This window comes from Durio zibethinus, chromosome 6, assembly GCF_047325235.1.
Source record: "Durio zibethinus cultivar Kanyao isolate XHJ-2024 chromosome 6, ASM4732523v1, whole genome shotgun sequence".
In the NCBI taxonomy this organism is placed as follows: Eukaryota; Viridiplantae; Streptophyta; class Magnoliopsida; order Malvales; family Malvaceae; genus Durio; species Durio zibethinus.
The window spans coordinates 34,088,955-34,300,453 of NC_143167.1; the positions used below are offsets into that span (position 1 = coordinate 34,088,955).

The following is a 211,499-nucleotide window of genomic DNA, read 5'->3' on the forward strand; positions in this document are numbered from 1 at the left end:
AGCTATTTCCCAAACCAGTGACAATTCGGTGTGGAAACAAACCAAAATCAGTCATAGACAAGCTCTTCCCTAGGCCGGTAACTTTTAAAGTCCCGACTCCTTTTCCATACAAAGATGATAAAGCTGTGCCCTGGAGATATGGATGTGACACTGTAGTGTAGAGGCAAAAAGAAGAGGTCTCCAAAGCTGATGCTTCCAATATTACTGGTGTAGGAGGCATTACTCGAAGTGGGAGATGTTACACCCCAGAAATGCTAGAGAAGGCTAGAAAGGAGAAGGCTAAAGAAGGAGAGAGATGAAATAATCCAGAGATAGAGCCTGAAAAAGATCAGCCAAAGCCAGTATCAGAAAGGGAGGTTTGTGAATTTCTGAAGCTGGTAAAACATAGCGAATATTCAGTTGTGGAACAGTTGAATAAAATGCCAGCTCGAATTTCATTGTTATCACTGTTGCTGAACTCAGAGCCACATCGGAATGCCTTGCTGAAAGTGTTGAATCAGGCATACGTGGCACATAACGTGTCTGTCGAATATGTGAATCACTTAGCTGGAAACTTAGTCATGCCAAATCACATTTCATTCAGTGATGATGAGATTTCTTTGAAGGGAAAGAAAAATGCTAAGGCCTTGCATATCACAGTAAAGTGCCAGAGCCATATCATAGCTAAAGTTCTTATCGATAATGGTTCTGCCATCAATGTCATGCCTATGTCAACTTTGGCAAGGCTACCCATCGACTATTCTCATATGCGAGATAGTCAGATGATTGTGAGAGCCTTTGATGGGACCAGAAAAGAAGTCCTGGGAGATATTGAGATGCTCTTACAAATTGGGCCATGCACCTTCAATGTAAAATTTCAAGTGATGGACATCTCTCCGTCCTACAGCTGTTTATTAGGAAGACCATGGATTCACATGGCAGGAGCTGTGCCCTCTACTTTACATCAAAAGATCAAGTTCAATGTAGAAGGTCAATTGGTAGTAGTAGTTGGGGAGGAAGACATGCTGGTGACTCAACCATTGAACACTCCATATGTAGAGGCTGTCGAAGAAGCATTGGAATGCTCCTATCGATCTTTTGAATTGGTCAATACTGTAGGTGAAGGATTTCAAAGTCAGCATTTTTCAAAGATAGTGGTGAGCCAAGTCATTAATAAAGGCTGGTGTCCAGGACTAGGGCTAGGTAAAAATTTACAGGGAATTAAAGAACCTCCAACAATAGCAGACAATAGCGATAGGGCAGGCTTAGGCTATGAGATGACAGAGTGGGAAGTCAAAAGGAGGCCATCAAGAAAGACACCAAGACTGATGTTCATCCCACACTTGTATGAAACCTTCAGACTTGGAGGATTCATGAACCCAGATGCTAGAAAAAGTGTGGAAGATGATTTTGCCCAGTTAGCCATTAATGCTGTTGAAGATGAGGTGAGGGTAAATCAAGAAGAGTGGGTTCGTCTCTGTCCACCAGATTATGAGTTGAACAATTTGAGTGTTATCGAGATGCCTTCGACTTTTGATTTAGATGCAATGTAATTGTAGCATCCCAATAGCTATTGCCCAAGGCATTGGGGTGATCTTTTTGTTCGGGCCATTCATTATTTATTATTTTTAATAAAATTAAGAAGTATGCATTTTCATTCATTTTTTCTTGTGTTTTCATTATTTCCATCTTCCCAAGCACATCTTGCCAACATATCCCATTTCATTCAATTGCAGGTCTTTAAATGAACATGAGGATAATCATGATAACAATCAAGAGGTTAGCTTTGAGAATTCAATTAATATTGATGAATTTGATAATGAAGAGAATTCTGAAGAATATGTTATGCCTCCGGACCTAATGAGGATGATTGAACAAGAAAATAAGTCGATTGAGCCCCATCAAGAGTTAGTAGACTTAGTGAATCTGGGAGATGTAAAAAATAGGAAAGAGGTCAGAATGGGCACTTCACTTTCATCTGAAGATAGGCAACAACTGACAGACCTACTCCGAGAATTTATAGATATATTTGCTTGGTCTTATCAGGATATGCCAGGGCTGAGCACAGAGATAGTGGAGCACAGATTGCCTCTAAGGCCAGAATGTAAGCCAGTTCAACAGAAACTGAGACCGATGAAGCCCGAAATGCTACTAAAGATTAAAGAGGAGGTGAAGAAACAATTTGATGCAGGTTTTCTACAAGTGGCTAAGTACCCAGAATGGGTAGCCAATATAGTTCCAGTTCCTAAAAAAGATGAAAAAGTACGAATGTGTGTGGACTATCGGGACTTGAATAAGGCTAGCCCAAAGGATAACTTTTCTTTGCCTCATATTGACACACTAGTAGATAACACGGCTAAGCATTCGATTTTCTCCTTTATGGATGGTTTCTCGGGGTATAATCAGATAAAGATGGCTGCAGATGATATGGAGAAAACTACTTTCGTGACCATGTGGGGAACTTTCTGCTACAAAGTCATGCCTTTTGGGTTAAAAAATACTGGGGCAACATATCAAAGGGCCATGGTAACACTCTTTCATGACATGATGCACAAAGAGATCGAAGTGTATGTAGATGATATGATTGCAAAGTCTTGTGGGGATGAAGATCATGTCACCAGCCTCAGAAAGTTATTTGAGAGGTTGAGAAAATTTCAGCTAAAATTAAACGCAACCAAGTGCACCTTTGGGGTAAAGTCAGGGAAGTTGCTAGGCTTCATAGTCAGTGAAAGAGAAATTGAAGTTGATCCCGATAAGATACGGGCCATCCAGAATTTGTCACCTCCCAGCACACCAAAAGAAGTTCGAAGTTTTCTGGGGAGATTGAACTACATTTCTCGGTTCATCTCTCAGCTTACTTACAAATGTGATCCCATCTTTAAGCTTCTTCGTAAAGATAACCCTAGAAAATGGAATGAAGAATGTCAAGAGGCGTTTGATAAAATTAAGCAATATTTATCAAACCCTCCAGTATTGGTGCCACCTGTTTCAAGGAAACCTTTAATCTTGTACCTAACTGTATATGAAAATTCAATGGGATGTGTGCTGGGGCAGCAAGATGAGGCTAGCCGGAAGGAGAGAGCTATTTATTATCTGAGTAAAAAGTTCACTGAATATGAATCCAAGTATTCTTCACTGGAGAAAATGTGTTGTGCATTAGCGTGGACTACCAAAAGACTTAGACAGTACATGCTCTATCACACTACATGGCTCATAGTGAAATTGGATCCCATTAAGTACATCTTTGAGAAGCCTTCTTTGTCTGAGAGAATCGCTAGATGGCAAGTAATGCTTTCGAAATACGACATTATATACGTGAGCCAAAAAGCAATAAAAGGGGGTGCTATAGCAAAATTTCTTGCAGATCGTGCTATTGAAGAGTATGAGCCGATGAAGCTAAAATTTCCTGATGAAGACTTGATGGCTATTTCTCAACTGGAAGAAAGGGAGCATGGAGAAAAATGTTGGAGAATGTACTTTGATGGAGCTACCAATGCCTTGGGGTATGGAATTGGGGCAATTTTGATTTCTCCAGAAGAACAGTACTACCCTGTAACAGTGAGGTTAAATTTTAATTGCACAAATAACATCGCTGAGTATGAGGCATGTGTTATGGGCCTGCAAGCTGCTATAGAAAGAAGAGTGAAAGCACTGAAAGTGTTTGGAGACTCAGCTCTAGTTATATACCAGTTGAAAGGAGAATGGGAGACGAGAGACTCAAAACTCGTTCCATATCATAAGTATATTCTAGAGTTGACGAAATAATTTGAAGATGTCCAGTTCGATCACTTACCTCGTGAAGAAAATGTGATTGCTGATGCATTGGCTACTCTGATTCGAATTAATGATGACATTGACATTCAGCCCATAAAGTTAGATGTTAAGGATATACCAGCGTATTGTTCTAATGTAGAGGGGGAAGAAGATGGAAAACCCTGGTATTATGACATCTTACAGTATGTCAAGGATCAGCAATATCCAGTTCATGCAACAGAAAATGATAAAAGGGTCATTCGAAGATTGACTATGAGCTTTTTCCTGGACGGGGATATCCTTTACAAAAGAAGCAAGGATCAAGTACTATTGAGGGGTGTAAATGAGACTGAAGCGAAAAAAATCATTGAAGAGGTGCATGATAGAATATGTGGGGCACATACTAGTGGACATATGATGGCAAGACAGATTATGAGAGCGGGATATTACTGGTTGACGATGGAGAATGATTGCATTGACTATGCTCGTAAATGCTATAAATGCCAGATATATGCTGATAAGATTCATGCTTCGCCGTCTACTTTACATGTTATGGCACCACCATGGCCATTTTCAATGTGGGGCATGGATGTCATTGGTCCAATCACCCCAAAGGCTTCTAACAAGCACAGATTCATTTTTGTGATGATAGATTACTTCACAAAATGGGTAGAAGCAGCTTCATATGCAAACGTGACACACTCCGTGGTTTGCAAGTTCATAAAAAAGGAGATCATCTGTAGATTTGGACTTTCGGAGAAAATTATTTCAGACAATGCCAAGAATCTAAATAGCAAGATGATGCAAGAAATATGTGCTCAATATAAGATCAAGCATCATCACTCGGCACCATACCGTCCAAAAATGAATGGGGCAGTTGAGGCAGCCAATAAGAACATAAAGAGGATTTTGAAAAAAATGACCGAGACTTACAAAGATTAGCATGAGAAGTTGCCATTCGCATTGCATGCATATCGAACGTCAGTTCGCACCTCTACTGGGGCAACCCCATTTTCGTTGGTTTATGGGATGGAGGCTGTACTACCAGTGGAAGTAGAGATCCCCTCTTTGAGAGTCTTAAAAGAAGTTGAGTTAGAAGAGGCTGAATGGATTCGAAGACGTTATGAGCAGTTAAATTTCATAGAAGAAAAAAGATTGACTGCACTGTGCCATGGTCAGCTATACCAAAGAAGAATGATGAGGGCTCATGATAAGAAAACTCAGCCTCGTTGCTTTCGAGAAGGAGAGTTGGTTTTGAAAAGAATTCTCCCAATCCAACACGATAGTAGAGGAAAATGGACTCCGAATTGGGAAGGGCCGTATGTGGTGAAACGAGCCTTTTCGGGTGGAGCGTTGATACTGACTGAGATGGATGGAAATGATTTACCCTATCCTGTAAATTCTGATGCTGTGAAGAAATACTATGCTTGAAAAAAATGAAAAAATGGAAAAATGAGAAATGAAAAAATGAAAAAAAATGAAAAAAAATGAAAAAAAATGAAAAAATGAAAAAATGAAAAATGAAAAAATGAAAAATGAAAAAATGAAAAAATGAAAAAAATGAAAAAATGAAAAAAAGAAAAAATGGGAAAAAAAGAAAAAGTGAACAAGGAGGACTCAAGGCGAAAACCCCAAAAGGGCGGTTTGAGTCATAGGGGGTTTGTCTAAGTTGAAAACCTGAAAAGGCGGCTTAGATAAGGAGAATACAGCATCGAATCTGAAAGTCTGCTGATATGGAGGTTAGCAAATTCAGAAGAATTCCAAGTTGTTAAATACATCAGAGGGTTGAGTTTTCAGAAAAAACTTTGAGATATGTTATCATGATTATCTTATTGTTCATTTTGGGCTTTGTCCCCATACCTATCCTTGTAATTCTTTCTTGGCCAAAGTTTACCGACATTTGCTAATAAAGAAATATTTTATTTCATTCTTTGCTCTTTTTTTTTTTTTTTATGACTGTTTCCCTACCATTCATATCCCTTTCTTCTTAATACCCCATCATGGAAGGAATGTGTAAATGCATTCTCCCTTTCTGAGTTGAAAATAATGATTGATGAATGAATAACAACATAAAAAGATTTTTACATTACATTGAATAAATCGAGAGTGATAAAGGCATAATCGAGATGTTCAGCTCCTGATTAGGACATTGAATTTGGGAAGAGATTTTTGTTACAGGAAGAATATGAATGAAAGAAATAATTAAGAGTCACACTGGTTCGATCTTAGAAGAACAGTGTCATTGGATCTTTGAGGAATCAAAGGGCTTGATGCCCAAAAAAAGAGCTTGAGAAACTTGAGTACCATACATTGAACAGGAATTAATTGGCCAACATTTGCATAGCATGCATTGAAATTCATATGCATTTGCATAGCATACACTACTTTCAGGAAAGTATAGTGTACAAATTCAAGAAGCAGGGGTGTTCCAACATCCTACATGAAAAAGACAGATATGAAAAGACTTTGCAAGTTTGAGAAGAAACTTGTCAGGTAAGTTCCTAATCCTTGAAATAGGATGTCTCTTGGTATCGGGGTTGATTTATAAGACCTTTGGGCATAATCTCCTGAAATCCCTTCAAACACAACTTTCAACTCCTTCGGACATGATTGTCTAGGAGTATTTACTTCTTCAAAGTTCGTTGCCTCTGTTTAGAGGAGCAATTTACTTTTCTCAAAGTCGTGGTGCCTCTGTTTAGAGGAGCAATTTACTTTTCCCAAAGTCGTGGTGCCTCCGTTTAGAGGAGCAATTTACTTTCCAAAGTCGTGGTGCCTCTGTTTAGAGGAGCAATTTACTTTTTCAAAGTTCGTTGCCTCTGTTTAGAGGAGCAATTTACTTTCCAAAGTCGTGGTGCCTCTGTTTAGATGAGCAATTTACTTTTCCTAAAGTCGTGGTGCCTCTGTTTAGAGGAGCAATTTACTTTTAAAGTTTCGTTGCCTCTGTTTAGAGGAGCAATTTACTTTTCCAAAGTCGTGGTGCCTCTGTTTAGAGGAGCAATTTACTTTTCCAAGTTCGTTGCCTCTGTTTAGAGGAGCAATTTACTTTCCAAAGTCGTGGTACCTCTGTTTAGAGGAGCAATTTACTTTCCAAAAGTCGTGGTGCCTCTGTTTAGAGGAGCAATTTATGTTTCTCAAAGTCGTTGAGCCTCTGTTTAGAGGAGCTTTGGTAAAAAAAAAAAAACAAAAAAAAAACAAAAAAAAAAACAAAAAAACAAAAAACAAAAAAACAAAAAAATAAAAAAACAAAAAAAAAACCAAAAAATGTTGAGTTGAGTCTTGATTGGGTGTCTACGTCTTTGCACAATTTCTGTTTCACAGAAAATGTGCAAAGAGGGGCAGCTGTAGACACCCAATTTGGTCCAGACCCGGATCAATTGGGCCTGGCCCAAATGGGTAAGTCTGTACATTTTTTCCTTTTCTTTTCTTTTCTTTTTCTTTTCATTTTATTTTTATTTTTTAATTTAATTTTATTATTTTATTATTATTTTATATATGTATATATATATATTTTTTTTTCTCTTCTTTTTTTTTCTGTAAATATTTATATAATTATCTGTTAATTTTATTTTATTCATATCTGATTCTTTTTTTATCCGATTATTATTATTATTTCTTATTTTCTTTTTTTTGGATGGCTAAGATTAAATGTGGAAGAATCCTACTAGGAGTGGGGATTCAATCAAAAGAGTCCAATTGGATTCAAAGATTGAATCCCCGTCCAAGGAGGAATTGGGATTGATCAGGAACTCCTGATCAATCCCTATAAAAGGGACCCTCTGGAACAATGCTGAACACAGAGAAAACAGTAAGCAAAGCTACTGATTTGAGAGAAAAGGAGGCGTTTAGGAAGCTAAGAAAAGTTTAGGAGTGTTCTGGGAGTGAGAAAATTTTTTTTTTAAAAATTTTTGGTGAAAATTTTTTCTGGAAATTTCCAGAATCCGGCGAAAATTCCGGCGAAGTTTGAATTTTTCGGGCGAAAATTCCGACCAACCATTGAAATTTCCGGCGACCTACCCAGTTTCCGGCGAAGAATCCCAGAAACCGACGATCTTCCGGCTAACTTCCGGCGAAATTTCCAGATTTCGGCGACATTTTTCAGAATCCGGTACCGGTGTTCTTTGGTTTTTAGAGAGAAGGGAGAGAAAAAGGGAAGAAGAGAGAGAGAGGGAGGAGCGTTCTGCCAAAAAAACGAAGGGGATTGCCTTTTATACCCTCCAAAAACGACGTCGTTTTGGCCTTAAGTAACCTAGAGGATCCGCGCGTTTTGTCGAACCTGACCCGACCCGGGCGTCGACCCGCTTTCTGACCCGCGCGTGCCATCCCCCCTTCGAGCCGAGCCGAGTCAAGCCAAGCCGCCAAGCCGCTCCCCCGAGCCGTTTTCTCTTCCTTGAGCCGAGCCGAGCCGCGATCCGAGCCGCTCCGGGTTTTTTTTTTTTTTTGTTTGAATTTTTTTTATTTCTTTGTTTATTTGTTTATTTTATTTTTTTATTTATTAGATTAGGTTTATGTAATATTCTTTTTATTTATTTTTTATTATTTTATTTTCTTTAAATAAAAATAAAAAATTCCAAAAAAATATATTTTTAGGGAAAAGTTGAAAGTATCAATTTTCCTTAGAAATAAATTTCCAAAAAATATTTTTGGGAAAAAGTTGAAAGTATCAATTTTTCTCAGAAATAAATTTCAAAAAAAAATATTTTTAGGGAAAAGTTGAAAGTATCAATTTTCCTTAAAAGAAAAATAAATTTCCAAAAAAAAAGTATTTTTGGGGAAAAGTTGAAAGTATCAATTTTCCTTGAAAATCAAAATTTCAAAAAAAAAATATTTTTGGGGAAAAGTTGAAAGTATCAATTTTCCTTAGAAATAAATTTTCAAGAAAAGGGTTTTTGAGGAAAAGTTGAAAGTATCAATTTTCCTTGAAAATCGAAATTTCCAAAAAATATTTTTGGAGAAAAGTTGAAAGTATCAATTTTCCCTAAAAAAAAAAAAATCATTCTTTCCTTCCTTTCTATCTTAATTTTGATTTTATTTTTTTTCTTTAAATAATCCGACGACGGTGCCTCTGCAAGTGAAACAGTAGTTTTTCTTGCATACTTTTGAGGTGAGGGAATTTTCTCAGTTTTCTGCTAAAAGTATTAGAGTCAATTGAGAATAATTTCCAACAATTAATTACTTGGTAAAATTTTAAAGCTTTTGGATAACACAAATTTAAGCTGGTACCATCTTTTGATGGGCGTTGTGAGGGTGCTATAACCTTCCTCACACGTAATCGAACTCCCGAACCCTGTTCTGGTTTGTAGACCTGAACCTATTCTTTTAGGGACCCTTAAACTTAGGTGTTCCCTGAAAGGACAGATTCCTTAGGTGGCCAATCGCACCTAGATAAAAAAAGATTGGTGGCGACTCCCTAAAAGTCAATGTCTAGCGATAGATCCCCGGATCTAGACGTTATGACACCCACAATGCCCATAAATTGGTACCATTTAATTATGCGTTATTTTCAGTGTTGAATAAAAATGGTTTCAATTTGAAATTTAACACTAATTCCCTTTATTTGGAAAAATAAAATTTTGCTAAAGCTCTTTATTTAAGAATATTGAGAAAAATCTTAAAGTTAAAGAATTATTTTAAAATTCTCCAACATCTAAGCAGAATTTAAAATAACTCTTTTCGCTTAATATTTAACACGATAATCCTTAAAATGAAATAATAATCTTTATAGAAGATAAGTCTTTATAGAAGATAATTGTTAGTGACTCTCTAACATTTAGGTAGAGTACTAAGAATTATTTTCTTCGAAATGTTATTTTTATTTTATTTTATAATATCACAAAAAAAAATTTTTAAATGTATTATTCTTTTTTATTATAAAATATTTTATCACCAAATAGTAAATAAAGACTAAAGAGAGAATAATGATAACATGCTAACGTATGTATGTTAATGAATGTCATATAAAAAAAATACAATTTAAAAGTTGAGTTCTTAAGTATAATGAGACCACTCCGACTCTCCAACATCTAGGCAGAGCTTAGGTGCGATTATTTATATTTAAGATCTCAATTTACTGTTATAATTCTTATTTATTAATCTTATTATTAAAGCGAATTACGAAATCATGTGAAAAGACTTAACGAAGTAAAGTTTCCTAAATATCCCATCATCTAGATGGCATTTAGGAATAAATTATTGAGATTTTCACACGTCTCCTTAAGATTTTCAGAAGGTTTTGAGTAAGGGCTTGAGTAGAGGTTTTAAAGGTTTGGTTTAAGGTTTAGAGGGTTTTAAGGCTTGAATTTTAAGATATTGAAGGTTTAGGGTTTTGATTTTAGAGTTTGAAGATTTTAGGGTTTCGGTTTTAAAATTTGAGGTTTGGGGTTTTGATTTAAGGGTTTGAATTTTAGGGATTTGGATTTAAGAGTTTAAAGGTTTGGGATTTCGAATTTTTGGGGGGTTTTGGATTTTAGGGGTGTGGATTTAAGGGATTTTTTATTTTTAGGGGTTTCGAATTTTAGGATTTTGGATTTTAGGGGTTTTAAAAACCTAGGATTTTGAAAATTAAGAATTAGTGTTTAAGTTTTCATTTTTAAGAAAATACGAACATCTCTAAAAATCTCCAACATCTAGTCAGATTTTTGAAACAAGTTCGATTTTAATGATTTTTGAAAATTAATTAAAAATTTCTTATATATTTATTTTTATGAAAATTTATTAATAATAATTCTCCAACATCCAGGCAGAATTATTTTTAGGAAAATATTTTTATTCCCTCCAACATCTAAGCAAGAAAAATAATAAAAATTATTATTATTGTTAGCATTTTTTAATATATATTTTTAATTATTATCTTACTTGTTTTTATTTTTATTATTATTAAAACAATTAAAAAAATTATCTTAACAAATTTAAGAATTTATCATGCATCAATATAAAAAAAATACTTAAAATAACAAAAATAATAATATAAAAAATTAGAAAATTAAAAAAAAATATTTTTTTACCTAAGTCGGATCGGTCAATGGTCCGATCAACGATCGATTCAGTTGGATTGAAAAGGGGTTTGTTCAGCTTAAGGTTCAGTCCGGTTTGATTGAATCGACTCAGAACTGTTAGAGGAACCGGGTCAGCGAGTCATTGTGTCACGGGTTGAGACTTAAGCTCTGAACCCGCGTGACTTTGGGACCCGGGCATGCACTCATCCGACGTCCCAGATCAGCCTTCCTGCCATGGTTCACACCTTTGTGAGGTATTGTCCGCTCTGGCCCCTTTGGCCTTACGGTTTTGTCATACAAAAGGTGCCTCATAAGGAAGAGGTGGTATGAACCCTTTTATATCTCAGTGACCCTCCTATTATGTTCGATGTGAGATTCAAGATTCTTTCTTAGGTCTATGACATTCTCCGAGATTCCAAGCTTAAGGTCGCACGGATTCTGAGTCTAAGGTCGGAGCCCGTGACAAGTGGTATCAGAGCTAGCCCTAAACCGTTCGATCCACATCGAGCACCTCGAGGGAGGTAGGTAGGATGACCAGCCTCCGTGACGAGGGCGTCATAAGGTTGGGTGAGGGAGAATGTCACGGACCTAAGGAAGAGTCCTGAATCTCACATCGAACATAATAGGAGGGTCACTGGGGTATAAAAGGGTTCACACCACCTCTTCCTTGTGAGGCGCCTTTTGTAGGATAAAACCATGAGATCAGAGGGGCCAAAGCTGACAATACCTCACAAGGGTGTGAATCATAGTAAGAAGGCTGATTTGGGATGTCGGATGAGTGCATGCCCGGATCCCAGAGCCACACAGATTCGGAGCTTAAGTCTCAACCCGTGACAGTTGCGTGGATCTCGAGTCGGGTCACAGGTACGCATAGATCCTCCCTGGTCCAGACGACGTTGTTTTGTTCTTTATTCTGAAACGACGTCGTTTTGGACAGCTGAAGCTATATATAAACCAAGTTTTTTTTTTAGCTCAGTTTTCTTCTGTTCCCAAAAAGAATTTTAGAGGTCTGGAGAGAGCTCGGGGAATCCACCGGTGATCGACCGTTGGTGTCGTGCTGTTGCATCGATTGTCATCTGGGCCGTCGCTTGTGGTCAAAAAATTTTGAAATCCTCATGAAAGCTCTATTTGAAGTGATCTTTTCGGATCCGATCTCTTTTTCATCAGAAACCCCAATCTGCGTAGATCGGGGTTCAAAGTTTTCTATTCTCCTTTTAAAAAAAAAAATTGAAGCTGATAATGATTTTTTTATTTTTTGCAGGTAGCTTGGCACTGGGTTCCTCGCCTAGCAAGGATTGTGTTTTTTTTGTGTTTTGATTTTTGGTGGGTAAGGGGTTTCTGGTGGGCGAGGTGTTGATTGGGGTTAGGAATAGCAGTGTGTCTGTATGGGTTTCTTTGGTGGTGACTATTGGTTTGAATGCTTCCAGAGAGACTGCAAGGAATGAGATCTGGTACTTTATAGGGTTGGGATGGTGGTAGCAGGTTGAGCGTGCGCCTGGCAAGGAATGGGTGGTGATTCTAGGCAGTTAGAGCCGGTGAGGTGCAGGGTATGGTAAGGGGACAGGCCAGGGGTGGGTGGCCAGTGGTGCCGTGTAAGGCACCACTGTCATATCAATTTTTTGGTTCTGTTGTTGTTTTTTTTTTTGTATTTTATATTTTATATTATTTTTTTAATAATTAAAAATTAATAAAATTTTAATTTTAATTAAATCAATATTATTATTAATAAATAAAAATTGAAAATAATAGATCCGAATAAAACTAGTGTCTACACTTATAAATGAAGATTCTATATAAATTTTTTTTAAACCCCGTATAATTTTAAATTATGATTAAGTAATTATAATATAAATATTGTAAGTTATATGCTCATCTATGTGATATGAATATTATTTTATAGTAAAATATTTGTTTTAGAAAGATATTGATAGAAAAATTGCTGGAAGTTGGACTGCGTCTACGTACAGACTAGGAGAAAGGGATAGAGATAGTGTAGTGAGCTTGAGAGGGGCACTGAAAGATGGACCAATCATACATGGCATTGCTGTGAAAAGGGTTAGTTGAAAATCACGGCTCTCTAACACATGGAAAGTCGAATTTCGAACCAACCATATTGAACGTGGACAGCATTTCCTTGTATTATTACTAGGCATTTTTCACTTCGTTAGCTTTTTTTCTTTTTTTTCCAAGTCAAGTTCATTTTTACGGGGAGTACATGTATGGACATAACGTTCCCAATACCCATAATTTAACCGACATGCACCCTAAAATGAGACAGTACAATAGCATACAATTCACAATTCAAACAGTATCCTGACCTTGCTTAGAACTTTCCTCAATCCCCTTCCACCAAGCCATAAACATTTATTTCACATGCATATGTAAATACACATGAAATGAATGAAATTATTCCATGCATGACACAGGTTACAATCTAATTCTTTAACTAATTAACAAGTTTTCTTATTAATATGTTCTTCATGTACAAAATCCATTATGTCTAATGCATAGACTGTATCAAAAAGCCATTAGAACATATTATTTAGGCGATTTTGGCGTACTAGATAAAAATAATTTTAGTTTAAATTTTGTTAATTCGAAAAGAAACTTTAGCCTCTAGATCCAATTGAATATTATGCAATTGTTAAGATTTGAGAAAGAAAAATTTTGCTTGCATTGGTTTTGAAATTAATTAAGTTTACGTGAAAAAAAAATAGAAAGGATTGTAAATAGAAAACTTGCACAGCCAGCTTGCAGCAGTAGCATGCAAATTTTGGTTGTGGTGGTGACCGGTGACCGGTGAGCACTGAGCACCTTCAATTAGATTTTGCCACACAACCTGAATATGGAAAGGCTTTGAGAGGTTTGAAGTTTGAACCCCCAGTGGTATCTAAGTGCAACAATACTTGGTCTATATTTAGAAGCAAGAAATCAATTAATGTTGAGAGCTGGTTGATGACCAAGTAAGACCTAAAAGTTGACAAACAAAATGATCCAAAAGGTTCCATAAATCACGGTATTATCAACCTGAATTACCATTATACAGGGGTTGGTCGGCCTTATCTACACTCAACGACCATCAAGTAATTAGATTATTGAATTTGAAGCTTGTTAGAAGAAGGCAGTGAAAAAAAGCATGGCATAAAGCCATAAACATTCGTTCTATGAGGTATCAATAACTAACAGATTGATGAAGGTAAGACTATGGATAGATTTGTGGGCAAGTGAACAAGTGATTTTTTTCGCTTGCATACTTAATTACTGATTATACTGGTTTTTTAATTATACATGTTTGAAGAGTTATTGATGGTATTTTGCTCTTGTTCAAGAAGAATATTAAATCTATGTTGCTTTTGAATTGGAGTGTAGGTGAATTGAACCCCTTAGTAGATTTATGTTAGATGATCTCGTCTTGAACTCTGTCAAATATTTTATTAGTTGTTTATTATATGTTTAGCTGGGGAAATATCTGTAAGTTATTGATAGCTTATTTATCGAATGTTTATGGCTTTATGGAATGCTCTTTGTTCACTGCTTCTCTATAAGAAGCAATCTACAAGCTTCAAATTCAATAATCCAATTACTCTGGTTATGAAAGGAAACTTGATCATGATCATTTATTAAGGATGGCTTTTTGGTGATTGTTCCTAATTAGCCATGACATAATTTTGGGAATTAAGTTGGTGTTGACATTGAGCTTTGTTCTGATTCTCTTGAATCTTGCTTTGTGATTTTGGTGAATTTATTTGGATGAGAATGCTATATTCAGGCATGATGTCTAGTACTACGAGTGGATGCATGTTTTTTATGTTATAAATTGGTTGCTGCTGCCTGGTTGAGAATAATTGCTTCTTGTTGATTCTATGCAAAATCTTGAGCTATTATGTTTTTTGTTTAGGAAAAGGGAAATATGCTCTTGTTTTAGGTGCTGCCAGTGTTCACATATCAATTGAATAATTAATTTCATTGGTTTTGTTGTTACAGATGTTTGAAGATTTCATGGAGCCATGCATTTAGCGGAAGTTAAGCAATATTATATTATTTTGAATGAAACTAATGCAGATATTTTTATTTTATAATTTGGATACTATATTATTAATTGTTAGATATACGGTGTAAAGGCGTCTAAATTTCCTATGGTATTTTATAACTAGAATGATATTACTGACCGATCATTTCAATTGTTTTTGCTCGTTAATTCTGCTTCTTATTTATGATTTAGCCCTGATGATTTTTTAGATGTAGAAATTTGGATTAATGTCTCTTCTGTGCTCATTTTCTAATTGCAAGCTATATCAATGAATTTGCTAATTGTTATTTTGGTAGTTTGTTCACCCCCATAAAAATACGTTTCAAAAAATGAGTGAGGTTTCCATCCTAACATTCTGCTTTTGTTTTTTACCCAAATTTGCCCACAGCTATTCATCATTTTATACGTCTAAAAGACTAAAACCAACTACTATTTATTTAAATTAAAAAAATAATATTTTTACAAATATTATATTAAAACTAAAATTATTGAATTAATTCATTTATTTGTTAAATTGAAATCTAATATCAAGAACAATAATTTAATGTTGAATTGAAAGAAATTATTAATGAGTTGTATTAGAATTCGAATGAGCATAAATTCGTTTATGTTTTTATAGATTTGGGGTTGTATTTTTAGCTTTGGCCCTAAGAAAGTTGATAAAACTATGAAAGAAAACTATACATACAAATTTGGGGGGTTGATTACGGTTTTATGATGTCTCCACAAAGTGGGTAAATTTATCGCTGTGATTAAGGTAGTTGAAATTCAAATAAACCATTTTGATTAGAAAAACTATAATATCATCAGTGTATTTGTATACCTTAGTATTGAACCTAAAACCTGAAATTATTGTATAAAAGATAAAGAATATAGTTTATATTTGATACGTAAGATGAATTATCTTATATTATATTTTATTCGTATTTAAGAAAAAAAAGATAAAATTATAAAAAAGATTAACCATTCTCTTGATATGGGATGATTCAATCATTTCAAAGTAAAAATAATTATTTTTAATTTATGTGATTAAACTTATATATCTTATTATAATTTTAAAAATTATATCAATAATTTAAATTATATAAACTTTGAGAAAAAATAATTTTTATTAATAAATAAATTATCTTATTATAATCATTATTCATATCAAATATAAAATAAAATAAAATAATTTAATTTAACCATAATTTATAATATTATTTTATTAATTTATTATAATTTTGTGTATTAAATACATCAATAGTTTATTACACTGAAACTCATACATAAGCTTTAAGTGCAATGTGCTTCCGCGGTAATCCTATGAAAAATACATAATAATCCAAGCTGATATATTATATCAATAATTTTTTTTCTCAAAATTTTTTATTTTAAAAACTCAACTTTTGGTCAATATTATTTATTTATTTTTACTCGAACCGTTAAAAGATGTTAAGAGCCAAGCATTCAACGTCACCACAGTCCACACCTTGGTTAAATGGTATATAATTATGCCAAAAACTTAGAGGTGAATAAAATATTATCTTTTATAATTGAGTAATCAAAAACAAAAATTCTCAAATGTTCGATAATCATAAAGAAAATTTCCTCTAAATTATATCATTAACAAATTATTTTTAATTAAATTAATAATTAATTAGCATATCCAAATTATTAAGAAAAAAAAATCTACATGTATATTTCTTCCCACGTCGAATTCCAAATTAAATATATCAATATCAATTTCAAACTTTAATTATTACTATATTTTCAAGAAATGAGTCTTTAATGTATTTAAATTTGTTTAAATTTTAATGGTTAGAGACACAAAATTGAAAATTTAAAAATTAGAAAAATAATGTGTATGAAATAGGAAAGGATTATCAATCTCGGTGTGACTATTTTTGAGAGACTTTATGCACCATGATTATATAGATAATTAAAATTGTATTTAATACTACATAATGATTGATTTTAAGATATATTTTAGGTGAAAGGATAAATTGTAAATCTTGATTTATAATTTCTATCAAATATATGATTGTTCAAGTGATTTTTTAAGAAATAAAAACTAATTTTCATTAAAAAAAATTTTAATTATTAATTTATTTGAAATCATTTTTTAAAAAATAGGTTTTAATACCTATATATACTTTGTCCACGATTCTCTTTTTGTTTTGTTCAGTTCATAAGATAATCTTTTATAGGTTTGGATAGATATCCGTTTCATTCGTGAATCGTGATCTAACCTACCTCTTCAATTATCATGGCTTCCTCTCCGCCGGTCCCCATGGAGGAGCAACCACAAACTACGGAGGAGCGACCACCACCTGAGAAGAAACAGAAACAAGAAGATTATTTTATGACATATTTTGACGATGAGACCGATGCGGAAGAAAGCAGCGAATCGGATGGTTGCGAAGGCGAGGAATTTCGTGAGATGACGGATGCGGAGGAAAAAACCTTTTTAGCTGCTTTCAAATAGAGTGGTGTAAGCCTATTTCTGCAAAACATAAGTTTCATATACAGGTATTCTATATTTATTCATTTTTCCTTTTTGGGTTTTTGAAGGGATTTGATGTTCCTTCTTTTCCTGGGGTTTATTACAACGACCTAATTACGCCCATGAATATGAGTAAAGGTGGGCCATAATATCTCTTCCGTTATTCCGTGGCAGGGATCGGCCGATATAATGAAGAACATATTAGTTCTCTTTTTTTTCATGTTTTCGCTATCTTTTTCCCTGTGGTATAATTTTGACTGATATTGTTGATGTTTTCAGGGAACCAAATATGAGGCTGTCTGAGTGGAAAAGTGCATGCAACGGGCTGCTCGCGGTATTAAGTACTACATAACCTTTCATGCTAAGAATAAGATTGCTGATGATAGGAGCGATAAAACTGAAATCTTTGAGGCTTTGGTCTTGTTCGGAATTCCAGAGGACAAAGAGGATGATCCAATCGAGATGATCTTTTGTAGGCAAAAGGGCACCAGGCCAGGTACTAATGTTTTTCATTAATGCAATTACTTTTTTTAAAAAATAATACTTAGTTATTGATGAATTGTCGCATTAATGTTCTACATGAAGATCCCATTGTTGGCATACATTACACTAGTTTAAGTTAAGGTATATGTTTGGTAATTCGCAATCCTTATCTACAAGGAATACTCTGTAAATTTAAACCCAGTTGTGCACTTCATCTGTTTTATAATGAACAAATATATCATTAATTTGTATATAGTACTGGCTTAATTATATAGATGCTGTGAATGGCAGTACTTACTACAATGAAAGATTTGTGGACTGGTTAATGAATGACATAATTATGATCGCCGTATACAGTGTGTTTTTATGTTGGGGAGTAATTTGTTGCTCCACCAGTTGAGAATTGCTTGTATTTTGTTTCATTTTATGAATAACTGTAATGTTTTGTTTATTGGGTTCTATTAGCTTGAGGTCTTGGATGTCTAGTTCGCTAGGGTAAGCGCTGGCTTTTAGTGAGTTTATGAATGGCTACCCATTTTTAGCCAGAGGTTTTACAGCAGTAGACAAGTAAAGTGGTGATATAAAGGCAAGGTTAGGACTTCTGTGTACTCTTGGGTGGAACCACAGAGACTAATCCTATATTTAGTTTTAGATATGCAAGTAAAATGCTGGTTCAGAAGATCAGTGTGTTCTATTAGTCAGAAAATTTTTTATTTTAGGGTGTTGCCCATGCTCACATATATACAATTACAATTAATTTTATTGGTTGTGTTGATGTAGAGCTTTGAAGATTTTATGGATGCATTTAGCCGGTGGTGAAGAGTACTGTAAGTTGAGCATGTTATCTTGAGTCGAAAGTGTCGTCTCTTAATGCTTCCTAGTTTATTATTTGAACCTCTTTCTAGAATATTTTATGTTACTCTAAACTCATCTAAAACTTTCGATTATTGGCTATAATAGTGTTTGATTAGGTCCAATTTTGTTTTGCTTATATGTTTAATAATTTAGCCATGAAAATCCCATTATCCTAATTTCTTGTACTCAGCTTTAGGTGAAGTATGGAATTTCTATTTTATTGTTTCAGTGTTTATGACCTATTTTAATTCTCCCTAAAAGCGCTTGAGGAGCTTCATATTCGAATCATTTGATTGCTGTCGTGGCTATCAATTCATCTGCAATTGGCCAGCCTTGCGTGCTAATGTTTTTGCTTTGTTAAAGAACTAAACTTATTATTAAAGCGAAAAAGGCTCAGGTCCGTCTGAAAGGATCAATAAAAGCAGCCTGTCAATATTATAATCTTTTCGGTTAGAATATCCGGGCATAAAGAATGGTTTGGGAACTCGGGAATCAGGATTATGTGAAACAATTCGAGTTTCCTGCAAATATGGCCTCCCTGGCAACGGTCACGGACCCCCCGAGTTTCATCCATGAGCAAAGTGCAACCCTAACCTTCCTAGCTAACAAAGTGAAAAATACCTAATAATAATACAAGGAAATGCTATCCACGTTCAATACAGTTGGTTCGAAATTCGAATTTCCATGTGTTAGCGAGCCGTGATTTTCAACTAGCCCTTTTCACAGCAATGTCATGTACGATTAGTCCATCTTTCAGTGCCCCTCTCGAGCTTACCACACTATTTCAATCCCTTTCTCGTAGTCAGTAGCCCACTAAATATTCATCACGCAATCCAACTTCTAGCAATCTTTCTATAAATATTTTTTTAAAACAATTATTTTACTGTAAAATAATATTCATTTCACATAGACAGTATATGACTTACAATTATTATATTATAATTACTTAATCATAATTTAAAATTATATGAGGTTTACACAAATTTTATATAGGACCTTTATAAATTTATACATAATTATTTATTGTAATTGAATAATTGTAAGAATATAATAAAAAAATTATATATGCAATGCATTCTTTACATATTTTCGCAATTATATATATATATAGAAGGAAAATGTAAGAAGAATATATTTACATATATCAATGGCCATATTTAAATTAATGCATTGTTTTTTAATTGAAAAATAACAATGTATTAAATTATTTACGATTCTTTGTAATGGGTATGTTTAATTGAATAGGGTTTCTTTTAATTAATAAATAAATTATTGAATGATAATAAAACAATCACATACTAAAAATGAAAAGTGGACTTTCTCTTTTGAGAATGGTAAATTAGTCAATATTTAAAAACAACGCAAAACGGCCCCTCTCTTTTATTTTTTATTTTTTTAATTTTTTCAAACAAGAAATGCAAAGCTCAAATTTTGATTTACCTGAGATCGAGTGTTTTAATTAGCCCAATATTTTACTTTAGATGATGCCTATACAATTCTTTAAAATAAAAGTTAAAATGCTAAATAGAAAAATGAAGATGCAGGACCAATATTTAGATGATTGTTGGAATAACCGGGTCGTTGATATTGAGTAGTACAAAAAGCCAATGGGTTAAAGGACATTTGGCATGTAACACAGTTACAAAACAAAACTGTCCGTCCCACGCGTACGAGTATAATAGGGGGAAGAGCTGCTAAAAAAATATATATGTGTGTGGGCATATGATAATATAATTTAGTTAAGTTTTTGGTACTGATAACATTATATTTTAATTTATTAGCTAAATGGCGTAAGAAAAGTAATAACTTAAACGTTCATTGTCATTAAAAAATGAAATAAGGAAAAGAATTTAGAAACCGGTAAACTCCACAAGTAATTAGTAAACAGTAAATAAATTTTAAAAAGTAAAAAAGCTAAAACTCATCCTGTTAACAGAAATACGGGTATAGCAACCGTTTTATTATTTTATTTATACTTACCCCTCTAGGAGAAAGACTAGTGCAGCTGATTTAGTATTTTCAAGAAGGTCACGAGCGTCCTCCTCATTTCAGCGTTTCTTCGTCTCTGGTAATTTCTCATCTTCTCCATTTTCATTTCTCTCTGTACCCGTTTGCAAGAGTTTATGTTTTCATTACTCTTTCTGTTTCTATGTGCAAGAGTTTATGGTGAGGTGAAATTTTTTTGGACAGCTATACTTTATGTAACAGAAGAATTTCTAGGGTTTTCTTTGATGAGATTGATGGAGAAGTTCATTATTTGGGTTTTGGTACGTAGAAGCTTAATCAGGTGGAATCTTAGTGGTTTAAAGGGAATGGTTCGTATTTACTTGCAAAGTTTCTTAATGCTATCCTTCTGTTATTTGGTGAAGTTTGAAAAGCTTGTTTGGTTTTTAGGACTTGGCCAATTTATTGAATATCTTTTGGCTGGTTTATTAAAATGAAGATGGCTTTCTGATGGTGAGACTGTTCTTTGGTCCTCATGAATAGCTAGAAATGAATTGGTTTTCGAAAGGGGAAAATGGGAAGTGGATGAGGTGTTCTTTCTTATTAAATCGAGAGCTTATTTGACGTGGGTTAAAGCTATAGAGGGTGAATTGAGTTTGGTTGAGCTTGGGTGGAGTATGGTGGGTATCGTCAGTGTACATAAGCCAAGAGTAGGGGTTTATTGATCGCATCCGGTGGGGTTTGGACAGTGCCGATTTGTTTGTGGATTGGCGAGTAGAATATCGTTAATGGTTTTATGTTTATGACTTGTGTATTGATAGACCTTTATGTTTCTGGAAATGCTTTCATTAATAAAATCAGATTGAGGGAAAAAAAAAAAAACTTTGTGTTTTTGATGGTTTTGTATATTGGAGGATTTCTTTTGAATAACTATCATATTGTAATGGAACCATCTATGTGCATTTTATTATTGCCAGTGATGTGGCTTGCTCTATCTGCTTTTGCATATTAATGAAATTTATTTGACTTAAAAGAAAAATTATAATGCGAAAATGAAAACGTAGAAGGGAGAAAAAATTACTAAAACTCACCTGCATCTTAGAATCTTGATTTTTTTTCTGTTTTGCTCCTTTATCTTTTTTTTTTTTTTTACTCATTTCCTGGGTTCAATTTTGTAGATCATGCCGTTAGATATAGAAAAGGCAGAACCGATTCTCATTCCTAATGGTTATCCGGTACACGTGGATTGGAGGAAGAAAAGGATACTGCACTTGAGAAATCAAGGAAAAATGCGTAAGTTCAAATTTGCAATTATTTTTTTATTTTACATAATTCAATACGTTTTTATATTTGCATATATGATAGTATTTTTTTTTTAACAGAATCTTGTTGGGCCATGACAACAGTTTCTCTATTAGAATCTGTTTGGTCCCTCAAATTTAACAAGGCTCCGTCTCTTCTATCACCACAAATGTTAGTAGATTGTATTCAAGAAAATTCAGACGAACTTGAAGGTAGACGAGACTGCTATAAGTATAGTGTTGTAAAAGCACTTGAATGGTTGAAGAAAAATGAGGTTTATGGGGAAATTGATTATCCCTACGTGAAAAGTTGGGGAAAATGTCGTGCTAGCTCCATTACCGTAAGCATCAATGTGTTTTTGTTTTTATTCAAAACAAATATATGAATTGTAATATTGTATCAACGTTTTTTTTTATTGTTTTTTTCAGCCAACTGTGCGTGTGAAGATCGAGAATTAGCGTACTATAGTTGGTGAGGATAGGAGCCAGATTCTCATGAAAGTTGCACGTCGACCCGTTGCTGCCGTGATTGAAGCATATCAGGAATTTATATATCTAAAAGATGTAAGTAATTTTAGATTGTTTTATATTTTTCAAATGCTTTTAAATAATTAGATTTACATTTTTTTTAACATCACTACATGATTGTCTCTAATTTTTCTTGTTGTTGTTTCTTACCATGGAAGGAAATCTATGAAGGTCCAGAAAAGGAAACTGACGAGCCACCTCCTTTGCATGCAATCATTATTGTTGGTTATGGTACAGAGGGACAGGGTGCGGATGCAAAAAATTATTGGTTGGTTATGAATTCTTGGGGATCTGATTGGGGAGTAGAGGGATTTGGACGGGTTTGCAGAGATACTACGGTAGATGCAAAGTTTTTGCTTACACGAATCGCTTATCCTATATTTGATGAGGAGAAAAACCAGAAATGAACCATATGTTTGAGACTTAATATCCTTTGTTATTAGTGTTATTGAGATTTTATATTACACATTACAGTTGCTTAGTTTGATATTACAAAAGAGTTATATGGGCTTAATATTTTATAATATCAACTTTTTGATCATTTTATTCTAGTTTTTATTGCGAAAATAACAATCATTTCAGCTGTGAATTAATTAAATTTTCGTATAAATTCAAAACTTTCTACACCATAATTATAGGTAATTGAGATTATATTTAATATTGTAAATAACACTGTATAATTGTTGATTTTTTGATAAAATTGGAAAGGAAAACAAATTGGACATAGTAAGAGCTTTTATTTCAATACTGATATAGATAATATATATATATATATATATATATAATAAATTAAAATTTGGCACATTCATTATGATAAGCATGTTGTTCTTTTTTCTTTTTTTTTTTAAAGAATAATTTTAAAAAGTTATGTAGCTAGTTTTTCTAAAGTTTCTGTAACTTCTCAATTTTTTTTTTAAAATTTGAAAAGACATAAAATTTTTTTTATTTTATATTTTTTTATATTTGATTTTTATGTAAATAAGCAAGTCTGTGTCTCGCTTATCTAACGCACGTATAGTTTCAACTTGTTTTTTTTTTTTTACATATGGATATTATAATATCAGTTTCATTTTTGTCACGTTTAGATTTTTTAATTGCTATGTCAGTTATTTTATATGTCATCAAAGTTTACTTAATAATATTTAATTTCACATTAACTTATATTTTAATTATTCATGAATTTAGAAATTTAAAAATTTCTATATTCTTAAACTCAATTAATTATAGATAAATGTGCTTTATATTCTGTGTCATTTAAAAGTTTAAATTTAAATTCATATTTACTATTAATTAATTATGAATCAAATTTAATTATTTATAAATTTAATTAATTAAAAATAAATATACTTAACTTTAATACAATTTAAATTAAATATCTTTATTAAATAATATAAATATATAAAAATCAAATCATGCTAATCATTATTTACTTCACTCAATAACACAAATTACATTGCCTATAAATTATTCCCTACAGAAACGCTAAAGAATAAAAGTAAACTATAACCGGCAGCAATGGATGTGAGACTAGTTTTTTTTTTTTTAGTTTCATTACTTTTTTCCTTTCACTCACCTAATAAGTGCGTCAAAATCTAATTTCTTTCATGTCGAAAAATCAATGAATTTGTTAGAGAAAACAGAAAATACTTGCCCGACAAGAAAAAGGAAATAAAAATAAAAATGAACGACACGTGATGTGATGACAATGACGGTTCGATCGTTAAGAAAATGGTGGGACCGGGTCCATTCCTACGCGGACGGTTAAGATCTAATCTCGAAATTGTACGCACATCAGGTGCTACTTATTATCCCTCCCTCAGACTCGGTTATTTTAGGGTTAGGATTCCGTCTCATTCGTGATCTAACCAACTTCTGCAATTCTCATGGCTTCCGTTCCACCTCTCCCCATGGAGGAGCAACCACCAACTACGGAGGAGCGACCATCAAGTGAGAAGAAACAGGAACAAGAACACGATTATTTTCTGTCTCATTTTGACGAAGATACCGATGAGGAAGAAAGCAGCCAGTCCGGTACTTGCGAAGCCGAGGAATTTCGTGAGATGACGGATGCGGAGCAAAAAGCCTTTTCAGCTGCTTTCAAAGAGAGTGGTGTAAGCCTATTTCTGCAAAATTTAAGTTTCATATACATATATTCTATATTTATTAAGTTTACCTTGTAGGGATTTGATGTTCCTCCTTTTCCTGGGGTTTATTACAACGACCTAATTACGCCCATGAATATGAGTAAAGGTGGGCCGGAATATCTATTCCGTTATTCCGTGGCAGGGATCGGCCGATATAATGAAGAACATGTTGGTTTGGTTTTTTTTTTTTTTCTTGTTTTCTTTATCTTTTTTCCGGTGATATAATTTTGACTGATATTTTTAATGTTTTCAGGGAACCAACTATGAGGTAGTCCGAGTGGAAAAGTGCATGCAACAGGCTGCTCGCGGTATTAAGTACTACATAACCTTCCATGCCAAGAATAAGATTGCTTCAGAGCATGGCAGTGATACTCCTAAAGCTGCTGATGATAGTAGCGATAAAACTGAAATCTTTGAGGCTTTGGTCTTGTTCGGTATTCCAAAGGACAAAAAGGATGAACCAATCGATGTGATCTTTTGTAGGCTAAAGGGTACCAGGCCAGGTACTAATGTTTTTCATTAATGCAATTACTTTTAAAAAAAAAAAAAAAATCCGTACTTGGTTATTGATGAATTATCACTTTTATATTCTACTTGAATATCCGATTGTTAGCATACATTACACTAGTTTAAGGGATATGTTTGGTGATCCTTATCTACAAGGAATACTCCGTAAATTTAAACCCAGTTGTGCACTTCATCTGTTTTGTGATGAACAGATATATCATTTGCATTTACTGGCTTAATTATAGATATGTCGTGAATAGCAACTACTTACTATGATGAAGGATTTGTGAACTTTTTAACGAATGACTTAATTGTGATTGCCATATACAGTGTGTTGTGTTTTCATGTTGGGGAGTTTGTTGGTCTGCAGTTGAGAATTGCTTGTGTGTTGTTTGATATTTTGCATGACTGTCATGTTTTGTTTATTGGGTTACCTTTACTTAAGGTTTTGGATATCTAGTTATCTAGGGTAAGTGCTGGCTTTTGATGAGCTTAATGAATGGCTACCCATTTTTAGCTAGAGGTTTTACCGCTGTAGAGTAGTAGTAATATAAAGGCAAGGTTTAGGACTTCTTTATGATCTTGGTGGAACGACAGAGACTAACCCTATATTTAGTTTTAGATAAGGAAGTAAAATGCAAGTTCAGGTGAGTGTGTTCTATTGGTCAGAAAATTTTTTATTTTAGGGTGCTGCCCATGTTCACATATATATACAATCACAATTAATTTAATTTATTGGTTGTGTTGATGTAGATCTTTGAAAATTTTGTGGAGGCGTTCAGCTGGTGGGTGAGAAGAGCACCAGAAGTTGAGCACGTCATCTTGTTAATGCTTCTTATTTTATAATTTGAACCTCTATCTAGAATGTTTATGTGTTAAGCGATCTAAACTCATCCGACGCTTTCGCTTACCGACTACAGTACTGTTGATTATATAACTTTGTGCTGCTTCTATGTTTAATGATTTAGCTATGAAAACCACATTATCCTAATTTCTTATACTCAGCTTTAGGTGAGTTAGGGAACTTTTATTCTGCTGTCACAGTGTTCATGGCCCATTTTCGCCCCAAAAGCTCTCGACGAGCTGTATACGAAATTAACATCTATATATCTAGTAGAATGAAATTTACGTCTGTATTATATCTAGTTATCTGTACAATGGATCATATAAGTGAGAGAACCGTTTTGCTACTGAGTCAGCGCCAGCACCATTGGTTTATACAAGACTTAAAGCTTTTTTCTGGTTTAAGCATCTTCTGCATGAATTGCTGTTCTGTTTCCTGGACCATAAAATGTCCTTTGGCTGGGCCTGGGATGATCAAGTTGAACCTCCTTTGAGCCTAGGCCTAGAAGATTTAGCGCAAATCAGCCTATAAAATGTATAAATCAGACAAAAAAAAAATCATTTAGTCACCAATTCAGTGAGAATATAAAAGTAAACAAATAAAATCAAGCGTAACTAAGTTGTTTGAAGTTTGAAATCGGTTCTCATTGTCATGGATTTGATTCTTCACCAACATTTAAAGATTTTGCATGTATTGTCTGATTTAGTTTCTGTTGGTTAATTAAGTTTGATCGATAATGCAAAATCTTAGGGGAGGAGAATGCCACGTGTGCATTCAAGAAATCAGGACACACCATATGTACAAAACCCAATCCAAATTTCAAGCCAAAATTACAAATGCTGGCAATTACTGTTATTCATGCACACTGGATCCATTTGCCAAATATTTTATCTGGAATTTGCCCCGTTAAAACCACTCATGTGAAATGTGGTTGTCTGTTGATCCTTACGGTTGGGCATTTGCGCATTGTCAAGTCCACACATTAATATAAAAATTTTAATTAACAATGTAAATTGGTTCGGTTTGATTTCTGATTTGGTTTCTTATTTAATAATGTAAATTAAAACATGAAAAAAAATCACTCTCTAAACTTTAATTAAAGAATGAATCTCACCCATTTAACCTCATAAATTATGGGTTGAGACAGCAAAAAATCAAGTATGAATAAATAAAAATGACTATGAAATTGAACCAATACACAAAATGAGGCAGAAAAGAAAAAAAAGAACATATATATACACACAACAAAAAAATATACAAAATGAAAAATCTTAGAAAAAAAGAAAAAAAATATATACATATATATACACAACAAAAAAATATACAAAATGAAAAATCTTAAGGAATGAGCTGTCACGTGTTGATTTTTGAGAAAAAATTGATAGAGTTAGAATTTTAGCATATAATTAACTTTTCAAATGAAATCTTAAAATGAAGAGAATTATATATTTTTAAAATATAAACTTATATAGAAAAAAAACTTGTACAAATAAAATAATTAAATATTTACATAATATAAATATAACTATCATTAATTTTGTAGTTTTCAAAAATAAATCAATCCAAATCAAGTTAATCAATTTTTATTGCAGTCCAAGAATTAAAAAAAAATTATAAGTGTTAAAATTTAAATATAAATTATTATTTTTTAAAAATAATTATATAAAATAAGTAAAATAAACTTCTGGTTCATCAATATTTGATTTTAACCAAATAACGTTCAATGTTACATTTAAATGATAGGTGATAAGTTAAAATAAAATGAAGTAGCTAATTCTTATCATATAAACTAATTAAAAAAAGTGAAACATCATAATTATTTTCCTTTGATAGAAAAGGGTGAAGATTAAGCATATAGTAGTTTTTAGATTAACAAAAATGACCAAAAAAAGTTTGGCATCAATTTGGTCATGGAATGTGATAGATCATATAATCCTACATATATATTATTTTTAATTTTATGAATCAACATTTTTATGTGGTGGTGGTTATAAAAAATGCGAGGAAATTGAAAAAGAAAAAACAAACTTGACCAACAAGAAGTCTAAACAAAATCTGTTGTGGACATACATTTGTGATTGTTACCCATTGCCATGGCCTTTTGCTTTGTACTTTGATTATTATTCAAATTTGAAATTGTAATTTCTGTATATTATCTTATGTTGCATCATGATCAACATACACTTGATTATTATTGATAAAGGATACTGCACTTGAGAAATCAAGGAAAAATGCGTAAGTTCAAATTTGCAATTATTTTTTTTATTTTACATAATTCAATACATTTTTATATTTGCATATATGATAGTATTTTTTTTTTTAACAGAATCTTGTTGGGCCATGACAACAGTTTCTCTATTAGAATCTGTTTGGTCCCTCAAATTTAACAAGGCTCCTTCTCTTCTATCACCACAAATGTTAGTAGATTGTATTCAAGAAAATTCAGACGAACTTGAAGGTAGACGAGACTGCTATCAGCATAGTGTTGTAAAAGCACTTGAATGGTTGAAGAAAAATGAGGTTTATGGGGAAATTGATTATCTCTACGTGAAAAGTTAGGGAAAATGTCGTGCTAGCTCCATTACCGTAAGCATCAATGTGTTTTTGTTTTTATTCAAAACAAATATATGAATTGTAATATTGTATCAACGTTTTTTTTATTGTTTTTTTCAGCCAACTGTGCGTGTGAAGATCGAGAATTACCGTACTATAGTTGGTGAGGATAAGAGTCAGATTCTCATGAAAGTTGCACGTCGACCCGTTGCTGCCGTGACTGAAGCATATCAGGAATTTATATATCTAAAATATGTAAGTAATTTTAGATTGTTTTATATTTGTCAAATGCTTTTAAATAATTAGATTTACATTTTTTTTAACATCACTACATGATTGTCTCTAATTTTTCTTTTTGTTATTTCTTACCATGGAAGGAAATCTATGAAGGTCCAGAAAAGGAAACTGACGAGCCACCTCCTTTGCATGCAATCCTTATTGTTGGTTATGGTACAGAGGGACAGGGTGCGGATGCAAAAAATTATTGGTTGGTTATTAGGGTTTACTAGTATGCTACACAAATATTATATTACTATGGTATTATACAGTTTATCTAATCTAATGGTTGAGTTTGAAAACTATCCAAATTATGATATATATATATATATATATGTCTTTTTACCAATTAATTCTTCTGGTTTGTGAATCTAAAGCTTGTTCAAAAGCAATGATCATGTACACATCATGTTGTATGGTTTATATATTAATATAAAAATACCAATCGATAAAACCATCGCTCATTCCACATTTGCAAAATAGGAAAGTTGTTACTTTTTCGTTACATGATTGTTTCATTATCATTCAATAATTTATTTATTAATTAAAAGAAACCCTATTCAATTAAACTTACCCATTTTAAAGAATCATTTATAATTTAATACATTGTTTTTTTTTCAATTAAACAACAATCCATTAATTATGCTTTTTAATTTAAATATCACCATTAACATATTAATACATTGTTCTTTTTCAATTAAAAAACAATACATTAATTATACTTTTTAATTTAAATATCATTGTTGACATATGTAAATATATGCTTCTTCTATTTTTCTCACACACATATATATTATTTATTGAAGAATTTAGTATTGCGAAAACATGTAATGGATGCATTTCACTTATAAATTTTTTATTATACTTTTACAATTATCTAATCACAATAAATAATTACGTTTAAATTCATCACTTATAAATAAAGATTCTATATAAAGTTTTTTTTAAACCCCATATAATTTTAAATTATGATTAAGTAATTATAATATAAATATTGTAAGTTATATGCTCATCTATGTGATATGAATATTATTTTATAGTAAAATATTTTTTAAAAAAATATATTAATAGAAAAATTGCTAGAAGTTGGACTGCGTGATGAAAAATTGCTAGAAGTCAGGATTTCGTAAGGGTTTGGCTCGACTCATGAGGATAGACAAAGAAGTTGTGGATTCTCATACAAAGTAAAAAACAAGAACAGGTTTGCCTACCTTGAAAGTTCTTTCATGAGTTTCTAGTGCAACATGCCAACGAAGAACGTGGGTTAGATGTATTCATCTTAGCTATATACGAAATGGTGATATTTCTAAAAGTTTTGGGTTTTATTGAAATAGCGGTGGTTGACTTCTTCGAGAGTGTGATCAATGGTTGTAACCCTTCAATGGTAATATTAGCAGAGACTATCAGATCTTTGAGTTACTGTCGTCGGAATGGAGGGTGTTTTATAGGCTGTATACAATTATTATACTTATGGATGAAAAGTCACTTCGAATGGAGAAAATGTGCTTTCTCGAAGCTTTATGTCCACAATCAAACTTCGATCAAGGAATTCTGTGAAAGTGAGTGGTCAGAACAAAAGTCTAAAAAGAAGTGGATAGCTTTCCTACAAAAATTGACTAGTGCCAAAGTAAGATGGTTGGTTCCGTGGATGAATCGTGAACTTATGTTGTATCAATGTGGAGATAATATTGTGGTCTCACTTTTGGGTTTATGAGGAACAACAAGTTATGCACCACTCCTAGTGAGAAGGCAGTTTGGGGCAGAATAGTTCATTCTTATGAGGCATGGATTCATCAGTTAAATTTCTCTTACAATGAGTCAAAAGCATTTCAGAGGATGAATGAGATGATTAAAGTGTGGAAAAACTCCTGAAGAGTGAGTCTTAGATCGTTCACTGATAAAGTCATTCTAGGGTATTTACTTTGGAGAGCAAGACGAAGACAGGAAATGATATTCACTTATGAAAGCTTTCAACCGCCAATAGGAGGAAAGCTTGAAGAGACACCATCAGAATTAGAGCTTGTGATAAAAGAATTTAAGTTTGAAAAGGATAAGTTAAAGCAAAAAATCCAGAAGCTTCGAGAAGAAAAAGATTAGTGGAAAGATAGAGCTGAAAGACATGAAGCCAGAGTTTGCAAGATTGCTAGAGAATGTGATACAGCTGTTGAAAACCTAGCAGAGCTACACCAAGAACATAAAAGGTTATGTGTGAGAGAAAGGGCCAAAGAGATAACAATTGTTAAGCTGACTGAAGAGAATGCAAGATTGAAACAGGAATATGCTGAATTGAAAGAAGAAAGTACCCAAGTACAGATAAAGAATAACATGTTGAATAGCTACCTAAGCAGGTTGAGATAAAAGTTGAATGAACAAGAAGATCATATTGCTGCATTGGTTAGAGAGCATAGAGAGTTATCATACCAAGTCTGGTATGATAAAATAGATAACTTAAGAAGATAGAAGTACATTGAGCACCTAACGACCCAAATTTCTAAAGGGGTATGCAAGGCAAGAGAGATGGTAGAAGAAGCAGAGGTATTAAAACAAGAGGTGGCCCTAGTAGGAGAAAATGGGTAACTTCTATTAAACTTCATCGATGAAGCAAAGGCCTAGTATGAGCAGATCAAATGACTTTATGGTTATAACTCTAAGATGATAACTCAATGTAAATAAAAGTTCTTTGGAATAAATGAAATTTTTTAGCATCGTCTTAAGGCAAATATTCTTTGCATACCTGTATTTTCATTTATTGCATTCTCACTCATTACACTTAACAAAGTAACCATGAGATAGTCGTATAAATTTAATAATTCTAAGATACGGTATTCAAGGTTCAAGGATAGCTTCATCTAGCAAAAACCTTATCTATCGATATAACACAAAAGCTAGAACCAGATAAATGGAGCAAAAAAACTCTCACAGATTTGAAAAGCTGAAAAAAACATGAGAAAATATTAAGAATGAGTTGAAAAAAACTCTAGATGCCCTCAATAAGCTAAACATGGAAAAAAAAATAGAAGAAAATACAAGCCAAGAAGGCCCTCCATCACAAAAAATGGTCGATCTTTTGTATTCTTCAAGTTTTGGTCCATAACAAGCCCAACCCACACAGGATATTCCATCACAACAGTTCACATATCCTGTATACCCTAAAATACCATCAGCCTCGAATCCATGACATTATCATAGCTATGTAAATTCTGTCTTTACTAAAATGGTAATAGAACCGATTCAAGTTCCTGATCTAAATGACTCGAAAAAGAAAGAGAAAAAAAAAAGTAAAAGTGATGGAGTCTCAAGAAGATTCAAAGATTAGTATGCTTAAACAAAAATTACGGGTCATAAAAAAGATTGAATTTTATGGTTCTGTTGATGCTGCTAGGCTGTGCGTAGTCCCAAATATAGTCATTTCACTAAAATTTAAAGTATCAAAATTTGAGAAATATGATGGTACGAAATACCTAAAAACTCATATTACCATGTATTGTCAGAAGATGACAGCCCATGCCTATAATGAAAAACTATTAATAGACGTTTTTTAAAATAGCCTTATATGCTCTACTGTCATGTGGTATGTCTAGCTGGACAGAACCCATATTCGTTCTTAGAGTGATATGACTAATAATTTCATTAATCAATATCGGTTTATTATGGATCTGGCTCCTGATCGTTTGTCTTTATAGAACCTGAAAAAAAAAAAGGTAAATGAGTCTTTTAAAGAATATGCCCAGAGATAGAAGGACGTAGCTTCTCAAGTACAACCCCATCTAACTGAGAAAGAGATTACAGTGTTATTTCTTAGCACTTTAAAATCTTCTTATTATGAAAAAAAGATAAGGAATGCAACAAAAAATTTTACTAATATGATAATTTTGAAAGAAATTATTAAGAGTGTCATCAAGAATGATAAGCTAGAAGAAGGTGAAGCATCTACTAAAGAGATCCCGAAAAAAAAAAAGACTGAAGCTAAAGCTGTGAGCTTTGATTGACAACAATTTAGGGGTTATCAACCTTACCCATCACAAGGATACCCCTCATATTATCCTGATGTGAATTACACCTCTCTTTATCCATACCAACCCATCCCACAGCCATCCTACCGCCAAACATATCAACCTTCCTTCAGACCTCAAAATGCCACATACAATCCTAACACTCAACCTATCTCAAGACCTCAAACTTGTCCAGCCAGCCCAATAGGAGGTTCTCGGGAGCAATGAACCACTCGTGAAAAGCCTGTATTTGATCCAATCCCTATGACCTATACAGAGTTATATCATGAGCTTTACAACAATCATCCGATTGCTTCTAATAAATTAAAGCCACTTAAACCACCTTACCTTAAGTGATATGATCCCACAGCCTTTTGTGACTATCACTATGGGATCACTAGTTACTTTATTAAAAATTGTACTACCTTGAAACACAAAGTGCAATTACTGATCAAGGATGGAATGATTAGTTTTGATACAGGAGGGGTAACTTTACCAAATGTTAGTGGTAATCATTTGCCTAATCATAATGTGAATGCCCTGAGTAATGAACATAAATGCTATCTGAAAAGAAAAGTGACAGATATTAAGACACCTCTTAGTCAGCTGTTTGATATTTTATGAAAAGTTGATATGATACAACCAGTGAGTTTGCACAGCTATCATTGATTCGAGAACGCTATAAACAGTTAAATTTCACAGAAGAAAAGAGAGTTGGTGACATAGACAACTTCTAGCAATCTTTCTATAAATATTTTTTTAAAACAATTATTTTACTGTAAAATAATATTCATTTCACATAGACAATATATGACTTACAATTATTATATTATAATTACTTAATCATAATTTAAAATTATATGAGGTTTACACAAATTTTATATAGGACCTTTATAAATTTATACATAATTATTTATTGTAATTGAATAATTGTAAGAATATAATAAAAAAATTATATATGCAATGCATTCTTTACATATTTTCGCAATTATATATATATATAGAAGGAAAATGTAAGAAGAATATATTTACATATATCAATGGCCATATTTAAATTAATGCATTGTTTTTTAATTGAAAAATAACAATGTATTAAATTATTTACGATTCTTTGTAATGGGTATGTTTAATTGAATAGGGTTTCTTTTAATTAATAAATAAATTATTGAATGATAATAAAACAATCACATACTAAAAATGAAAAGTGGACTTTCTCTTTTGAGAATGGTAAATTAGTCAATATTTAAAAACAACGCAAAACGGCCCCTCTCTTTTATTTTTTATTTTTTTAATTTTTTCAAACAAGAAATGCAAAGCTCAAATTTTGATTTACCTGAGATCGAGTGTTTTAATTAGCCCAATATTTTACTTTAGATGATGCCTATACAATTCTTTAAAATAAAAGTTAAAATGCTAAATAGAAAAATGAAGATGCAGGACCAATATTTAGATGATTGTTGGAATAACCGGGTCGTTGATATTGAGTAGTACAAAAAGCCAATGGGTTAAAGGACATTTGGCATGTAACACAGTTACAAAACAAAACTGTCCGTCCCACGCGTACGAGTATAATAGGGGGAAGAGCTGCTAAAAAAATATATATGTGTGTGGGCATATGATAATATAATTTAGTTAAGTTTTTGGTACTGATAACATTATATTTTAATTTATTAGCTAAATGGCGTAAGAAAAGTAATAACTTAAACGTTCATTGTCATTAAAAAATGAAATAAGGAAAAGAATTTAGAAACCGGTAAACTCCACAAGTAATTAGTAAACAGTAAATAAATTTTAAAAAGTAAAAAAGCTAAAACTCATCCTGTTAACAGAAATACGGGTATAGCAACCGTTTTATTATTTTATTTATACTTACCCCTCTAGGAGAAAGACTAGTGCAGCTGATTTAGTATTTTCAAGAAGGTCACGAGCGTCCTCCTCATTTCAGCGTTTCTTCGTCTCTGGTAATTTCTCATCTTCTCCATTTTCATTTCTCTCTGTACCCGTTTGCAAGAGTTTATGTTTTCATTACTCTTTCTGTTTCTATGTGCAAGAGTTTATGGTGAGGTGAAATTTTTTTGGACAGCTATACTTTATGTAACAGAAGAATTTCTAGGGTTTTCTTTGATGAGATTGATGGAGAAGTTCATTATTTGGGTTTTGGTACGTAGAAGCTTAATCAGGTGGAATCTTAGTGGTTTAAAGGGAATGGTTCGTATTTACTTGCAAAGTTTCTTAATGCTATCCTTCTGTTATTTGGTGAAGTTTGAAAAGCTTGTTTGGTTTTTAGGACTTGGCCAATTTATTGAATATCTTTTGGCTGGTTTATTAAAATGAAGATGGCTTTCTGATGGTGAGACTGTTCTTTGGTCCTCATGAATAGCTAGAAATGAATTGGTTTTCGAAAGGGGAAAATGGGAAGTGGATGAGGTGTTCTTTCTTATTAAATCGAGAGCTTATTTGACGTGGGTTAAAGCTATAGAGGGTGAATTGAGTTTGGTTGAGCTTGGGTGGAGTATGGTGGGTATCGTCAGTGTACATAAGCCAAGAGTAGGGGTTTATTGATCGCATCCGGTGGGGTTTGGACAGTGCCGATTTGTTTGTGGATTGGCGAGTAGAATATCGTTAATGGTTTTATGTTTATGACTTGTGTATTGATAGACCTTTATGTTTCTGGAAATGCTTTCATTAATAAAATCAGATTGAGGGAAAAAAAAAAAAACTTTGTGTTTTTGATGGTTTTGTATATTGGAGGATTTCTTTTGAATAACTATCATATTGTAATGGAACCATCTATGTGCATTTTATTATTGCCAGTGATGTGGCTTGCTCTATCTGCTTTTGCATATTAATGAAATTTATTTGACTTAAAAGAAAAATTATAATGCGAAAATGAAAACGTAGAAGGGAGAAAAAATTACTAAAACTCACCTGCATCTTAGAATCTTGATTTTTTTTCTGTTTTGCTCCTTTATCTTTTTTTTTTTTTTTACTCATTTCCTGGGTTCAATTTTGTAGATCATGCCGTTAGATATAGAAAAGGCAGAACCGATTCTCATTCCTAATGGTTATCCGGTACACGTGGATTGGAGGAAGAAAAGGATACTGCACTTGAGAAATCAAGGAAAAATGCGTAAGTTCAAATTTGCAATTATTTTTTTATTTTACATAATTCAATACGTTTTTATATTTGCATATATGATAGTATTTTTTTTTTAACAGAATCTTGTTGGGCCATGACAACAGTTTCTCTATTAGAATCTGTTTGGTCCCTCAAATTTAACAAGGCTCCGTCTCTTCTATCACCACAAATGTTAGTAGATTGTATTCAAGAAAATTCAGACGAACTTGAAGGTAGACGAGACTGCTATAAGTATAGTGTTGTAAAAGCACTTGAATGGTTGAAGAAAAATGAGGTTTATGGGGAAATTGATTATCCCTACGTGAAAAGTTGGGGAAAATGTCGTGCTAGCTCCATTACCGTAAGCATCAATGTGTTTTTGTTTTTATTCAAAACAAATATATGAATTGTAATATTGTATCAACGTTTTTTTTTATTGTTTTTTTCAGCCAACTGTGCGTGTGAAGATCGAGAATTAGCGTACTATAGTTGGTGAGGATAGGAGCCAGATTCTCATGAAAGTTGCACGTCGACCCGTTGCTGCCGTGATTGAAGCATATCAGGAATTTATATATCTAAAAGATGTAAGTAATTTTAGATTGTTTTATATTTTTCAAATGCTTTTAAATAATTAGATTTACATTTTTTTTAACATCACTACATGATTGTCTCTAATTTTTCTTGTTGTTGTTTCTTACCATGGAAGGAAATCTATGAAGGTCCAGAAAAGGAAACTGACGAGCCACCTCCTTTGCATGCAATCATTATTGTTGGTTATGGTACAGAGGGACAGGGTGCGGATGCAAAAAATTATTGGTTGGTTATGAATTCTTGGGGATCTGATTGGGGAGTAGAGGGATTTGGACGGGTTTGCAGAGATACTACGGTAGATGCAAAGTTTTTGCTTACACGAATCGCTTATCCTATATTTGATGAGGAGAAAAACCAGAAATGAACCATATGTTTGAGACTTAATATCCTTTGTTATTAGTGTTATTGAGATTTTATATTACACATTACAGTTGCTTAGTTTGATATTACAAAAGAGTTATATGGGCTTAATATTTTATAATATCAACTTTTTGATCATTTTATTCTAGTTTTTATTGCGAAAATAACAATCATTTCAGCTGTGAATTAATTAAATTTTCGTATAAATTCAAAACTTTCTACACCATAATTATAGGTAATTGAGATTATATTTAATATTGTAAATAACACTGTATAATTGTTGATTTTTTGATAAAATTGGAAAGGAAAACAAATTGGACATAGTAAGAGCTTTTATTTCAATACTGATATAGATAATATATATATATATATATATAATAAATTAAAATTTGGCACATTCATTATGATAAGCATGTTGTTCTTTTTTCTTTTTTTTTTTAAAGAATAATTTTAAAAAGTTATGTAGCTAGTTTTTCTAAAGTTTCTGTAACTTCTCAATTTTTTTTTTAAAATTTGAAAAGACATAAAATTTTTTTTATTTTATATTTTTTTATATTTGATTTTTATGTAAATAAGCAAGTCTGTGTCTCGCTTATCTAACGCACGTATAGTTTCAACTTGTTTTTTTTTTTTTACATATGGATATTATAATATCAGTTTCATTTTTGTCACGTTTAGATTTTTTAATTGCTATGTCAGTTATTTTATATGTCATCAAAGTTTACTTAATAATATTTAATTTCACATTAACTTATATTTTAATTATTCATGAATTTAGAAATTTAAAAATTTCTATATTCTTAAACTCAATTAATTATAGATAAATGTGCTTTATATTCTGTGTCATTTAAAAGTTTAAATTTAAATTCATATTTACTATTAATTAATTATGAATCAAATTTAATTATTTATAAATTTAATTAATTAAAAATAAATATACTTAACTTTAATACAATTTAAATTAAATATCTTTATTAAATAATATAAATATATAAAAATCAAATCATGCTAATCATTATTTACTTCACTCAATAACACAAATTACATTGCCTATAAATTATTCCCTACAGAAACGCTAAAGAATAAAAGTAAACTATAACCGGCAGCAATGGATGTGAGACTAGTTTTTTTTTTTTTAGTTTCATTACTTTTTTCCTTTCACTCACCTAATAAGTGCGTCAAAATCTAATTTCTTTCATGTCGAAAAATCAATGAATTTGTTAGAGAAAACAGAAAATACTTGCCCGACAAGAAAAAGGAAATAAAAATAAAAATGAACGACACGTGATGTGATGACAATGACGGTTCGATCGTTAAGAAAATGGTGGGACCGGGTCCATTCCTACGCGGACGGTTAAGATCTAATCTCGAAATTGTACGCACATCAGGTGCTACTTATTATCCCTCCCTCAGACTCGGTTATTTTAGGGTTAGGATTCCGTCTCATTCGTGATCTAACCAACTTCTGCAATTCTCATGGCTTCCGTTCCACCTCTCCCCATGGAGGAGCAACCACCAACTACGGAGGAGCGACCATCAAGTGAGAAGAAACAGGAACAAGAACACGATTATTTTCTGTCTCATTTTGACGAAGATACCGATGAGGAAGAAAGCAGCCAGTCCGGTACTTGCGAAGCCGAGGAATTTCGTGAGATGACGGATGCGGAGCAAAAAGCCTTTTCAGCTGCTTTCAAAGAGAGTGGTGTAAGCCTATTTCTGCAAAATTTAAGTTTCATATACATATATTCTATATTTATTAAGTTTACCTTGTAGGGATTTGATGTTCCTCCTTTTCCTGGGGTTTATTACAACGACCTAATTACGCCCATGAATATGAGTAAAGGTGGGCCGGAATATCTATTCCGTTATTCCGTGGCAGGGATCGGCCGATATAATGAAGAACATGTTGGTTTGGTTTTTTTTTTTTTTCTTGTTTTCTTTATCTTTTTTCCGGTGATATAATTTTGACTGATATTTTTAATGTTTTCAGGGAACCAACTATGAGGTAGTCCGAGTGGAAAAGTGCATGCAACAGGCTGCTCGCGGTATTAAGTACTACATAACCTTCCATGCCAAGAATAAGATTGCTTCAGAGCATGGCAGTGATACTCCTAAAGCTGCTGATGATAGTAGCGATAAAACTGAAATCTTTGAGGCTTTGGTCTTGTTCGGTATTCCAAAGGACAAAAAGGATGAACCAATCGATGTGATCTTTTGTAGGCTAAAGGGTACCAGGCCAGGTACTAATGTTTTTCATTAATGCAATTACTTTTAAAAAAAAAAAAAAAATCCGTACTTGGTTATTGATGAATTATCACTTTTATATTCTACTTGAATATCCGATTGTTAGCATACATTACACTAGTTTAAGGGATATGTTTGGTGATCCTTATCTACAAGGAATACTCCGTAAATTTAAACCCAGTTGTGCACTTCATCTGTTTTGTGATGAACAGATATATCATTTGCATTTACTGGCTTAATTATAGATATGTCGTGAATAGCAACTACTTACTATGATGAAGGATTTGTGAACTTTTTAACGAATGACTTAATTGTGATTGCCATATACAGTGTGTTGTGTTTTCATGTTGGGGAGTTTGTTGGTCTGCAGTTGAGAATTGCTTGTGTGTTGTTTGATATTTTGCATGACTGTCATGTTTTGTTTATTGGGTTACCTTTACTTAAGGTTTTGGATATCTAGTTATCTAGGGTAAGTGCTGGCTTTTGATGAGCTTAATGAATGGCTACCCATTTTTAGCTAGAGGTTTTACCGCTGTAGAGTAGTAGTAATATAAAGGCAAGGTTTAGGACTTCTTTATGATCTTGGTGGAACGACAGAGACTAACCCTATATTTAGTTTTAGATAAGGAAGTAAAATGCAAGTTCAGGTGAGTGTGTTCTATTGGTCAGAAAATTTTTTATTTTAGGGTGCTGCCCATGTTCACATATATATACAATCACAATTAATTTAATTTATTGGTTGTGTTGATGTAGATCTTTGAAAATTTTGTGGAGGCGTTCAGCTGGTGGGTGAGAAGAGCACCAGAAGTTGAGCACGTCATCTTGTTAATGCTTCTTATTTTATAATTTGAACCTCTATCTAGAATGTTTATGTGTTAAGCGATCTAAACTCATCCGACGCTTTCGCTTACCGACTACAGTACTGTTGATTATATAACTTTGTGCTGCTTCTATGTTTAATGATTTAGCTATGAAAACCACATTATCCTAATTTCTTATACTCAGCTTTAGGTGAGTTAGGGAACTTTTATTCTGCTGTCACAGTGTTCATGGCCCATTTTCGCCCCAAAAGCTCTCGACGAGCTGTATACGAAATTAACATCTATATATCTAGTAGAATGAAATTTACGTCTGTATTATATCTAGTTATCTGTACAATGGATCATATAAGTGAGAGAACCGTTTTGCTACTGAGTCAGCGCCAGCACCATTGGTTTATACAAGACTTAAAGCTTTTTTCTGGTTTAAGCATCTTCTGCATGAATTGCTGTTCTGTTTCCTGGACCATAAAATGTCCTTTGGCTGGGCCTGGGATGATCAAGTTGAACCTCCTTTGAGCCTAGGCCTAGAAGATTTAGCGCAAATCAGCCTATAAAATGTATAAATCAGACAAAAAAAAAATCATTTAGTCACCAATTCAGTGAGAATATAAAAGTAAACAAATAAAATCAAGCGTAACTAAGTTGTTTGAAGTTTGAAATCGGTTCTCATTGTCATGGATTTGATTCTTCACCAACATTTAAAGATTTTGCATGTATTGTCTGATTTAGTTTCTGTTGGTTAATTAAGTTTGATCGATAATGCAAAATCTTAGGGGAGGAGAATGCCACGTGTGCATTCAAGAAATCAGGACACACCATATGTACAAAACCCAATCCAAATTTCAAGCCAAAATTACAAATGCTGGCAATTACTGTTATTCATGCACACTGGATCCATTTGCCAAATATTTTATCTGGAATTTGCCCCGTTAAAACCACTCATGTGAAATGTGGTTGTCTGTTGATCCTTACGGTTGGGCATTTGCGCATTGTCAAGTCCACACATTAATATAAAAATTTTAATTAACAATGTAAATTGGTTCGGTTTGATTTCTGATTTGGTTTCTTATTTAATAATGTAAATTAAAACATGAAAAAAAATCACTCTCTAAACTTTAATTAAAGAATGAATCTCACCCATTTAACCTCATAAATTATGGGTTGAGACAGCAAAAAATCAAGTATGAATAAATAAAAATGACTATGAAATTGAACCAATACACAAAATGAGGCAGAAAAGAAAAAAAAGAACATATATATACACACAACAAAAAAATATACAAAATGAAAAATCTTAGAAAAAAAGAAAAAAAATATATACATATATATACACAACAAAAAAATATACAAAATGAAAAATCTTAAGGAATGAGCTGTCACGTGTTGATTTTTGAGAAAAAATTGATAGAGTTAGAATTTTAGCATATAATTAACTTTTCAAATGAAATCTTAAAATGAAGAGAATTATATATTTTTAAAATATAAACTTATATAGAAAAAAAACTTGTACAAATAAAATAATTAAATATTTACATAATATAAATATAACTATCATTAATTTTGTAGTTTTCAAAAATAAATCAATCCAAATCAAGTTAATCAATTTTTATTGCAGTCCAAGAATTAAAAAAAAATTATAAGTGTTAAAATTTAAATATAAATTATTATTTTTTAAAAATAATTATATAAAATAAGTAAAATAAACTTCTGGTTCATCAATATTTGATTTTAACCAAATAACGTTCAATGTTACATTTAAATGATAGGTGATAAGTTAAAATAAAATGAAGTAGCTAATTCTTATCATATAAACTAATTAAAAAAAGTGAAACATCATAATTATTTTCCTTTGATAGAAAAGGGTGAAGATTAAGCATATAGTAGTTTTTAGATTAACAAAAATGACCAAAAAAAGTTTGGCATCAATTTGGTCATGGAATGTGATAGATCATATAATCCTACATATATATTATTTTTAATTTTATGAATCAACATTTTTATGTGGTGGTGGTTATAAAAAATGCGAGGAAATTGAAAAAGAAAAAACAAACTTGACCAACAAGAAGTCTAAACAAAATCTGTTGTGGACATACATTTGTGATTGTTACCCATTGCCATGGCCTTTTGCTTTGTACTTTGATTATTATTCAAATTTGAAATTGTAATTTCTGTATATTATCTTATGTTGCATCATGATCAACATACACTTGATTATTATTGATAAAGGATACTGCACTTGAGAAATCAAGGAAAAATGCGTAAGTTCAAATTTGCAATTATTTTTTTTATTTTACATAATTCAATACATTTTTATATTTGCATATATGATAGTATTTTTTTTTTTAACAGAATCTTGTTGGGCCATGACAACAGTTTCTCTATTAGAATCTGTTTGGTCCCTCAAATTTAACAAGGCTCCTTCTCTTCTATCACCACAAATGTTAGTAGATTGTATTCAAGAAAATTCAGACGAACTTGAAGGTAGACGAGACTGCTATCAGCATAGTGTTGTAAAAGCACTTGAATGGTTGAAGAAAAATGAGGTTTATGGGGAAATTGATTATCTCTACGTGAAAAGTTAGGGAAAATGTCGTGCTAGCTCCATTACCGTAAGCATCAATGTGTTTTTGTTTTTATTCAAAACAAATATATGAATTGTAATATTGTATCAACGTTTTTTTTATTGTTTTTTTCAGCCAACTGTGCGTGTGAAGATCGAGAATTACCGTACTATAGTTGGTGAGGATAAGAGTCAGATTCTCATGAAAGTTGCACGTCGACCCGTTGCTGCCGTGACTGAAGCATATCAGGAATTTATATATCTAAAATATGTAAGTAATTTTAGATTGTTTTATATTTGTCAAATGCTTTTAAATAATTAGATTTACATTTTTTTTAACATCACTACATGATTGTCTCTAATTTTTCTTTTTGTTATTTCTTACCATGGAAGGAAATCTATGAAGGTCCAGAAAAGGAAACTGACGAGCCACCTCCTTTGCATGCAATCCTTATTGTTGGTTATGGTACAGAGGGACAGGGTGCGGATGCAAAAAATTATTGGTTGGTTATTAGGGTTTACTAGTATGCTACACAAATATTATATTACTATGGTATTATACAGTTTATCTAATCTAATGGTTGAGTTTGAAAACTATCCAAATTATGATATATATATATATATATATGTCTTTTTACCAATTAATTCTTCTGGTTTGTGAATCTAAAGCTTGTTCAAAAGCAATGATCATGTACACATCATGTTGTATGGTTTATATATTAATATAAAAATACCAATCGATAAAACCATCGCTCATTCCACATTTGCAAAATAGGAAAGTTGTTACTTTTTCGTTACATGATTGTTTCATTATCATTCAATAATTTATTTATTAATTAAAAGAAACCCTATTCAATTAAACTTACCCATTTTAAAGAATCATTTATAATTTAATACATTGTTTTTTTTTCAATTAAACAACAATCCATTAATTATGCTTTTTAATTTAAATATCACCATTAACATATTAATACATTGTTCTTTTTCAATTAAAAAACAATACATTAATTATACTTTTTAATTTAAATATCATTGTTGACATATGTAAATATATGCTTCTTCTATTTTTCTCACACACATATATATTATTTATTGAAGAATTTAGTATTGCGAAAACATGTAATGGATGCATTTCACTTATAAATTTTTTATTATACTTTTACAATTATCTAATCACAATAAATAATTACGTTTAAATTCATCACTTATAAATAAAGATTCTATATAAAGTTTTTTTTAAACCCCATATAATTTTAAATTATGATTAAGTAATTATAATATAAATATTGTAAGTTATATGCTCATCTATGTGATATGAATATTATTTTATAGTAAAATATTTTTTAAAAAAATATATTAATAGAAAAATTGCTAGAAGTTGGACTGCGTGATGAAAAATTGCTAGAAGTCAGGATTTCGTAAGGGTTTGGCTCGACTCATGAGGATAGACAAAGAAGTTGTGGATTCTCATACAAAGTAAAAAACAAGAACAGGTTTGCCTACCTTGAAAGTTCTTTCATGAGTTTCTAGTGCAACATGCCAACGAAGAACGTGGGTTAGATGTATTCATCTTAGCTATATACGAAATGGTGATATTTCTAAAAGTTTTGGGTTTTATTGAAATAGCGGTGGTTGACTTCTTCGAGAGTGTGATCAATGGTTGTAACCCTTCAATGGTAATATTAGCAGAGACTATCAGATCTTTGAGTTACTGTCGTCGGAATGGAGGGTGTTTTATAGGCTGTATACAATTATTATACTTATGGATGAAAAGTCACTTCGAATGGAGAAAATGTGCTTTCTCGAAGCTTTATGTCCACAATCAAACTTCGATCAAGGAATTCTGTGAAAGTGAGTGGTCAGAACAAAAGTCTAAAAAGAAGTGGATAGCTTTCCTACAAAAATTGACTAGTGCCAAAGTAAGATGGTTGGTTCCGTGGATGAATCGTGAACTTATGTTGTATCAATGTGGAGATAATATTGTGGTCTCACTTTTGGGTTTATGAGGAACAACAAGTTATGCACCACTCCTAGTGAGAAGGCAGTTTGGGGCAGAATAGTTCATTCTTATGAGGCATGGATTCATCAGTTAAATTTCTCTTACAATGAGTCAAAAGCATTTCAGAGGATGAATGAGATGATTAAAGTGTGGAAAAACTCCTGAAGAGTGAGTCTTAGATCGTTCACTGATAAAGTCATTCTAGGGTATTTACTTTGGAGAGCAAGACGAAGACAGGAAATGATATTCACTTATGAAAGCTTTCAACCGCCAATAGGAGGAAAGCTTGAAGAGACACCATCAGAATTAGAGCTTGTGATAAAAGAATTTAAGTTTGAAAAGGATAAGTTAAAGCAAAAAATCCAGAAGCTTCGAGAAGAAAAAGATTAGTGGAAAGATAGAGCTGAAAGACATGAAGCCAGAGTTTGCAAGATTGCTAGAGAATGTGATACAGCTGTTGAAAACCTAGCAGAGCTACACCAAGAACATAAAAGGTTATGTGTGAGAGAAAGGGCCAAAGAGATAACAATTGTTAAGCTGACTGAAGAGAATGCAAGATTGAAACAGGAATATGCTGAATTGAAAGAAGAAAGTACCCAAGTACAGATAAAGAATAACATGTTGAATAGCTACCTAAGCAGGTTGAGATAAAAGTTGAATGAACAAGAAGATCATATTGCTGCATTGGTTAGAGAGCATAGAGAGTTATCATACCAAGTCTGGTATGATAAAATAGATAACTTAAGAAGATAAAAGTACATTGAGCACCTAACGACCCAAATTTCTAAAGGGGTATGCAAGGCAAGAGAGATGGTAGAAGAAGCAGAGGTATTAAAACAAGAGGTGGCCCTAGTAGGAGAAAATGGGTAACTTCTATTAAACTTCATCGATGAAGCAAAGGCCTAGTATGAGCAGATCAAATGACTTTATGGTTATAACTCTAAGATGATAACTCAATGTAAATAAAAGTTCTTTGGAATAAATGAAATTTTTTAGCATCGTCTTAAGGCAAATATTCTTTGCATACCTGTATTTTCATTTATTGCATTCTCACTCATTACACTTAACAAAGTAACCATGAGATAGTCGTATAAATTTAATAATTCTAAGATACGGTATTCAAGGTTCAAGGATAGCTTCATCTAGCAAAAACCTTATCTATCGATATAACACAAAAGCTAGAACCAGATAAATGGAGCAAAAAAACTCTCACAGATTTGAAAAGCTGAAAAAAACATGAGAAAATATTAAGAATGAGTTGAAAAAAACTCTAGATGCCCTCAATAAGCTAAACATGGAAAAAAAAATAGAAGAAAATACAAGCCAAGAAGGCCCTCCATCACAAAAAATGGTCGATCTTTTGTATTCTTCAAGTTTTGGTCCATAACAAGCCCAACCCACACAGGATATTCCATCACAACAGTTCACATATCCTGTATACCCTAAAATACCATCAGCCTCGAATCCATGACATTATCATAGCTATGTAAATTCTGTCTTTACTAAAATGGTAATAGAACCGATTCAAGTTCCTGATCTAAATGACTCGAAAAAGAAAGAGAAAAAAAAAAGTAAAAGTGATGGAGTCTCAAGAAGATTCAAAGATTAGTATGCTTAAACAAAAATTACGGGTCATAAAAAAGATTGAATTTTATGGTTCTGTTGATGCTGCTAGGCTGTGCGTAGTCCCAAATATAGTCATTTCACTAAAATTTAAAGTATCAAAATTTGAGAAATATGATGGTACGAAATACCTAAAAACTCATATTACCATGTATTGTCAGAAGATGACAGCCCATGCCTATAATGAAAAACTATTAATAGACGTTTTTTAAAATAGCCTTATATGCTCTACTGTCATGTGGTATGTCTAGCTGGACAGAACCCATATTCGTTCTTAGAGTGATATGACTAATAATTTCATTAATCAATATCGGTTTATTATGGATCTGGCTCCTGATCGTTTGTCTTTATAGAACCTGAAAAAAAAAAAGGTAAATGAGTCTTTTAAAGAATATGCCCAGAGATAGAAGGACGTAGCTTCTCAAGTACAACCCCATCTAACTGAGAAAGAGATTACAGTGTTATTTCTTAGCACTTTAAAATCTTCTTATTATGAAAAAAAGATAAGGAATGCAACAAAAAATTTTACTAATATGATAATTTTGAAAGAAATTATTAAGAGTGTCATCAAGAATGATAAGCTAGAAGAAGGTGAAGCATCTACTAAAGAGATCCCGAAAAAAAAAAAGACTGAAGCTAAAGCTGTGAGCTTTGATTGACAACAATTTAGGGGTTATCAACCTTACCCATCACAAGGATACCCCTCATATTATCCTGATGTGAATTACACCTCTCTTTATCCATACCAACCCATCCCACAGCCATCCTACCGCCAAACATATCAACCTTCCTTCAGACCTCAAAATGCCACATACAATCCTAACACTCAACCTATCTCAAGACCTCAAACTTGTCCAGCCAGCCCAATAGGAGGTTCTCGGGAGCAATGAACCACTCGTGAAAAGCCTGTATTTGATCCAATCCCTATGACCTATACAGAGTTATATCATGAGCTTTACAACAATCATCCGATTGCTTCTAATAAATTAAAGCCACTTAAACCACCTTACCTTAAGTGATATGATCCCACAGCCTTTTGTGACTATCACTATGGGATCACTAGTTACTTTATTAAAAATTGTACTACCTTGAAACACAAAGTGCAATTACTGATCAAGGATGGAATGATTAGTTTTGATACAGGAGGGGTAACTTTACCAAATGTTAGTGGTAATCATTTGCCTAACCATAATGTGAATGCCCTGAGTAATGAACATAAATGCTATCTGAAAAGAAAAGTGACAGATATTAAGACACCTCTTAGTCAGCTGTTTGATATTTTATGAAAAGTTGATATGATACAACCAGTGAGTTTGCACAGCTATCATTGATTCGAGACCGCTATAAACAGTTAAATTTCACAGAAGAAAAGAGAGTTGGTGACATAGACAACTTCTAGCAATCTTTCTATAAATATTTTTTTAAAACAATTATTTTACTGTAAAATAATATTCATTTCACATAGACAATATATGACTTACAATTATTATATTATAATTACTTAATCATAATTTAAAATTATATGAGGTTTACACAAATTTTATATAGGACCTTTATAAATTTATACATAATTATTTATTGTAATTGAATAATTGTAAGAATATAATAAAAAAATTATATATGCAATGCATTCTTTACATATTTTCGCAATTATATATATATATAGAAGGAAAATGTAAGAAGAATATATTTACATATATCAATGGCCATATTTAAATTAATGCATTGTTTTTTAATTGAAAAATAACAATGTATTAAATTATTTACGATTCTTTGTAATGGGTATGTTTAATTGAATAGGGTTTCTTTTAATTAATAAATAAATTATTGAATGATAATAAAACAATCACATACTAAAAATGAAAAGTGGACTTTCTCTTTTGAGAATGGTAAATTAGTCAATATTTAAAAACAACGCAAAACGGCCCCTCTCTTTTATTTTTTATTTTTTTAATTTTTTCAAACAAGAAATGCAAAGCTCAAATTTTGATTTACCTGAGATCGAGTGTTTTAATTAGCCCAATATTTTACTTTAGATGATGCCTATACAATTCTTTAAAATAAAAGTTAAAATGCTAAATAGAAAAATGAAGATGCAGGACCAATATTTAGATGATTGTTGGAATAACCGGGTCGTTGATATTGAGTAGTACAAAAAGCCAATGGGTTAAAGGACATTTGGCATGTAACACAGTTACAAAACAAAACTGTCCGTCCCACGCGTACGAGTATAATAGGGGGAAGAGCTGCTAAAAAAATATATATGTGTGTGGGCATATGATAATATAATTTAGTTAAGTTTTTGGTACTGATAACATTATATTTTAATTTATTAGCTAAATGGCGTAAGAAAAGTAATAACTTAAACGTTCATTGTCATTAAAAAATGAAATAAGGAAAAGAATTTAGAAACCGGTAAACTCCACAAGTAATTAGTAAACAGTAAATAAATTTTAAAAAGTAAAAAAGCTAAAACTCATCCTGTTAACAGAAATACGGGTATAGCAACCGTTTTATTATTTTATTTATACTTACCCCTCTAGGAGAAAGACTAGTGCAGCTGATTTAGTATTTTCAAGAAGGTCACGAGCGTCCTCCTCATTTCAGCGTTTCTTCGTCTCTGGTAATTTCTCATCTTCTCCATTTTCATTTCTCTCTGTACCCGTTTGCAAGAGTTTATGTTTTCATTACTCTTTCTGTTTCTATGTGCAAGAGTTTATGGTGAGGTGAAATTTTTTTGGACAGCTATACTTTATGTAACAGAAGAATTTCTAGGGTTTTCTTTGATGAGATTGATGGAGAAGTTCATTATTTGGGTTTTGGTACGTAGAAGCTTAATCAGGTGGAATCTTAGTGGTTTAAAGGGAATGGTTCGTATTTACTTGCAAAGTTTCTTAATGCTATCCTTCTGTTATTTGGTGAAGTTTGAAAAGCTTGTTTGGTTTTTAGGACTTGGCCAATTTATTGAATATCTTTTGGCTGGTTTATTAAAATGAAGATGGCTTTCTGATGGTGAGACTGTTCTTTGGTCCTCATGAATAGCTAGAAATGAATTGGTTTTCGAAAGGGGAAAATGGGAAGTGGATGAGGTGTTCTTTCTTATTAAATCGAGAGCTTATTTGACGTGGGTTAAAGCTATAGAGGGTGAATTGAGTTTGGTTGAGCTTGGGTGGAGTATGGTGGGTATCGTCAGTGTACATAAGCCAAGAGTAGGGGTTTATTGATCGCATCCGGTGGGGTTTGGACAGTGCCGATTTGTTTGTGGATTGGCGAGTAGAATATCGTTAATGGTTTTATGTTTATGACTTGTGTATTGATAGACCTTTATGTTTCTGGAAATGCTTTCATTAATAAAATCAGATTGAGGGAAAAAAAAAAAAACTTTGTGTTTTTGATGGTTTTGTATATTGGAGGATTTCTTTTGAATAACTATCATATTGTAATGGAACCATCTATGTGCATTTTATTATTGCCAGTGATGTGGCTTGCTCTATCTGCTTTTGCATATTAATGAAATTTATTTGACTTAAAAGAAAAATTATAATGTGAAAATGAAAACGTAGAAGGGAGAAAAAATTACTAAAACTCACCTGCATCTTAGAATCTTGATTTTTTTTCTGTTTTGCTCCTTTATCTTTTTTTTTTTTTTTTTACTCATTTCCTGGGTTCAATTTTGTAGATCATGCCGTTAGATATAGAAAAGGCAGAACCGATTCTCATTCCTAATGGTTATCCGGTACACGTGGATTGGAGGAAGAAAAGGATACTGCACTTGAGAAATCAAGGAAAAATGCGTAAGTTCAAATTTGCAATTATTTTTTTATTTTACATAATTCAATACGTTTTTATATTTGCATATATGATAGTATTTTTTTTTTAACAGAATCTTGTTGGGCCATGACAACAGTTTCTCTATTAGAATCTGTTTGGTCCCTCAAATTTAACAAGGCTCCGTCTCTTCTATCACCACAAATGTTAGTAGATTGTATTCAAGAAAATTCAGACGAACTTGAAGGTAGACGAGACTGCTATAAGTATAGTGTTGTAAAAGCACTTGAATGGTTGAAGAAAAATGAGGTTTATGGGGAAATTGATTATCCCTACGTGAAAAGTTGGGGAAAATGTCGTGCTAGCTCCATTACCGTAAGCATCAATGTGTTTTTGTTTTTATTCAAAACAAATATATGAATTGTAATATTGTATCAACGTTTTTTTTTATTGTTTTTTTCAGCCAACTGTGCGTGTGAAGATCGAGAATTAGCGTACTATAGTTGGTGAGGATAGGAGCCAGATTCTCATGAAAGTTGCACGTCGACCCGTTGCTGCCGTGATTGAAGCATATCAGGAATTTATATATCTAAAAGATGTAAGTAATTTTAGATTGTTTTATATTTTTCAAATGCTTTTAAATAATTAGATTTACATTTTTTTTAACATCACTACATGATTGTCTCTAATTTTTCTTGTTGTTGTTTCTTACCATGGAAGGAAATCTATGAAGGTCCAGAAAAGGAAACTGACGAGCCACCTCCTTTGCATGCAATCATTATTGTTGGTTATGGTACAGAGGGACAGGGTGCGGATGCAAAAAATTATTGGTTGGTTATGAATTCTTGGGGATCTGATTGGGGAGTAGAGGGATTTGGACGGGTTTGCAGAGATACTACGGTAGATGCAAAGTTTTTGCTTACACGAATCGCTTATCCTATATTTGATGAGGAGAAAAACCAGAAATGAACCATATGTTTGAGACTTAATATCCTTTGTTATTAGTGTTATTGAGATTTTATATTACACATTACAGTTGCTTAGTTTGATATTACAAAAGAGTTATATGGGCTTAATATTTTATAATATCAACTTTTTGATCATTTTATTCTAGTTTTTATTGCGAAAATAACAATCATTTCAGCTGTGAATTAATTAAATTTTCGTATAAATTCAAAACTTTCTACACCATAATTATAGGTAATTGAGATTATATTTAATATTGTAAATAACACTGTATAATTGTTGATTTTTTGATAAAATTGGAAAGGAAAACAAATTGGACATAGTAAGAGCTTTTATTTCAATACTGATATAGATAATATATATATATATATATATATATAATAAATTAAAATTTGGCACATTCATTATGATAAGCATGTTGTTCTTTTTTCTTTTTTTTTTTAAAGAATAATTTTAAAAAGTTATGTAGCTAGTTTTTCTAAAGTTTCTGTAACTTCTCAATTTTTTTTTTAAAATTTGAAAAGACATAAAATTTTTTTTATTTTATATTTTTTTATATTTGATTTTTATGTAAATAAGCAAGTCTGTGTCTCGCTTATCTAACGCACGTATAGTTTCAACTTGTTTTTTTTTTTTTACATATGGATATTATAATATCAGTTTCATTTTTGTCACGTTTAGATTTTTTAATTGCTATGTCAGTTATTTTATATGTCATCAAAGTTTACTTAATAATATTTAATTTCACATTAACTTATATTTTAATTATTCATGAATTTAGAAATTTAAAAATTTCTATATTCTTAAACTCAATTAATTATAGATAAATGTGCTTTATATTTTGTGTCATTTAAAAGTTTAAATTTAAATTCATATTTACTATTAATTAATTATGAATCAAATTTAATTATTTATAAATTTAATTAATTAAAAATAAATATACTTAACTTTAATACAATTTAAATTAAATATCTTTATTAAATAATATAAATATATAAAAACTATGCAAATTATGATATATATATATATATATATGTCTTTTTACCAATTAATTCTTCTGGTTTGTGAATCTACAGTTTGTGCAAAAGCAATGATCATATACACATCATGCTGTGTGGCTTATATATTTATATAAAAATACCAATCGATAAAACCATCGCTCATTCCACATTTGCAAAATAGGATTGTTTCGTTATCATTCAATAATTTATTTATTAATTAAAAGAAACCCTATTTAATTAAACTTACCTATTTTAAAGAATCATTTATAATTTAATACATTGTTCTCTTTCAATTAAAAAACAATACATTAATTATGCTTTTTAATTTAAATATCACCATTAACATATTAATACATTGTTCTTTTTCAATTAAAAAACAATACATTAATTATACTTTTTAATTTAAATATCATTGTTGACATATGTAAATATATGCTTCTTATATTTTTCTCACACACATATATATTATTTATTGAAGAATTTAGTATTGCGAAAACATGTAATGGATGCATTTCACTTATAAATTTTTTATTATACTTTTACAATTATCTAATCACAATAAATAATTACTTTTAAATTCATCACTTATAAATAAAGATTCTATATAAAGTTTTTTTTAAACCCCATATAATTTTAAATTATGATTAAGTAATTATAATATAAATATTGTAAGTTATATGCTCATCTATGTGATATGAATATTATTTTATAGTAAAATATTTGTTTTAAAAAAATATTAATAGAAAAATTGCTGGAAGTTGGACTGCGTGATGAATATTTAATGGGCTACGTACTGACTAGGAGAAAGGGATAGAAGTAGTGTATTGAGCTTGAGAGGGGCACTGAAAGATGGACTAATCATACATGGCATTGCTGTGAAAAGGGTTACTTTGAAAATCACGGCTCTCTAACACATGGAAAGTCGAATTTCGAACCAACTATGTTGAACGTGGACAGCATTTTCTTGCATTATTACTAGGTATTTTTCACTTGGGTTAGCTTTTTTTTTTTCCAAGTCAAGTTCATTTTTATGGGGAGTACATGTATGGACATAATGTTCCCAATACCCATAATTTAACCAACATCCACCATAAAATGAGCATTACAACTGCATACAATTCACAATTCAAACAGTATCCTGACCTTGCTTAGAACTTTCCTCAATCCCCTTCCACCAAGCCATAAACATTTATTTCATATGCATATGTAAATACACATGAAATGAATGAAATTATTCCATGCATGACACAGGTTACAATCTAATTCTTTAATTAATTAACAAGTTTTCTTATTAATATGTTCTTCATGTACAAAATCCGTTATGTCTAATGCATAGACTGTATCAAAAAGCCATTAGAACATATTATTTAGGCGATTTTGGCGTACTAGATAAAAATAATTTAAGTTTAAATTGTGTTAATTCGAAAAGAACCTTTAGCCTCTAGATTCAATTGAATATTACGCAATTGTTAAGATTTGAGAAAGAAAATTTTTGCTTACATTGGTTTTGAAATTAATTAAGTTTACGTGAAAAAAAATAGAAAGGGTTGTAAATTGAAAACTTGCACAGCCAGCTTGCAGCAGTAGCATGCAAATTTTGGTTGTGGTGGTGACCGGTGAGCACTTAGCACTGAGCACCTTCAATTAGATTTTGCCACACAACCTGAATATGGAAAGGCTTTGAGAGGTTTGAAGTTTGAACCCCCAGTGGTATCTAAGTGCAACAATACTTGGTCTATATTTAGAAGCAAGAAATCAATTAATGTTGAGAGCTGGTTGATGACCAAGTAAGACCTAAAAGTTGACAAACAAAATGATCCAAAAGCTTTCATAAATCACGATGTTATCAACCTGAATTACCATTATACAGGGGTTGGTCGGCCTCATCTACACTCAACGACCATCAAGTAATTAGATTATTGAATTTGAAGCTTGTTAGAAGAAGGCAGTGAAAAAGAGCATGGCATAAAGCCATAAACATTCGTTCTATGAGCTATCAATAACTAACAGATATTTCCCCAGCTAAACATATAATAAACAACTAATGAAATATTTGACAGATAGTTTAAGACGAGATCATCTAGCATAAACATACTAAGGGCCGGGTTCAATTTACCTACACTCCAATTCAAAAGCAACATAGTTTTAATATTCTTCTTGAACAAGAGCAAAATTCCATCAAGTATGCACGCCAAAAAACACAAATATAATTAAATCACTTTATTCACTTGCCCACAAATCCATCCAAAGTCTTACCTTCCACTTCTTCTTCTGCTTCTTCTTCTTCATCATCATCTTCTTCATCTTCATTTTCGACTTTCTCTTCTGCTGCAAATATTTCAACACTAAATATCAAGAGGAAAGCACCAAAACATTGATAAAACAAAGCTAAACTTATGTTTCAAGTCTATTATGCATAATATTAGCTGAAGTAAGCAGTGCACAAGAAGAAAATTATAAGAAAAGCTTGCGCCAATTCTATTTATTCAAAAGACATAACATTAATGACATATATGGACATATGTTGAAGTCAAACTCACCTGTTTTAACGACTGAAAAACAAAGTACTCAGAAATATAGAATGACACACAAACACACACACACACACACACACACATATATATATCTGCAATAAAAATGAACATAGAATAGAGCATGCGTTTGAAAATTGCTTAAATTCTGTGCATCAAACAGAACAGACACATCATTTACAAGTATGAAGATGCCTAATTAACCAGCGAAACAAATTGAAACTTGATGCATAATTTATGATTCTATATATATATAACAACAAATGAAAATCATTATACCTCTTTTGGTACCCTTCTCCCGACAAAAGATGATTTCGGTTGCGTCATCTACTTTCCTTTTTGGAGTACCCATTAACACCAATGCTTCAGAGGTTTTTGTAGTATCATCACAACCATAAGCAGTACCAATTTTGGCCTGAAAAGTTATGTAGTGGTTGAGACCACCAGCAGCCTGCCGCATTGCCTTTTCCACTTGCACTACCTCATACTTGGTCCCCTAAAAACATTTATAGAAGGAGATTAAGAATGTTAGCAAAAAAATACCCCAAAACTAATGCAAAAATAAAACACGAAGATAGGAAGAGAAGCCAATCTTACTTTTTCCTCGTTGTAAACTTTGATGGCTGCTACAGAAAAAGGGAAGAGATATTCTAGGGTGTAGTCGTCCATGGTCATGGGTGTAATCATACCGCTGCAAGAAACATAAGGAAATGGAGGAACATCGAAACCCTTCAATCACAACCCACAAAATAGAAAAGATGAAAAAAATATATAGATTAGCATGAAATTTTCATACACTGGAGTGAAAGAGATTAAGGAAATGCAAAAACTAAACAAGGGTTTTTACATCAGTAGATTTAACAGCATCCAGATATAACTTTTCTTCTTCCTTGGTCAGCTTGTGCTTCCCAATCGCTATCATCGCACTCTTCACCAGACACACTGAAATCGTCAAGCAACTTATAGTGGGTTTCTCTGTCACATATAATAGGGTATGTGGAAAACGTCATCTTTCTCTAACTGCTGTGTCTTGTCCGTCGGTCATTGCTCTTCCTTTGCTGAAGGTGGAGAAGACGCCATGAAGAAGAAGGAGATTGCAGAGATATTGGACAGCTTAGCTTTATATCAGAATCGAAAAGCTTTTAAAGAAAAAAAAAATCTGCAAAGGCAAACCCTAATAAATATATGACGCAGAGGTTTAACCGTCCACAGAAACTTGGACACTATAACTCTCACGTGTGCAGTTTTTCTTTGATTCAGTATCACGGAGAAAGTTTTTTTTTTTTTAAATTGATAAACAGTAGTATACTAGTATTTTGATTCTTATTCAACTAAGACATTTGGTTTAGGATTTTAATTCAATTGAAACAGATTTGTAAAGGAATTAGGATTGTCTAATTTTTTTTCTTTGTAAAAGGTTTTCTACAATAAATTCTAACTCCTACCTTGCTAGATTAAACAAAATTAATTTCATTAAAATTGAAAATTTAGCCATTGAATTAAGTATTATAACACTAAGATTAAATTTAGTGGTAGAAATATTTATTTGAATGCAATCACAATAATAGATATGATAATTTAAAACACGATATAATAATATAATATAAAAAAGAACACGAAAATGATATAATTTAAAATTTTAATAATAATTATGTATAAATTTAATAAAATAAAAAAATATTTCATATTTTCTTGTTGATATGAATTATCATATAAAATATAATACGAATATATAAATTTTAATACTTTATATGATACAAATATACGAATTAATCTTTAAATCTGCAAAGTAATGTTAATGTATTGAATAATGATATTCATTCGATTGTCTAAACAAAGCAATCAACTATTATAATTAAAAAATGTTACCACTTTTTAATTTTACATTAAGATAGTGAACGATTTTAGGATTTAATGAATCGTATTATTGAAATACTCCTCCCCACGCAATCGGGGAAAAAAATTTTGAATTCCATTGAAGATGTGATAGAATCCTAAATGAACTCTTAATAAAATCGAAATGCAAATAAACAATTTGCTATCTCTGCATAATCCCCGAATAGCAAGTTCTGCCGAATTTGTTGTAGGCGCTCATCACACTGATCTTAACAAAGCCATGGGGAGAAAAATTCCAAGCAATTAGCTTAATCTGTTGAATCTGTTTATGTATTATGATGCTTTTTCCTCTCTTCTGATTAGTGATCACATGTATAAAATGTTATACTTCTATTCACACCGGCATTTAAACAAATTATACTAGTAAGACTTTGATAAAGGCTTTTAGTTATATATAAAAAAGTTTGGGTTGGTCTGATAAATAATTTGTTACACATTTGATAAGTCGTTGTAAATTAACTTGAGCATAAATTTCTTTTGGATTTCTTTCTACTTTTTTGGGTTAAACGCACCATTGCTTTCTAAATTATATCATGAAATATATAAATTTGGTACTGCTTAAACAAGACAAAAAAAAAAGATGTGGTACTTAGATATATGTTCCTTTTAAGAAAGGGGCATCCTTAAAAACAGCGACCTGTCCATTAACCAATCAAAACCTGCCATTTATGATGCCACATGTCAAATGATTAATATCATCATGGCATTGGCATGTGCCAATTGAAATCCTACATGACAGGGTTCTCAACCTCACTCTCACTACTCAAATCATCATCGGTGGCAGCTGAGGCTGAGGCCGAGCCTGATGCCCAGCCTGAGACCTTCTCTTTAGCTGAATTAGAGTTGCTGGAAAGATCATACTTAAAATACTTGATCTTCTCCTTTCCTTCACTCCCACTTCCTTTCCTTTTTCCCCTGGAGCTATCTACCAGCCTCATTGAATGGGCAGCAGCCACAAATGCCGCTGTCATAGATTCATTTTTCATTTCATTTTCTTCATCTTCATCTTCAGCTTCTCCTTTTGCATCAAGGTAAAAAAGAGGATCATCCTCAAGTTTCTTCTGCTCTACCTTTGATGCTGATTGCTCGGAGACTGCCTTGGAATCATCAACATGTAATTTGGCATGGTATTTCATGCCATCATCAAATACTTTTATCCCTTGTTTCTCAAGGTTCAGTAGGCACTCTGGACAATTAGATTAATTGCAATGAAACAACAAAGAAGGCAGTTAGCAATGCAAAACTCAAAAGATACCGTTATTCTATGTACTGAAAGAGACTAGTGGAGCTACTTACTTATAAGAGCTTTAGGTGAGGATCCACTTATTCCTCTCGCTTTCTCATCCATGCCAATCAGGCATGAGATCCATTTGGTTATTTGAGAAGGTAAACAGGAATTGGCAAAGGCACTTGTATAGTGAGTAGCTCTATTTTGATCCCCATTCTTTCTACAACAAAGCAAATGATGAGATAAATACAAAGCAGGCTTTATCATATGAACTATAACATTTATTTGTACCTGAATAACTCAATGGCTTCAAGCGTGACAATCAGTCTTGTCATGCAAATACTTTTTACACGCTCTGCTGATAGGTGAACTGTCTCTGACTTGAGGAACGAATACTCCACCAGAATAACAGCATCATACAGAATATTTCTCAGCAGAACTCCATCTTCAGGTCCCTGCATGGAATGTCCCTTCGGTTTAAATAACCATCAATAACCGATGCTTATTTTCCAATGATAAGGTTAGTGTTAAGACCAACAAACAAAATCTATCAACAAGGTTAATATTCTAAGCATGATATAATTCGCACCATTCAAGGGATCAACTGTTCTCAAAGTATTAACAAAATAGAACCCAGATCCAAGTTCAAGCAAATGTTACAACAGAGCTACAGAGAGAAAAAAGAACATGAAGACATAGACAGACTTCCATTATTAAGCCACTGATACTTCATTTCCACAGCCCCCAACTTAATGCCTCCTATTTGCTATCTTGCCCGTGAAAAGGAAAAATGCAATTAACTGCAGCATGGAAGTTCCCAATGCATTAAAATCATGAAAAGACTGGGGTCCTGTTGATGTCCATAAAACACAACAGACTGCTAAATCCTATAAACAAATCGGTCTGTAAACATCCATCATTCCGAAGAGCATTCAGTTAACAAAGGTGGAACAGAGTAAGGGATAACAGAGATAGCTAGAGGCCATGATCCAATGATGCAGAATCATTAATGCAGAATATGCATTTGAACAGTTTAAACATTTGCATCAGCCAACAGACACAGAGTTTCTATTGTAGAACCAACACTTATAACTCATACAAATTTAACTCATGTAAGCATTGGCAGACAATTTGATATAAAGCACAAAAACATACAAAAAAAGGAGGAAGAGATATTAATGAATTAAAATATCCAAGCACAACAAACCAACCAGCAAGGCAGTCACTGGCAAAGCTGGCTGCAGCAACATCCTCAGAAGTATCTCTGATCAGCAGAAAGTGATAATTAGATGGTAAGAATAGCAAATATGACTTTAAGGAAAAGAGTTAACAATAACATAGGCATTTCCACTTTACGACACAATGTAGAATATATATTGAGACAGGCAAAGTTAACTAATTAAGCTAAAGCAAAGGTGAACTGCTCTACAGTGCACCAAATGGATGTCTTATTTTAATTCATATGATTTGGAATTTGTCCAAAAGAAAGTGCATCCCAATATAACCAAGTAGAAACTGAACAAAATTACTATCAGTCAGGAGAAACTAATGCATTTTGCCAACAAAAAGAGGCAGAAATTAATACTACACATATAAGCTTAAGATTTAGTCAATGTTGAAAATATTTGGCACATGAATGCTCTTCATACATCTTAAGTACAAGTACACACTAAACTCAGGATAGAGTAATGCAAATGCTAACAGAAAATCATACTAAAAGACAACCACAGGGATTACAAAAAAAAAAAGAATAATATCAATAACAATTCAAATTCGGACAGAAAGTACAGAGCACTAACCGAAGAAATAAAAGTTGTGAAAGCTGGAAATTGAAGCAACCGCCCAACTTCTCAACTCTTTCTCCAGCACCATCCCTTCAGTCCCAAGCCTCAAATCCAAGCAAAGTTTCAACAAAAATGCTTCCACCATAACCACACCAGCCAAGTAATTAACATCGAAACCTCTTTTACTATTCATTCTATAAATTTCATCACCAACCAGAGGGAAAAAGGATTGTAAATTTACATTCCTATCCATCCAAATAGAAACCAAATCCTCAACCGGAATTACCGAATTCACATCAATACCTTCACTTTCCTTACTCAAATCCTTACAACAGCACATGCTTATATAGCCAATAATCACTTCAACCAAACACTTCACCTTTTTATTCACTGTCTTCTCTCTCTTTGAACCCAAGTCCTTCCCTAGTACTTCCACAACTAATTTATAAACCTCAAAAACAATTGGAGCAACTAATGCTATGCTTTTGAAAGAATTAGAGGGACTTGAACACGAAGAAACTAACTGAAAGAGATCCTTTATGATAGATAATCCATTCAAAGGATCTTTACTTCCAAAATTATGGCTTCGAAACGACAAAGCAGAGTATACCCAAATGGATTCCAGCGGTGGGTCAATCTTTGCGTGCATTAAATAGTAGAACTTATCAATGAAATCAGAAAATTTTGGGGTTTCTTTGTGGGTTTCAGCTAAAAGGTCTTCGAGGGATTGTATTAGACAAAGTTGGTAGTTTTCACCTATCAGAAAATTGGGTTTTGCGGTAGTCGCAGAATCTTCCAGTGATAAATCCATGGCGTCAGCTAAAAACCAACTAAAATTTGTGAAATTTTCTTTCTTTAAGTTCTGTTTAGGGTTAGGACAAGAGAAGGTTTCAAAAGCTAAACCCTAATTTTCCTAAACGCTCAACTTATCAGGCTATCAATTTAGGGTTTTAGGTGGGCTGAGTCTTCCCGATATCCTCCAGTTTCATTCTCTCCAGTTCATACAGTTCTTCAAAATTCTGCCACGTAAGAATAAGTGAGTGGGCCCCCAATATGAGGTTTGGCTGGCTATGATCGACCAGAGAAATTAAGTCAGCGAAGTCTTCAATGGGTTCAATTAAAATCACTAGAGAACCAGAACGACGTGTTTTCTCAAACCCTATTGGTTGAAAAAAAGAGCCCCCATATTTTTAAAACCTCAAAGCAACCAATCAGATGCAGCGAAACACGTATCAATTCTATATTTTGAAGTGCACTTCGATCAGTTCATTGAAAAATAAAAGGATCCTTTTTAACAACTCTTTCAGTTCAGCTGATCGTTTGTTACAATCACGAGAAGGTAATGGGAAAGATTGGGCAAAGTTTAGTTCTTTTAGTTTCGGTTTTGTTATTGTCAACGTGGTTGCCTGTCTCCCTATGTGGCAAGAAACCAGTTGCAGTTTCTCGAAAAGAGGACGTTCCTTACATCAAATGTCAAGTTTGTGAGAAGCTGGCATCACAGTTATACCAACACGTACAAACGAAACAAGCCGAGATCTCTCCCAAGAAGGTCTTTTTATTATCTGGGTTTGCTTTTTATTCTTTAAATTTTCTTTCTTTAAGTTCTGTTTTGGGTAGCTTTTTTTAATTTTTGTTTTTCTGTTTGGTTTTGTTGGGGTGTTAGATCTCAGAATATCAAATCATTGAGATTGCGGAGAATGTTTGTAATTTGAAGAAGGAAGAAGCTGATTGGATTTTGAAGATTGATATTGTAGAAACAGGAGATAAGTTAGAGGTAAGATGAATGAATTCCTTTGTGTTGTGAGATTTTAAGATTTTTCTGCTTTGTTGGAGTTTCTTTGTTGAAAAAAATAGGTGTATCAGTTCAATTAGTTTTACCATTCTGATTCATGAAATTGTCATCTTTTTACAGCTAATCGAACAGGATGCTGAAGGGATTTGCAATTCAGAGTGTAAGACAATCGAGCGAGCTTGTCAGGAGGTTAGAATTCTGATTTATTTTTCTTTAGATCGATTAATGCAGTCTTGTCTCTCCATGAGCATGTGAAATTTTTTTGCATTTTTTCCCGCTAGAGCTGGATTGATCTATTGTTGTATGATCTAAACATTCAGCCCATCAAACTTGGTCTTTGGTTTTAACTTTTGTGATCTGAGACTGTTAAGCATATGGCTGTTTATGTTTTTTCAGGTTATGGGGTATTCTGATACTGATGTTGCTGAGTATATATATACGTCCAAGCCTGACATGGAGTCACTGGTGAATTATCTATGTAAAGATCTGACTAAGACATGCAAAACCAAGCCTCCCCCACTACCAAAGGTAATTGGATTTGCAATTCTGTACTGCTTTCTGATCATTAAGTGTAGTTTTCTGACTAATATTAAGAAAGCACTAACCCTGAATAAGGTGGACACTTACTATCCTGTGGGAATATCTGAACTTTGGTTAAATGAGGCTGAGTCACCCAATCCTTCTTGCTGTTTTCAGTAGGCTAATAATCGCATGTGCTTCATGATTACTGTTCATTCCCCATTTTTGTAATTGAATCTCATAAATGATTCATCTTCAAGAACCTTAGAAGCATTACTTCTGTAGCATTATTTATCTTTGATAGATTTCATTTACTTTCTGCTATGTCCTTTTGTTGTAGTACATTCCGAAGTACTAATTTATGTTTTTGTTGTGAATTGCTGGGAGGAAAAGAATAGGATTGTCGCTTTAGTCCTTTTTGAACTGAATCTGCATAATTTGTATAATATGAATCTAATATTTTGTGTCCTTTTCCACTTATTTTATCTAATATTTTACTTGGATACAATAGTGTCTTCAGAACTCTAAAGGCCTCTCATGTGAACAACTGTTTTTTAACAAGGAGCTTCTTGCTATAATGTTGTATTATATTCTCCATTGATGAGGTTATCTGTTACATCTGGTGTGAGGAAAAGATGCATAAACTTTATTAACTCAATCAGACTGATTTGGTCTCTTTGATACATACAGGATAGGACTCCAGGAGAACCTTTTTTACCCAAACCAACTAAAGAGGCTGAAATGGAAAAGATGTTAAGATCCATGGAGGTGATTAAAAATTTATTGCTAAACATTATGCTTTGCATTCCTGACGTAAATATCTGATCTAGTTTAATTGTTTAATTTTATTGTGATTCAGGGTATGCCAGGGGCACCCAGCATGAAAATGTATTCAAGGGAGGAGCTGATGAACATGAAGAATTTGGGTGAAGATGCTGATGATGAAGAAGATGATGATGATGATGAGGAAAAATTTCCATCTAATTTGGTACGTATCAAAACTCCACAGCAGATTAAAGTGTTAGTAAGATTCTTGTTTTGATTATGATTTGATTGTTTTTCTCAGGGAAAACTTTTGAGAGAGAAAGAAAGTAGAAAAGGTGATTGGAAACAGAGGATCAGCAAAGGAATAAAAAATGCAAGTGAAACATTGAAGAAACATGCAACCAAGGTCGCCATCAGGGTAAAAAGGTGGTGGAGAGGAGTTAAAGCTGCCCGTTCAAAGGCCAGCAAGGCAGAGCTTTAGGACATGAATTATACTCGTTTGTTCTCTTCCAATGTATTAATATGCTTTGTTACTCATTGATTGAGTAGAAAATCAAGGACGCATATCCCCTTTTTCATAAGCTTTTCTTTGCCCTTCCTTTGGGAAGTTTTGATGATTCCTTTCAGCCATCGAACTCTCTTGACGAGTATTACAAGTAGCAACGTCATTTATTTTGATGATTTCAATACACAATCTATTGAAACGTCTCTCCTTTTATCTTCTCTCTTTAAGGTTGTGGCTTATTGTACATTGCATGCTTTGCCTCACAATTCCACTACAGACTGGCTGTAAAATAGATTTAAATTATGAAATGAATATAAAGAAGTGTTCTGGAATTAGACCCGCTGTTGTGCTGTGGTCCAACACTCACTTCCCAATTCCTATGCCTTCGGCTTAGTAACGATGTGACTTCAAGACTCGTATCAACAAACCCAGATCTCGATATTCAACCGCATGGATTTAGAAAGTGGCATTTCGCATTGGTTACTATAAATAGTGCTTGTAACTTGATTGACATAGGAATTAACTTAAGCTATATAATGATGCTGCTCAAGTTCTCATCAATTTAACTGGATTTTGACATTCCAACTTGTCCCAGAAGTTAATAGATTAACAGTTTGAACACTTTTCGTTCCACCACTCATCATCGCCATTATTTGGTTCAGATCTTGCTTCTTACTTCATTCCTTCAATTAGAAGAGAATCATTTTTCAGTTTAACATAAAAAGAGCAAGAACAAGGATTCAGGACGTGTTAAATATCACAAAAAAATCTTGGCATTATAAATAGCGAAAGATCTTGTAATTCAATTCTAGAAGAAAGAACCAATTTATAAGCGTCTCATTCTAAGGAAATTAAGGACTACTCGAATACAGATATATTAAATAGGAGCGGCAGCTTCATTCTTTAGCCAATGCCATAAAATTATGGATATGTTGCAGATACCTAGTCGTGATGAATACTCCAACAAAATCAGCGCATCTTATATAATTGAACTTTTGAAATCACACAACGTCGACCACTCAATGAATATTTGACCATTATATCGACATCTCGGGGATTCTTCTTGTTTGGTGCAACAGTCATGCTACCAATTATTGCCTCCCCTTCACAAATGGTTAGCACATCCTCTAGGTACAGGACTGTTTGCTTCCAATGGGTAGCTCGCGATCTTGGTCCTGCATTTTGTTTTAATATGAAGAATTCACAAACATAGATTAATTGCACGAAATATCAGGGTTTAGCAGATGCATTATCGTATTGCAAGGGTAAAAGTACTTCTAGGCTGCTTAACGCCTTGTATTAGCAGATAAGATGGAAAGGCATTTGCAGATAAGATGGAAAGGACTAAGGATAGAAAATTTTGTAATCTAAAGGCTAGAATGAAAATGGAATTGGGGAAAGAATGAAGATACAAACCTGTAGAGAAGCCCATCAATTTGTGGCACTTGGTAAATGATACATCAAAATATGCAACAAAAGCATGGATGTAATCATCACGTTGTGCAACAAGCTTAAAAGGTGCAGTGAAAGAAGCATCCCCAGGAGCCATCTTGGAGATATCCATTGTCTGAATTTAGAAAAGCAAAATGAATAATGCAGATAAATTTCCAATAAATTATGTCAAAGAATTTCCAGCTAGCCTGTATACATAGATAACCAATGATATATACACACACATAGTTTTGCTTGTGTTATGTATTTCTCACCTTTAGAAGGTGGCAATTCGTCACAATTTGATTCTGGTCAACCGTGTCAACAAGAGGTTCCATCATAGCTTGCTTTTTGATGCAACTCATGTCAAAGCCATAAACATTATTCCAAACTGTAGGAAGATGATGTCATGAAGAAAAAGATGGGCATATATAAGAACACCAAAGTCAAATTGCAATTAACCATAATAGAAAAACAGATTGAAAGCCCACAACCACAAATGAACATGAATACCATGAAATAATATCAATTTAGCAGTCTATTATGCTCACATTCGATCTTGTCATCTTTGTACTCTGCATCCTCAATTGCTGTCAAGTAAAGAGAAGCTTTATCTGGTAGCACAATTCCATCATTGACCTGACACAGGCAAAGGAATAAGAAAATTGAATGAAAAGAATGTAGCATATAAGAAACCAACAAAATTTTGCTTTCAGGAGAAAATGAGTAAAAATAAATTTAAAAGGCCCAGCCTCTTAGCCACATGAAAGCACAAGGAAAAAATTGCTCAAGAGAAGTTGATATGAGGATGGAGTTAAAGTCTCAAATCAATTAACAGTTATAGATGGAACCTAAGCCTCCATTTACAATCCACCTTGTGCAAATCATAGTAAGCAACAGAGAGAATGTAAGCAATCATGTTTAGAGAGTTTAACCAAAGAACAGCTAGCTGCCATTCTATAAGCCTCCAACCAAGAAAAAAAGCTTGATATGCTAGCAAGTGAAGGGTAGGAAAGGTCATGAAGATAAGGATATAAGACCATGCAGCATTGCTATTGTCATATTAAATTTATAGATTGGTAGGATAATGGTACCACTAGATATAATATAACAAGAAACAATCCACAGAAGGCAACCTGTCTTCACAACAAAACCCAAGCCATACCTAACACATACAGCTCCATAAATGTGCCATACCAAGCACATTCTGCTGAATTTACCACCTGTATATGCATTACACATGCATGTCTTCCATGTTGGATATCAGTTTTACACAGCATACACATAATTGACTCATAGTGGAACTCTCTATTACATGAAGTACAAAACATATTTCCAACCATGAAAATATTTCAAATGTGGACATTTATAGTATCAATGATAGCAGCAACTTACAAGCCATTTATCACGGGCATATAACACTGTATTCAACATATTCTCGAACAATAAAAAGTAGCCCATCCACTCTGATATAATAATGTCTACATTTGCAACAGGAAGCTCGATTTCTTCAATCTTTCCTTTCAAAACTGTGACAACTGTAACAATAAAAAAATTCCTTGAGCTGAAATAGAGGAAGCAATAAAGAAGACACCACAAGTTTTAATGACCTCACCATCAGACAAGCCATTTGTTTCTACAATTTGTTTAGCCATATCAGCCATATGAGAGCATTCAACCTAGGAATGGGAAAATATTAACCACATTAGGAAAATAAGGGTAGACAACAGGAGTGTATGAATTTGGTGAGATAGATTATTAACAACACATAAAACAAAAATAAAAAGGAAATGGGAAAACTGAAAGACATACAGCATAAACATGTGCTGCCCCTGCTTTTGCACAAAACAGGGACAAAATTCCAGTTCCAGCTCCCACATCAAGAACTATTTTGTTCTGGAATAGAAACTTATTCTGATAAATAACATTTTGATAAGTCTTGGTTCGCACTACATCCTTGAGCATTTCCTGAAATAGAGGGACTGTCAGGTTAACATAGAATAAAAACATTTTTCCAAACAAAAAAGAAGTGAAACAATTATTCAACCCCACCAAGTTCTTCCACGGTAACCAAGAATATTAATGCAGAAGTAATTTCCATAAACTGACTAAAAGGGTAAGTGCAAAATTACAATATTTTTGGGATAGCAAGTGCGAAACATTAATTCATGAGTGAGCTTAACCAAACAGCACAATTACAACCAAACCTTCAAAGATATTCAGCACCCTAAATAACATAAACCAATGGTGCCCCAAACAAAAACTATTCTATAAATAAGTCAACAATAACCAAACAAGAAAATTCCCAGGCATTCAATAATCCAAGTTGCTGCACACTTACTTCATGAATACCTGCATACACAAAAAAAAAAAAAAAATCAAAATAAGCTTGAAAGGAAAGTGCTCACTGGCACCATCTAATACCGACATGCTAATCCCATAAACATATAACCATAAAACAGAAATTACTTAGATTTAAACAACTTATTGAGCTAACTTTTGCAAAGATTAAAACTTTCTTCCCATTTGAAGCTTCATAGGCAAAGTTAAAGCCAACAATCAAAAACCCTCACTAGTTTTCTAATCAACAAGACAAATAACAGTAAAAAAATACAAACTTCAAAAACTAAATCTTAAAATATAATGAGGAAGAACAAAAAATACCGAAGTGAGAGTACGAATCAAAGTAATAATCAGCACTGGTTTTATCATCATCGCCGTCGCAATCAACAAAGGAAACGTCGGGTTCTCCCATGGAGACATCTTCAGTAGCTTTATCAACGGCAACGATTGAATCGTCGAGATTGGAGCTGTCAGTAGCGGCTTCCTCGTCGTCGGGGTCTTGGAAACGAATCTTGGTTCCTTCGAATTTGTTCGAAGAGCTCGTCGAGGTTTGAGTTGTGTTGTTGCCTTTGCGGCGACCCATTTTTTTTCTTAAGATGATTAGGGTTTTGTGGAGGGGAGGCGCAGATGACTAGGGTTTTTGTGAGGGCTTTTGGATTGAGCTTGGGAGAAAGGTGAGCACCAGTGCGGGCAATTGCTTTTGCTCCAATTTAAATATTGGTTGGTGTGGGGTCTTGTTGGATATTTTAGAGAGATGAAAGTTTTTTTTTTTAAGAAAAAACAAATTTGTAAAGATACAAAAAAAAAAAACAATTAAAAACAGTGTGTGCAATATCTCAAATGACGTCGTTTTAGTTACAACTGAACTAGGGTGCCAGTATCATTTGGCTTTTTTTTTAAAAAAAAATTCCACTATCAATACGACGCAGTTTGGAAATACGGGCACAGATTGGGCTTTAATTGGGCTCTTTGTTTGTTTGGGCCTTTTGTTAGAAAACTAGCAGCTTGTAATATAAGGGAAGATATTAGTTGGACTTTAACCTCAAGAACTCTTCTTGTTTGTTGGTTCTCAAAAAAAAAAAAAAAAATGATGGTATAATTTTAATTATGCAAAATTAGTATAATCACTTATAAATTAATTTCGATTCGATATCATCACAATGAAAACGCTATTTCCTTTATGCAACTGCTTATAATGAATATTTAAATAAAGATATGAATTGGGTGATGTTAATAAGAAATAACCTCCTTTTTACATGCATGAGATTAGAAAAGTGTTTGTTATATGTATGGTTTGATAACCGACTGATTACTACCTAAATCATGATAAGCTTTATAAATAAGCCATTACGCTCCTTTGCAGATGTAATTAAGCATAAACTTAGAAGTCAAAAACAAGAATAATTAACTTAAAAATGCAATTAGAAACAAAATCTTAGCAAAACTGTTAGAAAACTACAATAAAAAAAAAGTTGTTAAGAATCTAATTAATCTGATCATGATTTGGTATGAAATCTCCAAAGATTACCGAATTAAATGTGTGTGAATATAGAATATATAGTAGGTAGATTGTATTAAATTAATTATTCAAACTATAAACTCAAACAAATATGCAACTCATAACATTGTTATTAGTATGCCAATATTCGTGTGGTTTATTGATAAAGCATGAAGTGTTAGTTTCAGATGAGACAATTTCAAGTTAGAAAACATTGTAATTAGTATCACTAATCTTAATAATTAACAACTTCAAATGGCTTTCTAGTTAATGTCAATATAAGAAGTAAACTATTAAGTGGCAAAGAAGCTGAGACTCTTGAGACTGTATGAACAAGGAATTAAATATTGTTAGCCCAAGAGTCCATATAAAAGGAAATTGCTTTTTCTTTATAATTTCATCTTTAGTGCTCAGTTTTAGTCGGTGGGCAATGAATTTAGGATTCTTATATTGTAGCCATATTTGGCAAGGAAATTAGGAGTGAGCAGGACCAACCAAAGCTGCTCCATTGAGCTGTCTAAAATCTAAAATGTTGCTTGGATTTTTTTAACATGTGATGGTCATAGAGGTAGGTGTCTAATTAGTAATTACATGGTGGAGAACAAGGACACGAGTTTTCCTTGGGCAGATTAAGGGACACTGGAGCACAGGGGCTAGATTCCTGGAGATTGTCTGTCATTTCATCTTACCAATTTATGGTCATAAATGATAATTAAATGGGAATCAAATTTTCTCTTTGAAATTTGTCTCATCAGCATGACTCTCCGTGAGCTGGTTGATATTCCTTGTCCATTCTTTCCGTTGTTAAATTGCCTCTTTAAAATGCTCTTGTGAAGTCAATGAATAGTTTTTTTATAGATTTGAGCTTCATTGAGAGTATGGTGAGAGTTCTCTTATTGTATCAAAATATATGTTTTATAATCGAATTCTTAAGCAATTACCTCTTTAATTTATAGCATCTATAACGAGTCTCTTAATTTGAAAAGTAGAGCAACATGGTATTAGATAACAAAATGTGGTCCTAACTTGGTGGGAGGATGATGCATGACATTTGAAAGTTAAGATACCCTACGGTCAAAAAAAATCTTGAAAAAAGTTGATTAAAGTTATATAGTTTCCTTTTCCTTGTTTTTTTCCCTTCCAAGTTCCAATAGTCCTTGTTGTACAATTAACTTACCTAACTAGAGAGACTGATTACTTCATACTACATCTATCGACTTATTTGCAACATAGTGATCACAATAGTGAAGAAACAATGTTCAACATTAATATGTAAGACTTGTATCAATCTCACTGCTGCTCCGAACAAGTCCTTAAAACAGAAGTTCTCTTATCCTTTATCGATGTTGTCTGATTAGGTTTCAAAGGTGAAGAAAGTGACGCAATTTTCATGCCTTCTTTCCAAGGTGTTCAGTAAATTTACTACTTATAATATATCAAGTTGGCAGAGCATGTGTATGGTTCATCAAGTTACGAGGTCATCATCTAAAGTCTAAACACATATGACTATGTATATATAAAACCCTATTTCAAGAGTTCCAATGTAATGATGTATGGATGATCGTGATCAATGCTGCTGCCTGAGTGGGGCTTGTTGGCTGTTCAAGGACCACAATTTAGGGAAGCAAAAAAATTGTTAATAACAAATCATCAATATTCCAACAATAATGAAGTCAAGATAATGTATACTGCGCGGGGAGGTGAGGAGGGAGAGTGGCGGAGAAAGCACATGGAGGAGAGATATAGAAAATTCTTTCATGAAAAAGGCAATTCTTGGCTCATGTGTTGCAATTATTTGCTAAGTACTCATTTAAAAAAAATAATTCATTTATATGGGGAAAAGAAGTAGTCTATAGCATGTTATAAGAAAGTGGGAAAAGTAGTGATTTAACCATGTTTTTGGTACGTATGAATTTGAGCTATATATTTAGAACAATTCTTTTTCGTCTCATAAATCACACTCATTTTATTTTAGATTTCGAGCTCAAAATTTTCAAATTAAAATCATAAATTTTAGAATGTTTGAAAAGTTCTTTTGAAGACAAAATTAATATGATATGAATAGAAAATGATAAGTACAAAGTGCTAGTAATGAATTATTTCGAGTAGTCTAGATCATGTATTATTAGTAGTCAAAAATAAAAAATCCATGTGATGCCGGTGGATCATATTTATATGCTTTTTTTACAACTATAGCAACATATCAAGAAATATTTAACAAAAAAAAGAAAAGTCAAAGAACATCTTTGCTGTAGTACAATATGTAGGGCTAAATATAATAAATTTTGCACGCATCAATCAGCAGGAAATTTCCAATATGAAGACAATGATGAGCATGTTTTAAAGAACATTGCATGCGTATATGGGGTTCACAAAACGTGTTCGTACAAACACGCTAAAAATCTTATATATATATATATATATACTATAAAAAAAAGGCTATATTAAGTAAGCATGAAATGCATATTTAAACAAAACGAAAATGAAAAAATAAAACATTTTAATAATGAATGGAAAGCAAAAAAAAAGAGATCAATGGTTTGTGATCTATTGTTGATAAAATATTAAATTTTTAATTTTATTAATTAAATTCAAATTTCGACAACTCAAATATCATGGAAGAAAAAAAAAACATATATATATAATATTTGTCGAAGCAAATACATGTAATCTTATTGGAAAACCTTATTTCTTACATGGCCAAAGAGTTAGTGCTTGTTAATTATTATCTGAACTACCCAATATTCTATAATTAATTCTCTCTCTATTGACATGATCTTAGCATGATTAGAATAAAGATTCCGACGTAGCATGTCTTTATTGAAATTATATCTTTCCAAGAAGATTCATGCCTGCTAATAGGGAAGCAAATATGCACATACCCCTTTTTATCTATAATCATAGGCTTACCTCATTGAGATAACTCCAGGTTGTTTGGTCTGATCCTACTCTTAGAGGTTAAGTTTACTCAATTCTAATTTTGTTCTAACAATTAGCAGAGAATCTGTAAATCTTTCAGGATTTCAATGGTGAAGAGTTTTCCTTCAATTATATATATGCAGAAAGACTATAACCTGATTGATAGATGATTTCTGACATTTTAACTGCATGTCGGTGGTACCAATTGAAGGTAATATCTGCCAAGGCTAGCTTCTGGTGAAGCAGCAACATCAGATGCAGAGATATATGAAGAACATACTAAGTTCCTTTTTTCACTTTCTAGTCTAAATTCAAAGCATGCATGAGGTGACAAATATGGCCCTTAATTTTATGATGTTGACACAGCTGCTGAGTGCTGACCATTCGGAAACGTAGTTGATCTCCTTAATCCTAAAAACTTATTAGTACTAAATTAAATTAGTGTCTTATATATAAATAAATAAATATATACATATATATAAACTTTGAAATTGAGGGCTGTCCAGTTGTAAGTTCCTTATAAAGCCAATTGGCCTGTCATTTTCCTTTCTGAAATACCAGCTTCTGGGGTGCTTCCATAGTTCCATATATCCAGTTGTTTATCAGTTGGATTCCACTAAAGCAGAACAAATTTAAGCAATTAGACTTTAAAGTACATTACTAGTTGATAAGACTGCTCCTTAGCATGGAGTTACCTACCACACTGACAGTACCGTTTTATTTATTTTATGATCTGTTCTTCATATTTTATCTCTTGAATTTGATGTGGTGGAAGCTGGTTTTGGTGACTCCCACACATTTAAGAAAGGGGTTTACTCTAGAATAGGTGATTTGATTACTGCGAAGCATCCTTGTTCTTAACCTTCAGGGTAACCTGTCAGTTGACAGTTCAAGAATGAATTATTTTCTGTTTAACTAAGAGGGGCTTTGCCAACAGAGAAAATAATACTGTAACTGCCCATAACACAAATAATCCCATTATTCCAATTCCCATGATTAAAAACAAACAAATATAAAAATTGAAATTTCCATGATCTGATGAAGACCATTGCTCGATACTTGTCCCTAGTCGAGGAACAGTCGTCATCAACCACTCCTTTCATGTTCTCTATATTTGCACTGGTACAGTAGTAAATGCAATCTATTAATTGCGAATCTCATGCTCTTGAATCCCTGCACATGGATTCTGATGATCTCGAGCCCCACGTTGATGATCATATACAAATAAAGCATATTCTTTCTATTTGGTTTTTGTTATGAGGATGTTGTTTATTCTCTACGTTCGTTAGTTGAAATCTATAAACTTTTTCTTTTAAAAAAGAAAGCATAATCTTGACAAATATCTAAACCCTTGCATGTAGGCATATAGCTACATATTTATGACAAAAACAAAAGCACACATGTGATTAATGAAAGTCATTTTATATAATTAATGAATCTAATTAGCCATTTACAAAGTTAATTAACTTGGAAAGCATAATGTAATCCATGTATGTCTCAATAAACCCCTGAAGAAGTAATAAGTTCTGCTGCTTGGAACAAATGCATCAGTGGGGCCATATACAGATCTTCTCAGGGCTTCTGTTTTGTCCCAACTTCGTTTGCAAATCAGAATCTTAATCTTCAGTAAATTGGGATCTTTGTCAGGTCATCAAAACTTAACTACTCTTAGATCTCTCCACATAATTGTGTTGTAATATATGCATTCTTCATGTAAGATTTGATTTTCACTGAGGAAGTTTCATTTGTTTTTTCAACAGGGATTTGATTAGTCATAGATTAGGAAGTGGGGACTTGCAAAGGGAACTCAATCACAATTATTTAAAGAGAAATTAGTAAAAGAATATATATCAAGAGAGTAATTACTTGAAGATAGTATTATAAAGCAGATAAGAACCTTTGTCTATTCTAAGGGAAAAGAAATTTGAGAATTAAAGCCTAAATGGACACCAACTTTCCTATATCAACCACCATATTTGGTATGGATCTCATGGAGATTGAGATAAAGAAAGATTTGACAAGATGACAGCAGCTAACAGTTGTCACTGGAGATAAATACTATCTGCAAAAGGTGACCTTTGATTTTGCTTACAGTACAGAATCAATCATGAATTTTTTTTTTTATTTTCTATCTTCTGAAAGAACCAGGCAAATTGTAAGGCCTTCTTTTCTGTGCCAAGGGGCTTCTTGGACCCTATATATAAAGGCAAGTCTTTAACAAAGTTTTCATTCATCAGTATATTCAGCTCCTTGAAGCTCTCTTCTCTCAGTACTCCTCTTTCATCTCTCTCCTCTCTTCTTTATCCTTTCCTCTTTTCATACACAATCGCTCCCTCGCAGAAAAAGCTTTGCTAATTCAGCTAGAAAGCTAGACATGGCTATAGAGATTGAGCAACCTTCTGTTGGACTATCAAAGGTTGCAGTTTCTGAAACTCATGGAGAAGACTCTCCATACTTTGCAGGCTGGAAAGCATACGATGAAAACCCTTACCATGAATCAAGCAACCAGTCAGGGGTCATACAGATGGGACTGGCTGAAAATCAAGTAAGTGTCAGGGCAAAAGCAGTTACTAACAACAGCAAAAAGAAGCAATTAGAATTTGCATGTAATATTATTATTTTTCTTGTTCCTCGAATAGGTTTCATTTGATTTATTGGAGAAGTACTTGGAAGAGCATTCGGAAGGATCTAGCTGGGGAAAAGGAGCACCTGGCTTCAGAGAAAATGCTTTGTTTCAAGACTACCATGGACTAAAATCTTTCCGACAGGTACTTTCCTTGAACCTTGAGATTGTTATTTTTACCAACAGGTTTTCATATATAGGCACAAAGTCCTTAAGTAGCTAATAGTATATTGCAACCCGATTAAACCATCTCCATTCTTGCACACAGGCTATGGCAAATTTCATGGAGCAAATTAGAGGGGGAAGAGCAAAATTCGACCCTGATAGAATAGTTCTAACTGCAGGCGCAACTGCAGCCAATGAGCTTTTAACATTCATTTTGGCTAATCCTGGGGATGCTTTGCTGGTTCCAACTCCATACTATCCAGGGTAAGAAAAAGTTCGGATAAAAACTTTTTCTTGGAAGTCAATTTCCCATGCTTTCACTCCTTCATATTTTTAAACCCGTGCTAATTTGAACTTTTTTGTCCTCCAGATTTGACAGAGATCTGAGGTGGAGGACCGGTGTGAAAATTGTCCCAATCCATTGCGATAGCTCAAACAATTTCCAAGTTACACCGCAAGCTCTGGAAGCTGCCTATCAATGTGCGGAATCCATGAACTTCAAAGTGAGAGGAGTACTGATAACAAACCCCTCAAACCCGTTAGGTGCAACAATCCAAAGATCAGTCCTGGAAGAGATTCTCGATTTCGCCACACGCAAAAATATCCACCTTGTCTCGGATGAAATTTACTGTGGATCAACCTTCTCATCATCCGAATTCATAAGCGTTGCAGAAATTCTTCAAACTCGTGACTACAAAAATTCTGAAAGAGTTCACATTGTTTACAGTCTTTCTAAAGATCTTGGCCTTCCAGGTTTTAGAGTCGGAACAATATATTCCTATAATGACAAGGTTGTCACAACTGCCAGGAGGATGTCTAGCTTCACCTTGATTTCTTCTCAAACACAACATCTCTTGGCTTGCATGTTGTCTAACAAGGAATTCACTGAAAAGTACATCAAGACGAACAGAGAAAGACTAAGCAAGAGATATGACATGATCATTAAAGGGTTGAAAAATGCCGGGATCGAGTGTTTGAAAGGCAATGCTGGTTTATTTTGCTGGATGAATCTGAGTCCATTGTTGGAGGAACCTACAAGAGAAGCCGAATTGACTCTTTGGAAGATTATCTTAAATGAAGTGAGACTAAACATATCACCAGGATCTTCCTGCCATTGCTCTGAACCAGGGTGGTTCAGGGTCTGTTTTGCAAACATGAGTGAGCAGACGCTAGAAGTTGCACTGGAAAGAATACATAAATTCATGGAACAAAGAAAGAGAAAATAAACCTAGTAATAATATTATTCTCAGTAAATCAGTAATATTATAATCACCAGTTTTTAGTGGGGTTTTTACCCATTTAGTTTCTTTGGACGACATTGACCGTTTGAAGAATTGGGTTTGTGTCATTAAAGTGTAAAGCAAAAAGTGATTTTGATATTCTTGTTTAGGTGTACGTGATTATGTTCTTGTTTTCTTGCTTCTGGTAGAAGCAAGTTCCCTAGAAATTCTTCCATTTATTTAATTGGAAGAACTTCTGTTGTTGCATTCTCTTGTCAACTAAACTACTTATAAATTATGTACTATTCGTCTTTGATTAATTTATTTTCTCTTTGACTTGTTCATTATTTAATTCAAGCAAGAAATGTGTTGCTTTTGAACTCTTAGCTACTTAAATACAACCAAGTTTTTCCAAAAAAGTAATTACTTAATCAAATTGGACACCAAACCAAGGAAGAAATTCAATTTAAAAGGTTCTACAGTGGAATGGAATCATGATTATGTGTTGCCAATCATGTGATCTTTTGATAAAGTATCAAAATATTTTTAATTCTAATCATACTATATATACTCGAAATTTGTCATTAAATTCTTGTAAAATAACCATGCCTAAAAACAAATGCATTTATTTCTCTATGTTGGAAAAGTTACGTTTGATTTTTTTTTTTTCTTTTTGGTAAAAATTTATGATAAGAAAAGTTCTCAGGCCACGAGGATTGGTATAAATTTTATTTTCTTGCTATGCTACGTCGTTTTTTAGGCCGAGTGATGTGGCAATTACTTGTTGCACCCAAACCATGCAAAAAACGTACGCACACCCATATGTGTATGATGTGACAGCTTGCATATCCTATTTAATACTATGAAGAAAACCAGTTATACTTGTTTTCCTATCCTATATTAGCATTTGAAATTTTAAGAAAATTTTGACAAAATCCTGAAGAAATAGATAACGACACTGTTTCCAGGGTTTTACAGCTCTAAATCATTCTAACAAGCTTTTTCATGTTTTCATTTTCTTAGATTTTTAAGCTTGTATATATATATATATATGAAAGTGCAGGCTGGCTACTCGAGATATAATCCACCAAATTAATTAAACAAGTGCTGGTTCAACTGAAAATCTATTGAGCATTTACTTAAGCAAAACGCATAAATATTTTTCAAATGCATTAGTTGGCTTATCATTCACTACATTCTCTTCAAATGATTAAGTTAGCTGTATAAGTAATGTTGGTTTGAAAGATCACAATACGAATAAAGTAGCAGCCAACGACAAACTATTATCATGGCTAGCTAGGTTGGAAAGCTGGACTTTGAACCTTTGACATTAGAGTTTTTTTTTTTTTTTTTCATTTTCTCTTCCTTTGGGGCCAACACATATTTCAGTTGATCCTATCGATTGTCATAATCAAGTCATACTCAATAACACTAAGGTTGATTAAGATGTACTAATAATTAGATGCTTTGGAGATACTACTTTATGGCTTAATTTATATTGATGTAATAATAATTATTAGATAGTCAATGAGATTGATTAGAATATTTTGCTTATAAGATTTAAATTCGATTTTTGTTTTTTCTTTTTAATGGACGACCTACAAATCAAATGTAAATCATTGTTAAAATTTATAATATGTCTTGATTTTAAAATAAGGTAATTTCCTCTCTTTTAAACTTTTTTCATAAAATATATTAGATAAAATATTTTATGCAATTAAATTCTATAAAAATTTGGGTATGATCTTAACTAAACAACGAACCAATGGGCCATTGTAATTAATCATACCGTTTAATGTTAATAGAAAATCAACCGAGATTATTGGGAATGATTATATATGATTATTATAGTGATTAGACCTCGATTTGTTATCTATGTATTAATCAAAACATCTCATTGACAACTAACCTGTATGTGCTATATGAAATTATACTTATCTAATCATACATTATGCTTATTGGCCAAAAAAATATCATACATTATGCTAACTTAATCTAGTTATAGTTGATTAAATGCAAAAAAGGAGGCCAGTCCCATTGATAGAATGGTTTACACAAATTAAGCATCAATCTTATGAGCCTTATGAATATTAGTGGTCATTAATTACTCTAGTTTTTGAAAGAAGATAAAATGCTAATATTTTGTTTCAATCTAATAAATTTCAAACAACATGTTTTTGCTTTTTTTTTTTAAAATAGTTGGTCCAACCTTCATCCAACATCAACTTTATCACTGTTACTTTGGTAGAATTCTAACGAATTTGACATTTAACTCTCGAATTCTTATATCATGAATTTATTATTAATACATTATATAGGAAACTATATATATATATATATTTTACAAAGAACCCATCACTTCTTTTTTTACATACAGAAAAATAATAATTGAAATTTGAAAGGGCAAGAGCATATGTTGCCACACGTGTGAAACAATGTTGTTAGGAGCCTATTTTCTTCGTAAAGCAAAGCTGCTGTATTGACAGATTCATCAATCTCCTTAGTCAAAAGTAAGGCAAGTACCAAAAGCTGATTCGATCATGGCAGTTGAGATCAACCCACGTGTCTCACGAATACAATCATCAATCCATGATAATTCCACGTAATCACATCATCAAATAGTCATCGAATTCTTCCATCCTGGCACCCAACCACCCTTAATTCATGCAGTGTTGAAAAGGCTATTTTGGTTGCGAAATCTGCGCTGCCGTGGAGCCATTGGTCCACATCCGATAACGATCCCCATCACCCTTTCGTTTTAGGAAAGGAAAGGAAACGATTCAGATGGCAAAACCTGACAATTTCTGATGGAATAATAATTGCAAGGATGGGGATGTGATGTGATGTTAACAAGATTTACATGGTACAATGATGGTATTGAAACCAATCATTCAAATCTCTGCAATAATACAACCTTTTGCCATGAATGTGATGGAAATGACCCCATGGAAAGGAGTAGCATTCATTTCCATCACATTCAGTTGGACGGTAAGAATTCTAAGTTTTGACTTATTATCGATTGCAAAAACTTTGGATTCGAATTCCACATCGATTGGATGGTGAAATAAAGAGTTCATTCCCTTGTTAATCAGATTCAATTTCTATAGATATTAGACGGAGAGAAATTATCAAATGTGTTAATTTATAAAATTTTTTATATTATAAATAAAATTAAAAGGGTGATGTATATTTTTAAAAATATATTTAAAAAATATAAAAATTAATTATAAATTAATATAAATTACGTGTTAAAATTTTAATATCGTTTATGAAATTAAAAATTTTTATTGATAATATATCAAATATTAAATTTTGTTTAAAATACAAAATCATAAATATATACAAATTAATATTGCTGCTTGTGTACATATGTAAGTCTTTAAAAAAATAATAATAATAATGCCTATTAAATATGATATAATTTTGATTGAGCTAGAGGTGAAAATGAGCTTGTATATATGTGAGATATTATGAGAATTATTTAAACTCAATTCATCATTGCTGAATATATCTCAAATTATCAAATTAATTGAATTTAAATAGTTTATGAGTTTATTTGAATTTTTTACTTGTAATAATTTTTGTAATATGCATTAAAATAAATATTAATTATATATTTATAACTTTATTCTTAATATATATATACATCAGAAAAAATTTTATTTTTTTCAAATTGAAGTCTTGAGATTTTTTTTTTTAAATAACTCCTGAGATTAATTACATAAATTATGATACCTTAATTTCTATTTTAAATTTAATACAAGTTAAAAAATTACAAATTGATTAAGCTCAAATCAAATTTTGAACTACAAATTTTGAATTAACTCAAAATTCAAGCTTTTTATTATCTGGACTTGGATCAATTGCATTCTTAAGCAAGCCTTGACGATGGAGCTTTGTCAAAATTTCTTTCCTATTGGTCTAGTTAGATCTAGCTAGGCTAACACATTAACTCATTAGTTTTGTCAAAGCCAACCCTACATTTTCAGCTTAAAGTAAAATAAATAATGATGTAACCATTGGTTTCCTTGATTTATTATCGTTTTACTTGAGAAATGAATAAATTATTAATTACTATATGTTCCCATGACTATAATTTTAGTTGCAAGTCAAACAAAACCATGAGCCTACATGTTTCGTTACAATGGGAAAACTTTCAAGTATCAAATTATTAATTGACCCATTTAAAATATTTTAATAATAAAATTAATGACATAGCTTAATAAATTATTCATAATTAAAACAAAGAAATATGAATAACTTGTATCATGAGTAAAAAATGGGCCACCAAAAGGACCCAAAACAAATCAGGCCTTTTCTCGTGCTTGAAATATGGCCGTTGATTGAAGGAAACGCCTAAATGCAGTAGGCCCGAACAGCCTTTTTGTGTGGAGAAATCAGTGAGGATGAAACATAAAGTTGTTTTTTTTTTTTTTTTTTGGGTTGGTGTATTTCATTTCATTTAACTTTAACCTTGGAATATATTAGTTTGTGAACCTTTAATCCGAATAATGTGATGTCATTAACACATTAAAATGAGCGGTTCAATGACAATTTAATTTAAGAATGAATTAGCACCTTAGCATTTGAATCCCATTTTTCAAATAATAATAATAATAAAATAAAAATAAAAATAGATTAAATTATAATCTCTTTTAGAAATAATTTTTGTGAATGTTATTTATAGTCTAATCTATAAAAAGTATTCACATGCAACGTCTGTGAAAAAAATTAATAAACATGAAATACAGATATGAAATTTTGTTTGAATTGACAAAAATAAAAATAAATGTTTATTATATTTTTGAATTATTATTTTACATTTTTATAATATTAAAAAATTTATTCAAATTATAAATGAAAGCTCTACTTCCATTAAAAACTTTTTATTAAATAAATTAATTTGATAAATAAAAATAAGTTGAAGGTTATATTGAATTTTTTCCAAATTTTAATTTAATATTAAAGTTAAAAGTAATAAATTTGATGTTAATTAACAAATGATATATTAATATACATGGAAGAAACTTTACATATTTCATGGCAAAAAATACTAATTCTTTTAAAAATATAAAACATATGAGTGAAAATAATAAAAGGTTAATCTTTTTTTTTAACCTAGTTTTTCTTTGTTGCCTTATTGTTTAATTATTCTTTTTACCACTAAATTAGGAAAATTATCCTAAAAAAATTGAAATAACTCGTTGAAATTGTAAAATAACCCATGTAAATTACGTAAAGTTTATTGGAGCAATTCGTTGAAATTATAAAATGACCCATGTAAATTACTAACTTTATTGAAACAATTCGTTAAAATTACAAAATGATCCCTATAAATTATATGAACTAAAATGGAACATCAAGTAAAACCCCAAAAGAGGTCATCCACGGATACCACAAAACTCGCTCGATCTGTCTCTGGCTCTTCAGGTAAGCGATTAAGCGGCGAGAGAAGCCAAGATCAGTCCCCTTCTCGTCTTTGACTTCAATCGACAACACTCACTTTTTTATTTTTTACTTTTCTCTCATCAAAGTTAGGATTCACATCTTTCTCAGATCTATTAATATTAGAGCTCGATCACTATCCACAGTTTTTTTATTTAGTTGTTTATAGCTTTTTATGTTGATTTTTAGGGTTTTAATTAGATGTTTTTAATTGCAACATTTTTTGTTACCTTAGTAATTTTATTTTTTTTTAAAAATTATTATATATTTTATATGTGGTGCAGAATTTGATGGCGTCAAAATTGCAGCAGTTTCAATCTAAGGCGTGTCAAGCGTCAAAGTTTGTGGCCAATCATGGAACGGCTTACTACAAACAGTTGTTGGAGCAGAACAAGCAATACATTCAGGAGCCACCGACTGTGGAGAAGTGCAACGAGTTGTCTAAGCAGCTATTTTACACTCGCCTTGCTAGGTATTTGTTACTTGTCTTTCATAATCTGCGCCTTTCGTTTTACTGTCATGAAAATTTTTAAATTTTGATAAATTAATTGTAATGTATCGTTTAGTATATGAATTTTCTTTTCCTCTATCTCTGTTTCCAAAATGTGGCAGTATATTTTGCTTGTGTTAGTTAGTTAGTGAATTTGCCTGCATTGAATTTGACTACTAAATGAATGTTAACATGGTATTTATTTATTGTAACTACATTAGTCATATAAACAAGATTTCATGTATGTGATGGTTTTCTCTTCCAGTGTCAAAACTTTTGGTCTAGAAAGAGATAGTGAGACATGACTTATATAATGTTTTTAGAAGTCAAAACTTTTGTTTGTTGAGCCTTCAGGATTTGAGGTCTAAAATAACATATTGATTAAAATTTCCTCTTAACAGATTGACACAAATGTCAGTAAGTTAATAAAGGTGATTGTTCCCTTAAACCACATATAATTTATGATAAAGGTGGCAACCAATTAAGTTGTTTTGCATGTACTTTCAGTTGTTAAAGCGAAATCATTTAGTGGTAACATCTTTGGTCATGTAGTTGCAAGTTGTCCACTGCTACTGTTAAGCTAATGATTATGGTGCTTTTTATTGGTATCTGCTAATTTTGTTTATGATATGAAACTATATGTGGTTGTTAGTAGATAATTGGACAAATTGATAGTGTTTATGGGCATGTTAGATGTACATGGGGTGTGGCATTGGTAATCCCTTGTGCATTGACATTGGTTGTTCTCTGAGCTGCATAATTGTTCACTTTTAGTTTAATTTGTTCTCGATCTTCTCATATATCCATATTTATCTTACATTATACATGAATTTGTACGGTTTTTCAGTACAGTTAGATGTTTCATGTTTTGGTTGAGTTATAAAGTTTGTGATTGAAGCATGGTATTAGGTTTCTGGTCTTCTAGAGATGAGTTATGTTTGTCATACTATTAGGAAATTTTTGGATCGCCATTGTGAGAGAACATTAGTCAATATGACAAATTGGATTTAATGGAAGGAAGTGAATTCTTGCTGCTGAAATTGAAAGACCTTGGATGGTCTTCTGGTAGGATATTGTTATCAACACAGTTAGAATTCGTTTTTACTCCATAGCTCTGAGGAAGAAAGAAGAAAAAATTTTCTGGAGCATACCTGGAAAGATGTCATTTCGTTACTCCTCTCTCTCAGTACGTGGCTCGTGTTTGAGAGTTTCCTAGTTTCATCTTTAGGATGATGGGAAGCGAATGAAAGCTGGATTGCAACTTACTAGTAAATATATCAACTGGACTGCATTTTCTTTAACATTCTGAAATTTTCTGTGACTGTGCTTGTGATGTCCTATGAACTTCTGAACAGAAGAGAATAAAAAAAAACAAAACAATATGGCTGGGTTGCTTATCATTGTGTATGTTACAAGATAATGCTCCTTTTATCATTTTACTGTGTTTCTTTGCAATTTCCTTTTTGTTATATGCTTTATCATTAGAAACTAATATTAATTTACTCTATGGAAGCAGTAATACCGGGTAAAAATTAGAATCACAAGGGCATAGCAGAATAACTCCTTTTGATGCAATTTTTGCAGTATCCCTGGTCGAACTGAGTCATTCTGGAAGGAACTTGATTATGTCAAGAATATGTGGAAGAACAGAAAAGAACTGAAGGTTGAAGATGCTGGTATTGCTGCTTTGTTTGGACTGGAGTGCTTTGCATGGTTTTGTGCCGGTGAGATAATGGGAAGGGGTTTTACTTTCACTGGTTACTATGTCTAAGGGTGATCTGCTAGTGGAAGATATTTCAGGAAGTTGGATGGGTATGCTTTTGTCATCGACTGCATGATTGAATTGCAGCCATTCTAGATGCACATTTTTTGTTGTTTGATGAAATTTTTGAAGCTGAGAAACCAGTAGTTAACTTGATAGCCTGAATAATTTTTATAATTGAAATGGCTTAGGTTGATAAGGCTTGCTGTTGTCTCGTTATCTTAACAGAATCTAATGCGCCCAAGATTGATGATAATAGTGGAAATTACTCTCAACTTATCTCCATTAATCTCCCAGTCTCTTGCCAAACTTTTCAATGTTGTGGGATTATTGGTTCTAACAGAAACAGCTCAATCTTGACTAATTAGATATAACTATTTTCAATGATTTAGATTTCCTTTTTTTTGCAATAGCTTTTAACAGCTTTGGAGGTGCTTTTAGTTGATCGGCATCTGTCCATGGCACGGCAATGGTCTCCCTGATATGTTTTTTTTTTTTTTTTTGTAATTTATAATTTGGTGATGGTGGTTATACTCCTATATGCTAGATGAAGAGCCTTGTAAGTCACTTGGATCTCATGATTTTCGTCAACGCCTTCGCTTTTTTTTTTTTGGTTCGTAGACATAAGAAGAAAGAAAAAATGCAAAAAACCAACCCTCGCCACAAGCGTCAGCTTTAAGAAGGGGGGTAAGACTAGCAGGTTGGCTGTCAAACCACTAGCAGAAGTGATTCAATTTTACTAGCACCATTCGTATTCAAAATAAAAAGTACCCGAGGGAGGTCGTTACCACTGCATCCACTTACGTACATGGCACTCGCAATATCTATAGCAAAGTCCCTATCATATTTCACCAGGTTAGTAGCTAACATCTTTATTCCTTGAAAAATCTACATATCGCTCTGTCAGTGATATTGTGGTCGTCTCCAATATAAAACTAGTTCTTCGATCTATTTGTGGATGAAGCTGCTTCTAATTTCCTAAATATTGATTCGGAATTTGAACAGTTATAGCGTGGTAGTAGATTTCCATCATTTTATGTGCTGCTTAAAGTACAGTGGATAGCTCCTAGTTGACATAAATTCATAGTAGAGCATCATTTGCTCTCGATTTGGCGTTTGCACGAATGAAGAATCAAGAATCAAAAGCCTTAAAAATGGAATCAAAAGCCTCGTACACCAAAATTTTTCTGCATTTCCCCTTTATTTAAAGGATCCATATACATGGGAGCTACAGGCCCAGACCAATGAACGGATTACGCGTTGGCACACCTAAGCTCCCATCCCATCCCATCCCAATGCTTAGGAGGGGCGTTCCTGTAATTTCATCATTTCCTCACCCGGGTCCACAGCGTCGATCGTTCAATAGAAAAACAATGTTGGTCAAAATCTTATGACGACGTGAATTCACAAGGGAACTGAAGCAAGGAAAAAAGCGTATGTCGGACGACCAATCGGTGATTGCAACATTTGCTTTCATCTTCGTCTTCCTCACAGTCTTAGCCGATTCCATCACCAATGATTCCCAGGTATAATATTCTCAAAACCTTAGCTTTCTTCTTTTCCCCAATTAAGCATCATAATCGAATGATCGAATTTTTAAAATTTTCATTCTCTCTTTTGAAAAAAATTAATAGTTGTAACAGTAATTTTTATAATTACACAGGTTAAACGTAGCAGAACTTGCATTGCTGAAAGCGGTAATCGTGAGCTCCATCTTCTTTATCTCTGGAATTAAGTACTTTCTTGAGAATGCAACTGAATTTTTTTAATTAAATTTTTGTTAATTAATTAATCAATTAATGTCGAATCAGGAATGAAGGTATTGGAATCCGATACGGGAAATATTGCGGGGTACGAAGCTTGATGAACTCAAATAAACTTGATTGGATTACCCTTTTACTGTAGATTTATAATTTATTAATTCCATTCGATTGGCTATGAAAAATAAGAGTTTTTTTTTTTTTCTTTACTTTTTGTCAAAATCAGCATGGGCTAAAGAATTAGAGATTTCCGATTGGTGTTCGGATATTAGCCCAACTGCCAACTTAACTACCTAAAACTGACCTATCACCATTTACTTCAGCCCAACTACATGGTGGACCCTTGAAAGTTACATCTCACTTGCTCCTGCCGGGTGCCAATTTTTTAATACAATGCCATTTTGCAGCGTTATTGAATAGCATAAGATTTAGAACTATAACGAACTGAAAACTTCTGTAAGTCTGTAAAACAAAACGATATTGGCTTCTTCTTCCCTTGGAGATCTACAAGGGGAAAATTTTATTTTATGTTTTGGAGAACTGTTTTCATTTATTTGAGTCGGTGAAAATTATCGTGAAATTATTTTAAATAATTTTGGGAAGTATTTTTTTAATGCATTAAAATTATTATATTAATTATTGGATTTAATATAAAATATTACCATAAATAATAAATTAATTAATTTTGAAAAATGTTTTTGATTATTCTTTCTCTCGGTCAATTCAAAGAAAAAAAAAAGTCTCGGAAAATAATTTCTGATTGCAGGATTGAATTTTATCTACAGTGAAGAAGGTTCCAAATTGGACCATTTTTTCTTACCTTTTGTTTGAAGAAGTACACAGAAAATATTATCAACGTGGCGTAACCCTGAAGCAGTTTGGAAGAAAAAAAACCAAAAAACACCGCAAAAGCATGGAGATAAAGGGGCAATTTGGTAAATCCAGAATGTGAACACATCGTTAATCCCTGTCCCATCTTTTAATAAAAAACCCACACGTTTTGAGAAGTTCTAATCAGATTCGTTTGCTGACAATCACAAGAAATCAAGAGAAAGAGGCAAGGAGAAAAAAACGACATTTCAACGTTCACGAAAGTCCAATCGGTTCATATAACTTTCTTCAGTTTCTCTAATATCCCATTTTCCGTTGAAAATTATCGCTTGAATCAAAATCACAACACAGTTTCTAATTCGACGGCCCCTTCCCAAAAAAAAAAAAGATGAAAACCTTTTAGTTCTTTCCATTCCCTTTTGATCTAATTATTATCAGAGAAAAAAAAAAAAGAAAATGCTTCACAAGAGCTTCAAGCCAGCCAAATGGTAAGTTCTTTTCTTGATTTTATTTCAATAACTGTTTTATTAATTTTGGTTGGTTTTTGGATCGAAGAGCAAGTGATCGTTTGACTTTTTTTTTTTTAAGTTTTGATTGGTTTTTTTTGAAATTTTCATTTGCTGCAGCAAGATGGCTTTAAAGCTAGCGATACCGCGACTAAAGCTAATGAAGAACAAGAGGGAAGCACAGGTTAAGCAATTGAAGAGGGAGTTAGCTCAGTTACTGGAGTCAGGGCAGGATCAGACGGCCAGAATTCGGGTATTGGATTTTGATCAAAGTTTCATAATCATGATTTTGTTTGTAATTGTTGCCGTATTATCATTTTCAGGTGGAGCATGTGGTTAGGGAAGAAAAGACTGTGGCAGCATATAATCTTCTTGAGATATACTGTGAACTTATCGTGTCACGTATGCCCATGATTGAGTCTCAAAAGTGTGTAAAATTGCTTTCTTTACCATTTCATATATCGCTTTTATTCGTCTTTTAATGTTTCGCTAGAGATGCATATGGAATTAGGGAAACTTTTACTGAGTTTGCAAACGTTTGAACACATAGAGGAAAACAGACCTTCATTGTTAAAGCAATTAGACTAGGTCTTTAAAACTCTTAAGTTGCCTTGGTACCTGGGGAAAGTGATATTGAATCCAACTACCAAGTAACTACTTTGATTTCAACTTAGTAGATTGGCAACTTCGTAGATTGGCAACTTCTGATAGAGGTTGGAGCTTTTTTTTGTTTCAGTGGCTTTGAACAGCTGGATATGTGTGCTTAAATGCATAGACAGATAAACATGCATGATAAATGTATTATGGCTAGTTCATGGAGAGGATGATTTTATAAGTGCTTTTGGTCTTTCAGTTAAATTAAAATTTGTCAATTTCTATTTTTTTTTTTTAACAAATTTGGGTTGTGTTTTACTGACCTGAATTACTCAGAAACTGCCCCATCGACTTGAAGGAAGCAATTTCAAGTGTCGTTTTTGCATCTGCAAGGTGTGAAGAGATACCAGAACTCAAGGATGTATCCAAACATTTTACAGCAAAATATGGAAAAGAATTTACTTCTGCCGCACTTGAAGTGCGTCCTAATTGTGGTGTTGGTCGTATGGTGAGTTTGTATGGAACATCTACTCGTGAATAAACAATAGGTGAAATTTACCCAAAGTTTCATAGTAGTATTATCTGCCATAATGAGAATGTATATAGCGCTTAAAAATATTCTTTTTTTCCTTTAGTTGGTTGAGAAATTATCTGCCAAAGCACCTGATGGTCCAACCAAACTCAAAATTTTGACTGCAATTGCTGAGGAACACAACATCAACTGGGATCCTGAATCATTTGGAGCAAAAGAATCAAAGATTTATGAGGACTTGCTGGTACAACTAGTAAAGTGCAAAATAGGTTATTTTTGGTTTGCAATGCCAACATATAATCACACTTAGGATCCTCCTAAGATAAATATTTGATTATGAAGTGGTTGTATGTGGTTATTTGTTTGTCAGAGATTGAATGATTTGCTCAACAAGTTATGTTCTTTCCATATGAATTTGCTTGTGCAGAATGGACCAAATACTTTTACAGAGGCCACCAAATTTTCAGCAGATCCTCCTAATATCCAAGCTTCAACCAGTCATGAGCGGAGACCTCCCAGTGTTCAAGTTCCTAATTATGATAAGGAGCCACCTAATGTTCAAGATCCAAAAGACATTGGAAAAAGTGATGCCCACACAAGCTTCTATGAGCACAGCTCAAGATCATCTCCTCACTTTAAAAGTTTTGATTATTCGAATACTGGTGCCAATAATTCGATGTCCTCTGGAACTTATCCTCCAAATTCATATTCTGGCAGTGTGAGTGCTTTCTCTTCACCAAGACAACATTGGAATATGGAATTTAAGGATGCTACTGCTGCAGCTCAGGCAGCTGCAGAATCTGCAGAGCTAGCTAGTATGGCTGCCCGAGCTGCTGCTGAACTTTCAAGCCGTGGAAACATCTCCCAGCAGTATTCAATGGAGTCACACATGTCGTCCCCTCATGGTATGAGAGATGAGGAACCACGAAAGTATACTGGCTCAGCATCTCAAAATGAACATCTTGCTCGACATCCAGTTAATAATATTTCCTTTAATGGAAGGAATTCTAGGGATTATGAACAAACTGACAGCAACGAACAACATAACCGGGCAGGAGTGGGAGAAAACATGCATAGTAACATTGCAGGGAGTGGTGATAAATCCAGTCATGGTTCCTTTAAGTCAACTGCAGCTGCCTTCAATGAAAAACCATCTGTGAATAATCAAATCGCAGATGCTTATTCTCAAAGAAACTCATCTGAAGGCAGGATGGAGCATTTTGCTGAAGTGAGTATGAAGAGAAACTCAGGCGATAATGGGATGCAATTTGTAAATGAACTGCATGATTTTAAGAATCCTCTGAATGTTGATCATCATGAAGGCAGGGTTGGGGAACGATCAAGATATTCTTCTTCTCATTCTCAATCAAACACTTTTACTGATGACTATGATGTTGTCTCTAATTTAAATTGGCAGAAGTTGGAAAATGGTAGGAGGAACTCGGGCGAAAGCAGGATGCATTTTGAGTATGAGCTGCATGATACAAAGAATTCTGATTTTGCTGATTATCAGGAAGTACGGATCAGGAAGCAATCAAGTTATTCTTCATCTCATTCGCATACCAGTACTTTTACTGATGATCATGATGTTCTATTAAATTTAAACCATCAGAAGTCAGGAAATGATTCTGGTGAGGATTCTTTTCTTCTCAATGGTAAAGGAAGCCTTCAAAGAAGCACAAAAGAAAAAACAGATTCTTATGACAATGCCTCGGCAGTTTTTGATGATTATGGATCAGATAATGATGAAGGTAATTTTGGTTTGCAGGAAGAATATCAGATACATGAAAACAGTATGAACTTTTCTTCTCCAGGTCAAATATCACCTACTCATCCATTTACAAGTACAAATTCTTGGAGGACTGAGCAGAATGTCGATTCACCTGGAAAGTCCATTTCAAAATCACAAATTTTCTCAGAGCAGCTGTCTACTCCTATCTTCTTTGAAAGTTCAACTAGCTCTGCAGTTCCTTCACATGGAGTTGACTTGCCTGCAACTTTTGATAATTATGGCCCTAGTTCAGAAAGTGAAGAGCAGGTAGATAAATCTAAGTTTGTTAGGAGCACCAATCCTAGTATAGGTAGTCATAAACAGAATATGGATTCCCACCAGGCTGAAAACAGTATTTTCACTCCACGGTTGGCTGAAGGCATGGAAGATACTGAACATTCTAATGAGTCTAGTCTGGAAGAAATTAAGGAATTGAACTTTGGAAACTTGACAGGAGGCTTTCGAAATAAGGGTTATAGGCATCCATCATATTCAAAAATTCAGCAAGGCAATGCATTATCCTCTGGAGAGGCAGCCAATGATACATCTACTAGAATTAAGCAATCATCCTCTCCCTCAGCAGTGGAAGCTCCAGTTAGTTCTGTATCTTTCAATCAAGAGTCATACGGTAGGAAAGGGAATGAGGGAGTGAATAGAAAACTCAGCACGAGAGCATCAGTTACTCATATTGACTCTAGTGATGGTGACTCTGATGAGGAACGACCAAAACAGACTTTTAGTAACACTCAAGAACAATACAACAAAATGCAAACCTTTGAAGAAAATAAAAGATCAAGCTTAAGGGTTCCCGTCCCATATGGTTCAGGAAATAGTGATTCTGATGAAGATCTTCCTAAAACAAGTTTAAAGCTTCATTCAAATGCTAGTTTTTCTCAAAGGACCAGGGCCTCTCTTTCAAATTCAAGGAGAAGCTCCAACATTAAAACTACAGTTTCCTCCTCAAGGAGTTCTGATGCTGATGAAGCTCTACCAAAGACTCGGCCTCAGAAAAAAAACTCAGATCACTGGGAAAGTTTTCAGCATTCCAGGTTGGCATCACAACCACCTTCAAGGCTGGTTTCTGAGACCAAAAGGTCTTCATTTGGTGGAACTTTGAAGTCACCAGAAAAGGAACAGCCATCTACTCCTGTCCCAAAGATTATATCATCAGGTGGTGCCAAAAGTTTGAAGACTCAAACTTCAATTGGGAAGGGGTCATTTAAGGAGACTGCCACTCATGTTCACCCAAAGCTTCCTGATTATGACACCTTGGTTGCACACTTAAATTCGCTCAGACAGAACCGCCAATGAATATAGGTTCTTTTTTTATTGTCATATGCTGTGTTATATTCTTACTACTATTTTCTATCTGCATATTTATACAGGTTTTTTGTTTTTGAGGTATATAGGGATGTATAATATAAGCTTCTTTGATTTGAAACTTGCTGTAATGCAATAAAACTGTTCCATTGGAACTGGACAATTAAGAGGTGGAATAAGTTTCTCAGGCTGAGTCTTGTGATTTTGGCGTACATTAGCATGCAATATCATCAATTTTTGTGGAGGTGAACTTGTGAAGAGAGTTATATTAGCCATTCAGTATAATGTCTATATTAACTAGATTCAACCGACTATGGCCCCTAAACTCTAGGAAGTATCATTTTGCAGCCATTGATTCTCTGCAAAATTCCTGCTTTTCCTCAAGCAATTTAGAATCCCTCTGCAGCCAAGCATACAATCAAATTGTCTCGACGGTGCAAGGGCCTTTGTACATCCTCTATCTTGGTTCGGTTACTTTGATTAATTTCTACAGTTTTTTCTCATGAAGAGTGTAAAGCTCGTGTCCCGTGGGTTCCTTCTCATGCTGTTTATGAGAAGAAATAAAAGTTTGGTAACTTCTTGTATTAAATGTTATACTTAATGTGCATCCGAATATTTGACTCAAATTAATACGTGCATGCCTTTCCTTGGTTGTAGAAAAAAAACCGAAATTTAAATACCCAAGGAAGAAAAACTGACTCATTTATTAAATTAAAAGAGAAAAAATTTCGAATTGAATAAGTAATTCCTTTATTTAAAATTTTTACAAGGCATCAAGTTGGTGTGAGCTTAATTCATCTATAATTATATATTTAGCATCATCGGCAAGCTCTCTAAGCTTTCATCAGGGCTTTTGCATGAACCATATTCAGTTGTTAGGCTAGAAACTACCAAGGTATACCCTTCTTTCTCCTTCAAATATTCTTGTCACAGATTTGGGGTTTCATTATTGTACTGTTTTAAACATTTAATGAATTCCTAAGACTTTTTTCTCAAGCACCTTGTTGCTGGGTATGGAAAAAACCATGAGAAAAGGGTTGTTGCAGAGTATTGACTTGTATGAGGTATTTTATTTCTCATTACTTGATAAGTGATTCCTATACAAACAAAGAAATGGAACTAAATTTTTATGGGCTGATTTTTGTGACAGTATATCTTGGAGACCAGCGTCTACCCTAGGGAACCAGCACCTCTCAAGCAGCTCAGGATTTCTACTGCAAACCATCCATGGTAAATTTTTCTTTTATCAGATTATTCCTTTGGGATCTTAAGGTTTTCTTTTCGTTGTCTGACATTAACATGAAAATAAGTAATTCTTTTGACACTGCTATGATCCATATTTGTGTCCAGGTTCGTCATGAGTACTGCACCAGATGCGGGTCAATTAATGGGGATGCTCCTGAAGCTAGTGAATGCAAAGAAGACAATTGAAATTGGTGTTTATACAGGCTACTCTCTTCTCCTCACAGCTCTTTCAATCCCAGATGATGGCAAGGTTTTGCAATTGCACCTCTTCATTTCATTGTCTATGATAGTCTCTATTTTACATAATCTACTTGTACATTTGTAAAATTCTCTTTGCAGATTATAGCCATGGATATAAACAGGGAAACTTATGAGATAGGTCTGCCCATTATCCGAAAAGCTGGTGTTGAACACAAAATCAACTTCATTGAGTCCCAAGCTCTACCAGTTCTTGACAAGCTTCTACAAAATTTGAGCATTAAATATCCACCCTATAAATCTCTATTTCCAATTCTTGAACTCCAATCAATCAAACTCATCTTCTTTTTTTTTTTTGGTTTTTCATTCCATCAGAAAGAGAATGAAGGGAGTTTTGATTTTGCATTTGTTGATGCGGATAAGGATAATTACTGGAATTATCATGAGAGACTTTTGAAGCTAGTGAAAGTTGGTGGGCTGATCATCTTTGACAACACACTTTGGGGAGGCACGGTTACTCAACCTGAAGAAGCTGTTTCAGAACACAGAAGGGTTTCAAGAGGGTTCATTATCGAGTTCAACAAAACAATTTCAACCGATCATCGCGTGGAAATCTCTCTTACTCCATTGGGTGATGGGATGACCATCTGCAGGCGCATTTGCTGATGTTCGTCGTCACTTCTTCAGAACTATATTCACTATTATTATTACTACATATCTTACTGGTTACCAAGGATCCTGCAATAAATCAAATATGTGGAAAGATCCTATTTACTGAAAATAAATTACATCTGAAAAGTTCACCATTTTGGGACTTTGGATTAGTACTTGGCAGAAATGATCTAATGAGTAATGACATGACAGTGATCTAATAACTTATTGTACATCTCATATTTGTTCCCAATTTATACTGACAACGAAAGGAATAAACGTTGAGCTGTCAAATGGCGCTCGTCGTCATAATTAATGAAGAATTTAGCTATTTAATCCATTATACTAGTGGTTTTATGACGCCATGAAATCTCTCTCGTCAAGCTATCAAATGAACTCTTAGATAAGATAAAACAACCTATTAATATGTTTTTACACAATATGTATGCGTTATATAGCACTCAATATGACAATAAGTGATCAACCAAAGTATCTCAAGTTACTACTACTAGTAGTAATTATGGTTGATGGTAAACTTTGTTGCAACTATATCAACGCATACTTATTTTAATGAACTAAATTTTATTTACAAAACAATATTGGGCAAAGTTTTTGTTCAAGGGAAGAAACTGAAAAATTTTATGCTTCAGGATGGTGGAAAGGAAAGGAAGAAGTATTGCTCTCATCTATGACTCGAGATTTTCTAACCACGTCCACAGTTGCATCGAAAGGCTACAAGGTAGTTGAATGAGAAAACGAGTTACGAGTCGCAGAAGCTATGGAGAGGCGAATTTGTCTTAAAAATTGGTTGGCAGCTGAATAGAGATTTGTTGAAGTTTGCTTTTGCATTGCAATTACTACAATAATCAAAACTAATTAAGGCATTAATCCCAAAAAAGTAATATTCCACTATTCAATATTCAATGATACAAGATTCAGATAGATATTGATTGAAAGTTCACGGATAAAGCAGAGCTCAAAGAACTACCCTTCTGCTTTTCCCATCCGAAAGTGAGCAGAAAGAGAGCCAAGTCTAAAGAAAATAACCAAGAACCTGCCCACCCACATTCCTTCTAATGGCTTCTTCATGATCCAAAATACCATCTGGAGTTGAAATCACAACATAACCCCACTGCATGGAATAAGATTATTAAAGAACAAGTTAAGTATAAAACTATAAGAGGCCATCAGATGATGATATGAAGATTCTAAAGATATAGCTGGTACGTTCGCAATCCTGTACCCAGCACTTTCTACATTAAATTGGCAATGAATAATTGAAACACTAGACATATAAAGATTTTTAACAAACCTGATGTGTTGGAAGTTTAAGTGTTTTGTACTTTTCGATATCCTTTGCTTTGATGTCCTGCCTGTAAGTGAGTGCCCGGCAATCGTTTACCCTGCCTTGCAGTTCAACTTTTATCCTCCCCACTCTATGTGGATCATAAACCTCAAAATTCTTTATGTATCCTTTCAAAAGGAAAAATTACAAAGAAGTTAACAACCCGCAACAAGCAATAGATTCAACAGTAGGCAGTAGCCGCAAATCTAAATATACAAGGCATCTAGATTTGTAGCCACTTAGTCCACGAGATTACCACTGTGCCAATGCATCAAAAAGAGCAACATGCCTAATGGTTTCCAAAGCTCCAAATAAACAAAAACTAAGCTTGATTTGTCAAAAAACAAGGAAAAAAATCTTCTCATAATTCAATCCACACCATATCGATGAAACATACAGCACACGAAGATTGAAGCAAGGATTCTGGTAATAAATCTAAACACACCAACCTGTTACCGAGTTTCAACCAAAAATCAAAATAAACCCGAATACAAAGGAAGATACACTATTTTCATCTGACCACTGAAGATACGGAAGAACTCCCCGTTGCCCTTCAAACTCAAGTGACAAAAAGGGAGTAATCTTCAGATATTAAGATTACTTATGCAGTCTAAAAATGAATCAACAGCCTACAACATCCAAATTCTATATCACACACCCCAAAAAATACGTGTATAACCAAGTAAATGAATATCCCTGGACAAGTTCACCCTTTGACATACATAAGCATAAGCATTCACTGATTTGGCATCGAATAACACTAATTTCTGTACAATAAATATCAAATTTAAGCAAAAAGAAAATTTTACAGTTCAAGAAACAACAAACAACAAATTTCAAAACTTTTTTACTGGGTCGCTACAACCTAACTAATTCTTGAGATTAATCAACAATAATTTAAAATTAAGCAAAAACCCATTCTTATTAACCAAAATAACCAAAACCATAAGCAAAAACAACGAATTAAAAAAATTAAAAACAAAAAAAGCTCACCTCGATATTTCATGATATTAAGAAAGGAAGATATGACGGTGGAGATTGGTTTCAATTCCACCGTCGCTTTGCCTCTCTTCTCCGCATTCACTATTGACCTCAACGCATCGTTTAGGATCCTCCTTCCCATCTCTCTCGAACCAGTTACTGAGTTGAACGGCTAAACCCCCAAAAAAACTGACAGTCGAAACCTCGGGTGACGAAAATATTGTGTCGTTTCAATCACTTGGATGGCATTTTAGAAATTCTAACATATCATATAGGGGTATTAGCGTAATCTAATAGACAACCCATGTAACTTGGTCAGATTTTGAATGGTAGCAAATACCGGTCAACCGTTTGAAACGACTTTAATACCTTCCATTCAGCTGTTTTGGCCCTGTTTCTTTTTCTCAATGGAGGATCTACCGCCGCCTCTTCTCGTGGAAATTCTGACTCGACTCAACGATTCCACCGACCTTGCTCGGTGTCGACTCGCCTCCAAAACACTGAACTCCCTCTCTAACGAGGTCCATTATGTTAACCTCCTCTGCACCTTTTCTCGCTACCTTAAATCCCGTTCGCCGGAGACCAAAGCCCACGTCACTTCTTTCAAGGCAATCTTTAATAACCTTGTACGCGAAGCTCGGTGTCTTAACTCAATTTCGATCGGAGTCGATAAGTCGCTCAGGGATATCCCGTACGATGACGTTGATGATGAGTCGGATGATTTGTATTTGACCGATGTGGGTTTCGTGAAGGAGTGGTTGCCTAAGGTTTGCGGGGAGCTAAGGAAGCTGTCGATTTCGGATTTTTGGATACAGTCTTGCTGGAGGAAATCTGAGGTTTTGAGCTTGATTTCTTCGTGTTGTGAGTATCTCGGCAATTGCTATTTCTTTCTTGTTTTATCTTTGAGTACAGGAGACTTAGTTTGAACGCAGTCGTTTTAAGGCAAATTGGGACAATTAATTTGTGTTAAGATTATGAGAAATGGTATTGCGAAAGATGGTTAAGCACACCTTTGGAAATGAATTGAGCGTTGGTTTTATTTTGGTTGCTTTAAAGGTTAAAGCTTTTCTCTTTTTGTTAAGTTGCATTATATCTTGTGTAAAGGCCATTACTTTTGTTTTGTGTCTGTAGGCAATGGTCTTATCGAACTAGAGCTGAAGAACGCTTGGCTTTCGGTTGATGGGTTGAATCCAATGACTATGGTAACGAGTTTGACTCTTGAATTTATTAGACTTGAAGATGAGGACCTAAACAAAGTTAATGATTGCTTTCCTTCTCTTCGAGTTCTCAATTTGGTTCGCGTTGGTGGACTTAAAGATCCCAAGATTCATCTCTTGCATCTTAAATCCTGCTTGTGGACAGCGTCAAATGCTCCGCATTCTTTGACTATCTTTGCCCCCAACCTCGTGAAACTCAGACTGAAATGTATTAAGCCAAAATCTCTGGTTCTTGATACCCCATTGTTGTCAGATTTCCATCTTTCAGTTGAGGAGGCATATGATTTTAGAGTGAAAGAGTTTTATAATTTGGAAAACCTTCAGCTTGAATCTTCAAGTCTTCCTAGCCTCCTTGGCATGTTTCCGTCTGGTAAATCAATTAAGAAGCTGACAGTGGATTCTCTCAAATGGACTGAAGCTCTTGAAAGAAGAAAATTTGGCTTGGAAGCATTGTTTGATGTGTTTCCAAATGTAGTATCTCTTAATTTAGGCCCTGGGGCTTGGTCGGAAGCAGAGATATGCTTCCAGAAAGGAGGTTTGGATGATAGGAATGCAATGAAGGAGTTGACAGAGATTGTGGCCCATTTAGTTGTGCACGATATTGAAGTTACCCTCTCATTTATTTACTCTATTTTGGATAAATGCACCAACTTATCAGACATGGCGTTACTTCTCCAACGTAAAGAAGATTCTAGAGCTGCTATTAGCCTCATCTCTAATTGTACAACTTATTGTCCAAGAGTAAAATGGAGATGGGGAATAAGGAAGAAAGGATCAGAAGATGTGTGGGTCTCTGTTGGTATTTAATTTGGTAATCCTCCTTCCTAGGAAGGAAATAGGAATGCTTAATCTTTTATGTTGTCTTTGTGTTGTTTCTCTGGTTTAAATTACTCTTCCCAAATGAAAGGGATGAAGTTTTTTGGGCAACCTCAAATGATTAGAATAAGTATTTTGTCTGCAAATATGCATATGGGTGACTGGTATGAAGACATCAGTAACTACATGACCTGTACAAAAGAATATGGTGCTTGGAAAGTGAAAGCATATTGGATAATGGTATTGCAGACATCCATGCCCTTCTTACAACCTAAACTTCATAGGTGGGTTCTTACCATCTTCTGCATCTCCTTCTGAATCCTACTGCAAACTCCAGTGGTTTCGACTTTCAATTGACTCAACAAGAGAGTTCACCACCAAGTGCCCCAGCATCCTGCCTTCCAGCAGAAGGAAAGGGGAAAAGGAGGAAAGAAAACCAAGCATCACCAAGCTGATGCTTAGTTGTTGTTTTGTAAATATTGGATATCTGTGAAGGTTGTAGTTTTTCTACAAAGCACAATTCTATTGATTGAAAATGTAAAATATCATTTGTTTGCAGAATACGATGCTGATGTACATTGGCTAAACTTGTGGTTTCTTCATTCAAGTGAGGTTGATTGCCAGCCGCTGCATCATGTTTGTGTTGCATTGATACACGTACATTCTGTAAGGAACTAGATGGGATATAGAATTCAAAGTTTAATGACTTTATTGCCTTCGGTCAAGACTATACTTTTCCCCTTTTCAAGTTCCTTATCTTTTGGAAGAGAACATCATTGATGCACAAGCCATTTGTGCACTTTTAGTTGATTTGGCTTTCTTCTGTTTTAATTTGGAAGTAAACACATTTTTACCTAAATTTTGTGTTCCCCTTTGGTCCAACCTCCAAAAAATGTTTTAAAAAAAAAAATCACTTTGGGGGCGCTCCGAGAATCGAACTTGGGACCTTTTATCTTCCTCCTAACATGTCCTAATTGATTACGGTTTTTGACCTGAATGTGAGGGCATTACTTACAGTATCCCTATAGTCAAGCGACCCGAAAACCCTCTTCGCCGCTGTCCTCTCTTGCTCTGTTGTGGTAACTTCTCCTCACTGTAATTCTCATGATTCCATTTTTTGTTTCCCAAACTTTGGTATCAGTTTTCATTTCCACCTCTACGATCTTAAATTTGTTTCCCCTCTTCCCCATTTTTGTTTCTCTTCGATCTGATCTCTTTCCATTGTTCTCAGGTAAATAAAATGGCGACGGTTCCAGGGCAGTTGATTTGGGAGATCGTGAAGAAGAACAACTGTTTCTTGGTGAAGGAGTTCGGCAGAGGCAACGCCAGCGTGCAGTTCAGTAAGGAGAGCAACAATCTCTACAATCTCAACTCTTACAAGCACTCTGGTAACCCCATCCTCCACTTTTTCTTAACTTTTGTCCGTAGATTTAGAATCCCAATGTAAAAAATGCGTTAATTGGTTTTTTTTTTTAATTGTTACAGGTCTAGCAAACAAGAAGACTGTAACTATTCAGTCTGGAGGAAAGGATCAGTCAGTGTTGCTTGCCACCTCAAAAACTAAGAAGCAGAACAAACGTGCAAGCTTGCTTCATAAATCTGTTATGAAGAAGGAGTTTCCTAGGATGGCTAAGGCTGTTGTCAATCAGGTATTTTTACGAATTTGTTTTACTAGTTATGAACACATGTGTGGGTTTAGCCTGTATTGAAACTATTTGTGAGACAGACCTTGATTGGTCTTATGTTTGAATGTAATGTTCTGATATGCTAATCTTCTGTTTCAATAATGGTTATTCCTGGTTAAACAACTTTTATCTAAGAATGTTGCCTGCAACCATCTATTGACAGTTTTATCTTAGAGGCGGTGATGAAAAGCTAACATGTAAGAAGACCAATCTTATGGTCGGTTCTTCAGTGAAATATACTTGTTTCGCTTGGCTTCTGAGCTTCCATCCTCAACCATGGAACATTGCTCTTTTTCATTTTCTTGTCTATTCTATTGTTTTGTTTGATCAACTGTTGCAGCTAACAATAATTCTTGATTTCAAAAATTTGTTTTCTTTGTTGAATGTCTTGCATTAAGTCTTGTTCTTTCTTTCTTGTATTGGTAGCAAATGGTACGGATTGATCAATTTGGGAAAATTCCTGCTTTTATTCATCGAGTTCTAGTTCTAATGTCATCAATTGACTTTGAATTCAAGTCATGGAGTTCTGTCTGCCAAACCACCCTAAACAAAGGCTAATACCCAATCTATCTCCGTGGGTGAAAAGTTATTGAATGTGAGCCTTTTACTGATTGGTTGCTGCTACTTTGTTTAATGGTTTCAGGTTGCAGATAATTACTACCGACCAGACTTGAAGAAGGCAGCCCTTGCAAGACTTAGTGCTGTTCATAGGAGCCTTAAGGTAGCCAAATCTGGAGTCAAGAAGAGGAATAGACAGGCTGTTAGGATCGGCAGGAAGTGAGATAGATATTTAAGGATAGTGTCATGCTCGTATGAATGTTGGTTTTCTTTGGTTCCAAAAGTTTCAGACAGTAAAATTTTCACCCCATGTTCAAGCTTTTGATCTAGTTGAAGAATTGTTACCTCTGCTAGAGATGTTAAGCCTAAATTTTAAGATAATTAATTTCAAGTTTAATTTCTGCACATTTGGAAATTTTAATTACATTGTTGTATGAGTGTGCATTTTGATTTTTCAGTCATTTAAGTTGTTTTGATAAATAAATCATACTATCAATTTCAATAACTAGATTATAATTTTCAGTATTTGATATTTTATGTATCATTTATAATTATTATAGTGTAATTAATTAATTTAAAAATCATTTTGAGATTTTCATAAATCCATTAATTTAATTTAATCAAATTGTGGAAACTCAAATTGGGAATACTTGATTTTTGTAATAATTATATTAAACTTATTTTAATAACATTTGATGTAACATATCACATTTGAGAATCTGTTTATCATAAATTAAAATTCTAAATGCAGTCAAAAATTTGTTCTTTACAAATATAAGATTTTTTTGACAAAAATATCTTTAAATTAAATCACTTAAATCTAAAAAACGTGAATTTCAAAAAAAAATTCTAAAAAATGTGAACACTTTTCAATGTACCAAACCCGGTCCAGTGCGGCCTCGAAGCCGAATCGTGTCATACATCACCAGCGCTGCGGCCATTGGGTCTCTTATTATAAATAGCCCTAAATTATCCCCAATTCGGACAACATAATTTCCCGCCTCTTAGTTTATCATTTCCCGCTCTGCGAAACCCTACCCTCCGGCGAAATGGGGCAGAAGCAGCAACAACCTAACCCCGATCCACTCCCAGAGCCCAAGAAAAAGCGACGCGTCGGTTTCTCCAACATCGGTCGGTCTACTCTTCTCCGATTTCATCATTTTATGTTTTAGCTTTTCCACCCAAATTACATTTCACATCCCTTCGTTTCGCTGTAAATCCCATTTTTATTTATTTTCCAAAGAGTGCTTTGTGATTCAACTCACTGTTGTTTCTTTTTTACTGTATTTTTTGTTTTGATTTTTTTTTGAAGCAGATGCTGGTGTTGAGCCCAACGACTGCATTAAGATTTATTTGGGTGAGTTTCGCTTTTATCTTTTTAAATTATTTTTTCCCTTAACTTGTTTTAGTTTTTGTTTGTGTTAATTTTATGAGTAGTTCATCATCTGCTGTTTGAACCTAAGGCTTTTGGGTTTTGCTATACGTTGATGGAAAAAAAGGAGAAAAATAAAGTTGATTTTCTTGAATTCGCCAATTGGATACCAATTAACTGTTTTAAGTAACGAAGAAGAGAATGGTATTTATATGATTGTTAAGTTTGCTCTTGCTATAGTAGATGCAGTCATAATGTAAGGCAATTTGCTCAAAACATTTTATAATTATTACTTATTTAAAAGTAGCGTTGCTGCATGACCTGTCAATATACAAGTTGGAAGACTCCGTTCATTGTTAAATTCATTACGTATGGCATGGGCCTAGCTGTGCCATCTTAAAATGCTTCTTGATTGTTGGCAAATGGATGGTTCCTAATTATGCAGAAGCAACCTTATTAGGTCATTTTTTAGTTAATGATACACAAACAACCTTATTATGTTAGTTATTAGTTTTGTATTTAATTTAGTTTACTTTATTTCCAGTTTTTGATATTTTTCATGTGAACTTTCTTTTGGATTACTTATTTGCTTTAGTTTCTAAGAAAGAGGAAGTGGGAACTTCAGATGGTTTTTGTATCAGTCCAGTTGATTTGAACAGCTTTTTTGAGGAAGATGGGAAGATATATGGTTACCAAGGGTTAAAGGTAATATTTGTTCATAAGTTGCAACATATTACAATCTTTTGTTCTGTCTGATGGTAGTTTCGATGTATTGTGTTTCATTTCATTTTATGCAGATAACTATCTGGGTTAACAGCATATCTTTTCATGCACATGCTGATATTACTTTCCAAGGCACATCTGATGTAAGTAGAAATCTTAAACCCTGAACTACTAGTAGCGGTTTGATCTCTTTGTTGTATCATACATTGAGTCAGTGAAGCATTTTCTTTGTCTTTTCATGTCATTTTAATGCTTTCCACTGTTTATTTCAGGGGGGCAAAGGGATTACAGACCTGAAATCTGCTCTTGAGGTATACATTAGCAACCATGTTCAGCCTTTACTTAATCCTGATATCTTGAGCCTTCTGATTAATTAAGTCTTCTTTGTACAGAAAATTTTTGGTGAGACTCTTATGGAGAACGAAGACGACTTTCTGCAAACTTTTTCGACTGAGAATAATTTCATTAGGTATCATGCCATGAAAATCTTATACACATATAAAGATGTTTTGCCCATTTCTCTTTCTAATGTTGGCTTTCTATTTCCTTTGGTTATGGTGTTGTGAACTCAATACGTTTACGTTTTTCAGTTCAGTTGTTTCAAATGGGCAGAAGTTGCAACCAAAAGCATCCAATGGCCATTTAAGTAAACTTAATGGCAATTCAGAAGCAGCCTCTTCCGATCTTGAGGTAATTTTACCATCTTTGCATGTACTAAAATATTTGGTGCTTTCATTAATTCTGTCTTCAATTATGTATGAATGGTGTTTGTTTGGTTGCCAAAATGTCATTATTTCGGTCTTTTCTAAGTTCAATTGCCCAACCTGAAACTTCTGTCTGTACTCCATTTTATAGATAACCTTGATTTTAACTTGCTCGTAGATTACATCACTGTGAAATTAATGGTATTGAGTTGCATGTATGCAACTGTGAGCCACGGTTGATTTGTTTTCCTTCTGTGTTAGGTTGTACGCCTGGTGATACGTAATTTGGCTGCTGGACATCTTTATAGTCGCTTGGTACCTCTGGTTCTTCTTCTTGTTGACGGTAATTGTCAATTTCCACTACATGTTAATGGCAATATGTATGTCATTCCTAATATAATCAAAATAGTTCTATTTTCTTGATTAGGTAGCAATCCTATTGATGTAACTGATCCAAGCTGGGAGTTATATCTCTTGACTCAGAAGAAAATTGATCAGTCAGAGAACACGCAGCATTCATTGCTTGGTTTTGCAGCGCTTTATCGTTTTTATCGTTACCCTGATGGTTCACGCTTGCGACTCAGCCAGGTATAATCTTTTTCACTGTCATTATTCCAGTTAGTAATTGAGGTAGGCTGAATGAAAACCCAAACTATTGCCCTCTTCATCAATCTTTGCATGTTAATAGATGTTGTTAATCACCATTAGCATTTTTCATGAAGGTTTTTTTTTGTTGGCAGATTTTGGTATTGCCTCCTTACCAGCACAAGGGTTACGGCAGTTACCTTGTGGAGGTGCTGAGCAATGTTGCAATATCTGAAAACGTTTATGACTTGACAGTTGAAGAGCCTCTAGATTACTTCCAATGTGTGCGCACCTGTTTTGATTTAAAACGACTGCTAGCTTTTGAACCAGCCCAGAATGCTGCTAAATCAGCTATCTTGCATCTGAAGCAAGGAAAATTGTCAAAAAAAACCCATGTTCCTCGATTTTTGCCACCTCCTGATGTAGTTGAGGATGTCAGGAAAACTTTGAAAATTAACAAGAAACAGTTTCTTCAATGTTGGGAGATTTTGATATATCTTGGCCTTGATCCTTTAGAGAAGCATATGGAGGACTATGTAACAATCATTTCGAATAGGGTGAAGGCTGATATACTAGGGAAAGATGCTGAGACTGCAGGAAAGCAAGTGATTGAGGTCCCAAGTGCACATGATGAGGAGATGTCATTTGTCATGTTCAGGTCTCAGAATAGCAAGGTCGGTGGTGTTCAAATGGATGAAGATCAGACAAAGACTCAAGTACAGCAGCTGCAGCTTTTGGTTGATGAGAGAATTAAAGAGGTGAAGTTAATTGCACAAAAGGTGTCTCAGAAACATGTATGAAGTGCAACTTCTCGGCGTGATGCATTAACCAGGATAAGAATTACTGATAATTTCTGGTGAAGTTGTAGGCTGTGCTAAATTGAGGCATGTTTGTAAATTTTTGAGCAGTACTATCTTAGAATATTAGCTGACTTTATAGTCAATGTGATCATTTTAACCCTCACGTTAATTTGAATATTCCCTATGTTGACGTTATTGTTGAATCAACGTTTGTCATATAATCATATTCGCTTCCCATTTTGGGAGGGTTGAACTTGGATCTATCTATGCAAAGGTTCTAAGTTCTGAGTCCCCATTATTGGAGGGTTGGACTTTGACAGTGTCATCCTCAGCTTCCTTCTTGGCCAGTTGGCCCATCGGGCATTAAGGTAATGCTAAATGAATGGTAACGTATTTCTCATCAGGATGTTGAACAACCGATTTGCGTTGCATAATCAACAGAGGCTTATGCAACCACCAGAGGTGTCATCCGGGTTTGTGGTTTAAATCTCTAACATTTGAAAAAAATTTATCTCTAGATTAAAATATATACTTTTCCTTTGAGTATAGTTTCAGAGCATCTAAAACCGCATCTAATTAAGTTATTCCATCTGCACAGACAGCACAATTTCAGCAACCATCATTTTCACGTTAAATCCTCAAACCTTCTCTGTACATTCACAATGAACGGAAAATGGCCGCTAGATGTTTTCCCAGGGTTCTAACTTAGAGAAGCTAAATCTTGTGAACACTATATCCTGCATCCTCCGTTGTCAAGTTCTCCCTCCAATTCTCAAGTTCAGATCCACCAACACCAATTGCTTAATTCCAATGTAGCTGTTGATTGAGAAATGAAAAATTAAATGGATCAGAGTCGGTTTGTGTATTCAGAGCACAAATTGGGGCCAAGGAGGTAACAGAACAACGAAGCATAAGAATCAAAGGCGAAGTCAAAGCATTTATAGAACTAAAGGTGATAAATGAATAACACAAATGATAGCAATCTGCATTAGTTACGTAAACGAAACATGTTTTGAATTCTTATCCTTGTAAGTTGAATAGTATGTGCAGGTGGTCTGCATTATTATCTTCGAAGAACTCCCATTTTTGCAGTTTGAAGGTAGTCCAAATGTTTGGGGAAATAAATGTTCATTTCATCTGATACCATATGACTGGGATTCATACAAGTGCTAAAAGTTGTCTAAAGAAATAAATATTAGGAAACTTACTCGGAGCTTATTTGTGTCAATTCATGTATCAGAACATCCAGAAGCAAGGGTTCAGTGGTCCCAATATCCACCCTGTTGTTACCAGATTCGTGAGCAGGAATCATGAAAATATCCATTTTCAAAATTCTAAACAAATGAAAGATTAGAATGCACAAACTCAGTGTCAGAAGAAACTAGAAAGACACCAAATATTGAAATTGAAACCTACACCATATACGTGCCAAGTTGTCTTGAACCGCAAGATCTCCAATGTTGTAAAATGTAGTTGGATTCACATGTCCTCCTTGAATAGCATCATAACTTGGTCTGTTCTCCAAAGGACATTGTGATAACTGCCGATAATACACAAGTAAGCAACAAACTTCTTTTTTGAGGTGCTGGACATGGCAAGCTTAACATGTATTTTGGGAACTTCAAGTATCCAGGAAAAGTAAACCAAAATATAACACAAACAGTCCAACGCTTTTCCAAGCAATGGAATTTCCCTTGTGATTATTATGAATTCATTGAGGTATTTTAAAATGAGGTTTCTTCATTTAAAACAACCAAAGAGACAACTTACTTGCATATTCATGGAATGGCGTCCACCAAGCCGACCTGTGCCATGATCGAATTGTCTGCAAACAACCAGATCATTTAAGCCATTGAATATTTTTCTAAAGATAATATCCATAAGATTCAAAGAAATTACTTACATCACAAATTAAGGAAATGTCTTTTTCCAATGGAGCATTGTAGAATTCAAACCAAATGTATGAAATTGAAAAATAAAATCTGTCAATGCGGACAACTAAAGAACCATTTAATAAAACAGAATCTCTGACAAATTCCATCAAGGGGACAAGCAATATAAGAAGATGACTCCAATCTCCAGGAGTGAGGAAACACGGACTACCAAGTGGTAGGAAACAAGAAAAGCAATTATAATGAAATCCACACATATAGTAACTGATTTGTATTCTAAACTATGAGAAGTTAATAGAAGAAAAGAACTCCAGGAATGGCAAATGAGGAAAAGGTGGTTCAAGAATTTTCAACCCATTTGCCAGATCAGCTACAACCAAGCTAAACTCCACAATCATGGAGCATTAAGCATGGGCAATATACATATCAACTCACTTGTAGAATGTTACTTTCATGGGTGTCCCAGAACCAGTCTTTGTGTGCAAAATTTTGTTCCTTTTCTTCCTCATTCTCAACATCCAATCATCTCCATCAATTAAAAGAACAAACCATTTCCTTTATAAAGAAAAAAGAATATCCTGTAAAATGTCCTAAAATTTTCTCCTTTGTTTTAAACAAAAAACAAAGAACCCCGTTTTGCAATCACTTAAAACCCATTAATACCTGCAAATCAATTTATCAAATGACCAAGTCTTTACATACTTTGGACCGACTTTTTGTGGGTCATCAAGACAGCTCCCAAGAATCTCAGCAAATTCAGGGTCATTATCATAATTTTCCCCCTCTTCCCTCTCCTCTCCTTGCCTCATATTCTCCACTTTCATCTTCTTCTTCTTCTTCATCTATCTCCCTATCCAAATTTTGGGTACTCATTTCTTGGCTTCTTTTAGGTTTAACCAACAAAAACGAAGTCGTTGGTGAAGCATGATTCTCTAAGGAAAATTTAACGGTTGAAAACGGTGGGAAGCAGTTGAAAGGGAAAGAAAATTCAGTACGAGCAATGTTGGGGATTTGAAAAGCAGAGGCTCCAGGGCTTAGGATAATCATTGTTTTTGTTTGTCATTTTTCGCATTTGGGTTTGCCTCGGCAGTGAGAGAGAGGTTTCTAGACAGCCTGTCTACGACCCTATAATCATAAAAAATTATTACATCATGATTGGTATCAATAATTTAAATATAAAATATTTATTTTTTATTTTTTTCAAAATTATATATAATTTTTATTAAAATTTTAAAGTATTTAAATTTTTTGTATTGGGTTTAAAATTATCAGTTTTTATGAAAATAAAATTTTACTACAAATAAAAATGTTCTTGTGGTAATGGGAAAGAACATGAAAAATCCATGTTAAAAGTATGAAGTTAATTAGTTTGGTTGTTGGTTTTTATTGCAAGCAAGTTGGTTGTTACTATTTGTTTTACTCCATAAAGTATCAATAAATCTTAAGAAAAGAAAGTTAATGGGAAAGGAACTGAACTTTTTGATGGTTTTTGAAAAGTGAACTGAATCACATGTTCAAAGTTACTAACTTCGACTAACTTTCCATGGTGACTCAATAATTTTAAAATTAATTGATGGAAGAAAATTTGAAATCAAATTGCCATTTTAATTCAGTTTACTTTTCTTCATTCAGATTATAAAATGTTTCTTGCAACAAAAGTTACTGAAAATTTTACATGGTTAGGTCATTTTTTTTAACACTGTAGTTATCAGCTGACAGCTTTCCTAACATCTTTGTCCGCTAAAAACCAATCAGAAACAGACATAAACATAACAGTGACGAGACAGACAAGGTTGAATGATAGAAAATGGAAGGGCAGGAATTTTCATGCAGGGCCGCAAGGACAAGGTCGGAAAAAGAAAGAAATAAAGGTAATCATGCAAAGGCGGGGGCCATCAATCCACGCATTTTCACGCGGATTCCACGCGATGCTTTGGACAAAGTACATACAATAAAAAGTTTTGCAATTGACTTTAACAAGACGTCCCCAACCCCAAACCCAAACCCAAACCCCAAATCTTTTTTATATCAAACGAAACCATGACTGTTACATCTTTCCCACTTGTTTCTACCAACTCCAAAGATGCCTTTGCTTTCACCAGACAACTCACAAATCTCAAGGAACCAAAGTTTCAGGTCTCTGGAGATGGTGACCTTGGACATGGATAAAGAGTTTGATCAGCTGCCCTTTGGGGTGGACTATGGGAGGCTCGAAAATGGCCTTGTTTACTATGTTAAATGTAATCCAAAACCCAAAAAAAGAGCTTCTCTGGCTCTTGCTGTCAAAGTCGGGTTAGTTCCCTCTTGGGTTTTTGTTGTTTTTTCTTCTTTGATTTATGTTTATGTGATTTAAGAGCATGCTATTTTTGATGTTTTGGGAGAAGTATGGTTCTTTTAAATTTGAGTGTAGTTCAAGGGTTCTTGTAGTTCTTGTTGTATATGCTGCAACTGATATATGGTTGAAAAGGGAGTCAAGCACCTGCTACTTGCCCACAAAATCCCATTCTTCCCAACTCTAAAATTGAAATGAATTAACTGAAATAGATTATAGCCTTTTGCATTAGATGCAGATTATGATTTATTTATGCTGCACTTACGAGTAATATGTTACTAGCGTAAAGGAGCTCCCTAGGTTTGATCCAGTTAATTATTTTTTAGCTTAGCATTTGATTGATCAAGTCTCTAAAATTTCTCTATCACATTCTTCCTTTATGCCTGTTTTTAGTCCATTTATAAGAAATTGTGCGTTTGTGCTTGAATCATGAGTGTACATTTTAATATAGAACTCTAAAAGGCCGACTTATCGGGTTCATGACAGCTCAGTTTTGGAGGAGGAGGATGAGCGCGGAGTTGCTCACATAGTTGAGCATCTTGCCTTCTCTGCCACAAAGAAATACACAAATCACAATATTGTTAAATTCCTCGAAAGTATAGGAGCAGAATTTGGTCCTTGTCAGAATGCATCAACATCTTTTGATGAGACTGTGTATAAGTTGTTTGTCCCTATTGACAAGTCTGAGCTGTTATCTGAGGCTATTCAAGTCCTGTCAGAGTTTAGCTCAGAGGTATTAGCTAATTGATATTAATTTGGTAACTTTCATTATGCCTTTCTTCTTTTAGTTTATATATTTTTGATATGCAGATTCGACTTTCAAAAGATGATTTGGAGAAAGAAAGAGGAGCAGTTATGGAAGAGTACAGAGATAATCGAAATGCTAGTGGAAGGATATTTGATGCATATTGGACATTGATGATGGAAGGGTCAAAGGTAAAGCTATTGAATCTAATACAATATTTTGCTTAATACACCTATTGATTAGTTATTCATTAATGCATTTGTAAGGCACTGCTCCATGTGTCATTCATGATCTTTATTGAAAATTTTCTTCTCACTTATGATTGAAATTAGAGGCTAAAGCCTGATTTGGAGCAAATGATTTCATTAATACTTTTGATTTGTCTCATGACTTAGTTAATGAATTTTATATTACCTTTACAACCTTGGTTGACTGCAGTATGCTGAGCGTTTACCAATTGGATTGGAAAATGTGATAAAAACAGTTCCTTCGCAAACTTTGAAGCAATTTTACCAAAAGTGGTATCATCTATGCAATATGGCAGTAATAGCTGTTGGAGATTTTTCTGATACAAAGGTTGGTCTTGGTTAATCTGCAAATTCTTCTACTGGAATTACCAGTATGTTAAATTAATGAATTTTCTTCACAATTTCTCTCTTTCTCTTTCTCTCCCTCCCTTTCTATCTATCTAGAGTGTCATTGAGTTGATAAGGACCCATTTTGGGCATAAATATTCAGCATTGGACCCTCCACCCATAACGCACTTTCCAGTTCCTTCTCATGAGGATCCACGCTTTTCATATTTTGTGGAACCTGAAGCTTCTGGGGTTAGTAAAGTCTTAATTCTTGAACTTGTTTGTGCATAACATCCATTAACCAGACAGGAAAATATGCATCCGTTCATGTGAACATTTGTTTGGAAAAGTCTGCAGTGATGATTAGCTATAAGATGCAAGTGGATGAAATAAAGACAGTGAAAGACTATAGGGAGATGCTTGTGAAATCTATGTTCCGAATTGCTCTGAATCGGAGGTTCTTTAAAATTTCTCACAGAAAAGATCCACCCTATTTCTCATGTTCTATTGGTGCATATGCTCTTGTTCGCCAATCGAAGGCTTATATAATGACTTCATCTTGTAAAGAAAAGGGGACTTTAGATGCCCTAGAGTCAATGCTTATTGAGGTGTGCCATTTTTTTCCTTCCACATTCTGATTTTCTTATTTCCTTTTTTTTTTTTTTTCACTTTCTCCTCATAGTACTTTTTGTGATGCATTCTATTGCAGGTTGCAAGAGTAAGACTTCATGGGTTTTCAGAACGTGAAATATCTGTTGTTCGAGCTCTACTGATGTCAAGGATAGAATCTGCGTATCTGGAACGTGATCAAATGGAATCAAGCAGCTTGCGATATGACTATTCACAGGTGTGTATTTACTCAATTTATACCTAAAGCTACAGGATCTGGAAAAGGATTTTGTCTTCATGTTTTTTGTTTTGCAGCACTTCACAGACAATAAACCAATTATTGGGATTGAGTATGAAGCACAGCTCCAAAAATCTATTCTGCCTGGTAAGTGAAATGTTATAACATTCTTAATTTTGCTGTTTTGAGGCATTTTATATGAATGAGTCTCATATTATATATTGTTCAATTCGCGATTTTATCTACATAGATATATCAGCATCAGAGGTGTCCAAATTTGCTGAGAAATTAAGGACATCAGGTAGCTGTGTCATACAGATAATTGAACCTCAAGCTTCTGCGATAATCGATGACCCGAAAAATATTGTCACGAAGATCAACAAGCTTGAGAAAGAGAGGAGCATTTCTCCTTGGAATGATGAACACATACCAGAACAAATTGTCAAGTCAAAGCCAAATACAGGGTAAGTTATTGTTTTGTTTAGTCTCGTTGTATTATATAACTGTATAATATCGAACTCTAAAGCTATGATTTTTACATAGATACTGTACCTTTATCCATTTGAGATTAGTAATCACAAATGGAATCCATTAGCTGAAACAATACATCTATGCATAGTAACACTAAATGTGTTTGATTCTTCGGTTTTCTACCTAAAATGCTTTTCCCCTTTTGCCGCCTAGTATGGTTGAGTGTCCACTTCTCTTACGTGACTAAGTAGTGGAAATTTAAAAGCAAATGAGGATTTGAGCTACAATATAGATATAAGGCCTTGAGAATATAACCCATTATTGAATGACATAACAAGAAGTCTTATCTCTTCCAAGTCACGTGGCATTTTTGGTCTTGACTGAAAGAACTTCTTGCATGAGAATGACATTCTCAGGTTAGAATCTAGCACATTTTCTTCCTTTAGGTGTCTGACTAGAATTTGTTGCAAAGCTGGCAGACAACACAATCTTGCTTGTATACTGATTCATAACTTCTTATGAGCTTAATTCTCTGTCTTCACATCTACTTTTTATACTTTTGATACATGGTTTGGGACTTTGGGAAATTAACGAAGATTTTTACATGTTATGCATGTGATTGAGCTACTTATAAGGCTCTTCTTACTTTTGACTTCCTATTTGATTTACAGTTTCTAAAATTTGAGAGACGTCCATATGTCTGGAAAAATTTTAAATATTTGATTGGAAGAACTGATGAAAAAGAAGATCAACTCACAATGGGGAGAGGGGGAAAAATAGGAAAAGGGGGATTTCAACTTGAAAAAGAGGCCAGTTCAGCCACTGTCGTTATGTATTAGTATATATCACAAGAACATACTCTCTGTGTCTCACTCCTGAGCCTAAAATTTATTTCTTTAAAGTCATTGTAGTCGGTCTCCAGGCCATTTGCTTGACATGCACAGCCCATGTGCTTGCCTGTAGTGGCACTAAGTGGTTCTAGCCTTAGCCAGCCTAATCTTACTGTCTGATAAATTTCATGAGGTGTTTTAGAATAATCTAAACTAATAAATGGGATGATATCTTTTCCCAACTTTAACATAATGAATACTACTGCCTTTCTAAATAAGCTTTCCCTTATCTTTAAATTTCTGTAATTAGACATGTTTGCATACTACATTTACTGCATTAGTAGACAACTGCTTCAAGATTTGAGTTATAATTAGCTTAAATATCTGAACTTAATATGTAACTCTGTTCAAACAATTACTCCTTTAGGAACATTGCTCAGCAGCTTGAACACGTAAATGTTGGAGCTACTGAATTGATTCTATCAAATGGCATGCGGGTTTGCTATAAGTGTACAGACTTCTTTAATGACCAGGTAAACCTTCTCTATGCCTGGCAATATCAGTAGTTAGAAACACAAGCAGTTCGAATTGCATGTCAGAGAAAATAGTCATTTTGAATCCTAATTCTAGTTAATTTTCACCATGGTACTTTCTAAATGCCATTTAATTGCTTGGAGTTTAAGGCATGAGTTTGGCTTTATTTGAGCACCCGTTCATGTGAACCATATAACTTTTACTGTGTTTCAATAGGTTGTATTTACTGGGTTCTCCTATGGTGGTTTGTCTGAACTCCCTGAAAGCAAGTATTTTTCATCTTCAATGGGATCAACATTTGCAGAAGAAATTGGTGTATTTGGTCATAGACCATCAGTGCTAATGGATATGCTGGCTGGTAAGAGAGTTGATATCGATATAGAGGTCAGAGCATACAGGAGAACATTTTATGGTGATTGTTCGCCCTTTTACTTGGAGACTGCCTTGCAGGTTTGCTTTATTAGATTTTTAACCGTGAAATCCTTGCTTTTCAGTATATTGCCGATACATGACTGAAAATGATTTGGTATTTACAAAAATTTCCACAAAGAAAACTGTTTAAATCTTTTTTCCTCATGGAAGCAAAATATTCTGTCTTTTTCTTTTGGGATGTACGACTGAGTCTTAAGGAGGTCACTTGGTTTTACATGATGTGACATTTAATCACATGAATTGAGGCCCTCCTAACTTAATCAGGATAAATATTATTTTTAGTGTAAGAGTCCTTATATACGTTGGCATGATAATATGCTAACATGTTGTATTTTGATTAATTGGGCCTACAGCTAACTCTGTAGGAAGGTAATGCAGCACCACAGCCTAATAAGGGTTGAGATACAAAAGAAATAGTTGCTAGAGTGAGAGCACTTCAAAGTTATTCATGGCATTGTAGAGTCAGACCTCAAGTAGTATGCTTTCACAACCTACTTGATGTATCTAAGGTTCTTATACCTAAAATGATGCATTATGCATCAACAAGCAAATTATGAAACACATCATTCATTAGACTCGTGCATTATTTACTTGTTTTTAAGTTTAAATTTGGTTATCCGAACAAAAGGAAAAAGTTCAAAATTTCTGAATATTGTTGTAAGGATTTCTTAGTTTTGTAGTTTCTGATTACCCCTATTCTGGCAGCTTGTTTACCAACTATTTACGACAAATGTGACACCAGATGATGAAGTCATTAAAAGAGTGATGCAAGTGAAAGAAGAAGCTATTCTTGCTCGAGAAAGGGATCCTTATACTTCATTTGCTAACCGGGCAAGGGAGATCAACTATGGAACCTCTTACTTTTTCAGGGTATGAATGACCAGTTGTTTGAATTTTACTGACGAGTTTAGGCAGGCATGTCTCCTTGTAACTTGAGATTTAATTTTGGTTTGCAGCCTTTCAGAATAAGTGATCTTCCAAAAGTCAATCCATTAAAAGCATGTGAATATTTCAATACTTGCTTTAAGGATCCATCAGCTTTTACTGTTGTAATTGTTGGGAATATTGATCCCACAATTGCACTTCCTTTAATACTGCAGTATTTGGTAAGTTAGGATTCTTTTCAGGCTCTCTCAGCCCAGGATTGAATACAATTTTTATTATGTTATCTGGGTTTTTGATTCTGTATGCAGGGTGGAATACAAAAGCCTCCTGAACCTATTTTACAGTTTAACTGTGACTACATCAAGGGCCTACCGTACAAATTTCCTAAAACAGTAACTAGGTAAGGGAGGTTTATGTCTAATGGCAGTAGATATCAAAATGTTTGACAGTAACAACTTCATGGAACTCTCACGGCATGCATCTTCTGACCAATTATTTGTGTTGGAGGCGTATGCTCTTCCGTTGAAATACAGTACTGAAATATTTGGTGTGTTTTTAGAGAAGTTGTATTCAGCCCCATGGTGGAAGCACAATGTATGGTCCGGCTATGCTTTCCTATAGAGCTTAAGAAAGATACAATGGTTTGTTAGTCTTTTTTTAATTAATCTATTAGAAGCTCATGAATGGAGACCTCATTCCATTATTGACTTGTATGTATCTTTCTGTTGGAACAATCAAACGGCAGGAAGAAGAGATTCACTATACTGAGTTCCTGAGTAAACTGCTAGAAACAAAACTACTGCAGCTTCTACGCTTCAAGCATGGTCAGGTAGGATGTCCCATATATTTCCCTTTCAGAGTATCACTTGTCTTTATTCTTTGGCCTTATGTTTTGTTTGAATAATACTGCTTTCCTTGTTCCAGATCTACTCTACAAGTGTTTCAGAATTCTTTGACGGTGATCTGCCATGTCTAACTGGTGATATACGTGGTGATATTAGAATAGATTTTTCTTGCGATCCAAAAATCTCCTTGAAGCTGGTAGGTATATAAAGTTTTATATTCCCTTTTCACCTCTAGCTGGCTTTAGTCATTAAGTGGCCAACCATCTCAAGAATTCAGTTATGCAATATTTCCTAATAGGTTGATCTGGCTTTGAATGAAATATTACGTCTTTGGGAGGAGGGGCCTTCAGATCAAGATGTCGCAACCATACTTGAAATTGAGCAGAGAGCCCATGAAAATGGACTACAGGTTAAATTTCCCGTACTTTATGCATTCAATATTATTTCAGTATTATTTGGCAACAAGATAAGGAAAGAATCCTACATCCGCATCTTTGACCTTGCCACACAACAAGTTATCTTCATATATTCTATCTCTTCTTAATGTTTGCATATGGTTAAGATTCAAGATGTGAGAACAGAATAATTCATGCAGCACTTTATTCTGTGAATTATCTTTCTCTTACACCTTTCAGGAGAATTATTACTGGCTGAATAGGATTCTGTGCAGCTACCAGTCAAGGATCTATTCTGGTGATGTTGGCACTTCTTTCAAGGTTGGTGGCTCTGGTTGCAACATTTTGTGAAGCATATCTTGTACTTTTGCCTTCTTTCTGTATTCAAATATCTGGTTTCCTAGCGAATATCTCATGTTGCATCTAGCCTTGGCATAAAGACAAGGCTGATACTTTAAAACAGTTATAGGTTTTCAAACTACATCTAGGAAGACGGAACATTTACTAATGCCTTCCTAAACCTTGTAAACATCCAACTTTGCTTCTGATCTATGGCTTAGTTGCTAGTTATCAAATAGGCATATAATAGAGGATAATCTCACTCTCAACAAAATTAGTAGTTGTTTACATTTCTCTAATCCGGAGAAAGCTGTTACCTATATGAAGTAGACAAATTATGTTTGAATAGAATTTGTGTTTTTTTGCACGAGTAAAATACGAAGGAGTGCTTACTTTGATTATTGAAGTTAAAAATTTTGATCATATCTCTGGTGCAGAATCTAGATGAAGGACGTTCAAAAGTAAGAAAATCGCTAACACCATTAACAATGCAGTTGGCATTACAGAGGATAATGCCTAGCAAAAATCAGCACACTGTTGTGATTCTAATGCCCCAAACATCTTGGTTTAAGAGGCTAAGATCACTTTCACAATGGACCCTTCATGGGATAGATGCAAAGGTTAGTCATCTAACCATCTGGCATGAATGCTTTGACTGGAATTGCATATAGTCTTCTTAAATGATCTCATTCGTAATTTTCTGGAAATGCACATTACAACAAGGTTTTTTATGCATTGAATCAAATTATGTATTGTTGGTGTTGGCAGATTCTAGCAGGCATAGCTGGTTTGGCAGTTTTGGCTGTCGGTTTGCGGAGATATTCACGGAAATCGTAGACAACCTGTTTCTATCAGATCATTATATGGTACTTGCGAACATAAAGCTTCCAGCAAGCCGGGATGAATTATTTCTTCATTGATGAAAAGTGAAGGGACAGGTTCACCACCGTATTGATATTATTACCAGAGAGTGAGTGGATTCAGCAACGCATCTATATAAGTGCCTAATATATTAGCCAAAAAGCATGAATTACGTACTCATTTTTTTAATTATATTCCCATTTCTGTAACATTTATAATTTTTTTTCTTTTGTTTCTGTGAAGTAGTAATTTCTTTTATTAGTGTGTTTCGTTCTGATAAAATTTATAATGAAATAATGAAGACATTTGTTTACTTTTTGTTTTTCTTATAAAACGTAATGCTTGATGTCAATTCCTTCCCTTTTTTTTTAAAAATAATCCTTTTTAGTATTATTTTACTTGTTTTTGTGTGTAATAACCAAATAAATTTTCTAGTAGTTCAAAAATCAAATTTAATTATTTTTTATAAAAGAAAATTGTGACTACTCTTAAAATATACCTTTATTTAATTTAAATTTTGTAAATGCAAATGCATCAAATTAATTACCAAAAAAAAGACAAAGTCCAAGTCTAAAGACCATACTAATTAGTACTTGTTCATTGCATAATGACATAATGTCACTGTCCAATATAATAAAGTATTATTATTCAACTAGATATAATTGAAAAAGAAATCATAACATCCCTCTCGTTCACTAGTAAATCAGTAATTAATAAAAAATTATGACATTTTTTTTACTTGGTTGATGAAGTAAATAATTTTTTAAAAAAATTTATTTATAGTAATGTAACATGTATTTATATATATTTAAAATTTTGGATAAAATTATTTAATTATTAAATTATATTTTTGTTTAAATAAATTTTAATTATAATGATTAAAAAATATAAAAATTATATTAATATAAATAAATTTATATTTTAATTCGTAAAATTATATTATATTTATTTACATTAAAAACATATAAAATATAAAAATATTTTATTATAATTTATGTTAATATATTTAAACACAAAAGATATTTTTTAATTTTTTTTAAGGTTATATTTTTTTCCATAATTTTTACTCAAATTATTTTTATTTTATTTTTTATCATATCTTCCGTCTTTAAAATTGCAAATATAAAATTGAGGTGTAAAAATAAAATAAAATCGCATAGCATAGGGCTAGACAGCTAGACCCAGACCGTTCAAGTCTACGGACCAAAACAAAAAAATCTTTCATAAATTCACTTTCAAAACAGAAAAATCTTCGCAAGAATTAGAAAATCTCCTTACATTTCACGTGGGTTCCACGCAATTTAAAAAAAAAAGGTAGGATCCAGTTTCAGCCCTATCTTGAAAAAGAAAAATTTTCTCCCTAGATTACAAATTTTCAACTACTAAAACTGATTGCCGTTACAGCGATCATTTTCTTCTCCAATTTCCGTCTGGAATCAACCGAGCGAGGGAGAGAGAGATATGGATTTGCTTCCAACCGAGAACTCGCAGATCGCAAAGAAGCACGGGTTCAGGTCCTTGAAGATGGTAAACGTGGACTTAGACCAAGAGTTCCAACACCAACCCTTCGGAGTGGACTACGGCAGACTCGACAATGGACTCGTTTACTATGTTCGTTCTAATCCCAAGCCCCGAATGAGAGCCGCTCTCGCTCTCGCCGTCAAAGTGGGGTTAGTCGCTCCTCTTTTTTCCTTTCAATTTTCTCTTTTTTTTTTTAAATTAAAAAGAAAATTAATTGACCTATTGAAGACCTAATAAGACCTAGCTCTCCTTTTGGGATTTTAAGAATTTAAGCCTGAATCTTATAGCTTGTATTTATATAGGAAACTCTTGAAGAAGCTGATTTTAATGGTGTTCATGGCAGCTCAGTTTTGGAAGAGGAAGATGAGCGTGGAGTTGCTCACGTAGTTGAGCATCTTGCTTTTAGTGCCACTAAAAAATACACAAATCATGATATAGTCAAGTTCCTTGAAAGTATTGGAGCCGAATTCGGTGCTTGTCAGAATGCGGTCACTTCTGCTGATGAGACGGTATACGAGTTGTTTGTTCCTATTGATAAACCTGAGCTGTTGTCTCAGGCCATCTCTGTTTTGGCAGAGTTCAGTTCAGAGGTATATAACTATCTTATTTTTGTTGTTTGGGTACTTTTTTTTTTGTTTAATGTTTTCTCGTTTTTAGTGTTTACTTGTTTTATCTCTGACTTGTTGTGCAGATTCGAGTCTCGAAAGATGATTTGGAAAAAGAAAGAGGGGCTGTTATGGAAGAGTATAGAGGAAACAGAAATGCAAGTGGAAGGATGCAGGACGCACATTGGGCTTTGATGATGGAAGGTTCCAAGGTACTACTATTTACTCATTTATGTACTTTGTACACATCGATGGTTGAATTAATTGATTCATAAGGCCTAACCAGTAGAGATCTTTAGCCTACTCATAGCAATGATGGGATCTATTTATTTATCGTATCTATAGTGCAATTTCTCTATTAATTTTTATAATGGAGCTCTGCAAATATCATTTCAGCAAGTGATGCGTATAAGAATATTGTTCCATGTATGGTCTTTAGTGAAGTGCTTTCATTTTAAGAGTTAAGTGTAAGCTAGCAGTTTAAAGTTTTAAGAATAATATCATCAAGATATTTTGGTTGGGTTATGACTATTGATCCTAATTTAATGTTGTGTTACATTTTATATTACATCTAAACCCTGGTTGATTGCAGTATGCCGAGCGCTTACCAATTGGATTGGAAAAAGTAATTCGAACCGTGTCTTCTGAAACAGTGAAGCGGTTTTATAAAAAATGGTACCATCTGCACAATATGGCAGTGATAGCTGTTGGGGATTTTTCTGATACAAAGGTTAGTATTTGTTGGCATGAAAGTTCTATTCTGAGTTATAAGTCTTTTTATCGGTCAAGATTGCTTAACATTTCTCACTTGCTTTCTCTCTCTCCTCTAGACTGTTGTTGAGTTGATAAGGACTCATTTTGAGGAGAAAAGCTCAGAACCTGCCCCTCCACTTATACCATTTTTTCATGTTCCTTCTCATGAGGAACCACGTTTTTCATGTTTTGTGGAGTCTGAAGCTGCTGGGGTAAGTACACTTCAAGTCTTGAACTTATTTGTGCATATGGCTTTGTGGATATTGACAATTCCTAACTCTGTGTTCTTGTCATTGCCTTGTTAAAGTCTGCAGTGATGATTAGCTATAAGATGCCAGCAGATGAGCTGAAGACAGTGAAAGACTATAGGGACATGCTTGCAGAGTCCATGTTCCTACATGCTCTAAATCAGAGGTTCTTTAAAATCTCTCGTAGAAGGGATCCACCCTATTTCTCATGCTCTGCTGCTGCAGATGCTCTTGTTCGCCCCTTAAAGGCTTACATTATGAGCTCATCTTGTAAGGAAAAAGGCACTTTAGAGGCCCTAGAATCAATGCTAATTGAGGTTTGCTATCTATTTTTTTTGTCTCTTGACTTGCTTATATATATTGCTTTCCTCTTCCCTTTTTATCGTTCATATCATTTTGCTGATGTACTGAGCTTCAGGTGGCAAGGGTGCGATTTCATGGGTTTTCAGAACGTGAAGTGTCAGTTGTCCGAGCTTTATTGATGTCAGAGATTGAATCTGCCTATTTGGAGCGTGATCAAATGCAATCAACCAGCTTACGAGATGAATATATTCAAGTATATTATAACAGTGGCTACAATCTTTTCCATATATCTAACTTGAAGTTTTGTGAATCTAGAAAGATCCTTTATCTTCATCATTTTCATTTTGCAGCACTTTATCCACAATGAACCCGTTATTGGTATTGAGTATGAAGCTCAACTGCAAAAAACTATTCTTCCTTGTGAGTGAACATTTTTTCTAGGTATATAGCGATGAACCAAGTTCAATGCTATGTATTTTCACTAATTATGATCTTATATGCATAGATATATCGGCATCAGAGGTGTCCAAGTATGCAGAGAAATTACAAACGTCATGCAGCTGTGTCCTAAAGACAATTGAACCTCAAGCTTCTGCTACAATTGAAGGCCTTAAAAATGTTGTGTTGAAGATCAATAATCTTGAGAATGAACGGTGCATTTCCCCATGGGATGATGAGTACATTCCGGAAGAAATTGTTAGTATAAAGCCGGTTCCAGGGTAAAGTTGGGCCTTTCTACTTTTATGTGTCCTTGTATTCTGTATCTGCAACTATTTCTACCTTGATAGCTATTTCTTTGTGTTCTTTTTTTAACTTTATTTTCTGTCAATCATAAATGTAAAGCATGTGATTAGGAATTAGGAATAACAGAACTTCAGATCATATCATAGAATGTGATGAATTCTTTCGTTTTCTAGCGGCATCTCATTTTGCCTCTTCAGATGATTTCTTCTTACTCTTTTAAATGTTCTCAATCATGACAAGATTGACTTTCTACTTTTGTTATTTAATTCTAAGTCCAATCAAATAATTCACTTCAGGTACATTATAGAGCAGATGGAGTACTCAAATATTGGAGCTAATGAATTAACACTATCGAATGGCATGCGGGTTTGCTATAAGCATACAGACTTTTTTGATGACCAGGTATAATTCCTTTGATTATTGCAGCATCTTTTCTGTTGTTTGATTTCCTGGCTGAGAGAACATTCAATTTGAATCTTAATTCTAGTAAATTAGCCCTAAGACTGCTTTATGCGTCTTTTATTTGATTTCAAGGCATGATATTCTTTCTAGAGCACCATTACATATTAAAAATATGCTTCTTATGCACCATTTCAACAGGTTCTTTTTACTGGGTTTTCATATGGGGGCTTATCTGAACTTCCTGAAAGTGAGTATTTTTCATGTTCAATGGGATCAACCATTGCTGGAGAAATTGGTGTATTTGGTCATAGACCATCAGTGCTAATGGACATGCTTGCTGGAAAAAGAGTAGAAGTTGGTACAAAGCTTGGGGCCTATATGAGAACCTTCTCCGGTGATTGTTCTCCTTCAGACTTAGAAACTGCCTTGCAGGTTTGTTTCACTGGACTTTTAAATGTAAAATTGTAGAGTATTTTCTGTGTTCTAAATTATTTTTCCACACCTATCCTAATGCAATTCATCCACATGCATCTTTGTTATAACTTGTTGCTATAATCCCAAATGAGATAATAGGACTTGGAAGTACTCAACTTGATTCAAGTACCATAATTCCTCTGAAGTTTTCTGCAGCATCTGGCACTAGCTTTGGAACTAGGCATCCAAATATTTTTTGAAAATTTTCCTTCTGTATGTTGTCTGCCTTCTCTTTGGCGGACAACACTCTGCCTTGATTTACCAAATTTAATGTGCTAAATATTTGTTTTCTTGCTCATCTTTTCTGACTTTACTGTAAAGGTTTCTAAATTATTTAGTTTCTCCCTGAAACTGTTCTGGCAGCTTGTCTATCAACTATTTACAACAAATGTAACTCCAGGGGAAGAGGAAGTCAAAATAGTGATGCAAATGGCAGAAGAAGCAGTTCATGCACAAGAGAGGGATCCTTATACTGCATTTACAAATCGGGTGAAAGAGCTCAACTATGGAAACTCTTACTTTTTCCGGGTATGTATGATCTCATGTTTTAAATTTCTCTGATTTTTTCTGGCAGGTGTACCTTCTTTTAACTTTCTTTTGGTTTATTCTTTTGTAGCCTATTAGAATAAGTGACCTCAGAAAAGTTGATCCAGTAAAAGCTTGTGAATACTTCAACAGCTGTTTTAAGGACCCATCAACTTTTACAGTCGTGATAGCAGGGAATATTGATCCCACAATTGCACTTCCTTTAATATTGCAATATTTGGTAGGTTGGGATTCTTTTAAGGTACCAAGGTCTGCTTTCATCTTTCATTGTGTTAACAAAGGTTGCAATTATATGCAGGGTGGAATACCAAAGTCTCCTGAAGCCATATTCCATTATAACCGTGATGATCTCAAAGGATTACCATTTAAATTTCCTACGACCATAAATAGGTAGGTACTTCTATGTCTGGTGGTGGTAGACAATGTCAAGATGTTTGACCAGAAGGTTTAGGTGGAGTCAGTTTTGCTGTCAATGGATTGTTCTTGACTTTAAATTTTAGCAATCTCTGTAACATATACAATTGTGCATGCATGCATGTGTGTGCATATTGACCAACTTTTGACATAGGCTAACAGGTAATTTCTATTGGCATTCAACAATCTTTCTGATGCATTTGTTGTGCTTGTAGAGAGGTGGTACACAGCCCCATGGTAGAAGCACAATGTTCAGTCCAGCTATGCTTTCCTGTGGAGTTGAAGAATGGAACAATGGTTTGTGGGTGTTTTTTTTTCTCATAGATCCACATAAATCTGGCAAAGGAATAACTTAGAATCTTTATTGACGTTTTCTTTTATTTTATGCAACTTGCTATTGGAAACTAATATGGCAGGTAGAAGAGATTCACTGTGTTGGGTTCCTGAGCAAACTTCTTGAAACAAAAATATTGCAGGTTCTTCGTTTCAAGCATGGGCAGGTATGTACTTCTCCTGGAATTAATGTTTATCTGTTTAATTATTCTTTGACTAATGTTCTGTAATTGCCCTTTATGTACCAGATCTACTCTGCAGGTGTTTCTGTGTTCCTTGGTGGCAATAAACCTTCTAGAATTGGTGATCTTCAAGGTGATATGAGTATAAACTTTTCTTGTGATCCAGAAATCTCCTCAAAGTTGGTAGGCATTATTTGTTATAATTTGCCTTTCTATCTTTCCCTGGTTGTATTGACTAAGTGGCAGTCATCTCACAGATTCAGTTGTGGAACAGGTGGATCTTGCTTTGGATGAAGTAGTACGTCTTCAAGAAGAAGGGCCTTCGGATCAGGATGTTTCAACCATACTTGAAATTGAGCAGAGAGCCCATGAAAATGGACTGCAGGTTAAATTTTTTTTTTACGAGCCTTTTATGTTAAAATTTTTTTCTAGTCCTTTCGGTATTAAGATTTAAGGATGGTAGCTTACATCTCCTTTTCCATCTTTATTGCTTAAGTCATAGCAGAATTCCATATCATCATCAGTATTTGACCTAACTGCTTGGCATTTACTGTAGATAATTATCTATGAATAAAAAAATAAAAAACACAGTACACTCAATTCTGGATGCTAATTTGCAATCGCTCTCACAGGAGAATTATTACTGGCTGGAGAGAATTTTAAGAAGCTACCAGTCAAGGATCTACTCTGGTGATGTCGGCACTTCCTTCAAGGTGGTTCGCCTGTCTCTTACCTGAAGTTTATTTCTTTAAATTTTTATTTTCCATTTGCCTTTCCTTTTTTTTTGAAGCAACCGTCTGACTTTCTTATGTCATCTAATCTGAGAGTTTGGTTTTTGATGTGGTCTGAAATCTGAAGGGACAAGTATATCCACAAGTAACTATGTACATTTAATAATGGTTTTGACCATAAAGTTCAAAAGTACTTCTGGTTTGAAACTATATTTAAAGAAAAGGAGAAGATGATATGTTCTAATATCATGTGGATTACTGTTGGCCTCAAGCATGTCGTTCTCAGTCATCTTTTCTTTCTCTTAAATAGAGTAGAACAATTATTTACTCATTTTGATTCTTCTTCTGGTGCAGATTCAAGATGAAGGACGATCTAGGGTTAGAGAATCTCTGACACCTTCAACAGCTCAGTCAGCATTGCGAAGGATACTGCCTTACCCTTGCAAAAATCAGTACACTGTTGTGATTCTTATGCCACAAGCATCCCAGTTTAAGTTGCTCAGATCACTTTTCCAACGGACTGTTAATAGTAGAGATGCAAAGGTCAGCTATCTTCTTCTTTACTTTACTTACCTCTGTGTTTTGGAATGTATTCGAATACAAATGTCGTAATTCGGATTTCTATTACACTTTGGTGCAAGTTTTTCTTCTTGATTCCTGATTTCTTATAAGATTTTTCTATAAAGGTTTTTTTTCTATGGAACTATTTAACCCACTTATCAAAAATTTTGAAATGGATGATTATATTATACCAAATGTGTGTGTCATTTCACCCACCGGATACATTTTTCATCACCAGTCGAATTTTCCCCTTGTATGATTTCAGGTTGTTAATTAAAGAAGTAAACTAACGTGCTTTTATGTGGGACACAGATTTTATTAGGCATTGCTAGTTTAACAGTTCTGGCTGTCTGCCTGTGGAGATATTCACGGAAGTCTTAACTCACCTGTATGTATAAAGGCCTTGTATTGCTTGGGGAGCATGAAACGTGAAGCAATAATTAGGATTGAATTAATTGTTCATTGATGTTCGAGATACAGCCATACAGGTTGCTCCATTGACCATTCATATTAGCGGGAATCAATCAAGGGAAAGCAACCACTAAATCTACTTCTGGGTTTCAATAGATGCTTGAAACAAATGTATACCCATTTTTTACCCGCCCGGATTACTCTTTTTGTCTACTAATTTTTTTCATGGTGTAACGTTAGCATTTGCTTGAAGATGTCAAGACATCAAATCACATAGAAATGAAATAATTGTACTATTTAAAATCCTGTTCTCTATGGTTACTTCAACCTTAACAATAGCCACCATCCCAGTAGTCATTTTTGCAGGTTGATGCTATTATTGTGGTTTCATTCTTGCAAACTGATACTTAGCATGAGGATCATCCTTTAGGTGTACTGTTGAATGATTGTAGAGACCTGCTGGCATTGTTCCTCTAGGTTGATGTGATACATGTGTGATCTGCCTCGTGAAGGGAATTGTTGCACAAATCGGCTAGCAAATTTGGTGCAGGACTTAGATGTTGATGATGTGACCTGAGATTGTAATTTTATTTCTTTTCTTATGGTACCAAAAATAAATAAATAAATAAATCAAATCCAATCCTACATGGATTTTGTATTTTTGATTTATTAAACAAATTTATCTCACAACATTCTTATTCCCTTTTTTTCCTTGCCAAAATATTTTATCCTTTTTTGTGGGTTGGGGGATTGAAACCTATTACCATGGATTTGAGCTTCATAGTGAAGGCCCCAATCAAAGTGGCGGTCCACGGTCCACTCATATGCCTAAACGACGCCGCTCTTATCTACGAAACTGAGTGTTTTTATAGAGCTTTATTAGGGTATGCAAACTAGGGTTTTCTGTTTCAGTTTTAACTGAGGTCCCCTTCTCTGTTTTGCCCCTCTTCTCTTTTCGAGCTTCTGCATTCCTTCAAACGCCGCCAGGTCTCTCTCTCTCTCTCTCTCTCTCTCTCACCGTTTCCCTCCGTTTGGTTTCCGGGAAATTCAACGGGAAACTGGAAAATTTTTAAAAAGAACTACGCTATTATTTTCCCTGTTTCTCATTTTTTTTAAAAATTAAAAATTGTTGATTAATGGTCGGTTTTGAACTGACAAAAGGTGACTGAATGCAGGTAAGGTCTAACTCAAGAGAGAGTGACAATGGTTGAGAAAACAAGGGGAAGAAAGGAAGAGGTGGTGACCAGAGAATACACCATAAACCTTCACAAGCGCCTCCATGGCTGGTAATTAATCTTTCCCCTTAAAAAAAAAAAAATCGTTGATATGCTTTCCTTTTCCCTTCTATTCTTAGTATTGTGCTTTTTGCTTGGTGGGTCTTTTTTGGTTTGGTTGCAAAACTAGCTTCTTGCTTTACATAGTTTTTGCTTGATTTAGTACTCTTTTCAATATTTCAATGATGTCTATCTATCCCATTGTTAATTTGACCTCCAGTGTTTGTTATTCATGTTGTTTGTGATAAGCGGGCTAGCTATCCTATTATAATCATGAATTTAGGTGGCTAAGTAATGGTTTTTCATGGGGATAAGAAATGGCACTTTGGATTTGGGTGTGTAAGTGATTTTGAGATTCATGATGCTTTGGATGAAATGTTTTTCCACTGTTCGGTATTGGGTATTAGTGAAAACACATACCTCGGTTGCCTATAAGTGTAATTTTGTTCTTGGAAGTTGGCGGAGTGGATTTTAATTATAGTAAAATAATGCTATACCGAATGCCTATTTTAACATATTATAGTATGATATATTTGTTCTGTTAACAGCAATAGCTTTATGGAATAATCTTAACTATACTTCTGCCTTTGAATTGGGGGGAATAAGAAGTTATTTCTGCTGCTTAGTGTCACTTTGTTCAAATAGGTTTAATCATATTGAAGTTTATGAGGTCCATCAAAAGGTTTGAGTACCTATTTTTAACTATCTTCTTGGTAATCTTGGAAACAGCACATTCAAGAAGAAAGCTCCCAAGGCTATAAAGGAGATCAGGAAATTTGCACAAAAAGCCATGGGGACCAAGGACGTGAGAGTTGATGTCAAGCTGAACAAGCACATCTGGAGCAGAGGGATCCGAAGTGTCCCAAGAAGGATTAGGGTTCGCATTGCTCGCAGGAGAAATGATGATGAAGATGCAAAGGAGGAGCTCTACTCTCTAGTAACCGTTGCTGAAATCCCAGCTGAAGGATTGAAGGGTTTGGGCACCAAGTTCATTGATGATGATGAGTAATTTATTGATCTTTAGTTGTTTGAAAACTTGCATTGTGTTCACCAAGAAGTTTACATCAGAGTTTTGGCTGGTGTTACAATTGTGACTTGTGAGACGAACCATTTTCCTCATATATTTGGTTTATTGTTGTTTAGACTTTTTAAGTTCTAAGCTTGGTGCTTTTTAGTTTTGGCTGTAGTAGAGATGGGTATTCTAGAACCTTATAAAAAGATTCAAATGATGAATGTTAGGGCTACCAGTGTTAGCTCTCCTATGATTTGTGAACGTAGGGTTGCCACTTGCCATTCCAGAAAATACACTATTTATGTTTCAATTTGATGGATGCAGTTAGGCGCTCGTGCAATTGAAATTTCCCGCAGATTAAGAGTATCATGGTTGCACACTTGCGCTTGCATCGTTCCAGGCTTTCTAACCTCCTTCGGCTTTTTAATTCGAGAACAATTCCAACCTTCTATAATTGATAATGATGACATTGGACAACAGGAGACTAGCAATTTCTCACGGTTACACCAAGGCAGCCAACAGGGTTTACTGCTGGGCTTATTTCATGACAATAATAATATAAATAACAAATTAGTAACATATCATCATTTGAAAAAAAAAAAAAACAAACTAGCATATGAAGTAGGTAAAAAGTCTGTAGACTGTTGACAGTTTATGGTAGACTTGACTATTAAACGACCCAAAATTATACAAAAAAGAGGAGTAAAAAGAACAAGAATCCTCCAACTATGGTTTCTGTTCCAGTCTGTCCACAGAATTAATGGTGAACACGTAGTTCTTTTTGTAACGCAGAGAAGTGAGGATAAGTTCTCAGCTGCCACACTATGCCATTGGACATACTTTCTTCAACCCCATTGACTCACAAAAGCTGCTTCTAATTCTCAATCCTGCTAGAAAAACTAGTGCAGTCTGATACTGAGTTGAAGCAGAATTCTAGCCCGCTTTAAAAGCATACATATAGCTTCTGAGTTTTCTTACTTCTTCTGATGACTCAGAAAGGAGATGGTCCACGTAGAGACATACCCCAGCTCCACTGCAAGTTGATTGAACAAGTAAGAATTTGATATGCATTATGTACAGATAAAGAAAGGCAGGAACCATATAGACCATACCTCAAGGGCCCAAGAGGAAGCCACATAACATCCCAACGGAATTTAGGAATTCTACCATGCAAATTAGCATTGCATCAGTAAGCAAGTGACAGGACATAAGATATTAGAACATCCAGATTGATGAATCAAAGAATAAACTTAAGCAAAACAAGAACATCTCAAGAACATCTTAATTACAAAAGAAAACAAATTGAAAAGACTGCATTAGAAACCAATTTCAAAATATAACAAATGAAGCTCATAGGCCTAAAACTGCTTTGACTACATGTATTTCAATGACTATATAGAATCTAACAAAAGTGTATCTGATTAAAAATGACTGGAATACAAACTGTTCGAATGGAGCTGACCACGCATTACTTCATTTCATTCCCCTTAAACCACAAAACTTTGTCCCTTTTTCCCCCACAATTAAGCATCATAGATTGTTCTTACAAATTTCCATGGCACCATCGAGGCAATCAATACTGATAATGAAAATCAAATATATGGCGGTTAAAATTCTGAGACTCTGATGTACCTCAGCATGTGATATAACCAGAAAACTGCAAGCACAAGGCCGAGAGAGCATGAGTACCATATCCATCTTCAGTGATCCTTTGAATTATAGAATAGACCCATAATGGCCATTGAGCAAGCCAAAATAGCTAGCCAATCTGTTAAAGGATAAACTTAGTAAATTTATCTAACAGTTAGAAAAACCAAATCAGCCATGTTGAATGTAATAGGAGTGGAAAATATCTAAGATGAATAGAAAATTAAGGGCAAAAAGAAAGTATTGTGAAACAATATGGCTGTATTTCACCAAAAGAATAGTCAGGACTTCTGGAATAATTAACATGTAACAGGAACAACCAGCCAATGAAGGAATGTAGATCAATGTGGATAAGCAAACAGTCACACCTGCAGTTATTATTATCCATGAATCAAGCTGTTCCATGAAGTAAGCATGGTACCGCTGTTAATCAAAGTCCAACAAGTTATATTTGATGGTTAGTGATAAGAAAAAAAGAAATGGTATGCAATCCACCAATGGACTCTCAAAGTGCATCATGGACCTTGACACAACAATCCAAGTACATTAGCAACTCTATAATCATACTCAAGAAAAATTACCAAGAGTAATATGCTCAGTAATGGTGATAAAGTTTTTGGGTCATATTAAGTAATTGGGTACTATCTATATGAGTAATTCGAACCAGTTCCCATGGAAACAAGGTCTGCGGATAGATGGAGTATAGAAGAAACCCGGAGTAACAAAAGAGAAGTGCTGCAAACACACTCTACAAGTTCAAAAACAGAATGATTACTAAATATATATAATATGAGTAAAGAAATTAGGATGGGAAATGAAGGGAAAGAAAAAGCTTTTTTTTTTTAGATTATGAAAAAGCAAAGATACTACCTTCCATTGAAGACTTTGGTGAGCATGCATGCTTTCAAGCGAACGGACCAACTGCTCTTGTTCTGCCAATTTCAAGACATTACCAGCAAAAGAATAGCTTTCCTTTTTTATTATTACTATTCAAATAAGGACATAAACAAATTTGTTGTCTGGGCAAAAGTGAAAGAGAGAGAAAGAGACCGTGGGTATCCATGGGACGAGAATCGTCGAGGGTTGGGAGAGAAAACTTGTCATCTTCAGAATTTCGAAACTGTCTCGCCAGTTTCCTCATTTTCAACCAAATTCACAAGATGAATCTGTCTTAAAGAAAGTAACCAAGAAAAAAAAGGATCGTTTTGGAAATTACTGTGTGTGTGTGTTGATGTGCAGCCGGTCACGGTTGAAAAGCCAAAGAAGATGGCCAGATTGTTAGAATCTGGAAGATCAAAACCAAACAAGGCAGCTATACGGCGCCGTTTCAAACTCAGGCTTCAATAATCAAAATTACTTTAGATTTTGGTGTTTTGCTTATGATTGCTATACGGCGCCGTTAGTGGTAGCATTTATCATTTAGTAATTTGCTTATTAAACACGATCAAAATGAAAGAAAATTTACCTTTTATCAGAATTCTAATTTTAAAATATAAAATATATTTGTCCCTTATCAGAGTTCAAATTCTAATAATTTTAAATAAAATAAAAAAACTAAAAAGAAAATTTGTAATACCCAGCATAAAATTATGCTCAAACTTGTGTTGGTTGATGGTTGATTAATGCATTTAGGAAGGAATGAATAACAAAAGGCAGGGAGTCTTATTACACAAGAAAACAACAGTAACAAATAAAAAATTGGAGCTGTTAAGAAGAAATGGAGCAATAATGAAAAAACAGTTTTACTACAACAATTTCTTTTCAATCAAAGTAATTTAATCAGTAAGGCCTGAATACTAGGGCAAAATACTAACATTCATGCATATTTTTAAACTGAAAATCAAGACCATTTTCTCTGGTCATCTGGGAAAACAATCAAAGATCAGCTCTCCCTGGATATCTTGGGAAAGGAATAACATCTCTAATGTTGTCGATGCCAGTGGCAAAGAGAATCATTCGTTCAAAGCCTAAACCAAATCCACAATGTTTAACTGTTCCATAGCGCCGCAGGTCAAGATACCACTCATATGGCTCGAGAGGCAGCCCCATCTCTATAATTCTGTACAGAGAATAGAAACCAAAGCCAGGTTCATTATTTTTATCATTACCTAAAGTTTTTTCACTATGTCTAGAAGAGTATCCTATGCCATATAACTAAGCAGTACAAAACTAAACTACCATCATGATAGGAACCAAGAAAATATTCCCTCGTACCTTTCCCGAATGACCTCATAACGCTCTTCCCTTTGGCTTCCCCCAATCAGTTCTCCAACCTGAAATGTTTGTAAAATATCCACTCGCAAATGTGAAAAAGCAAAAAGCGGAATTGTGAAGAAATACGTAATGTACAGAATGAAAATGCCCACCTTTGGCACAAGGACATCCATAGCAGCAACAGTCTTCAAGTCATCATTGAGCCTCATGTAGAATGCTTTAATTCCTTTTGGGTAGTTATAAACAATAACAGGCTTCTGAAATTTAACCTCTGTCAAGTATCTGCAAGGTATTGCAAAATAAAATATTAGCACCCACACTTCAAGCGGGTAGACAAAACAACTACACAGACTTGCATACCTTTCATGCTCGGATGCTAAATCAAACCCCCACTCCACTTCATTCTCAAATTTCTTACCACCTTTCACAGCTTCCTCTAATTGCTCCACCGCTTCTGTGTATGATATTCGTACAAAGGGAGTTGAAGCAACCATTCTCAGCCGGTCAATGCAACCTTTATCATAATTTTTAGCCATGAATTCCATATCACCAAAGCATTTCTCAAGCAACCATTTACACATATATTTCACGTAAGCCTCAGCACAGTTCATGTCATCCTGCAACAGTATCCAATCTTTGATTTAACATCCACATGAATATTTTTTTAGACCACATAAATGAAAGTAAAAGGCAAATTATGAACAAGTAACAGACCTACCTGAAGATCAGCAAATGCTATTTCAGGCTCTACCATCCAAAATTCTGCCAAATGCCTTGAAGTGTGAGACTGCTCAGCCCGAAAAGTTGGCCCAAAAGTGTATACATTACTAACAGCACAAGCATATGTTTCAACCTGTAGTTGGCCAGAAACTGTCAAAAAAGCTTGACGAGCAAAGAAATCTTGAGTGTAGTCAATCTTGCCATCCTTTTGGGGGATTCCATGTGTCAACTTAAATCTCTCCTCCAGCTTTGAGAGACTCTCCTTCGCTTTGTTAAGTTCCACCACAGAAGCACTGATATCCTCCTTGCTTGCTTTAGCAGCTTTAAGCTGTTTAACAGCCTCTCCTCTCTCACTCACAAGCTGCCTAGCTGCTTCTATATCCACCTCTGATGGAGGAGGGTTTTTAATCAGCTCCTTCTCCAACTTTTCAGCTTCACTAATCAAAGTTGTAACTTGAAACATTTCACCAGCACCTTCACAATCACTAGTGGTTATGATTGGAGTGTGCACATAAAGGAAATGATGCTCTTGGAAGAACGAGTGAGTAGCAAAAGCAAGTGCATTCCGAATTCGAGCAATGGCAGCAACCTGAGTCCATTTATAATTACCAAGAATTACAAAATAATAACACAAGAAGTAGCAAAATACCATACGTATTATACAAAACATCTTAGGTATAATAAATCATGAAAATATGAATATTAGATGATTCCTAAAGATACCCAATTTTTCTTACAAAAATTTATATTTGGTTTCGAATTAAAGTTTTAAGCTTTTTTAGGAAATACAATAGTTTTGGAACGTCCCAAAAAGGAAAGATGAGCGTTCAGTTTGGGGAAGAGACTCATACCGTGTTGGTCCTAGACCGGAGATGAAGATGGTCCCTCAAAAATTCAAGTGTGAGCTTCGTTTTGGGTATTGGGTACTTAGCAGGATCTACCTCACCTATATGAACCACTTGTTCGACACGAAGCTCAATCCTTTGCCTCGTCCCTTCAGGTGGCACCTTCAATATTCCATCAACCACCACGCACGTCCCGGTCGCCACCAGCTTGCCCAGAACAGCAACGCCGGCGTCCACAATCACCTGCAGGTTCGCAGGACACGAACCATCGTTCAGTTCCAAGAACGCGAAAGTTCCTTTCCCTTGCTCTCTCCCTGTCTTCACCCAACCACCGGCTCGGACTCGTTGCCCTGCGAGGCCAGCCCCGCCGTCTGGCCTGCCCACGATGGACCGGATCAGGACTCGATCAGAGAATGAGTGGTTCTGGACGGCGTCGCTCAAGTTCAACGCGGCAAGTTGGTCCGCCTGCGGCGGCGTCTGATCTGTTTCCGCCATTGTCCTTTTTAGCGTCGCTAAAGTGAACAGGAAACGCGCAGACTTTTAGATATAGAAACTTATGATAAACCCTAAAAATGGATTTTTTATAGGTGTTCAGGGGTGATCCGTCGGAGCCAAGACTACAATAATTTTGATGTGCTCCAATGAGGGCTGCGTTTCAATGTTTGGTTTTCTACACGTGTATTTTGTTTATTGGGTGTCTTTAATGTCGCCCATCGACTCTTTTAGTTTTTGGCGGTCTATAACGGACAAAACGATGTTAAGGATTCTTAGGCGCGTTAGTTTGAGGCGGAATCTTGTTTCCATGCTGGCGCTTCTAGAATCTATAATTTGTCCAATTTTCCTTCAATTTCTCTAGTATTTTTATTGGATACAAAATTTTAAATTAAAAAACCTATCATTGTTTGTTTTATTTCACAATTCATATATTTATATTTATTTATTTATTACTAAATATATATAAATTATAAAAACTATTATATTATAAATTATGACACTTTAAATATAAATATTTTTTTTATATTTATCAAATTTATATAATTTTTTATTTTTTAAATTAGGTCTTTTTATTTTGTTTTTATATAATTTTGTATATTATATTTAAAATTATTAAGTGTATTGTACATTCGCCTCCTCTTCTGTTGTCTTGGGATAATGGAATCTAAATTTTCTAGTCTTGAAAAATAATAAATTCCTGAATAAGTTTTCGATAAAAAATTATTTGAGACTGTAAATTCCAAGTAAATTTGAAGATATAACATTTGTAAAGCAAATAATATATATCTAAGTTTAGGGAAAGTGACAAGGGCCCATTAAATGGCCCCAACACCATTCATTACGAGCCCGATAGGCTGCAATGAGATACATACTGTTTTCTTCGGTTTTTCTATATGGCCCAAATTCAATTTCGGGGTCTTAACCCGTCCTAAAATAGTCCGCAACACAATATAACCATACCAAAACCCTAACCCTAGTCTTTCTTATTCTCTGCTCGCCGCCAAAGCGAACCAAAGAGATAAAAAAAAAAAAAACGAGAGGCTCAGCAGCCAGAGAGCAGTGTTTTGACAATTCGCCATGGGTAAACCTTCAAATCTTCCTTACCTTTATTTCTTAGGGTGTTTTTCCATTTTTGTTGATGTTAATCATTTTGAATCGTGTTGGTTATTTCAGGTAAGGTTCACGGATCTCTAGCTCGTGCTGGTAAGGTGAGAGGCCAAACTCCTAAAGTGGCAAAGCAAGACAAGAAGAAGAAGCCCCGGGGCCGCGCTTACAAGCGGATGCAATACAACCGACGCTTCGTCACCGCAGGTGATTATTGTTTCTCTCCACTTTTAATTCCCTTTGTTTTTCTGTGGGTTTTTGATGTTCAACTTGGATAAGCTGGTTCGATTTTGATCTTATTGAATTTCTTTCAATGCTAAAAAAACCCAGTTTTTATGTTTGTTTTTTATTAATTTTTATTGGAAATTTTTCCTCTAGTAATGGGATTCATTTTTGCTCTTGGAAGAACTTTTGTTGTGAACTGATTTTCACTGGAACTAAATGATTGTAAAGAATATGAATTTAAAGTAATTTATTTTGTTTTGGGGTTTTTACAGTTGTTGGATTTGGCAAAAAGAGGGGACCTAACTCATCTGAGAAGTAAGAGAGCTACGTAGGTGAAGAAGCCTTGTTGCAAGCATTGATGGATTAAGTCTTTGTTTTCTTTTTGTAACGTCTTTATGATACTTATTTTTAGCTACTGGTTTCAAGGATTGAGTTGAACTTTCATTTTGTTAGCTAGAGATGATGTGATTTTGCTATCAATTGTCTTAATTTTTGGCGTACTATGGGTTCGTTTCTTCTTCATCCATGCTAAATTACTCGCCCCTTTCAATTCTTAAAGTACAACTTTCTAGTTGTGAGGATTGAGGAGAGAGGATTGAAAATACTACTATCAGAGAATGTTAAAACTGAAATAACGAATGAATGATTGTGGTATAGAGTATTTGATTTCACATTTTATTTTCCATGATAATGAAATGTGGAACTTTTTATAGTTAAGGCGTTACCAGCTTTAATCCACTGGAAGGATTCTATGGTATAGTTGTGGTTGTCATGAAATATAAGCATTAGCTGAACTCTATTGAAGAGGGATTATGCATTGGTTCTCCCACAGCCTTTTTTCATTTTAGTCCGTATCTGAAGTGAGTTTTCTTTCCTTGTTCCATATTCCCACCAAAAATAAACATGCATTTGATGAGTCTCGTAGTCCTTGAATTGGTTATTTTGTGGTTTAGCAATCATATCATGTTCAATCAGTCCATTCCTTTTCTCTTAGGATGAATAAGGCATGTGTACCGTAATCGAATTATGGGGTTCTAAATTATTTGAATACCATTCTCATGTCATTTGCCGCGGCCCATGGAGAACGGTTTATTGTTGAAAGAAGATCTAGAACAGTTTTCATCTATGTCGGACACCGGAATACCAAATAACACGGTTGGTGTTTGTGGTTACTACCCAAACGATGATTGGCAAGTAAGGTTAAAATGGTTGTCAAAGCCAACTATCAATGGTTATGATACCATAGCCCATACTGTTGTTCTCATTGAAAGTTTTCTTCTCTTTTTCTCATTCCAATTTTTGACAATTTTTTTCAATAGTAAGACCAAATTGATGTTATTAAAAGTAGAAAGAAACAAACTATTTTTGAAACAATGTAAGGAATCGCTTACAAAGAGAAAAGAAATCAGTTTTCAACTCCGAGAAGAAACCGTCAGCCACTGCGGATGCAGTCCTTCACCATGGTAGCGTTCCTTCGCCCCTGTAATCAACATGCACTCAATAGCACATATATTAAAGTTGAGATTGAGTAATATATCACTAAATAAATACAAATTATAACCAAGAGAATACCGATTCCATTGATTTGTTGCAATATGTAATCACTGCCTTTAAGTTCTCATCACGCTCTTCGGCGTTCATTGCACTGTATGCATGATCCGGTGAAGGTGACGCCCTCACTGAGTGGATAGAGCTAGCTTTCGATGCTGTGAGAGAATTTTCCTTGCTTGATTTCTGTTTGCCTTTGGAGTTTGATCTCTCAGGACTGTAACATGTCAAAAACTGCTTCATTGCCTTCCATAAACTCCTACCACGACTCTTCCCGGACTTTGCCGTGGGTGAAGGTGTGGCAAACATCAGACTATGGGATAGTGGTGAGACTGATGAGATGTTATCTGTGGAAGCTCTGGAATTTAAGCTTAAAGTTCTAGTGCAAGGCTTTGAATCAGGGCGTTGGAGGGGGGTTTTATTCCTGGAGGAAGAAATAGGACTCAGAACCCAAGATTTATCTGGGACACCGTGGAGCTCCATAAATCTGTGTGTCTTTTGTAAGAGAAGGGTGTTTTGAATTGTCTCAAAGAAATTCCTCGTGTCCTCTACTGCCTATTAAATGAAAATACTTACTGGCAATATTTTGCAAGTTTGAATTTTATTAATTACACGTTTATAGGCTATGAAACCGATGTTTCCATATGTTTGCTTATTTACCAAAGTCGGCTTCGTTGGAGAGAGAATTATGGGCCGAAGCAATTAATGTTCAAGTTTTGTTCCTGTTTGACAACTATAATTCCTTATTAGACAACACCTCAGTCTTTAGATTTATTGACTCCACAACTATCTTCTGTTGGGATTCAGCCAATAGATGTTGGCAAAGAGCCCATCAGTAGCATGCTTGCAATTGAATTTCAAGGAATCTGAGTTCTACTGCACACCCCTATGTGCACCCCCGCCCATGAGCATTCAAAAAGCTCACACAATCATGCAATTTACTTTACTATTTACCCAAAAAAGAAAAAAAAATTGTTCCCCCATCGAGAAAAATGTCAAAAAGTTGGCATTTATTCGCTTCATGCCTTCATTTATCCGTCAAAAAATACAGACAGGACAACACTGTCAAATGAAGCATTAAGAGTTCCAAAACTGGTATGCTCCATCTATGTCAATTCATATATTGTTTTTTTTATAACTGAGATTGTCAGCATTTTAAACCTAATTGCTGGAATTAAGAGTCAAATACTCTATTAACAGACCATATAGTTGTCGGCACTTGGCACCACATCAAAATATAAATTCCTTCACTAGGCAATAGAAGATAGGTTCATCAAGACTCTTAAGAACGAGTTAAATTTAAGCATGTAGCTATTGGCAGCATTAAAATCAAATTAGTTCATAGTAGTTTGGATGAGACATACAACTAGATACCTACATGACACCTCAATTTTATCTGTTCAGAGTTCATCATGATAACTTCCTTCTGGCGGTGAAGAACGTTTAGGTGGATTTTCCAAGAGGTATGTTGTCGCCAATGACGCATGTAGAGCTGCACCATATGGAAATATATCTTCATTAACTCTAAAGTAGGGTGAGTGCCCTGATTGAAGTGGTCCCCGAGTCTCATTCTTCATCCCAAGAAAGAAGAAAAGTCCTGGAATCGCCTCCGAAAAGAATGCAAAATCCTCTGCTCCCATCCGAGCTTCTGCTTCTATAACGTTCTGAAGGCCCAACATTTCCCCTGCAACCTTTCTGAAATGTTCATGCAACTCTTTGTTGTTTACGCACACAGGGTAAGAGGACTTTTCATCGAAGATGACTGTTGCATTGCATCTCTGTACACTTGCTTGTTTCGTAATAACCTGTAACTTTGCATTGTAAGATAACATCCAAGACAGAGTACTCTATAACGAAAAATCCATTCCTTGTTACATATCAGCCTTCTTCCTTTTCCGCTGTTAAAGGAGAGAAAGAAAAATCCCTCGTACAGACCAGTGCAGAGGGGGAAAAGAAAAAGGGCAAAGAAGTTACGGAAACATCTTAAGCTTCCAACATGCATTTCTCCTGGTTATCCAGAATAAAGTTATGCATTACAAGTAAGAAACAAGAGTACCTCCTCAATCCTTTGTTTGAGTTGAACAAAGCTTTCTTTCGAAAATGCCCTAAAAGTGCCACCAATGGTAACAGAATCTGGAATAACATTGAATGCACCACCACCTTGAAATTTGGCAATGCTAACCACCTGCAAGATCATATTCTTCCTAGTTAAATAGAAATGAGTCATCATGTCAAGAAGAAAGTATCTCAAATCTACACAAATATCTTCAGCAGAATAGATATTAGACCAAAAGAAATAGAACAAGACATATAAGCAATAACAGAAATGAAATCTATCAATGACCTTACTTGAAAAGAAGAGAAATCTATAAAAAAAAAAAAAAGGTCAAAGAAACTGACATAACATGTACAACACAATACTATAAGTGCAATGTACTTATTTCAAAATCAAAAGAGGGAAAAGAGATAAAATTTCCATTACATCAAACCATAAAATTGCACTGCAGTAAATTTGCCTACAGGTCATGTACACTGAAGATGTTTAAAATAAATAAAAAAGAATGTTTATATCCAATACATTTTGTAGGTGTCCTTACCTTCACAAAACAAGGATGGGAAAGATTACACAGGAGTTTTGTGAAGGTTTGGGGCAGGTTCCCAAGGTGACGCTTTTCGTGCTTTTCCAATTAAGGGGGAGCAAAAGGAACAAATACAAAGAAAACTAAATCTAACACTGATTGTCAGAGCGCACGGCCAAGAAAGAGAGAGATTACCTGAGAATCCAAGGGATCAGCTTCACGTGAAATTAGATGTTGCAAACTAACAATCACATTGGAAGCTGCTAAAATTGGGTCTACTGTATGCTGAGGAATAGCAGCATGTCCCCCCTTTCCATTAATTACAGCCTCAAAGAAACTGGAGGCAGCTAAAATTGGGCCAGGACGGGAGGCCACAACACCAATTGGGTGTCTAGCAGATACATGGAGTGCAAATATGGCGTCAACATTCTCTAAAGCTCCAGCATCTAACATTTTTTTGGCTCCCCCACCCCCTTCTTCAGCCGGTTGAAAAACCAGAACAATTGTTCCCTATTAAACAACAATCTTAAATTTAACATAAACAGCAAATGAATCAAGTATGCAGCCCGAGTTCAATTAAGAATGTGTGAATTACGAGGTCAAACCCATAAAACAAAGAATTGCTAATGCATGAATTGCTCATTTACTGCTAAAAAAAGGTTTAAAATGATGATTACACCAAAGTTCTCATGTGAAGTAATCTAGAGAAACATAGAAGCCATGAATACAATCTTAATTGAATCAATTTATGTTACAAGCAGTAGTACTCCAGCTCTTTTCCAACATCCCCCTAACTTATAGAGTGAGAAAAAAAACTTGTAACATATATTAAGAAGATAATATTTTGCAGAAGCTACAATAAAGCAAGGAACCTGCAAATCATTTCGATGCTCTTGAAGCATCTTTGCAGCACCAAGAAGCATAGAAACATGAGCATCATGTCCACAAGCATGCATCTTTCCAGGAAACTTGCTCTTGTGCTCCCACTCCACCAGTTCCTGTAACATCAAAACCCAACAATTCCCTCTCATGTCAAATTCATATAAAAGCAGCTCTGCATATATAAAACATCAATCTAATTCAATATTTTTATCTTTATTCATCCAAAAAAAAGATAGTAGTATTTTTATCTTAACTACAAGTTCATAAACCCAACAAAATACACTGCTTGATGCCATTGCCTAAAATAAAAAATATTAAAACAAACTACCTCCATGGCAAGAGCATCCATATCTGCTCTAAGTGCGACAAAAGGAGGCTTGCCAGTGCCAATATAGCCAACAACGCCGGTAACAGCAACTGGGAATTTGTAAGGGATACCCATCAGATCAAGCTCAGCTCTTATAAGCTTACTAGTCTCAAACTCTTCATAACCAAGTTCTGGATTTTCATGTATTTTTCTTCTAATACGAACCATCCAATCCATAATCTCTGGTTTCTTGGCAAAGTCAAGGAAGTTGAGTGGGATTTGAGCCGAGACTTCCTTGTTCAATGAAGGGTTTGAAGATATGGGTGTTGGCATAAACGAATGAAGAGCGAAAATCAGGAAAACGCATTTGAGGACAGCCATGAAAAGAAATGAACGTGGATTTGAGATTTGGGTTTGAAGTGAAGGAAGGAAACAATGGCATTTGTTTGCGGAACAGTAAGTAGAGCAGAAAAGTTGCCAATAACTAGTTGACATCATGGAGAAAGAAGGGTTGTTCGATTTTTTGGTTAACTCGTGGGGTCAACGTACGGTAAAAACGGTAAAAATATTTTCGTAGTGGTAAAAATTCACCGTTTTACTTTTCACCTACGTATCTCTCTTTTTTCTTTTTTTTTTTTAAAGAATTTTACTTTACATCAATCAAGGACAAAACATGAAGCCGAACCTTGAAGATGCTTTTTGTTCTTTTCTTCATATTGTTTCCTCCCTTTTATTTATCCTTGGTTTGGCATATACATATACTACAAGTCTTTTATAATTAATTAATTTCTGCTTAGCACGTGAATTATTTGTTGTCATAATTATAATGATGAAATAATAAGTTTGTTAATCATGATTTTATTAATTTTTTGTTAATTAATATTTAAAGTTTTAAGGACATTTTACATATGTAAGTGGAAAATATAGATTTTTAAAAAAATTATTAAGTTATTGAATTGTTGTTATAATCTAAAAAAGGCAGATAAAGTATTTTAAAATTATAGTTAAAATTTTTAAATATTTAATATTATAAAAAATAGAAGTAATTGAATTTTTTTAAAATATATAATAATAAAATATTAAAAAAAATAAGTTTTTATCTCAAACATTTTTTTATCATAAAAGTATCTTTTATTTTTTGTTTGAATTTGAAAACCAAATTTTTAGATTGAAATTTTTTTATTATTTAATAGTGAAATTGATTAAAAACAAATTTTAAATAAAAAACTACTTTCAACAATGTTGAATAATGCTAAACTAAACGTATAACAATATTTTTTAAAAAATGTATAACAAAATTTCCCTTAAATTTTGCATTCTTAATTTTTTTTCAATTAAATGTGACCAAAGTAAAAAGCAATTGCCGATTTCTTCGGGTTTATTATTATTATTATAAATAGATTATATTTTGCATTGAAACGACGCCGTTATCTGCCTATTACAACAAAAATGGCGGAAGTGGGGCCCATTCTGCACAAAAGCGATCAAGTGGACGCCACGTGGAAAGTCTACAACTTCAACGTATAGAAGAAGGGGCAAATGCAATTGCAGCTTCCCTTCTAACACAACACGATTAGGGAGAATACCCAAAAAAAAATCCCACTTCCCCTTTTTAATCTTTCTCCAAGAATTCCCCAGATCTCTCTCCCTCTCTCAGCTTCCCACATCCATAATTTCTCAATCTTACAGGTTAGTGCTTTTCTCCCCTTTTTGCAACATATTTTTTAACGCTAATTTTATTTGGTTGAATTTTCTTTTTTCTGTTTTTGAGTGATGGATTTATGTTTCTTTTGATCTAATCGTATTGGTGATTGTTGTTAAACAGAAGATCAGGGGTTTAATCGCAAAGAATTAACCATGTTTAACCGGCTTTTCGGGAAACCCAAACAGGAAACAAATGCTCTAACCACGTTAGACAAATTAAATGAGGTATATTCTCGATTTTGTATCTTTTGATGTTTGATTGGGAAATCAGTTATTTGCATTGGATTTATTTTGCGTTGTGCGAATTGTGGAACTTGAAAATTGCCGTTGGTGAATTCGATGGGTTCATAATTGGTTGGGATTTGCTTGAAAGAACTAAGTTACTCGCTGACGGGTTATGGAATAATATGATGACCCTTTTTGTGATTTCTTAAATTGTTTGATTCCATTATAAATAGTTGAAGTGGATTCACTTCGTACACAAAAAGAAGAAATGAAATTACCTGCTAAAATATATGAAGTGGAGTTTATTTCTGCAGTCTATCTTCAAAAAATTGGCCACTTTGGTTGACGACTTTGAGTTAAAAATTTTGCAGTAAATGTAATTGTTTTTTGAGCATGAAAATGGATTAATACATGGAATTTGTTTCTTACACTTATAATACAAAATTTATTGTGTATACATATTCCTTGCTGAGCTCCCTAAAATTTGACATCAAGATGGAGTATGATCGTTTTATATAAGGTTAGAAGTTTGGGCATATTGGTTTTGTATTAGGTATGCTTTCAAACTCCAAAATATAATCATAATACTAATTCCTGCAACTTTTATTTCGTGTGGTGCCGCAAATTGCAAATAGGACTGTTTGCTTGTTTCCATTGATTGAATTACATTGTTTCTCTTCTAAATTTTGCTTAACTCAACCTTATATTGATCTCCATCGTGTAGACCCTTGAAATGCTAGAGAAGAAGGAAAAAGTACTTGTGAAAAAGGCTGCTGCAGAGGTTGAAAAGGCAAAGGAATTCGCCAAAGGGAGAAACAAGAGAGGTATAGTTCCAATGTATATGCAGAAATAGTTATTTTTTTCCTAGTTTTCCAGGATTTTCTCAGTTGAAAAATTATATATCAAGTTTCAATGGAACTGGCTGACTTTTGACTTTGTGAATCATAGTAGTTTTCATGTTTGGTTTCATTATACTTGTATATAAATATGTGATAAAGGATATAAAACTCTGTCTTGCAGCAGTATCATTTGATGGGTTATTGCTTTTTTATGCTGGAAATTCATGATAATTATTCATATTTCTTTAGTATTTATTTTATAAATTTGCTGGTTCTCTTCAGTTATAATTCTCCCCCTCCCTCCCTCCATTTTTTTTTAATTTCAATTTCCAAAAGAAAGGACAGAACACATAAGGGTGGAAATGCCCCCAAAGGAAAAAAAAAAAAAAACACTCAAATGTTTTACAGCATCTTTGTCTTTTAGGTCGTTTGGTTTCACAATAACTGTGAGTTCTTAATGTTCTTTGGACATTAAGTGATGTTCTGATGTGGATTAACATTAGCGTGTGAAGATATGATTCTGATTTTTGATTTGTAATGTGCTCATGTCATATGAACTTTTGACAATCAAAGATCTTGTCCTCGTGTAGAAAAAAGTTTAGATAGTTTAGTTATGTAATTTTAGCATCTAATTTTGACTTAATTTTAAAACATGTTGTGTACATTGATTGCCAAATTTCTGTTGTTTACTCTTAGTACTCATTGATGCTACTCTTATGCAGCGGCTATACAGTGCTTGAAGAGAAAGAGACTATATGAACAGCAAATAGAACAACTTGGAAACTTCCAGCTTCGTATTCATGATCAAGTAAGCTTGGAATTTGTTATTTTTAGTGTTTTAACAGTGTCCTAAGAGGCTTTTTGAATTTGCTACTGTTTCTGATGACACCATACTTATTGCTATATATCAACTTCTACAGATGATAATGTTAGAAGGTGCTAAAGCCACAACCGAGACTGTAGATGCATTGAGAAGTGGAGCATCTGCAATGAAGGCAATGCAGAAAGCAACGTATGTAACCTATATATTTCTGTTGTTAGGAAAAAAATTGCTTTTAAGGTTTTCTTCATGTTTTTGTCCCTTTGCATTGCCATTCTCCATACTATTGAAGTGTGCTAACTTGCAACTTGTGCTATCTAAGTTAGCATTTATTCATGGGCCTTCATGAAGCATGGGCAATGGCTAATTCTCACTATTTTACTGAAAATGGCTTTCTTTACAGGAATATAGATGATGTTGACAAAACAATGGATGAGATTAATGAACAAACCGAGAACATGAAACAGATTCAGGAAGCACTGTCAACTCCTATTGGAGCTGCAGCTGATTTTGACGAGGTTCTTACTTTCTGATTCACTCTCTTCTTTTTCCTGCTGTAGTCTATGTTTTTAGCATTTATATACATCTAAAAATGGTCAAAAACTTTTGATGCTGTAGGATGAATTGGAAGCAGAACTCGAAGAACTTGAAGGTGCTGAATTGGAAGAACAGCTTCTTCAGCCTGCAACAACTGCTCCTGCAGCTCCAGTGCAGGTGCCTGCTGGTAGGCAACCAGCTCGTCCTGTTCCTCAAAAGCGCACAGCTGAGGAAGATGAACTTGCTGCATTGCAGGCTGAGATGGCACTTTAAGGTAATTCATTCTAGTTCAGTTCGATCTGGGGGAATTACAGATGGAGTTTACCATTGCAGCATAATTGGACCATTCTTTGATGCTAATTATTTGTTTATAATTTTTTGCTCTGCAGGCATCTAGTAGAGACTAGAGAACTGGTTTTATTGCGTCTACTGCAGGTCATGTTGCAAAACACGAAAGAGAGGCCATATTGTATTATTGAGTCGACTCTTTTAAATTTGTGTGCATTTGATGTTTTACAGACAATGTACATAAAGATTGCATGAACTAAACGAAGCTCCCCTTCTTTGTACACTGCTTCCTGGAATTTGTTTCCTATCTTCTCTCCGTTTCTTGCTCTTTCAATAAACACGTAATTCTATTCCGTGGGTCCTTGTAGCTATCTTTACTTCCCTTGTAATGTCAAATTCTTAGTTGACTGTTAATTATCTAGAAAAGAACATTTGATGTTTTTCATTTTTCGGTTATGGAACATTTGATATTTTAGTCCCAATTGATGTGCTCTGTCCTGGCTGGCAGGCTGTAAACCCCTAGAGTGATGCAATTATTTTCTCTATTTCATGCAATAATGAGTCGTGGCGTGATTAGGGGGGTTTTGCGAGGCGTGTTGGTCATATACCGGTGCAGGTAATTGAGGGCAAATGTGACAATTGAACTATTGCAATAGGAAAACTAGGGCAAAATGCGCCGACCCTTGTTTCTTTCGGCTGAATAAAACGTGGTGACATTGACACTTGTTCAGTGCTATGTGGCCGTCACTTCGACCTCCTCCTTATTAAAATTAATAACTTGTTGAATTCGACCAATGCATCCTTTTCTTTCTTCCATCTAAAACATAAAAAAAAAAAAAAAGAAGTTAAAGAGCAATTAGATTGTAGTGGAGTATATAGTTTAGCATAAAAAGATTAGCATTATCTAATCTTTCAACGCCAAAGTCTAATCGAACGTTGCCCTTTTGGAGTGAGTTAGGGGGTTTCCTTTATATTTTAGTCGGGTATAAGCAGGAGAGACTTCAGCGTGGTGGGGATTCTTTAGATGGTTTTGGTGGGAGCTTTTAAATTTTAAGAGAAGGAGCAGACCTTTTGCGTCATGCTACCCACATGCAATTTTCATTTTTAGAGGAAATAGTGAAGAAACAAGTTGGCAATTTGCAAAGAAAAAGAGATTAAAATTACAAGCTAGCAAGTGAAGATGAAGAAGAAAACAAAATTTTGGATAGAAAAGAATGAGTTTGAATAATGAGTAAATTATCATGGCTCAATTACGAATTATTTTCCATCTGGTCGTTCTCTGTCTCGACATGATGTCAGTGAATGATATACGTCAGCACCAAAGCTAACAGCATTAAAACATAGGCAATCCCCTGATCAACTGTTACCCCTGCAAATCAACATATAAACCGTGTCATGGCCCCACAGAATAGAAACACCAACAATTCTTTACTGGATATGATATAACTCTACTCCAAGAAAAAACAGATAATAAAGTTTTCTTTTTCTTCCGTGACTTAAACAAAAACAGATAGAGAGAACAAACCATCGCTTGTAGGAGGAGGTGCAGGAGAAGGGCTTTGGGCATTGAAGGAAGGTACAACCAGGGCCAATACAAGTGCAAAAATAGCCATTACTGCAACCTGAACCCTTAACATCTCCATCCTATCTTCAAGCTACAATCCTAGCCTTTTTTTCTTTCTTGGGTTCGTTTCTTCTGTCGAACTTTTGATAACCGCTGCTTTGAAACTTTAGACTTCGGGTTTGGGCGGAGGGGTTTAAAAAGAGGCCAGAAACTGACAATCTTTACGAAGAAACGGCCACTCTGGCTTCCAATGCCGTGAGACAATTAACAAGGCCGTGAACCCCACACCCCCCCCCCCCCCCTTTTCGTTGTTGATTGTGCCACGTGTACGATAAATGATGACTGCACGTTCAGACTCCAGGTATTGTTGAGCTGTGTTCCCTAGACTCCAGGTATTGCTTAGTTTGGGTAGAATATTTGTTTCCATTGATGTATTATGTCATTTGTGGTTTTCAAAGTTCAAAGAGGATTTTGATTTCTGCCCTTGCTTTGGAGTTTGACCTGCCAAATCAACGTGCGATGGAAAGGACCCCCAACAATACATGCCACCACAATTTTGGCTGTACATTCACTGCATCTATTGGCATATGCGTTGGACCTATGCGTTTGATGATACACCAAAATTGCAAGTTGATAAATCTATTCATCAACTTTTATAAATAATGAATTTTTATAGCAATTTGGTTTTAATTTAATAACTATTTCCTTCTTAATGAAAGATTAAGATGCAAAGTTCTTGTTCTTGTACAGCAAAATGAAAACTAAGAAAACGAACACATTCTGAAAATCGAGAAGCAATTTAGTCTAAAATGAGTAAATCATCAAGGAATTTTCTTGTTTCTACAAAGTCAAACCCGGAATTGAACAAGTGATGCTCTATTTTTATGATCAACTTCAAGTCATTTTACACCAATTAAGCCTTAGATGAACCTATTTTCACCTTGGCCACTTATGGTTTGAACATTTGATCAAGACAGCATTTCTTAAGGTTGGGGAAAAGATGATAGTTAAGAGAAAGATAGTCTACATGGTATCACTTACGGATCCTTCTAGCATCTGATCACCAACCGCACGGAGTGGAATGGCTGGTGCTAATTCCACATAGTCGAAATCATCTGTAATTCCTACCTGTAGTAAGATTTGAACAGCAATATCTTAGTTGCACAAAGCAGAAACAAGTCTAACAACAGGACTAGCTTTTAAACAAGCATATGTTAATAATAAGGAAAAGAGAGCGGTTGCTCTGAAAAATGTAATCTGGAATTTGCATTTCAGTCTGATTATTGAGCAGTGGCCAAAACAGAGAAAAAGCTCTTAGAAAAAAAATTTCAGTTTTATTGATTCTATGCCCACAAAGCCTTGGTACATGCCGTGTTAAGGCAGTCATAGAGAGAGGTGTCTACTTTCTATGTCATGAATCCCCAAAACAAACAAATTTCTACAGGAACTAATTCACAGTCAGTGACTCGGATTTGAGCATTTCCCACTGGATTTGAAACAAATAAACCAAATGAGGTACAAGTTTGTGCACGCTAGAGGTACTGTTGAAGACAGCATAAATAGAAGGGATACCATTGCAGAGAAGGTGGTGGAGTTATTTGCATGTCATATGACATTTGATAACTTTGTTCATATGCTTAAAAGGAAACTAAGCAACATACCTCCTTGTACATATGTTCGAGCTGCTCTTTGGCTTCAGGAAAGTTGTTTGAGCACCACTGCCGCAGAGTGAAGATGTTGTCTGCAGAGGTTTTGACCGTAATTGTTACGAAACATATTTAATATCACCCAAAATTAATCAAAATAACCAACAATATTGTGCATAACAGTATAAGCTCAATTGCACACGTATTAAGTGCAGCATATAAATGGGAAAAGGAAGAGGAAATCAATATTATGCAAAAGGTAAGAACAAAGAACCTGTCCATCTGTTAGCTGCTCCATGGGCAACCTCAATTGCTTTCTCTGCCAAGATTAAATAAAATGATCAGTGAGGTGGGAGTTTATTGAACTACATAAATGATGCTGAATCTCATAAATGACAGGTGTAGGACAGAAAACAATCACTCAAGCATCAAGGCAAAACCAGCACTAAACTCATTGCTTCAAATGCAGCTGGATCATTATCTGCATACTGTCCCATCTCCTCCTAAGAAATTTAGACCCCAGACAGTTACAAACTCGAATACGCCTCTACATACAATTTTCTTATACAGGAAACAAAAGATACAAAGTAATCCAACCTTAAGCTCATTATATTTCAATTCTATTGCTTTTAATTCAGCCAAGGCCTCCTCTCTTTCATCCTGGTAAATGCACAATAATGTTGAGATATTATATACCAACAACCATCCCTAGAAACAAAGTTGAAATCCCAAATCACTGAACAAGCTTAAGATACTTACAGATTCTTCACGCCCCTTCTTTAGTTCATTACATTGATCAACAAGTTCTGACAACTTCTTCTTACTGCTTTGGAGATCTGATTCGAGTTTCCGATGCACATTCCTCAACTGTGCAAAAATTTACATCAATATTGAGATGAAAACTATGTTAAGATAGAAAAAGATGCTAGAAAACAAAACAACCTGATTTCCAGCACAGCTTGGAAGGCTCCAAAAGTATACCTAGAATTTCATCATAAGAGCAATCAATCATATAGAGATACAGAAAAATTAACATATTAATTTTCAGAGTAGTAATACAATAGATTTGTACTTACGGATGTTCCAATTTTGTCCTTTGAAACAAGGTCATCATCCACTAAACTTTGCACAACATCTTTAACAGATTGGGTAATTACCCCTTTCTTGGGGCCCAATTTTTCAAGCTCCTTAAGCTAAAATCATTAAAGAAATGCATGAAATTAAAAATATGGTCAGCATTTAGACATATCAAACAACAAATTTTCAAAAAAAAAAGCTGATATACTCACGAGGAAGAAGCTTTGGGATTCATAAAATATCTGGAGAATTTTCTCCCTCTTTTCTTCCATCGAAAGGCCTCGTTTCTTAGACTGAATCACAGTTGAAAAAGTACAAATCTTAAAACATTTCGAGCATTTCGCAGGAAATTTAAAGGATATGATAGCATTAATTAAGACAACGTTAGATTCAACCAAAATTGGACAATCTATGTTTGGCGGCTGAGAAAATGAAAGAAAATAGAAGAAAACTGAAGAAAAGGAGAAAACTAGGGATTAGAGAAACTTGATTTTACCATGGCGACGATCCTTTTTCTGAACGATGGCTCAGCTGAAATCGAAAATGGAAAGCGATGATTAGAGGAAAGGTGTTTGAAATAAGACCCCAGATAAGCATGTTGGCGGGAATTTACACTGCTATTACTCAAATACCCTTGTGTTTTTACATATTTACTCTTTAGGGTTTTTCACTTTTTTATAATTTTTTGTAAGAATTAATTACAATGTAATATCTGGACTTAAAAGAAAATGTACAGATTGATACTTAAATAAATAAAATATATAATTTTTTTTCTAATTTTTTAAATTATGTCTCATGTTACTTCATACTTTAATTTCATTAACTATATCAACTTATGTATGTAATATTTGATAAATATTGTCAAGTTATAAATTTACCACATATATTATAAATATTATTTTGAATATAATTAAAAATTATATTTTTATACTTGAATCATAAAAATTATCTAAATTTGGTTAATTACTGTATGTTATATATTATCGACGTGACATATACATAAAGTTTTTATAAAATAATTAACACATTTATTAAACAAATAACATACATGTAATAAGATTATATTAATTAAATATCATATAGCAATTTAAATTAACAAAATTATAATTTGAATTAAAATCATACATTATTTAAAAGTTTAATGTACAAATGATACATTTTATTTTTTAATATTAATTTATATATTTTTCAAATTTTAAATATAAAAAATTATAATTAACTGTTGTTTAGTCAGCGATTGCTGTCAAACTAATACTAGTACTATTTATAGTAATAATTGGACCAATTAGTTCGCTGTCATGGGTCACATGGCTGTTTTCCTACCTTATATACAAACAAGCTCCACTATTTGACTTTTTGTGGTACTACTATGGTGTACCAATTTTGTATGATTTTGATAGTTGCAACATCACCACTTGTTAGCAATTGGACGAATTCATTTTGTACGATACTGAGTATTTAAATTCGATAATACGGATTAAATGCTTAAGCCGCCTTTAGTTTTTACTTCAATATGGTGGAAAGGTCAAAATTCAACAACTTTGAAACTTATTTTAATGTGATACTGGGGGGACTATTTCAGTGGAAATGATTGAATCCCCAGCCAGGATATGACTTTGAAAATTCAACTAAAAATTTAAGAAAAGCCAATAATTTGTTCGATATCCACCAAGGGCTTGCTTCCCATACTTTTCTAAAGCTTGTCTTCATACTTTTCACTTTTCAGCATTAGTCCTATTGGCCTCAAGAAACAAAGGCAAATGTCTGTTGGTTTCCTTACTCCATTGTTGCTCTCCCTTGCTGCTGTTGTTGTAGTTCATGGGCAACTCCAAACAGGTAATTACTGAACTTTCCTGGAAGGATGGTTAGGATAGAATTCTGTTTAAATCTCTTTGATGTTTCACTTTTAACTTGTCTTTTGCTAGAGAATTGTTTTTAATTTGTAACAAATTTATAATTAAGAAGTTTAGAATTAGATTCAGTGTTACAGTTGATGGATGAATGTAGTAGATCAACTTCCAAGTCAATTTTTGAAGCTTTTGTTGATTTTAAAGAAAGTAAAAACAAGTTCATTCTAATGAAATCATGGAAAATTCTTTTCTTCAGGATACATAAGCATTGATTGTGGCTCACCTGAGAATTTCAACTTCGTAGACATTGACACTGGCATAAGTTATTCATCAGATGGTGCTTACATAGACACTGGGATCAACAAGAACATTTCTTCCCAGTATGCATACCCAAACAATCCAAATCTACCTCAGCCACTTTCAGATCTTAGAAGTTTTCCACATGGTAACAAGAACTGTTACACCTTGGCACCTGCAGCTGGAAAGAGAGGTTTATTTTTGATCAGAGCCTCGTTCTTGTATGGAAACTATGATGGTGACGATAAGCTCCCAGAATTTGATCTTTATCTTGATGTTAATCTCTGGTCATCTGTCAAATTTAGCAATGCTTCTGATGAAGTAACGACAGAGATTATCAGTGCTGCAGTATCGGAAACTATAAGTGTTTGCCTCGTAAACAAAGGTCTTGGAATTCCTTTTATATCAGCATTGGAGCTTAGGCCACTAAGTAGTTCAATTTATGGTACAGAACTTGGGAACACTGTTTCATTAGTACTCTTCAAAAGATTGGACATTGGGTATACAAATGGAACTGGTCGATACAAAGATGATATTTATGATCGAATTTGGTCTCCTTACTACTCTCCGTCTTGGAATATAGTTAGCACCTTCTCGGCAATTAACAGTAATGAAAATGGATATAAAGCTCCATTAGAAGTCATGAGCACTGCTGCAATGCCTCGTAATGGTAGTGATCAACTGGAATTATCGTGGACAGCTGATGCAGATGCTAGTAAATTTTATGTTTACATGTACTTTGCTGAATTCCAGCGGCTTGAGAAAAACCAAACAAGAAAGTTCAATATATCCTGGAATGGTTCCCTAATGTTTGGACCTTTTGTTCCTCGTTTCCTGTATGCAGTCACCATATCTAACTCAGAAGCCTTTACAGGGAAAGAACATCGGATTTCTATTCATAAAACGGGAGATGCAACCCTTCCACCAATTCTGAATGCCATTGAGATTTACACGGCCAAACAACTGGATGAATTGCCAACATTTTCTGAAGACGGTATGCTTTCTAGCATTTTTTAGTTGTACCGAATGCAATACTTACCTTAGGTTTGTTTTTGTATAAAGAGGGATTAGCTGAGATGTATTGACTGATTAATTATTCACCAGTTATTTATTTCTGGTTAGTTGCCTTGTTCTGCTTTAGGCCGATTAACTTAGCTACTATTGCTATGTTGATAGCAGGTTTATCCTGCTATAATGTTTTGGGGTTAATCAAAATTTCAACTATACAAAAACATCCATGGATAAATGTTTTTGATGGGTTTTGAATTGCTTATACATTTTAATAAATCATTTCTCACAGTTGATGCTGTTCTTGATATCAAAAGAACATATCAAGTAAATAAAGGCTGGGTGGGGGATCCATGTGGACCAAAGAATTATACCTGGGAAGGAGTGGAATGCAACTACAGTGTTTCACTTCCCCCTCGGATAATATCTCTGTGAGTTTTCTTGCAATATCCTTTTCCCCTCGTGAAATTCATTTTTTTGTTAAGAGTTTCTTATTTTTCAATGAGAGCAGTAACTTGACTTCAAGTGGATTAAGTGGCACGATATCTGCTTCATTTGGTAACCTCTCATCGGTGGAGTCCCTGTAAGTATACATGTCATAGCTGTCATACTGTTGAATTATATTTCTGCACTGATCCTGAACAGCACTTTCTCATAGCACCCAATGTTTCTAATGCAACATTTTCTGCCAGGGATTTGTCAAACAATCGATTATCTGGACCAGTTCCTGAGTTTCTGAAAGAACTTAAATCTCTCAAGTTCCTGTAAGTTATGGAGCATTAGGACTGTAATAGCAAACGATGAAGAACAAGTTCTAACAATAATTTTACGTTGTGCCTTTGTAGGAACCTAGAAGGCAACCAGCTGTCAGGTTATGTTCCTACAGAGCTTTTAGAGAGATCAAAAGCAGGATTTCTTAACCTGAGGTCTGTATTTCGATATCTGCCACGATATATATGCCTTGTTTATCTTCTTTGACATGCCACTACCTATTCTTTAGGAGGAAAAGAGTGCTTAAATTCTGGTGCTTAACAGTGCAAAGCAATGTAGTAAAGGAAGATATTAACATGTAGAACATATTCTAACCACATTGTTTTCTTGACTCCAGAGTGGATGAACAGAATCTTTGTAGCTCAGGTTCATGCAAGAACAAGAAGAAAATTGTTGTTCCAATAGTTGCATCCGTGTTATCGGCTTTGATGGTGTCAGTTGGTTTTATTATGTTGTGGAGACTACGAAGGAAACGAAAATCAAGTAATTTTAAGTTTTTTCATATAGAATCCTTGTTCAGGCTTGAATTTCATCAAGATCTAACTTTCTGCTATACGAATTCTATAAAATTCCATTCTGTATTCTAAAGCTATGTTTCTGTCTGCACTTGCCTGGCAGACGCTGATGCATCCAATGGTGAGGGAAGACCATTGCCATCAAAGAATCGGCAGTTTACCTATGCTGAGGTTTTAAACATTACTAGCAACTTTCAAGATGTCATTGGCAAGGGAGGATTTGGGAATGTGTATCGTGGACACATGAAAGATGGCACTCAAGTTGCTGTAAAGATGCTTTCTCCTTCTTCAACCCAAGGGTCAAAAGAGTTCCAGACTGAGGTATGTGATTTTTCTCACATTGCTTTCTTTCTGTGGTTAACAAAACAATCTGATAAAACTAAACCCTACAAGAAATCCAATAAAATGTATGTATCTAATCAGGAGAATGATAAATACTTTGCCCAAATATTAATGTTTGCTTCGTATCTTGTCAAGAATTGAATTCAAGAAGTGAAAATGCCTCTACCATTAATTGGATATTGTCAAAAGTCCTATGAGTTTTTTTTAATCTGCAGGCTGAGCTTTTGATGAGAGTTCATCATAGGAATCTGGCTTCCTTCATTGGATATTGTGATGATGGAAGCAATATGGCACTCATCTACGAATATATGGCTAATGGCAATTTGAAGGATTACCTCTCATGTATCCTTATTTCATGTCATAGTAACCTGCATCTTTTAAGGCTATTTTTCATCCTGCAGTCTAAATTGATCCTCATGGGGATGATTATCAGATTATGTGACAACTTAACCCTTGCAGATAAAAATTCAAATAGATTGAGTTGGGAAATGAGACTCCGGATAGCAATAGATGCAGCACAAGGTTTGTACAGTTACCCCCACTGCACTGTGTCAAAAGTCAAAACAATGTTGATTCAACTTCTTGGTTAAGCATAAACAGGAGAATATAAAAAAAATTCCAAGCTTGTAAATCAATATATGCATGCACTCAACAATTTTCAGATTACCTTTAATACAGTAGTGAAAATATATGCTCCAATTTCCCATAAACTGTATCTTTATGCTCATTGGTCAGCCTCCATCTCAGACTAAGTTTGTCTGCAGAAATCAAATTTCTTAATGCCATTTTGGGCTTAAGGTACATGAATTCAGGATGATTAGTTTTGATTTGCAGGTCTAGAGTACTTGCATCATGGATGCAAACCACCCATAATTCACAGAGATGTAAAGACAGCTAATATCCTTTTAAGTGAAAACATGGATGCAAAAATAGCAGATTTTGGTCTCTCCAAGGCTTTTCCCAATGATAGCCACAGTCATGTAATAACTACAGTTATGGGCACCACAGGTTATCTAGATCCAGAGTAAGTGTCTCCTTTCCCCCTTTTTTATTTCCCATCTAAGGATAAATGTTTAACGCTAACTTCCTATTCACTAAGCGCTTGTAGTTTGCATAAGATCAGTCATGGGTGAAAAAGCAGATATTGAAGAAAGGAAATTGTCAAATTTTTATATGAAGGTTTTTGATATTTTTTCCATTTGTTTAGGTACTACAATTCTCGGAAGTTAAATGAGAAAAGTGATGTTTTTAGTTTTGGAGTGGTGCTGTTGGAGCTGATTACTGGACAGCATGCAATCATAAAGAAAGATGAATCAATCCACATAGTTCATTGGGTGAGTCCTCTGATTGAAAGTGGGGATATAGGAAGTATTGTTGATCAAAGGCTGCATGGAGAATTTGATGCGAATTCTGTCTGGAAAGCTTTGGAAGTGGCAATGGCATGCACAACACCAACTTCCTTCAATAGAGCTTCAATGAGCTTGGTGTTAACAGAGCTAAAACAATGCTTGGCCATGGAGTTGTCTCACAACAGGGAAAGAAGACAAGGGTTCAGTGAAGTGATTTACAATATTGGACCATACAATTCGCCTGAAGTTTATTCTCTTAGCACTGCCACTGAATCCATTACTAGTCCATCTGCAAGGTAGTACACCTGATTTGTATAACTTCTTTTGTTGCTGAAACAAGAGTTTTTCTTCAAGCAAAACTAATAATATAAATAGCATGATTTGCATCAGAAACCAAACTGGAAAATTCTATAATCTCTTGCAAAGTAAACCAAATAACTAATTCTCCAATAAGAAAAAATATATTTATATAGTAACCAACTTACATGATCTTGATTCTAATTTTGCTCAACTCTGATTTATTTCTTTTAAAGGATGTGAACAGAGCATAAATTTTATGCTGAACATCTAATCTAAAATCAATTAATTATAATGAAAGAAACTTTTATTATATTTATGCATTCGAGATACATCTAATTTAATAGACATAAGATTTTTTTTATTTTTATTTCAATATTAGTTAAATTGAAATTAACCTGTGTACATAAATATAATAAAGATCTTTTCATTTGTAGTCAAATGATTTTAAATTAAATGCTTATTTTAAAATTTAATATGATATTAGAGCTAGCAAGATACCTCTGTTTCATTATGCCTACACATGAAGAACATGCCACTTGATAGTTCATTATCTATACGCATGAAGGGAAGTATTGAAGTAATAAAAGATATCTCACATATGTTAGATTAAAAGTAATCTGAACATATATATAAATATAAAAAGAACGACTCTTAATTTATAACCAATTAATTTTAAATTGAATACTCTTTCTAAAATTCAATCCAGAGTTAAAATTAGGTAAAGCATTTTCATTTTTGCAAGTTTATCAGTGGCATCCCCATGGTAGATGTAATTGAGGTTCTTTTCCATGATAATTTCCAGTCAAGTTGACTTTAAAAAGTATATACAAAGACTTATCAAAAGGGATAAAACATTTCAAATTGGGGGACGACATATAATTGATTTGTAAAAGAGACAAGAGAAAATCATACAACCAGAGAACAAAATAACATAAGATTTTTTTTAGTTGACTTGGAGTCATCCAATAAGTACAGCTAAGGGATTGAATCAAGCTTTTTGAGATTCCCATCATGCATGTAACCTAACTGGATGTTTGTTTTAGAAAATTTGATTATTCCTCGGAGACAAACGATAACACACTTCAGGTCGTTCATAAATTTATAGCTTAGATCGTAAGGCTGAACATGTAATTCAGGCGATTTATTTCAAACAAATTCATGAATTTAAAAATAATCATAAAAATCATATTTACATGTCTTTTACAATATATAATTTATATTAAATTTGCAATCTTTTTTTTTTTTAATTCAAATGATCAAAGGCAACCCTAGACTTGTATGCATGGTTGAAAGAGATCTTGTGCTTACATAAGCCATGATGAAAATGCTTGACAGCCATAATAACTAAAGCTTCTATATAAATGCCTTGTGGAATCTACTCATACAATGGCTGCTTAAAAGAGTCAAATTCACATGGTGAATAGATGCATTAAAATATTCTCAACTACGGCAAAATTTTCAAACACATGGGTTCAGACATGCTTTAGAATTCTGGGTTTTGTGCCCAGGACCTTGATAGATTGGACATGGAAAAGATTTATATATATATATATATATATTTATATTTATGGTTAAAGTACTCTACGTCTGAATGCGTGAGTACGTGGTTTAATCAAAAGCATTAAAATAATTAATGCAAAACCAAAGCTAAATCTGAAGGGTAGGCTAAGCTTGAAAATAAGGGCATTTGAATATTCACCCTATCAGATTCCATAAAATTAATAATCTTCTAATAGATCTTAATTATAATAAAAATAATAATATGAAAATATGCGGCAAATTAATAGTAAAATTAATTCTAAAAAATTAGAAGAAAATTTATTTTAAAACCACTTAAATCAATAGTAAAATTAATAATTTTTTAAAATTAAACCAATTCAAGAAGTATACCACAAAAAACAAAAATAGAAAAAAAAGTAAAGAAAATCCTTTTTCTGCTTTTTGTTGAAGTTATTTTGTTCTATATTGAATGTTTTAACGTAGAGTGGAAAATGCTGGGAAAGTTCAAGGAAACAGGATTCAACATCGAAGTGGGGGAAGGCGCTTGAAAAGAGTTGGGTCTACAGCATTGACTCGAGGCGAAGTATCTGGAAAATTGTTGTATGGTCACCATTTTTCTAGTAGAAGTGTTAACTGAAATGCTAGAAATAATGAAGCCAATGGCAAGACTACTTCGCGAGCATCGCATTTCCTATAATTAATAATATTGTGCTTTAAATGTTTTGGAAATTCTGGGATCCTTTATGAGGCCATAATTCACGACTTGACTGTTGAAAGATGCCTTTGATTGGTTTCCAATGTTTCTTTTTCATGTCTAGGTTAGCTACCTACTTGACAGCTATTTATTGCAAAAATCTTGATTTTGTGGCATATAATCGAACTCTCTTCCCTCTTCATGAAAAAAATAGAGTTTTAGAGTCTTTCAATGAAAAGATTTGTCAAATTTTATGAAAACAATCGACTGCTAGGAATAGATGTTGCAACAAATGTGTAACTTTCATATAGGACGTAATTAAATTGATGGTGCCAATGTAAAGATGCTATGATTGAAAGGCCTTAAGCCAGTGTCAAATGATGCGATGGGTTTTAAAGGGCTATTTCCGTGCTGAGCACGCTGCAGCTCTCAAAGGTAATTGGATAGTGATCAGCCTAATCAAATGAGATATAACATTGTCAATTCAAGAGAGGTAATCTCAGTTCGCCTGCAACACAGCACTATATAAACAAGAAAATATCGTATGTTATTAATGATGTTCACCCCTAAAGTTTGAAGTTGTTCATCACATATTGTAAAACTAGGGAGATCTAGGGTTCAGTGTGTGTGTATATATATACACATATAAACCAGCTGATTTCGAAGACTGTAAAGACCAGAAAAAAAAAAAATTTATTCTAAAAATCAAGTTTAGATAAGGAAAGAAGAAAAATCAAGTTCAGATACGAAAGAAGAAGAGTGAGAGAGCTGTCTCATGCATCAGCTATATATGATATGGCCATCGTCATGTCAGATTGGAGACGTTTTCTTCAACTTTGAATTGGCTCAACGACCGCAACTTTCGTGACCACTGACCAGTCAGAAAAAGCTAATAGTACTCACAAATTCCCCTAGCTGACTGCATGCGCTTCCTCAAGTTCATGAACATTTCACCATAACTATAAACCAAATTTTTACATTTATAGTAAAACTATAAGGCTCCACTGCCAAATAATATAAACATTATAGTAGGAAATAGTACAACCCACGTGACTGGTTCACTTTCTGCTGATGATTTCATAATTCCACTAGTTTAACTTTTCGTATCAGTTACATTGAACATTTCCAATTTTCCACCATATCAAAATAGCCTACTAAACATCGTATTATAACTTTTGAAAAGTTATTGTCTCCACTATGTCCCCTGGTTCTACTACTTCATTCAATTTACCATCTTTTAAAAAAGACTTTTTCCCATCTTCATTTTGGATGAATTCTAGCCATTTATATGCATCGACTACTCTAGGGTCAATAAGTGCTGTTAGCCAGCGATGTTGTAGAAGAAAAGAACCCAAAGCATGGAGCAACTTCACTGCTTTTATCTTGAAAGCTAGAGCCATTGAAAATATACTGAGGGCCCTTAAAATCAATGTCCAGTACGGTTCCTCTATCTTCAGCACCTCCAATATTGCTAGACCAAGCAGCATAATTGTTCTCCAAGAGAAAGGAAGATGAACTGGAAAGACTTGAAACTTCTTGAGAAGATGACATGCTGTAATTGTTATTAGCAGTACTCGTGCTATATTCCATATGCCCTGGCAGAAGAAACTGATCAAGTTGGTCCAAAATCAGTCCTGGATAATCATAATTTTGCTGGTATTCCATATCTGTCACGTAAGGAGATGTAGTACTGCCATTTGCGTTCAAACAATCTGAATTCCCATTAGCACGAGCTTCAGCTTCAATAGGAATTGAGCCAGAAAATTGCCCTGAGATGATATTACAGGTAGAGCTGTCAGCGATAGTTTCGTTGTTGCTGTTTTTGTCGAGTCCTTTGATTTTTCCTGCCAATAGTTTTTTCTTCAACTTGGTGTTCCAATAGTTCTTTACATCATTGTCAGTTCTTCCTGGCAGTTGAGCCGCTATAACAGACCACCTAAACCGAGAACACAGTATCAAGACGTTATTCAGATATATATAATCAAAACCATAAAAAAAATTAAAAAGAGAGACAGTGAGAGAGAGAGAGAAATGTAACTAAACAATTAAGAATTGAAGTGACTTGCCTTCTTCCTATGCTACAATAGAGAGAGCATATAATGTTATCTTCTTCCTCGGTAAAGCCTCCACGCTTGATGTCTGGTCTGAGATAGTTAAGCCACCTTAGCCGACAACTCTTGCCACAGCGTTTAAGACCTAAAATACAGAAATTTATTATCATCAAACAGAAAGAAAATATATACGTGCATGCATACATACATACATACATACATACATATAGATAGATATATATATGTAAAAGCTATCATCGATCCTGCAAAAGTTTTTGAAGAAATATGTCATGAACAATAATCTTCGCCTTGTTTTCAAAAGAAAATCATCATTGGCGTTAACTCCAAGGTTTAAGACAGAAGTAGAGATGATGATGACAGGAGAGGAAAGAGACCTGCTTTGCGGGGAAGAGCAATCCAATTGCCTCCAGTCCCATATTTCTCAAGGTAGTTTCTGAGAGTGTTATCTTCATCAGATGACCATGGCCCTCTTTTCACGTGGGCTTTGTCACAGCAAGGAGCTCTTCCCATTGAAACCACTTCCTGATCTGATCTCACAAATTCAAGCAAAGCACAAAGAGAAGTTGAGAGAGAGAGAGAGAGCGGGGTTAAGCAAATGCTCAAGTTAGCGGTGGCTTGGTATGCGATATATATGATACGGTCTTCAAGCTGGATAAAAACTTCAGGAAACTTGACTTTTTCTGACTCTTTCATATGAAAAAGCCAATACGACCCTTATTATTATTGTTTTTTTCACACAATTGGTTTACCATCTAACTTGCAAACAATTTATTATACTTTAAAAAACTTAACTTAAATATATGATCATAATAATAAAAATTTAACAGATATAAAAATCATGATAATAAATAAGAAAAACAAATAAAACTTGAATTTTAATATTATTTAACTATTTAATTTAAAATTAGTCTATAATAAGTGAAAATAGTCAAGAATATAAAAGCACGAACAATTCAAAAATTAAAGAAATGGGAGAAAAAGGTTGTCGATTTATTTAGTAGTAATAATTTCTTCGTTGGATAGCTTAGTCAATGCCAGTGCCTGACATAGCACGGAGATTTCATGCATTTGCTGTCAGCTGCAAACTCATTGGTAGTTTTTAAAAGTCCTTTTTTTATCTTATATACGCAAGAGATGAGATGACTCAAACAAAATGTGATGTACTTTTAGCATTGGCTATTATTGTGACAATCCAATAATACTTTGCTTCAACCTTAATAAAACATTAATCAACCGTAAAAATTCCTCTATTTATGAATTCAATATTTCGCAAATGATGAAGACAATATTGTACGTAGTAGCAATTGAAATATCAGAAAATGACCATTTCAAAAGCTTAGGCTGATAATTAGCGATGTCCCTTTAAAGCTAACACAATGGAATAGGAGAATGTTGCATCAGCCAATAGGCAAATGAAGGTCCCCATGATCTGTAGCATGCCAAAAATGATAAAGCACCGATTAGCTAGCCTCTTACCGTCATGTTTCGACAGCCCCAGTTTCCAATCACTTTAAATATATATATATATGAATTGCAGAGGGTAAAAAAGAATTAATGGGATTTTTTTTCTTTTTTGTAGAAATGTGTAGATTAATGTTAAAGTAAGCTGATATTAATTATTATCATCATGTTGGCCAATCCTGGATTTGTTTGACTAAGCAAACATTCAATAATTTGACTATGCAAGATATTTGATTAATTAATCAAATTAACTTTTGTAATACCTTTTTTTATTAGTTGAATTTTTCAAAAAAAGGTATGTCATGAAACTACTTTCTTATTTTTAACCTTTATCTAGAAGTCGATTGAATTCATTTATCCAAAAAAAAGTTAACTACATTCTTCAAAGATCGAGTCAATTGATTAATCAATGATATCGAACTTAATTTTCGTATTATTTTACCCATAAAATTTGAATAAACATATAACCCTTTGATGGTAACAAGCAAATTACTTCTAATATTCACACACATTTGTCCATGTCGAAGAAACTAGAAAATGAATAAATCGATTGAATGGTTATAATTAGAAGAGATCAGTGAAAAGCCAAATTGTAAATAGGTTTTAAATATAAAAAATTTATATGATTGATATCAAGGACTTACCTTCGAGTTTACTTGCTGCTAGATGTAGTAATTGACAGATCAGCAACAGTACTATCGCTTTCGATAGGGACTTTGAGAACTCACATTCAAAGAAATGGTCTCACGTTTTCTGCATTGAGTAGCAGAGAACACAAAACCATCTACCTTCATTTCTCAAGACAGAAGCCTATTCTTAGTAGGCAATGGATTAAGTATTGCCATGCCATCCTGGATATATGAAGGAATGCTTTGCGATATGATAAGTAAACCACCCTAGGCTATGCCAGCCAACTTCCTGTTGCTTGGGCCTCATCTCCTGCTAGACTTTAGCCATTGACTATATATTTGGCATCAGGAAATTTCCAAACTGAATTTCCATTCTGCTGCCTAATAAATTGAACTGCTATTTGCCTAAACTACAGCAGCTTTTTCCAACTCCAGCTGCTGCTTTGGTTTGTAGATACCTTCCAGATAGACTTCCCTTCCAGTACATACCTACGCCTGAATCCAGGCAGTCCACAAGGGGCCAGCATTGAAGAATAGAGACCAGATACATTGCATGATACAGGCTTGGCTCCACATTGACATATCCTTTCTGCCATATCCCTTTTACCAATTCCTAATCCATTAGAATATTATCTGTAATACTCCCACCTTCAATGAATGCACTTTGATTGTAAGTAATGAGAGAGGTGCCAGAATAAAAGTGATGCATTTGTAGACCACAAAGCAACAAAAAATTGGTCTGTAGTCCTTAAAGCATCTACAACTTCCCCATAATATTGTACTCCAGTAAAGAAATTTTTTGTAACTAGACTTAATAGATTACTATGAGCTTGTAAAGTAAAACTTTGGACCACATTATATTTGGGCTCAAATCATTGCTCCATAGTCTTAACTCATTGATGCTTTGAGTTGATTAGACCAAAACTAGTCGTCTAGTCCTGTCAATCATCAACTCAAGTGGACAAGGTCCAAGCTGTCAAGTACAGTAGTAAAATGTCTTAAGCCTTTCTAACAAAAAGAAATGCCTTGGACCATAAGCCTTCCGACCCTCATTCTGGACATAATTGGGCTGTTCATATGGTCCATGCCGAAAGTACTAGGATGTCAAAATTATATCGTAGAGGTTGGGAAAAGCTTCTTAATTTAACCATATATCTATTCAAGTTTGGAGTTGCGATGAGTTGCATAGACTTGAAATTAGAAACAATAGCGTATATTTGGCTGCATCAAGGAGCATAATAGATAGAAAGTGTTTCTTGTTCGATGCGTTTTTTCAGTCTCTTTTGCTCTTGATCAGCAGAAAAACTTGAGACTGAGTGTATGTTACATAGACCCATTTCATTTTATCACTAAAAATAGCAAAAGCAATTGATCATGGAGTATTTGATCTGTTTTTTTTTTTTTTTTTTTTCATTTGTAAATATGAATATTATGTTTTAATGTTTTGATGTAATCCCTACTTTCTTCCCCCTCCTGGACTGTATATATAATTAAACAAGGGAGAGAAATTTTGCAATATCAGATCGGTTGAAAAGCAAATATTAATGCTGTTCGTTACGTACCAAATCAGTCACACAAGAAGAAAGAAAAGAAAAAAAAAAATTCCCAGAAACTTTACATTTACAAAAAAAAAAAAAAAAACTTCTTCAATCTATGGTTTAAATAAAATATACATATTATTTTCCATCTATTTCCATAAAGGAAATCGACCCCAGATCATGCTTTGTCTCAGCTCTTTCTAAATTATATGGTATCATAATCCTAGTTCCAAAAAGTCCAAAGATTATTACATTCTGTCAGAGGTATATGTCAACATCAGATTGTACCAAACCCCACACCCCATTTTTTGTCTATACCTAAACTATTTGTTTTAAAGCAAAAATAATAATAGTAATAATAAGGTTAAATTAAATAAAGCCAAACCTGTTCGAATAAAACGTAACAGTACACAAGCGAAGGTTGAATTTGTCATTTTTTTTCTTTTCAATATAGCAAAACAATCAGCTTAATGAAACCATTAACACATGAAAGCGACTCCCAACTCTTGCCCTGCAAATTTTTATATCACTTCCTTGGGGTGATGGTAACCTTGTTTTGCCGGCAAATCACACTCTGCGGTGCCCTTTTTATTATTATTTGTGCCTATTATTTTGGCCTTGGTCCTTGTCAAAATTATATTACCACACTATCTTTCAATTTTTTTTCTTAATTTTTAAATGTATTAAATGATTTACATCAATAAATATGGGTCCAATGCTTTCCCTTACTTTGAATAATTTTCAATATGAAGATTTTGATCAATATCGATCATGACCATGATTAAGATTTAGCACTGACAATTTTGGGAAGATATTCAAGGACTTTAGGCAAGAAACCGGCAAAAGTCATCATCGTCACTTGTCCTAGATTTCTTTTTCTTGGACTGCAATTTGTTTGGACTCGCTTTTTATAGGTTTGAAAATTATAATATAAAAAAATAAAATTATTATTTTATATACATCTTAAAAGTTTTTAAACTTCAAATAAATTTAATAAAACAAAATATATATTTAATATTTTTATATCAAAGTAATTATAATATGTAATTTAAAATACGTTATAAATATATAAATTATTAATATATTATATATCAAATTTATAATTGTTGTAATTTCTAAGCTCTATTTTATTGGGTAATATTTTTGAATTTCATGAATCAATAAAATAATTTTTCAGCACAAAGATTGGCAATAAAAAAAAAAACTCGATCTTTTGGTGGGCAAAGATTTTTCTTTTTTATCGACGACATTAATGATGAATTATTGAATTACATTTAGTTTGAGACGAAGGGAGACAGTATTAATAATGGAGTAGCATTATGTATGAAGAGGAAACAAATAATTGTTCCTAGCTTTGGGATAAATCCATTGAATGTTTAGGATTCGTTTGTAGGTTGGGCTAGATTTGTAATAGACAAAGCACATGCATGTGTATTCATTAAGTTTAGCATTACAGGTCGTATCATCATCAGTATTAAAAAAGGGGCTCCCAACTAGAAGCTAACCCTAGAGTTTACAATCAATAATTTCCAGATCGTGTCTTCTTACTTAGATCCTTACGTGGATAGATATCATGAGAAAGAAAAAAATAAAGACAAATTATAATTAAAATAATAAAAATAATGTAATATAAGTAAAGCTGGTTCTTTACTTCTTGGTTGAAAAAAAGCGTTTTTAATTAGTCTGAATGAAAAAAATCTTGATCCTAGTTAGATTGCTATTGTTACTTTGTCTGGAGAAATATTGGATTGAGCAACGGCTCATAGCTAGGCTAGAGCCATGCAAAGAAGAAGGTTAAAATATTATGGTAGCTTCTAACGTGGCGTGGCCTGCTACATTGCCTTTCATTTAATTTTATTTTAAGTTAATAAATTATTATGCAATTTGAAAAAGAAACAATTAATTTCAGGAGAGAATTCACTGTGCTTTTAGAGTAAGAGATAATTAAAATTAAAATTTTATTATTTTATTAATGTTATAAACAACACAACTATCGCTAGTTTCAAATATATATATATATATATAAAGAAATAATTCTTTCTGGATAAAAGATCGGGAAAGCAATATTATAGAAGCAAGAAATATTATATCATACATTATAATTGGAAACAAAAGGTGATGAAGTAGAAGTTGCCAACTGTGGGGTTTCTATAGACTGGCATTTACGACCATTGCCTGCTTCATTTAAACGTCTTCGATTCTTCCAATTGATTTCATTTCCTTTATACAAATTAATCTTCAACAATAATGGTTTTTTTCATCCTTCTAAAAAAAAGAACAACTTAACTCATTCGGATCAAGTGGTGACAAATATAAGACAGTTTAAATAAGTCAATTAATTAATATTTAAATAAATTTTTAATTTATATTTAATTATTTTATTTAAAAAAACATTTTTTTTAATTTTTCAATCACGTCATTTTTTTTATGAAGAAAAATATTCAAGTGACATTAATAGTAAAATAAATCAATTTTATATTTTAAATAATAATTTATTTAAATATAAATTAAAAGTTAAAATTTTATTTATATAATAAAAATTAAAAATTCATTTTAAAAATAAAAAATAGAGCTCGTTTAATATTTTAGCAAAAAAAATTTTATCAAGTCTAAATGCTTTACCTAGAAGCTAATGCAACATCATTATTTCTTCGTACACAAAATTCGGCCGATTGGTCACACCAAAGTAATAAATATATACTCGATTCTTCTTCTCGCCATCTCACCTTTGGCGCATCCACAGGTTACCTCCCTTGTATCTGTCTCTCTTCATATACAAGTTAAAATCTCATAACCCAATAAGCAACTAACATTTAACCAAATAAATAAATAAAATAATATGCTGTAATTTATAAATTTATTCTACATATATAAAAAAATTATTTATTAACAAAATGTTCAAAACTGATTTTAACCATATAATAAAAAAGAAATTAAATTCAACCATAAAATAAAATAAATTCATTAAATTACTCAAATCTAATAATAATAAAGATGAAATACGATTCATGCATTCGCAATCAGTTAATAATTTACATAAAAAAATTCTTGGAATGACTAAATCAAACTTTTATTATTAATTTTAAAATCTTATAGAATGAAACCTATGTCTAAACCATGATTTGGTCAATTTTGTACGGTCCGGTATTACCCAAAATTGAATGGGTTTTTCTTCTCGAATGATCCGAGGGCTAAGTGAGAGTGCCTCACCATCATCACCCCCTACCCCCCCTCCAATTGAAAATGGACATACACCATCATGTTTTTATCTAAGCTGTTGAATGAAATTTCATGATGTTGCGTGTTGGAAGGGTTAAAAACAAAAGAACAAGTAAAGTCGGGTGCCAAGCTCTCTCTGCTTTCTCTTTTCAGAGATGTATTTTTTCTCTACTTCACACCCACTATGTCCCACTTTGACCAGGAACCGGGAAAAAGCCAATGCTTCTCTTCAAACTTTAGATTACATATATGGAAAAATAGTTGCCAATGCTTGATTTCTTTCCCAACCCTGAAGCCACACTCCATTCATACTCCGTTTTCACTCCAAAATCCACATCGATGCCGGGAAAGATTTGAGTGTTTGACTAGGTTAAGTTTCAGTCTACTACTTCAAACATCATCACTCGCGGAAGTTTTGAGAAGAAAAATACTTGAACAGCAAGTCTGTATCATACTCAATGGCAAAAGTCTATGCTGATTGCGTCATGCACTAATATAATGGAATTAACTCTGAAACTATCAAAATGGGAAATCCTTCACAAAATATTAATTGCATTAATCTGCAGGACCACAAGAGCATGCATAGCTCTGATATTTTACATTGATAATTATAATAATATTACTACTAGTATTAAATAAAGATAAGCGACTTAGATAATCATAATTACTAATACTTAGCACAAAATCAACCATTAAAATAGAGAAATAATCCGTCGTCTGCTACCTATACAAAAGCTTGTGCCCTTTTTTTTTTTTTTTGAGTTCTGATCTTCTGAAGTTCATAGAAAATTCCCCAAAAAAGAGATTCTAGTCCTCACCAGTCAGCACCCCACTTTGCTGGTAGGAAATAATATTTGATATGTACACGGGATCTTCAAGTTTGGTGAAGCAGCTATCCCAAAATATATTTGAGATTTTGAGAATTTTCAGATTTTCTTAACTTTTTCTTCGGATTCTAATCCTGTGAGAAGAAAACTCAAAATAGATTCAAATAAATCAGAAAATAATGAAATAGATTCACTTTTGAGCGAGACAGCTCACTTCCACTCCTTTTTTTTTTTTTCACTTAATCAGATCCGAAACCCAATCCACGTCAGGACCTTCAGAGCACTGAACTGGGTTAACCCTTTCCAATGAATTCTCTTTACTCAGTTTCTCAAACATCTTCGCACGTAAATCCCTTCCTGACTCAACTCTTTCCATCATCGGCTCTTCTTCACACACTTTATCACAAAAATCCAAGTACCCACTTCCAGGATGGGTCAAGTTTCGTGTCGGAGTACTAGGCAGACTAAAGAAACCGGGTCGGATCACTGCCCCTCTCGGAGACCCGAACGCAGAAGGAGAAGGAGAACAGCAGCCTACTTGTGTGTTCCAAGAAGGCAAAGACTTAACTTTACCAAGCTGCAAGTTCCTCAAAGAAACCACCATCTCATTAATAGAAGCCGAACCCAGAGACCGACTCAGCGACTGAGCCATAGGTGAAACGGGCGGTGAAGACTCAGCTCGAGGACTCATCGGAGGGGAGCCGGAACCAGGAGAAGACCAAAAAGTCAGCGTTTTAGCACAAGAAGGTGAACCATCATACGAATCAGGAGAGCTCACAACCCTAAGCTGGTCCGGAGTATGAGCAAAGAAACAAACCCGACGCCTACAACCCTGCCCGTCTTTGCATGGCTGAGTCCTGTAACGAGCAGGGTGGAGCCAGCACTCGAAAACCCCATGTGCGAACTCGCAAGAGTCTCCTTTGCGACAGTTTCCTTTCCTGAAATCAGGGCAAGCCGTACCAGAGTAATGACACTTCCTCGGGTCCCTCCGACGAGCTTTTTCACCAGGATGGGCGTACGGACACTCAGTCCAGTCATGAGACCGGCCACGTGCACATCTCCTAACTTTGAACTCAAACATCCTGAAATGATCGCAAGAGTAAGCATCAACTGGAGAATCCGGGTTGTCCAAACCCGAAAGCTCAGAATCCGACTCGACATCTAGTTCGTGCGAGGGCAAGTAACGTTGTAGCGTTGCTAACGCTTCCTGCAGGTAAAACGGATTACCGTTATTGTTGATGTGGTTGTCGGCTGCATTGTACTTGAGAGGAGAGTAAACCTCGGTCGTTTGATCACCATCAAGGTTAGGCCACGGTGGAACGTGTACCGTTGGATTAGGGCGATGAGTTTCTCCGAGCATCATTTTGCTGGTGTTTTGGATTTGTGAGATTTGTATACATGATCACCAGCAAGGTTTGGTTGTTTATAAGCCGAAGATGGTAATGGAAAGTAGGGGTTTAAACCGTGGTTAGGTTTGTAGTAACCGTGGTTGGATAAAATTCTAGGAGCTATTTTTTATTTTTTTCTATTTTCCGCTTTCAATTGCGGCAAAAAAAATCCAGGTGGCGGTAGTATTGGCGTCACGTGCTTGTTATTTAAGCAGATTTGAAAGTGCTTGTAGCGTTGCCACCTGTTGAGATTTGTCTGCAACGTGGCATTCCTTTGAGAAAGCTTGGAAACAATGTGGTCGTAGGGGTGTGAGGTGATCGAGGCTTTAGAATAATTAACCCAGTTAGGCCCTTGGTGTTCCGGCTTCCAAAGGCAGAGGAGCTTGAGATCCGCAGGATTAAAATGAAAAAATTGTTGTTTTCTATCTTTTTTATTTTATAAAGAAGTAAAAAAGGAATAGTATTATTGTAGTACAAATAAACGTACTGACAAATCTCCAGCCCCATCCACTTCTCTGACAGAAAAAGAAGAAAGATTTCTTTTTTTTTTATTGTAAGCGATAGATCAAAATCTCTGAATTTTTTTATGAAATTAAAACAATTAACGACGTAATGCTATTATTGGAGATGTTCAGCTCATATTACTTTTTTTTAATTAAAAATATGTTAATTTTTATTTAATTTTAAGTAATTTTATCTTTTCTTTTATTAAAATTTAAAATATGAATAATTTAATATAATTTTTAATGTTTATAATGTAAATTATATTTATTTTTTACATGATATAAAATATAAAATTAATGGATTATATGCTTAAAAAATAAGTTAAGCTGGCCCAAAATCTTGGAAGTTATTAAAATCAAATTCCAATAATTTTTTAAAGGATCATTTATTTTTTTTATCAAACCCTCTTAAATATCATTTGAATTTTCAATTAAGTAGACAATTCAATTTTTGAGGAGATCTTATTACTACATGTTTTGGGGTCCAATATTGTTGACAATTTAAAAACTATAATACTCATCTTAAAACAATCTTCCTTTTTCTCTACCTTTCATCAACATTTTTATTCTAAATTTTAATTAAAAATTTTATATTTATTTTTACTGTCTACCATGTAATAAGAGTTGTAGGCAATAAAATTATTAAATTTTAGTTTTTAAAATTTTATTTTGGTAATTTGGAAGTTTTCAACAACCTTTTTATTAAATTTCAGTAGATTTGTTTTTTGTTCCAAATTTCATTGGATTTGTTTAATTAATTGTCTAACTAATGTATTATTTGATATACATAAACGAAAAATTTTTAAATTTCATAAATAAAATTGATTATTTATCATTTTATTTTATTAATTATTTTAAATATACTCTCACACTGTGCATGACAACCTTCTTACCCCACCGATGGGGTTTAAAACTTAACAACGACGTGCAAACCACTCTTTTTTATCAACTTCTTTTTATGATTGTGTGAATTTTAAAATTATTAAATAACTTTGATTTCTATTCCATGGCTATTGGTTAGTCTCACACATTAAAACATACATATGATCGGGTCAATTGGAATGAATTTTTACTCATTTTGAATTTGATTTAATTTTATATTTATTAAATTTAAATTTGATCTAATCTGAAAATTTTTTTAATTTTTTATATCTTAATCCGATATTATATAGATCGTATCCGATTCGATCCGAAATTAATAAAATATTATTTTTTAAATATAAAATAATTTTTTAAATATTAATATTTAAATATATTATTATATAAATATTTAATTAATTAATTAATTTAAAATTTTATTTTTATATAATATCAAGTCGAGTCAATTTTATTTAAAACTTGAATCCGATCCAACTTCAATTTTTTTTTAATGTTACCTAATCTGATCCGATCCTACCCGAAATTCAATTTAAAAAAAAAAAATTAATCCTATAGAGTCGGATAGAGTAGAAACTGACATGGGTGGATTGGGTTGCAAACCCTAAACTTACCTATACTTCCAAATCATCTACATATTAGAAGTATTTATGGGTTAAATTGGATAAAATTAAGATCCATTAATATTTTTAAAAGCTTATTAAAAGCTTAATTATATTTATTATGAAACTATTAAAAGTTCATGTTTATTTTAAATATATTTTAAATTTAAAATATTAATTTAAAAACAAAATATTTTCACATATTTGAAACTCGAAATTTTTTTAAAAATTATATTCATGTTGGATCATATTCACGAATCTTATGAATCTATCTGCAAACAAATATATTACATATGTTAATTATTTTAGAGGACATCTCTAATGTTAATTAAAACTTAAAAATTATTTTAGAGATCTCTAAAACAAATAGTGAAAAAAAAAAATTATTTGTGTATTAAAAATAACCCAATGACTAAAACAATCAGTCTCAACAGCCTAAATTGAGGGTAAGCTTTGAAAATCTTAAAGCCACCAAGTATTGTTAAACCAAAGAAAACGATAAAGTATCATGTTTGCCTTGTCAACTCATTTGTCACTAATGTTTTAACTACATAGAATTTGTTCGATGTAATTTGATCATTGGGTCATATCAAAGGTAATAGTTCTGATTTCCCCATTTTTTTTTTCCCTTGTCCATTTTGACTATTTTCATCATTTTCTCTTCATGAAATTCCCTGTCCCCCATGTATAAAAAAGAACAGCAAAAAGGAAATATACTAGCAGAAAGTAATATTTAAGTTGGCCCATTTGAAGTTCAAGCAAATGATTGTTACAAGCACAATGTGTTACATCCATTCTTTGTAATGCTGTCTTTAGCTTCACTTGTTTAACTCATCATTACCATATTCTTATCCTTATCCTTAATTTTTTTATTTAGGTTTAGGTTGGGTAAAACTTTTACTATTTGCTTTTTATTTTTAAGGATAAAAATAAATAAAAAGCAATGAAGGAATAGTACAAATCTAAAGCATAAACCCAATGGTACTTTATTTATTATACCAAATTTATCTCATTAAATCAAATGATATTAGCTCACTCATATGTTAATTCAAACAATCTATAAAGTAGTTTATTATATTTTTAAATTTAATAATTTTAAATATAATACGATAAAATAATAAAAATTTTCATATAAAAAAATATAACATAATTTAAAATTTCAATATAAATTAAATATAAATTCAATAAAAATATATGTTTCTCACTCGATATATCAATATGAATTAAATATAATAATTTTTATATTTTATAAATATTTAATACAAAATAAATAAACACGAATATACAAAATGTTTGATCTAGAGATTATTTATTCTCATTGCTCATTGGCTTAGTATGTATTTTTTTTTAATCTTATTGTTCCTGTTGTTTGAGTTCATTTTGATGAGTTAAATTAAGATAGATTAATTTTGCCAAGCATGCAAGGCAATCTGTTTAGGGAAAATCTTATATATGATTGGTGGAATATAACATACTGTGGAAGAAGAGCCAATTCTTTTGGCTTCGATCTTTTTGCATATTTTGGAATAACGAAGAGGAGCTTTAATTAGTGCTTTTAAAAACAAAACTTTTACTGTTTTGCTTTGTTAATCAGGGTAATTTCTTCCGGTCACCAAATATTCCCGGGAAGGGTTTCAAACCGAAGGGAAAAGGGCAGCTGTAGGTTTCCCTAATTCCCTTTCAGTACGTCGGACCTCAAAGTCTATTTCTGAGCTCTGTCATCTGGAGGAATATTAAAATCCTCCCATGTGCATCATTAATTTTTTACCCTAACATTTTTGTACGAAATATTATTATATTTTTATGCAAAATATTATTGATTCTTGAAATATAATAAAATATTTAACGTAAATTAAATTATAAATATATTAATTAATATAATAGTTAAAAATTACTTATTTATTATGTATTATTATTTAGAGATATATATCATATTAATTTAATGTTTATCTATACTTTAAGTATTATATTACAAAATTTTAAAATTTAAATATTATATTAAATATTTATTATAATTTAAAATATTTAAAATATTATTTGTTTTATAAAAATTCTGTGTTGAATATAGAACAGAGTGAGTTGTTGCTTCCTGAAGCGTGTGGACAGGGCGAAACCTTGTTAGAGTCTCTTTCACAAAATATATATTACCAAAAACTATTAAAAATGTCTCATTTTTGTCAATTCTTGAGAAAATTATTTTGACTAGAATTATTAACTGGTGGATGGAGAAAATAGATATATAATTGAAAGTGTACAGGTGGAGGCAAGATGGGGTCTGAAATGAAGATGAAGCCATTAGCCATGTGCAAAAGATGGGCCTTGAAGACAAATCATCAAAAGTTCTGCCTACTATTACTAGGTAGTACCAACGTCGATATCAATGTGCATAATCAATAAAAAAAACAAAACCCTTTTACTACGAACACCTGGCACTTTCTAGATTCCTCTAATATTTTGCCCATTTACTATAGAATTTAAGTTGTTTTTTGGTTCTAATTACGTGAGCAATTGGACTTCAAGATAGTCTACTATTTAATATAAAAATAAAAAAATCTTATTATTACTGTTAGGTTTTCATATTTTTATTATTATTTTTTAATTTTATCAAACTTTTATCACCAAAAATAATAATTGCCTCTCCTTTTGTTATTTCTACCAAATTATTCAATTGGGTAATAAAAGAATTAGGTAAGGTTAATTAATATTTTTAACAAAAATTTCTCATATATTTAGGAAAGTAGTATGAATTGACATTTTACTAATTTTAGTTTCAATTTTTTTAAATGAATATATTCAGGAAAGTAGTAAAAACTCAAACTTGTTTTAAGAAAAAATACTTTTTAGAATAAGATGCATTCACATAATTTTTGTACAATTCAAATAGATGGGACCATCATTTAAAATGGGGACCATATAACTATAAAGATACTAACATTTTTTTTTTGTACCAAAAATGGAATTAGATTGTTAGGTACATTTGAAAGCCCCATTCTGGGTCGGGAGGAGAATATCGTCAATCGGCGCCTAAACAAGTCAGCGGCAGTCACGTGATGATCAGAGGAACAAGAAACGATGGAGGCACACGTGGCATTTCACGACAGAAATTCTCCCCCGCCCCGACAAAACGCCACAACGCAAAATTTTATTTGTACGGATGATAATTTGTATTTTGTATATATATATTTTTTGCCATTGTTGTCCTTTTAATTTGGGGCAAAGAACGACACGACATTTGTGAAGCGACTCGTGGCACCATCTTCATGTCCTCCGCCCTTCGCTTTTGTCTCGAGATTCGTGTTCCTTTGACGCTTCTAATTTATCAAATTTAAACATAACACAATTTAAATCTGAAGGACTTGAAGAATAATTTAATACGATTAACATCTAAATTGATTTAATTTTAAAAATTTAATTTTGACCCCAAATAAATCTAATTCAAAAAACTTTAAATTTACTCAATTTAAATTCGATCATATAAATCAATTTACTACTCCTAATTATGTGCATTCTTTTATCTTTTTTTCACATTTTTCTTGTGAAAATATCAAATTTAGACCGTAAATCGAGTTTAAATCAAATGAGCATGTCTAATAAAATAAAAAATAAAACAAATGAAAATTAATACTTATTATGTATAGAATATAATTAAGTAAATCTAATATAAAATTAAATATACTTAAAACTTATACGATAAACTTTAACTTGGAAAGTTTATTACATGTCTAATTACCATTTTGCGGTATATACATATATCTAAAAAATTAATTAACTTATAATTAAAATCCGTACTAATTTTTGCTCAGAACAAGTTATTAATCACTTAGAAAGTTTTCTCCAATACTAAGATTAATTAAAATTTTATTTCACAAAGTAAAGTGCTTTTAAACTTTATTACCCAAGGCATGTAATTTGATTAACTAAATTTCACGTTGGTATTTTATGTAAAATAAAAATTACACAAGTTAAAGATAGAGAGAAAAAATGATCGAAGACATGATCAAAGGTAAGAGAGGATGGTATAATGAAATTATTATTTATTTATTGAAATTAAAATTTTAATATTTTAATAATTATAAATAATGAATTAAAATTAAAAATATTTTAATTTAAAAAGAAAAAGCTCTTATCATGCTAACACTACGATGTCGCCATCATCTATGGTAGTCACTTTCCGACAGCAACAATCTCAATACCGGAATTACCATTTCCAACCGTTTGGTATTTTTAAAGCGTTTCCGACAGTTAATTTCTTGTTTTGAATGTCACAAAATTTTGGCCAATTCTTAGAATTTCACGATTAGTTGGTGATAATGATATCAACAAGTAATTAATTGTCTAAAAAATTTGTTTTGACATTATTATTGTAGGGCAATGTCGACATGTTTTCGACATGTTTCCTAGTTTTACTTAATTACTTAAATAAAACTTTTAATGATCATCCCTATTCACTCGTCATGGGAGAGACTGACACAAAATAAAAAAAAAAAACAAAAAGAAAATCACTCTTATCTAGTAAACTTTAATGCCAATTTAATATTGTATCCAACCCACCGTCTTTTGAAACAGTAAATTTAAATTTTATTTATTACTATACAAATTATAAAAATGAAATAAATACTTCGCATAAATTAGTTAGGATTTGATATTTAATTTCAAATATAAGAAGCTATGGATTTCAAATTTTAAATTCACAAACAGCGAACGGTATTTCACCATTAAATAAGATCAAATTCATGAATTTAAAAATAACAACGAAACTTCTATATATCTACATGTTTTTTTATCGCACAACTTATATTAAATTTAAAATTCTAAGTTATCAAATTCAGTTTAAAATTCGGCAGTAAAATCTTATTTCAATAACAAGAACATGCTTGAATTCTCTTGTTTAATGAAGAATTTCTACTTTCAATATCTTTCAAAAGAAAAAAACTATTGCTTCCCTTGCATGCAAGGTAATTAAACACGTAAAAACTCTCACGTGATTCAAGAGGGATTATTGCTTTTATAAACCCTAAAAAGACTGCGTGAGTTTATATATAAAACGGAGGACCAGCAGCCTTCCCTGTTATATGGATGGAAACAATGAATTTAATTTATTTTCAAGTGCATAAAGATATGTAATTAGCTTTAAGAGGTGATTTAAATTATTGCATGTTTACTATTGGATAACAAAATACATGCATTACTGGCGAAGAAAACAAAAAAAAAAAAAAAAATACATGCATGATTCGTGAACGTGTTTTCTCTCGTGATTTGTCTGGTGGCGTATGGACAAGGTCATTTGCATAATAAAAATCTTGTTTCTTGACAATGATTTTGTGCTTAGTTTTCTCCACTCAAATAGTGCTATCGAATCGCTAATGTTACGTTGTTGTTGGTTGGTATTTATGAGATTTAAATTTTATTGTTAGTAATCTCTTTTTATGAATTATTTGTAAATTTAATATAAATCATCATTAAAACTTATGACATGCTTTTGCAAACTTCCTTTAATTTTTTTTCTAAAAAATGTTACCAAATCACATGGAGAGACTGCATGCATATTGGGATGAAGAATTTCATAAAAAATTACTGCCATATTAAATAGGAAATATGAAAGAGAAAGAATGGGATTTCTTTAATTTAATTGTTAAATCATAATCCAACCATTATATTGCATTTTTCTTCCTTTTCTTTTCTTTCCTTCCTATAAAAGGGAGTGTACATCTTCTTCTTGCATGCATAAATCAAGCAATTATTTGGATCCATCGAGGTAAAGTATGCTGATTAAACTTTTTCATGCTCTCTCTCTTTCTTAGTACATGTAGAGATTTTGTTGTTATATCTTGATACAATGGATGCATCACCAGTTCACCACTTTATTTCCTCACATCATTCTTTTCTTTGTCAAAATTTAACTTTTAACCATTTGTCAATAATTACGGACTCTATTGATAGAGTGTTTGACACTTAATTCTAGTGATTAGTATTTAGAATACTGATGACTTGAAGTAAAAAATAAAAAAAAAAAACTTTTGACAATTTACCTTTGTCCTAATAAAACACTCTAATTTTAAGCTTTTCATTGATTGATCTAAGCTATGTAAATTTTCAATCAACTTGCATTTGTTTTAGTTACTTAAAGCAAATCTCTTTTACCTTTTCTCTCTTCCACTCATATAGAGAAATAGACATTTACCTCATCTCTCTTCTTTCTATATAGTGAAAATTGATTCAAAAGGGATCCGATGTTAACTAATAGTAATTGAAAATATCAAATATGATGCGTATAGTTATCTTTCTAATTATATAATGATCTTCAAAATGTTACTTTGTAGATTAATTTTCTAAAACTTGTGATACTCTATTGTTTGTAATATCATAGTTTAATTTTAACTTTGGCCATTTGGATTAATTATGTACCATGAATCGTTTACCTCTTCTTTATAATAACTATATATTCTCATTCCAACGAGTGCAATTTCAAAAGCCATTTGAATTAAAATGAAGCTTTTGTCTTTTGCGTAAGTGAAAATTTAATCCCTTAATTAATTTAAATTTAAAATGATCTTTAATGGATTCGAAGAGGCTTTTAATAAGAAATTTAGTGGAAAGTATTGTAATAATTCAAAAAGAATTGTTAACAGTATTGTGACTTATTGATAAAATGTTGAATTTTTAAATTTTGACAACTTGTGAATACAAAAATAAAATTCAAGAAAGACATTTTTAAAGCTACCTCAAGGCTAAGGTGGAGGAGTCCCTTATAAAAATGACTGAAAATGAAAGCATATGTAAGAGAAAAAAATAATACCACTATTATCAAAGTAAACATTGACAAAATATTAGAGTAAACATTTAAAAATTACAAATTTGAATAAATTTATATGCATAATATCATATTCAGCTAGATAAATATAAGGCAAGGATGGAGGATTCGTAAGTAAATTCAAAGTTTAGAAAAAAAAAGAAAAAGTAAGCCCATTTCATGCCACGATTCAAGGAGCAAAATGGCCTCCCTCTGAGATTAAGAACACTCCTCAATGACGGTCGAAGGTTGAGCTAAGAAAAATTGCATAGTTTTCACTGCAGAGGGAGGGTGCTGTCAACATTTCTAGGATTGAGAGTATCTGGTGGGATCGGGTGCGTTGAATTGAAACTGAAAGCTGGTTGGGGAGGAGAATAAATAATTTACTATATTAAAAAAGTATAGTTATATATATATATATATATATATATATTCTGGGTAGTTCCATTGCATGGTGAGATGTGAAGTGAGCATGAAAATTGTGTGGGGTTATCGTATGTAGATTCAACTTTCATATCTTTCTTTCATGGCTACCTTCAAAGGATTGAATTAAATATTCCAACATAAAATCAACTTGTTTTTATTTTAAATTATCATATACATATTTTACGTGGATGGGTCATTGGCCCTTCTTAAAACAGTGGTTTACTAGTTTTTTTTTTTTAACTTATATTATAAATATAAAAATATATTTACTATTTAAATTTTTTATTTTTTTATTTAGAAATATGAATAATTTTGTTAATTTAATATAATAAAAAATATTATTTGATATATTATTAATTATTTATTAATAAAATTATTATTTGAAATTAAAATAATAATATAATTTTTAATAATTTATTAATTTGATGAATATTAAGTAATCTAAAACTTTTATACTATATAATTTTTAATCTAATACTTCTAATGATTGTTTCTCCTTAATTTCATAACAATTTAATTCATTGTTACAACTATATTTATACCAAAATATCTATTATCATTATTGACTTTAATTTTATAATTAAAATAATTAATTTCATTTTTATCACTATTTTTAATCTTATAACCCATTCAAAAAAATCCGTAAATCACGTAAAGAAAGCTACAAAGTAAAGTGATTTTCACAAAGAAAAATTGTATACTTATTTCTTTTCCGTCCTTTTCTATTTTCTTGGGAAGAGTGAATTTAAAATGGTTGAATTTAAGCCAACCCTTTTTCTTTTCCAAAGGAAAATTCATTAGGATCATTGATTAAAGGGAAAATGGCAATCTCACTCTAATCCCATGCATTCTATTTTCTCATCCTAATCTCTCAACCTTTGAAATTTCCTTCCCAACGAGAGAGGTAGAAAGGGCAAAAAACTATAGTTAATTTGGCAAGAAATTAAAGCAAAAGTTACACATAATCGTAGACTCAGTGTGAATTGGGATACAAAACAAAGACTACGTTTTGAGCACAAATCACTCCATAATTGATAACTATATGAACCTGAAAATCCACTTCCCAGACATCCCACTGGTATTTTACATTCCACAAGACGAAGATACATAGTGGCCACGAAGTGGCCGTACATCATAGCTCATTCTTTTTTTGTTTTTTTTTTAATTTTACGAAAGTGTTCTTCTATATTTCTACAAGTATAGAACATGCTGCTATAGGAGAATAATTTAATCTTATATAATTTTGCTTCGTTTAATCCCTTAACATGAATCATGTTCGATTGTTTTAAACTTTTAGAAACTTCGAAACATCATGCTAATTCACAATTCACATGCAGATAGACGAAATAATCATGCAATCGAATGAACTATTGTAAACAGATATGATGGAGGAGGACTTAAGTATGTATGCTTTCATATCTTATTTAATTTAATTTTTTTTTTGCTTCTTGATCTAGTAGTTATAAAAGTTTTAAGGAAGACATTAATGCTTAGATTGGGACTGAACCTTCTCCTTTTTTTTTTTATGCAATAGAGTGTTGTCTTCTTTTGAAAAAAATTTTTTATTTAAATTCCAATAAGTCATTTAATTAAGAATATATTAATTAATATTGATACAAAATTTTATATGAAAATATAAATAAATAGTCTATGTGAAAGTTACAAGATGTGACACTTACCCATTAACCTAGAAAAAGTGTAGATGGGACAGTGAAATTATAAAAAGATATGCAACCCATCGGTCGGTTTCTAGCGGTCGTGCTTCAACGAAACAATATTCTAATGGACCCCTTTCCAACTAGTTGATATTTACTCTAATTAAATTTAATAATTTAGAAGTTCTTCTTTTTATAATAGACGCTTTGCTTTTGAGCAGATATATTATTATAAGTGCCTTAAGTATAAACTAAATATTTATATAGGATTCTGAAATAATTTTTTATTATTATTTAAAATTATAAAAAATTGAATCTTCATCATTAAAATTTGAAATTATTTATTGTTGTAACAGTAGAAAATGCATTAAAGCCTGCAAGCTTCTTGACTGAAAGCCTTAGAAAACATGGTAAGGAAATAGCTTTTGGAGGCAGAATAGCCCGTATAAGCCTCTCACATAAACTATTTGATCTTGGGAAGAACTTTTGCCGACCAAATCAACTGCCAAATAATTGTTCTTTCCTCAGCAAAAACTTCTTCCTTCCCCAACACTTTCCTGGCAACATGATAAGCTGATTTTACTGTAAACGGGCCTTGAAGGGTTTCATTCCGAATCAATCTGTCTTGACACCATCTATGACTAAGTGCAACCTGAAGAATAAGTGCTGCATCATCAGGATTTGAAAAATAAGACGGCACGGAATCTCCTGGGAATCCAGGAGCTGAGATTCGACCCTAACTTTGCTGGTTTAACTCTCCTTTTGGGTAATCATTAGGCCAAGAGCCCCCTGATCCATTCAATAAAGGAAAATGAGTTACTATCTACATCCATCCCATCGAAAGTTATCAAACCGTGTATACCAAGAATATGATATGATCTGATAGTATTATTTTTGAGAATGACTTCATAATAAATTATATATCATTAGATGAAGTAAATGGATACCACTTTGTTGAAGGGTATTGTATTATATACCACCGGCAAATTTATTGTCCCCGAAGGAAGATATGGAACATGATGTAAAGTATGATACTTAGCTTAGAAAGACAATCCCATAAACTCAAAATGAAATTATTGCAACTATATATGCTCCAAAATCATGATGGATGCCTAAGATCATGATCCAACTGCTTCAGTCGTGGAATATGCTCGTGTATATGATATGATGGAGGTCCCAATGAAAGATAAGAGATAAACTTCCGAATTGACTAAAGCAATTAAGATTTTGATTTCGAGAGAATCTTCCACCGTTGGATGTCATAATCAACCCATTAGTTTACGATTTATATTTGTTTCTTTGTAGGCAAAGATCATTTGCAAGTGTCGGAGGTTTGGTTGCTTGATTTTTACCAGATAAAATTATGACAGGGACGTTTGAAATGGCATGACTTGAGTGATAAGAAATATGAATATGAGAAGTAAATTATTAGTTTTAACATAATCATGTTATTGAATTTAACTGCTTGAATAATTTGATGGAATGACAAATGAAATTTGCAATGAGGATTGGATCTCTCTTGAGGAATAATTTTTCATTAATTTTTACACGTTATTCTCGTCCTTTCCTCTGCTACTGCTAGCAGTATCAACCCTCAACACCCCCCCCCCCCCCCCACCATATTCCTCTACTTGTGACGGAGTTTTAATTTTCATCCAGCAGTAGCAAGCTCCAAGGAAAGTTGGTGATTTTGATGGTAGCAGCCTAACAGAGCTATCGGTTATGGCTTATTGTACTGCCAACCATTTCAGGTTTGGCTGTTTTAATTGATTAATCTTCTTACTTTAATATAAAATCAAATGAAAAGTCAACTTGAATATAAAATCATAGAAAATCTAAAGATTTAACTGAGATAATAACATTACCACTTAACAAAGCTACTTTCTCAAAGTTTGTGATTAAATATATAGTTCAAGGACCCAGTTTTGGCCATCTGAATATGGGGTTGCTCGTACTGGCTAAAAAAAAAAATGAAAATCAAATAACTTACCCTGTTCAAGTGGAGAAAACACGATAGAGTGCAGATGAAGCTATTAAATTAAAACCAGAAAGTGGGTGGGTTAGATTAAATCTACCCACTTAAACTGGGATCAAATGGTTGTTTCCTCCAAATACTGCAATTGGGCCCCAAATGCAACCCACCGGTTGTGAAAGCAATCAAAAAGAAAACAGATAAGGTTACTTTTGTAAGGAAAATCTATGTGCATGCAATTTAATGGTGGCTCCACATTTCTTGAGTACTAAACAAATGCAGGTGAACAATAATGCCTTGCTTGCAGTGCCTCTGAATCTTTAAAGTTGCCTTCTTTCTAAAGATTAGAGGTAGCAAAGTAGGTAGAACCAGTTAGAAACTCTATTTTTTAAAGCTGAAGCGAATGATTGCCTTTTGTTGAACCAATTGTCTAGAAAACAAATGTAAGCTTTTTTTTGCTTTTGATTTATGTTCAAGTAGGGTATTGATTCCATTCCACCGAATGCTACTTGGTTGGACAATACCGTTTGCCAAGGTCCCAAGGGTTTTTTCGTACAGGTTCTGTAAAGTTAACTTATGGACTGGACCGCATTAATCCGCTTATAAAAAATGGTTTATCTCAATAAATTAAACTATGGTGGCCCATGTTATAGCTAAAGCTTCAAGGGGCAATTATATATAATTGTAGAATAATTGTATATGGATATTCCTGCGGACAAATTAACTAGGCTGATATCAGATCATTCTGAACCCAAATTGAGCCCATTGGAAAGAACTTTTCTCTCACCAGGGCCCAGTGCTGGAGTGCTCATATCTCAAACCCAAAAGGGAAAAGAAAAGTGGCCTATTCCCCCATGTCATACTGGCTCACGATCAGCTGTCAGCCGAATCTTCATAAAGTTCACTAGCAGTCAAGGCCTTTTTATGTCATGTGATAAGCTTGCCTGGATTGCATGTATGTTATTCCACACGTCAAATGCCAGAACAAACTAGCTCATGGCATAATTAAATACTTGAACTGCTACATAACTTTATAGTTTATTCCTTGGCCTTCTCCTTCATCACTTGAGTTTCTCATGAAAGTACTGCAATGAAATGAAGAAATAAAAGTTTAGGAAACCAAAAATTTTCAATAAAAATCATCATCTCAGTAATTAACATTTGCTTCAATCCTAATTGTTCTGTAATGGGAAATCTTCGAATTACAGAACTCATCATAGAAGCAAAGGAAACTGATAATAAAGAGATCAGCTGGTAGGAGAATGGTGTTGTTACCCCTGGCAACCTTTCAATTTATAAAAAATTATAATATCATTTCAATGACAGGAAAAATAGAAGCACTTGATAAGATAAAAATGAAGTTAGAGCTGATGTAAGGTCAGATGAAATCACTCACCAGATACAAGTTTAAATTAATGTTCAGTTTTAATAAAAACCTGCACGATTAATTAATGTTAACCGTTATCTTGTTAACAGATAAGATTATGTATTAAAAAAAACTTGTGTTCCCCCATATATATATATACATATATGTTAATGTTACAGCAGAAAATGACAATTGAATATCATATTTCATAAGCAAGATATTACAAGTGGGAAACAAGGTTACGAAGTATCCCCTATAACGAAACAATTTGACTCTCAAATGGTACTCATATGCCAATTTTCTAACAAATTCACAGAAGTCTCCCACATGACATGGCTTAATCATAACTAAAGCGATTATTTTGTAAAACACTCAACTCGTCAAATTCTTTTCATCTTTATCTTTCTAGGCTCTCTAAGCCACTTTTTCTCATATAGCTTGGCCGGTTCGGTTCTCTCCTCAAGTCGAAAAAAACTTCAATTCATAAATGGCAAGCAACAAGCACTGCCCGTCATGCAACTCCCATTTCCAATCAATGGAGTTTCAAAAAGAATACGTGATACAACTTTTTTCTTTTAAACCATGGGAATCTCTTTCACGATAAGTCAATATCAAAGACATTTACAATCTATCCAAATTTAACAAAGAGAATGTTAAATTGTCAGAAATTGAAAGCAATAGTTAAAAACAAATTGTCTTTGAAATTTAAATTTTTATTCAATTAATCCATCATTGTGAACTTTAGATAATTTTTTAACTTTCGAACCAAAATATGACAATAAAAAACGATATTATAGTATTGAAATTTGATTATCAAATTAATTAAATGTTATTTTTTATAAGTTAAAATAAAAAATTCAATTCTATATTTTAATTATTGACTTTAAAACTTATAAATAGAAACTTCCATTAGCATCGATATATTTTGATGCAGAGATAGTTTTAATTGGTATTAACAGGAGCAATATGTTGAGATTTACCTTGAATCTCAGAATCCCACATCGAAAGTTAAGTAAGTTTGAATTTGTCTTGTATCCCACATCGGGAGTTTAGTAAAGGTATAAAGGGTTTCACCCCTATAAATAAGATGTTTTGGTTTTAGTTTAGTACCCCCAGAGAGTTAGACACCAAGAGAATAGCTAAGTGAGTAGGCTATTAAAGGGTGTAATTGGGTTTTGGGTTAAGTTTTGAGTAAGGAGTTTTAGGAGACTTTTCTCATTCTAAAAGTCTCACAATTATAAAGATTTATTTGATAGTGGATTTGGTTTGGAGTAGGCCATTTTGAGTTGGGCTGAACCAAAAATATTTGTGTGTTTTTATTCTTGATTTGAACTTGTTATTTTGTGTGTGATTGCTGCGCGTGGGTGTTATTTTTCCCAACAAGTGGTATCAGAGCGAGGTTCGAAGTTTGAGGTTCGTGGGTCCAAGAGATCGTGAAGCAGGTTCGTGGGTCCAAGAGATCGTGAAGCAGTGTTTGAAGATGTCTGAAGAAGGTATGTCTGGTATGTCTATGCCTAAGTTTGAGATTCCGTTATTTGATGGAAAGAGTAATTTTATGTTATGGCAAAGTACGATTCAAGATCTGTTAGTACAACAAGGGTTGGATCAGGCATTAGAGAGTAGTAAGCCTGAGGGAATGTCTGATGCTAATTGGAATAGGATTCAGAAGAAGACTGTTAGTACTATTAGATTGGCGTTAGCTCCAGATGTGTTGACTGAGAGTACTCCGAAGAGTTTGTGGGATAAGCTTGAAGGTATTTATGCTTCGAAGTCGTTGACTAATAGATTATGTTTGAAGATGGATCTGTATTCTCTGAAGATGGAAGAATGTATGAGTCTTCATAATCACCTGAATAAGTTTAATAGATTGGTTTCTCAATTGCTAGCGATTTCTGTTGATTAGTTAAAAGATGAAGAGAAGGCTTTAATTTTGTTGTCATCTTTGCCCAAGTCTTATAGGCTTTTAGTTCAGACTGTGTTGGTAGGCAGGTCTACTTTGAAGTTGGATGATGTGACTGCCCTGTTGCGTGAGAATGAAAGGTTTATGGGAGTTCAGAACTCATCACCTGAGGGGAGTATACTAGCTGTTGAGGGTTTTGATCGAGGAAGGACTCAAAAGAGGATTGATGGATCAAGATGGAGATCTAAGTCAAGAGACAGAGATTACAGTGACGTAGAATGTTATTATTGTGGTGAGAAGGGACATATCCAAGTGCGTTGCAGGAAGCTGAGAAGGGATATGACTGCTTTCAAAAGGGCGAATGATGAGAAGAAATCAGATGAAGAAAAGAGTGATACTGCTGCTGTTTTGTCTGATGATGATGATGTTGTTTTGACAACTTGTGTGGATGAGATCCTGACTTTGAAAAGCGATAAAGGTTGAGTTTTAGATTCAGCTGCTACAGTTCATGTTTGCAATGATAGGAGCTGCTTTGTGGAGTTGAATGAGAATGAAAAGTATGAGGATATTGTGGTTGCTAACAAAGAAAAGGTGCAGATTCAAGGCATTGGGAGTGTTCACCTTAAATCTCACAATGGTGTTATTAGGACACTTCGTCATGTAAGGTATGTACCAAATTGTCACTACAATTTGATTGCTTTGGGTGAGTTAGCTTCTCGAGGGTACACATATTATGGTAGTAATGATTGGTTGAAAGTGTACAAGAATGGTAGTGTGATTCTACAAGGGAATAGGGTCAATCATTTGTACATGTTTGATGGAGGCTCAGTTGCTGGAATGCCTGTGATGAAAGAAAAGAAGAAAGGTAAGTACATCGAAGTTAAGTAAGTTTGAATTTGTTTTGTTGAAGTGTTTGGAGATTCAAGTCAAAGGAAGATTTGTTGGGATTTACCTTAAATCTCAGAATCCCACATCGAAGTTAAGTAAGTTTGAATTTGTCTTGTATCTCACATCGGGAGTTTAGTAAAGGTATAAAGGGTTTCACCCCTATAAATAAGATGTTTTGGTTTTAGTTTAGTACCCCCAGAGAGTTAGACACCAAGAGAATAGCTAAGTGAGTAGGCTATTAAAGGGTGTAATTGGGTTTTGGGTTAAGTTTTGAGTAAGGAGTTTTAGGAGACTTTTCTCATTCTAAAAGTCTCACAATTATAAAGATTTATTTGATAGTGGATTTGGTTTGGAGTAGGCCATTTTGAGTTGAGCTGAACAAAAAATATTTATGTGTTTTTATTTTTGATTTGAACTTGTTATTTTGTGTGTGATTGCTGCGCGTGAGTGTTATTTTTCCCAACACAATATCCTTCAATTTCTCATAGGTTCGTCTCACCTTTGCATTTGTCATTTCTTAGCCTCAGTTCATGCCATTATATATTTTAACACATCTTTCTCACTTCCTTTTTCCCCTTGTTAACGCACCAACCACCTTGTTTATTAGCCAAAGCAAAGCAAGCAATAATGGCGTCGGTTCCAAATAACATTACAAAAAGCAGCAGCAGCCGCCTGAATAAATTAACAAACAAATAGCTCTGCTCCCACACCAATAACCTATTAGCTAAATAATATTAGAATCGACATTAACATTAAAGATTTCCAGTTCGAAATCCAATTACACGCAAAATTTCTGCTGGTACCGCGTCTAACTTATTAGCAGCAACTTGCTCGTCCACTGACCTTGTGAAAATAACATAAATGTCTGTCAGTTGGTGACGTGGAGCAATCTTAACCTTCTGCTCCTCTTTGTTCTTTCGTTCTTGTTTTTTTCATGCGTGTTTTGAGCTGAGACTGATGCATAAACACAGCTCAGCCGTTGATTTAAAAACCCCTCCACTCCCAATTCCCACCACAAAAAAGTCAAATCAACTCGTTGGCCATGACTAGATGCTGCGTCAGTTTGAACCAATTTACTATAGACACGTTATCCACGTAGAGCTGAGTCAGGCTCCTATCCCAATATTCTTTTTTTTTTTTAGTAATCTTAGGATAAACGCATTCTCATTTTATTATCTTACAACTTTGAATCTTAATCTCTAAATTTAATCCTAAAAATATAAATATTGACTATAGTAATTTCTAGATAATTGAATAATCAAAGAACTTAATCTATTTTTAATAAAGAAATTAGGATTTACGTGTGATCTTAACTCAGATATTTCAAAGCTGGGTAAAAGAGAAAGACAACGTAAAAAGATATTTTTAGGATAATTGTGCACGTGGAATAAAATGATTGGAGTTTGAGGGTCACGCTCATTCAAAAGGAGTGAGTCTGGCGTGATTAGATCATAATTGTCAACGTTTTTCTTTCCATTTTTTTTTTCGGATAACATTGTCGGAGGAAGGAGAGATTTTTCAGTTGAGGACATAAAACATTCCAATTGACAAGGAAGGACATTTTTATGTGACTATCAATTATTTTCAGTTGAGGACATGAAACATTCCAATTGACAAGGAAGGACATTTTTTATGTTGCTATAAAAACCTCTCCATTGCAACATCACCCGCCGCACACAACAACAAGAAGCCATTCGATTGAGCTTTTCTATTGGTTTCTTTTTCTTTCCAGTCAGATTCTTTTGGCTACTTTCATTTGTTTTTCAGCCCTTTTTTGCTACTTTGTTTTAACATTTTCTCGAGGGAAAATGACTATCCTTATTGAGAAGCCTCAGCTAGGTACCATTTTTTTTCATGGAGTACTAAAAATGGGTTTGGAAATTTGCCTTGAATTTAATGTTTTCTTTTTAATGTTTAACAGAGTCTCAAGCAGAGTGCCAGGAGTATGTTGTTGAACCTAATGAATTGGTGTTGGATGGTGGATTTCCAGTGCCAAAATCTTCGTCAGATGATGGATTTTTGGCACCAGAAATCAATTCATTTGGCCACTCCTTTAGGTATGTGAAATCTTTGAAAGTGACCCGGTTGGTTTTCCATTGAGAGAAGTCTTAAACAGAAATGACAAAGAAAAAACTAAATGGTTTTGCAGGGATTATAATGCAGAAAGTGAAAGGAAAAAAAGCGTAGAGGAATTCTACAAACAGCAGCACATTAACCAGACATACGACTTTGTAAGCAATCCTAAACAGAATTACAAAGTAAAATGTTTTGGGGCTTTGTCATGGTTTGATATGCATGCAGGTGCAAAAGATGAGGAAAGAGTACTCCAAACTGAACAGAATGGAAATGAGCATATGGGAATGCTGCGAACTCCTGAATGAGGTGGTGGATGACAGCGATCCTGACCTAGATGAACCTCAAATTCAGCACTTGTTGCAATCCGCTGAAGCAATTAGAAAGGATTATCCTGATGAAGACTGGCTGCATTTAACTGCTCTTATACATGGTATATACCCGATCAAATTTCCTTTATTTTTTACTAACCAATAAAAAATGGTACATCTAAACCCGTAGCCGACTCTATCCATGGATCATCTGCCTCACCAAATCTTCATGGAGAATTGGAGATGGCCCTGCCTTACTGGATAACCATCAAAATAATAGCCCCCTTGAAATTTAAAATGGATAAAAATGAGTGTTTCTTGGATGGTTATTAATCTACGTGTTTGGCGGATGCCAGATCTTGGAAAGGTTCTTCTTCTACCCAAGTTTGGAGGTCTTCCACAATGGGCTGTTGTTGGTGAGTACTGTTTATATAATCATGCAAATTGATTTATAGTATTTTTTTTTTTCTTTTTCATTGTTTTGAGTGATTCCAACTAAACAATCAAGCAATGGGAAAATGGCAGGAGACACGTTCCCTGTTGGATGTGCTTTTGATGAGGCCAATATTCACCACAAGGTATTTCTCTTTACTTCAAAAAAACTATGCTATAAACATAATCTAATCTATATCTGTAAAGATAAAACATCAACTATAATAAAATCAAAAAAATTCTTTGTGTTTCAGTTTTTCAAGGAAAACCCAGATTATAACAATCCTGCTTACAACACTAAGAATGGAATTTACACCCAAGGCTGTGGACTAAACAATGTAATGATTTCATGGGGGCACGATGACTATATGTACTTGGTACGTTCTTTTTCCATTATCTTTTTTATAGTCAAATGAAAGTCAAAATTCAATTCAATTTTTTTTAAATGTTTTCAATTTTGCAGGTAGCAAAGGAAAATGGAACAACTCTACCCTCAGCCGGGTTGTTCATAATCCGATACCATTCCCTTTATCGTAAGCACTTACATTTGATGATTAAGAATGTTATTTATAAATTAATGTTCAATATTAGTCCATAGTTAAACTATATTAATTAGTAGTTATTGCCAATAATTTGAACCCTAATTCTGCAGCTTTACATAAGGAGGAAGCATACATGCAATTTCTTAATGATGAAGATAAGGAGAATTTGAAGTGGCTCAGAATATTCAAGTGAGCCTCAAATTATTTCTCTGTTTGATATTATTTTTCATATAATAAATTTGTCTGCATTCAACAATTTTATGATACCTTAAATTTATGAAATTTTTTTAATTAATTCTTCGAAATGTTTATGATCACAGCAAATATGACCTGTACAGCAAGAGCAAAGTCCTCATCGACGTTGAAAAGGTCAAGCCATATTATCTCTCACTGATTGAAAAAGTGAGTACAGCATTTAAAATCTTTTTTTTTTTGTTGGTAAATTTCAGCTTTAGATTCTTTTGTTTCCTAAAAGTTGAATAAATTTTTGTTGCAGTATTTCCCGGCCAAGCTCAAATGGTGATCATAGCTTGAAGAAATTTAACTATGGCTTGCGAGATTAAAGAAAGAAAGCTTGATTATCAAGGAAATTATAGGCGGCTTTGGTGCTTCATTTTCTGCACCCAAATTATATTATTTATATTTGATGAGTTTTGTAAAAAATAAATTCATGAAAGTGTGTTTTTTCTTCCTTCTTAATTTGTAAATAAAGTTGTAAACTACTTATCAATGGAGATAACATATTTTCACCAGTACTTTCTAAAATAGTTTCATTTGACTAAGTAAAAGTTTTTTTTTTTTTTTTTCGTTTCTAGATCAAAATCGTTGGTAAATTGTAACGAAGTTATTTTTTTATGAATTTCTTAAATACATTGATTAATTGCTTAAATCAACTCAAAATATATATAGGGCAAAATTTAAAAACTTATTAACAAATATTTAAAAAATCATATTCTTAATTTATTCCTATCTCTACATATAGCTAGTAAAGATGCTACCCGCTCATGAATTTTGGAATAAAATCAAATTAAGAAGACTGATTAATTTATATATATATTAAGGAATTAATTCTGGTAATTAGATTATGAAAATATGCCCTTTTAATTTCTTCCAAATGCTACTCAAGCATAATTAGTATAAAATACAATTATTAAATCTTTTCTTGAAGGGTTATTCTTAAGGATTAAAGTTGATTTTCAAGCACATGAAATACGGTATATTTCACCACTTACAGTCTATTAGTTTTTTGGAAAATCATCATCATCGTCGTCATCATAATATATATATATACACATATAAAAAAGATGGTAAGTCATATGCAAATTTATGGGTATGTTTGGTTTTTTTTTTGTTTTGACCGATTCTGCTGCATAAAATTGCTAGGAAAACATTCCATGTTTCAAGGAAGCAATTTTCCTCCATCTGTGAGTCACTATATAAAAATTTTGTTAACGATACATCTTCCCTTAAACAATTCCTATGCCAAATCATTTATACAGCTTTCTTTTCTTGTCATTTATGGCCAAAACTCGGCATTAAAACTCCTAATTTCTGAAGCAAAAAGATATCCACCACTGAGAAACCAGTGACTGGTACACCTTTTTTCTTTATCATTTCTTTTAAATTCTGTCTTCATTGATTTATCTTGAATTATTTTACAAAAACTAACAAGTTTTTGTTTTGTAATATGTTTGTTAATTTGTTTTGTCAATGGTTTATAGAACAGAAGGAGCGGACCGACCAAAATGGAGTGCCAAAACTTGTATCAAATGGTGGATTTATGGCACCAGACACCAATGCATTTGGCCAGGCATTTAGGTACAACTTCTCTTTTTTTTTTTTTTTTTTCTCTTCTTAATTTATCAAAATTTTTGTCGCTTTGAATGTTTGTGTTTTGAAATCCTGCTTTTGTTTCGTATTTAAATGTTTAGTTTGCCGTGAGAGAGTTGAAATAGATTGTAAAAATGATCTGCAGAAATTACAACAATGCAGATAGTTCAAGGCAAAAGACTGTTGAGGAGTTCTATCGGCAACAGCATATTAATCAAACATATGACGTTGCATGCTAACTGTAACTTAAACCGTTGAATATACATAAGCCAGAAATTAATCAAATTATTATGTGGTTTGGACGCATAAACCGGCAAAAATTGCAGGTTAAAAAGATGAGAGAAGAATACTCCAACATCAACCGAGCAGAAATGAGCATATGGGATTGCTGTGAGCTTCTCAATACCATTGTGGATGATAGTGATCCTGATTTGGATGAACCTCGAATTCAACACGCACTGCTGACAGCCGAAGCCATTAGAAAGGACTATCCTGATGAAGACTGGTTGCACTTGACAGCTCTTATTCATGGTAATCGAAAACAACCTATCAGAATTCCTATATTCTATACCAGGGAAGAAGCACGTGGTTCTAAATAGGTGATATTACAAATAAAATTCTGCCTAAGCAACGAAGTAACCATCTTGTTCCTACCTGGATTTAAGACCTTGGAAAGATTCTTAATCTGCCTCAATTTGGAGGGCGTACTCAATGGGCTGTTGCTGGTTAGCATTCTGTTTGCTATTTTAATTTATTTTTCCCACTGTGATTTCAATTGATTGAATGGCCAAATCAACATATTGCAGGAGACACCTTTCCTGTTGTATGCGCTTTCCATGAATCTAACATTTACCCTGAGGTATTATCTTTCAAACCACTGTTACTAAACCATCTCTCGTATAAAGCTTAGATGTATACCAGTAGTTAACCGATATAAATCCTGCAAAAAAAAACTATATTTTTTCCAGGAGAATCCAGATTACAACAATCCTGTCTACAACATAAAATTTGGAGTTTATTCTGACGATGTGGACTAGAGAATATATTAATATCATGGGGCATGATGATTACATGTACCTGGTATAGCCTATACATTCTTAATGTCTCATTCAAAGTATGAAATTTTTAAAGAACCATCAGTTAATCAATTTGTGTTCCTATCTCTGCAGGTGGCTAAGGAAAACGGATCAACTCTACCGTCTCCGGGGCTATTCATCATCCGATTCCATTCCTTTTATCGTACGCATTGCCTTTAAGAATATTGTTTCTCCTGAATATATAATCAATGCAATTAACATTTCAAACATCCTAATGAAAAGATTTTAATCATAATCTTGCAGCTTTACATAAGGCTGGAGCATACATGTACTTGCTAAATGAGGAGGACAAGGAGAATCTGAAATGGCTCCATGTATTCAAGTATGCTTCAATAGCCCTTAGTTTTCATTACTGTCTTGCTTTCAAGCATATTTCTCATATCTTTTGCAGTGGATTTGTGATCACATCAACAGGAATTAATATTTTGTTTGTAAATATTGTGAAGCAAATATGATCTCTACAGCAAAAGCAAAGAGCGTCAGGACCTTGAAAAGTTGAAGCCATATTATGTTTCCCTCATTGACAAGGTCAGAAAAATATCCCATTTTGATCCTTTTAATGGTAATTTTAAAATCCCATTGTTGTTTCCTGAAATAGGATATTTTTCTTCTTTCTTGCAGTACTTCCCACAAAAGCTCAAGTGGTGAAACATGAAAGTTCAAGCATAGAAGCAGCTGGTTGTGGTTTGTGAAGAATTCTACTTAATTTCTGAACTTAATTATAGGATGATTAGCTTTGTACAAATTTAAAATGAAATTACTGTTACTTTAAACCCAATTTTCCTCAAAAAGGAAAACAAATATATGTTTTTTGGAGTAAGAAAAACAGCGAAGTGTTGCAAAATAAAAATGGAGTGAGAAGAGAAATTTAGGACACAAAATGTGAGCCACTATAGATGGTATTTTAGAGCTAGACTTATTTCTATGTTCTACTTGGGTTTCTCATAAGTAACTTTCTTAAATATTGGGTTAATGCCATCTTTTCTTCTAAATTATAATAAATGGTATAATGTAATACATATATTTTAAAAAATTTTAATGTGATTATATTATAATTTCGTTAATCAATGTGATACTTCTCAACAACATTAATAACTCTCAATGATGTAAACATATCATAAAACGATCAAAAGATAATACGTGAACATAGAAATTTTTTATTTGGTTAATAGTGATTTCATGTATAGAAATTTGATGAAGATGATTACTAATTTTGGTTTTTCTTATTCAATTACTTAAAATAACAAAATCAATTGGATTCAACCATTAAGGGGACTAAAAGGGGAGACAGAAAGGAGGGATTAGAAAAAAAAAAGAATAAGAAAATTTTTGTTCAATTTTTTAAAAAATTATGATACATTATAATTATGAAACTAAATTTGTTGATGATGAGAGATATTTTATATGGTACGTCATATTTTTATTGATCAAAATTTAAGATATCTTTGAAAATTACAAATATTAAAAAAACATGTATTACAATAGTTAGTAGAATTATAATACAAATACCATATTAAATAATTTATTATAAATCAAAGACAAACGTGACATTAATCTTAAATATTAATTTAGGTAATAATAACTTGATATATGTTAGTATGAGAAAGTCTTGGGTTTAATTAATATTCCATATATGAATAAAATGGCAAAATACAATTGATACAAAAAAAAAAAAAATCGAAACAAAGAAAAATTATTAGTATTAACTAATCCAACTTGAATTGGGCTTTAAAAGTCCCGAATGAAGTCCAAGATAGGACCTTAAGAAGCCGAAGAGCTGATACGTGCCATGCACGTGGAACCCGTCAGTGTCTACTTGTTCGGTTGTTCTAAATTCCTGCATCTGTGTCTGTGATCTTTCTCTTCTATTTCCCTCTGTCACCGCTAAAACCCCAGAATTCCAGAAATAACCTCACAACTTCTACATATTTTCAGTTCTACTCCCATTTCAATGAAACCCCTACTGGTAAACTGATAATGCGTACTACCCATTTGCACAATCAATTTTTATTATTATTTTAAAACAAACCCAATTTGTGTTTTCATCTTGGATTTTTCTCTGTAATGAATCTCGCCTCTTTCGAATGGTTCATTTTTCTTTTTTCTCTTTATTTTCACTATAAACCCTTGTTGCTCTGTTAATCAAATTGATGAATTCGCCGTTGCCGCGTCCGCCTTTCACTTCCACCACTTTCTCCATCTCTCTTGTGCGAAGAAGATTTAACCGGAATTGGCTCTCTTGAGTAGCATGTGCTTGCTCAAATGAATCTTATTTCCTTGAGGTATCGCACGATTGTTGTTACTGGACATGGCTTGTTAATGAAGGTTGTGGAAGAAATTGAAGAGTGTTTAATTAGTCGTCACACTAAAATCTTATTTCTCTAGTATATCATAAAGCAATTTATTCATTGGTCTTTATGGTTTGAAATGTCCACTTAGATTGAAACAGATAAAAATATTCCCTGTCTTTGCTTTTAGGCATAAGGTCTCTTCAATTGATTGAGATTGATCTTTCGTGTTGATATCTTTTTTTTTTGCGTTTTTAAAAGGGTCAAAGCCCTACGATAAGGGAGAGGGGAGAGATTGGGGTTGAGTTTTGATGTTTTCTTAAGATTTTTTTGATCATTAGGTCAAGAAGTTGAAAAAGTGTGATATCTTTTATTCGCTTAAGTTAAATACTGAACAGGTTGTGTACCTTTGATTTTTTTTTTTTATTACATTACGAGAACAAAATTTTAATATAAGTAAGAAAAAAAAAATTCATTCTAAACTAAATTTTTTATATTTCTTCAAATGCTTTTAATCATTAAACTAAAAGTTTGGAGATAGTTGTGTACCTTTGTTGCATACCAATGGAATTGGAATTTTATCCCTGATCCTTAACTGCGTTACTCTGTAGGTTGCTGCACCACTGGTCTAATGCTTGTGTCACTGCCGGCGCGGGAGCACCCGAGGCCCAGGCAGCATCAGCAGATCACTCAAGAGGGCCAAGGAAATCAGTTTTTGAAAGGCCCCAAGCGCACCAGGCCCAGATGATGGCAGACAAGGCTCCAGCAGATCCTAAATGCTGAAGCTTCTAGAAAAAGTCCAGGCTTGTGATACTTGCATATGTGGCCTTTTTCCTTGATGGAGACGAAAGGAGGGGTGACCTTCCTCCTCGTATGCATCAAAGATTTTCAATGTCCTTGGTTTTCGGAGGAGATGGAAGGTAACATGGCTCCTTTCTCTCTTCCAAGTGATAAGATTCTTACTAGCTTAATGAGTCAGGCCTGTTGTTAAATGCTTGTTTTTAAAAATGTGGTTGAAAGCTTCTTTTAATGGTTTAATGCTGTTGTGAAACAGGCTTTACATCTAAAAATAAAATAAAGAAAACTTTGCTGTTTTTGCCATTAATTGCAAATCGATAATGAGAGCCTGAAGCAACTAGTTTGATTTTTTTTTCATGTTACTGGCTAGATGTGTGATTAGTGGAAGAGATGTCATGATCTCTTGGTTCTTTGGAGGAAAAGTCAGTAAAGTATAATGCATGAGTAATGTTGCTTGAGCTTGTTCACACTGCTGCAGCTATTGCTGTAATAGATTTATGGGAGAAAATAAAGGGTCCATAGGCAATCTATATTGCTCAAACTTGCATGTTGCACTAGCAGCAAGAATGTGTTAAGCGATTAGTTGCTTTCGAAATCCCGACCTATCCCCATCTTTTTAGTACCATGGCAGAGAAATTTCAAGCATTTGTTATTCTGATTATATCTCTTTTCCGATAGGTAACTGCCTTGGTCTGAGGATTTCTACATTACTGGAGCCACTCAAGCAAAAAATTATAACTCTCAGTCATGGAATTTTAGCATATAAGTAAGGTTTATCGATTATCATGCTCGTGGTTAACTTGCCTTTGTACTAATGAAAGTTTACATTACCGAAGCAGGTCTTAATGGCATTTTTTGTGGTGCAGGGCCGGGATGAAAGTGAATGGTGGATGCTTCCTTCTGGATTAATTCTTCGTAAATTATCCGAGGACGACTTATTGATTGCCATGTGGCTAACCAAGAAATTCAAGATCACTCATTATATAGCAGTTATCCTGCAGGGTTCTTCTGAATAGTTACAACAGATGCTAGAAAAGATGCTCAGCCTTTGGGAAACCCACCCCATTCTTTTCTTTTGGAAGTCCGATCATGTAGTCCCTCTTAATGTGTTTTAGGATGTACACCAAGTTTTCTAGCTTTACACGTGCTTGGGATTTTTTTTCTTTTCTACGCACATGGAGGCTTGGTGGTGAGTCATGAAGCCTTTGGATAATTTTGCTTCCTTTCCTTGAGTTCCTTTCACAGAGTGGTTTCTCTAATAAGGTGAAAATTGACAAAAAGGAAAATCTAATTTTACCCCCCATTTTCTCTCCCTGTCTTTGTCATTACCACTTTTTTTTTTTTATTATTGTTATTGGCTATGAAATGATTTGAATTAAGATGTAATAGATTGGGTTCGAATTTATACAACATTAAATTTGATCTAAAGCTTGATTTGAAATTTGAAGCTTAAATTTAATTCGAATTCGGTCGAGTTTTATTATTTTAACTTAAATTTGATTTGAGATAAAAATTAAATTATTCGAACTCATTTTAATATATAAAAATAAATTTAATTTTTATATTCGATAAAAATTTAATTATTTGTGCTCGAGTTTAAACTCGAGTTTAAAATATTTTATTAATTAAAATAATTAAAATATATTTAAATATAAAAATTAAATTAAATTCGTGAACTATTCGAATAGGGTATAAAAATATTTGAATTCGATTCGATCAATGAATCGAATTACTCGAACTAAAGCTTGATTCAATAATGATCGAATCGAATTCAAATTCGAATAATTTATAAATATTAATGTATTATTTTAATTTTTAGTTTGAATAATTTTTTTTAATACAGGTTCTATGAAATTTATTTTATTTTATTTTATTTTTGCACAGTCCCTTCCAAATACAATTCCCTTCCAAATACAAATATAACTTGGGTCTTTGTAGAAAATTCACAATTACGGTTTTATTTGAATTTAATTTAAAGTATTGATTTCGTGCTCCTTTTGTATTTCTCTCCTTGCCCCCTTTTCAGTCCAAAAAACTTAAAACACGGAATCGATGTTTTGGAAAAGATCTTAAATTGGAGTTTCATTTTTTTAAGTAAAAAAAAAAGAAAGAAAGAAAGAAAAAGTAGAATTACTTAATCAATCAATCAGCGGCGGTTGCAATACCAACGATAATTACTAGTAAAAATTTACACCTCATGCATGATGGTAGGCTCCCAAATTGTCTCACAAGAAATTAATGAGTAAAAAATCCACTCTCATTGTAACGTTTCAATATCTAATTGGTGGAGTAGAGGCAGGGGAACCCTGTCCAGTTCTTTATCCAGCAAAGAGAACAAACTGGAAAATTTCTTCCTAACTGATCTTTACTTTTTACTGATATTTTTTGGTCGTTACGCTGATTGGGTCCAACCTTAATTCGACTTTACGTCTCTTTTCGTATTTATACAATCTATAGCTCATGACCTGATGATGATATCTCTACCAGTCCTCCAGCGCACCTAACTCCTGTAGAACTGTTTCCCTGGAGAAAAGAGAGGCAAAAAAGATACAGACGCATGGGACAACAGAACATGCAAGCTCCTCTTTTGGACAGAGATCTTTTGGATTTGGTGGCAAATGAGAAGAAGAAAAGCAACAAGAATTGGAGCACAGCTCTTTGGTTCTTCCTTGTATTTTTTACCTTCTCAAGTCAGTTTCTTCTCTCTTCACTCTGCTTTTGTCTTTTTCTATTTTCTGGTATATTGGGTTTAATATTCCCATGAAAACTGGTTATTCTGTTTTCTTTTTAATCTGGGTTTCCACTTTCCAGGATTAATTGCCCTGGTTTTTACCTATTTCATGAAAGTCAACGATTTTCTGTTTTTTTTCTGCCATATGAATTTAGAAACCAAAGAAGTACATATAGTATAAACAACCCATTTCTTGCTTTATCGGCTCTTACTTTCTACAATTCAAGTCTGCTTAAATTGAAAATTTAGCCGCAGTTTTTACTCATTTCTGTTCATCTTAAAGGGTGGTAATGAGATAGAAAATTGATCTTGGGATCATCAGTTCTCAAAATATGTTAATTCTGTTCACATTCTCCAAGTTCACTTTCTGAAAATTTTGTCTTTCTCATTCAGTTCAAGTTTCATAAACGTTCTAAAATCTACCACCATCTTAAAAAAAATCTAAATTTTAAGCGGAGGATTCTTTTGGGTTTTGTTTGGCAAGAAGCCTTGATATTTACGTTGGAAGGGAATGCCAGATCATTCATCGTTTTTCTGCCAATGATCATAAATAATATACAAAGTTTCTTTAGTGATCCTTTTTAATTATAACCTGAAATTGGAGGAACATGTTTGCTGGCCATATTTTGTGTCTCTCACTGAATGTTTGAATTAGGTTCTTAATTTTACAGTAACGATTTTCTTACAATAAAATTCATTAAAACCTTATGAACCTGGACGGTATTGTGACTTGATACCTTTGATGCCTTTACCTCATGGTCGTTTACACATGTCAGAAGAAGTTACCATTTAGCAAAGGTCCTTGCTTTAAATTTTTCAACAAATTAAAACTTATTTTTTTTCTTAATATTTTTTTTATAAGAGATCTCGCCCCAAAGGTCTTAAAGACGCATTTCCTCACATGTACATACAGGATTTTAAACCTGATTGACAAGGAAAAGAAGCTTCTTTGACCAATCCTAGTGGGTAAATTAAAATCCTTTTGATTGTTAAAAAGATGTCCCATTTTTCCCTAGTCCTTATATGAAATTCGTGTTAATGAAGATAGATTCTTCTTGTTACATTTGCATATAGTTTATAATCATGGGAGTGTACTTCATTTGATGCTGGGCATACGGTGTATGTTTCAGTTGTAGGCCTAATATTCAGAGACGACTGGAGTCACTTGTTAGTTAAAGGAGGAAACAAGTACAATGAAAGGATTGAAGTTCGTGGACCTGACAGCGTCGAGTCAGAACAGGGTGTTGTTGCTGCTGATGATGGTCGTTGTTCTGAAATTGGTGTGCTTATGCTCAAGAAAGGTGGGCATGCGGTGGATGCTGCAGTAGCAACAGCACTGTGCGTTGGAGTTGTCAATCCAATGGCTAGTGGAATTGGAGGTGGAGCATTCTTGATTGTCAGATCTTCATCAACGTCACATACCCAAGCCTTTGATTCGAGGGAAACAGCACCCTTAGCCGCTACACAGGTTCATAATTCCATCTTTCAGCTATGTATTCTATGACAAGTTGATCTATTATGGTTGCCTTGCACCCCATGGTTTTATTGGTTCAATCTTTCCATTATAAGCAATTAAGTATAGCTTCACAAACGCCATAATGATCAAGTAGTCATTGTTCGAGAAAGTTGGAATGCTTCCAGTAGATTTTAAGGTTGAACTCATTGAAGGTTGGGAATAACATAAAGTTAGACACATAAAAGCATAATGAAATTAGTTTTTGACTTTTTTCATTTATCTTGATTATGCCTGTTAACGTTGTAGTAATTGTTAAAATGCAGAATATGTATAAGAATAATATTGGAGCCAAGTATAAAGGTGCATTGTCAATGGGAGTTCCTGGTGAGATCGCTGGCCTTCATGAGGCTTGGTTGAGATACGGTCGATTAGCTTGGAGGACATTGTTTGAGCCTGCAATAAAACTTGCTAAAGAGGGATTTGTGGTTGCTCCATTTCTTGGATTAGAGATTGCTGCAAATGCACGGATGATCATGAGTGACCCGGGATTGAGGCAGGTGTTTGCACCAAACGGGGAGTTGTTACGAGCTGGTGAAAAGTGCTATAATGTAGAGCTAGCCCACAGCCTTGAGGAAGTGGCAGAAAAAGGACCAGGAGCCTTTTATAATGGAACTGTTGGAGAGAAATTGGTAAAAGATGTGAGACAGGTTGGTGGGATTTTGACAATGGAGGATTTAAGGAATTACAAGGTTGAAGTTATAGATGCAATGGCTGCTAATGTTATGGACTATACTATATACGGAATGCCACCTCCTTCAAGTGGAACACTTGGGCTGTCTCTGGTGCGTAAATATACTTAATTTCTTCTTACTTCATTTACTTCTTAGAGCTTGTGGCAGGCTATTGTATGTTTTGGGATAATGGATGTTCAGTTTGACTAAATTCAAATTCCATGCTTTAGATTATAGTTGAACTTGGACCTTTAAAACATGATAACATGAACACAGGTTATGAACATCCTTCACAGCTATGGAAGTGCTGATGCTGCAAAGGGAGATCTTGGCCTGCATCGCCTGATAGAAGCATTGAAACACATGTTTGCTGAACGAATGAACTTGGGTGACCCTGATTTTGTAGACATAACCAAATATGCATCTGAAATGCTTTCCGTATCTTATGCAAAGCAAATTCAGCAAAAGATACTTGACAACACTACTTTCCCTGCAGACTACTATATGTACAGGTATGAATTATATATTTGGTAATGCAAACAAAACTTAGATTCTTGTCAATGAAGCTTTCTCAGCTATCTAATCGTTCGTTACCAGATGGAGCCAACTTAGAGACCATGGAACTAGCCATTTCTGTGTTGTAGATGCTGAACGCAATGCTGTATCGATGACAACCACTGTAAATTATCCTTTTGGAGCTGGAGTGCTTTCTTCTTCGACTGGTATCGTGGTTAACAATGAGATGGGTGACTTTTCAGCACCAACAGAGATATCTCCTGACATGCTCCCGCCTGCTCCAGCAAATTTTATTAGACCAAGGAAGAGGCCTCTATCTTCCATGACACCGCTTATTATTACCAAGGTTTAGAAAATTCGATGCAGCTCTTACTTTTTGTTAGTCCAAACCTAACGATACATAACAACCATCTAGATGTTATAAAATTGCTCGTCCCCAACTGAACCAATCTTCATTTTAAGCATAAAAAAAAGTTCAGACGATGTAACTGCCAAATTCTTATCTCTTTCAGAAACCTTACTTAGTACCTCTTTGGCAGGATAATCAGCTGGCCGGAGTCATTGGTGGAAGTGGTGGAATGAACATAATACCAGCAGTAACTCAGGTTTTCCTAAATCATTTTGTCTTGGGGTTGGAACCGTTAGCAGCAGTTCAACATCCAAGGATCTACCACAGGGTACGACTCGTTTGAATACATATACATAATAGTTGTAATTGGTATTCTTGTATTTGAAAAAGAATCCAATGAACATCTTGGTTTCCTGCAGCTAATACCAAACATAGTTTTGTATGAAAACTGGACTGTGATTGATGGTGAGCACATTGAGCTTGCAGAGGAGACAAAGATTTTCTTGACAGAGAAAGGTCATCAGCTGAAGGCCAAGTCAGGTGGGGCTATCGTCCAGTTTGTTGTTCAAACCCTCCAAAACCCCATCAAAATGGGCCGAAAATATGGAAAAGATGCCGATATATTTCATGGAACACTAACTGCTGTTAGTGACCCTAGAAAAGATGGGAAGCCTGCAGCAGTTTGATCCCTTTTTTTTGGGGTGGAGGTGGGCGTTAGAAGTCTTAAGGAAACAGAGAGATCATTGAATTAATCGCTTCCAGGATAACTCTATAACCACGAGGAAGTATGACTGTTCATTCACAGGATTACTTCCGGGTAAGATGTGTAGTGTATAACTACATGTTTATGTAACTGAAAAACTTGTAAATTTAAATTCACCTTCAGGTGGTCATCTTCAGTTTGAAACAATGTCTTCTCGCTTGTACCTTCTTTTGAGGTACTGTATCTCCAGTAAAGATGCAAGCTCCCTGTAAGTACTCGAGTGTCAGAATGTTTGAATAACCTGCCAAGTATCAGTTTTCAAAGCAATATGCCATTTTATGTCGTAACATTTTGAGAGAAGCATCACTGTGAATCTAGAATCCAGAAGGCTATAATAAGGCCCCTGATTTGAGCGCATAGGCCAGAAGGTCATCTCACAGCAATGAAACTGAAGCAAATGTTGCATTGTGAGAGAAAAGACATTACTGACAGCCGTTTGATCCATGGTAATCGGTACAAACATGTGTAAGTGTCACGGGTCGAGATTTAAATTTTGAATTCGTGTGGTTTCGGGACCTGAGCATTCATTTTTTCGACGTCTCAGATCAGCTTAACCGTCATGGTTCATATCCTTATGAGAAATTATCTGTTTTGATTTTTTGACCTCACAGTTTTATCCTACAAAAAGTCTCTAAAAAAAAAAGTGGTGTAAATTCTTCTTTCGATCTGTGACATTCTCTTCCATCCAACCTCGTGACATCCTCATCACGGAGGTTGATCACACTGTCTACCTCTATCAAAGCGCTTGACGTGGATCGAACAGTTTAGGGTTGATTTCGATACCACTTATCACGGGTCGAGACTTAAGCTCCGAACCCGTGCAGCTCCGAGATCCGAGCATTCACTTTTTCGGCGTCCCGGATCAGTCTATCTGTCACAATTCACACCCTTAAGAGGTATTATTCGCTCTGACCCCCTGACCTCACTGTTTTGTCCTACAAAAAGCACCTCACAAGAGAGAGGTAGTGTGAACCTTTTTATATTCCAGTGACCCTCTTATTATGTTCGATGTGAGATTCAAGACTTTTCTTTAAGTTCGTGACACAAGCATTAGGCTAAGTGTAAAATGATTAAACAAGAACTGATAGTAAATTTTTTTGGGTCAGTTTTTGTGCCAATATCAATGGATTATACAGTGCCAAGCTTTGAAGAAAAATAAAATGTCATTAAGCCAATTCTACCACGACACTATGATACAAGCAACCACTACATATAATTGTATGGATTATACAGTGCCAAGCTTTGAAGAAGAATAAAATGTCATTAAGCCAATTCTACCACGATACTATGATACAAGCAACCACTACATATAATTGTATGGAGAAAACTGTTGTGTTCTATTTAGCTTATTGTACTACATGCAAAACTTCAAAAGTTCAAAGAGATGAGAAAAAGGTAAACAAAAACAGAAGAGAAACAGGAAGAAAATAACAATTTGGCAGGGTTCTCAAAAAAAATCACCATACCCAATCTAGTAAATTAACACCTTTCCTTTTCCTCATGATGCTTTGTCCATCAGCTGAATTGGAGTCAAAATGTTAGCCTTGCTTGTCTCAACAACGGAACCATTCATAATCATTTCCTCTAACATGAAATGCGCTTTCTCTAAATGGAACATAATATCAAGCTCACACTGCCAAAAAAAATGGTAAACAAGAGAAAACGACAATACGCTATCTTGAATCGTAATGATAAGACTGGTGGAGAGACAAATACATAAGTCCAGAACTTTGAAAGGATTAGAAATCAATCCATCTTCTCGGGGAAGAACTTACCACGTTGCCAAAATGCCGGTCCATGGTTTCAACTAAAAGATGTATAAATTCCAGAATTGCAAGCTCATTCTACCACATCAAAGACAAAGGAGGATAAAGATAAATATAAGTTGGGAAGCAATAAGCAACTGGAAATATAAGCTTGAGTTCAAGTCTTGGTTTCATATCCGACTTCTAGAAAACTCATCCAAAATTGTTTTTTTCTCATAATTTCAGACAATGTGAAGAACATATGTTGATGGTTAATCAGGTTTTTAATACCTAAATAATCTTTAGAATTAAGGAAAGAAATGGAACTTACTTCATCGTTGTCAACTCAAACTAAGAAAAACAGCGAAGCGTATCGCCTATACACGGTTTTGTAATTTCGATGCTCAACAAATGAACACTGTCACGATTTAAACAATAAATAAATTAAATTGAGGATACGAAAAACTTGGAGTTCTATAAAAGATTAAAATTCATTGCATAAAACAAAATGATGAAAGGAAATGAAGAGAATAGGAGATAATTCTCAAGCATCTTAGCATTCTTGACTTGAATTATGGAATTATAAATTACAAAATTCAATAAAATTCTTCAGACAACTTAGAAAATGTGAAAGATGGAAGGAAAAAGAAAAATAGAATGAAGAACCTGTTGCTCGGTGCGGGCTAAGCACTTGCGGACGATCTCGCCTTCGAGGGCACGGTGTTCTTCGAGGGTGAGCCATTCGTAGTATTGGCCGAGACGAGTCTGCCCTTGCTTGTTCACCATCAATATGAATCTGAGCCCCATCTCTTTCTGTCGTCCCTCCAACCTGGATCAGTATCTCTATATCTCTACTTTCTAACGGCAAAATTGATCGCACTCTTTTTTTTTTCCCTTCCCTGTGTTTTTGTTGTTGAGGTTCGTGGGAAAATTGCAGATTAGTACCAAGCACTTTTACATTTGACATTTTTATGCTATAATTTCAATTTTTTGTAGATCACTGAGTTTCAATAACTACATATTTTGTTTGGTTAAAAGTACTACTTAAAAATTTTTTTAATAAAATATTTAATGTGATGAGGGTGGTCATGTCTTATAACAGGTTGATAATTAAGATATGATTAAATGTTCAATTTAAGATCCAGATGAATTGTTCATATAAATCAAACTTTTGATTAGTTCCTTGTGGCAATCCAAAATAGTCATAATTTTTAACGGTTTACATTTAGCAAGTGGAACAATCAACTTTGATCAAATTGTGATGTAAAAATCTTGTATTACATTACATAAAAATCTTTTAAACTTTTAGTAGTAAAGGAGCAATTATTATTAGTAGTATTTTATACTTCTATAAGTCCATTTTTTCCTAGTTATCCAAGCAAAAGGCCTTGGATCATCCTGATACATAATCTGTTCGTCTAGTGCCTCGCCTGCCTGCATTACACTGGGTACCAGGCATTTTACCGGAGCACATTGTGACCTGCTTTCATACCACGACAAGAATCAGAAGTAAATGACTGAGATCTAACTGAGATAAAAGCACAACAGAAATTATTACTTCCATTCAAGATTGCCATCATAAATGGACACCATTACAGCACATAACGAGTAATAAAAATATAAGAGTTACCCTTGGGCTTTACCAAGTGATAGAAATCAATCAAACTGCCGAATATTACACAACAGAATCATTCAGGACTTGTGGAAGAACACTAGGCAGCTGGCTATTGTAGCTATGCGCTACACATTAGCAGTGGTAAACTACCAACCTTATTTGGTTGTCTCTCGGAAAAGAAAACTCTCTTCGCTGCAATTTCCATTATCCAACAATTGGTTTGACGGTTCTTCATCGCCCTTATCATCAGTGACATCTTTGGGGCACAAAAAGCTTGGTTGATTCGTTGAAGACAGAAGCCTTGCCCACATCCTATCTGTAATCACAACCTTGTTTTGTTTCTCGATAATTCGCTGCATTGAAATCATCCAAAATTTAATTCCATCTCAAAGACAGATTTCAGGTGTTAGCTCCATAAACATTTTACTGCTAAAGAAAAATAATTTAGTCGGATCATCTCAACTTAATAACTCATGAAAAACAATTTGAAGATTTCAAATTTCAATTTCACACTTCTTAAATGTGGAAACTGGGACAAGAATTGTCACAGAATACGATGCAAATGAGGTTTTTGAATGACTACATATATTCAGCAGCCAAAAGAAAATTGCTACTGAACAGCAATAAACATTAAGGCATGTTATTAGGGGAATATTTGTTACCAAGTGGCATATACGATACATCCAATTCTAACCCCACCCCCCCTGTGGAAAATAAACAAATATCGAGGCAAGTTCATGGGGAGAGACTATCATAGGGCATAGATGTAACCCAAATGAGTTGGATATAAGTGTTTCAAGGAGTAATAGAAGCTTAAGGAATGCAATAAAGAACGTGAACATCAGCAAAAACACAAAAGATTAACTGACCACCACCAGAAGTTATACTTGCAAAGAACCAGAAAGGGTCAATGTCACAGAAGGTATACTAAAATCATACAATCTTTCAATACTAAGATATTATAAAGTGCACAATAAAAAACAATAATTTTCTAAAAGAAATTTCCGAATTAAAAGTCATTTCAGGGTGAACTCACATTGAATGGTATGTACGTCTGCCGGCCATTGACAAGACCACTTGTGAAGCCAGTGTACCCTGCCATCGCTCCATGCACAGCACTTTGAGCAAGAAGTGTGCAGTAAACATTGTCAGATGCATTGCTTGGAATAGCACGAATCATATAAGTAGGATCTGCCAGAAGACAAAAGTACAATGCTCTATAACTTCTTCCATTAATTAGCTACTTTAATTCAAAAACAACTATGATTTTTTTTTTCTTTGGCAAAAAGAAATCCTCAAAAACATCTTATATATTTATTCTACTAACCTATATATTTAAGGTTTATGGGCATCTTCCTTTGTTTTGAAAAGTAGTCCTGAAAATGACAGGCAAAAACCAATGAATGTCACATCAAAAAGTTCTACACTATATATCATCACGCATGTCTGTGAATTGTTCCTAAGTTGAATTCATACGGCATACCTTGATCCTCTGTGATATCCATAGCCCCACATCCTGGAGAAGCTTGTTTCCTGAAGCATCTTTCAGTGTCATTGATTGCATGCTCTCAGAAAGCAGTTCCTGTCCTGCACCCTCTGCTAACACAATAACCATATGCCCGTTTTCTTTAAGTCTTCTCTCAATGTATTCAAAAAGTCCTCCAGGTCCTTCAAGATAAAAGGGTGACTCTGGTATCAAGCAACAATCCACATCTCGGCTTGCAAGAGTAGCATACATTGCAATAAAACCTGCCCATAAGTCAGGGTTAGATTGCATTAAGAAAAAAAAGGAACATTCTGACACAGTTTCAGGAAACATAGAAGCATAATTAAGGGGAATGTAAACTCATCAGCAGAATAAAAGCATAAATGAAAGGAACAGAACCAATAATAATTTTAAATGACACTCAACCTAAAACAAAAAGATTTATGTAAATGCCATCACTTGATAAAGTTGCAACTCTCTCACTTCTTGAAATGCAGGATTAACATTTCAAAGAGAGACCAAAAGAGAAACTTACCACTGTAGCGACCCATCAACTTCACAAGACCAATACCATTCTCAATACTTTCAGCTTCAACATGAGCAGCATTAATGGCCCGCTGAGCCTCCTCAACAGCAGTGTCAAAGCCAAAGGACTTGTCAATAACCTGTCATGTGCGAAAAAGAAACAAAGTTTCAAGACTGTGTAGTAACCAATTAAAATAGGTTGCAATTCCTAACAGGATTGTGGTACACCAACATTCTATACAAGCCAAGAGGATTACCGGGATGTCATTGTCAATGGTTTTAGGGATTCCAGCAACTGAAACTTTGAGACCACGCCTTCTAATTTCCTGTAAAGTGTGGAATAAATTTTTTTTAACATACACAAATTCACATAGTATATCAATGTGCATACATTCTATTAAAGAAATGACCTCAAATATAACAGCTGCACCTCTCTGGGTTCCATCTCCTCCAATAATGTAAACCTGAATTACCACACTGATCATATGTCAGTTGGATTGGTATGTCTTGATCATAATAACTACTTGTACTTCAATATATTGGCAGCAATCACAAATATCATAGTATTTTTGTACAGACCTGATTAATTCCACGATCCTGAATGCTGTCAACAATCTTAGAGGTATCATGCCCACCTCTTGATGTCCCAAGGATTGTTCCACCACGTTTATGGATATCATTGACAACCTTGGGATCTAAGTGCACGGTATTTTTAGCATAAAACCCTCTGTATCCTCCCTACAAATGCATTAAACTCATTAATAGCTAATGCACCAACTTATTAAATGGTGGACATACATTTTGCAGCATCTTCTAATCAAGGGAAAGGAACATATACCAGCATGAAAATGGTAGGTTGACACATTTAATAAATAAGTCCATGTTTTTATATCCATAAACATATACCAGCATTTATATGTTTTTATTAAGTCATCTAGATGTGTTGCTATTATTAGCAAGTATTAATGGTTTAAGAAACTTTTCACTTGTCTATTTATCTTTTGTAGGGGAAATAAAAAGGAGTAATAGGAAAGTAAACTCCATAAAGAAGAACAAACTTGAGCTCAAATGATCACTTACATCTATCCCCAGTACTTTCTTCACACCATACATATGGTGCAAGCCGCATACTATCTCTCTAATCACAGTGTTGAGTCCAGGGCAAAGACCGCCACACGTCACGATACAGGCATGAACTTCATCAGAGTCAAAATATACCTAGGAAACCATCAAACGTCCAACATATTATTGTAAAAACACAATTCAGAGTTTTATCATTCCAAATCTCATTCACAAGGCACATAACAATTAAACGCATACTTTTTGACGTGGTCCAGCTCGTCGGAAATGTATTCCTCTCGGACCATCCTTGTGAACAACAATCTATAAAAGGAAAATAGAATATAAGATAGAAATAAGCAAAGTCTTAGATAAATTTTCAAAAAGAAAAAATAAAAGGAGGGCTAACCTTTTGAGGAACGGTGTCATCTACATGAACAAAATATTGCCTAGCCAAACAGAGAAATCGATCCAATTAATACTAATTTATCAATATCAGCACAATTCACAATTGATATCAAAATTGGGCTTACTTAACAACTGAGTATGCCGGATTGTCTTGCAAGGGATTGGGATAAGTCTGTCATACGAAAATCAGAATTAATAATTTTAGAAATATCATAAAAATACAAATTATAAATAAATAAATAAATAAAAAGAGAAGATGAATATAAAAGGAAATCTAATATTCATAAAAATCTTAAACCTAATTTTATAGTTGGTTGCCGACAAAGAGACAGGGAAAATCAAGCTTTTCAAAAGAGAGTTGTCTTTTGGTTTTTTTTTTTTTCTTTTATATCCTTTTCACCGGAAACGAAAAACAATAACAGGATCAAGGGAAATAAAAATACGTATAATTATACGTAGAAAGAGGAGCAGAGAAGGGAAATGCGTACAGGAAGATCAGCGATGTAATCCGATAAGTGAGGAACATCTTCAAGAACATAACCCCCAGGACCGGTCACGATCTTAGGCTTTGAAATCTCGGGCGAAGCAGCAGACTCTGAGGAAGCCATGACAGCGGGTGTCGAACAATGGATCTTAGAACAACCGGAACTCCTGCTACTCAAACGACGACCGCAACGATAACCGTAACTGAAACTAACCGTAGTGAACTTTCTCAAATTGAAGATTCCAGCACTCGATGGCACCGAAAAGCGAGATTTATTCTTATTCTTATTATTATTACAATAATTATAATACTAATAATTCTTCTTCTTCTTATTATTATTATTCAGAGGAGAAGGGAAAGATGACGTGGAAGAAGGGGCGAGAACGGAATCCATTCAACGGGACATCGAGACGAGTTTTTGGAAGGAAAAGAGAAATAAGAGAAATCCATACTTATAGGGAGATACCGTTGACTAAAAATCAATTCTGGATGAGCTTTCTTCTCTTAAAATTTGGGGTTTTTTGGAGGGGAGGAAATGGCTTTATATACACAAGGAAGAGTTGGAAAAACCTGGTTCCGCTGTTGATTTTTGTGTGGTTTTTCGCCGCAAATCATATGCCGTTCACAGTGTGTTTTGGGAGAAGAAAGTTGGAAGGAAAGAGAATAGTGCTGATTGGATTTTATGGAGCCTTGTTTGGGAACACTATAACTAAAGTGTGGGTTTTTTTTTTTGTTAGTAGCATTAAGAAAAAAGGTTGGATCTGGTCTGGTTTCTTCGGCCTTTGGGGGCAGTCCAATACCAGGATAATGGCGCACATTGGATCATATTATGGAGACAATCCATCACCGACCACATGTGTTTTGGTTTTATTATGCATGAACCTCAACTATTTTGAGGATTTTCTCTAATTTTTCTTTTTTTAAAAAGGTTTAATATTTACAACTTTTAGAAAAATGTACGTTTAATGTTATTAATTTAAATGTGTAACGGCTTTCTTCTACACAGTCTAATTCATAAGTCACTGTATAGGAAAAATCAAAATTCGATTACAGCGATGTAATGGCTGATTTGTTTTATTTTTCATGTTCGGTGGTCAGCTCATAAGACTTAGGTTCCTGCTTGTTGTTTCACTTCCATTTTCCCCATTTTTATTTTATATTTTCTCATCAAGTATGTTTAGGCTGCTAAAAGTCAAATTTTCAGTGCTTCTTTTCTTCTTTCAAATAAAAGTAAAATAGAATAATCAGTTGACAAAACTGCAATTTATTTAAATTTATTTTGGGTAATCGGTCAACCGAAATTTTAGATTATGATATGCAAAAATCAGTTGAAAAGAGCGAAAAAAATACATTTTCAAAATTAAATAAAAAGAGAGAGAGATTATTTATTAATCAAAATTGCAAAAATAGAAATAAAAAATAAAAAAATTGAGATCAGGTTAATTTCGTAGAAAGTTGACGTTTGGACAGTCGTTTTCCATGGACGTAGTCTGTCATGCCGTTGCCCATTTCGGACAAAATCGAGGTCAACAGTCATACAGTTGTAACGTGACGTCTCAAATTATTATAAGTCGGTCATAAGACACGGGCGTGATGGAAGGTGATCCAGTCAGCAGCAGGGCTCAGGATTCGGATCCATCTAGAAATAGCAGTTACTAGAAGGAGTTCATTTATGGCCTTTGCCTTTGTCAAATGCCAACCATTTCGATCGACAATTTTACTGAAGCACGTCAGCCTTTTTTTCCTCTTTTTTAATGCTGGACGATGCCAAGTATAACACGTTCGACTATTTTACAGAACTTTCTAGGAAAAACATCAGAAATTTTGGAGTAAAATTTTTATGCGGGTCTTATATTTGTTTGTCTCGTACTATATTAATTATGTTTTTATTAGACATCATCATATGAGTTTTAATTCTTTATTACATATAAATAAATTTGATACTATTTCACTTACATCTTTTGCATGTTTCTTAATTTAAGTAAGATAACAAATTTTACTTTGATTTTTTGTAATAAAAGTAAGCAAGTCTTTTTTTTTGTTAAATAAAAAATTTAAAAATAAATAAATTTTTTAATTTTTTAAATCATGATAAAATATATTACATCTAATAATATAAGATAAATAATTATAAATTATGTATTTAAAATAATCTCAATAAATAATTATCGATAAGATTTAAATTCAAAATTTTTTCATCAAAAATGATAAATTTAATTAATGAATTAATTACTTGTTAATTTTCTATCAACTTTTGATATCAACTGTGAAAACAGTAAATCTATGACAGCAATCTTCACGTGCTGCGCTTGAAAATTTCAATCATCATTTTTGACATGTGATTTTCTTGATAAAATGGTCGGTTGACGAATTTTTCCAGGGCATCCACTAAATTATTAAAAAAAAACATAGCAATCACGCAAATAATTGCTTTTCACTTAATGCGACATTAGTGAAGGTGAAACTTTGATTACCTTAACGTCTTAAATTTCTGTTTTATCAATTACAATTTTTGAAGATACAGGCTTTAATATGTATGTGAAGAACAAATCTGATTTCTCAAAAGCCACTCGATGGACATACCTAACAAAATGTTTATTATTAAATCATTATTTATAAATATTTATCATAAATAATCCAAAAACAGAGTATATTACCTGAAAGCAACCATTATAAAAAAAATTGTATCCACCTGCGAGAATAAAAAATCATGATTCCCTCCAAAAATATGGAATTATATATACTAGTAAGGTTAAGTCGTGTATAGACTAGTTTACTTACACCAGTCGCTTCTTTCACTTCGCTTACAACTCCAGAAAATATGTCTTCATACTGAAGAGAAACCAAAAGAATCACATCTTATTATTGGCCTTTAGAAATCATTTCTCCAAGCAAAATGAAAGAATATTACTTGAACGTTTTGCTTGTAATCGGACATAATCACCTTATTGATATAGCCGGTGGGCAATTTCCATACCCCGGAGCAATTGCAAGGGCATTTTTCTTTCACAACAAGGACCTAAATGATGTGAATTTAGAAATATAGTAGTATATATCATCAGAAGACAGGAGGAAATGTAAAAGAAAAAAGAGAATCTACTACTTATTTTATAAAATAAAATAAAAACTTCTCTTTTGTCATTGATGACGAATCCTGCAACACCGATTTGGTGAGAAGGGCCGCCAGGGAGGAGGCAAGGTTCATTGGAATCCAGTATGTTAACATGACATAACCTGGTTCTGCGTGGTGGTAGTCAAAACCCTACTGGAAATCCATGACCCAAAATGGCCTTAAAATCACAATTGTCTGTGTTATGTACCTAGATTTTGATATTAATTATTGATCATTAGTTCATCACCTGAATTGCAATTGGAACAAGATCGGCTTGCTCTTACAATATTTTGAGCCATATACCCCTTTTCCCCTGCATTTTTCATTCTACTTCCCAAGTTATTATCTAATTTTATAAATGTAACTCCATAAGATTAATTGACATAATGTGAAGGTTTGCACATGCTTGCAAAAATAATTTCAGGTGAATTCGATACTGCATGGCTAGAATTTTATGATGTATGATGGTTCATGCAAGCGCAAACATCTTTGATTGGCATGGCCTATGAAATATGAATGTTCCATCCATGCTAAATGTGCAGCAAAACTTCAGCTTTCAGTTAGACACAGAAGCACAAAAGGCAGATGCAGAAGCCTTTGCACTTAAGGTTAAGCATTCAGTTTCAATGATGACCCCATTATATTCATCATCCCATGCATCAAGAAACTCCACTGCCAAGCCTGGTGATGCTCGATCAGGAGACATGACATGAATGCTTCTTCTCTTTGGCAAAATGCCGCCATTAAGATATGGCACAGACGGGAAAAATATTGAGCACTGGGGGACATTGAGAGTGGTGAGTTCCTCAGAAAACCGGAATGATTCGACGTAAAAAATAAATTAAAAATTTCAACAGTACAACTGTATTTTCCCTGTTGTAACATGTATAATATATATCGATGATGTGAAATTAGTAGATTTTTACCCCTTGACAGCCATGGCAAGGTGCTATTCTGGGTCCATGAAGTTCTAGGCACCCTTAGAAATTGCTGGCAGTAAAATCCTGAAGACTGCTGGAGACCCAACTCTGCTGCCATCATTTCCATCATTCAATCAAACTGTCGAAAGAACTTTAACTTCAATAGTATATATAGCCATTCGAATGAACTTGTCTGCTTCTGATTAAGGCTTAATTATCCCTTTGGTGTAACTTGTGGCACTGTGGAAGGAATATTTAACACTATGAGGCTTCAATATTCCTTTTCCGATATCGATAGTCGATACCTCTTATGTGGTTAATGAGATATCAAGAGACTTAGCTTAGCTTTCGACCTAGTCGCAATTGCATCACATATGGGATCGTTTTTCTCTGTTTTGATTCCTATTCTTTTGTTCATATAGCTTCACCTTGATGCCTTATTGGAGATGGATTGCGATTTGCATGCGTGGGAGTTGTTAGGGCATTGAGAATATTGTCCTCAAACATTCAAACATCCTTTCTTAATTTCCATTTTCTGTTGATTCTCATGTTTATCTTGAATTTTCTTCAGGATAGGAATAATTAACTGTTTTGCAAGTAGGGTAAGTTTGATGTAATTATGAAGCATTGATGATCCAAAGAGAACAGAATGCAGGTCAATATTCAAACCGAATCATCTGAAAATAACTGCAGGAAATTTGGGTGCCTAGGTTTCTTTTGTTCTATGGCTGAAACAGAATATAAACTTCTTGGGAATCCAATACCATACATGAGGTTTGATATAGTTGTTCGTGTTTTTTTTTTTGAATAATAATTCAGCATAAGATTTATAAAATTCTACTAAAATAAAAAAATTTTACAAAAAACGCTTAAAAATATTATACAAATTTATTGTATAGA

General features: G+C 33.7%; 30 protein-coding genes, 1 long non-coding RNA gene, 1 other non-coding gene and 5 pseudogenes across 55 annotated transcripts; 23 read left to right on the plus strand and 14 right to left on the minus strand.

Annotated features, from left to right (window-relative positions):
• The first annotated feature begins 24,147 nt into the window (after nucleotides 1–24,147).
• On the plus strand, nucleotides 24,148–25,998 carry LOC111285584 (uncharacterized). The gene is made up of 4 exons (XM_022875102.2): nucleotides 24,148–24,461; nucleotides 24,531–24,662; nucleotides 24,748–24,997; nucleotides 25,755–25,998. Exons 1-4 carry the CDS (start codon nucleotides 24,234–24,236, stop codon nucleotides 25,760–25,762), a joined length of 618 nt encoding a protein of 205 aa, XP_022730837.1. The 5' UTR covers nucleotides 24,148–24,233; the 3' UTR covers nucleotides 25,763–25,998.
• A 683-nt stretch (nucleotides 25,999–26,681) lies between these two features.
• LOC111284502 (uncharacterized) lies at nucleotides 26,682–29,069 on the plus strand. The gene is made up of 6 exons (XM_022873166.2): nucleotides 26,682–26,782; nucleotides 28,049–28,080; nucleotides 28,172–28,365; nucleotides 28,519–28,653; nucleotides 28,776–28,898; nucleotides 29,052–29,069. Exons 1-6 carry the CDS (start codon nucleotides 26,682–26,684, stop codon nucleotides 29,067–29,069), a joined length of 603 nt encoding a protein of 200 aa, XP_022728901.2.
• A 9,056-nt stretch (nucleotides 29,070–38,125) lies between these two features.
• LOC111285816 (uncharacterized) lies at nucleotides 38,126–39,976 on the plus strand. The gene is made up of 4 exons (XM_022875424.2): nucleotides 38,126–38,439; nucleotides 38,509–38,640; nucleotides 38,726–38,975; nucleotides 39,733–39,976. Exons 1-4 carry the CDS (start codon nucleotides 38,212–38,214, stop codon nucleotides 39,738–39,740), a joined length of 618 nt encoding a protein of 205 aa, XP_022731159.1. The 5' UTR covers nucleotides 38,126–38,211; the 3' UTR covers nucleotides 39,741–39,976.
• A 683-nt stretch (nucleotides 39,977–40,659) lies between these two features.
• On the plus strand, nucleotides 40,660–43,047 carry LOC149518608 (uncharacterized). Its single transcript, XM_089761607.1, has 6 exons — nucleotides 40,660–40,760; nucleotides 42,027–42,058; nucleotides 42,150–42,343; nucleotides 42,497–42,631; nucleotides 42,754–42,876; nucleotides 43,030–43,047. Exons 1-6 carry the CDS (start codon nucleotides 40,660–40,662, stop codon nucleotides 43,045–43,047), a joined length of 603 nt encoding a protein of 200 aa, XP_089617733.1.
• A 13,655-nt stretch (nucleotides 43,048–56,702) lies between these two features.
• On the minus strand, nucleotides 56,703–60,300 carry LOC111284552 (uncharacterized). Its single transcript, XM_022873241.2, has 5 exons — nucleotides 59,172–60,300; nucleotides 58,584–58,636; nucleotides 57,664–57,827; nucleotides 57,441–57,592; nucleotides 56,703–57,330 (listed from the first exon to the last, which is right to left on the minus strand). The coding sequence occupies exons 1-5, from the start codon at nucleotides 59,965–59,967 to the stop codon at nucleotides 56,873–56,875; spliced, it is 1,623 nt and encodes a 540-aa protein (XP_022728976.2). The 5' UTR covers nucleotides 59,968–60,300; the 3' UTR covers nucleotides 56,703–56,872.
• Nucleotides 60,301–60,302: 2 nt separating this feature from the next.
• On the plus strand, nucleotides 60,303–62,950 carry LOC111284554 (uncharacterized). Its single transcript, XM_022873244.2, has 7 exons — nucleotides 60,303–60,705; nucleotides 60,820–60,930; nucleotides 61,069–61,137; nucleotides 61,345–61,476; nucleotides 62,158–62,235; nucleotides 62,327–62,455; nucleotides 62,534–62,950. The coding sequence occupies exons 1-7, from the start codon at nucleotides 60,499–60,501 to the stop codon at nucleotides 62,711–62,713; spliced, it is 906 nt and encodes a 301-aa protein (XP_022728979.2). The 5' UTR covers nucleotides 60,303–60,498; the 3' UTR covers nucleotides 62,714–62,950.
• Nucleotides 62,951–63,492: 542 nt separating this feature from the next.
• On the minus strand, nucleotides 63,493–67,197 carry LOC111284553 (protein arginine N-methyltransferase 1-like). Of its 3 annotated transcripts, XM_022873242.2 has the most exons (9): nucleotides 66,833–67,197; nucleotides 66,510–66,520; nucleotides 65,981–66,136; nucleotides 65,784–65,847; nucleotides 65,564–65,706; nucleotides 64,720–64,807; nucleotides 64,444–64,559; nucleotides 64,154–64,304; nucleotides 63,493–63,912 (listed from the first exon to the last, which is right to left on the minus strand). In XM_022873242.2, exons 1-9 carry the CDS (start codon nucleotides 67,092–67,094, stop codon nucleotides 63,707–63,709), a joined length of 1,197 nt encoding a protein of 398 aa, XP_022728977.1. In that variant the 5' UTR covers nucleotides 67,095–67,197; the 3' UTR covers nucleotides 63,493–63,706. The 3 variants fall into 3 exon arrangements, with proteins under 3 accessions (XP_022728977.1, XP_089619314.1, XP_089619315.1); XM_089763188.1 differs by lacking the exon at nucleotides 66,510–66,520 and having other exon boundaries at nucleotides 66,824–67,197; XM_089763189.1 differs by lacking the exon at nucleotides 66,510–66,520 and having other exon boundaries at nucleotides 66,833–67,072.
• A 5,645-nt stretch (nucleotides 67,198–72,842) lies between these two features.
• LOC111284503 (1-aminocyclopropane-1-carboxylate synthase 7-like) lies at nucleotides 72,843–75,233 on the plus strand. Its single transcript, XM_022873167.2, has 4 exons — nucleotides 72,843–73,473; nucleotides 73,568–73,696; nucleotides 73,820–73,980; nucleotides 74,087–75,233. Exons 1-4 carry the CDS (start codon nucleotides 73,303–73,305, stop codon nucleotides 74,940–74,942), a joined length of 1,317 nt encoding a protein of 438 aa, XP_022728902.2. The 5' UTR covers nucleotides 72,843–73,302; the 3' UTR covers nucleotides 74,943–75,233.
• A 5,004-nt stretch (nucleotides 75,234–80,237) lies between these two features.
• Nucleotides 80,238–82,918, plus strand: LOC111286318 (uncharacterized). 2 transcript variants are annotated; one of them, XM_089763191.1, is made up of 3 exons: nucleotides 80,238–80,469; nucleotides 80,666–80,853; nucleotides 82,456–82,918. In XM_089763191.1, the coding sequence occupies exons 2-3, from the start codon at nucleotides 80,672–80,674 to the stop codon at nucleotides 82,640–82,642; spliced, it is 369 nt and encodes a 122-aa protein (XP_089619317.1). In that variant the 5' UTR covers nucleotides 80,238–80,469; nucleotides 80,666–80,671; the 3' UTR covers nucleotides 82,643–82,918. The 2 variants fall into 2 exon arrangements, with proteins under 2 accessions (XP_089619317.1, XP_089619318.1); XM_089763192.1 differs by having other exon boundaries at nucleotides 80,258–80,366.
• Nucleotides 82,919–85,405: 2,487 nt separating this feature from the next.
• On the plus strand, nucleotides 85,406–90,138 carry LOC111284988 (uncharacterized). Of its 2 annotated transcripts, XM_022874176.2 has the most exons (6): nucleotides 85,406–85,712; nucleotides 85,851–85,983; nucleotides 86,054–86,157; nucleotides 86,661–86,832; nucleotides 86,960–87,100; nucleotides 87,284–90,138. In XM_022874176.2, the coding sequence occupies exons 1-6, from the start codon at nucleotides 85,681–85,683 to the stop codon at nucleotides 89,936–89,938; spliced, it is 3,237 nt and encodes a 1,078-aa protein (XP_022729911.2). In that variant the 5' UTR covers nucleotides 85,406–85,680; the 3' UTR covers nucleotides 89,939–90,138. The 2 variants fall into 2 exon arrangements, with proteins under 2 accessions (XP_022729911.2, XP_089619319.1); XM_089763193.1 differs by lacking the exon at nucleotides 86,054–86,157.
• LOC111284990 (putative caffeoyl-CoA O-methyltransferase At4g26220) lies at nucleotides 89,872–92,194 on the plus strand. 5 transcript variants are annotated; one of them, XM_022874183.2, is made up of 6 exons: nucleotides 89,872–89,944; nucleotides 90,945–91,011; nucleotides 91,098–91,177; nucleotides 91,298–91,442; nucleotides 91,532–91,663; nucleotides 91,766–92,194. In XM_022874183.2, the coding sequence occupies exons 2-6, from the start codon at nucleotides 90,961–90,963 to the stop codon at nucleotides 92,054–92,056; spliced, it is 699 nt and encodes a 232-aa protein (XP_022729918.2). In that variant the 5' UTR covers nucleotides 89,872–89,944; nucleotides 90,945–90,960; the 3' UTR covers nucleotides 92,057–92,194. The 5 variants fall into 5 exon arrangements, with proteins under 5 accessions (XP_022729918.2, XP_089619320.1, XP_089619322.1 ...); XM_089763194.1 differs by having other exon boundaries at nucleotides 91,532–92,194; XM_089763196.1 differs by lacking the exon at nucleotides 89,872–89,944 and adding an exon at nucleotides 90,392–90,518 and having other exon boundaries at nucleotides 91,532–92,194.
• A 710-nt stretch (nucleotides 92,195–92,904) lies between these two features.
• LOC111284992 (small ribosomal subunit protein uS8my-like) lies at nucleotides 92,905–94,512 on the minus strand. The gene is made up of 3 exons (XM_022874184.2): nucleotides 94,380–94,512; nucleotides 93,354–93,514; nucleotides 92,905–93,173 (listed from the first exon to the last, which is right to left on the minus strand). Exons 1-3 carry the CDS (start codon nucleotides 94,507–94,509, stop codon nucleotides 93,075–93,077), a joined length of 390 nt encoding a protein of 129 aa, XP_022729919.1. The 5' UTR covers nucleotides 94,510–94,512; the 3' UTR covers nucleotides 92,905–93,074.
• Nucleotides 94,513–94,681: 169 nt separating this feature from the next.
• Nucleotides 94,682–97,483, plus strand: LOC149518609 (F-box/LRR-repeat protein At4g29420-like). The gene is made up of 2 exons (XM_022874179.2): nucleotides 94,682–95,228; nucleotides 95,499–97,483. The coding sequence occupies exons 1-2, from the start codon at nucleotides 94,694–94,696 to the stop codon at nucleotides 96,389–96,391; spliced, it is 1,428 nt and encodes a 475-aa protein (XP_022729914.2). The 5' UTR covers nucleotides 94,682–94,693; the 3' UTR covers nucleotides 96,392–97,483.
• Nucleotides 97,342–99,050, plus strand: LOC111284989 (large ribosomal subunit protein eL28y-like). Of its 2 annotated transcripts, none has more exons than XM_022874181.2 (4): nucleotides 97,342–97,479; nucleotides 97,632–97,788; nucleotides 97,886–98,049; nucleotides 98,729–99,050. In XM_022874181.2, exons 2-4 carry the CDS (start codon nucleotides 97,641–97,643, stop codon nucleotides 98,864–98,866), a joined length of 450 nt encoding a protein of 149 aa, XP_022729916.1. In that variant the 5' UTR covers nucleotides 97,342–97,479; nucleotides 97,632–97,640; the 3' UTR covers nucleotides 98,867–99,050. The 2 variants fall into 2 exon arrangements, with proteins under 2 accessions (XP_022729916.1, XP_022729917.1); XM_022874182.2 differs by having other exon boundaries at nucleotides 97,360–97,495.
• LOC149518610 (small nucleolar RNA R24) lies at nucleotides 98,259–98,350 on the plus strand. Its single transcript, XR_016343376.1, has one exon. It is a non-coding gene; the product is annotated as a small nucleolar RNA R24 (small nucleolar RNA).
• A 552-nt stretch (nucleotides 99,051–99,602) lies between the features above and the next one.
• On the plus strand, nucleotides 99,603–103,082 carry LOC111285267 (histone acetyltransferase type B catalytic subunit-like). Its single transcript, XM_022874608.2, has 10 exons — nucleotides 99,603–99,774; nucleotides 99,959–100,000; nucleotides 100,611–100,720; nucleotides 100,813–100,881; nucleotides 101,011–101,049; nucleotides 101,131–101,207; nucleotides 101,329–101,428; nucleotides 101,704–101,785; nucleotides 101,870–102,030; nucleotides 102,183–103,082. Exons 1-10 carry the CDS (start codon nucleotides 99,693–99,695, stop codon nucleotides 102,825–102,827), a joined length of 1,407 nt encoding a protein of 468 aa, XP_022730343.2. The 5' UTR covers nucleotides 99,603–99,692; the 3' UTR covers nucleotides 102,828–103,082.
• Nucleotides 103,083–103,323: 241 nt separating this feature from the next.
• On the minus strand, nucleotides 103,324–105,856 carry LOC111285269 (uncharacterized; annotated as a pseudogene). The gene is made up of 7 exons (XR_016343262.1): nucleotides 105,383–105,856; nucleotides 105,155–105,274; nucleotides 104,731–104,809; nucleotides 104,598–104,652; nucleotides 104,246–104,367; nucleotides 104,036–104,107; nucleotides 103,324–103,643 (listed from the first exon to the last, which is right to left on the minus strand). The product of XR_016343262.1 is annotated as an uncharacterized LOC111285269 (transcript).
• An 831-nt stretch (nucleotides 105,857–106,687) lies between these two features.
• Nucleotides 106,688–115,123, plus strand: LOC111286685 (zinc protease PQQL-like). Of its 6 annotated transcripts, none has more exons than XM_022876809.2 (21): nucleotides 106,690–107,011; nucleotides 107,538–107,784; nucleotides 107,862–107,987; nucleotides 108,235–108,372; nucleotides 108,489–108,623; nucleotides 108,722–108,979; nucleotides 109,081–109,218; nucleotides 109,296–109,365; nucleotides 109,469–109,682; nucleotides 110,947–111,052; nucleotides 111,270–111,503; nucleotides 112,191–112,355; nucleotides 112,442–112,591; nucleotides 112,679–112,770; nucleotides 112,930–113,011; nucleotides 113,116–113,199; nucleotides 113,295–113,411; nucleotides 113,514–113,624; nucleotides 113,851–113,931; nucleotides 114,387–114,569; nucleotides 114,718–115,123. In XM_022876809.2, the coding sequence occupies exons 1-21, from the start codon at nucleotides 106,803–106,805 to the stop codon at nucleotides 114,784–114,786; spliced, it is 3,009 nt and encodes a 1,002-aa protein (XP_022732544.2). In that variant the 5' UTR covers nucleotides 106,690–106,802; the 3' UTR covers nucleotides 114,787–115,123. The 6 variants fall into 6 exon arrangements, 5 of the variants coding, with proteins under 5 accessions (XP_022732545.2, XP_022732544.2, XP_089619326.1 ...); XM_089763200.1 differs by having other exon boundaries at nucleotides 106,703–107,011; nucleotides 107,503–107,784; XM_089763199.1 differs by having other exon boundaries at nucleotides 106,703–107,011; nucleotides 107,543–107,784.
• A 941-nt stretch (nucleotides 115,124–116,064) lies between these two features.
• Nucleotides 116,065–123,376, plus strand: LOC111286684 (zinc protease PQQL-like). Of its 2 annotated transcripts, XM_022876808.2 has the most exons (22): nucleotides 116,065–116,124; nucleotides 116,215–116,480; nucleotides 116,675–116,921; nucleotides 117,023–117,148; nucleotides 117,529–117,666; nucleotides 117,767–117,901; nucleotides 117,997–118,254; nucleotides 118,356–118,493; nucleotides 118,591–118,660; nucleotides 118,746–118,959; nucleotides 119,281–119,386; nucleotides 119,585–119,818; nucleotides 120,224–120,388; nucleotides 120,477–120,626; nucleotides 120,705–120,796; nucleotides 121,036–121,117; nucleotides 121,237–121,320; nucleotides 121,402–121,518; nucleotides 121,610–121,720; nucleotides 121,968–122,048; nucleotides 122,421–122,609; nucleotides 122,940–123,376. In XM_022876808.2, the coding sequence occupies exons 2-22, from the start codon at nucleotides 116,272–116,274 to the stop codon at nucleotides 123,006–123,008; spliced, it is 3,015 nt and encodes a 1,004-aa protein (XP_022732543.2). In that variant the 5' UTR covers nucleotides 116,065–116,124; nucleotides 116,215–116,271; the 3' UTR covers nucleotides 123,009–123,376. The 2 variants fall into 2 exon arrangements, with proteins under 2 accessions (XP_022732543.2, XP_022732542.2); XM_022876807.2 differs by having other exon boundaries at nucleotides 116,065–116,480.
• LOC111286688 (large ribosomal subunit protein eL31-like) lies at nucleotides 122,480–125,585 on the plus strand. Of its 2 annotated transcripts, none has more exons than XM_022876814.2 (3): nucleotides 122,480–122,609; nucleotides 124,214–124,324; nucleotides 125,042–125,585. In XM_022876814.2, the coding sequence occupies exons 2-3, from the start codon at nucleotides 124,242–124,244 to the stop codon at nucleotides 125,319–125,321; spliced, it is 363 nt and encodes a 120-aa protein (XP_022732549.1). In that variant the 5' UTR covers nucleotides 122,480–122,609; nucleotides 124,214–124,241; the 3' UTR covers nucleotides 125,322–125,585. The 2 variants fall into 2 exon arrangements, with proteins under 2 accessions (XP_022732549.1, XP_022732548.1); XM_022876813.2 differs by lacking the exon at nucleotides 122,480–122,609 and adding an exon at nucleotides 123,888–124,025.
• Nucleotides 125,586–125,918: 333 nt separating this feature from the next.
• On the minus strand, nucleotides 125,919–128,118 carry LOC111286689 (uncharacterized; annotated as a pseudogene). The gene is made up of 7 exons (XR_016343265.1): nucleotides 128,022–128,118; nucleotides 127,842–127,903; nucleotides 127,636–127,719; nucleotides 127,340–127,394; nucleotides 126,957–127,092; nucleotides 126,437–126,487; nucleotides 125,919–126,357 (listed from the first exon to the last, which is right to left on the minus strand). The product of XR_016343265.1 is annotated as an uncharacterized LOC111286689 (transcript).
• Nucleotides 128,119–128,689: 571 nt separating this feature from the next.
• Nucleotides 128,690–131,306, minus strand: LOC111286686 (asparagine--tRNA ligase, cytoplasmic 1-like). The gene is made up of 6 exons (XM_022876812.2): nucleotides 130,757–131,306; nucleotides 129,904–130,494; nucleotides 129,546–129,802; nucleotides 129,338–129,467; nucleotides 129,186–129,244; nucleotides 128,690–129,030 (listed from the first exon to the last, which is right to left on the minus strand). The coding sequence occupies exons 1-6, from the start codon at nucleotides 131,243–131,245 to the stop codon at nucleotides 128,847–128,849; spliced, it is 1,710 nt and encodes a 569-aa protein (XP_022732547.2). The 5' UTR covers nucleotides 131,246–131,306; the 3' UTR covers nucleotides 128,690–128,846.
• An 864-nt stretch (nucleotides 131,307–132,170) lies between these two features.
• On the plus strand, nucleotides 132,171–133,077 carry LOC111286770 (small ribosomal subunit protein eS30z/eS30y/eS30x). The gene is made up of 3 exons (XM_022876957.2): nucleotides 132,171–132,326; nucleotides 132,419–132,556; nucleotides 132,847–133,077. Exons 1-3 carry the CDS (start codon nucleotides 132,323–132,325, stop codon nucleotides 132,891–132,893), a joined length of 189 nt encoding a protein of 62 aa, XP_022732692.1. The 5' UTR covers nucleotides 132,171–132,322; the 3' UTR covers nucleotides 132,894–133,077.
• Nucleotides 133,078–133,558: 481 nt separating this feature from the next.
• Nucleotides 133,559–135,184, minus strand: LOC149518611 (uncharacterized). Its single transcript, XM_089763202.1, has 2 exons — nucleotides 134,147–135,184; nucleotides 133,559–134,054 (listed from the first exon to the last, which is right to left on the minus strand). Exons 1-2 carry the CDS (start codon nucleotides 134,603–134,605, stop codon nucleotides 134,007–134,009), a joined length of 507 nt encoding a protein of 168 aa, XP_089619328.1. The 5' UTR covers nucleotides 134,606–135,184; the 3' UTR covers nucleotides 133,559–134,006.
• Nucleotides 135,185–135,415: 231 nt separating this feature from the next.
• Nucleotides 135,416–138,381, minus strand: LOC111286766 (IAA-amino acid hydrolase ILR1-like 4). The gene is made up of 5 exons (XM_022876953.2): nucleotides 137,912–138,381; nucleotides 137,574–137,699; nucleotides 136,897–137,211; nucleotides 136,179–136,307; nucleotides 135,416–135,927 (listed from the first exon to the last, which is right to left on the minus strand). The coding sequence occupies exons 1-5, from the start codon at nucleotides 138,269–138,271 to the stop codon at nucleotides 135,523–135,525; spliced, it is 1,335 nt and encodes a 444-aa protein (XP_022732688.2). The 5' UTR covers nucleotides 138,272–138,381; the 3' UTR covers nucleotides 135,416–135,522.
• A 1,070-nt stretch (nucleotides 138,382–139,451) lies between these two features.
• On the plus strand, nucleotides 139,452–142,748 carry LOC111286768 (vacuolar protein sorting-associated protein 32 homolog 2). Of its 2 annotated transcripts, none has more exons than XM_022876955.2 (8): nucleotides 139,452–139,579; nucleotides 139,716–139,819; nucleotides 140,544–140,643; nucleotides 141,381–141,466; nucleotides 141,579–141,670; nucleotides 141,882–141,996; nucleotides 142,097–142,289; nucleotides 142,405–142,748. In XM_022876955.2, the coding sequence occupies exons 2-7, from the start codon at nucleotides 139,748–139,750 to the stop codon at nucleotides 142,286–142,288; spliced, it is 657 nt and encodes a 218-aa protein (XP_022732690.1). In that variant the 5' UTR covers nucleotides 139,452–139,579; nucleotides 139,716–139,747; the 3' UTR covers nucleotide 142,289; nucleotides 142,405–142,748. The 2 variants fall into 2 exon arrangements, with proteins under 2 accessions (XP_022732690.1, XP_022732691.1); XM_022876956.2 differs by having other exon boundaries at nucleotides 139,719–139,819.
• A 736-nt stretch (nucleotides 142,749–143,484) lies between these two features.
• On the minus strand, nucleotides 143,485–148,319 carry ATMND1 (Mnd1 family protein). Its single transcript, XM_089761608.1, has 14 exons — nucleotides 148,303–148,319; nucleotides 147,969–148,040; nucleotides 147,087–147,204; nucleotides 146,803–146,883; nucleotides 146,590–146,706; nucleotides 146,456–146,494; nucleotides 146,273–146,380; nucleotides 146,111–146,173; nucleotides 145,965–146,016; nucleotides 145,788–145,832; nucleotides 145,529–145,608; nucleotides 144,909–144,995; nucleotides 143,829–144,465; nucleotides 143,485–143,672 (listed from the first exon to the last, which is right to left on the minus strand). The coding sequence occupies exons 1-13, from the start codon at nucleotides 148,317–148,319 to the stop codon at nucleotides 144,445–144,447; spliced, it is 900 nt and encodes a 299-aa protein (XP_089617734.1). The 3' UTR covers nucleotides 143,485–143,672; nucleotides 143,829–144,444.
• On the plus strand, nucleotides 148,196–155,251 carry LOC111285549 (putative LRR receptor-like serine/threonine-protein kinase At4g29180). 2 transcript variants are annotated; one of them, XM_089763203.1, is made up of 13 exons: nucleotides 148,196–148,426; nucleotides 148,697–149,731; nucleotides 150,038–150,176; nucleotides 150,257–150,328; nucleotides 150,438–150,509; nucleotides 150,591–150,671; nucleotides 150,854–150,999; nucleotides 151,135–151,352; nucleotides 151,589–151,715; nucleotides 151,833–151,895; nucleotides 152,208–152,397; nucleotides 152,581–153,018; nucleotides 155,006–155,251. In XM_089763203.1, exons 1-13 carry the CDS (start codon nucleotides 148,351–148,353, stop codon nucleotides 155,157–155,159), a joined length of 2,811 nt encoding a protein of 936 aa, XP_089619329.1. In that variant the 5' UTR covers nucleotides 148,196–148,350; the 3' UTR covers nucleotides 155,160–155,251. The 2 variants fall into 2 exon arrangements, with proteins under 2 accessions (XP_089619329.1, XP_022730781.2); XM_022875046.2 differs by lacking the exon at nucleotides 155,006–155,251 and having other exon boundaries at nucleotides 152,581–153,120.
• Nucleotides 155,252–156,393: 1,142 nt separating this feature from the next.
• LOC111284504 (transcription factor MYB8-like) lies at nucleotides 156,394–157,867 on the minus strand. Its single transcript, XM_022873169.2, has 3 exons — nucleotides 157,663–157,867; nucleotides 157,283–157,412; nucleotides 156,394–157,152 (listed from the first exon to the last, which is right to left on the minus strand). The coding sequence occupies exons 1-3, from the start codon at nucleotides 157,796–157,798 to the stop codon at nucleotides 156,525–156,527; spliced, it is 894 nt and encodes a 297-aa protein (XP_022728904.2). The 5' UTR covers nucleotides 157,799–157,867; the 3' UTR covers nucleotides 156,394–156,524.
• A 6,793-nt stretch (nucleotides 157,868–164,660) lies between these two features.
• LOC111286485 (zinc finger CCCH domain-containing protein 20) lies at nucleotides 164,661–166,395 on the minus strand. The gene has a single exon (XM_022876478.2). The coding sequence runs from the start codon at nucleotides 166,323–166,325 to the stop codon at nucleotides 165,198–165,200; it is 1,128 nt and encodes a 375-aa protein (XP_022732213.2). The 5' UTR covers nucleotides 166,326–166,395; the 3' UTR covers nucleotides 164,661–165,197.
• Nucleotides 166,396–184,970: 18,575 nt separating this feature from the next.
• LOC111285009 (inositol oxygenase 2-like) lies at nucleotides 184,971–187,438 on the plus strand. Its single transcript, XM_022874218.2, has 11 exons — nucleotides 184,971–185,167; nucleotides 185,250–185,385; nucleotides 185,478–185,559; nucleotides 185,630–185,834; nucleotides 186,069–186,128; nucleotides 186,238–186,290; nucleotides 186,399–186,521; nucleotides 186,608–186,677; nucleotides 186,797–186,875; nucleotides 187,007–187,088; nucleotides 187,183–187,438. Exons 1-11 carry the CDS (start codon nucleotides 185,137–185,139, stop codon nucleotides 187,207–187,209), a joined length of 948 nt encoding a protein of 315 aa, XP_022729953.2. The 5' UTR covers nucleotides 184,971–185,136; the 3' UTR covers nucleotides 187,210–187,438.
• A 931-nt stretch (nucleotides 187,439–188,369) lies between these two features.
• On the plus strand, nucleotides 188,370–190,261 carry LOC111285494 (inositol oxygenase 5-like; annotated as a pseudogene).
• A 2,051-nt stretch (nucleotides 190,262–192,312) lies between these two features.
• Nucleotides 192,313–194,070, plus strand: LOC149518612 (uncharacterized). Its single transcript, XR_016343361.1, has 3 exons — nucleotides 192,313–192,821; nucleotides 193,378–193,465; nucleotides 193,566–194,070. It is a non-coding gene; the product is annotated as an uncharacterized LOC149518612 (long non-coding RNA).
• A 1,099-nt stretch (nucleotides 194,071–195,169) lies between these two features.
• LOC111285265 (glutathione hydrolase 3-like) lies at nucleotides 195,170–199,512 on the plus strand. Its single transcript, XM_022874604.2, has 7 exons — nucleotides 195,170–195,389; nucleotides 196,561–196,898; nucleotides 197,210–197,728; nucleotides 197,894–198,129; nucleotides 198,215–198,479; nucleotides 198,673–198,810; nucleotides 198,902–199,512. Exons 1-7 carry the CDS (start codon nucleotides 195,257–195,259, stop codon nucleotides 199,166–199,168), a joined length of 1,896 nt encoding a protein of 631 aa, XP_022730339.2. The 5' UTR covers nucleotides 195,170–195,256; the 3' UTR covers nucleotides 199,169–199,512.
• Nucleotides 199,513–200,442: 930 nt separating this feature from the next.
• On the minus strand, nucleotides 200,443–202,894 carry LOC149518613 (AP-4 complex subunit sigma-like; annotated as a pseudogene). Its single transcript, XR_016343266.1, has 5 exons — nucleotides 202,760–202,894; nucleotides 201,657–201,889; nucleotides 201,322–201,408; nucleotides 201,021–201,089; nucleotides 200,443–200,878 (listed from the first exon to the last, which is right to left on the minus strand). The product of XR_016343266.1 is annotated as an AP-4 complex subunit sigma-like (transcript).
• LOC111285266 (ATP-dependent 6-phosphofructokinase 3-like) lies at nucleotides 202,224–207,250 on the minus strand. Of its 2 annotated transcripts, XM_089763204.1 has the most exons (14): nucleotides 206,572–207,250; nucleotides 206,209–206,255; nucleotides 206,085–206,124; nucleotides 205,937–205,999; nucleotides 205,697–205,834; nucleotides 205,196–205,354; nucleotides 205,027–205,080; nucleotides 204,874–204,942; nucleotides 204,627–204,756; nucleotides 204,089–204,354; nucleotides 203,933–203,981; nucleotides 203,642–203,796; nucleotides 202,760–202,958; nucleotides 202,224–202,470 (listed from the first exon to the last, which is right to left on the minus strand). In XM_089763204.1, the coding sequence occupies exons 1-13, from the start codon at nucleotides 206,689–206,691 to the stop codon at nucleotides 202,761–202,763; spliced, it is 1,488 nt and encodes a 495-aa protein (XP_089619330.1). In that variant the 5' UTR covers nucleotides 206,692–207,250; the 3' UTR covers nucleotides 202,224–202,470; nucleotide 202,760. The 2 variants fall into 2 exon arrangements, with proteins under 2 accessions (XP_089619330.1, XP_022730341.2); XM_022874606.2 differs by lacking the exon at nucleotides 202,224–202,470 and having other exon boundaries at nucleotides 202,528–202,958; nucleotides 206,572–207,249.
• Nucleotides 207,251–208,847: 1,597 nt separating this feature from the next.
• LOC111284505 (nudix hydrolase 8-like) lies at nucleotides 208,848–210,385 on the minus strand (annotated as a pseudogene). Its single transcript, XR_016342601.1, has 7 exons — nucleotides 210,256–210,385; nucleotides 209,964–210,025; nucleotides 209,731–209,829; nucleotides 209,512–209,586; nucleotides 209,349–209,399; nucleotides 209,225–209,259; nucleotides 208,848–209,150 (listed from the first exon to the last, which is right to left on the minus strand). The product of XR_016342601.1 is annotated as a nudix hydrolase 8-like (transcript).
• Nucleotides 210,386–211,499: the final 1,114 nt, after the last annotated feature.

What these genes read in the sequence shown, in the direction of transcription:
- LOC111285584 (XM_022875102.2), top strand. Translation starts at nt 24,234, where the DNA reads ATGGCTTCCGTTCCACCTCTCCCCATGGAGGAGCAACCACCAACTACG. An exon ending in CTGCTTTCAAAGAGAGTGGT is followed by an intron (nt 24,462 to 24,530) that starts GTAAGCCTATTT and finishes TTTACCTTGTAG; the next exon opens with GGATTTGATGTTCCTCCTTT. An exon ending in GCCGATATAATGAAGAACAT is followed by an intron (nt 24,663 to 24,747) that starts GTTGGTTTGGTT and finishes TAATGTTTTCAG; the next exon opens with GGAACCAACTATGAGGTAGT.
- LOC111284502 (XM_022873166.2), top strand. Translation starts at nt 26,682, where the DNA reads ATGCTGGCAATTACTGTTATTCATGCACACTGGATCCATTTGCCAAAT. An exon ending in GAGAAATCAAGGAAAAATGC is followed by an intron (nt 28,081 to 28,171) that starts GTAAGTTCAAAT and finishes TTTTTTTAACAG; the next exon opens with AATCTTGTTGGGCCATGACA. An exon ending in AATTTATATATCTAAAATAT is followed by an intron (nt 28,654 to 28,775) that starts GTAAGTAATTTT and finishes TTACCATGGAAG; the next exon opens with GAAATCTATGAAGGTCCAGA.
- LOC111285816 (XM_022875424.2), top strand. Translation starts at nt 38,212, where the DNA reads ATGGCTTCCGTTCCACCTCTCCCCATGGAGGAGCAACCACCAACTACG. An exon ending in CTGCTTTCAAAGAGAGTGGT is followed by an intron (nt 38,440 to 38,508) that starts GTAAGCCTATTT and finishes TTTACCTTGTAG; the next exon opens with GGATTTGATGTTCCTCCTTT. An exon ending in GCCGATATAATGAAGAACAT is followed by an intron (nt 38,641 to 38,725) that starts GTTGGTTTGGTT and finishes TAATGTTTTCAG; the next exon opens with GGAACCAACTATGAGGTAGT.
- LOC149518608 (XM_089761607.1), top strand. Translation starts at nt 40,660, where the DNA reads ATGCTGGCAATTACTGTTATTCATGCACACTGGATCCATTTGCCAAAT. An exon ending in GAGAAATCAAGGAAAAATGC is followed by an intron (nt 42,059 to 42,149) that starts GTAAGTTCAAAT and finishes TTTTTTTAACAG; the next exon opens with AATCTTGTTGGGCCATGACA. An exon ending in AATTTATATATCTAAAATAT is followed by an intron (nt 42,632 to 42,753) that starts GTAAGTAATTTT and finishes TTACCATGGAAG; the next exon opens with GAAATCTATGAAGGTCCAGA.
- LOC111284552 (XM_022873241.2), bottom strand. Translation starts at nt 59,967, where the DNA reads ATGGATTTATCACTGGAAGATTCTGCGACTACCGCAAAACCCAATTTT. An exon ending in TCACAACTTTTATTTCTTCG is followed by an intron (nt 58,637 to 59,171) that starts GTTAGTGCTCTG and finishes TCTGCTGATCAG; the next exon opens with AGATACTTCTGAGGATGTTG. An exon ending in CTCACCTAAAGCTCTTATAA is followed by an intron (nt 57,331 to 57,440) that starts GTAAGTAGCTCC and finishes CTAATTGTCCAG; the next exon opens with AGTGCCTACTGAACCTTGAG.
- LOC111284554 (XM_022873244.2), top strand. Translation starts at nt 60,499, where the DNA reads ATGGGAAAGATTGGGCAAAGTTTAGTTCTTTTAGTTTCGGTTTTGTTA. An exon ending in CCGAGATCTCTCCCAAGAAG is followed by an intron (nt 60,706 to 60,819) that starts GTCTTTTTATTA and finishes TTGGGGTGTTAG; the next exon opens with ATCTCAGAATATCAAATCAT. An exon ending in AAACAGGAGATAAGTTAGAG is followed by an intron (nt 60,931 to 61,068) that starts GTAAGATGAATG and finishes ATCTTTTTACAG; the next exon opens with CTAATCGAACAGGATGCTGA.
- LOC111284553 (XM_022873242.2), bottom strand. Translation starts at nt 67,094, where the DNA reads ATGGGTCGCCGCAAAGGCAACAACACAACTCAAACCTCGACGAGCTCT. An exon ending in CAAAGATGACAAGATCGAAT is followed by an intron (nt 64,560 to 64,719) that starts GTGAGCATAATA and finishes ATCTTCCTACAG; the next exon opens with TTTGGAATAATGTTTATGGC. An exon ending in ATTGATGGGCTTCTCTACAG is followed by an intron (nt 63,913 to 64,153) that starts GTTTGTATCTTC and finishes AACAAAATGCAG; the next exon opens with GACCAAGATCGCGAGCTACC.
- LOC111284503 (XM_022873167.2), top strand. Translation starts at nt 73,303, where the DNA reads ATGGCTATAGAGATTGAGCAACCTTCTGTTGGACTATCAAAGGTTGCA. An exon ending in GACTAAAATCTTTCCGACAG is followed by an intron (nt 73,697 to 73,819) that starts GTACTTTCCTTG and finishes TCTTGCACACAG; the next exon opens with GCTATGGCAAATTTCATGGA. An exon ending in CCAACTCCATACTATCCAGG is followed by an intron (nt 73,981 to 74,086) that starts GTAAGAAAAAGT and finishes TTTGTCCTCCAG; the next exon opens with ATTTGACAGAGATCTGAGGT.
- LOC111286318 (XM_089763191.1), top strand. Translation starts at nt 80,672, where the DNA reads ATGGCGTCAAAATTGCAGCAGTTTCAATCTAAGGCGTGTCAAGCGTCA. An exon ending in TTTTACACTCGCCTTGCTAG is followed by an intron (nt 80,854 to 82,455) that starts GTATTTGTTACT and finishes CAATTTTTGCAG; the next exon opens with TATCCCTGGTCGAACTGAGT.
- LOC111284988 (XM_022874176.2), top strand. Translation starts at nt 85,681, where the DNA reads ATGCTTCACAAGAGCTTCAAGCCAGCCAAATG. An exon ending in AGCTTCAAGCCAGCCAAATG is followed by an intron (nt 85,713 to 85,850) that starts GTAAGTTCTTTT and finishes CATTTGCTGCAG; the next exon opens with CAAGATGGCTTTAAAGCTAG. An exon ending in ATTGTGGTGTTGGTCGTATG is followed by an intron (nt 86,833 to 86,959) that starts GTGAGTTTGTAT and finishes TTTTTCCTTTAG; the next exon opens with TTGGTTGAGAAATTATCTGC.
- LOC111284990 (XM_089763194.1), top strand. Translation starts at nt 90,961, where the DNA reads ATGGAAAAAACCATGAGAAAAGGGTTGTTGCAGAGTATTGACTTGTAT. An exon ending in AGAGTATTGACTTGTATGAG is followed by an intron (nt 91,012 to 91,097) that starts GTATTTTATTTC and finishes TTTTTGTGACAG; the next exon opens with TATATCTTGGAGACCAGCGT. An exon ending in TCTACTGCAAACCATCCATG is followed by an intron (nt 91,178 to 91,297) that starts GTAAATTTTTCT and finishes ATTTGTGTCCAG; the next exon opens with GTTCGTCATGAGTACTGCAC.
- LOC111284992 (XM_022874184.2), bottom strand. Translation starts at nt 94,509, where the DNA reads ATGGGAAGGAGGATCCTAAACGATGCGTTGAGGTCAATAGTGAATGCG. An exon ending in TAATATCATGAAATATCGAG is followed by an intron (nt 93,515 to 94,379) that starts GTGAGCTTTTTT and finishes TCCTTTTGAAAG; the next exon opens with GATACATAAAGAATTTTGAG. An exon ending in TTAAACTTCCAACACATCAG is followed by an intron (nt 93,174 to 93,353) that starts GTTTGTTAAAAA and finishes TATTCCATGCAG; the next exon opens with TGGGGTTATGTTGTGATTTC.
- LOC149518609 (XM_022874179.2), top strand. Translation starts at nt 94,694, where the DNA reads ATGGTAGCAAATACCGGTCAACCGTTTGAAACGACTTTAATACCTTCC. An exon ending in GAGCTTGATTTCTTCGTGTT is followed by an intron (nt 95,229 to 95,498) that starts GTGAGTATCTCG and finishes TTGTGTCTGTAG; the next exon opens with GCAATGGTCTTATCGAACTA.
- LOC111284989 (XM_022874181.2), top strand. Translation starts at nt 97,641, where the DNA reads ATGGCGACGGTTCCAGGGCAGTTGATTTGGGAGATCGTGAAGAAGAAC. An exon ending in CAACTCTTACAAGCACTCTG is followed by an intron (nt 97,789 to 97,885) that starts GTAACCCCATCC and finishes TAATTGTTACAG; the next exon opens with GTCTAGCAAACAAGAAGACT. An exon ending in CTAAGGCTGTTGTCAATCAG is followed by an intron (nt 98,050 to 98,728) that starts GTATTTTTACGA and finishes TAATGGTTTCAG; the next exon opens with GTTGCAGATAATTACTACCG.
- LOC111285267 (XM_022874608.2), top strand. Translation starts at nt 99,693, where the DNA reads ATGGGGCAGAAGCAGCAACAACCTAACCCCGATCCACTCCCAGAGCCC. An exon ending in CTGCATTAAGATTTATTTGG is followed by an intron (nt 100,001 to 100,610) that starts GTGAGTTTCGCT and finishes TATTTGCTTTAG; the next exon opens with TTTCTAAGAAAGAGGAAGTG. An exon ending in ACTGAGAATAATTTCATTAG is followed by an intron (nt 101,208 to 101,328) that starts GTATCATGCCAT and finishes TACGTTTTTCAG; the next exon opens with TTCAGTTGTTTCAAATGGGC.
- LOC111286685 (XM_022876809.2), top strand. Translation starts at nt 106,803, where the DNA reads ATGCCTTTGCTTTCACCAGACAACTCACAAATCTCAAGGAACCAAAGT. An exon ending in CTTTAATACTGCAGTATTTG is followed by an intron (nt 112,592 to 112,678) that starts GTAAGTTAGGAT and finishes TTCTGTATGCAG; the next exon opens with GGTGGAATACAAAAGCCTCC. An exon ending in TTCATGGGATAGATGCAAAG is followed by an intron (nt 114,570 to 114,717) that starts GTTAGTCATCTA and finishes TGGTGTTGGCAG; the next exon opens with ATTCTAGCAGGCATAGCTGG.
- LOC111286684 (XM_022876807.2), top strand. Translation starts at nt 116,272, where the DNA reads ATGGATTTGCTTCCAACCGAGAACTCGCAGATCGCAAAGAAGCACGGG. An exon ending in GCAAAAAACTATTCTTCCTT is followed by an intron (nt 118,661 to 118,745) that starts GTGAGTGAACAT and finishes TTATATGCATAG; the next exon opens with ATATATCGGCATCAGAGGTG. An exon ending in TTTCCTACGACCATAAATAG is followed by an intron (nt 120,797 to 121,035) that starts GTAGGTACTTCT and finishes TTGTGCTTGTAG; the next exon opens with AGAGGTGGTACACAGCCCCA.
- LOC111286688 (XM_022876814.2), top strand. Translation starts at nt 124,242, where the DNA reads ATGGTTGAGAAAACAAGGGGAAGAAAGGAAGAGGTGGTGACCAGAGAA. An exon ending in CACAAGCGCCTCCATGGCTG is followed by an intron (nt 124,325 to 125,041) that starts GTAATTAATCTT and finishes TCTTGGAAACAG; the next exon opens with CACATTCAAGAAGAAAGCTC.
- LOC111286686 (XM_022876812.2), bottom strand. Translation starts at nt 131,245, where the DNA reads ATGGCGGAAACAGATCAGACGCCGCCGCAGGCGGACCAACTTGCCGCG. An exon ending in TTAGCATCCGAGCATGAAAG is followed by an intron (nt 129,468 to 129,545) that starts GTATGCAAGTCT and finishes AATACCTTGCAG; the next exon opens with ATACTTGACAGAGGTTAAAT. An exon ending in TGGATGTCCTTGTGCCAAAG is followed by an intron (nt 129,245 to 129,337) that starts GTGGGCATTTTC and finishes CAAACATTTCAG; the next exon opens with GTTGGAGAACTGATTGGGGG.
- LOC111286770 (XM_022876957.2), top strand. An exon ending in CCGACGCTTCGTCACCGCAG is followed by an intron (nt 132,557 to 132,846) that starts GTGATTATTGTT and finishes GGGTTTTTACAG; the next exon opens with TTGTTGGATTTGGCAAAAAG.
- LOC149518611 (XM_089763202.1), bottom strand. Translation starts at nt 134,605, where the DNA reads ATGGAGCTCCACGGTGTCCCAGATAAATCTTGGGTTCTGAGTCCTATT. An exon ending in GCAACAAATCAATGGAATCG is followed by an intron (nt 134,055 to 134,146) that starts GTATTCTCTTGG and finishes TGTTGATTACAG; the next exon opens with GGGCGAAGGAACGCTACCAT.
- LOC111286766 (XM_022876953.2), bottom strand. Translation starts at nt 138,271, where the DNA reads ATGGCTGTCCTCAAATGCGTTTTCCTGATTTTCGCTCTTCATTCGTTT. An exon ending in CTGATCCCTTGGATTCTCAG is followed by an intron (nt 136,308 to 136,896) that starts GTAATCTCTCTC and finishes ATGATCTTGCAG; the next exon opens with GTGGTTAGCATTGCCAAATT. An exon ending in TCAAACAAAGGATTGAGGAG is followed by an intron (nt 135,928 to 136,178) that starts GTACTCTTGTTT and finishes GCAAAGTTACAG; the next exon opens with GTTATTACGAAACAAGCAAG.
- LOC111286768 (XM_022876955.2), top strand. Translation starts at nt 139,748, where the DNA reads ATGTTTAACCGGCTTTTCGGGAAACCCAAACAGGAAACAAATGCTCTA. An exon ending in CGTTAGACAAATTAAATGAG is followed by an intron (nt 139,820 to 140,543) that starts GTATATTCTCGA and finishes TCCATCGTGTAG; the next exon opens with ACCCTTGAAATGCTAGAGAA. An exon ending in CAAAGGGAGAAACAAGAGAG is followed by an intron (nt 140,644 to 141,380) that starts GTATAGTTCCAA and finishes ACTCTTATGCAG; the next exon opens with CGGCTATACAGTGCTTGAAG.
- ATMND1 (XM_089761608.1), bottom strand. An exon ending in AGGACAAAATTGGAACATCC is followed by an intron (nt 146,495 to 146,589) that starts GTAAGTACAAAT and finishes ATGAAATTCTAG; the next exon opens with GTATACTTTTGGAGCCTTCC. An exon ending in TGAAATATAATGAGCTTAAG is followed by an intron (nt 146,017 to 146,110) that starts GTTGGATTACTT and finishes TAAATTTCTTAG; the next exon opens with GAGGAGATGGGACAGTATGC.
- LOC111285549 (XM_089763203.1), top strand. Translation starts at nt 148,351, where the DNA reads ATGTCTGTTGGTTTCCTTACTCCATTGTTGCTCTCCCTTGCTGCTGTT. An exon ending in CCCCCTCGGATAATATCTCT is followed by an intron (nt 150,177 to 150,256) that starts GTGAGTTTTCTT and finishes CAATGAGAGCAG; the next exon opens with TAACTTGACTTCAAGTGGAT. An exon ending in TTTGAAGGATTACCTCTCAT is followed by an intron (nt 151,716 to 151,832) that starts GTATCCTTATTT and finishes TAACCCTTGCAG; the next exon opens with ATAAAAATTCAAATAGATTG.
- LOC111284504 (XM_022873169.2), bottom strand. Translation starts at nt 157,798, where the DNA reads ATGGGAAGAGCTCCTTGCTGTGACAAAGCCCACGTGAAAAGAGGGCCA. An exon ending in TGCTCTTCCCCGCAAAGCAG is followed by an intron (nt 157,413 to 157,662) that starts GTCTCTTTCCTC and finishes TCTGTATTTTAG; the next exon opens with GTCTTAAACGCTGTGGCAAG. An exon ending in TATTGTAGCATAGGAAGAAG is followed by an intron (nt 157,153 to 157,282) that starts GCAAGTCACTTC and finishes TTCTCGGTTTAG; the next exon opens with GTGGTCTGTTATAGCGGCTC.
- LOC111286485 (XM_022876478.2), bottom strand. Translation starts at nt 166,325, where the DNA reads ATGATGCTCGGAGAAACTCATCGCCCTAATCCAACGGTACACGTTCCA.
- LOC111285009 (XM_022874218.2), top strand. Translation starts at nt 185,137, where the DNA reads ATGACTATCCTTATTGAGAAGCCTCAGCTAG. An exon ending in TTAACCAGACATACGACTTT is followed by an intron (nt 185,560 to 185,629) that starts GTAAGCAATCCT and finishes ATATGCATGCAG; the next exon opens with GTGCAAAAGATGAGGAAAGA. An exon ending in AGGCCAATATTCACCACAAG is followed by an intron (nt 186,291 to 186,398) that starts GTATTTCTCTTT and finishes TTTGTGTTTCAG; the next exon opens with TTTTTCAAGGAAAACCCAGA.
- LOC111285265 (XM_022874604.2), top strand. Translation starts at nt 195,257, where the DNA reads ATGGGACAACAGAACATGCAAGCTCCTCTTTTGGACAGAGATCTTTTG. An exon ending in TGTATTTTTTACCTTCTCAA is followed by an intron (nt 195,390 to 196,560) that starts GTCAGTTTCTTC and finishes TGTATGTTTCAG; the next exon opens with TTGTAGGCCTAATATTCAGA. An exon ending in GCAGACTACTATATGTACAG is followed by an intron (nt 198,130 to 198,214) that starts GTATGAATTATA and finishes GTTCGTTACCAG; the next exon opens with ATGGAGCCAACTTAGAGACC.
- LOC111285266 (XM_089763204.1), bottom strand. Translation starts at nt 206,691, where the DNA reads ATGGCTTCCTCAGAGTCTGCTGCTTCGCCCGAGATTTCAAAGCCTAAG. An exon ending in AGGATCGTGGAATTAATCAG is followed by an intron (nt 205,081 to 205,195) that starts GTCTGTACAAAA and finishes GTGGTAATTCAG; the next exon opens with GTTTACATTATTGGAGGAGA. An exon ending in CCATTGACAATGACATCCCG is followed by an intron (nt 204,757 to 204,873) that starts GTAATCCTCTTG and finishes CGCACATGACAG; the next exon opens with GTTATTGACAAGTCCTTTGG.